Source organism: Gopherus evgoodei, chromosome 3, assembly GCF_007399415.2.
Source record: "Gopherus evgoodei ecotype Sinaloan lineage chromosome 3, rGopEvg1_v1.p, whole genome shotgun sequence".
Taxonomy (NCBI): Eukaryota; Metazoa; Chordata; order Testudines; family Testudinidae; genus Gopherus; species Gopherus evgoodei.
In genome coordinates this window covers 180,407,494-180,695,851 of record NC_044324.1, presented here as the reverse complement: position 1 = coordinate 180,695,851, position 288,358 = coordinate 180,407,494, and the positions used below count along the sequence as shown (strand labels likewise).

General features: G+C 44.4%; 3 protein-coding genes across 14 annotated transcripts; all 3 read right to left on the bottom strand.

The window, feature by feature from the left end:
• Window positions 1-27,135: 27,135 nt before the first annotated feature.
• Window positions 27,136-39,482, bottom strand: NEK2 (NIMA related kinase 2). 3 transcript variants are annotated; one of them, XM_030554295.1, is made up of 9 exons: window positions 39,345-39,482; window positions 38,445-38,662; window positions 35,779-36,019; window positions 33,233-33,315; window positions 32,811-32,937; window positions 32,424-32,643; window positions 31,273-31,327; window positions 31,124-31,194; window positions 27,136-28,189 (listed from the first exon to the last, which is right to left on the bottom strand). In XM_030554295.1, the coding sequence occupies exons 1-9, from the start codon at window positions 39,438-39,440 to the stop codon at window positions 27,966-27,968; spliced, it is 1,335 nt and encodes a 444-aa protein (XP_030410155.1). In that variant the 5' UTR covers window positions 39,441-39,482; the 3' UTR covers window positions 27,136-27,965. The 3 variants fall into 3 exon arrangements, 2 of the variants coding, with proteins under 2 accessions (XP_030410155.1, XP_030410156.1); XM_030554296.1 differs by lacking the exon at window positions 39,345-39,482 and adding an exon at window positions 39,273-39,322; XR_003999355.1 differs by lacking the exon at window positions 31,273-31,327 and having other exon boundaries at window positions 28,106-28,189.
• Window positions 39,483-40,987: 1,505 nt separating this feature from the next.
• On the bottom strand, window positions 40,988-46,438 carry LOC115649051. The gene is made up of 9 exons (XM_030557575.1): window positions 46,347-46,438; window positions 45,879-45,982; window positions 45,358-45,486; window positions 44,974-45,053; window positions 44,138-44,233; window positions 43,332-43,436; window positions 42,769-42,896; window positions 42,423-42,517; window positions 40,988-41,296 (listed from the first exon to the last, which is right to left on the bottom strand). The coding sequence occupies exons 2-9, from the start codon at window positions 45,924-45,926 to the stop codon at window positions 41,204-41,206; spliced, it is 774 nt and encodes a 257-aa protein (XP_030413435.1). The 5' UTR covers window positions 45,927-45,982; window positions 46,347-46,438; the 3' UTR covers window positions 40,988-41,203.
• Window positions 46,439-51,314: 4,876 nt separating this feature from the next.
• LPGAT1 (lysophosphatidylglycerol acyltransferase 1) lies at window positions 51,315-264,934 on the bottom strand. Of its 10 annotated transcripts, none has more exons than XM_030557566.1 (9): window positions 264,714-264,934; window positions 263,415-263,594; window positions 261,833-262,100; window positions 209,530-209,648; window positions 189,714-189,809; window positions 179,929-180,202; window positions 152,874-153,000; window positions 116,122-116,228; window positions 51,315-51,502 (listed from the first exon to the last, which is right to left on the bottom strand). In XM_030557566.1, exons 2-9 carry the CDS (start codon window positions 263,511-263,513, stop codon window positions 51,453-51,455), a joined length of 1,140 nt encoding a protein of 379 aa, XP_030413426.1. In that variant the 5' UTR covers window positions 263,514-263,594; window positions 264,714-264,934; the 3' UTR covers window positions 51,315-51,452. The 10 variants fall into 10 exon arrangements, with proteins under 10 accessions (XP_030413426.1, XP_030413428.1, XP_030413425.1 ...); XM_030557568.1 differs by lacking the exon at window positions 51,315-51,502 and adding an exon at window positions 96,948-96,988; XM_030557565.1 differs by lacking the exon at window positions 51,315-51,502 and adding an exon at window positions 101,705-107,245.
• Window positions 264,935-288,358: the final 23,424 nt, after the last annotated feature.

Below are 288,358 nucleotides of genomic sequence, written 5' to 3'. Positions count from 1 at the left end.
GCAAACTGGCATTTGGAGCCACTGCAGGTGGGCTCTCTGAACTCCATCCTGGAAAATCCTCCTTGACTTCAATGGCACAGGGATCAGGCCTTCAGTCCCCAGCTCCTTACTAACAGTCAGTAAATCAGGTTTGTAAGTATCATGCTTCTTTACCTGCCTGTGTGTGGAGGGAGGAAGGGAACAGAAGTAGCACTCTGTCAGGGAGAGTCAGCCTGTCCTCTTCAGGTGTGTCTTCACTGCATTGTAAATCCAGGTTTACAGTTGCAGGACACAGTCTCACAACCGTGCTGATGCACTCATACTGCACTCCACAGGACCATCAGACTTTCTGCTTCTGGGGACATGTCCCAATGTATCCCAGTGTTCCTAGTGCCATCACCAGAAGTAGTCACACTAGGCCTTGGTTCATGAGGTATTGTGGAAAAACTTACCTGTCCACCCTGTGATACGTGACCAGAAGTTGTCTTAGCCTATGAACACATCCAGGTGAGCCATCTGTGGATCTACACACTCTCAGTAACTGGAGGCAGCAACATGGGTCAAGCACCAGTGGAAGAACCGGCCCAGCTTGCACTTTCACTCCTGTTCTGGGACACAGACAGAGCATCCATGAGATGTTGGTGGACATTTCAGCTGCATTTTTTTAACCTACCAAAGGCATCTCTCAGGAGACATGGCAGACACCATCTGGCTGATGCTGCTTATGGCTCTTGCCACAGTCACAGATTCCCCCCACGTAGACCAGCATGTCTGGAGCAAGGCCACAAGCCCAGACTGGTCGGCACATTGTCATATGGACCTGGGATGACCGGCAGTAGCTCCAGCACTTTTGCACGAAGAAGCAGATGTTCCTGGAGCTTTGTGATCACCTTGCTGTAACCCTCCAGCATCGGGACATATGCATGAGAGAGTCCATGCCAATCTAGAAGCAGGTCATTATAGCCATCTGGAAGACCTGCTACAGGTCTGTGGCTAACCAATTTGGTGTTGGTAAGTCAGCTATGGGGTTGCAGTGATGGAGGTTTATGAGGCAATCAAGACTGTGATTTACCCAAAAGAGGTTGGCATTAAAAATGTTCCTGAAATAATTGCTGGCTTTGAGAGAATGGGCTTTCTGAACTGCGCCAGGGCCATTGACGGGACTCATGTGCCCATACCTTTCCCTTTGCCCGTGAGAACATAAACCACAAAGAATAGTACTCCTTTGTTATGCGGGCCCTGGTCAACCATGGAGGCAGATTCATGGACACGAATGTGGGATGCACTGGCAGAATGCAGGATGCATGATGCAGAGGTGTTCCTGAGATCAGGACTTCACCTTCATGGACAAGATGTGACATTATTCCATCAAATGACATTGTTAGAAATGGACTCTTTGTCCCCACAGTTATTCTAGGGAACCTTCCCCCCTTATTCCCTATTGCCATGGCTTATGAAACACTACCCTGATTTCAGAGGAGCTGGCAAAATAAGGTTCAACTACACACTCCGTAGAGATGGTGGTGGAATGTGCATTTGGCAGATTGAAATCCCACTGGTGCAGTGTTTAAAACTGTTTGGATGCCCATCTTACTGTTGTGGCCTGCTGTCCTCTTCCCAATGTCTGTGAGGGCAAAGATGAGCCATTTCACCACAAGTGGACTTAAGATACTGTTGGTTTGCTGGACCATTAGAGAGAGACAGAAAGATCATCTGTCATTACTGGGGCAGGATCCACATGTGCAACAGAAATCAGGGATCCAGCATGCACTCACACAGTATGTTTACATGGTCCCATGGATGAGGGGAAGTATTATATGTATGAATATATATATGTAGTAATGTGAATAGGGAATACTATTTGTAGGGGGATGGCATATTAGATATATATTTCTTGGCATACTTCAACCCACCGCTTATGGAGTGCTGTGATGTAGTTCAACTTTAACAAATGTTATAAACGTTGCTCTTGATACCTGTGTGCAAACAAAACACTTGATCTGTAAACATGCTTTTAATAAAAGCTGACAGTGTTAAAAAACTGATAACTAGGCCAGCTGATATCAAAACTCACAACACAATAAACAAATGCAGTGCAAAAAACCAAACAGTTAATAGTATTCACAGAATCAGTGCAAAGACAGTGAACAGCACATGCAAAACACTCCAGCTCTCTTTCACTAATCCTGGGCATCCCTCTGTTTTCTTTGGCCATTCTAATACAGTTCGCACACATGGGCCACGGTTGCACTGGGATGGAGGAGCAAACAGGGTATATTTGGCCATTCCATCTCCTATTCATTCACCCTTGCATGTGGACCACCCAACTACAGAATTGTCCAGATGGTGCCTGAGAGACAGAGGGACCAAGCCCAAAGGCATACTGTCCATGTATGTCAAAGAGCTTTTTAGGCTTCTGGTCACTGCCCAGCACAACTACGAATGGAGGGGACTCATGAGCTACAGACTGAGCCCTGCCCCGAAATGTCACCATCCATCTGGAGTTCGCACTCCATAAGAAGTTCACAAGCATCAGCAGCTGGGACTGGGTGAAAATTCATGGGGAAAATCAGCAGGATGCTGCCATAGCCGGGAGATGTGTTACACCCTCCTTGAAAGCACTCTGCATTCGTGCAGTGCTTCCAATAGCCAGTACAGCACAGGTTTACAATATAGGCTCCATGGACTACATACAACCCCCCTGGATACCTTGGACTCATAATAAAGCATCCATGTACTACATACCTCCCACCCTGGGACATCTGGGGCGATACATTCAGATAAAAGGATTACAAGGCACCTCCCAGTTCTGATAAATTTTGGATGGGCCCCCAAGGATTTTATACACACACCTGTCACAGTTTGGAGTAATCGGACAAATGGCTTGGGACAGTCTAGTGTGATTAAATTGCACGGTGTGGCATACAACTCCAACCCATCTTTGTAGCAAGGGGTGCATAAAGTTCCATAATAGCTGCTTGTTTAACTTTTGTTTTCACTTCCTAGTATCCATTTTGAATTCTGTATGTGTGTGTGGTGGGGAAGGGTAATGCCATGGCACTGGCGTGAGCGCCATTATTAATGGCTACAACCCCCTACTTGTAATAATAATTTCATGGGGTCATAAGCCAGAAATCCCTCTCATCTGCATATTAATAACCAAGCATGTGGAGGAAGAAGAATACCTGGCTCCAGCTCTCACTCCACTGCTACTTCTGCTTCTCCCACCAGTTCCAGTGCAGGCTACTCCCTCCCAGACAGCTCCTCCGACTTTGGACTTAGGATGTGCTGTTGGAGCTCCGGGGCATCACCTCCTCAGTGACTGGTATGAGAACCATAGTCACTTCCCCACTTTCATCCATGCTGGGTCTCCTCTGGTGGTGCCTGTGACTCAGGGTTATAAGGGTACCATCCCTGATCAGCAGATTTTCATGCACCACTGTGGGTTCAGTGCTCACTGAAGCCCCAGCACCTGGTCAAATTGCTCATAGAAGTGACAGGCAGACAGCGAGTTCTCAGAGGTGTCATTACTCTCCCTGATCTTCAGGCAGTTGGTCAATCTTTGCACTAATAGGTGATCTGGTGGCACCCCAATGCTCCAAGCTTCTTCTCCATTTCTTTGTTGACATGACCATTCCTTGCACTTTTACTAAAGCTGAGTTACTGGCTTGCCTCACACCAGAGATTAACCAGAATCTAGCTTTGTTCCTCTAGCCAGCTAGGCAACATGCTCAGGGTAGGGCTTCTTCCCACTGATGGCCATAGCAGTCATTGGAGATTGTCACATGTGTTTCCAAGCGAGCAGTCAGCATGGAAAGGAAGAGTTAAATGCTGAGCAGCTGTAGTCAGACAAGTGGGGTTGTTTCTAGTTCCTGGGAATTGAGTGGGAGGTCTGGGGGTTCCAGGGTCAAGAAACACAGGCCCAGGGGATTTTTGGATAGTGTTAGCAAACTCTCCAGACATTGGGACCCAGGCTTGAGCTGCATCCACACTGCAAAATGATAGGGTTTGGACCTGGACTCAGACACATACAGCCCTGGAGTGTTCCTAGTCTGGGTCCTGAGAGCTTGCTGACCTGTGCCAGAAAGATGTGTGGAAGGCTTGGGCTCAAACATGAGTCTAATCCCAGGTTTACAATACAGTTTAGACATACCCTCCAAGGCCTGGCTCCTGTAATTGATAGATACAGTCGGGCTGCTGTACAGGTGTGAGTGTCCACCTACAGACATCAGTTGCAAGAGTGGGCCCCAAACACCAAATTAAGACAGACACGTTTTCACAAAACACTTAGATATGGCTTCCAAGTAATATTATACAATGTGATACAATAGGGAATGAGAGATTTGATTCATTACTTCGGGAAATTCAGTAGCATTGTACAAATTCTTTGTTACAGAACAGGGATTCTGGTCATGATTCTAATCCACTTAAAAGAGTAACACCATTGAAGGCAATTGAATTAAAATTGATGTAAAACTATCATAAGCACAAATAGAATGAGGCACTGTTACCTGTCTCAGAGCATGGCTGATATGCTCAGAGCCTCAAACAGCATTAGAGCTATCTTTCTAACCACACCTGTCTCTAATGATGGCGACAACATATTTTTAACCTTTCAGTTCCCATAAGGAAAAACATTTTTCTCTTATTTGTGGGCAGGTATGTAATAACACTCCTAAATATAGGCTGATCTTTAATTAAGCTGCACCCTGCCTTGATAATGCCATTTTCCTTCAGAGACACCTCAACATGTCCTCCTTCCTCTTCTAGTTTTAACAACAAAATACTTATGTCTGAGGTCTAGCTAATTACCCAGGTCACTGCCATATGATGTCTTCATTTCAGCCCTCAGGAAATCATTATCTGTAATGATCTACCATCTTGATGGACTTGTTTATATTACTGTCCGAGCCTCAGAAAGCCTATATCATCCTTCCCTAATGGCGTCTAAATACTGAGTAAGACTAGTCAGACAAGATTTTCAATAGCAATTAGCACACAAGTAGGCCAGTGACTCTGACACTTGTGTATCTGTGTCAGGATTTGCCAGACTTCACAGATGAAGTGAGACCCCCAAACCGCAAAAGTATTTAGGTGCCTAAACCCCAGATTTAGGTGACTAAGCTGGCGTTTAGGTACCTAAGTCCCTGTTTTAGGCTCCCCTGTGATCCACAAAACTCCCACCAGAGCCTTAAGCACGTAAACTCAGTGCCTACGTTTTCAGAGTAAAAAAATTCCTAGGCATCTATGTTTCTGCCACGTTTCACAAACCTGAACCATTCTTTTTAGGTGACAAATATGAGGAACTGTCCAGACTGAGGTGTCAACAGAAGAAGTTTTAGAACAAACTGATACTTTTTAACAGCAATAAGTCATCAGGACCAGATGGTATTCACCCAAGAGTTCTGAAGGAACTCAAATGTGAAATTGCAGAACTACTAACTGTAGTTTGTAACCTATTATTTAAATCAGCTTCTGTACCAAATGATGGCAGGATAACTAATGTGATGACAATTTTTAAAAAGGGCCTCAGAGCTGATCCCGGCAATTACAGGCCAGTATGCCTGACTTCAGTACTAGGCAAACTGGTTGGAACTATAGTAAAGAACAAAATTGTCAGACACATAGATGAACATAATTTGGGAATGAGTCAACATGGCTTTTGTAAAGGGAAATCATGCCTCACCAATCTACTAGAATTCTTGAAGGGGGTCAACAAGCATGTGGACAAGGGGGATCTAGTGGATATAGTGTACTTAGATTTTCAGAAAGCTTTTGACAAGGTCCCTCACCAAGGCTCTTAAGCAAAGTAAGCTGTCATGGAATAAGAGGGAAGGTCCTCTCATGGATTGGTAACTGGTTAAAATATAGCAAACAAAGGCTAGGAATAAAGGGTCAGTTTTCATAACGGAGAGAGGTAAATAGTGGTGTTCCCCCCCAACAGTGCTGTGCAACATATTCATAAATGATCTGGAAAAAGAAGTAAACAGTGAGGTGGCAAAATTTTCAGATACAAAACTACTCAAGATAGTTAAGTCCCAGGCAGACTGTGAAGAGCTACAAAAGGATCTAACAAAACTGGGTGACTGGGCAACAAAATGACAGATGAAATTCAATGTTGATAAATGGAAAGTAGTGCATATTGGAAAACATAATCCCAACTATACATATAAAATGATGGGGCCTAAATTAGTTATCATTAAAAAAAGAGATCTTGGAGTAATTGTGGATAGTTCTCTGAAAACCTCCAATCCATGTGCAGTGATAGTCAAAAAAGCAAACAGAATGTTGGGAATCATTAAGAAAGGGAGAGATAATAAGACAGAAAATATCTTATTGCCTCTATATAGTGCCTTGAATACTGCGTACAGATGTGGTTGCCATCTCAAAAAAGATATATTGGAATTGGAAAAAGTTCAGAAAAGGGCAACAAAAATCATTAAGGGTATGGAAGGGCTTTCATATGAGGAGAGATTAATAAAACTGGAACTTTTCAGCTTGGAAAAGAGACAACTAAGGGGGGATATAGTAGAGGTCTATAAAATCATGACTGGTGTGGAGAAAGTAAATAAGGAAGTGGTGTTTACTCCTCCTCCTAACACAAGAACTAGGGGTCATCAAATGAAATCAATAGGCAGCAAGTTTAAAACAAACAAAAGGAAGTATTTTTTCACATAATGCACAGTCAACCTGTGGAACTCCTTGCCAGAGGATGTTGTGAAGGTCAAGATTATAAAAGGGTTCAAAAAAGAACTAGATAAGTTCATGGAGGATAGATCCATCAATGGCTATTAGCCAGGATGGGCAGGAATGGTGTCCCTACCCTCTGTTTTCCAGAAGCTGGGAATGGGCAACTGAGGATTGTTCACTTGATGATTACGTGTTCTGTTCATTCCCTCTGAAGCACCTGGCATTGGCCACTGTCAGAAGACAGGATACTGGGCTAGATGGACCTTTGGTCTGACCCAGTATGGCTGTTCTTATTTTCTTATGGGCATGTGCATTGCTGCCTCACCTATTCCCCACTTAGGCCCCAGAGTGACCCACAAACCAAGGGAAGATAGGCATTTGTCTGACTATCTTGCATGCTTAGCGGTAGCCAACCAGAAGATGGGTCACATTCAAAATCAGGAGTGGTCATGCCCATCTAGTTACTTTTATCCCAGTAGTTAGAGCACTTACTTGGAATGTGGGAGACCCACATTCAATTACTCCTCTCTCTCCCAGAATTAGAGAAAGGATTTGAACAGGCATCTCCCACCTCTCAGGAGGCTGCTCTATCCACTCAGCTATGGGATGTTCTGATGTGGGGTTCTCTCAGTCTCCCCTGTTGAAGCTAATACACACAGGATAAATAAAGAGTCACTGGAGAAGGGGGACTGGACCCTGTTTCTCCGATATGGATGCCCTAAACACTGGACTATTCACTCTCCCTCTCTCTGTCTCTAGACCAGTGAGTCACTAATTATTTATACGTAAGACTATGATTTAGTCATGGGTATTTTTAGTAAAAGTCATGGACAGGTTATCATACCTTTAGTCCCAGATTTGGACCTTAGCGTCCAAAATATGGGGGTTAGCATGAAAACCTCCAAGCTTAGTTACCAGCTTGGACCTGGTACTTGCTGCCACCACCCAAAAAATTAGAGTGTTTTGGGGCACTCTGGTCCCCCTGAAAAACCTTCCCTGGGAACCCCAAGACCCAAATCCCTTGAGTCTCACAACAAAGGGAAATAATCCTTTTTCCCTTCCCCCCTCCAGGTGCTCCTAGAGAGATACACAGACACAAGCTCTGTGAATCCAAACAGAGTGACTCCCCCTCTCCGTTCCCAGTCCTGGAAACAAAAGCACTTTCCTCTTCACCCAGAGGGAATGCAAAATCAGGCTAGCAAATCCAACACACACAGATCTCCCCCTGATTTCTTCCTCCCACCAATTCCCTGGTGAGTACAGACTCAATTTCCCTGAAATTTCCCAGTAAGAAAACTTTAACAGGTTTTAAAAAGAAAGCTTTATATAAAAAAGAAAGAAAAATACATACAAATGGCCTCTCTGTATTAAGGTGACAAAATACAGGGTTAATTGCTTAAAAGAAATATGAATAAACAGCCTTATTCAAAAAGAATACAAATCAAAGCACTCCAGCACTTATATTCATGCAAATACCAAAGAAAAGAAACCATATAACTTACTATCTGATCTCTTTGTCTTTACACTTAGAAACAGAAGATTAGAAAGCAGAAACTACTTCTCCAAAGCTCAGAGAAAGCAGGTAGACAGAAAAACAAAGACCTCAGACACAAAATTCCCTCCACCCAAAGTTGAAAAAGTCCAGTTTCCTGATTGGTCCTCTGGTCAGGTGCTGAAGGTGAAAGAGACATTAACCCTTAGCTATCTGTTTATGACACAGGCATGGGCAATAAACAAAAATTCATGGCCTTGACCTGTCCATGACTTTTCTTATAAATACCCCTGACTAAATCTGAAGTGCTCCAGGGGCCCCGGGCACTGTTGCTCCTGCTGGGAGGTGGCGGACTCCAGAGGTGGGAAGCCCAAGGGGAGACGGTGATCTGGAGTTACACTGCTTCTCCGGAGGGGAGGGTGGCCTGCGGCCCCACTGCTGCTCCCAGGCAGCCCTGAGGTCAGCCACATCAGCCATTGCAGAAATCACAGAGGTCACAGAATCCAAAGCTTCCATAAACACCGTGACAGACTAGCAATCTTATTTATAAACAGTGGAACAGTTTCCACATGAGAGCAATTCCATTGCCTTTATAAGATCTGGACCTTAGTTACCTGCTAGAAGAGAAGGTGAAATAGTGTGAAGAAAAAACAAAAAATCCTGATTAGAAAATATTTTTGCAAGTAAAAATATTGAGTTACAGTCACTGCAAATCATGGAATCATATTATTAGTTGTTCCCAAGTATTCAGACACCTGCTAAATATTTATGAAATGTGCACAAGTAACAAAAATGTCATGAGTTGTAGGACAAAATGCATGTGTGACAGTTCATGCTGGAAACTGCATTATTCACTATTCGTCATCTCCCCTTCAAAGTTTTCCACTCAGGAACAGAAACAATAACATGTCACTTAAGTAACCAACCAATATTTATAGCGATTAGTTTATTTTATTCATTTATTTAGATTTTAATTACTTTAAAATAAAAGGAGAATATGCTAATAAACAAACAGACTTGTCAATTACCTCAGCTCAAACCAAATAAATCAGCAACAATCAGCATTCATCAACCTCCCTACACAATCCTCACAAGTGCTCCAGAGTTGAAGTGAACAGTTTGAGAACCACCTACAGACTGAAAATTAATTGTCCAAACTATTCGTGAATATTTACAAGTGATAAACACCTCTGAAGAAAATCAGGATCTGTTTATGAATGATTCTTTAACCAAGAAAGAGATTGAATTCAGAACTAGTATTATTCACCACCAATAGCTCTGCTAATTCCTCCAGGAATTTCTGCTGCTTTTCTCTTATGGTTCTATCATGACACTATATGATCCTGTACCTTCCATATCAGAGAGCAGAGCGAGTCACTCACTTTCATTTTGAACATATTTACAAAATATCTGCTCAATATCCATTTATCTTCACAAGAGGCCAAACTAAAATCCCAGATCTGAATTATCTGACATTTGAGGTGTTTGAAATCTAGATCCAAATTTAGTGGCATGAGCTCATTTCTAAAGACTGCAGAGTTCTCTTCTGAAAAAATATTACCTTCCTGTGATGCACTAATTCCCATGTGTGCACTTTGCCTTCAGTGTAATATAATATTAGATAAAGGCATCTTTACCTCTGGGTGAGTAATTTTTTAGCATTGCTGATCTGACTAAAAGGAAGATTAATTGGAAAAGCAGCGTAACAATACATATTAGTAAGATTCCAAAGCCTGGCAGGCTGATTAGTTGTAAAGATTATTTTTTACCTAGATTTTTAAGGTGGCCAAAAAGACCTTTTAAAGTACATAAATCAATAAATTACTAGTTCCAACCCCAAATGAGGATTATAGTGTATGTAAACTTAGCCAGTGCATATTTAAGGCCAAATTATTTCTCTCTGCAGACATGCCTTCCAATAGGTCTCATATGTAGTCTGATTTTTCACTCCATTACACCAGTTTTCTGCTGCTAGACTGCCATTGGCTTCAGAGGACTTACATGGAGTAATAGCAGCATACCAGAGTGGAGAATCAGGCCGACACTGTAAATGCAAAATCATTAAGTCCCTTTTAATTCTGGCCGGACAGGCCCTGCCTCCTACTAATTTACAAGTTCTAGGGGAGTAACCTGCATGGGTTGGGTCATAGTTCCTTCCCGCTGGTGCATCAGGAAACAGACAAACCTGCAGGCTGTGCTTAGGCCCCTGAATTCCATTGCTCTTTCTGCAGAGGGCCTTATGAAAGGAACAGCCTCCATTCATGGTTTAAGGCAGCCAAAATGGTGGCAGGAAGCATCTGCTCTGCTTGCATTGCCTTTTGTACCTGCAGGGTATTTTTCTGGTGGGCCCCCATGTACTGCATCTGCCAGAATTTGGCACCTCTTTGAAAATTATTTCCTCACTTACTTGCCAAGGTCTAGACAGGGCTGTGTGTTTCACCATGGTAGAGAATTGGATGATTAGCTACCCTATAAGGATTTTACTCCAGTACTGGTTACAGTCAGGGATGGGATTCAGATGAAGTAGCCCTTAGGTCTTTTCTAGTCTGGCAGGCTTTATGTTTAGAAAGGGAATTAATGGCTCTGCATTTTTTAGCTCAGTATTTTGTAGCCTTTTGTTTTATTTAAAATGAATTTAGTAATGTTCACCACTGTGAGTTTGGCTCTGGCGGCTACAGGTTCAAGCTTAGCAGAGTGAAAGACACCTCTGCTACTTGCTTCAGCGTTAGAGTCTCTAGGGACACATAAAGAACAAAGGTAGTGACCATACAGACATTCACAAATACAAGGTCTAGACTGTTTTACAAGTTTTATTAAAGTTATGATGGCCCAAGCATATAGAAATACCATACAGGCCTATGCCCAAGTTACAAATCTAGTTATATACTTAACAACAGAGTTAGGGTCTGATGGGTCTCTCATAGCTTGCTCATCAGTAGAGGGGTGTTCCTTCTGGAGTCACCCAAAGGAGGCTCAGTTTTCCTATTCTGGGCAACCCTTTTTTATAATGTGATTCTGTCTATACCTACATTCTGCGCAAGTCCATAAAAGTGTCAACCCTCTTTTCTCTTATTGGTCTGTGTCCCCTGGAAACTTATGGGACCCCAATTTTACACAGGTTATGTAAGTTCCCTTTATTCTCATTAGCACTGACACTCAACCTGTATCCTGTGGTTAAGACACATGTCAGAGACAAATGCGCCTTTACAGTATTTTTATGAGCTAATATTAATCTCCTGGTAATTCTGCACAATATTACCACTTGGTACCTCTTTTCCCATAATCTTTGGGCATCAGGTTATTTTCTGGTCACTTATGTCATCATTTTTTGTCTCCAAGACCTAAAACAGCTAAGCTAAAATCTTGCAGGACTCAGCCTACAGGTTCTTGCACTTCAGCTTGTCTTACTCATGTCTATCTAATTCTTGGTTCCTCTAAAAACTGATCAGTCTTATACTTTTTTAATCCTACAAATTAACTCTAATTAACATACAATGAATATATGTAATATATCATATTGATTAATCATAACATCACACAATAAATAAATAATAAACTAAAATCATTGGCTACAATTTAGATTCCTTTACAGATCAAATTCATCCAGATACAAAACGCCTGCATAAGGCATGTGGAGAGACTGACAATATCCTGGATAAACCTTATGGAATTAAAATAAACTTTATTGAATTAAATTAAACCTTATTGATTTAGGTTTAATACATTTGGGGTCTGTTGTATTAAAAATGCAATTATGTGTGTGTTATTGTATTGTATGTGCCTTCTATAATGGGAGGAAGATGTTAACATAATTCCTCCATTATCAGCCCTTTGAAGCCTCCCTGCTAGAGAAGTCCCCATATACTACTTCAAAACCAGATTCTCCAAGTTCCAACAGATAAAGGATTTTTGGGTAAGTAGCCTAGTTTAAAACTGTCTCAGGGCCTTCCTCCTGATCTGGCAAATGAATAGGACCCCTGGGCCACAGTGGGTCCCAATCCTTAGGGAAGGATTGGAAGGACTTGGCCTACTGAGGCCCATGAGACGGGGTGCACGCTCTGAGCTGAGGCTGTTTTGAACTTGTGACCATAAAAGAGAACCCCCTTTGTGGAGTTTTGAAGGACTGCTCCTGCCAGAGCCCATGTTAGCGCTGGGGTGATGTCTGATAAGCTTATTAGTAAGTGTGTAGGTTCTCCGATTGTTTTAATGTTTTCTCTGTGGTGCTTTTACCTTAACAATAAAATAAGCTAGCATAAAAAGAGCTGTGTGCTACCTATAAATGGGGGCATTCACACTGTTAACCATCTCTGAAGGGGAAATAAGCAGCTGCACTTGGGCAACCTGTCTGTTTTGTGAATAACACAGGGAAGGCAGGGAACTCTTCAGCCTGGAAATACTCCCGTTAGAAGGGAGGGAGGAAGCCTTTGCTGGCCTGCTGAGGGGAAACATAAGTGCAGCTTTCCTGAACTGTGACAATGTCCTCCAGGCCATATAAACCCTGTGATTAGATGGAATGGCCTCTCCAACATGGCTGCAGAGGGGCTCTCCATACTGGTTACAAGTAGGCTCTAAATAGCCCTACAACCCGCTCATAGGCTGGGAGTGAATTCCATAGCCCCTGGTCTCTGCACAGTCCTCCACCCAAAGCCCGAGTAGCCTCTCTAAGGTCCCCATTACTACTGTATCTGAGCACTTCACAGTTTTTAATGTATTTATCTTCCCAACACCCCGTGAGGTAGGAAAGTACTATGGTCTTTGTTTTACAAATAGCAACTGAGACACCAAGAAGATAAGTGTCCAAGGTCTGTGACCACACAGGGACATGAACCTAGGTCTTCCAATTCCTCCAGAAGTAACCTAAACACTGGACCATCCTTCCTCTCAGCTAATCAGGCTTTGTGCAAAGAGGGTGACCTTCACCCCTGTATAAATAAGGGCAGCAGAGGTACCTTATTGCCAACAAAACAAAGAGACATGGAAGGATCTTCTGTCTTCAGGCCTAATTCTGCTATAAGTAGGTGCAAGTTCCATGATATCCAATGGGAGATTATATAGATATAGATAATTAAAGTGCCTGGTACCCAAGACTCTCAAGCCATTTTATAAACAGTAGTGAATTTATCCTCACTACTAGTTATAAGGTACGTCACTATTATTATCCCCATTTTACAGATGCAGAAAATGGAGGCATCCAAGAATAAGTGACTCAGTTCAGGATTACAATGACATAAATAAATGACAAAACTAGAATCTTGTAAACTGACTCACAGGCTAATGAGGTTAGCCTCAAAACCAACCTTTCCTTCCGTGGGCTGACCACTAACTTTTATAAAGGCAGTATGTGAGGAAGACACTCCTCCACCACTTGCTTGGGCAGATGTGGGTATGTATACACTCTCCTATACATGCATTAGTATAACTGTATGATGAGGTTATGCTACAAGCACCTTGTAAGCAGTTACTATTTTCTATGAATGCTCAGTCTCATTTGCCAAAAGTATTTGAAAGCAAGGACCTGAATATTATCTGCAGTGCTGTGTGTCACCTGCTCACTCCATCCCCCCTCCCTCTGTCACTTGCTCTCCCCAACCCTTGCTCACTCACTCATTTTCACAGGGCTGGGCAGGGGGTTGGGGTGCAGAAAAGGGTGAGGGCTCTGGCTGGGGATGCAAGCTCTGACCTGGGGCCACAAATGAGGGGGTTGGACAGGGCCATCCTTAGGCATATGCAGCTGCATAGGGCACCCAAAAATTTGGGGCAACCCTGGGTCTTAGTGTTCACCCTCCTACCTCTTCCTATCCCTGTTCTGACCCTTCTTGCTGACTCCCACCGCACCTGGCTGCTGCAGCCTGGTGAGTCTGCCTCTGGAGGGGATCTAGTACTTAAAAATGAAAAAGCCTCCAGCCTGTCAGACCTATTAGCACAACACTGAACCTGTTAAATGTATTCATTACCACTTGAATGGCTCTCTAACAGGCATTTGCCAATCCCCCAGGTATATACTGTCAGTTTCTGAATTTACTGACAAAAACAGTTGTGCATTACTGTAATATTTACTCAGGCCATGTCTACATCTAAAATTTTGCAGCGCTGGTTGTTACAGCTGTATTAGTACAGCTGTATAGGGCCAGCGCTGCAGAGTGGCCACACTTACAGCAACCAGCGCTGCAAGTGGTGTTAGATGTGGCCACACTGCAGCGCTGTTGGGCGGCTTCAATGGGGGTTCGGGGAACGAGAGAGCAAACCGGGAAAGGAGACCAGCTTCGCCGCGGTTTGCTCTCGCGTTCCCGGAACCACCCAGCAAACCTCAGGGAAGGAGACCTGCTTGTTCGGGGAACGCGAGAGCAAACCGGGAAAGGAGACCAGCTTCGCTGCGGTTTGCTCTCACGTTCCCCGAACCACCCTGCAAACCGCAGGGAAGGAGACCTGCTTGCTCGGGGGTTCGGGGAACGCGAGAGCAAACCGGGAAAGGAGACCAGCTTCGCCGCGGTTTGCTCTCGCTTTCCCGTAACCACCCGGCAAACCTCAGGGAAGGAGACCTGCTTGCTCGGGGGTTCGGGGAACGCGAGAGCAAACCGGGAAAGGAGACCAGCTTCGCCGCGGTTTGCTCTCGCGTTCCCCGAACCACCCGGCAAACCTCAGGGAAGGAGACCTGCTTGCTCCGGGGTTCGGGGAACGAGAGAGCAAACCGGGAAAGGAGACCAGCTTCGCCGCGGTTTGCTCTCGCGTTCCCGGAACCACCCAGCAAACCTCAGGGAAGGAGACCTGCTTGCTCGGGGGTTCGGGGAACGAGAGAGCAAACCGGGAAAGGAGACCAGCTTCGCCGCGGTTTGCTCTCGCGTTCCCCGAACCACCCTGAAAACCGCAGGGAAGGAGACCTGCTTGCTCGGGGGTTCGGGGAACGCGAGAGCAAACCGGGAAAGGAGACCAGCTTCGCCGCGGTTTGCTCTCGCGTTCCCGGAACCACCCGGCAAACCTCAGGGAAGGAGACCTGCTTGCTCGGGGGTTCGGGGAACGCGAGAGCAAACCGGGAAAGGAGACCAGCTTCGCCGCGGTTTGCTCTCGCGTTCCCCGAACCACCCGGCAAACCTCAGGGAAGGAGACCTGCTTGCTCCGGGGTTCGGGGAACGAGAGAGCAAACCGGGAAAGGAGACCAGCTTCGCCGCGGTTTGCTCTCGCGTTCCCGGAACCACCAGCAAACCTCAGGGAAGGAGACCTGCTTGCTCGGGGGTTCGGGGAACGAGAGAGCAAACCGGGAAAGGAGACCAGCTTCGCCGCGGTTTGCTCTCGCGTTCCCCGAACCACCCTGAAAACCGCAGGGAAGGAGACCTGCTTGCTCGGGGGTTCGGGGAACGCGAGAGCAAACCGGGAAAGGAGACCAGCTTCGCCGCGGTTTGCTCTCGCGTTCCCCGAACCACCCTGAAAACCGCAGGGAAGGAGACCTGCTTGCTCGGGGGTTCGGGGAACGCGAGAGCAAACCGGGAAAGGAGACCAGCTTCGCCGCGGTTTGCTCTCGCGTTCCCGGAACCACCCAGCAAACCTCAGGGAAGGAGACCTGCTTGCTCGGGGGTTCGGAAAAGGAGACCAGCTTTGCCGCGGTTTGCTCTCGCGTTCCCGGAACCACCCAGCAAACCTCAGGGAAGGAGACCTGCTTGCTCGGGGTTCGGGGAACGAGAGAGCAAACCGGGAAAGGAGACCAGCTTCGGCGCGGTTTGCTCTCGCGTTCCCGGAACCACCCAGCAAACCGCAGGGAAGGAGACCTGCTTGCTCGGGGTTCGGGGAACGAGAGAGCAAACCGGGAAAGGAGACCAGCTTCGCTGCGGTTTGCTCTCACGTTCCCGGAACCACCCAGCAAACCTCAGGGAAGGAGACCTGCTTGCTCGGGGGTTCGGGGAACGCGAGAGCAAACCAGGAAAGGAGACCAGCTTCGCCGCGGTTTGCTCTCGCGTTCCCGGAACCACCCAGCAAACCTCAGGGAAGGAGACCTGCTTGCTCGGGGTTCGGGGAACGCGAGAGCAAGCCGGGGAAGGAGACCAGCTTGATTACCAGAGGCTTCCTCAGGTATGCTGGGATACCTGCTTATTCCACGGAGGTCAAGAAAAGCGCTGGTAAGTGTCTATACTTGATTACCAGCGCTGGATCACCAGCGCTGGATCCTCTACACCAGAGACAAAACGGGAGTACGGCCAGCGCTGCAAACAGGGAGTTGCAGCGCTGGTGGTGCCCTGCAGATGTGTACACCTCCTAAGTTGCAGCACTGTAACTCCCTCACCAGCGCTGCAACTTTCTGATGTAGACAAGCCCTGAGTATTCATCTTTAGCCTTATGCCTGGTCTACACTACACGTTTAAACCGATTTTAGTAGCATTAAACCGATTTAACCCTGCAACCGTCCACACAACGAGGCCCTTTATATCCATATAAAGGGCTCTTAAAACCGGTTTCTGTACTCCTCCCCGATGAGAGGAGTAGCACTGAAATCGGTATTGCCATGTTGGATTAGGGTTAGTGTGGCCACAAATCGATGGTATTGGCCTCCGGGCGGTATCCCACAGTGCACCACTGTGACCACTCTGGAAAGCAACCTGAACTTGGATGCACTGGCCAGGTAGACAGGAAAAGCCCCACAAACTTTTGAATTGCATTTCCTGTTTGCCCAGCATGGAGCTCTGATCAGCATGGGTGGCGATGCAGTCCCAAATCCAAAAAGAGCTCCAGCATGGACCGTACGGGAGATACTGAATCTGATCGCTGTATGGGGAGACAAATCTGTTCTATCACAGCTCCATTACAGAAGATGAAATGCCAAAGCATTTGAAAAAAATCTCCAGGCAATGATACAGAGTCCACAGCACAGTGCTGTGTGGCAAGCGTAACGGAAAGCCAAAGAATCAAATGGACGCTCATGGAGGAAGGGAGGCAGTACTGAGGACTCCAGCTATCCCACAGTCCCCGAAAAGTATTTGCATTCTTGGCTGAGCTCCCAATACCTGTAAGGTCAAACACATTGTCCCGGGATGGTTCAGGTTATAGCTCGTCAATTTAGCCACCTCCTCCCCCATGAAAGAAAAGGGAAAAAAATCGTTTGACTTTTTTCAATGTCACCCTATGTCTACTGCATGCTGCTGGTAGATGGGGTGCTGCAGCACTGAACAGCAGCATCCTCTCCCCTCCCCTCCCCGGTGGCAGATGGTACAGTGCAGAAGGACTGGTAGCCGGCCTTATCATCCCATGAGTGCTCCTGGCTGGTCTCAGGTGAGGTCGGCCGGGGGCACCTAGGTAAAAATAGGAATGACTCCCGGTTATTCCTGGCAGATGGTACAGAACAACAGGTAACCATCCTCATCATAGCAACTGGAGGCTGAGCTCCATCAGCCCCCCTCCCTCCCCCGCCTTCATGTCTAAAGAAAAGATTCTGTACTACCTGGACTATCATAGCAGCGGGATGCTGGGCTCCTCTCCCCACCACCATTTAATGTCCTGTCTGGACTATCATAGCAGCTGGAGGCTGCTTCCCCCTCATTTTATCTCACTAAAAAGTCAGTGTTTCTTATTCCTGCATTCTTTATTACTTCATCACACAAATAGGGGGAGCCTGCAACGGTAGCCCAGGATAGTTGAGGGTGGAGGGAAACAAGGGGTGGGGTTGTTGCAGGGGCACCCCCATGAATGGCATACAGCTCATCATTTCTGCGGGATCTGACACAGAGCAGCTGTGCTCTCTGGTACACTGGTTCTGTAGTATACTTGCCCCATATTCTAGGCAGGACTGACTATTTTTAGATACAACATAAAGGAGGGAAATGACCCCGGGAGTCATTCCCATTTTTGCCTTTACGCCCCCGGCCGACCTCAGCGAAGGTCAGCCAGGAGCACCCATGACAGTAGCAGACAGTACAGAACGACTGATAACCATCATCTCATTGCCAATTTACAATAGCACAGCAGACGGTACAGAACAACTGGTAACCGTCTCTGCTACCTTGCAAGGCAAGGCAAAGACAAATGAATGCTGCTGTGTAGCATTGCAGTACCGCCTGTCAGCGGCATCCAGTACACATACGGTGACAGTGACAAAAGGCAAAATGGGCTCCACGGTTGCCATGATATGGCATCTGCCGGGGCAATCCAGGGAAAAAGGGAACGAAATGATTGTCAGCTGTTGCTTTCACGGAGGAAGGAATGAGTGACATTTACCCAGAATCACCCGCAACACTGTTTTTGCACCATCATGCATTGGATCTCAACCCAGAATTCCAATGGGCGGGAGAGACTGCAGGAACTATGGGATAGCTACAGGATAGCTACCCACAGTGCAACGCTCCAGAAATCGACTCTAGCCTCAGTACATGGACGCACACCACCGAATTATTGTGCTTTGTGTGGCTGCGTGCACTTGACTTAAACCGGTTTTGTAAAACAGATTGTATAATGTAAAATTGGAATAATCCTGTAGTGTAGACGTACCCTTAAATGCTTGGATCTTCTGACATAGTTTTTTAAATAAATCCTTCAAAAGGCCACCCTTATCTAAAATACACATGTGAGTCCAGGCTGCGATCAGGCATAGAGGCACCAGTTTAATAATACTACCTAAAGCCCCATAATCTGAAAGATAGCCCTGAGTTTGGAGTGTGGGAGGGGGACTACAGGCAGGGGCAGGATAGGGCATGGGAGGGGGCACAGGCTTTGGGCTGGAGGCACAGGATCTGGAGTGGGGTCAGAAATGAGGGGTTCAGGAGGTGTGGGGGCTCCAGACTGGGGGTTGAGGTCTGGCTTGGGCTCTAGCTGAGGGGTGCGGGCTCTGGGCTGGGACTGAGGGGTTTAGAGTGTGGGAGACGGTTCAGGATGTGGGAGGGCATTTGGGTGCAAGAGGGGGCTCAGGACTGGGGCAGGGACTTGGGATGCAGGAAGGAGTCAGGGATGCAAGCTCCAGGCAGCACTTACCTAAGGTGGTTCCCAGAAACAGCCAGCATTTCACTTCAGCTCCTAGGTGAAGGTGCAGCCAGGTGGCTCTGTGCACTACCTTCATCCTCAGGCACCGCCCTTGCAGTACCCATTGACTGGGAACTGCAGCCAATGGGAGCTGCAGAACTGGCAGCATATGAAGCCCCGCATGGCAATGGCTCCACCTAGGAGCCAGAGGGACATGCCAGCCACTTCCAGGAGCTGCGCAGAGCCAGGGCAGGCAGGGAGCCTTGCCTTAGCCCTGCTACACTGCCAACTGGACTTTTAATGGCCCGGTCAGTGGTGCTGACCGGAGCTGCCAGGATCCCTTTTCGACTGGGTGTTCCAGTCGAGAACCGGATGTCTGACAACACAAATCACAGGCCCCAAATTAGAAACCACTGTTTGTGCCCACTGAAATCAATTGCAAAACTCACATTGATTTCTATGGGATCTGTATCCTAGACAAATAAAACTAGCAAGTTGCAACAATATGTGTTTATGCTTTTTTAAAGGGATACATGAGAAAGACAGTTTAACCAACTCTTCAACTTTGTATTCATTAGCAAATATCAATACTGAGAGAATTTACAGCACTCAGAGAACAGCAGCACCATCTTGAGGCCATCAGAGAATTAAATAAATGGGTAAAAATTTGGTTTGGACTACAAACCAATGACATTTTATCTTTGACTGCAAAGAGAGATTTGTTTTTATCTCTGTATTCCGAGAGAAAACTGATTGTCCATCTGTGTTCTTATTTTGGCCTTGGTTAAAACACACATTTATAAACAACTGTCCCTTTTCAGTACAGTTCTTGGTGGGTTCTTCTGATTTCTAATTTCATTTTTTTTATTTGTAATTTCCTGATTTCTTCGGTTGATTAATTAGTGCTCAGAGTCTGCATTGGTGATATCTGGAGGCATCTGGCAAAATTCTCCCCTTTCATTCACATTCTGTGGGTCTTTTCAGAATGTTATTGTATATTCTATACTTAAGGTTACATTTATGTCATGGAGGTCACTGAAGTCATGAAATAAGACGGTTACTCACCTTTGTAACTGTTGTTCTTCGAGATGTGTTGCTCACATCCATTCCAGTTAGGTGTGCGCGCCGCGCGTGCACGCTCGTCGGAAACTTTTTACCCTAGCAACTCCAGTGGGCCGGCAGGTCGTCCCCTAGAGTGGCGTCGCCATGGCACCCGATATATACCCCTGCCGGCCCACCCGCTCCTCAGTTCCTTCTTGCCGGCTACTCCGACAGTGGGGAAGGAGGGCGGGTGTGGAATGGATGTGAGCAACACATCTCGAAGAACAACAGTTACAAAGGTGAGTAACCGTCTTTTCTTCTTCGAGTGATTGCTCACATCCATTCCAGTTAGGTGAATCCCAAGCCATACCTAGGCGGTGGGGTCGGAGTGAGAAGTTGCGGCATGGAGCACTGCAGATCCGAAGGCCGCGTCCTCTGTTGACTGCTGGACCAGGGCGTAGTGGGAAGCAAAGGTGTGGACCGATGACCAGGTCGCTGCCCGACAGATTTCCTGGATGGGCACACGGGCGAGGAAAGCCAGCAACGACGCCTGCGCCCTGGTAGAATGCGCAGTCACACGGCCCGTAGGAACGTGGGCCAGCTCATAGCAGGTCCTGATACAGGATGTTACCCATGAGGATAACCTCTGCGAGGAAATGGGAAGCCCCTTCATGCGGTCCGCTACTGCCACGAAAAGCTGGGGGGATTTGCGGAACGGTTTGGTCCTCTCCACATAGAACGCGAGAGCCCTACGGACATCAAGCGAGTGGAGTTGTTGCTCCCTGCCTGAAGAATGAAGTTTCGGGAAAAAAAACCAGGAGGAATATCTCTTGGTTGACGTGGAAGGCTGAGACCACCTTGGGGAGAAAGGCAGGGTGTGGCCTCAGCTGCACCTTATCTTTATGGAAGACTGTATACGGGGGGTCTACCGTGAGAGCCCGGAGTTCCGACACCCGTCTAGCTGAGGTAATAGCTACTAGAAAGGCAGTCTTCCAAGAAAGATAGAGTAGGGAGCAAGTAGCTAACGGCTCGAAGGGGGCCCCATGAGCTGAGACAACACCAGGTTAAGATCCCAGGTCGGGGCAGGGAGTCGGACGTTAGGGTATAGACGTTCCAGCCCCTTCAGGAATCTAGTCACCGTCGGGTGAGAAAAAACGGAGCGGCCATCCCCACCCGGGTGAAAGGTGGAGATAGCCGCCAGGTGGACCCGCAGGGACGATATCGCCAGGCCCTGTTGTTTGAGGGACCAAATATAGTCCAAAATATTGGCCACCGAAACTTCCATTGGGAGGAGACCTTTCTCCACGCACCAACAGGAGAAACGCTTCCACTTGGCCGAGTATGTCGCTCTAGTGGAAGGCTTCCTGCTGCCCAAGAGTACCTCACGTACCGGGGTGGAGCAGCGCAACTCAGAACTGGTCAGCCATGCAGGAGCCACGCTGCTAGGTGCAGCGACTGGAGGTCAGGGTGACAGAGAGTTCCGTGGTCCTGGGTGATCAGGTCCGGGTGAAGGGGCAGGGGAACAGGGTCGGCTATGGCCAGGTCCAGCAACATGGGGTACCAATGCTGTCTGGGCCACGCCGGGGCTACCATGATCACGCGGGCCCTGTCCCTGCGCACCTTCAGAAGGACCCTGTGGACCAGCGGGAACGGGGGGAACGCGTAGAACAAGTGGGTCATCCACGGAATAAGGAAGGCGTCCGCTATAGACCCGGGTTCCCGGCCCTGAAAAGAGCAGAACACCTGGCATTTCCTGTTCCCCCCGGACGCGAAGAGGTCCACACGGGGACAACCCCACCTCTGGAAGATCAAGAGGGCGACATCCGGGCGAAGGGACCACTCGTGCGAGAGGAAGGATCTGCTCAGGCGGTCCGCCAGCGTGTTCCGTACTCCGAGGAGGAAGGAAGCCGTGAGGTGAATGGAGTGGGCTATGCAAAAGTCCCAGAGTCGCATCGCCTCGTGACATAGGGGAGAGGATCTGGTGCCGCCCTGCTTGTTGATATAGTACATGGTCGTCGTGTTGTTGGTAAATACCGCGACACAACGACCCTGAAGCTGGTGACGGAACGTTTGACAAGCAAGGCGGACCGCTCTCAGCTCCCGCATGTTGATGTGCAGCTTCACCTCCTGTGGGGACCACAGGCCCTGTGTTCTCAGGGTTCCCAGGTGGGCCCCCCAACCGAGATCTGAGGCATCCGTCGTTAGGGACACCGAGGGCTGGGGCGGATGGAATGGGAGCCCCGCACACACTACGGACTGGTCTAGCCACCAGCTGAGAGAATCCAACACCCCCTGGGGGATTGTGATCAGCATGTCCAGTGGTTGCCTTGCCGGCCGGTAATGTGCGATGAGCCACGACTGGAGGGGCCTCATGCGGAGCCGAGCGTATCCGGTCACAAATATGCATGCTGCCATATGGCCTAACAGGGTTAGACATGTCCGTATCGATGTCAAGGGGGCTGCCCGCAAGCGCTGAACGATCGCCGACAACGCCTGGAACCTTGGCAACGGCAGAAGGGCCCTGGCCACGGTGGAGTCCAGGACGGCCCCAATGAACTCCACCCTCTGCGAGGGGAGGAGGGTGGACTTGTCCATGTTGATCATGAGGCCCAAGGTAGCAAACAGGCCGGTGATCCTGCGGACGTGGCTGCAAACCTGTAGCTCCGACGTGCCCCGAATTAACCAATCGTCTAGGTAAGGGAACACGTGGATACGACTGCGCCGAAGATGTGCCACAACGACGGCCATGCATTTTGTGAATACCCTCGGAGCCGTAGAAAGGCCAAATGGGAGGACTGCAAATTGGTAGTGAAGGCGGCCCACCACGAATCGAAGGAATCGTCTGTGGTGTGGCCATATGGCAATATGAAAATAAGCGTCCTGCATGTCGAGGGCGGCATACCAGTCTCCCGGATCCAGGGATGGAATAATGGTCCCCAGGGATACCATGCGGAACTTCAACTTCGCTAAGTACTTGTTGAGCTCTCGCAGGTTGAGGATAGGCCTGACGCCTCCCTTGGCCTTGGGGATCAGAAAGTAGCGGGAATAAACCCCCTTGCCTTTCTCGTTTTCCGGAACCGCCTCTATAGCTCCTTTGTTGAGGAGCGTCTGTACCTCCTGCCGAAGGAATTGCTCGTGAGAGGGGTCCCTGAAGAGGGACGAGGAAGGGGGGCGGGAGGGAGGAAATGATACAAACTGCAGGCGGTATCCCGTCTGCACCGTGCGTAAGACCCAGCGATCGGATGTTATTTGGGTCCACGCCTGGAGGAAAAACGAAAGGCGGTTGGAAAACGGGGGGGAAGGATCCGTGGGGGAAACTGGTACTGCGCCCTCGGGCGCACCTTCAAAACGAAGGTTTGGGCCCAGGCGGGGGCTTGGAGGAGCTTTGATTCTGCCCCCCTTGGTTCCCCGACTGTCTGCGCCTTCCATTCCTGCCACAGCGCCTATTAAGGTCCTGCCGCTGGCGGAACTGGGCGTATGGCCGAGGCTGCTGCTGTTGTTGCGGCCGGAAGGGTCTGCGCTGCGTCCCAGGCGTGTGCATCCCAAGGGAGCACATAATGACCCGATTGTCCTTAAGACTTTTCAGTCTGGGGTCTGTCTTTTCTGAGAACAGGCCCTGGCCTTCGAACAGGAGGTCCTGGATGGTGTATTGGAGCTCCGGTGGAAGGCCAGAAACCTGAAGCCAGGAGATGCGGCACATCGTTACCCCCGAGGCGAGGGTACGGGCAGCCGAGTCTGCAGCGTCCAAAGAGGCCTGCAACGAGGTTCGTGCAACCTTCTTGCCCTCGTCAAGAATCGCCGCGAATTCCTGACGAGCCTCTTGTGGCAGCAGCTCTTTAAACTTGTCCGCTGCCACCCATGAGTTAAAAGCGTAGCGGCTAAGAAGGGCTTGCTGATTGGAAACCCTGAGCTGAAGGGCCCCAACCAAGTAGACCTTGTGGCCGAGGAGGTCCATACGCCTGGCCTCCTTGGATTTGGGGGCTGGGGCTTCCTGTCCGTGACGCTCCCTCTCGTTCACCGACTGCACCACCAGGGAACATGGTGTCGGGTGAATGTGGAGGTACTCATAGCCCTTGGAGGGGGCCATGTACTTCCTTTTGACGCCCCTCGCCGTAGGGGGGATGGAGGCCGGTGACTGCCAGATTGTATTGGCGTTGGCCTGGATCGTCCTAATGAAGGGGAGGGCGACCCTGGTGGGAGCATCGGAGGAGAGGATGCTGACGACGGGGTCCTCGATCTCAGAGACCTCCTCGGCTTGCAGGCTCAGATTCTGTGCTATGCGCCTGAGGAGGTCCTGATGTGCCCTGAGATCTAGCGGAGGAGGGCTATTGGAGGAAGTGCCAGCCACCGCTTCGTCAGGAGAGGAGGATGAGGAGACCCCTGGCAAGAAAGTGTCCAGCGGGGGGTCCGCCTCAGTCCTCGCCTCTGGCTCAGGAGGAAGACCAGGGTCTTGCTGCTTCGATCCTTCCTCCCCATCCGGGGAGGCAGGGGGGCGGGACAACGATGCCTCCGGCACCCTGTGCTCTGCCGTTGCAGGCCTAGGAGGAAGCTGTTGGGGGCCCTGGGCTTGATGGTACGCCCAGGGTGTCCAGAACCCCCACTGCTGCGGACCCTGGTCCTGTTTCAGAGGGTCCTGGAAGAGAGCCGCTTGTCTGTCGGTGCCCAGCGCATATACGCTGTCCGCCTGTGATGACACCGACGGCTGTCTGGAAGGCCATGGCGGGGCCGACCGCAGCTGGTAAGAGTCTCCGCGGTCCGGCACCGAAGATGTTCTCGGTGCCGGGACCGGTACCGGGAGTCATACCGGTGCCGGGATCGGGACCGGTACCGGCCGCTGCTTCGGTGCCGGGATCGGGACCGGGACCTGCCACCGACGCGGTGCCGGGAGGTCGACCGGGACCGGGACCTGCCACCAGCTCGGTGCCGGGAGGTCGACCGGTGCGCTGAACGATGGCGAGACTGGCTCTTAGAGTCCCGGTGTCGGTATTGGCGGCTGGAACCAGACCGTGACCATCTGGAGGCCGATCGGTGCCGCGAGTACGACCGGTACCGCCGAGGGGAGCAGTGCCGGGACTGCGAGCGGCGGCGGGATCTCGAGCGACCGTGGCGTCGGGACCTCGATCGCGAGCGTGAGTCCTGAGACGGCGCCGTCATCATGGGTTTGCCCCTGGATGCTACCCGCACCGGAGGTACCGGGGGTGGCGGCTGAGTTGACTCAGTCAGGGCAATGAGGCCCCGTGCCGAGGCGAAGGTCTCTGGAGTGGATGGGACCAATAGCTCAACCCCAGATCTTATGGGGGAGCTCGGCGGGACCGGACTCGACAGACCCACCGGGCCCGGAGTCGACGGTGCCGGTGGCGCCGCGGCAGATGTCGATGCCGGGCGCTCCACTCGAGTCTGCCTGGCTGGAGTTGCAGACTTCGATGGTCTTGTTTCTGCACCCGGTGCCGGGGAAGGTCGGTGCCGGGGAGTCTTTCCGGTGCCGGTGCGATCCGATGCCGGTGTAGAGATCACGGTCTGCGAAGCTGCTGGGTCAAGTGCCGCTTCCATTAGGAGAGTCCTAAGTCTCTGGTCTCTCTCCTTCTTTGTTCTGGGCTTAAAAGCCTTGCAAATGCGGCACTTGTCCGACCTGTGCGATTCCCCCAGGCACTTTAGACACGCGTCGTGAGGGTCGCTGGTCGGCATAGGCTTCTTACAGGCCGCACATTGCTTAAAGCCCGGCGAACCAGGCATGAACCCGGTGCCGGGAAGGGCTACGGCCCAAACCGGCTAACAACTATGTACAATATTATTTACACTATAAACTAAATAACTAACTATACTTAACCACTAACTAACAACGGTAGTAACAAGGAGAGCTAGGGACGTGGAGGACAGCAATGCCGCGCTCCACAGTTCCAACGACCGACACGCTATAAGAAGGAACTGAGGAGCGGGTGGGCCGTCAGGGGTATATATCGGGTGCCATGGCAGCGCCACTCTAGGGGGCGACCTGCCGGCCCACTGGAGTTGCTAGGGTAAAAAGTTTCCGACGAGCGTGCACACGCGGCACGCACACCTAACTGGAATGGATGTGAGCAATCACTCGAAGAAGAACTGAGTTCCAGCAACCTCCGTGTCTTCCCTGCCACAGAGCAGCATGATGTGTTTTCCTTTAACCTTTCCCATTTTTCCTTATTCTTTTTTTTTTTTAATTGTTAATTAAACAACTTGTATTTCCTTTAAATTGTATGAAATGATCAGTGGGTCAGGAAGGTGCCCAGTCCAGAGTATCCCAGAATGTGGACACCCTAGCCCCTGTCCTGAGTGACCATAGCAGGGTTGGGTCAAGCCCCCCAAGAGCCCTGGGCCTAGCCTTGTCCAGGTTATGAGGACTCTGCCAGACAGGAGAGTGGAAGGGGAGTCCTCAAGGGCAGGGAGGCCTCTGGGTAAAGGAAGTGGGAGTGAGGACTCAGATCCTTTCGCTAGCCCACTTCACCAGGGTAATGCAGAAGCCAGGAGAGTTCCCCACAATAGTGAGACCAATCCCCCACTTACACTTGCATTCAGCCCTCTTAGAGATAGGGGCCAAAGAAGAAGCAGTCCGCCATAGGGCATTAATAATTTTGGAAACCCCTTCACGAACGGGTAGGGCCACACTGACAGGAATCAATGAGCAGAGGACATCAAACAGAATTCAAGAATAGTCCAGAAGGAAGACAGAAACAATGTTATGGGAGGTCAGATTGTGGGCCTAACCTACTTCAGGCTTAGAATCTACCTCCTCCAAAAAAAAAAAAAAAAAAAAAAAATTAAAAAAAAATCACACCTATAATATTAAATAAAAAATAGTTAAATTCCACCTAATTATGGATATTTAACTCTGAAACTATTAGGCCTTTCCTTACACATCACCACTGTCAAGCTATAAATAGCTGTTACACCTGCACAGCTTTAAATCTGTAGTTTAGAATTGTGTATCTTTGGTAAATATATGGATATCTACCTACTACCCCTTCTTGCCCATCCCAACAGATTTAAGATGATTCAGCCACACAAGAGAGATAACACAGCTCCATTATTAGAAACCTGCAAATAGATGCTGGAAAAATAGACTTTTAATTTAGTACATTATGACCACCTTCAGTTATGGGTAGGTCAGTTAATTGGTGAAAGGGGTGGAATAGCAGTCTTTTCACATCTTTGCTCTTGCTGTCATATGAAACAAGAATAGCTACAACCACTTGTATTTTTACAATATTGCAGAAAACACCATTTTTAAAATAAAAGTATAAGGTGGCAACAAAAGGATACAAGATTTCTTTGATCTAAAATAATTGTACAATAGGTAAATTTACACACTAATTTTTTTAAAAGATTTTCATAGGACTTTTCAACTGAAAGAAAAATACATCTTTTTCTCACATCAAGACACTTCTTTAAATAAAATAAGCTACCTACATCACTTATGTAGTTTTTCAGAATTAAACTTTAATTCTTAAATTTATAGACATCCTTCATTCTCTCAACTTAGCACATGGGTTTGAGGAAAACGATAGCCACTCTCTCTCTAAATCAAACACGTATTTTCATGTTTGACTATTTATCAAAGCTATCCTTCTGTTCCACTGAAGTGTCCTTTCAAGCATGGACAGTATGATGGAAAATTAATAAAAAAGGGAAACATACATAACTTCTTTTATGTAAAACATTAAGTTAAAATGGTAGCATCTCTGCTAAAAACAAAACAGGATTCAAATGATGGTAAAAAAATCAAGACAGAAGGAGCACAATACTTGTATCAATAAATTTTTAAGTGACATTAAAATGTTAAATACTATACACAGTTTCAGCGCATACCCAGAATTTGCCTGCTTTTTAGTTGATAATTTTTTTCTAGTTCACACAGTGCTTGAGCCCGCAGGTTAGCGGCATAAAGGCGTTTCTTCAGCTCAGAGCATTTCTCTTTTGGGAGAGGATAATTCTCCAAATTATCATTGGATATAGCGTTCTCTTTACTTGCACCAAAGTGAACCTTCTTTTTTCTTGTTGAAGAGGGGAGTAGCACTTCATCTTAAAGAAGAGAAACAGTGAAGAAAGGGGCTTTTGAGTTTTATTAAATGAGTGAGTGTTCCTCAATATTAGTTTATTCATTCACATCAGTGCCAGTCACTCCTTCGCAGAGGGGAACCTAATCTGGATCTAAGCTAACGTGAGTATTCACTAGAGAATAACCTCCAACAGGGACAACAGCTTTATTTGAATTAATAGTCATATAAATGCTATTCATATGTAATTCACCCTTTACAGTTTCCAGCTAATGCTCTCCTTCCCCTCCCCTTAATCTTGCTCATTTAGGGGACAGTTATATAGGATACCAAAGCCCTGTTTAACATGACAGTGCTACAGGTTACTGGAGCTTGTAGTAATTTTACTTTCAGAAGACTTAAGGTAGAAAGGGCTGTAGAGACTTGCTTTATTTAATTAAGTTTGTTTTAGTCATCTCTTTTCAGAGAGCACCCAGGAAGAGGAGACTACCTTTATTTTGTAGAAGGGCAAGGATAGATAGCAGTGATACATTGAGTCAAAATAAAGGTGCAGGCTGCTGGATAGTGAAATATGTTTAGTCACCATGTACAGCACTCAACTATAGAAACTCTTGCTGGTTTGAGTATTGCAGTGACATATAGGAGAAACAGTTACATAACCCAGAGGCCTGATCTGTAAAAAAGGGTATGTACAGGCAATGTAGTTGACTAATCCCAATACAACATCAATGTATAGAGAACACTAACTACAGTCCTATGCCAGGACAAGTGCCACATACTATTTCAGAAAAAAAAAAAAAAAAAAAAAAAAAAAAAACACTGAGGAGTTTAATCAATATCTTCTAAAAAAGTAAGGGATGTTTTTTCCCTGGTCTAAGTGCAGGTAAGCCATGTGTACCTGTACACATTTTTCGTCTTTCGGCAATAGCATAGCTTCCAGCCCTACTGAGAACAAGGGCACAGCATTCACACTTAACCATTTTACACTAGCAGTAGTTTCATTTTAACAGTGATTCAAGAACTCACTTTCACTTTGCTCAGTCATGCTTCCATAATAAAGTTTTATAAGTCCCAGCTTTCTGTGCTGTTGTGCAGAAAACTTGTTTGATTCTCAAACCACAGGGACTGAGAAGGTCTTAGTAAGCAAGCTGCCTAAACATGATGATTCTGAAGGGAGCCACTGCAGAAACCTACTGCTGGTAGCAACAATTGAACATAGTCCTGAAAGAAGATACTAGGGGGCTTAATGGGGAAAAACTCCTAGTTAAGTGTTCTTAACTTTATTAACTTGCATGGCTTTTAACTTTAAGGTACAAGAAAAAAAATGATTGATATATCTGGTAATATGAGGTAACTGGAACAGAGTTTCAATGTTACATCAATCACTGAAAACCACAGTAAAGCCAGGCCTTTTTTAAAAAAAGAGTGAGCTTAGTGAGATGGGGATGGTAGAGACCTGGTGCTAACTTCTAGCTAGGTCTGTTGTACAGCAAGCAAACTCTTCCTATAAGAGGAAGTTAAAAATCATGAATTGTCAGGTTATAGCATAACTAAGTAAGCCTGAATCATTACAAAGATGATAGAAGCTTGGGGAAAAAATGCAGGACCCTTCTTGCAGGCCACTTCTAGTTATGTCAGGGAAGGAAGAACATCAGAAAGCAGTAATATTGCAAGAGGCAAGGCATTAGTAGGCTGACAATTAGACATGAAACAATGCTATTTTGAGTGATCAAGCAGAAGCAGCATATGACAGCTAGAACCAGGCTTGTAGAAGACTACACCACGTGGAATGGTAGTGGTGTGGGCATTAGATCCGTGTTTCCTAAATCCCACATGAATACTCTAACAAGTTGACTAGGAGTTTGAGAAAGGTGATCCTCCTCCTGACCCTTCCACACATGCTTCCCTCCCCCCCACCCCCCAGCTATTTTCTGTAAGCTTGTTGTAGGGACCCAGTCTAGAGAGCAAATGAACCGTGCTTAGCTGCTCAGACCCTGTACAGGTGACTTAGGTGGAAGAATGCCTCTCTTTTCCTGGTTTGTGTACCACACTGGAGCTGAAACATCCAGTTACCTGGCATGCTGCTGCAGAGCACATGCCCAGAGACAGAACATAGGTGCCTAGGGAACTTCTACTGCAAAAAGTTTAGGTGCTTACAGACTGAAGAGGGATATTGGCACATGTGGGGCTATGCGTGTGCAGGCCACAGTAGTGCCCGAGTCAGAAATTGATTTAGGCACCTAAATTCCAGCATCTAGGTCTAAATTGTTATGCAAGGTATTGTACCATATCTGTTTTTCAGATATAATTTTGCCCCCTATTCCCTACTTTTGGATTTTAAAAATTGCTGCTCCTTACTCTAAATCACCTGAGGTTTCTACCTTGTCTAGTAGACTCATTCAGTTAAAAGTTCAGACTGTTAGAATATCTGAGATATGAATAACCCTTAAGGTCAATGAAAAAATAGTAGTAGTATAAATCTGCTTTTTAGTTTAAAGCCATCCATGAGATGAAGGCTGAGTGGTCATAAGACATGCCTTATGTTTTATTGAAGACTAACTTTTAAAACTAGATCATATTACATAGATCTGATTTCACAATCTGTTCCAAAACTGAATTACTTATGTTCAGAAACCTAGAACTAGCTAGAGAAAGTAAATTCAGATCTTTCCCTCAATTCATACTGACACCCTCCCCTTCTCAACATCATTTTTGATGTCAAGGCTGAATAAATAAATATTAACAGCAGCAAACGTGATCCCCTTCTAGAGCCGTTTTTCTTCATTCCATGTGACACTTAAAAAAAGAGTGTCAACTTTCTGTCAAAACCATTATAAAAGTTTCTGTAGTTTGTTTGGTAAGATGGGACTTTTCATGGCATGCAGAATGTCAAGGTCATCCTCATGGCTGTGCCAATCTGTGTTTACTAGTTCAAGTGGCTTCCTGTTTATTCTCATACCTGGGCTTTTAGCACCTGCTAATATCCTCTGTTCCTTGAATAGGTTGTAGTTTTTCATCAAGTTTTCAGCCCTGTTATGAAATGAGATAGTTAAATTATTTCTACAGCAAACAAAACCTTGAAGTTTAACCTAGGTTACACTGTAATACCTAGCAAGTTTATCTTCTGCCAGTCTCTCGCGAACACATAGCTCCCGCTCCCTCTCTGGAAGTAAGCATATGAAGAAAGTTATTAACATTAGATTTCTGGTGTTTTCTCCAAACAGGAGAGGCTTAGTCCCAAGACATTTTCCTGCAGAAAAGCAGATAGTCACTGAAGTGTAAAGCCCTAAGTTTCAGCTTTGGGGCTCTAGGTAGCAAAGTAGTTCATTTGCTGTGTCGAGAGTCAGGTTCTCTCAGCCTATGCACTTCCTGGGATATGGCAGTGACTGGACACGAAGGGGTGCATACCATTCTTCCATCATGGAATCCTCATACTGCTTTAAATACCAATCATGCCCTGAGAGAGATTAGAAAACAAAACTCTATCATGCATGGTTGGCTGAAGCTATACCAATGTTCAGTCTTGCCATTTTGCACATACACTTTATTTTAGCTATGTCCACATGCAGGGACTATTTTCAAAATAGATGTTCCAATCATAGCAAGTACAACCTATCTTGTGCCAACTTATTAACTGCATGCAACTAAAGATAAGTGTTATCCATTACATAACCCCAATTAGTTAAAGAACTGGGCATATAGCTTCACTGCTAATGAGCTCTATTGACAATTGCTTTTTTGTAACAGTTTTGGATCTTACTCCAAAGGACAGTCTCCAAAGTAGCAGCCCACACCCCCCTTTTTAAATTGTGCCATGTCACAGCCTCCAATAAAATTTTCATAGATCGTAGCTAACACTAATTTTGCATAGAGTAAGGACCCAGATCGGTTGCCCTGTACAGAGATGCCCTAGTGCAGAGTGAATAAAATGCTACCATTCTGATTTGGTAGCATTCCACACACTTTACCCTATATGGCTACACATTGTGCAGGATGACAGATTCAGGCCCCACATCCTGTAGGTTTTGTTAACCTTTGCTTGCATTGAACAGCCTTCTCCATCCCCTACAATCCTAATCCAGGTTTTTACTCCTGGATTAGACTACCAGGTAAAGTTTAATTAAATACAAAAAAAAAAAAAAGAAAGTAGTAGTTTTAAAAATTTGACAGGCTGCATCTGCAATCTGGACTATGCCCTCACAGGCTCTTTCAGACCAGAGTAATTCTGACTTCCCCACTCCCAGAATGGAATTTCATACGTTCCAGTTGTTGCTCTCTCTCTTTTATGGCTCGTTCTCTCTCCTGCAACTGTTGTTCCTTCAGTTTCAGCTCATTTACTGCAGTGCCTGAATGCTGCAACCTTTCTGACTCTGTTGATCTTCGTCCTCTCGTCTCAGAGTGGTTTCTTTGCTCTTCTACCACCAAGTCAGCTATCAAGGGGTTCTGTAGAATTTCTTCAACAGAGGGACGACAGTAGTCCTTAAAAGAAAAGCCAGGGAAAGTGTGAGACAAGTGTCAGTATAACACCAATTCCCTCCTTAATGGGGGCAAATCCATACAAGTTCCATCCTACTTTAAAAATTAAAGGTCTGAAATGCTGTAAGTATCAGGTTGAAGTATTAGTGAAAACAGCAGTCAATTCCTACCTTTAAATTCAGCATCTTTTTAAGAAGTTCATTCAATTGATCTGAATATCGATATGGTATTCGTCTGAACTTCCCTTCTTTTATCTTCTCTGCCAACTCCTTTTGATTATAAGCTGTAAATGGAGGCCTGAAGAAGAATATTTACTTTCTTAAAGGCTCTTTTCACTGTTTAACTGGAAATGCATTAAAGGGTTTTCATTGTGTTTGAGGAAAATCTCCATTTACCACTTCAGTCAAGGTTCTTCCAGTGTCAAAGAGAGCTTGGCTTTAACTTTTAAAATATTTTGAAAACAAGACAATCGTTTGTTGGATTAAAATTTAGTTTAGACAAACTTTGTTCTTGACTTGTTTACAGTTTAGTCACATCATACTATAATTAAAAAAAGTGTACGTAGTCTCTCAGCATTTATCTTTATACTTACGAGAGTGCACATAGTTCATACAGCAAACATCCTAGAGACCAGATGTCTGATTTTTCATTATACGACATGTGGTTCATTTGTTCCTAAGAAAGAGAAGCCTTTATTTAAAATGTGTTATCAGGACAGTGTACAGCAATTCATTTACAGTAATGCAGCTGAACCAAGTTCTCCATGAAGGATCAGCTAATATTTGTGCAAACTTTTAAATTATCACTGATGAGTTTGCAGTTTAATTCACAATAGCTACTTCAAGCTAGTATAATTCAGACTATAGAAGATATTACAGCAACAATAACTGAGCTGGAGTAAAGCTTTGTTCAAACTGCGTGAGTTTTTTTGCTCAGTACAAATGCAAGACAATTATATAGGGAAAACAAACTTCATTAGAGTCTGCACACAGAGCACAGAAGCAAAGAAAAAGTACTTTTCCTTATATCTGCCTTACTTCAGAATTAGCTTTGCCATGACCTTGCAGGGATTCACTCCCAAAGTCTATGCTCTGGAGGACAAGAACTCATGTAGATCAATCATTTGAAGGTAGAGTGCCCCACTCCATCACTGTAGCAGCACTGACACTGCTGTGCAGATGTGACAAGACAAGAATCACATGAAAGTCAGAGCCAAGATACCAAGGAAGATACTTCAGAAATGTGACTTGCAGGGAATAGACCTACACAAGCAACAAGGATGGTACTAACAAAAAGGATACCTCGTAAGAAGTCTGTTCTTCCAGGGAGAAGAGCTAGAGCAGTAATCATGATGGAGGTCCTTGAGGGAGCTTCACATCATCAACTGTAGTCAAGAGTTAAGAATGCTGCCTTTGAAAGGATCTACTTAGGATGATGAGCAATGACCAGTGCACAGTTCTAATTTGTGCTGTGCTCAGCAACAGCAGCCTTCAAAAGTAAAATATCAAGAGGCAAGGGAGCAATTCCAGCCTCATTCAGAAGCAGAGATCAAGAAATAGGAATCAGAATTCTACAGATGTTCTTTGAAGACATGGATTTGAGAAAAGGTGTGGATTAAGTATGCACAATAGTCTGATGGCAGTGATCCTCAACCTGTTCTATACTGTGACTCCATGTAAAAGAAAAAGGGTTTTGGAACGCCTCATCACTACCCTCCCTACACATCTCTTCATAAGGAACGAGGGGGAATCTAACCCCTGAGCATATTTGCAACCCAGTTGAGATGGCAAGTGGATGGGTGGGGGTGAGGGGGAAAAGGAGAAAGAGTCCACAACCCCAGGTTGAGGGCCCATACTATAGCTAATTAACACCAGAAACAGTACAGCACAGTACTAGTTTATGAAAATTTACAGTCCAAAAACATTAAAAGCTTAAATCATATCAAACTTGAAAGTCAGTCACATACAAGACATAAGAACAGCCGTACCGAGTCAGACCAAAGGTCCATCTAGCCCAGTATCTGTCTACCAACTGTGGCTAATGCCAGGTGCCCCAGAGGGAGTGAACCTAATAGACAATGATCAAGTGATCACTCTCCTGCCATCCATCTCCATCCTCTGACAAACAGAGGCTAGGGACACCATCCTGGCTAATAGCCATTTGTGGACTTAACCACGATGAATTTATCCAGTTCTTTTTTAAACCCTGTTCTAGTCCTAGCCTTCACAGTCTCCTCAGGTAAGGAGTTCCACAGGTTGACTGAAGAACTTCCTTGTATTTGTTTTTAACCTGCTGCCTATTAATTTCATTTGATGACCCCTAGTTCTTGTATTATGGGAATAAGTAAGTAACTTTTCCTTATCCACTTTCTCCACACCACTCATGATTTTATATACCTCTATCATATCCCCTTTAGTCTCCTCTTTTCCAAGCTGAAGAGTCCTAGCCACTTTAATCTTTCCTCATATGGGACCCTCTCCAAACCCCTAATTGTTTTAGTTGCCCTTTTCTGAACCTTTTCTAGTGCCAGTATATCTTTTTTGAGGGGAGGAGACCACATCTGTACAAAGATTCAAGTTGGGGTAATACCATGGATTTATATAAGGGCAATAATATAGTCTCCTTCTTATTCTCTATGCCCTTTTCTATGATTCCTAACATCCTGTTTGCTTTTTTGACCGCCTCTGCACACTGTGTGGACATCTTCAGAGAACTGTCCATGACGACTCCAAGATCTTTTTCCTGATTCGTTGTAGCTAAATTAGCCCCCACATCATATTGTATGTATAATTGGGGTTATTTTTTCCAATGTGCATTACTTTACATTTATCCACATTAAATTTCACTTGCCATTTTGTTGCCCAGTCACTTAGTTTTGTGAGATCTTTTCGAAGTTCTTCACAGTCTGCTTTGGTCTTAACTATCTTAACAAGATCATTTGATATATGACACAGAGTTGTTGCAAGTAAGCTTCCCCCCTGCAAACACAAGTTTTAAAAGGTCTGTCCCTTTTTAAAAAGGAGTTGGCTACAGGAACCAAGATTTAGTTATAAGTTTCATCAACTAAAACTTAAAGATGTTGAGCAATTGTTAAAAAACATGGTGTTGCAGAAGAAACCAGGATCTTGGAACACTTACTGGAGACATGTAATATGGAGTGCCAACAAACGTTTTAGCAAAACTGGTATCATGGTGCAATATTCTAGCCAATCCAAAGTCTCCAAGTTTCACATTGTGCTTGCTATCTAGAAAGATATTTGCTGGTTTTAAGTCACGGTGCAACACAGTGTGACCACCATCACTCCGTCTGTGACATTCCTTCAAGGCCAGGGTCAACTGAGTCAACATGCGGAGAACAAAGTCTTCCTCTAAGTAGTGTCTATGAAAGAAGAATAAGTTATTTAACAATGTAATATAGATCTTGTAAATACAGTAAGTATATAAATCACCCTCTAATTATTTGTTCCCATCTTAGGGTTTTGTACTACCACACACGGCTATAGTATCCAAATATCTACCATGCAAAGTAAATAGCAGTAACAGAGGCCTAGAGCCACCAAGTAATGAGTGTTGCAACAGTGCCAACTTTTAGGTACATTCCCATCCAGTGGAATCCACAACTTAGGCACCTAGTCTCTCACTGCATAGAGAGAGAGAGTTAGATACCTAAGAATAAGATCTACAAAAAAAAGCCAGTATAGTAGGCAGGGATAGCGTATGCAGTTCCAACAGGTAATGCTGAGGTTTGGTCTTAAGACACCTAAATCCCTTTGAGGGGTGTGGCTTAACTCTAGCCTAGAGGGAAATTGACTTCTCTGCTTGGGATTCTCAGCAGTGAGCTCTTTCCTGTAGTTGGGTGCCTAAGTTGTGGGTTGTTTGTTTTTTTTGGGAGGGGGGCAGGGGAATGCAAGGGGAAGGGGAGAGAGCTTCCCTTATAGTATTTAGCCCACTGGTTAGAGCATTCACCTGGGATGTGGGAGACCTTGCATTATGTGAAGAAATTTAAATTCCTACCTCTCAGGTGAGTATCCAAACCCCTGGGCTATGCTGGTGTGGGTCTCACTCTCTCCTACTGAAGCAGTCCACAGTGTATAAACAATTAAATATTCATTGGGGAAGAGAGAATGACTAGTTCAGCAGTTGGGTTTCCCACCTCTTGGGGGCAGAGTGCCCTAAGTTCAAATCCCTTCTCCATGTCAGGCAGAGGGGAAGCTGAACCCAGATCTCATCCTTGGATAAGGGAGGCCACTTCTCAACTATTATGTGGGAGTTCAAGCAACCTCAGAGCACCCCCCATCAATTAGCTGCTGCAGACAAGATATGCATGGCAATGCCTCAGGACTTAGCACTTATATACCTGTCTTATTCCTTAGAACAATACAATACAACTGTGAGCATGCTTCCCAGCAGAAATACTTGGATGTCTCAGGGCTTTAGGCAGCAGGCGAATAGGAGTTTTGAAGGCTTCAGTAGCACCAAAATATTGGCCTTGGGGATTACACTCAGAGCACTTAGTGGACTTAGTTTTGGCACCTTTTTGAAGTTAAAAATGCCACACAGCGTACAGGGGTTTGTTTTAAGGCATTCATTTCCTTTTGTGGTGGTGTATACTAGATACAAAAGAATCAGTGTTGATGGCCTTTCCACCATAAGAAAAGCTTTTTCAGTGATGAGAGTTGGGCAGCATTTCCCATAGAGGATCAGATGCTGGGTTCACCTGATCCCCTATGGAAGTGTGCTCCACAGCCATCCCATTTTTGTTTCAGGAAGTCCATTCCTTTCTCCCCCTTTTGTAAGTATCACACAGCAAAACCCAGAAGATAATGGGCCCAGAGCATTGTTATGTAGATCAATTCAAGTGCTCTATCTCAATTCAGTCTCAACTTGTGATTTTAGTTTTGCATCCTGGGACATATAACAGGCAGCATGGAGGAGCTGTCAAGGTCACCCACCCTAAAGTGCTCTGAGACTTATATGGTTAGAGCCACACCAGACAAAGTTCTATTAGAACTCTGTTTGAGCTGAAACAATGAGCACTGGTAGGACAGTTTCACCATTTCTCATGTAGATGGTTCTCACATTTAGAGACAAGTGAACTCAAGGGGGAGGGGGAAGCTTGAGCACAATTCTAAAACCCACAAGACAGAAAAGAGGCTTTGAGACAGGTTTAATATTTGAGCTTGCTTTTAACTGAGACTGTTTCCCAAATTTCTTTAGTTTTACTTTAAATCCTTGCAATAGCTTTGAATGTAAACATTTGTACAAGGGTAGCTTTTCCGATATAGCTTTGACCCATATAACTATTCAAGTTATAACATTTTCCCCAAAAAGAAGAGTGATGATACTCCTGCAAGGTTAAGTAATATTCATTTTCCAGATGGGCAATCTAAAGCACACAGGTTCAAAGACTTAATAAGGTCACACTGCAAGTCAGTAGTGGAGTAAATAGAACCCACAAGTCCTAACAGTTGGGTCTCTAGTGGTCATAGGTTTTTGCCTCACACACGGGAATGCAATAGTGACTATTCCTGTGTGTGTCAAGTACTTCAGTTTTCCTTATCTTATCAAGAGAAGTCAGTTTAACACAACTGCCACTAAACTATACCTTTAAAAAAAACCTAAGCAACCTTTCTATACCTTAAGGAGAGACTTGAGAGAATTTAGAAGTCTGAGGTGGTGATTAAATGTATCAAACCCAAGTTTAATGGATTACAAAGAGATGCATTTTGATTCAGCTTAATTCTGGTAAGTGCTCAGGTTTAGATGGGAGAGCAGGAGACCCCCCATGAACAGATTTCACGTGCCTTTCCTTTGTACATCTTGCAATGAGACTAGCCAGGTCACCTCCTTCACAATATTCCATCACGATGTACAGGGTTGTGTTGCTTTTGTCAATGATGCGATCATAATACCGGACAATGTTTGGGTGTCTCAGCTCCCGGAGTAAATTCACTTCCGAAACAAGCATTTGTTTCTCGGCTTCTGTCATGGAGCCATAGTCGAGCTCTTTCCAAACCAAGACCTGGAAGACAGACAGTTTTCACCGTGGCTAGCGGACAAACAGGAACGCTCCCGTTGGGAGCCGCTTGGAAAGCCAAGTCACGAGCTACCTGACCCGCTGGCTGGGCTGGAGGAGCCGGCGGGGATGAGCCCAGAGGCCGGCCCCAGCCCGGCAGAGCGACGTGCGGCTTTACCCGTTGCCGAGCCTCCACTCACCTGCCACGAGCCGGCCCGCGGGGCGCTGCGTGTTCCCGCCCCAGCGGATCCGCCTCACCCTGGAGGCGCCGCGGCTCCTGCGCCCGCAGCGAGACACCGAACCCGCAGGGGCCGAGCTCGGGGAGCGCAGCCTAGCCCAGCCCGCCCGGGGGCGAGCGCTGCTGCCGCCAGCGGCGGGAGGGGACTGACCCGGCGTCACACCGCGACCAGCCGGGGCCGCTGACGAAGCGTTAACACGCCCCCCGGGCAGCACCGGGCCCCTCACCTTGCCGGCCGCCCGGCGCCGGGACACCCACGGGGGGCGCCCCCGCTCACCTTGCCGGCCGCCCCCCCCCCGCTCACCCTCCGTCCGCCCGGCGCCGGGACACCCACGGGGCGCCCCCCCGCTCACCTTGCCGGCCCCCCCCCCCGCTCACCTTGCCGTCCGCCCGGCGCCGGGACACCCACGGGGCGCCCCCCCCACTCACCTTGCCGTCCCCCCCGCTCACCTTGCTGTCCGCCCGGCGCCGCACCTTCTGGCACTTGCCGTAGGAGCCGGCGCCGATGGTGAGCAGCACCTCGTAATCCTCGGGCCGGCTCGGCATGGCACCGCGACGCCTCGGAGCGCGGCCAACGGAACAGCAACCACGCAGCTACCTGTCGCCGTCGTCGTTTAAACGCGCCGCCCCCGCCGCCCATTGGCCCGGCGCCGAAGCCCCACCCGCCAGCATCCGCCCTCCCATTGGCTACTGTCCTGTAAACAATATACGCCACCTAACGGCCGTTACCACTGCTAGGCAACCACGGCGGCGCGAGGAAGGGTCAGGAGATTTAGCTCCGCCCGCTTTTCACGTCGCTCCGGCTGGCACCGCCCCATCCAGCAGGGCTGCGCGGCTGTGAGCCCCTCCCTTTCATCGCAACGTAGGAAACGGCTCCCTGTAGCAATGTGCTACCGGGAGCCGTTACTGCAAAAAATTGCGACCTGATGTGGCAAACGCCTACAGCTAGCAGGCTGCCCCCGCACTCTTGGGTTGTCCCCAGCAGGAATTCATGGCAGGACTAAGTATTATCTAAACAGTCCCTGAGAGGGGTTTATCTAACCTCCTCTTGAAAATCACCAGTGATGGAGAGTCCACAACCTCCCAGGCAATTTACTCCAGGTTACCCTAACAGGAAGTTTTTCCTAATCTCCAATCTAAATCTCCCTTGCTGCAGTGTAAGCCCTTTGCTTCTTGTCCTATCCTCAGATGTTAAGAACAGTTTTTCTCCCTTCTCCTTATAACAACCTTTTATGTACTTAAAAGCTGTTTTCATGTTTTAATTGTCCATCACAGGGCATGATTTCTAGACCTTTAATCATTTTTGTTGCTCTTCTCTGGACCTTCTCTAATTTGTCCACATCTTTCCTAAAATGTGCCACACAGAACTGGACACAATACTCCAGTTGAGGCCTAATCAGCATGGAATAGAGCAGAAGAAGCAGCAAAGAATCCTGTGGCACCTTATAGACTAACAGACGTTTAGGAGCATGAGCTTTCGTGGGTGAATACCCACTTCGTTGGATGCATGTAGTGGAAATTTCCAGGGGCAGGTATATATATGCAAGCAAGAAGCAGAGATAACGAGGTTAGTTCAGTCAGGGAGAATGAGGCCCTCTTCTAGCAGTTGAGGTTTGAAAACCAAGGGAGGAGAAACTGGTTTTGTAGTTGGCAAGCCATTCGCAGTCTTTGTTTAATCCTGAGCTGATGGTGTCAAATTTGCAGATGAACTGAAGCTCAGCAGTTTCTCTTTGAAGTCTGGTCCTGAAGTTTTTTTGCTGCGGTATGGCCACCTTAAGATCTGCTATCGTGTGGCCAGGGAGGTTGAAGTGTTCTCCTACAGGTTTTTGTATATTGCCATTCCTAATATCTGATTTGTGTCCATTTATCCTTTTCTGTAGAGACTGTGCAGTTTGGCCGATGTACACAGCAGAGGGGCATTGCTGGCATATGATGGTGTATATTACATTGGTGGAGTGCAGGTGAATGAACCGGTGATGGTTTGGCTGATCTGGTTAGGTCCTGTGATGGTGTTGCTGGTGTAGATATGTGGGCAGAGTTGGTGTGTGTACATAGCAGAGGGGCATTGCTGGGAGCAGGGGGAATGGGATGAGGGATAGACCAAGGAAAGGGGGGAGGGGAATGGGTGTGAGGGAAAGAGCTCCTGCCCCAGATGAAGGAATTTGGGGGGCAGAGGGAAGGACCCTGCTCCACAGAAAGGGGAAAGAGTTTCTGTGAGTGCCAGGGGGCTCCATTTCCCCTTCCACTCGTTCCCATTTACAGTGAGCCACAGCAGTACCTGCAGCAGGGAGCGGGAGCTGCTGGTGGCCTTAGAGGCACAGCCCCTGCAGTGCCTCAGGCAGCTGGCTCAAGTGCCGGATGATGTGGAGCTGATGCATCATGTTGGCTGTGACGTCCTCCTGCTGCAAGGGAACGAGACCCTGTCAGAGACTCAGACGCCCCTGAAGAATCGGGGGATTAAGGGCACCTGGAACCAGCAGCATTTCCACCCAGCACCTGCCCACCTCTGAAGGATGGATTCACCCTCCTGATCCCCAGAATCGAGTCTTATTATCCTTTCTAGTGACCTCCAGTGCCAACCCCCATCCTTGTAGGGTGAGCTCCTGCAACCTCCCCCTCAGTGCCTTGACAGCTGTTCCACCTCCAATCCACAGCTCAAGTTCTCAGAACCCTCTACCCCAGCCCCACCCAGGTTGAGCAGGAAGGGGGCTCTAGCAGGGGGGCACGATGGGTTCTGGCAGCAGTGAATTGGGATGGGGGGAGGTTGAGACCTTTCCCTGTCATCCCAGCCACTAATGCTGAAGCTGCAGGATGGCAGCCCTGGTGAATGGAGAAGATCAGCAGCCCCTGCTGGCTGAATCCTCCCGTTCTCTCTAAAGCAGGTCCATCCCTGCCAGCAGCGGGACAAGCTTCCCTCGCCCATGTGCCTCAGCCCTGCCTGGTCAGTCACCATCACCCTTCAGTCCTTGGCCTCCCAGGCTGCCAGTGATGGGAGTAACTCTGGGTGGTAGCTCGGGTGCAGGGGCGGCTCCAGGCCCCAGCACACCAAGCACGTGCTTGGGGCGGCATGCCACGGGGGACGCTCTGCCAGTCTCCAGGAGGGCGGCAGGCAGTTAGCCTTCGGCAGCATGCCTACAGAGGGTCCTCTGGTCCCGTGGCTCTGGTGGACCTCCCACAGGCGTGCCTGTGGAGGGTCTGCTGGTCCTGCGGCTTCGGTGGACCTCCCACAGGCGTGCCTGTGGAGGGTCCTCTGGTCCCGTGGCTCCGGTGGACCTCCCACAGGCATGCCTGTGGAGGGTCTGCTGGTCCCGCGGCTTCGGTGGAACCGCGGGACTAGCAGACCCTCCGCAGGCACGCCTGCGGGAGGTCCACTGGAGCCGAAGGACCGGCAACCCGCAGAGCGCCCCCTGCGGCATGCCACCGTGCTTGGGGCAGCGAAATGTCTAGAGCCGCCCCTGCTTGGGTGACACGGACACTAGGCCACCTCCACTCCCTGAGTTGTGTCATGCCCTGGCAGAGTGTCCTTACCTCCCCCACCCTGGCTATGTTCCTGTAGCCCAGGAGCCTGCTGTCCTGGAGCCAGTCCCAGCAGCACAAGTCTTTGGCCTCATGGATCGTCAGACCTGGGAAAGAGACACGCACACACATTTCTCATTCTGGCTGCAGTGCTTGTGTCCTTCCAATCCCATTGGTGGCTGCACAGTGGGCAGAGTCCTCACTGCATGCCTAGCCCAACAGAATTGCAGGGCATGGTGAAGAACAGAGACAGAGACACACAGAGACTCATCCTCCAGCTGAGGTCAGTCTGAGAGAAATTGGCTGGGGTTCCAGTCTCACTCTTCTATCGGGCGCCATTTCCCAGCAGGGTTCTTACCCCTCTGGTGCAGCAGCAGCTGGTAGAGCCGGTTCCCTGGCCTGCCGGCTGATGTCTTTGGCTGGGTTACCAATGAACAGAGCCAGCTGTGCCACATGGTGACCCATCCTGGGGAATTCTGCTGAGTTCTAATGGAAGGAAGGGGGACGGGGGACTCCATCAGCGTTTTCCTGCCAGCTCCCAGTCCCCCCCGGGCCAGGATTCTCCTTCCCCTCAGCCCCTCCGCAGGAGATGCTAGAGGACAGGACCTAGAGCTAACCCTTAATTTTCCCTGCCCGCAAGGGAGCCTGGAGCACAGGGATGTAGGCAGGGCCCTCCATGAGGATTTGCTTCCAAACCTGCTCCAGGATGAACCTGGAGAATGGTCCCCTTAAAAGCCCAGAGTCACCACTTAACAAGGACAAGAAGAACTTGACTCAATCCAAGCTCGTTCTCTGCTCTGACTCTGCCTCCCCAAGAGGAACACTCCTAACCCACAGCCCCTGCAGCAGCAGATCCTACAGCCCATTGGAGCCAGCCCATCTATGACTGGAGTCAGGAAGCTGGGGTCAGAGGTCACTTACATCAAACTCAGGGAGGGTGATGGTGGATCTGAGCAGGGCCGTGCTGCTCCTAATGGCCCTGGCTCTCTCCCGTGACACCCAGGATACAATCCAGTAGTTAAAGTGCTGTGGGGAAAGGAGGCAGCTCAGGATCAATGAGCAGGTGCACATGTTGTGCTAATGAGCCCCTCCCCATCCCCCAGGGGCTGAGACATTGTGTGCAGGGTCGAATATCTGATTCATTGATTGCAGAGCTTTAGAAGAGGACTGTTGCCCCCAGGACAGTGCTTGTATCCTGCAGCTCACAACATGTCTTTGTCTCTCTAGATTGGGACAATGTTCAGTGTCAGGACTGGTCTCGTCCTCCCTGAACTCCTGATTCCTGAACAGCTCACCAGGAAGAAGACAGACCCCTCCCCACTCCCTGTCTCTCAAGTCCTTGGTCGGGTGAAGGGATTGAGTTGTGAGCACAACCTCCCCAGGAATCTCAGAGCCCATCGGAGAGAAGGGCTGATTCTCTGGGATCCTCCTGTTTCTCTAGGAAGGAGCCTGTGACTCTTCTCTGAGGACCATTCTTCTGGATCTCACAGGAGGGATTCAGACTCTCACTCCCCAAGCCAGCCAGGGGCCCTGTGGTTAGTGCTCAACAGAACCAGGCAGAGCTCTGGCTTGAAGTCCCAGCTTCTCCCTCTGTCCTTCAAGGAGGAATGGCTTGACAGTGCATTGCGCTGACTGCCCTGAGCAAGGACGGCTCACTGGGGGGACAGACTGGAAAATGGATCTAAGAGTTAAGGTAAAATTTCCCCCACCCCTCTCATCGGGCTCACCTCCAAGATGTAGTGGAGCCTGTCGGTGTCTGGGGACTCTGCCAGCAGGTTCCCCAGCATAGCATCCAGGAGGTCTGGCAAGACCCTATGCAGATCCTGCAAAGCAAGGGAGAGCCATGGGTCAGAGTTATGGAAAGCGGGGCTACACCTGCCACAGGATGGGAAGAGAGGTCTTGGAGAAGCACTGGTGAGACCCCCAAACACATATCCTGCCTCTCTCATTCACATCCCACTGCACACAATTAGCAAGAATTCGTAGCAGGATGACAGCTGGCTCTTCAATCCATGACTTTAGCATGATCTACCTGGACTTGAGTGGTATCCTTCTCCGTGCCCAGGGTGAAAATAGATGGCATGCAGGGCAGCTCGAAGGAGGTGTGTCTCCAGCTCTGGCTCCAGGGCAGGTGTCATGGTGCTGGCAAGAGAGAGAAGCCAGTATTAGACTGTGCAGTCCAGGGTGGGACTGGCACCAACACGGATGTGAAACTGCAGGGAAATAGGCACAGGCTGGTGAGAATGGAAACTGAGGCACCGAGCCAGGGAATGACAAGGCCAAGGTTTCCCAGACACACAGTGGCAGGGCAGGAATAACACCTGTTCCCTGGACCCTGCTGCACCTCCTGTATCTGATCCTGGGAGTGAGCCTCTCCCCAAAGCCACTGCAATGTTACTGGAGTGAAAAGAACAACCCAGCCAGGAGAGAGTGAACCTTCCCATCACCTCTGCCAGAGGAGCCACTCTTGGGAGGTGACCTGGGAGTGGGATGGGCAGTGACTCTCAGCCCTGGGCCTGAGCAGCACCGGGGTTAGGGGAACTGAGCAGAAAAGTCTCGGTACCTGAGGTTGCCCACAGCAATCAGGGAGTTAGCGAGGATGGCGCCAGGTGGAGAGTTATCAGGCAGCTCCTCAATGAGCTCCTGTGAGACGCAAAGGAGACAAAGGAGAATGTGAGATTGGGGCCTCACTGACACTTCCCAGTGAGGAGATTACACAGCCAGCACCTCACACAGCCGGCAGGATCCCCCCACCTGCCTCCCGCTCCTCCGATTCCTGCCCACTAGTGACCAATCTCAGAATTTCTTCCATCTCTTCTCCCCAATCTTCAGCCCCAGAAATCCCTGCCCTCAGCTGCCCCTCCAGCACCAGTCATCCCCCATCCACTGGCCCGGAAAGACCCCTTCCCCTCCTATGTCTCTGTCCTCAGCTGCTGGGCTCGCTCACCACAATCCTCTCCACCACAGCTGCTTTGCCGCACTGCAGCTCCAATGTGTTCTGCCCTCTCTGCTGTGCAGCGAGACACACGGGGTGGATGGCTTGCAGGAAGATGAGCTGCTGGGCCTCATCCTGCACCTACCAGGAGTGGGGTTAGGGGAGAGAGAGCCAGTTAGCCAGGGACCTCCCTGCCCCACCCACACCAGCTGCAGGATTCAGGCCTGAATGGAGGATAGTGGGGACCCGACCGTTGTCCAAATCACCCACAACTCCTATACAAGCAGGGTCAGAAACTGGGACAATGACTGTGGGGCGACGAACCTGGAACCGAGCGGGAACAGGCGTGAGTCTGGGGTCAAGGCAGCCTCTCACTAACCAGCCTTTTTGGTCCCTCTCCATCCCTGCCCCAGCCAGAGCAGCTCCTCCTCCTCCCACAGGGGTGCAGGGAGTGCAATCTCCATACACTGGCAGGAGTTCAGTGCATGATCTGGTCCCAATGTTCCCCCTCATCATCCCTGGTGCTGCAATACCTGGGAGTCTCCTCCTTTTTGAGCACTGGGGTCAGTCACAAAGACCATTGGTCACATTGGACAAGCAGCTCCCTTCTGTCGTCCTAGGCCACACTCCTCCCAGGCTAGAGAAGAAACAGAATCCAGGAGTCGGACTTCTCCTGGGAAACCATTCCCAACATCAAAGTCCCTAGGCATAGCAAGCCCAGGGCCCCCTTGTTTCCCATTGATTTCCATGCTCAGCAGCTCACAGGGTCTGGCCCAGCTCAGAGACTCTCAGCCTGGGGAACGGTCTCCCACAAGGGCAAGGCTGGAAGCCTCATTGCTGGGACCTTTCCAAACACACTGCAGATGGCTCTGGAGAAGCCCCTCCGCAGTCTGAGAGCCAGGGGTTCCTGGGGGCGGGTTGCAAACCGATCTCCTCTGGGAAAGATTCTTTCCCTCTTTCTACCTCTCCCCATTCAGACAGGGAACCCTAATGCCACTCACTTGCTCTAGGTGATGGAGCGATGGATGGCGGATGTTCAGAGTCGCCAGCAAGCTCAAGGCAGGCTGGAGAGGGTGGTGACCTGAGGAGTTACCCTGCACAGCCAGCAGGCAGGGTGATGACACTGACGATTGACTAGCTGTGAAAACAAGAGTCTGTCTTATTGTCAAGGGATGGAGAAACTCAGCCAGCAGCAGGGGGTGCAGAACACTTCCCTAGTGTGAGGGTGACAGCACCTCCCAGCTCCTGACATCCCAACACATTACACACCTTCCTGGAGCCTCCCAACCCCCCTGGGCTTTAGGGACTGCGACCCCAACCCTGCTGATGAGAAACAGGCCTGGGGAGAGGAAGCTACTGGCTCAGGGTCACACCAAGTGTCAGAGCCATGGATGGGACCCAGCAGTCCTTATTTCCAGGCCCCTTCACTAATCACTGCTGCACATTCCCTCACACAGCTGGCAATTACAACGAGGCCCTCATGTCCGGTCACCATGCCTTTGCATGTGCTCTGTTGTAGTGACTGGACCAAGGGATTGGGAGTCAGGACTCCTGAGTTCCATTGCTGGTTTTTCTATTGACCTGTGGGACTTTGGGCAACTTGCTCCCCCCTCTATGGCTCTGTCCCCAGCAGACAAAAGGGGATTTCATACTTCCTCACTATTGGAAAGTGCTGGGAGAATCCCCCAGCAAAAGCTGCTTTACAGTGGTAAGTGGCATCTGACCATGAAAGGTCAGAGTGCACTGCCCAGGAGGAGGAGTGTTTGGCTCTGGGGTTTCACTATAGAGAGGGGCCCAGCCATGGAGTCTATAGAGAGGGGCCCAGCCATGGAGTTTGGTTCAAGAAGACCAATTCTCCAATTTGTAAAGGGCATTTTGAATTCCAATCCTGTGCTCCAAAGTGCTTGGTGTCATCTGCAGATTTTAGAAGCATACTCTCCACTCCATTTTCCAAATCATTAATTAAAATAATGAATAGTACTGGACTCTGGGCTTATCCCTGCCAGACCCACTAGGTACACCCTCTCAATTGGACAGCCAAACATGGAGAAGGACTCCTGGAGCGTGGGCTTTCAACCAGCTGTGCACCGACATTATACTAATTGCATCTAGACCACATTTCCCTCATTTGCTTGTGAGAATGTCCTATGGAACTGTGTCAAAAGCCTTATTAACCCCCAGATAGACCACATCTACTGTTTACCCTCCTCCACTAGGCCTGTAACCCTGTCAAAGAAGGAAATAGGATTAGTCTGGAATGATTTGTTCTTGACCAATCCATGCTCACTAGTCCTAAGAACCAAATTATCCTGTAGGTGCTGACAATTTGATTGTTTAATAATGTGTTCCAGGATCTTTCCAGATATGGAAGTGATGCTGGCTAGACTGTAAGTCCCAGGGTTCTCTTTGTTCCCCTTTTAAAGATAGGTACTGTCTTGTTAATGGATGGGAAGATGTTCTTTTTCAGGGATCTCAGATAAGAACTGGGGCACTGGGCACTGCCACAAAAATGGAGGCAGGAACTTCTTCTCTCCTCCTGGCAAAGAACCCCAGGTACCCAAAAGAGTGGGACTCACACCCCTGAATGGGCTTTAAAAAAGACAATGATTAAAATTTGGCCCCGACCATTTCTTGTTTCCACAGATTAGACACTTTAGCAAAGTTTAGAATTCCTTGGTGCTAAACACCGTGAAACTCCCCTTTCTTCTTGACAAGAGGGCTTTAACACCCCTTGTCTCATCCAGGCTCATGGCTGCCCAGAGCTCAAGAATTGTCCTGTTCCCGTGGGACCAGGGCCGCCCAGAGGATTCAGGGGACCTGGGGTCTTCCTGCTGCCAAATTGCCGCCGAAGACCCAGAACTTTGGCGGCGGGTCCTGGGGCAGAAGGACCCCCTGCCGCGGGTCTTTGGGGCACTTCGGTGGCGGGTCCTAGAGCAGAAGGACCTCCCTGCCGCCGAATTGCCGCTGAAGACCCGGAGCGGAAGAAGCTCCGGGGCCCGTGGAGAGAGTGAAGGACCCCGCTCCAGGGGCCCTGAAAAACTCTCGTGGGGAGACTGTAGGGCCCGGGTCCTGGGGCAAATTGCCCCACTTGTCCCCACCCCCCACATCCGGGCAGCCCTGCATTGGACAGATGGGGAACCTGAGATACAGAGAATGGAAGTGACCTACCCAAGGGCCTACACAGCAAGGCGGTGGCAGAGCCAGAAAGAGAAGCCACCAATCCTGACTCCTGTTCTAACAGACAACAAACCCCCCAGAGGCAGGGATAGACCCCAGGAATCGAGATGGTGGGGAAATTTCACTGAAAGCGTTTTTGTCAGAAAATCCTATTCAGTTTGTTTCAACCAGTTTGTTTCTTGAAATCATAACAAGTGGGATGAACATTCTTTGCAAAAATACTTTGTTGCAAAACAAAAGCATCTCCTGTTTGTCACTGTGTGTTAAATTGTCTCATCGCACACAGAGAGGAGACACTTAGATCTCGAAAATTAGATAAGATGTTTCAGTCTGAGCTAAGTAGTTGCTGCTCGTAATAATTTCAAAATAATACAATACAAATAAAATAAAATAGAATATTTCAGCTATTCTATTATGTCATAATCTGATCTGAGTATACGTGACAGGACACCTCATATTATGCACTGCTCTTAGTGACACTCTCCAATGGATCCCCATCCTCCACCCACCGTGAGGTAGGTAGGAGCAGATTGTTATCCCTACTTGAAAGAAGGAGAAGCTAAGGCTGAGAAAGGAGAATTGACTTGTTTTAGGTCACACAGCCAGTCAATGGCAGAGTTGGGAACAGAACCCAAGAGCCCCGACTTTCAAACTAACCATTGGCTCTTGAATTTCATACATTGAATGACCTCAGTAAAGTGCTCTCAAATGAGCTCCAGACCAACAGTTCATTGTAATTATTGAGCAAGTATTTTAGGAGAACTGGAATGTTAGAGACAATCATGAACTGCTCAGAGACAATTAATGCAGAGAAGCAGCAAAATTTGTCACACATATGACTGGTTATGACTTATTTACTTGGTCTTAAAAGAGAACAACAAGGACCTGAGTCTCCTCCCTGTCAATAATACCCTGCTCAGCCAATCAGGGTAGAGGCTGAGGGGTGGGTGGCTGAGGGTTCTCACCAGAGTGCCCAAAGGATGGCCCAGGTCACCAGTGGGGATCACTGCCTGAGCACTATTTCAACCCCACATTTTTGGGTGGACCTCTCACAATGGGAGCTGCAGAGCACCCCCCCCACACACACACACCCCTCTCCTGGTGGTGGGAGAGGAACAGGGGAAAGGACAAAAGAAGTAAGAGATGAAGAGAAAGGAGGGAGGGATAGAGGAAAAGGTAAAACAAAATGGACAAACCCCAATGTCCCCAGTGATTCTAAAGGACAAAATCCTTGGTGGGGAATAAAATTCTGCTACCTTAAGCTAGTGTTTTCCATGCCTAGAATTCAGCTGGCACCAGATGGATCAGACCAAACAGGTTCCAAACCTCTCTGAGGATCTTACCTTCTAAACAGGGACATCTGTTTTCTAGTAAAATCAGTCAAAGAAAAGGAGAAAACTCGAAAGAGGTTCCTCCTGGTGCTCACGTACGTGAACCCTAATACTCTCTCAGTCCTCAAAGAGAGACCTCAAGAAGGAGAATTGCTGAAGCAAAGCCACACGAGTCTCCAAGGTTTCCCTGGTCCTGCTCCCCTGTCCTGCCTGGCTGATGTCAGCATCTCTCTGTGAGGTCATCACTTCCTCACCATCTTTGACCAATAGGCTGAGGTCCTGCAAAAGGCCTTTGTGATGTCACTGCCACACCGACCCCTCCCCTGCAGTGCTAATGTCCTGCTGCTGGCCAGACACTTTGGAGGTTTGAGCTACTCCCTGTGGATCACCCCACTTAATGAGTGTTCATCCTAGGAAGCAAGCCAGCTAGACAGTAAAATATCAGAGGCTGCTCCCAATGCTACACTCAGTTTTTCAGAAATCAGTAGACTTTATGGCCAGAAGAGACCATTAGAGAATCTAAGCTGAACCCCTGCATATCACAGGCCTCCTGTATACCACAATAGCCACTTTTTTGGGCAAACTCATTCCAGAAAGGCATTTAGTCTCATTAAATGACGTCAAGAGATGGAAAATCCACCACTTTCCTTGGTAGCTTGTTCCAGTGGCGAATCATCCTCGCTGTTGAATATTTGTGCCTTATATCTAATATGAATTTGTCTCTTTTCACCTTCCAGCCATTGGGTCTTGTTATGCCTTTCTCTGCTACATTAAAGAGCCCTTTAATACCCAAAATTTTCTCTCCATTAAGGCACTTCAACACTTCTATGAAGTCACCTTTCAATTTTCTTTTGATAAGCTAAATAGGTTGAGCTCTTTCAATAGCTCACTAGAAGGTATTTTTCTCCAGCGCTCAGAACATTTAGTGGCTCTTTGCTGCCCCAGCTCCAATTTCTCAACATCTTTTTCAAATGAGGACACCAAAACCGGATGCCGTATTCCAATATCAGTCTCACTGATGCTGTGTCACCTCCCTATCCTACTCATGGCTCTGCTCCTATGTCTAAGGATGGCTTTAACCCTGTTCACCACAGCATCACACTGGGAGCTCATGTTGAGTGGCTTCTCCACTATGGCCCCTAAATCCTTTTCAGAGTCGCTGCTTTCCTAAGTACACTTCCCCATTCTGGAGGTGTGGCTGGCATGCCTCATTGCTAGGTATAGGACCATGCATTTGCCTCCAGGCAAACTGGTTTTCTTTGAATGGGTCCAGTTTGCTGAATGACCCAGATCGCTCTGTATCACTGCCCTCTCCTCATCAGTAATTACCACTCTGCCAGTATTTTGTCACCCACCAATCGTATCAGCAGTGATTGTATGTTTTCTCCCAATTCATTGATAAACATTATTTTAAAAAATTAGTCCTTGAGAGCTTCTTCGGACCCTTAGTACCCAGGACCTGCTCCCCACAGCACAATGAGAAAGGGCTGTCCAACCCTCCTGGTACATAGGGGATAAGCACAGTAGAAACACACCTTTAGGAGCTGTGTTGTCCATAGGCTCTGAACAACATGTGGGGGTCAGCAGCTTACAAATGCACTACAGACCTGTAGTGTAGACAAGTCCCAACTGTGTCTCAGTTTCCCACCCTGTAAAATGGAGAGAACAAACAAAACCTTGATTAGCTCTATTTGACAGTTGGGGAAATGGAGGCACCCAGCGGTGAAGAGACTTGCTCATGATCCCAAAGCCAGGAATAGAAAACGGCAGGTCTTCTGATAGCCTATAGCAGCGGTGGCTCCCCACGGGGATGGGGCCCAACTCCCTGCTCCAGACATTGTGACCTGTCACATGGGGTTGGTCAAAACACTGCTCAGGTTTGATCTGGTCAGGCCAAATTTGAGTGAGTGGTGTTGCAAACTGGTGCAATGCCTGGAGTGGGGAGTTGGGCTCAGCTGCACAGAATAGGAACCACTACCACCGGGTGAGTGTGGGGCAGGCCTGCTCTCCCACACACCATGACCCCCCACCTCAGGGTCTCCCATCTAGGCTGAATGAGGTGTATGTTTGCTTGTTTGTGCACCCTTGGTTTTATGATTTCTGTGGGTGCAGATGAACCCAGGCATCCATGCTAAAGTTGCCCAGGACCAGACCAACCACTAATACCCACTCACAAACATACATACACACATAGCTTTGTCTCCAGGGTCACACCTAGCTCTGTCCCAATGGTCACAGCCCACCACTGAGCTTTCCCCCCTACCACCTTTCTTATACCAGGATAACTCCAGTGACCGCAGTGGAGTACTTCCTGAGTTATACACAAGTAAATGAGAGGAGATTCAGACTCAATATACAGTAAACAGAACTACCCAAGAGCTTGCCCAATCACCTCTTGCCCCCTCATTCTGCCAACTCTGCTGTAACACTGTCTCCAGGAATTGATGGTGCTTGCATGCACACCTAGGGCACTACAGAAATAACACCAGAAAGTTCAGTTGTAGGCTAATTACAATTTGTTTGCCTTATTCTTGATGAGTTTGGAGCAGTTACGGTGATACACATTAACATGTAGGTGCTATTTTCATTACAAAGGCCAGATGGCTATAGGAAAGTAGTGAAGAACAGGCTAAACAAATCCCTGTTACTATGGTAACCAAATGGCAGTTGCTCCAGGTTAATCAAGACACCTGGGACCAATTAAGATCATTCCAGAAAGCAGTGGAGATAGCTAGGTTGATTGGGACACCTGAAGTCAATCAGGGCTGGCTGGAACTAGTCAAAAGCCTCCCAGTTAATCAGGGAGATGCATGTGAAAGGAACAGTAGCAGAAGGCTGTGATGCTGGAGAAACTGGGTAGTACAAACCCTATCAGGCATAAGGAAGGAGGCCCTGAGGTAAGGGTAAAGTAGATATTGAGTAAGTGAGGGCTGCTGTGGAGAAGCGGCCCAGGGAATTGTACTTGTCCTGTTTCAAAAGTTCAGCTACCAATAGCTGCTCCTATTAGGGGCTGGAGCCTGGAATAGAGGGTGGGCCTGTGGTGTCCTTTCCCCCTCCCCCATAATTAACTACAGAGTGAAAAAACAGACTGTGTGAGAGAAGGTTGCTTCTTCCCACCTCCCTTGCTGGCTTATGATGAAAATGGCTCAGTAGGATATGACCCCTGCCTCTAAAGAGAAGCCCTACATGGAGGATCACAGTGAGCCTCTGAGGTTAATGTAATCTACCTGGAAGTGTGGGAACCACTGAGATAAGGTTGGAGCTTTGTCACAAAAGTCATTCAGCCCTGCAAGCCTACTACACAAAGGGTCTGATACTGCAAACTTCTGACCACCTGCAACTCCTATGGACTCAAAGATGAATTCCAGGTACTCAGTATATCTAACAATTAGGCCCTAAGCCATAACAAAAGACCTGATTTAGTGCAGAAGAAGCCACAACAAACACTTTTATTTTATACCCAGACAGGTCTTTTGAAAGTCAGGATATTCTTTAAATATTTCTAAATTGTGTCAGCTGCTTTGTGTCTAAGCTTCTATCTTTGCTCCCCACTATAAATCAATATTCTTTAAATTTAAACTATAAAGTTTAATAAAATCTAATTACTGAAACTAACATCATAGATACCATATATACATCTATATCTACCATCTAGATATCTCTAAATAGATATCTAGTATATGACAAAACACTGCTCAGTGCTCAAAATGCTCCATGGAGCAGAATTCCCATGTTTTGCCTCCACAGGAGCAGTCTCAGATCTTCTGAATTTATGAAAGAAGTTTCTTTTTCACTTGAAAGAAAATATGAAGCAGAAATTAAACAAAGGAAACTAAAGGAAAAAGCAAAACAACACTTGAAAGAAAGGAGGAATAGAACAATTATTGGATGGCTTCAGTGGATCTGTTCTATCCCTGGTTGATCATCTCCTAACGTGGTCTGCACTGTGCCATCATTGCAGTCCCACCATCTTGTTCTTTCAACACTGAGCACCAAAAATAATGTCCAAAGTAAAGCAGCTTGCAATTGCCTATAAAAGGGACACTGCTGAGAGCAGAACTTTGGCCAAATATTTTTCATAAAAGTATGTTTTTTAAAAAAGCCTTTGATTATTAAAAGTGAGAGATTTCTTTAACATGGGGATAATAATATTGACCTCCTTTGTAAAGCACTCTGAGATCTATTGATGAAAAGCACTATGAGAGCTAGGTATTATAATTTAAAAACTGGCTTCTTTATAATTTTTTAAATAATGGAAACATTCATATTGAACTTAGGTTTTATAAATATGGGGACAAATTTGGCCTGACAGTGTCTCTTTTTTAATGTACAAATGCAACTGGGGGCAGAATTTGGAGACTTATCCAATGTCAGCTGAAGACAATGGAATGACTCCAATTAACTTTGGTTAGTATTGTGCTAGGCCACTGATCCTTAAAGTTAAATACCAAGATTTTAAAAAATGAGTGCCTACAATCAAACTAAGTGTCCCTACTTTCAAAAGCATTGAGCCACCCAGCAGTTGCCATGACTTTAGTGGTGCTTGATTCTTTTGAAAATCTCACCATTTATTTGGGTGTCTAAATATGGATTTAAGAGCCTAACTTAGGACATTTATTTTGGAACATCTTGGTCACAGGTGCTAAACACAATGGCTTGAATCAGATTCTCAAAGCTTACCCAGATAGTACTACATTGTGATTTTATTAGTCATGTTGCAGCTATACCAAATTTCCACTGGATGGCACTTTACTATTGCTCCTCAAAGTGAGTCAGATGGATGAATATTTTCTTTCAGTCAAAATGTTGACAGACAAACCCTGCAATATACCATTGTATTCAAATAGCAACCCATGAGCAGTAGTTCTGCTTTGAGTATTGTCGAGCAGAAAGTCTAGATTCTAATCCTAGATATCAACGAGTTCTTCTTCAGTCCTAACACTGTTTATCTGCATAAGCCTAATAGTGGATTTTTCAAGACATGGGATACCTGTGAGTTTCAGATTGAAATTAAATCATGAACATGTTAGAATAGATGTAAGACACAAATTTTAAAAAAGTAAATATTTATTGAAAACCTGTCTCATTAGCTGAGAGCTATAACAGATCCATATTCTCTGTGGATTGGACACAAGGTGATGTGTAACACAGACTGACTGGTGGATTACATCAGCACTGTAGGTATGTTTATGCTGCAATCAGAGATGTGACTGCAGCACATGTAGACATACCAGAGCTAGCTTGGATATAGCTGGTTTGAATAATGATAGCAGTGAAGCTGTGGCTATGTCTGGCTATAGCTATATGTGCCACAGTCACACCTGTGATTGCAGTGTAGACATAGCCACAGATTCAGGTCTAGAGTCTCTCTAGAACAGAGTAGTTTTTCACATTATAATTCCTCCTCAGCATGGTCCCATTAATCATATTTGTCTGGATCATCAAACAGGCTTAAGGGAGCTTGGTGCCCAAATGCTACTGACTTTCAATGGAAGTTGGGTGCTTAACACCCTTAATCTCCTTTGAAAAACTCAGCCTCTAACTTAATTTTCACAGGGAGGAGAAAGCAAGGTACAAACTGCTTGTGTCCACACCCATAAGAAAAAATGAGCAAATGAATAATACCATGTAAAAAGACAAGGTGGGTGAAGTAATATCTTTTATTGGACCAACTTCTGTTGGTGAGAGAGACCAGCTTTAAGCTTGCACAGAGCTCTTCTTCAGGTCCTAATATTACAAGACAAACATGGCTACAACACCATTAATACCATGTGAAAACATTGTGGTTTTCCTGTTAATGAATAACAGATGAATCATTGGTAATTCTGATTTTAATGACTTCAATAAAATTAAGATCCTCTTGTTGTACATTAAATCATTAGCATCATAAATAGGAAATGACATGGGGCAATAGAAATACCAAAGGTACAATATGAACTAGGAAAGCTCTACACTTAATTTTTAGTTTCAGAAACCTCACTTTCACACCTCCTCTGAAACTAGCAGCAGATCATAATCCTTACACAGTACTGAAAGTCTGTAATGATCTGGGGACTGATTTTTTTCAGGTTTAAGTGATGCCAGTTGAGCCAAAGGACATATGAAATGTCATCCTCCAAAAGCTAGTTTTAGCTCTGTTAACACTTAGAGATTTTCAGTAGCTCTACAACTTGAGGAGAAAAATTCTAAGGATGATCATTAAAGAATTGAATATTTACTATTTTTCTCTATCCAACTCTTATCAATATAGTATCTGAGCACCCACATCTTCCACTGCTCAGAATGTAGACATAAAGTTTGAAATGGCTAGCTCTGTAGACAGGTATAGGGTGTCTTGTTTTGTTGTTTCCCTTTCTGATCACTAATCCATAGCCAATCTTTAGAAAAATTTCCTAGCTGTGAAAATACTTCTACTGATCTGCCTAAGTAGTTAAAGTCCTGGAAAACTGCTAAACAGTATTAAAAGAGCCAGATTTAGTAACATTTTTTCTGATACTTTTGTTGTGCTAGTGTTCCTGTCACATTTCCCAATAGTTTTGCAAAACTCAAAGGGAAGTAATTTGTACTTCCCCTGCCCTGTGTATTTCTCTCCCACCAAATCGGTGAGGTAATTTGACTCATGTGCCACTGATGTCAGAAGGTAGTCCTGTTCCTATATTCAAGGATCTAGTGACAAAACTTCAGACTCAGTGGACCCATACCTTAGGTGGTGGCTGACCATATTCCAAATCCTACTACTCTTTGGAAATTGCATGCAGTGTTGCTTGTGCAGGATTTCAAGCCTGCAAACGCCCCTCTGACTCTACAAGTGCAGAGGCAGGATTTAGCTTTCTGTTTTGCTGCTTCAATGACAAACAGAAAAGAAGTTTTCCTGCATTTTAGCATCTATTTCCCTATAGGTAGAGTACCTATTCCAAGACCTCTTGTACGGAATGTTAGTTTTTGTGTAACCCACACACCTGGGTGTGGTGGTCTGTTCCATCTAGTGGCACCAAGACCACTTAGTTAGATGAGTCTGCTCTACAGCCTTAGCTAAGCACTAGTTGTCTTTTAGCTCATGCGCTAAGCTTCAGAGGCGCCAGGTTCGATTCCACCCACTGACAACCAGGGTCTGTCGGTGTTACATCTGCATGTAACTAATCCCTCTAAGATCAAGACTCAGGGCATTGGCCTGATAAGCCGTCAACTCTGATAACCCTAATTTAGGAAAGCTATTGCTTACCTTTAAATGTAGAGGATTTCAAGATAAAGTGGGTCCTGTATGGACAGTCACAGTAATGCTGTCTTTCCAACTGGTGGCATCAGTCACTGCTCTGAATCTTGGAGCTTGTCTACATGGCATAGCAACGCATACTAGATGGGTGTGATTTCTAAAGGGCACAAGTATGCTGCACATTAATTGGCCCACGTATATCTGTCTGGCACACACCAAAATTCCATCCTGTGCATCAACCTAGCACTGTTTCAACAGCACTATGAACTTTTAGTGTGTGCCGGCAGGGTCTACACAGACCCGTTAGCGCATAGCACATTGGTGTGCTTGAGAAATCCTCTCTAGTGCATGTTGTATCATGTGGACAAGCCCTCAGTCTCCAATTAGCTCCTATAGCACTACATGGTATCTTCCAGCAGATGCCTTACATACCCTTGGAGTCCTAAAGGTGAACTCAAGGGCAGATTAAGACATGATTGTTGGGCTCCAAGCCTTGCAATCTGAGGAGGCCTGGTCAGCCAAAGATTTTTCCTTTTCTATCTGAGGATCCCAAGAGGAGGCTCCTCCCTGGTTTCAGGAAGAAGAGAATAACTTATAATTGGAGCTAGGCCTGAGATTCAAATTCAGGTCTGGATTCTGATTATTTCCCCAAGGAAAGGGGCAAAGTCTAAAGAGATTTTGACAGCAATGTTTACAGTCTGGTTTTCAGAGCCCCTGCCATGCTGTTTTGTCAACTTTTCAGTTAAAAGTCTATCCCCCTCTGGTTAACTAAATGAGAGAGGGCAGCCACGTGGCTCTGAAGCTCAAAGGTCAATGTTTTGGCAGCCCCTGGTTTATCAAGGGTTAAAAGAAAAGAAACCTTGCTGGAAAGAGGTTATTAGAAGTAGGTGCAGAATTTCTGTAGGGGAAAAACCCTTCACACAGATCTAGAACTCCAGCCAAAATGACAGAGCTCTAGGTGCTGGGCTGCACCACTAGTTATGGGATCATTTGATTCAAAGGCTGCATTAGGTTCAATAAATACAAACTCTAAAGCTCATTTCCTACTGGTCCCCAAGGAAGCATCCCCATTGCATAATCTCTGGGAGGAGCTGCCTAGTCGGAGTTCCCCAAGGCAATGAGCTAACCTCCTAATGCTTGTGAGTGCATAAAGCCCTTTCTTGGTTGACTTCACTAGAATTTGCTAATTACATTTCTCAGTATCCTCCACCTCATTTTCTGTGATCTGCTAATTCTGATATCCTGAGAGTTCATGCAGTTAATGTGCTCTCTGCTGGGGGTGGTGATGATTCTATTAATTAGTTATATTCCAGAGTTTATGGAATAGGCTGGAGAATTTAACAACAAGCATTTGCAATTTCAACTCCCGGTCATTTCAAAATGACATCAGAACCAGACCTCTTTCCAACAAACTCTTCTTCACTCATCATCCACTCCCCATCGTTCACAGGTGCAGGGTCCACCAAGCACCAGGGAACTAGTGAGTGTGGGATGGGAAGATGCTAGGATCACAGGCAGACATTCTACACTCTGCGTACCAGCTGTGTTACAGGAGGGCTCCCTGTACTACAGCTCAGGGTGAGCTTGATGGTGGACCAGGAAGGATAGCTCTATGACTATGCAGATCATCTACCCTCCATTTCATCCCTTTGAAGGGGGACACAGGGGCCATAAGGCGGCAATGGTGGCAGTGGAGGGGCTCAGGCTGGCTGCTTCCTCTTTGACACCTACCAAGAGTCCTGTGGTGGCCTTCTCAGTAAGGCACAGAGCTTGAATGTAGTGACAATAAAGGTATTTTTATTTACTCAGGGTTGAACACTATTCAGCATCACTGTCTGCAGCAATCAGCAGTGCCCTGTTCTGCTTCCCATCCCAAGCTCCACATTGCAAGACAGAGGATGATCTTTAATCCCTGTAGTCACAACCTACATCCTTATGCAACAAGAGCAGTTGTTCCACATGATCCCCAGTGAACAGTCCAGTCACTCAAGTTGTGTTCTAGGACCAGCCCTTTGACACTGTACCAGAGGATTTCAGTACCCACAATCCTACACTGACCAGATGATCTAAAGACATCTCTTAACTTTTATGTGTTGAGGGTGGTCCAGGTATTAATGTATAGACACCATAGCATTTCACTTCAGTAGACAAAGCCACTACATAAAACTCACTCACTCAGCAGCTATGAACTAGCATAGCATAAACTTCTCCACCAAAATCCCCATGTGATCTCTTATTGGGGATGTAACTGAGGTCTTGGGGTTTTTTAATGCACGATGTTTTCCATGAAGTTCCTATTCAGCACATTAGGGGAGGAGGAGAGAAGAAAAGATTTAACATGAACTTCTATTGTGGTGGAAACTGACAAATGGAGAACAGACAGGGGTCAGTTTCCAATGGGTGTTTCCTTTTCAATGAATGAACTTCTCTTGCTCTGTACACATGGCAAAAGAAGCAAAACATTGTCAAATACTGATGTTTAACATTAGACATTTAAATTCCTACCTGAGCATCTAAATAAGAGTTGCCTGATTTTCAGAGGTTCTCAGCACCCAGGACTGGAAGCTTTATGTGCACAACACCTCTGAAAATCCAGACCACTTTCTGCTAAATACTTCCCTATGAATTTAGGTTATGAGTATTTCTTACTTACATTGCAATAGCACCTAGAGCCCAGTAAGGGTTGGGGCTCCATTCTGTTTACATAGTGGACAGTCCCTGCTCTGATGAGCTCACCATATTAACAGACCAGACAGACAAAGTGTGGGAGGTGGAGCAGGGCACAGAGAGGGGAAGTGGGTTACCCGGGATCACACACAAGGCCAGGTGCAGAGCTGGAATTGAACTCCGTTCTTCCACATCCCACTCCAATGCCCTCGTCTTTTTCGAGTGCTTGTTCATGTCAGTTCCAATCAGGTGTGTGCACAGCAGCTGGAAGATTTTCCCCTAGCAGTATCTGTTGGGTTGGTCTGGGTGTCCCCTGGAGTGGTGCCATCATAGCGCTCAATATAGGGCCCTACCTACCCGCCACCCCCTCAATTCCTTCTTACCACCAGTGATGGTTAGCTGGAACTTTCCCTTGCTCTTATCATGACAAGTGAATTTGGACGTCTGTATATAGTTCATTAGTTCTGTAGTTAGTGTTAAGTAGTTAATACTTTACTTCATTCTTAAGTTTCCTTTGGAGAGGTTTCCCCTCCAGTGCTATCCCGGCACTAGGGCATGCCAGGATCTCCTGGCTTCAAAGCCTGTGAGGTCTGCAGGAAGTGTATGCCCAGAAGCGATCCTCACACTTCCTGACTGGGGGAGAGCCATCAAAAGGATCACTGTAGGATCTACAGGGTGTTTCACCTTGGGACACTGAAAGATAGAGATCAGTGCCTGAAGATCCTACTAATGGAAGCAGCACTTCGGCCCCAGTCTGATCCTGGGTCGGTGGACACAGCACCGAGTATCTCCTCCTCAGAACGCAGGGCCCCAGCACCATTGGCATGGGGATTGGTGCTGAGTAAAGACAAGGACTCTCAGCACCATCATGGCTCCACTCACAGCTTGCATGCCACAAGCAGGCACTGGACTCAATCACTGGTGCTGTAAAGGAAGAGAAGGCCGGAGAGAGGTCATTCAACCTCCCCCCAGCAGCTAGACCCAAGGAGCCAGCCATTGTGAGACCCAAGTCGAGCCACACTACTTTAGCCCCACTGCCAGAGATGGTCGCATCAATTCCTGACCCTGTGGAAGGGTGGTAGAGTCCAGACCCTTCTCGCTCGCCAAGGCCCAACTACACCTCCTGCTGACCCTGGAGGCATTTAAGACAGTTTGGGACCTGCTCCAGCTTATGGCACCATTCTCCCCGCCTAGACGGGAGAGGTCGCCAGCACCGGTCGCTCCCCTGGCACTGTCAAGGGGAAAACCTGCAATGATGTCCCAGCATTCTCCATCCCCAGTGCACCGCTCCCCAGTGCCAGAACAGGGTCAGCAGCCTTGTCAGTCCACGAGCCCTGGTGCGGACCCTTGGCGCCTTGAAGTACCTATCCTCCATGGTCCTCCTTTTCAGAGGCCTCTGAGTCTGACTCCTATCGATCTCATAGGAGCAGAAGGAGACAGTCCAGGTCATCACGAGACCAGCACCCTTACCTGGCACCATGGCCCACACAGTGGCAGCCCCTGGCACAGTGGCCCTTTTGGACTCCCCCTGGGCCTTTCAACCAGTCCTGGACTCAACATATAGCCAGGGCATACCTTGCTTCCAGGCCCTGGGCAGCGACATTCAGTCTCAGGCAGTTTCCCACCACCACAGCAAGGAATTGCCTGAAATTTCTAGGACACATGGCCTCTGGTACATATGTTGTGCAACACGCCAGGTTCAGACTCTGGCCTCTCCAATCATGGCTAGCCTTAATGTATCAGCTGGCTCGGGGTATTTTGGACAGGGTCGTGTCTCTGCCTCGCCTGGTCCTTGACTCCCTCCAGGCTCAACCCCCAGGTAGTGTGTGCAGGGGTCCTCTTCACTGGTCCTCGGCCATCCCTCTCGCTAGTGATGGACACATCAGCCTTGGGCTGGGGAGTACATCTGGGAGACATCAGGACACAAGACCTCTGGTCTCAGGTGGAACTCGCTCTCCACATCAGTGTCAGAAAACTGAGTGGTGCACCTGGCATGCCAGACTTTCCAAGCCCACTTGATAGGGAGATGTGTATCAGTCATGAGACAACACCATGGCGATGTTCTATATCAACAAATGGAGGAGTGCACGCTTCTCCCTCCCTGTGCCAGGAAGCCCTCATGCTGTGGGACTTGTGTAGCTCATTCAATCCACCTGCAAGCATCATACCTCCTGCGAGTACAGAATGAGTTGGTGGACTGTCTCAGCAGGTCTTTTCATGCCATGAGAGGTCCCTATGCCCAGACATCACGAACTCCATCTTCCAATGGTGGGGCTTTCCCCAGATGGACCTGTTTGCCACACGTAAAACTGCTGGCACTTCCTGTTGTCTTCTTCCTGAACCACAGCCCGGGCTCCATTGCAGATGTGTTCCTCCTCCCACGGGGAGGCCATCTTCTCTACGCTTTTCCATCCATCCCCCTCATTCATAAGGTGCTCAAGATACGGAGGGAAGAGGCTTCAGTGATATTGATAGCTCCAGCTTGTTACTGCCAACACTAGTACCCATCTCTTCTGGAAATGTCCATGGAAGCCCTAGTCACCTTGTCATTCCTCCTGGACTTAACTCAGGATCATGGCTGTCTCCAGCACCCAAATCTTGAGTCGTTGCATCTTATGGCATGGAAGCTCTACGGCTGAACCCCGTGGAGTTCTCCAGCTTGGACTCAGTTAGACAAGTCCTCCTTGGCAGTAGGAAACCCTCCACCAGGACTACCTTCCTTGCCAAGTGGAAGAGATTCTCAGTCTGGTTGGTGCAGCATCATTCATCCCCGATACTCGCCTATATACCACTCATACTGAACTACTTTCTCCACTTCAAGCAGCAAGACTGTCCATGTCATCAGTAAGAGTTTACTTGGCCACCATCTCTGCCTTCCATCCAGGCACAGAGGGCCAGTCAATCTTTGCCAACCTTATGATCAGCCATTTCCTGAAAAGTCTCGACAGGCTACATCCACACAACCAGCCCTGAGCTGGGACCTCAATCTGGTCCTTTCCAAATTTATGGGTCCATCCTTCAAACTGCTGGTGATGTGTTTCCCTGCTCTACCTGTCATGCAAGGTGGCATTTCTGGTAGTGATAACCTCAGCCAGGAGGGTATCTGAGCCCCCTTACACTGTGCTCTAGAGGGACAAAGTTCAGTTCAGGCCACATCCAGCTTTCCTCCCCAAGGTTGTTTCCCAATTTCACATCAACCAGGCCATCTTCCTCCCAGTCTTCTATCCTTAGCCGCACTTGAACAGCAGGGAGTAGAGGCTTCACTCATTGGAGCGCTAGCCTTTTACATTGAAAGAATGAAACCATTCTGCATATCCATTCACCTGTTTGTGGCCGTGGCAGACAGGATGATGGGTGTTCCAGTCTCCTCCCAATGAATTTCCTTGTGGATCACATCCTGCATCCATGAATGCTATAACCTGGCAGAGGTGCCTGCCCCTCCACTCACAGAGCACTCCACTAGGACACAAGCTTCTTCAGCAGCATTCCTGGCACAAGTCCCAACTCAGGAAATGTGCAGAACGGTGATGTGGTCCTCCATACCTACTTTCACCATACATTATGTGATTGCCCAGCAGGCCAGAGATGATGCAGCCTTCAGACGAGCAGTGCTCCAGTGAGTGGACAACTCTGACCTGCTTCCTGAACTTGGGCTTATGAGTCACCTGATTGGAACTGACATGAACAAGCACTCAAAGAAGACAAAACAGTTACTCACCACATAACTGTTGTTCGAGATGTGTTGTCCATGTCCATTCCATACCCACCCTCCTGACCCGCTGTCAGAGTAGCTGTCAAGAAGGAACAGAGGGGGTGGCAGATCAGTAAGGCTCTATATTGAGCGCTATGATGATGCCACTCCAGGGGGGACACCCAGACCAACCCAATGGATACTGCTGGGGAAAAATCTTCTCTGCACGCATGCACATCTGACTGGAACGGACATGAACAATACACCTCAAAGAACAACAGTTACAAGAAGGTGAGTAACTTTTTTTTTCTCCCCCAGACCATGCCTCCTCCCATACCTAACTTTAGGCACCTACAGTTGATAATTTGGGCTGTATATCCTAAAGCTGGGGCCAAATACTCCTAAGCTTTGGCTGAAAGCACCTCACTTTTTTTCTTTTAATCTCCATATCTCTATTCCAATACATCTACAAGCATAGGTACTGACTCCATGGCTGCTCTGGGACTAGAGTTGCCAGGTGGAATTCCCAGTCAAAGGGACCCTGGCGGCTCTGGTCAGCATCACTGACCAGTCCATTAAAAGAAATTTGGTGCCCTACGCAGCTGTGTACTTTGCGTATGGGTAAGTCTGGCCCTGGGTGGGGCCTTGGGGGAAGGGGTGGAGTGGGGGCAGAGTCTCAGGGCGGAGCATGGATCGAGCACCCACCTGGAAAAGTAGAAGTCGGTGCCTGTGTCTACGAGGATAACAATTAATAGATAGTGGAGATAAACAGTCCAGAGGAATAATTGTTTCTCTGAGGGGTTTCGAGAGACTTTGACCAAATGTTCCTTGACACTTCCTTTCCCACACTGGAAGGCTCCTCAGAGGCCTTAATTAGCTGTGTTTCTGTTGAAGATGCAAAGACACTGTTTCACTTCCCTCAAGCTGATGGGCTACAATTCAGGATTAAGTTGACAGTAATGGAGATGACAACTATTACTGTGAGGTATTTCTGCCATGAACATTGCCAGCCCATCCTCATCTCACCTCCACTGAGCCTCTGTGTTGCAAGGGGTCTCAGGATAGTGGGTGATCTTGCATTTCATAGGTGCTGCAAAGCCTACGTACAATGGCAACTTTATGCTTTAAGTGTTCTCTAGGCACCTGACCCCCAAGTCCGTTCCCGGCAGCTTGCCTGCAGCTGTGACTCTGAGCCAAGAGGCCATCTACACGACGCTGCAGAAGGCATACCACCAGAAGGATCCATTCCCCTCTGATCAGGGACAAGTGCCAAAGCTACCCAAGGCAGGAAGTCAATGGCTGCTTCCACAATCCAGCGTGGCATTTTTTTTTCCTCCTTGAGTGCTTCCTTCTCCAGTAGGAGCCTGGTCAGAGACCCTCAAGGCAACCTGGCAGTGGAAGGATGCATTAAATGTACAGGGCTAGGCTAACTCCATTCTTGGAGTTAATTTTTAAATGCACAGAATTCTGCCCTTACTTTCACTGGGGTCATTGCAGAGTAATGGCAGGGACAGCAGTGCAGTTATTGCAGATTGCGTTCTTACACCATAGGATTGAGTTGGGCTCTGTGGTTCCAAAAGTACAGTTAACTGGACTCCCTCACATGAATGTGATGTTTTGCATTACTGAGCTGTGTATGGTGTTAGCCTTACACCTTAAACCACACAACCCTGAGGGTGACAATGCTTAGTCCTGGAATTATGAGTAATAGGAATCAAGAAAACTCAACTCCCCTCTCCCTGCCCCCTTCAAACAGCCTCACTTCCCTTTCTCTTCCCCACCCTACAGCTCCAAGGAGATGCTTCCAACTTCCCTTGTCCAGGTGCGGGTTCATGTCATGCAATCAGATACCCACACTCAGCAAATGTGGAACTTTATACCTCACACCCTCCTTCAAACATCAGCAGAGAGCCCAACCCAGGTCTGCTCTGGGCTCTCAGCCCCTGGCCTTTCCCTGACACCAACCTGCCCTCCCAAGGATCTCTGGCACCTGTTCTGAGAGCCAGTCTCAGGGAGGGGCTGATGCTGGCAGCTGAAGGAAGCAGGGCATGGTAGGAATGAAGGCAGAGAGTGGGTATGGGGTTTCCAGACCAGGAAGAGGTGGGCAAGCAGGAAGTCACTCCTAGACAGAAGTCCAGATCAGGCCCTTCCTCCAGGGAGCAGAAAGCCCCTGCACTTGACTCCATGCCCCTATCAGCCTCCCCTTAACCCAGAACTGTCAGGTCCCCAAGGTGTCAGTGATGGATCCCTCTTGGGGATCAGCCAGTTCATTAAGGGTTAATGCACATATGGGTTTATAAAGACATGGTTTTGGAATAACTACAACTTTCTCATAATTTCCCCCTAAATTACTGATATAACCTCTCAATCTTAGCTCCACCTTAACATAGCTTTGGTCACTGAATTTCCTTAATTTTTAAATTAAACTATCATACATGAACACTAAACAAACTAAAGAGAATGTGCTAGGTCTAATCATTTTAAGATATGAACTATCAAGCTTAATTTTTTTATTTTAACTTTTTTTGGGCTAGATTCAAAGGGAATTAAGAGACTCCAGTCTGGTCCTGAGGAGGCATTATGCTGACAAAGAAAGAAAGTGGGCACAACTACAACAAAAGAGGCTGTGCTTTGGCATGGCTAGACCTCACATATGTCATGCTGGTGCCAAGCTGTATTTTTTTTTTAAATATAATCTTAGCATTTTATGCTTGTGGTGCTACAGTGCATTTATCTGTAGCATGCTAGCATTGGTGCTGGGTTGGGAGGTGAGCATGGGTCGCTCTAACAGTCTGAACTAGCCATCACCAATTCCTAGTGCCATTCGAACAGATTTAATAGCAAAGAGATTTTCCTGCCTAAGCTAGTGAAGAGAATGAGCAGCACCTAAAGCAGTGGTTCTCAAATGTTTGTACTGGTGATCCCTTTCAAACAGCAAGCCCCTGGGTGCAGCCCCCCCCTTATAAATTAAAAATATTTTTATATATTTAACTCCATTATAAATGCCAGACTTGCTGGCAACTTCTGAGGTGCAGCGCGGTACCAAGACAGGTAGGGACTAGCTTGTCTTCAGGGGCAGCTCTAGGCAGTTTGCCGCCCCAAGCACGGCAGGCAGGCTGCCTTCGGTGGCACGCCTGCAGGAGGTCCCCAGTCCCGCAGATTCAGCGGCACACCTCTGGGAGACCCGCCAAAGCCACGGGACCAGCAGACCCTCCGCAGGCAAGCCGCTGAAGGCAACCTGCCTGCTGCCCTCGGGGCGACCGGCAGAGCACCCCCAGTGACTTGCCGCCCCAAGCACGCGTTTGGCGTGCTGGTGCCTGGGGCCGCCCCTGCTTGTCTTAGCCCCTCAGTTCCACCAACTGGACTTTTAATGGCCCAGTCAGCAGTGCTGACTGGAGCCAGTAGGGTCCTTTTTGACCGGGTGTTCCAGTCAAAAACCAGACACTTGGTCACCCTAACTGAGATGGTGGTTCATAAGATATGCTCTCTGTTAGGATGTGAGGGAATACTTGGGAACTTCGGGTTTAAAGCATCAAGCTACCACATTACTTGGCATATTCTCAGGAATGGTCTAGATAATACCTAGTCCTGCCATGAGTGCAGGGGACTGGACTAGATGACCTCTCAAGGTCCCTTCCAGTCCTATAATTCTATAGGTACATTGAATTCTCCCTTCAACTTCAAATATACCTGCACTTACTCTGGGCTTGTCTACATCAGAAAGTTGCAGCGCTGGTGAGGGAGTTGCAGCGCTGCAACTTTGAAGGTGTACACATCTGCAGGGCACCACCAGCGCTGCAACTCCCTGTTTGCAGCGCTGGCCGTACTCCCGTTTTGTCTCGGGTGTAGAGGATCCAGCGCTGGTGATCCAGCGCTGGTAATCCAATGTAGACAGTTACCAGCGCTTTTCTTGACCTCCGTGGAAGGAGGAAGCCTCTGGTAATCAAGCTGGTTTCCTTTCCCGGTTTGCTCTCTCGGTCCCGGAGCCACCCAGCAAACCGCAGGGAAGGAGACCTGCTTGCTCGGGGTTCCGGGACCGAGAGAGCAAACCGGGAAAGGAGACCAGCTTCGCCGCGGTTTGCTCTCTCGGTCCCGGAGCCAGCCAGCAAACCGCAGGGAAGGAGACCTGCTTGCTCGGGGTTCCGGGACCGAGAGAGCAAACCGGGAACGCCGCGGTTTGCTCTCTCGGTCCCGGAGCCCCGAGCAAGCAGGTCTCCTTCCCTGCGGTTTGCTGGCTGGCTCCGGGACCGAGAGAGCAAACCGCGGGGAAGCTGGTTTCCTTTCCCGGTTTGCTCTCTCGTCCCGGAACCCCCCTTGAAGCCGCCCAACAGCGCTGCAGTGTGGCCACATCTAACACCACTTGCAGCGCTGGTTGCTGTAAGTGTGGCCACTCTGCAGCGCTGGCCCTATACAGCTGTACTAATACAGCTGTAACAACCAGCGCTGCAAAATTTTAGATGTAGACATGGCCTCTGTGTGCTACAACTTCTCCATTTTCAAGGGTAATGGAAATGTGAAGTGTGTCAAGTTGCTTCTTTCCAGTGACCAAGCTATCTTCTAAAGTGAAATCACCTTTTTAGCTGGTATTGCTGCTTTCTGAGGCTAGCAGCTTTCTGGGGCTATTACTCGCTTACAGCAAGTTCTGGGAGATAGTTTATTGTAACTTAGAAGTGATAACCCATGAAACACTTGCACTTACAGAGTGTTAATGGGGTTTATACAAATCCAGATTGTTGCCTTTAACTGGCTGCATGATTTCATACACGTCAGCAGCTCCATCCTAACCTGTGTTAGGCATGCAGTTTTGGTAATCAATTCAATTAGTACCTTATTAGCTATACACATTATGTAATGAGAGAATGGCTGTTGTTCTAAAAGCTCTGCTCTTGGAATTGTTTGCGGCGGGGGGATTGACAGCCTGTGCTAAACAGGAAGTCAGATTAGATGATCACAGTGGTCCCCTCTTGTTGGGAATCTTTGAAAACGGGAGTTGTACTTTTAAAACACAGGGTGGGGGTAATTGGATCTAGCCCTTGCAGGGGCCTGTGAGCTGCTATGTGAGGAGGTCACAGTATACACATGGGTGCTGGGGAGGATTCCTCCTGCAGGAAGAGTGACGTTCCCCTGGTGTGATCTGGAGCGGTGAGCTGTTAGGTCACTCCAGTCCTCGACTCTGGGAGCCAGCCTTACCCTCTCTGCTTTTAGAACCCCCTCCTAGGCTGTTCATGCACAGCCTTTAGTATGTAAGCTGCTCTTGGCCAGCCGCTGCTTGGATTGTGCAATGAATGACACTAGCCCATATCTCCAGTCACAGACACAACCCTAGGAACCTCCATCTTGTAGTGTCCACTTATGCCCACTGGACGCTGTAAATTTATAGGAGTTCATCAATTTTACAAAGAAACTGATATGTACCAGGCTTGTTATCCCACGGGGAGACTCTGACATGCTTCAAACCAAACACACTTCTTCAGGTAGAATAAACAAACAAATTTATTAGCTACAAATCATAGATTTTAAGTGGTTATAAGTCAAAGCACAAGAAGTCAGATTTGGTCAAATGAAATAAAACCAAAATGCACTCTAAGCTGATCTTAACACTTTTAGTGCCCTTACAAACTTAGATGCTTCTCATCACAGGCTGGCTGGCTGCCCTTCAGCCAGGCACTGCCCTTTGATCAGTTCTTCAGTTGCTTGGTGGTAGTGGCTGTAAATGGAGATGGTAGAGAGAGAGCATGGCAAATGTCTCTCCCTTTTATCAGGTTCTTTCTTTCCTCTTGGCTTTCCCCTTCCCCTTCGGGGTCAGGTGAGCATTATCTCCTTGTAGTCCCTGACTGATCAAGGGAAGGGGGGTGACTCACTCGAGAGTCCAACAGATCCTTTGTTGCTGTCTAGGCCAGTGTCCTTTATTCCTGTGAGGCTGGGCTGGGTTTGTCCCTTACATGCCCTGATGAGGTGTGAACTGCCCCTCTGTTCCTGGAGAGTTTTGCCTGGGCTTGTTTTAAGACATGAGGACACATTTTCAGCCTCAGAACTATACACATGAAATTACAACCTATAACGTTACTGTAACAACAATGCTCAGTGCATCATAAGCTTGCTGAAGACACCCAACATGACAAACTTTGCATGGGATACCACACAATCGTATTATAAGGATGAATATGGGGGTGCAGGGTGTTCCCCCGAGATACAGCCTGTCACAGGAAGTTCCTAAGAAAGGTGAGAATTCAAAGAATAAATAGTTCTTCAAAAATTAAGTCTTGCCCTTGAAGGTGTACACTGCACCCCCCATTGTGTGCCACCAGGGCAGCACAGGCAGGAGACTAGCAGTTTTTATTGACTATCCCATTCTTGCCCTTCCTCAGGTGGAATTACTTTTATTTCTGTTTTAGGCCCCAATTTTGCAAGGCACTTAAGCACATGCAGACCTTTAAGTACAGGAATATTCTCATTGACTTTAGGTCTGTTCCTTTTCTGGTCTCCATAGCTTGTCTGTCTTCCTTCTCCTTGCTATCCCTGAGCCCCTCATCTCTTCTCCCTTCAACTGCCCACCAGGCCTTCCCCAATCTCTCAAAGCCTCTTCTCACTTCACTCTCTTTGCAGAGCCTCCTTAGCCTCTGGTATCAAAGCCTAGCCATAAGCCATCTACTTATCCTACCCTTCCCCACCCCTCCATCTTCAGGCCACAAGTGCTACTCTGAGCTGGGCCATTTGGGGGCTTTTGCAGAAAATATGGAATTGATCCTTTCCCACAGAAAAAAATAGGAATTCAAACCTTTTGAGCAGGGTTTTGTTGCCTGGGCAGAGCAATGCCTGTGAGATGGAATGGAAATGCATGCTGGACTGCTCTCTTGCTGCCAGAGGGGTGGGTGAGAGTAAAAGAATAGGTGCAGGCAGGGAGTTCCCTGGAGCCAGATGGCCTGCTCTGGGGCTCCCACATAGGGTGATCAGATGTCCTGATTTTATAAAGACAGTCCCAATATTTGGGGCTTAGTATTATATAGGTGCCTACTACCCCCACCCCCATTCCAATTTTTCATACTGGCTGTCTGGTCACCTCCCTCCCACACCAAATCTGCACACCCAGGCACAGAGACAGGGAGAAAACAGGAGCTTGGGAGAAAACAGAACAGATGCTGCTAAAGAAATAGGGCTGTTTTCTCAAGGGAAGGGGAGCCTAGATCTGCACAAGCTCTTTGCTTTCTTCTCCTGGGGCTGCTCTCTACTTTAGTTTGCAGTTTCAGCTGCCCAAGTTAGGTAGAGAGGATGGAACCATTCAGAAGTGGGGAAGAGATAAAAAAATTTTTTTAATTAAGAATGTAAGTAGTAAGGTGTTATGAAACTCCATCCCAGCCCCCAGAGTAAACATGCCCATTAGCAAGCCAGACTGCTTTCTCAGGCATTGGATGAGGGACCACCATTCTCCAACATCCTGGGCAATCCTGCCCCTCCCCAACTTCTGCAGGATTCATTCACCTTCAAGAGCAGGCCTGCTCTAGCTCCCTGCTTACCCATCAGGATCTCCTGCTTTGACCAGTGCTTCTGATGGACTTTAAAGTGTGAGAACCTACAGCCAGAGTGGGAAAGGTTGGGACCAAAAAAAAGCAAGCATTCTCAACATTGTTTCATATTAATAGTGACCTAAATATAATGTTAAGAATATTGTTAAATCTGCCAAATTTGTGTCTTTACACTGTAAAAGCAGCAGTGTTCATGTTTCTGGTCATAAGCTTTATATTACCTGTATGTTGCAGCTGATCATCGAAGAGCTACATTTATGATTTAGAAATCCCGTCACATATTAAAGCAATACAGCTTGGTTCTGCTTTAGCCTTCTTTATAGATAACAACAAGTAACTGTGTGAATGAAGTGCTCTGCATGCAAAACACTGCACTAAGAAAAGTAGCCCTCTTTAATCTAGTGGCACTATTTACATCCACCGATGTGCCACTCAGTGTTCTGGATAACTCATGGCTCCTGGCAAACAAACCTGACATCTAGGGCTCAGTGCCAGCTCAGTGTTTGCATATGGAACAGCTCCCTAAAGGCTTTGATCCTTGAAGTAAAAACAAACTTAGCTGAAGCAGTTTCTGTGTCAGCTGTCTGATGAAACCACCAGTGGTACAGAGCCCTTTGCCCTCACATACTTGCCAAGCTGCTTGAGGATACTTCTTTAAAAGAAACAAACCAAATGAAAGTGCTTTGTAAAATTTCTGCTTACCCAGTGGGAGAAATCCACTCTGCTTAGGGAACGTTATATGGAAAAACCAACCAACAAAAAACCTTACCCAAGTAAAAAAATGTCATATTGAAAATAATATTAAAAGAAACTTCTCTTACTGATGGAGGCCCCTTCGTGGAGATCCACAGAACGCAGCTCTGCATTGCAACAGTATCACAACATGACCTAGTGCTAATCACAGCACGGCAGTTCTGTGCAAAGTGAGTACAAGGCCCCACCCTTACTCCTTTCAGGTTGTAGCTTGTGAGCACCCTCAACTCCCACTAAAGTCAGAAGGAGTCAAGGGCTCCTCAGCATCTGGCAAGATTAGGTCAATACGAAGGAGATAGAAACAAATCTCCTCCAAACAGAGGATATGTGATGGCACAAACCCTAAATGAGGGACATGGGAAAAATAATAGTGCAGCAACCAGACAGTGTCTGAGAGCTTGTCTGTGCTTGAAAGTTGCAATAATTTAAAGTAATTTTAAACTAAGTTTTTCAGTTAATTTTAAATTGATTTAGGATTTGGTTTAAACTAACCTAAAATAAACCACTCAAACTGAAATGAGAGAGTCTACACAGACACACACACTAGTCTCATTGAATCCAGTTTAATTAAACCTATGAAGCTCGTGTGTATAGACAAGGCCTCAAACATAACTAACATTTCCTAGTGAACAACTTCAGGTGATGAGGCAACATTTTGGAAAGGTGATTAAAGGTGGGTTTAAAAGGAAGGACAGTTCAGCTGTGTGACAAGAGAGAGATGGATTTGCAGCAAAGGGACTGTGTGTGTGTTGGAAGGAAATGCTAGTGATTGAGGTGAGATGGGTGGGGCAGGGAGACAATAATTATGGTGTGTTTTTTTTAAAGCTCGGGACAGTAATTTAAAAAAGGAGTAAGGCAGCATGAGGGTATAAGACTAGAGTGTAGGGAGGAGAGAGTGAAAGGAAACAGAGGTTTATCTATGGAAAGAAGAGAAAGTTCTTTTCATCTCCTAAGTGTTTAAACCTAAGTCCCAGATTCAGCAAGGTACTTAAGCACATTAATTAATTAATACCTAATTATTACATGGTGGTGTTTTATCCATAGATCTCAAAGCACTTTACAAGGGAGCTCAGTATAATTTTTCTAGGAAAGGGAAACAGATGCACAGAGCAGCAAAATGACTTGCCCAGTCATCCACCAGCAGCAACAGAACCATGTCTGGTGAGTCCCAGCGCAGAGCTCGATCCACAAAGCCTCATATGTAACTGTAGGCATGTGTGTAGCCCCAGTGATTTCAAAGTCAAGATCAATAGTACCCTGATGAACTGGATGAATTCTCATGTCTCACATTTTCAGTCTCTCTCAGCAGGGATATTTAATAAGTTTGAAGCTTCAGAAAAATGAAAGCACTTTAATTTTTAAATTTTAATTAGTAACCATCAGGGGACATGACCCTTTTAAAAAACACACAACAGGGAGGTTTGGGTAATTGAGGTCTGAATATTCCAAGTTGCAGTATATTATATAAATATGTCTAGCTGTCCAATACTGACCTTAAGTTACAGATCATTGGGCTTGAAGTTTTGGTAGTTTCAGATGTCAATTAAAAAAACAAAACAACACACACACATTACAGAACTTAAAATAATAAAAAATTTCCTGAAGCAACAATGCCTCAGCTGTGCTCACATTGACTTAGGACAAAGCTGATTCCTTCTTTAATACAGGATGTTATATTATGAGGGTCTAAAGTTTCACTGGCTGTAACATAGGCACAATTCTGTAACGATGCTCTCTCCCTGACCATTGCACACTGGTTATTGTTGATGAAGCAAGAGACATTTCAGGGATGGGCTTTCCTCTTTACACACAGACTAACTTCAGGCAAAAAGGGATCGTCCCTATCTCCTTGTGCTAAGCAAATTCCAAAGCACAATACAACTTATCAAAGGAAGCATTCCTCTTTGTGTTGCTGCTGCATTACACAGGGTTTGGCTACACTTGGAGGTGTGCAGTGCTGGGAGTTACAGCTGTCTTCGTATAGCTGTGTAGGGAAAGTGCTGCAGTGTGGCCACAATGACAGCTACCAGCACTGCAGTGTGGCCACAGTTGCAGCATTTGCAGCAGTGTTGGGAGTGGTGCATTATGGACAGCTATCCCACAGAGCACCTCTTCCCATTCTGGTGCCGTAGGTTGTGGAAAGGGGGCGGAGGATGCGAGTCATTCTGCTTCCTGTCCCAACGCACCGTGATGCATCGCTTCACATCCCAGAAATCCCTGTTTTTCTATCCACGTTTGGCGCCATCTTGACTCTCTCAATGGTTTCTGTGCAGTGCGATTTCTGTGGAAATGGAACCAGAACTGCTGAGGAGTATGCTGATGAGTCTGGCCAGCACATCACGTTTGGCAATTGAGCTATTCCTTAAGATCCAAAGTGGTGAGGAGTCCGACGATGATAGCGAGTCACATGATGCGTACGACACGAAATTGCTTGTGGCATTCACGGAAATGCTCAGCACCGTGAAACACCGCTTTTGGGCTCGGGAAACAAGCACTGAGTGGTGGGATCACATTGTCATGGAAGTCTGGGATGATGAGCAGTGGCTGCAGAACTTTCAGATGAGAAAAGCCACTTTCATGGGACTGTGTAAGGAGCTCACCCCCACTCTGCGGCGCAAGGACATGCGATTGAGAGCTGCTCTGACAGTGGAGAAGTGGATGGCTATTGCAATCTGGAAGCTTGCAACTCCAGACAGCTATCGATCGGTCGGGAACCAGTTTGGAGTGGGAAAGTGGACTGTTGGAATCATGTTGATGCAAGTTTGCAGGGCCATTAATTGCAGCCTGCTAAGAAGAACTGTGACTCTGGGGAACGTGCTGGACATTGTGGATGGCTTTGCACAAATGGGTTTCCCTAACTGTGGAGGGGCGATAGATGGGACGCATATTCCTATTCTGGCACCACCCCACCTAGCATCCGAGTACGTTAATCGGAAGGGGTATTTCTCCATGGTTCTCCAGGCACTTGTGGATCACCGTGGGCGTTTCATTGACATTAACACAGGCTGGCCCAGAAAGGTGCATGATGCACGCATCTTTCGGAACACTGGCCTGTTCAGGAAGCTGCAGGCAGGAACTTTTTTCCCAGACCGAAAGATCACAGTAGGGGATGTTGAAATGCCCATTGTGATTCTTGGAGACCCTGCTTACCCATTAATGCCGTGGCTCATGAAACCATGAACCGGTCCTTGCTCCTGTCAAGGTTCCCTGTATAACTGCAGGCTGAGCCGGTGCCGAATGACTGTGGAGTGTGCTTTTGGCCGTTTAAAGGGGTGCTGGCGATCCCGATCTCTGTATGGGAAGCTGGACTTGGGGAGGAAAGCAGCATCCCCGCAGTTATATCCGCGTGTTGTACCCTCCATACTATTTGTGAAGGGAAGGGTGAAAGATTCAGTCAGGCATGGACCTCTGAGGCTCAACACCTGGAGGCTGAATTTGCACAGCCAGAGAGCAGGGCTACTAGAGAGGCCCAGCACAGGGCTGCAAGGATTAGGGATGCCTTGAGGGAGGAATTTGAGGCTGAAAACCAACAGTAATGTTTGGTGCCTTGCAGGGGAGTGAAGTGCAGTGGTTACAATGTTAGTAGGAATCTGTGTTTCCTAAGCTGATTTGCAGTGCCTGTTTCTTTCCTGGACTAAGGTATCTTTGACTTTCTGCAATAATAAAGACTGTTTTCAAAGCCAAGAATTCATTTATTGAAAAGAAAATTATTTTATTGACAGACACACAACTTTTTGGGAACCTAAAAGGGCAGAGGGGTGGGGTGGGGAACTGTACTGTCACAGGTTTGAATATGTCCTGTCTGGAGTGCTGTGTAACGACTGCTGCACTTCAGGATGGCTATACTGCATGGTGATGGGGGTTGAGTGCAGAGGGTAAGGGTCGTAGTTCTCAGGGCTGGCTGGTGAACGTACAGGTGTTGGGGGCAGCTGGTGGTGGTAAGAACCTGGATGCTGGGGAAGGGGGTTTTGAGCTGACACTGGGGCACAAGGGAAAGAGCTCTGGGACAGGGGTGAGGGGCGGGCACGGTAGTGCTCTGCCTGCATGGCTACGAGTGCCTGGATAGAGTCCGTTTGGCATGTCAGGATGCTTATCAGCTGTTTTGTGCTTTTCTTCCTGGCTGCTGCATTTCTCTGGTGGATCCTGCTTTCCCTTTCGCTCCAGTCCTGCACTTTTCGATTCTCTGTGACAGAGTGATCCATAACTGCTTGCAGCATGTCGTCTTTGCTTTTTCGTGGTTTCTTCCGGAGGTTTTGTAGTATTTGAGACGTTGATAACACGGACAGCCGAGATCTCAAGGTTGCTTCTGTAAAGGCAAAAAATGCAACACTTAACAGAGGCAGCATTGTTTATACCAGACAGTTATTCCCACACAGTTAAGGAGTGTAACAGTCTTCACAATAGCATAATTTTCCCATCCCAAAGAGAGCGCACATAACCCACGGGAGCCCCGAAATGGTGAGTAAGGGGGACTGATTGCTTCAGGGCTCTACTGTCCTTGGGGTTTCTGTGCGTTGGGGAAAGGAAACAGCTGCAGGGGCCACCTACACTGAACACTCTCCCAACATTTTCCACAGGAGATGATACTGGAAGATATCTCGCTGCTGCGGGTCACCTGGGAAGAGAGGGAGGGTCTTCTGCAGCAATGCGGATTCCGCCCTGGCCCCTATGCAGCTTGCCTGTGTGCAGCAGTGACAGTCAGCTGCAGTGGCACAGGAGGCGGTGAACAGAGCGGCAAATAGGGGAGTTTCAGTGGGAGTGCTGTTGGAGGAGCAGGTTTTTGTAGTTTGTGGATTGTATTGTGGAGTTTGAGTGTGTGTGTGTGTGTGTGCAGGCTGCTAGGGGCTGTGTGCTGGGAGCGAGGCTGAGCCCTGAGTTGGGGGCGGGGCTTACCTGATTAGGGGTCCTATATAAGGAGCCAGGCACTCAGGCAGCGGCACAGGAGGCGGCGAACAGAGCGGCTAACAGGGGAGTTTCAGTGGGAGTTTCCAGGGGGAGGTTACAGGGGAGACCAAGGCAGAGGAACCAGGAAGGCAGACTAGGGAAGAGGCAGGGGTCTGCCTACAGCCCAGCGCTTGTTGGTGGCCTGCGGTGCGGTGTGAGGTGTGGCTTGCCAGGCACAGAGTTGGAGCGCTACGATGGAGGCGGAGGTAGCAGGTGCAGACACACTGAGGATGACCGGATGCGGTAGCTGCGGCATGTACATGGTCCTAGAAGGGGCACCTGAAAGGAGTTTCATCTGCATGAAGTGCCGCCTGATAGAGCTGCTGGAGGAAAAGGTAAGGGGACTGGAGATGCAAGTGGAAACTCTGGCTGAGTTTAGAAGGGGATTTGAGCAGATGATGGAACACAGACATGATGAGGCACAGGGGACAAGCTCAGATGAGCGGACAGAAGCAGGACCAAAGGACTCGGAGGAGGGGCTGCTGGGTGAGGAAAGTGGATGGTGGAAGCATGTGACTAGGAGAACCAGGCAGAGGAAAAGACGGGCCAGCGATGGAGAAATAGAACTCAGGAACAGGTTTGCTGAGTTGGAAAATGAAGATGGAGAACAGCAGGCTGCTGAAGGACAAAGGGCGAGGAAGAAGAGGCGAGCAGCTAGTCCTGCAGAAGGAGGGGAGGAGTCAATGGAGGCGACACCAAGTACGAGCCCTAGGAGGATTGTAAGGGCGAATACAAATTGAGAGGAATTGCGGCCAGCTGCTGTGGGGGATAGACTGCAGAATCGCACTGTTGCCAGGAAAAGGCAAGTCTACGTGATTGGAGACTCTTTACTGAGTAGACAGGCCTGTAACTAGACCTGATCGGGAGAACAGAAGGGTGTGCTGTCTGCCAGGGGCTAAGATACAGGATGTGGACCTGAGGCTGAATATGATCTTAGCGGGAGCGGGAAAGAATCCGTTGATTATTCTTCATGTGGGAACGAATGATATGGCTAGTTACTCGCTGGACTGTATCAAGGAGGACTATGCCAGACTGGGGAAGACGCTCAAAGAAATCGAGGCTCAGGTGATCTTCAGTGGGATTCTGCCAGTTCCTAGAGCGGGGCGACGAAGGAGTGACAAGATTATGGCGATCAACAGATGGCTCAGGGAGTGGTGTTATAAGGAGGGCTTTGGGATGTACGGTCACTGGGAAGCGTTTACGGATAGACGACTGTTCGCTCAGGATGGACTTCATCTAAGCAAGGAGGGAAATAGAATTCTATGATGGAGGCTCGCCGACCTCATCAAGAGAGCTTTAAACTAGGAAGTTGGGGGAGATGGTTGGGAGATGTTCGGGAGATCTCCATGCCGGAATATAACCTGGAGAGGGAAGTAAACAAAGTGAGAGGGGATACCCTTGGGGTCCCAAGAATTGATCCAAGGAGGAATAGTGGAGTAGAAACCAGAGTAACGGGTGATGCTGGTGGTAGAAGGTCTCTGCACGACGGGGGAAAAAATGTCACTGACGCCAAACGCCGAAAATTAAAAGGTCTGTACACTAATGCGAGGAGCCTAGGTAACAAGATGGAGGAACTGGAGTTACTGGTGCAGGAAGTGAAACCGGATATTATAGGGATAACCGAAACCTGGTGGAATAGTACTCATGACTGGAGCACGGGTATTGAAGGCTATGTGCTGTTTAGAAAAGACAGGAAGAAAGGCAAAGGTGGTGAAGTAGCCTTGTACATCAATGATGAAATTAACTGTAGCGAAATAAGAAGCGATGGAATGGATAAGACAGAGTCTGTCTGGGCAAAAATCACACTGGGTAAAAAAGCAACTAGAACTTCCCCCGCGATAGTGCTTGAGGTGTGCTATAGACCACCAGGATCTGATTGGGATATGGATAGAGACCTCTTTAATGAAGTAAACACAAAGGGGAAATGTGTGATTATGGGGGACTTCAACTTCCCAGATATAGACTGGAGGACGAGTGCTTGCAAGAATAATAGGGGTCAGATTTTCCTGGATGTGATAGCGGATGGATTTCTTCATCAAGTAGTTGAAGTACCTACGAGAGGGGATGCCATTTTAGATTTGGTGTTGGTGAGCAGTGAGGACCTCGTAGAAGAAATGGTGGTAGGGGACAACCTTGGTTCGAGTGATCATGAGCTGATTCAGTTCAAACTAGATGGAAGGATAAACAAATGTAGATCTGGGATTAGGGTTTTCGACTTCTCGAGGGCTAATTTTAAAGAGTTAAGGAAATTAGTTAGGGAAGTGGATTGGACGGAGGAATTAGTGGATTTAAATGCAGAGGAGGCCTGGAATTACTTTGTCGCAGCTGCGGAGACTGTCAGAAGCCTGCATCCCAAGGAAGGGGAAAAAACCATGGGCAGGAGTTGTAGGCCAAACTGGATGAGCAAGCAACTCAGAGAGGGGATTAGACAAAAGCAGAAAGCTTACAGGGAGTGGAAGAAAAGCAGGATCAGTAAGGAAAGCTACCTTGGTGAGGTCAGAACATGTAGGGATAAAGTGAGGAAGGCTAAAAGCCGCATTGAACTGGACCTTGCAAAGGGAATCAAAACCAATAGTAAAAGGTTCTACAGCCACATAAATAAGAAGAAAACAAAGAAAGAAGAAGTGAGGCCGCTATACACTGAGGATGGAATGGAGGTTAAGGATAACCTAGGCATGGCCCAACATCTAAACAAGTACTTTGCCTCAGTTTTTAATAAGACTAGTGAGGAATCTAGCGATGATGGAGGGATGATAAACGGGAATGTGGATATGGAAGTGGATATTACCGCAACTGAGGTAGAGGCCGTACTTGAACAGCTCAATGGGACGAAGTCGGAGGGCCCTGACAATCTCCATCCGAGGATATTAAAGGAACTGGCGTGTGAAATTGCGAGCCCGTTAGCGAGAATTTTTAAGCAATCTATAAACTCGGGGGTTGTGCCGTATGACTGGAGGATTGCTAATGTAGTTCCTATTTTTAAGAAAGGGAATAAAAGTGATCCAGGTAATTATAGGCCTGTTAGCTTGACGTCTGTAGTATGTAAGGTCTTGGAAAAAATTTTAAGGGAGAGAGTAGTTAAGGACATAGAGGTCAATGGTAATTGGGACGAATTGCAACACGGATTTACTAAAGGTAGATCGTGTCAAACCAATCTGATCTCCTTCTTTGAGAAGGTGACGGATTACTTAGATAAAGGAAATGCGGTAGATATAATTTACCTAGATTTCAGTAAGGCGTTTGACACGGTTCCGGATGGGGAACTGTTAGTTAAGTTGTAAGGTGGATAAGGAACTGGTTAAAGGGGAGACTCCAGCGGGTCGTATTGAAAGGTGAACTGTCAGGCTAGAAGGAGGTCTCTAGTGGAGTCCCTCAAGGATCGGTTTTGGGACCGATCTTATTTAACCTTTTTATTACTGACCTTAGCACAAAGAGCGGGAATGTGCTAATAAAGTTTGCGGATGACACAAAGCTGGGGGGTATTGCTAACACGGAGAAGGACAGGGATACTATTCAGGAAGATCTGAACCACCGTGTAAACTGGAGTAATAGAAATAGTATGAAATACAATAGTGAAAAGTGCAAGGTCATGCACTTAGGAATTAATAAGAAGAATTTTGGATATACGTTGGGGGCGCATCAGTTGGAAGCGACGGAGGAGGAGAAGGACCTTGGGGTACTGGTCGATAGCAGGATGACTATGAGTCGCCAATGTGATACGGCTGTTAAAAAAGCAAATGCGATTTTGGGATGCATCAGGCGGGGTATTTCCTGCAAGGATAAGGAGGTGTTAGTACCGTTATATAAGGCATTGGTGAGACCCCATCTAGAATACTGTGTGCAGTTCTGGTGTCCCATGTTCAAGAAGGATGAATTCAAACTGGAACAGGTTCAGAGATGGACTACAAGGATGATCCGAGGAATGGAAAAACTGCCTTATGAAAGGAGACTCAAAGAGCTTGGCTTGTTTAGCCTGGCCAAAAGAAGGCTGCGGGGGGATATGCTTGCTCTATATAAATATATCAGGGGGGTTAACGTTAGGGAGGGAGAGGAATTATTTAAGTTTAGTACTAATGTAGGCACGAGGACGAATGGGTATAAATTGGATATTAGGAAGTTTAGACTTGAAATTAGATGAAGGTTTCTAACCATTAGGGGAGTGAAGTTCTGGAACAGCCTTCCGAGGGAAGTAGTGGAGGCAAAAGACTTTTCTGGCTTTAAGACAAAGCTTGATAAGTATATGGAGGGGATGTTATGATAGGATCGTTAATTTGGGCAATTGATCTTGGATTACCACCAGATAGGTCTGCTCAGTGGTCTGCGGGGAGATGTTGGATGGGATGGGAACTGAGTTACTGCAGAGAATTCCTTCTTGGGTGCTGGCTGGTGGGTCTTGCCCACATGCTCAGGGTTTAGCTGATCGCCATATTTGGGGTCGGGAAGGAATTTTCCTCCAGGGCGGATTGGCAGGGGCCCTGGAGGTTTTTCGCCTTCCCCTGCAGCATGGGGCACGGGTCGCTTGCTGGTGGATTCTCTGCAGCTTGAGGTCTTCAAACCAATTTTGAGGATTTCAATAACTCGGTCCTGGGTTAGGGGTTGTTATAAAATTGGATGGGTGGGGTTCTGTGGCCTGCCTTGTGCAGGAGGTCAGACTAGATGATCATATTGGTCCCTTCTGACCTATGAGTCTATGAGTCTATGAGCAGTGGTCCCCCTAGCCCTCGCGGCACAGTGGCGCGGATGCATTAGCCTGACTAGGATAAGGACCACAGTGGGTCTCCGAATAAACTTGCGCGAGCGTATTGCTCTCTCTCTGGCTGAAACTTTTGAAGAGATTACCGAGGCCAATTACCGCGACATGATAAACCACATCAATGCGCTATACCACATCTAGGCATGCATGCATGCAGCCCTAACCCTCCCTCCTCTCCCGAAAAATTTCCATCATGAAAATAAAAGCCGCTTACCTCGAACTCGCTCCTCTGTTTGTCCTCCACCAAGTACCGGCTGCTGCGACTGGCTACCTTGCTCCTGGCTGCATGCCTCTAGGGATGCCGAGGTGTCTCCCCCCACCCCAGTACCCTCACTCTTGCTTTCCTCCTCCTCCCCCCGCTCTGAAGTGTCCATCGTGGTCCTCGGAGTGGTGGTGGGGTCACCCCCAAGTATCGCATCCAGCTCTTTGTAAAAACATCAGGTCGTAGGGGCAGCACCAGAGTGGCGGTTTCTCTCGCAGGCTTTGCAATAGGCACTCCGCAGCTCCTTCACTTTAACCCTGCACTGCACCGCGTCCCGGTCATGGCCCCTTTCCAGCATGGTCCCTTGATATCTGCCCATAGGTAACGTAATTCCTACGGCTGGAGCACAGCTGGGACTGCACAGCTTCCTCCCCCCAAACACTGATGAGGTCCAGCAACACGCCATTGCTCCATGCTGGGGCTCGTTTGGTGCATGGAGGCATGGTCACCTGGTCCTTCACTGATTGCACTCCACACCTGGCTGAGCAAACAGGAAGGGGATTTTTAAAATTCCCAGGGCATTTAAAGGGCGGGTCACCTGAGGCCAGGGCAGTAGAGTTTGAACTGATGAGCAGAGTGGCTGAACAGGCATTCTGGGATACCTCCGAATACCTCTAGAGGCCAATAACAGTGCTTTTGGTGGCCATACTGGCGAAGCAGCGCTGCATCAGCGGCGCTATAGTTATTCCCCAGGCCAAGGTGGAGTACAACCAGCGCTGCAGCCAGGGAGATACAGCGCTGTATGGGCCTTGCAAGTGTGCACGGTGAGTGAGTTGCAGTGCTGTAAAGCCACTACCAGTGCTGCAACTCTCCAGTGTAGCCAAGCCCTAAGGAGGGGAAAGCGGATGCTGGTTTACATGCAGAATTGCACCAGTTGAACTGAAAGGTGTGATTTTAAATCACTGTAGTTAAACTAGAGCAAAGGGCCACATTTTAAACCAGGCTTATTTCAGTTTTGCTTCAGGAACAGGTTTTTGTTAAACCCAAATGGGCCTTTCTTAAAGCAAATTACCAATGTCTACACCAGGGCTTTGCACCCGTTTAGTTCAACTTGAGTGTAGACAACCCCTTAGCAGCAGCTTCCCACACTCTAACATCTGCGAACTTGTCAACTTTTGAAATGCTACAGTAGCACTGCTGTGCAGCTATACTGCTTCAATGTAGACCAGGGGTCGGCAGCTTTTCAGATGTGGTGTGCCCCTAATTTAAGGTTTCGCGTGCCAGTAATACATTTTAATGTTTTTAGAAGGTCTCTTTCTATACGTCTATAATATAGAACTAAACTATTGTAAAGTAAAAAGAGGTTTTTAAAAGTTTAAGAAGCTTCATTTAAAATTAAATTAAAATGCAGAGCCCCCCGGACCGGTGGCCAGGACCCGGGCAGTGAGAGTGCCACTGAAAATCAGCTCATGTGCCGCAGGTTGCCTACTCCTGATGTAGACACTACCTATGCTGACGGGAGGAGTTCTCCCATCGGGGCAGGTAACCCACCTTCCAGAGAGTTGGTAGCTAATGCTGTTTACAGAGAGGGTTAGGTTGGCTTAACTACGTTGCTCAAGGGTGTGGATTTTTCACACCCCTGAGTAATGTAGCTGAGTTGCCCTAACTTTTTTACCTAAACTAAGCCTGAGTAAATTACACCAATGAAGAAAAAATGGTTTTCTTGGAATCCCTGGGAAGAGGACGCACTGAATGCAGCAATAATAATGATGCAGTAACACTCACTACCAGTATTGCACGTCTCATGATAAGGAAGAGCATGCCATAGGGCAGGGCTGAGTTGTTGGCTGAATGCTCGATACCAGCACCGCCAAGTTTGGAATGCTGCTTAAATCATTCACCTCACTTGCCTATGCCTGGAATTCTAGGTCCTCCTCAAAGATACATGGTGTGTCCACACCACAGCATTCACTCAAGCACATCAACCATCAGTTACTTCCTAGCAGAAGAGAATGCACCCATGCTGCACAATGACATTGCATGGCGGTTGCTGTAACATCTTCAATCATGTGTGACATGATGGGGTGGGAAGGTGTAACAGGGTGTGAGATCACAGTTCTTTTCTCAAGCTGCCAACTGACCTTGGTGAGTCTTCTCCAGTTAGACGTTTATTATAAGAACTTTCAATCATCATCAGCAAATACAAAGGCCTTGTCTGTATTCCACACATTTGTACAGACCCTTGTCCTATAGGTTTCCATCTGGGCTGTTAGAAACACAGATTGCAGTAAGCGCTAGTGGTGCTAAGCCAGTAACAGAAGATAAGGACTCCATATCACATCCAATAGCTGCTGTTATAGGACAACTGCACCCGTGAACCCCCTTGTGGCCTCAGGGTGGCCCAGCAAGTGTCCCCTGCCTCAATTTCCAAACAGTACATTCAACTTTTCCAGTCCCAATATTCCATCAACACACCAGGTCCAACTCCAGGGTCTCTCTTTAGATCCTCAGGAAGGGCTCCAGCATCTCTCACTCACACCTCTCCTCATCCCCTCTTGCTGGGGTGCTTCTCTGCCCTGTTTCATTCTCAGGTATGGTTCTAGCTCTTTCCCAGAGAAATTAGTGAGCTCATCCCTCCATCACTCCCCAGCTTCAGCCCTTTCTGGCTTCTCAGCTTTAGCTGTCTGGCTCAGAGAGACATCTGGCGTCTCCCTGCTGTTCTCAGCCTTCAGGCCTGGAGATGTTTGCATGTGACCCCCACATACCTTCTGCTTTCAGGAGCCTGGTCTGGCTCATTAGGGAACTCTCACTGCTCCTCCTTTGGGGCATCCCCGCCCTGAAGCTCTCAGCCCAGCTCTCCTCTTACACTTTCCTTCCCTAGAAACCACCAGCTCCTCCCCTTCTCTCTTTCCCTGGACTCCTTTGGGCTCTCTCTTGTTTATAGACTCATAGACTCATAGACTCTAGGACTGGAAGGGACCTCGAGAGGTCATCGAGTCCAGTCCACTGCCCTCATGGCAGGACCAAATACTGTCTAGACCATCCCCGATAGACATTTATCTAACCTACTCTTAAATATCTCCAGCGATGGAGATTCCACAACTTCCCTAGGCAATCTATTCCAGTGTTTGACTACCCTGACAGTTAGGAACTTTTTCCTAATGTCCAGCCTAAATCTCCCTTGCTGCAGTTTAAGCCCATTGCCTCTTGTTCTATCATTGGAGGCTAAGGTGAACAAGTTTTCTCCCTCCTCCTGATGACACCCTTTTAGATACCTGAAAACTGCTATCATGTCCCCTCTCAGTCTTCTCTTTTCCAAACTAAACAAACCCAATTCCTTCAGCCTTCCTTCATAGGTCACGTTCTCAAGACCTTTAATCATTCTTGTTGCTCTTCTCTGGACCCTCTCCAATTTCTCCACATCTTTCTTGAAATGCGGTGCCCAGAACTGGACACAATACTCCAGTTGAGGCCTAACCAGCGCAGAGTAAAGCGGAAGAATGACTTCTCGTGTCTTGTTTACAACACACCTGTTAATGCATCCCAGAATCATGTTTGCTTTTTTTGCAACAGTATCACACTGTTGACTCATATTAAGCTTGTGGTCCACTATGACCCCTAGATCTCTTTCTGCCATACTCCTTCCTAGACAGTCTCTTCCCATTCTGTATGTGTGAAACTGATTGTTCCTTCCTAAGTGGAGCACTTTGCATTTATCTTTATTGAACTTCATCCTGTTTACCTCAGACCATTTCTCCAATTTGTCCAGACCGTTTTGAATTTTGACCCTGTCCTCCAGAGCAGTTGCAATCCCTCCCAGTTTGGTATCGTCCGCAAACTTAATAAGTGTACTTTCTATGCCAACATCTAAATCGTTGATGAAGATATTGAACAGAACCGGTCCCAAAACAGACCCCTGCGGAACCCCACTTGTTATACCTTTCCAGCAGGATTGGGAGCCATTAACAACTACTCTCTGAGTACGGTTATCCAGCCAGTTATGCACCCACCTTATAGTAGCCCCATCTAAATTGTACTTTCCTAGCTTATCTATAAGAATATCATGCGAAACTGTATCAAATGCCTTACTAAAGTCTAGGTATATCACATCCACCGCTTCTCCCTTATCCACAAGGCTCGTTATCCTATCAAAGAACGCTATCAGATTAGTTTGACATGATTTGTTCTTTACAAATCCATGCTGGCTATTCCCTATCACCTTACCACCTTCCAAGTGTTTGCAGATGATTTCTTTGATTACCTGCTCCATTATCTTCCCTGGCACAGAAGTTAAACTAACTGGTCTGTAGTTTCCTGGGTTGTTTTTATTTCCCTTTTTATAGATGGGCACTATATTTGCCCCCTTCCAGTCTTCTGGAATCTCCCCCGTCTCCCATGATTTCCCAAAGATAATAGCTAGAGGCTCAGATACCTCTTCCATTAACTCCTTGAGTATTCTAGGATGCATTCCATCAGGCCCTGGTGACTTGCAGGCATCTAACTTTTCTAAGTGATTTTTTACTTGCTCTTTCCTTATTTTCTCTTCTAAACCTACCCTCTTCCTGTAAGCATTCACTATACTAGACATTCCTTCAGACTTCTCAGTGAAGACCGAAACAAAGAAGTCATTAAGCATCTCTGCCATTTCCAAGTCTCCCGTTACTGTTACCCCCTCCTCATTGAGCAGTGGGCCTACCCTGTCCTTAGTCTTCCTCTTGCTTCTAATGTATTGATAAAAAGTCTTCTTGTTTCCCTTTATTCCCATAGCTAGTTTGAGTTCATTTTGTGCCTTTGCTTTTCTAATCTTGCCTCTGCATTCCTGTGTTATTTGCCTATATTCATCCTTCGTGATCTGACCTAGTTTCCATTTTTTATATGACGCCTTTTTATTTTGTAGGTCATGCAAGATCTCAAGGGTAAGCCAAGGTGGCCTTTTGCCACATTTTCTATCTTTCCTAACCATCGGAATAACTTGCTTTTTGGCCCTTAATAGCGTCCCTTTGAAAAACTGCCAACTTTCCTCAGTTGTTTATAGCTCCTTGGGCCAACTTTCCTCAGTTGTTTATAACTCCTTGGGCCACCCCACTTGTCTCATTACACCAAACTAGGGCACACCTGGTCTGGAACAGGAGCCTTGGGTCCAATTTCATTTAAGGGGCCAACTACACTGTTGCAGTCTCTACTGGGTAAAATTCCGGTGAAGATTTTAGCAGCAGCGTCTGCCCACAGCACTGGGAAAGCACAGGCACGGAGCTGGGATAGTGAAAAGACAGTTTTCCTTTGGGCACTTAACAGGAAAGGTTAGATGTTTCTTGTAAGAGCTTTCAATCAGTAGCAGCAAATACAAAGGCCTTGTCTACATCCCGCACACTTGTACAAACCCTTGTCCTATAGGTTTCCATCTGGGCTGTTAGAAACACAGATTTCAGCAAGCGCCAGTGGTGCTAAGCCAGTAACACAGAAGATAAGGACTCCGTATCACATCCAGTTGATAGTCACCTGAGTAGACAGCTCAGGAGTAGGTAAACTAGCTGTGATGCAGAGTTTACTGATTATCGGAGGAAAATCGATGGAAGCAATCTGGTATGACTCTAAAAGCCTCCAGATTTTCAAACATCAGAACTAGTCAATCTGAAATCCGAGCATGGGTATTAAAACCCTCCTCCTATCTCCCCTCCACACAGAGGGGCCCAGTACTACAGGCAGCTGCGCATTCCCACTGTCAATGGAAGTGAAAGGCACTCAGCCCCTTGCAGAATTGAGGCAATAGGTGCCAAGTTGAATGAGAGCAGCCCAAATACTGAACTTATGCACAATACGATGTGATTCTGCAGGTGCTGCAGACAAGGAAGGATAGCTCAATGGTTTGAGCATTGGCCTGCTAAACCCAGGGTTGTGAGTTCACTCCTTGAGGGGGCCATTTAGGGATCTGGGGCAAAAATCTGTCTGGGGATTAGTCCTGCTTTGAGCAGGGGGTTGGACTAGATGACCTCCTGAGGTCCCTTCTAACCCTGATCTTCTAAGCGATCTAGGACTCGCTTACAGCAACATAGTTTTTATTTCTGAGCCATTCCGTGACCTTTTGTGAAGAATGGGGAGATACGGCAGGTGATTTTCAGAAGGATTTGACATTTGGGAAGTGCTTGGCCGAGACAATTAGCATCTTAAAGGAATTCTAAAAAGAGTTTGCCAGAAGTCAGAGGCCCTCCCACAGTCTGGCCTGTACAATTATGTGTGTGTCAAGTCTGTTTGGAGTATGAAGAACAGCCAATAGGCAGTGGGCATGCCAGAGCCTCAAATGCAGCTAAAATGTGGGAGGTTTTGTTTAACCTTCAGTTTCTGACTAGGGCGGCAGGCTGCTTACATCAATGGGTACAGATCAGCCTGAGATACGAAGCTGGGATGTGGATATTAAATCCATCAATGTCTGGATCTGGGGTTTTGGTTTGAACCAAACCTGGGGTGAGCAGCACAATTCAGCTCAGATCCAGATCCATCTTAGATCCTCGTGCCAGAGTTCAGATGGAAGGGGGTTGCAATTTTTGTTTGGGCCCCATCTATATAGAACACAAATGGAGTAGTTGAGCAGGAATTCATTATATGCACGATCTAGGCATGTATTAATCAATGCTTTAGAGACCACTCCAATCTGATGGAACTACAGCCAGCCACCTCTAAAGAAGGCCTGCCCTGAAGAGGTGAAAACAATGGGCTGCTGCTATTTTTGCTGCTTTACAGGATACAGCGAAGGCCGGGTTGGTTAAAAAACAGGTAGATTCCCCCTTCCCTCCCCATTAACCTTACTCTGGTCTTTCCTGTTTTGCCAGAGCGTTTTTTTTACTGAGGACGCAGCACTGAGAACTGGGAGCACTCCTCGCCCTTAACTGAAGGAACAGGAGTGTTTAAAGATTTAACAAGAGTTCTTCTTTCTCCCACTGATTGCCAGTACGCAGATTAAAAATCCCCTCCCTCTCTCGTAAGCTTCACTCCCCCAGTATCTGATGTCATAAACCAAGGCATTTCAACCTGGGGGTTGCACCGCAAAAGGCGCCAGGGGATTGTGACCACATTGCCCTTCCACCATTACTAAATGGGAGGAGTTTATGGTATTAGGATGACCAGACAGCTAGTGTGAAAAATCAGGACGGAGTGGGGGGGGAATAGGAGCCTATATAAGAAAAAGCCCCCAAATATCAGGACTGTCCCTATAAAATCAGGACATCTGGTCACCCTATTTGGTATAGAAAAGGATGTGAACCACTGTCATAACTTAGGTTTCTCCAGGGACCCACACAGTCCACTAGGGGAAAAAAACGAATGCAGACAAGATCTATATTTCTTAAAAAGAACTTGCTTACTTTTTAAAAAGGAAAAAGCTCATCTTTCATGCCTTATTTCCTACATCCCAAGCAGGGGCAGCTTTAGGTATTTTGCCACCCCAAGCACCGCAGGCAGGCTGCCTTCGGTGGCTTGCCTGTGGGAGGTCCCTGGTCCCATGGATTTGGCAGCACACCTGTGGGAGGTCCGCCGAAGCCGCGGGACCAGGGGACCCTCTGCAGGTATGCCGCCAAAGGCAACCTGCCTGCTGCCCTCGTGGCGACCGGCAGAGCGCCCCCCGTGGCTTACGGCCCCAGGCACGCGCTTAGCATGCTGGTGCCTGGAGCGGCCCCTGATCCCAAGGGACCAAACAGGACACAAACCCCATTTTCTTTCCCTGGCAGATCACTTTTAAAACTGGTGGGTTAAAGCTCAGTCCTCATAATAACAATGTCTTCCCCACAGCCCATCTCTATTGAATCAGTTTAGCACATGCTGCTAGTGGCAGCAGAAGATGAATGAGCAGTTGTTTTGTTCCAGTCGTTTCGTTGTCCATTGAACTATGACTCTTGCCTTGCTAACTTCACAGCTTCCTACTTGCTCCTTCTCTGAGCTTACAAAACACAGAAGATAAAAACAGATGATTGTGTAACTGTAAAAATGTGTAACTGTAGTCTTAGCCAGGATTGCACTAATTAGTGAGATTGAACTGACCTCCTGATATCTACCTTGCTAGGTTTGGGTTTCAGTGCACTGCCTGCATTGCCTTAGGAAGCATGAACAGTATCTTCTTACACAGCAGAGTGTCCATGAGAGAGTGGCATGTGAGCTGGAAAATAGAGGACAGAAGCATTTTGCGATACTTACCTGCAATTTTCTGCATTCTTCTACTGTTGCTTAACAGATAAAGACTTCAGGCATGTTATCTGTATTACAGTAACACCCAGAGCTCCAAAGTAAAACCAGGCGCCTCATTGTGCTGGCTGTTGTACAAACAGTAAGAAACAGAGCCTGTCCCAAAGAACTTTCAGTCAATGGCCCTGCTTCACTATTAGCATTCAATCATAGCTTTAATTCTAAATACGTGGTTATGGCCCATTGCCTTCAATGGGCTACAAGCACAAGCTTAAAGTTAAGCGTATTTAAGTGCTTTGCTAAATCAGCTCCTAAATAGATAAGAAAGGATAAGGAAAAAGGAAGCAATTTTCTGCTTACTCAGACACATTTCTCCCTTGGACTATCTTCTGCTTTTCTTTGATCATGCAGTGAAGTCATAATTGTGTGTGAGTTATTGAACTACTGCCATAAAGATGACTGTAATATCAATAACTCAGTAATAGGACTTCACGGGGTGGGGGGCATAAAGGGGTGGGGAGATAAGAACATATTTATTGCAGAAGGAAACCATTGATGAAGTACAATATTTTTGATAGCTGGCAATAATGGAAAGAAACTGTATGAAAGATGCATGGAAGATAAATGGATTAGTGCTTAACTGAGATCTCAATCCCCTGCCCTCTTGTGGGGTTATTTTTATAATTTGATTTATTAGATATTTGGCAGAAGAAAAATGCTTTTGAACAAAACGCAATACAGGGGTTCCCCTGTCCCTCCCCCAGTATGCATCACTCATTGTCAGATACTGGGAAGTACTATATGTGTTTAAATAATGATTGTTAATAATTGACGACTATTTCTACATTGTCAGGCATTCGCTTAAAGTGCTGTAAAATTGTCCTGTGTTACTCTCACACTTGACATTTACATTGTTTCAGCAAGGACTACAAGAGATGTGCTTTTCTGTTTTTTAATTGTCAGTGGGATTTTTGCTTTATCCATTATATATTTACCATTTTATTCATACCTGTTTAGTCAGAGCCAAGAGATCACTCGTGGCAGAGGCCAAGGATAACCTTTAACTTTAAATTGGAGGCTTGCCACAGGCTGTATTCTAGCTGTACAGTTTATTTCCTTAGCAAGTTACTCGTTTTCTTTGGGATTTGAATGTAATGTTGATACAGCAGAAGTAAAGGGGTTAGGCTGTGAGCAGTGTGACTAAATAGCAAGGGTGAAAAATTGGGACAGGGAGTGGGGGTGGATAATTGGCACCTATATAAGAGAAAGCCCCAAATATCAGGACTGTCCCTATAAAATCGGAACATCTGGTCACCCTAGGTGTGGGTGATGAAAGTGATTAGATGCATGAAGAGAGAGTGAAACAATTAGGACTGTTGAGTTCAGAGGAAGCCTAGAAAGGCTGGAAATGATAGAGGTATGTAAAGCAATGAAAAGTTAAACAGGAGCTCCTTCTCTGTACCAGTCTCATAATACCAGAACAAAGGAATAGCCAATGAAATTGAAAGGCAGTGCATTTAAAACTGAGCAAATTAAAAACCACACAACGTAAGGCATGACTAGCCCAAGAACTGATTGTCACAAGGTATCCTTGAGGCCAAAAGCTTGGTAAGATTCATAAAAAGACTGTACATTTATATTGATAATGAGAATATTCCTAGTTACAGCAAAAGGAATAAAAACAGAAGGGCTGAAAACCCTCAGACGTCAGGACACAGACCAACCTCTAATAGAGGGCATCAGGAACTTCCTTTGTAAGCAAGTTATTGTGTAGTTTCCCACTTCAGGACGACTCGGACTTTTCTCAGAAGCATCTGGTTCAGGCCATTGTTAGTGACAGGATGCTGGACAAGAACCACCACAGGTGTGATTCAGTCTGGCAGTTCCTATGTCTACATAACGGAGCAGATCTATTGTTAAGAGTTATTCCCAAAGTCTAATGCATCCAATATGAAATGAATAATTTTTATGACTGTTTAATATTTTAATCGGCTACTGCCTGTTCCTGTGCACACAAGGTCCTCACTGTCCGTCAAATCCTCCTGCCTCCACCCCCCTTTAAGGTGTTTTCCCCCCAACCCAGTCTGCTCAGGAGCGTTCACGTACTGCTGCTGCAGCTTGACATGACTGGATTGTACAACTCTCAGAAATCCTCCCCAACCAACAATGTGGCCCTCTCTTCCTGTGGTACTGCACCATAGAACCCACCCCTTGTGGCTTGATGGCCGTCCTTAATGTTATTTTGTTTCAGGTTTTACTTACAGTATCTGACCCCAATCTTACAAACACTTATGTTCACACTTAACTCTATACACATGAGTAACTTCATTGGGCCTGTGCATGCAGTTAAGCACACATGTAAGTGTTTGCGGGAACAGAGCCTTTGCTTGTAATCTCCTGGAGGCAGAGACCTGGGTTGAGATTTCCAAAGCTTAGAAGGGTTTTAGCCACACGACTCCCAGCAATTAGGAGTTTCATACATTTTAAAGCCAGAAGAGACCATTATAATACTCTGATTCAACTTGCTGCATAACACAGGCCATAGAACCTTACATAGTAATTCCTGCACCAAACCCATAATTTATGTTTGAGCAACAGCATCTCTTTTAGAAAGACACTGTTGATGTAAAGGCTGCAAGTGATGGAGAAACCATCACATCCCTAGATAAGTTGTGTCTTATTTCTAGTCTGAACTTGTCTAGCTTCAGCTTCCAACCATTGGATCTTGTTAGGCCTTTTTCTACTAGGTTCAAGAGCTGTCTATGCTAGGAAATGTCGTCCCCATGTAGGTACTTGTAGACCATGATCAAGTTACCTCTAAACCTTCTCTCTGATTAAATAGATTGAGCTTCTTTAGTCCAACTAGGGATGTTTTCCAACCCCCGTTATTCTTGTAACTCTTTTCTGTACTCTTTCCAGTTTGGTCAACATTCTTCCTCTCATGAGAATTAGAGTGCACATTAAATCCTAGAAGTTAGAGTTCTGCTAATGGAATTTATCCCTTTAAATTAATACAAAACTCAAAAAAAAAACACCTTAGCTACAACCCAAACAAACCAGGGTTTAGTTTGCCCATATATTACCTTTAAGGTATTCACTAATAACTGTCTCGCAGAATGGAGGGCGGCCTAGGTCAAATTTAAAACCTTGTTGGAAATGTAGGGAAGTCACCTTGCCAATGACAGAAGGTGCAACCTCTCAACTCTTCCTACTGCAGGAGTATGCATCTAACCATGCATTTGTTCAGAAAGTCCAAATGATTTATGCAGTATAGCAGCTAGTAACAGCTCCAAAATACCAGATTTATTTTTGTGTAAGTTCTCCACCGCCCTTCTTACCCAGTGACATCATGGCCATGACTAAGAAGTTTAAAATAGCTCTCTGTAATGCCAAGCACTGCCCCATTTATACAATTTACATGTCCTGGCTTCTAACAGCTGTCTGAGCTGTCCTGCCCTTTCTGATCTGCGCTCAGATTTCTAATGTGTTTCTAAGCTGCTGTTTGGAAGATACTGAGATACAAAACAAAAGGGGAAATATTTTGAAGGTCGCTCATATCAAGAGTGTGATACATTCAACCTTCAAAAGAAAAGGCTGATTTTGAAGTTGGACAAGTAGCAGATAAAAATAACATGATGTTATATAATGTGTGTGTTTAGTTAAAAAATTCATTGCCCTAAGCGCCTCCAGAAAACCAAAGAATCAGATTAGGGCTGTAAACAAGCAAGGGGCTCTAAAAATTCCATACTTTGGGCCTTACTCTGCCACAGGATATGCACCCGACCCCAGTGGTCCCCAAACTTTTTATCTTGTGCCTCCCCCTTTACCCCTGTACACACACACACACCCACCCACCCGAGCCGGGAGTGGGCCTCTGGCTCCGGGGGATGCAGATGGGGAAAGGGGGCCAAGGCTGGGGGTAGGGGCAGAGCCAGGAGTGTACCAGAAGCTGGGGGCCAAGGCCGGTAGCTGAGGTCAGCGGTGGAGCTGGGTGGCATTCTCTCCCCACCCCCCCTGTGGGGGCAGACCCATGCCCCCCTCTCCCCCCAAAATGTTCCTCCACATTCCCTAGGGGAGCGTGCCCCACAGTTTGGAGACCTCTAACCTAGCCTCTTACTGAGCAGGCCCCTCATTGTCCCCAGATGGCTTTGTAATAGGGTGGTCACTATCTGAGTCCCCCTTGTGGCCACGGCTTGTTTTGCAGGCCGTTTGACTCCTTGTGTGGGCTCAGCACTCCAGTGTCTCGGTTGTAGCTCACAGCACCACTACCAGTGGCTTAATATCAAATAAGTTCATACAAACCTCAGAGGCCTTAAATCACTGAACAATCCAAAAAATCCTCAGTGGGTCCACAACATAAAGTCCATAATTCTACTCCAACAGTTCATACTTCACTCCAGTTCTGCCACACCCAGAGCTCTTCCTCTGTCAGTGCGTTCCACCCGAAGCCTCCAGTCCCAGACCTTTCTGACTTGAGCTCAGCTCTCTAGACCTGGCTTCCTTCACTTTCAGGTTTCTCTTGGCTGAGGAGACGGCAGTCTATCCACTGCTTTCCTCCAGAGAACTCCTGCCAATTGGCTGGAAGAGAGGGGAGCCCTGATCCACCACAGGGTTCCTAATCCTGGGCTCTTAAAAGAACTGTCCTGGTGTTTTTTCCCCTATCCAGCTCCTAATTCTGTAGGGTAGCTTCCTCTCTTCTGCTCCCAGGGCCATTTCCTGCGCCTTTGTTCAGCCCCAACTCTCTGGAACAGTGTCTTCTGGCCCCTCTAGCTTACAGGGCCAGTACACCCTGTTGAAGGACTTCGTATTAACTATTCTCAGTGTACAAGTCAAAGAGATTCTTCCAACTGCAGCTGGTGTCAGAAAACCAAGGTGATCTCTGTCTGCCTCTGAAGCTGATTCCGCCATCAGGACTTAGCTGACTGCTGTCTGCAATGCACAAGGCAAAATAGAATTGTGGTCACAGTCCCACAATTGTATCGAATTGGCAGTGCTGGCAAAATTAAATAACTTGTTTTTGTCACAGAAGCAAGCAGATTTGACTCAAAGACATGAGGACTCTGTGTTAAATTACATTTTAGGTAGGTCCTTTTTGCACCATAATCACACTTACTGGAGGGCTTTTCTGTCTTGGCTCCAGATACCATAACAACTGTTTGTAACCTAGGAACACCCCTGCCTAAGCAGTGTTTTGGTTGGCAGTTTGAAAAACATGCTAGTGAAAAATGAAAACTGCAATTTACGTTTTTACAATCTCTTCCTTTACAATAATGGTGAGAACATACCAATGCCTTTTAAATGAATATAACAAGAATAGCTAGAGACAGGAAACTCCCATCGAAACACAGGAGTTTGAGACAAGAAAGCTGTGCTCCACATTTGAATCAGTAAGAGAAGCTGGGCCAAGTTCTATTAGAAAATGCTTCTTCTTAATCTAACATTAGTTTTCTATGAATATGGTAAATCATTTACTGCATGTTTTGTCAAGTAACTATTAGAATTTTCCTTTACACAGTTGTGACAGTCTCCAGCTGTGCCTCATTTGCTCTCCCACTCAGCTGCTAATTAGTTTTTTCTTTATCACCAGCAGTGGCCCAGACTGTCTGCTTCCTCCTGGGAGGGGATGTGCCATTTATGGTATGTCTACACTGCAACTGGGAGCATAGGCACCGATTCCATAGGTGCTCTGGGGCTCAAGCACCCACTGACCAAAAAAAAAAAAAAAAAAAAAAAAAGAGGTGCTCAGCACCCACAGGGCTGGATTAATCTTTTATGGGCCCTGCATGCCCAGACCATGATTCCGCCTCCTGCTCTGCCTGCACTCTGCCCCGAGGACCTGCCCCCACTCAGCCTCTTCCCCTGGAGGCTCTGCCTGCCGCTCATGGGAGGTAAGGGGTGGAGAGGAGCAACCACCAGCAAAAACAACAGTCATCACCTAGGTAGACAGAATGGTGCTAGCAGAGCTTGAGCTAGCCTGATAAAAACAACAATGTGGATGTTGAAGGTCGAGTGGGGACTTGGGCTAGGCATCCCACTTTAGACCTGGCGTTGGCGGGGGGGGGGGTTGGCCAGGTGGGCTTGACAGCCTGAGCTGCCACCCAAGACACAATGTCCACACTGCGGTTTTTAGTGTGCTAATGCAACAAGTGTGTCTACCTGGGCTGGGAAGCTCGCGCCCAACTGCAGTGTTGACTTACCCCTAAGGTATGTCTGCACTACAGTCTGAGGTGTGACTGCAGCATGAGACCCAAGCTAACTTCACCTGTACTAACATAGCTAAAAATAGCAGTGTAGCTGCAGCACTATGGGATTCAGGGTGGGCTATCAATGCATGTATGTCCCCAGGATCCGCAGACTGATTGTACAGTCCATACTGAAGTCTGTGCTGCCATGTCTACACTGCTACTTTAGCCATGCTAGGGCAGATAAAGCTAGCATGGATGTGTCTATCCATGCAGCAATCATACCTTGGACTGCACTGAAAATGTTCCTGTCAAGGTTCTTTCCCCACTTTGAACTTTAGAGTACAAAAGTGGAGACCTGCATGAACACTTCTAAGCTTAATTACTAGCTTAGATCTGCTAACGCTGCCACCAGCCAGAATTTAGTGTCTGGCACACTTTGTTTCCCCAAACCCTTCCCTGGGGAACACAGATCTAAACCCCTTGGATCTTAAAACAAGGAGGAATTTACCATCCCCCTTCCTTTCCCCCCACCAATCCCTAGTGAGTTCAGACCCAATCCCCTTGGATCTTAAAACAAGGAAAATCAATCAGATTCTTAAAAAGAAAGCTTTTAATTAAAGAAAGAAAAAGTAAAAAATTATCTCTGTAAAATCAGGATGGAAAATGCTTTACAGGGTACTCAGATTCATATAGACCAGAGGGACCCCCCACCCCCCGTTAGCCTTAGAATCAAAGTTACAGCAAACAGAGGTAAAACTCCTTCCAGCAAAAAAACATTTACAAGTTGAGCAAACAAACATAAGACTAATCCGCCTTGCCTGGCTATTACTTACAATTTTGACACATGAAAGACTGATTCAGAAAGATTTGGAGAGCCTGGATGTACGTCTGGTCCCTCTTAGTTCCAAGAGCGAACAATGAACAAAACAAAAAGCACAAACAAAGACTTCTCTCCACCAAGGTTTGAAAGTATCTTCTCCTCCTGTTGGTCCTCTGGTCAGGTGTCAGCCAGGTTTACTGAGCTTCTTAACCCTTTACAGGTAAAAGAGACATTAACCCGTAACCATCTGTTTATGACAGTTCCCTTAGGAAGCTCCATGAGATTCAGCTCTGAGCTCTGGAGGGTCAGGCCTAACCTGACAAAATTTAAGATCCATGATTTACTATCATTGTAGCTTCACCAGTGGTGGCAGCAGTGCAGACTTAGCATATTCAATGCTCAGTGCTTAACCAGCCTCACAGTAGGGTTATGAGATGGTCCTGGATACCCAAGCCCTGCTGCCCCAGTGAAGGTGCATCAGCGGAGAAAGAGAGGTTCTAAACTGGCCAGGGTGGCTGCAGGTGAGCTATCGCCCCATCCAGAGGGAAGGGTCCTTCTCACACAAGAGCCAGGGGCATAACCCCCCCAATCGCATGCAGAGGGCAGATCTGCTACAATTATGGGGGCTCCTACCACTGAGTGCTTGTTGACTAGCCACCCCCCATCAGCAAATTTGGAGGAGATGATGGTATTAGAGCAGTCACTCTGCAGCCCTCACTCTCAAAGCAGCATTTGCAGAATCTGGGGAAGGGATGATGCCATTTGGGCCTCCTCCTTTGTAGTACTGTCCCCCCTCAACACAAAGGAGCACATGTGCACGGACCGAAAATAATGTCCAGTTGACTGAACTTGCTGCTGGGAAGTACAATGAAATGGCAGCCGAAGGGTTAATTGCCCTCACTGTTAAAGTGTGCGTTATTTCTACTCAATTTGTCTAGGTTCAGCTGCACAACCATTGAATCTAGTTATGACCATTGCCCGCTAGATTACAGAGCAGTCTACTAACAGCAATCTCTTCTCCATGGAGCCTTTGGTCATGTCACCTCTTCACTTCTCTTGGAGAAACTAATTATCGATTGAGATTTTACTTTCAAGCTGTAAGGCAGGTTTTGACGATCCTGAATTATTCTTGTGGGTCTTTATTACTGATCCCTTTCCAATTTGTCACCATCTTTTTTGAAGCGAGGATCACACAACTGGAGACAGTAGCACAGTAAAGGTTTTGTTAATATCACCTCCATAACCCCTACTTGTTATACCCATGTACGCATTCAAGGATCAGGGTTCTCACTTAGCTACTGCACTGCCCTGGAAACTCATGTTCAACAGATTATACTACCATGACCCCTAAGTCCTTTTCAGAGTACTGCTTGTAAATGTAGTCCCCCATTTTTAACCGTGACCTATAATTCTGTGTTCCTAGAGGAGGAGCTTGTATTTGGCTAATTATGTTGTGCAAATGAGTCCATCTTAACAGTGATCCAGGTTGGTCTAGATAACTGACTGTCCTCATCATTACCCTGTACCAATTGTATGCGTCATCTGCAAATTTTACCAACAGTGATTTTATATTTTCTTCCAGATAATGGCTAAGGATATTGAATAGCACCGGGCTTAGAACAGATCCATAGAAGTACCCCCACAAGATGATGATGATTCTTTGTTAAAATTAGTTTGAGATTTTATCAGTTAACCAGTTTTTTTTAATCCATTTCATATGTGCTACACTGATTTTTGTATAGTGCTTTCTTTTAAAAAAAAAACAACAAATCAGACCATATAGGAATAAGGCAATGCGTACAAAAGCCTAGGCATATTATCATCATCAACATAGTTACCTTTGTCAGCCAAACTTGTAAGCCCCATCAAAACACAGCATCAAGCTGGTTGACAAGACTTTTTTTTCCACATAACACTAAGTTGGTTGGCCTTAATTATGCTACCATCTTTTAATTATTTACTGATTGCTTAGGCTAATTAGTGTATAGTTATCCAGTCGTCCCATTATTCTTTTTAAATACTGGCACAATATTAACTTTTTGCCAGTCCTTTCATATTTCCCTAATATTCCAAACTTATTAAAAAAATCAACGTTAATGGTTCAGTGAGCACCTCTGCCAATTCTTTCAATACTCTTGGGTGAAAGATGGCTGTTCCTGCTAATTTAAAAATGTTTAATATCAATAATATGCATGGGTCCTACATGTGCCTATCACAGCATGTGGGTGTACTTCATCCAGTGCACTAAATGCCCAATAACTATGTGGGTGGAAATGAGACTATCACTATATTACTGAATTAATTCACACAGGAAAATGATAGACAAAAACACCACATCACCTGTGGTGAACAACTTTTCACAAAGCATCACTCCATATCTGACCTCTCAGTCCTCATCCTAAAGGAAAACTGCACAGCACCTTCAAAAGACGAGCCTGAGAGCTGAAATTCGTAGCTTTTGCTAGACACTGAAAAATCATGGATTGGATTTATGGGCTTATAACAACAATCTATAACCCTCTAACAACCCCCCCACAGCTGCCTTCTCCCCCTTCCTTCCCCACACAAGGTGTTAACAAGGCACTTCACCTTGAATGGTCCCCTGAAATGTGTTGTTTACTTATGCAAAACAATTTGTTCCACTTGTATTAAGATGTTACATCCTGAGTACATTTCCCATCTCAGTCCTGAAGAAGAGCTCTGTGTAAGCTCAAAAGCTTGTCTCTCTCGCCAACAAAAATTGGTCCACTAAAGATATTACCTCACCCACCTTGTCTCTCCAATATTCAAACTGACAGGTATTTCCAAGGAATGTTTCAAAATTTCAGTTATGAAAAATGTTTAAGAATGTTAGTAAATAAGCATTTTCAAGCCACCTCTTAAGATATTAGAACCAGTTATCTTTGAGATTCCATGGAACATCACAGCCCCACTCTCATGGGCAGAACAATCACATCAGCTAGGTAGCTATGCATGAAAACAGAGATAAAACAGAAAGGCATGAAGAACCAAAATAGATCCAGTTGTCAATTTATGCATGGCTAGGGCTGAAGTCCCCTAAAGGGGTGCATCTACACAGGGATATTAGTAACAGGGTCCCTTTCCAGGAACAGTGAGTAGCATGTTCTCTCCTTTGAACGTGCAATGGTTAAAGCCGTGCTGACCCCTTTCAGGTCACACATTTTTCCTACAATTGGGCTCTGTGATGGGGCGCCTGCCCCACACTGGGCTCTAAGGGGTTAATTGAGGCCCTTGGGAGGCTACTCAGGAGGCATCCAGAGAGCAGCTGTGAGCAGCAGCCAGTCAGCGCTGGGGTGGTCCATACAAAAAAAATGGCTCAAGGAGGGAGGACCACCAGCTGCCTTGGAGGCTGAAGGCAGCAAGCACCATGGACTGAACAGTGCTGGCAAGGCAGAGACCCAGGGAGCTAAACACTGAGGCCCTGAGGAAAGGGCAAAGAGGTGTGCTGGGGCCACAGGGAATTGGCCGAGGGAGATCTACTAAGGAGTCGGAGGGGAAGCAGCAAGTGGTGGCCATCTACAGGGTCCCTGTGCAGGCCCAGATCTCTCTCCCTCTTCGCCACTGAGGGAAGTGGCTGAACCGTCGGACTGCAGAACATACCCCCCAAAATGGGGGGAGCAAAGAGTGCAACAAAGCAGAAGAGCTGTGTCATGAAGAAGTCGTCGCAGTCCTTAGAGGGACATGGTTCCAGGAATAGAAGAGATGATGGGCAGAGCACCACCAGAGCAAGGCACACTGGCCACCAGAGCTAATTCCCATATTGGGCATGAGGAGGCACTGGAGTGGACCCCGTTACAAGGCTCTCAGAGTTGTCAGGCTCTTACAGTTATTTTTACCTTCAACTCATAGTCCCAACATTGTGTCCACCATGCTTTAAAGATTGACATGAAGCCATGACTCCCTTAAAAAAAAAAAACCTACACTCAATGAGATGGAGAGGTAGCAGTTCAGAAATGCATTGCGGGCACTAAGACTTCGTCTCTCCTCTATATGGGTTAAATGCACTATATTTACAGCATTCTGAACCCTTATCAGCTTGAGGTAGGGGATGAAAAGAACCAGGGAGAGAAACTTGAGACTGCAAATTGAATCCCATCTCTCTTGCATCCTAGTATTACCACTGAACCAGCCTCAGAAAGGACTGTTTTTGAGTCAGTTTCACACTGTACACGATGTTTTGCCAAAGATATTCCTTTGTAAGTGTTGTGTGTGCACGCGCGCGCACGTCAGTCAAGTCACCTTTGTTGTTTGCTGCCTCAGCTGAAATTCTTGGTGTTTGCTGAGCCAGGAATCCACCAGACAAATTAATAGATTATCAGAAAAGCAAAGTACAAGATTATCAGAGTCCTGAGAGGTAAAAATTTATTGATTTATATCTGATCAATATGTTATGATATGGTCACACCTGCTTATACAGCTGACATTCTCATAGCCAAAGAGGGATATTTTTTCCTTTTAAAAATACATTTTTTTCCAGAAGGAAGGAATTTTTTTTTAAAAACCCAAACATTTTCATATTAAGCAGGAATTAAAAACAATGGCTTTTTTCAACACATGAGAACAGGGCTGGTCAGCACTGGATCTTGCAGTGCTTTAAATTCAGCTTTCACATTTCCCCTCACCTCCTTTTTTCTATACGCTTTTCACTGATTACAGAAAAACACAACACAAACAAAACCCAGTAGGGAAATGAAGAGGTAGACGTAACTACAAACATTGCACTGTTCTACAGATTGTGCAAGATGCCTCAGTGTACTCCAAAGAGTTCTATTTTTCTGTTACCTAGTCTAGACGCGATAAATCGATCCCCGAACGCTCTCCTGTTGACTCCTGTACCCCACTGCCACAAGAGGCGCCAGCAGAGTGAATAGGGGAACGGCAGCAGTCAACTCAATCTAGGTATGTCGACTTCAGCTACGTTATTCATGTAGCTGAAGTTGCTTAACTTAGATTGATCCCTGCCAGTGTAGACTAGGCCTATGTAAGTGCTACTGTTAAGAGATATAGTCCAGGGCCATGGAACATACGGTGCTGTGTATACTGCTTTGCATAGCTGAAGTTGTTTAAAATTAGAGCGCTTCACACATCAAAAACATACAAGATGGCAACACTTTCTAGGAAAAAATTGAATTCTCATCTTTCTAGCTTGAAGGCAGCCCATGGCTTACGTAGAGCCCAGATTCAGTATTCTTTACATGCTCTAAACTTCCATCAACTTCAAGGAGGATTTTAGATGTAGAAAAATGCATGGCTTGGCTCTAGAATCTTTGGGCCAAATTCTGCAGTCCTTACTCCAGCAAGGCTTCCAATGAATGTAAAGAAAGTTTTGCCGGAGGAAGGACTTGCAGAAATTGCTCTTCCTCTCCTCACCTTTTTCTTTTGTTAGTTCAAACAATTAGCTTCTGACACAGAAAGACAAGTTTCCAGAAACAGCAGCTATCTGTAATTTTAAATTAATACTGAAATACAGTAATAACATATATGCATTAACTAAAACCCAAGCTGCACTGTGAGCAGAAACACAATTTTGCTACTTGATGTTGCCATGGTAAACGCAGTGGACATTTAATATTAAAAAAAAAACCCAAACACACACTTACCCTCCCACTTCAGACAAAAATATATCAACGAAGAAGAATTAAAAACACATGGAATCTTGAAAAAGCAACTTTATTTTGTCACACAAACAAAAAGTGACACCTGTTAGTCTCTGTAAAGAAAAATCTCTTTTGGTACCTGTATCTAAATTACTGAAAAATGTCTTGGTTGTTGAAAAGATTGGATAAAAATATCCAAGGAAGAAATAAGTAAAATAAATCTGAGTGTGACCAGCCCTTTCAAAATCACTTTTAGTAATTAACTACAAGTTTTTGCATTCATTCTGACCATACACAACAAAACGCAGATACACAACAGGGAGAGGGAAAACACTAACATTAACAATATGGCATCAAGAAAACTAAATTTCATTGTACAAAATAAACACTCTTTTGTAATAAGTTTAGAGGAAATCAACTCACTGTAACACAACAGCTGTTCAATGTATAACTGTTTTATTACCCAATGGTAAAATAAAAAGTTTAACTGTAAAATGCATAGACTCCTTACTTTTAAAGATTTTCTCTGTATCACAGCCTGTAGCCTACAGTTGTACACAACAAAATAAAACAATTCAGAAATGTTCAAATGTATGCAGACCTTGCAACTCAAGTACAGATGGTTTTTCCTTTTTTAATTTTGCTCTTCCAACTGTTTTAAAAACAATTAAATGTAAAAATTAAACACATGCAATTTTGCAAAATACAACATTTTCTTTCATATGGCTGCATTATTTCCAAACAGTACAGTACCTTCATTTGTACAGTTACTTTATTCCATTTGATTCTGTTAGATCGGCACAAAGTAGTTCAGGCCAACTACCAAAAAAACAAACTCCAAACCTCAACTCCCAAACAGTTTTGCAATTTGGAAATCCCAGATTTAAGTAGCTTTGGTCCCAAGGTAAATTTTATGCCAAGCTAAAGTGGACCAGTTTAATACCTGCCACACACAGTATTCGGTATTCTTATTGTTTTCTACAAACAGATGTAAAGATTCACAGCACTTGTGGCAATGAGGGGAGAGGGGGAAAAAAAGAAAAAAAAAAAGAAAAAGATGACAGTTAGCTCCATCTTTTTGTGAAACAGGTGACTAATGAATACCACCACAACAGCAGTTATGTTTTAGATGCAGTAAGTTGCACCTTATATCTGATGACTTCTAGAAGGATATATTTTTTTCAGCTGAGAAATGCAAATAAAAGCCTGGCTTTTAAATATGTCTAAAGCAACTTAAAAAACCCTCTTTCAAGAGGGATCATGACTGAAATAGTTGGTAGAATGGTTTGTAAGTTACAAGAGGACCTATAAGGAAAGGATTGTCAGAAAAGGGAAAAAAAACAATAGTGGTTCCATAATTTGTGAATGGTGCAACGTTAATCAATCATGGGATCCAAAAAGCAGCTACTCTGAACTACTAAGGCTATATTGTTTGTTCACAAAGTGGTTATTAAACCATTTAAAAAGATGTACGATCTAAAACATGGAACCAACATTTGCAATTTTTTAGAAATTCTCTTTAGTTCTCCCCTCATGTTCTATAGTAGAGAAATTAACAGTTCACAATCTGTATAATTAAATTTCCAGCAGATATTTTCACTCTGCATTGTTCTATATATTCTGCCATAACACTGCTCCTTAAACTATCAATTCAAAGTTGTATTATTATACTGCAACTTGGCAAGTCACTTTTGCCATTAAATTAATTTTCTACTAGATGCATTTTTCCCTCCAGAGAAAACTGTTCTGAACAGAAAACCCCTGGGTGGCTTGCAGCAAAGTGTCCACTACAGCTATGATCACTAACCAGGTGCAGGTAACTGAACTATCACTCAACGGAGTTGCATATTTTACAAGACAGCCTGCTAATCTCCAAACAGTCTAGACAGCAGGGTACTTAATTACCATATTTCCTATATATTACCTATATTTTATATGTTTTTTCCTTTAATAAAAAAATCCTTTTATCACTCCTGTTTTATTCTCCTTCATAAACTAGCATCTAAGTCCATGATGGGATGGTACTTCTACTCAGAATTGCTAACAGCAGTGTCTTTCCAATGTCACCTAATTCAACCATACTAAGACACGACACACTCTCTTCACACCTTCCAGTGCAGATAGGAGAGAACCAATCTAATGTGACTTAATCTCCCCATTGAAACTACAATCAGTGCCTTAAAACAAAAATATTTTGCAATATAAAAAAAGGGAACAGGTTGAATAATAACCAAACGGACTGGGTAAATCATATGCCCATCTCAGCACACTATTGCTCACTCCTACTATTTCATTAGGCAGCACGTGAGTACTTAGTGTGTCACCCTAGGCCACTGGAAACACCATACTGCATTAGAAAAGCAATATACTCTCTGCATGCGGTATCAAGTTTATAATGAACAGTAGTCTGATGCATGCTACTGTTGTTCAACTTACTTAGACACAATCTTCCCTTTTCATATCAACCCCTTCATTCCCAAGTCAAAACAGAATAACTTGTTGGAATGTGGGTAACAACAACAACGTAGTTCCAACCAAATCATATGTTAGTAAGACCAATAAAAAGAGTCTGCCACTTGAACTCTGCAGATCATTTCCAGTACACTCATGTTCAGAACTGGCCTGCTATCTACAGCCACATTTATGATGGTTGGCACTGAACTTCCTGTACACCCTCCTGAAATCTGGCAGATGAAATACATTGCTTACTTCAGCTCTAGTTTAACAAGAATGGATTAAAGCGTAAAGGAAAAGTCTCATGTTCCAAACTGGCCTTTGCAGTATTTTGTTTGATTGATTTCATTCTTATGCTGCAATTCAGCTCAGTGTGTAGGGGGCATTGTGGGTGTTAGTTAGCAGGAAGTTGAGTTTGAAAACGGCAGCTTACATTGAACACTAAGCTAAACATTAACACTGTCTTCTGCATTTCATCTGTAGTGGTATCATAATAGTCAATGAGGTATTTCAGTTGATCTTCTATAATGCATCATTTTCTTACCAGCCACACTGAGTTACCTTATGATGAAGTCATTGTATTTTTTGGTGTATTTAACTAGGCCACTTTTTCCCCATTAAATCAGGGAAAATTCACATCTTTCCCTTTTTTGGTTTGTTTCCCCCCCAAGCAAAAGGGAAAATATTCAGCTATGTTTTATATTTTTATTCTGTACACTAATCAAAAACTGGTTCTCATAAGCTTAAGGAAAAACAGAGAATCTATACCACTAACTCAACATAGACAACTACTGTGGGCTTACATTGCTCTCAGTTACAAGGCATGAAAGATAATACACCACAGTAACTCTAAGTTCTGACTACATGGTCTATACTCATAAAGAGTAATGGTATTCTAGGAATAGTTCTTTTTATCTCTGTAATCACATGAATATGATGCCAACTAAACCTGCCAGAAGTGAGAACCCACAGCGCTGACTTCCCATCAAATGATTTGTAAGCCAGACATCGGAAAATCTGTTTTGTGCCAGGCTGCCTTTTAATTCTTCTTTTAGTGAGACTGACTCTTTCAGAGTGGTGGCAGGTTAATACTCCCCTCTTTGTAGTTACTATTTTTTTTTTTAAAAAGTAGGTTGAACATTTTCCTATAGCTTAAGGCCAGCACTTATACCCACTTTTTTAAAAGACACCAGCTTCCTAATATTCTTCTTAAACAAAGTGTTGATGATTTGGCAATAATTTGCTTAAACCCTGCCACAAATGTATTTAGTGCTGTTGCAACAAATGGAAAAAAAGGTCTCTGTAAGCTATAAAACTGTCAAATTGGCTAAAGTTTGGTATCCAACACAAAAGGGCAGCAGGAGAGTTAATGCCTCTTAAGATTCCAAGTTGCTATAGATAAAGCTTCCATTTTCCCCTAAGCTATATACCTTTCCTTCACTGTATTTTCATCTTTAAAAGTGCATTTTGCAAAAAGACAGTCATCAATGTATGGAACACATTTTAAACACAAAAGGGAACTAATCAAGTGATGTGACTTTTTGAAGTTCCCTCACAAGAAGGAATACACTGGAATATGGCAGATGTTCAATGGTAATGGGCTGATTTATCAGGTGCACATCATTTTTAAACACATTATGATACTGAAACACCTTTCTGAGCACTGTTTTCTCCCAAAAAAACATTGCTGACACTGGCTCTCACATGGGTGTTGTCCTTAGGAATGGTGTGTCTAATACAACAATGGCTGATCAAGGAGCAGTTAAAATACCATAACCAGCTCTGCAGAATATGTTTAACTGATCCCAGCAGTAAAACTTGAGTTTTTGCAAATGAAGGATCTCTAACCACACAACTTGTAGCACAGACTACTGGAGAAACAAAGTTGCTCAATTTTCTGAGCTTGAACTACAATGCTGAGAAATACCTGTGGCATTAGAACTTTCTTATTGCAGACTTTCTTCTATGGTGGTTGTACAATTGCACCTCTTGTCCAAATGCTGAATTTGCTTCAGAGTGTGGGGGGTATACACTTTTTAAAAATACAGACAGTTCTTAAAATACATCATCAGGTCACGATATTACTGATCCTCACTTTCAGTGGAGTTTAAAATCACCCCTAAAAGGGGTAAAAATCCATCCAGCATTTTCCTTTACTCTTGTATATTCACATTTGCACATATAAACATGATGCAGATTTGCAAGAGCCTGGCTTCTCAAAGTGTCCTCAGGTCCCTTTCAACTTCTAAAATAGGCAATGATAAAAATACTGAAGGATGCAGTACCAGATAATGCCTGACAAAAATGCAAGGGACTGTATGACAATTAGCCACAAGTTGCTGAGGGTCATCTCTCGGGAAATAGCCTTTGCTTGACCCTGAAGAGGAGGAAATGCTCCTAGAAGACAAGAAATAACATTGTTAATCCTTCCGCAATAAGAGCTATAGTTTCAGAATGCAGTATTCTTTAGCAGCACTGACTGTGCTGACAAGGATGGTGGTTACAAGGAATCCATTGGCTGTCTGCCTTAGGGTGGTAATTTTTCAGAATATAATTTCCTACAGTACAATTTCTGTCTCTACAGAGGAGGAAAACTTAAATCAGTGTTCCTTCCATACTGGTAAGAACTAAGTACAATTAGGTGGCCCAACATGGATTTTTCTAGCTGTTATTTGTCAAAATGCTTTCCCTCCCAAAATGATCATTATCTCAAAACACATCTCTTTAATTCTTTGAATTTAAGTCTTTGCTTTAGTTTCACTCAGTGTGAACATTCTCCAGCCAGTGTGGCCGTCAAGTGTCATCTCACGTGACAATCCTGCATTTGGCAATCCTGTGTCTGCCCACATCTCTGCCAGAATCTCACTCACTGAGAGTACGTCTACACTACGGGATAAATTCGATTTAACATAAACCGGTTTTATAAAACAGATAGTATAAAGTCAATTGCGCGCGGCCACACTAGGTACAATAATTCGGCGGTGTGCGTCCATGGTCCGAGGCTAGCGTCGATTTCTGGAGCGTTGCACTGTGGGTAGCTATTCCGTAGCTATCCCATAGTTCCTGCAGTCTCCCCTGCCCCTTGGAATTCTGGTTTGAGAGCCCAGTGCCTGATGGGCAAAAATCATTGTCGCGGGTGGTTGTGGGTACAGCCTCACCCCTCCCTAAGTGAAAGCAGCAGACAACCATTTCGCACCTTTTTTCCTGGGTGAACTGTGCAGACGCCATAGCACTGCAAGCATGGACCCCACTCAGATCAACACCACGATCGTGAACGTTGTAAACACCTCACGCATTCTTGTGCAGTCTATGGTGAACCATGAATTGTAAAGCCTGGCGAGGAGGAGGCGGCAGCTACGGCAGCGCGGCGACGAGAGTGATGAGGACATGGAAACTGAATTTTCCTTAACTGCGGGCCCCTGCGCTTTGGAGCTCCTGCTGGTAATGGGGCAGGTTCTACCCACTGAACGCTGATTTTGGGCCCAAGAAACAAGCACAGACTGGTGGGACCGCAGAGTTTTGCAGGTGTGGGATGATTCGCAGTGGCTGCAAAACTTTCGCATGCGTAAGAGCACTTTCATGGAACTCTGTGACTTGCTTTCCCCTGCCCTGAAACACCATAATACCAAGATGAGAGCAGCTCACACAGTGGAGGAGTGAGTGGCAATAGCCCTGTGGAAGCTTGCAATGCCAGACAGCTACCGGTCAGTCGGGAATCAATTTGGAGTGGGAAAATCTACTGTGGGGGCTGCTGTGATGCAAGTAGCCAAAGCAATCACTAAGCTGCTGCTACAAAAGGTTGCGACTCTAGGAAACGTGCAGGCCATAGTGGATGGCTTTGCTGCAATGGGATTCCCTAACTGTGGGGAGGCGATACATGGAACCCATATCCCTATCTTGGCACCGGCGCGCCAGGCCACCCAGTACATAAACCGCAAGGGGTACTTTTCAATGGTGCTGAAAGTACTGGTGGATCACAAGGGACATTTCACCAACATCCATGTGGGATGGCCAGGAAGGGTTCATGACGCTCGCGTCTCCAGAAGCACTGCTCTGTTTAAAATGCTGCAGCAAGGAATTTACTTCCCAGACCAGAAAATAACTGTTGGGGATGCTGAAATGCCTGTAGTTATCCTGGGGGACCCAGCCTACCCCTTGATGCCATGGCTCATGAAGCCATACACAGGCAGCCTGGACAGTGGTCAGGAGCTGTTCAACTACAGGCTGAGCAAGTGCAAAATGGTGGTAGAATGTGCATTTGGCCGTTTAAAGGCGCGCTGGCGCACATTACTGACTTGCTCAGACCTCAGCCAAACCAATGTCCCCTTTGTTATTGCTGCTTGCTGTGTACCCCACAATCTCTGTGAGAGTAAGGGGGAGACCTTTATGGCGGGGTGGGAGGCTGTGGCAAATCACCTAGCCGCTGATTACGCACAGCCAGACACCAGGGCAATTAGAAGAGAACACCGGGAAGCGATGCGCATCAGAGAAGCCTTGAAAACGAGTTTCATCAAGGGCCAGGGTACGGTGTGACTGCTGTGTTTGTTTCCCCTTGATGAATCCCATCCCCTTGATTGACTCATTCCCTGTAAGCAACCCACCCTCCCCCTTCGATTACAGCTTGCTTAAGAAAATAAAGTCACTATTGTTTAAAAGTCATGTATTCTTTATTAAAAAGCTCATTATAAAAAGAGGAAGAGAACTGGCAAGGGTGCGGTTTGGGAGGAGGATAGGAGGGAAGGAAAAGGCCACTAAAATCATTTCAATGTAATGACAGCCTTTTGGTTGGGCTGTCCACGGGGGTGGAGTGGGTGGGTGCACAAAGCCTTCCCCCACGCGTTCTTACACGTCTGGGTGAGGAAGATATGGAACATGGTGAGTGGTGAGGGTGGTTACACAGGGGCTGCAGCGGCACTCTGTGACCTCGCTGCTCTTCCTGAAGCTCCACCAGACGTCTGAGGATGTCAGTTTGATCACGCAGCAGCCCCAGTGTTTCATTCTGCCACTGCTGATCTTCCTGCTGCCACCTCTCATCTCGAGTGTCTCTCCTGTCCTCACGTTCACTGGCATCTTTCCTGTAATTTGATACCATGTCCTTCCACTGATTCAGATGAGCTCTTTCATTGCAGGTTACTTCCATGATTTCAGAGAACATTTAGTCTCGCGTCCTCTTCTTCCTCCACCTTACCTGAGCTAGCCTTTGAGATGGAGTAGGGAGGCTTGAAAAATGTGCAGCTGCACGAGGGAGGGAAAAAAGAGAGAGAAGTATTTAAAAAGATACATTTTACAGAACAATGGTTATACTCTTTCACAGTGAATAACACTATTCACCTTACACAGCACATGTGATTTCACTACAAGGTCGCATTTTGCATCTTAAGTTTGAGTGCCTGGGCTCTGGTGTTACAGATCTCACAGGCACAGGTCTGGGCATCAGAATTCAGCTTGCATGCGGCCATGGTAAGCCACTGTCTTTTGGCTTCAGCAGCCTTCACTTCCATTCACAGAAGCCACCCCCCCCCTCCAATTCTCTAGGATGATCACTTTACCCCCTCCCCCCACCGCATGGCTGGTATCATGGAAGATCACTGCTAATCACCCCCTTTCCCCTCCACCGCGTGGCTAGTAGCTGGGAAGATTCCTGCTAGCCAAACATGAGAAAGCTCAGCGCTATCCTTCCTCCCCTCCCCCTGCTTGGCTACATGCAAGGAAGGATTTCTTGTAAGCAACAGGCAAACGCCCCTGTAGGAAAAAGGCCATCTCTGTCCCCTTAATTAAATTCCTGAATTTCAACCAGGTTACCATGAGCGAGATAAAGAATGGATGTTTCTTGAATGCCTGCAATCACCGGGACCATATGCAGCTATGCTTTGTTATGCAATGATACCAGATTACTTGCTACATGCATGGCGTGGTAGTGTCCTACCATGGTGGACGGAACAAGGCTGCCTTGCCCAGAAACCTTCTGCAAGGGCTTTTGAAGTACCTCCAGGAGCGCTTCATGGAGATGTCCCTGGAGGATTTCCGCTCCATCCCCAGACATAACAAACTTTTCCAGTAACTTTACTGCCCGCGAATGCAACCCAAGCCCTCAGGGCAAATCAATCATTAAAAAAAGCTTGCTTTTAAACCATGTTTTATATTTACAAAGGTACACTCACCAAAGGTACACTCACCAGAGATCGCTTCCATGGCTTCACTGTCTGAGCTAGTGGCTTGGGAGGACTGGGACGGTAATTCCGTCTGGGTCAGAAAAAGCTCCTGGCTGTTGGGGCTGACGGAGTGCTGTGTGCTCTCCTCAAGCTTGTCCTCCTCTTCCTCCTCCTCACCTTCCCCGTCCGCATAATCCTCAGGAACGGCTGAGATTACAACCCCCACCACGGAATCCAAGCACAAGGGGGGGTAGTGGTGGCGCAGCCCCCTAAAATTGCATGCAGCTCAGCGTAGAAGCGGCATGTTTTCAGCCCTGCCCCAGACCTTCCGTTTGCCTCTTTGGTTTTCTGGTAGGCTTGTCTGAGCTCCTTAACTTTCACTCTGCACTGCACTGAGTCCCTGGTGTGGCCTCTCTCCTTCATGGTCCTGGAAATTTTTTCAAAAGTTTTTTCATTTAGTCTTTTTGAATGGAGTTCTGTTAGCACTGAATCCTCTCCCCATATAGCGATCAGATCCAGTACCTCCCGTGTGGTCCATGCTGGAGCTCTTTTTCTATTCTCAGGAGACTGCATTGTTACCTGTGCTGATGAGCTCTGCATGGTCACGCTCCACGCTGACCAAACAGGAAATGAAATTCAAAAGTTTGCGGGGCTTTTCCTGTCTACCTGGCCAGTGCATCCGAGTTCAGATAGCTGTCCAGAGCAGTCAGTAGTGCACTGTGGGATACAGCCCGGAGGCCAATACCATCGATTTGCAGCCACACTAACCCTAATCCGATATAATAATACCGATTTTAACGCTACTCCTCTCGTTGAGGAGTACAGAAACTGATTTAAGAGCCCTTTATATCGATTTAAAGGGCATTATAGTGTAGACGGGTGCGGAGTTAAATCAGTTTAACACTGCTAAAATCGGTATAAACACGTAGTGTAGACCAGGCCTGAGTTGGGCTTGTGCTGCAAGCGAGAGTTGCAAACATGCCTATGGCCACTAGAGGCTACTATGGAGCCTGCATTCAGGCCAGCAAGTGGCCGGCTAGTCTTTCCTCTGGCTACTCCCAATGCTGGCTCTGAGTAGTAGGAACAGAACAGCAGCAGGTGTTGGCTGACCAATAGGACAGAAGGTGAGAGGACTCAGTACTACACTCAGGTTCTTCCAATCAGACACTCCAAGACACCTCAGACCCCATGCCTCCCAGTAAGACCCTAGCCAGATCTCTCTCTCTCCCAGACACCCCCACACCAATCTATAACCCAGCAATCCTAGATAGCCGACTGCAGCCTATCCCAGAACCCCTAGACTCCATTCCCTCTTGCCCACCCTATGCATGCCTAAAGCCTTATAACTGCCAAGTTTAGCACAGCTCTGTGTCCTACTCCTGCCACAACTTGGGGCAGGATAAAGTTGACCTTAAACTGAACTTTACAGTCATATGCAAGGTATTTGCAAATATGCAAGTTACTACGTGAAATAATTTGCATAAAATATCAGAGCTGCACAAAACTTGGCAGCTGTGAATTAGTCTTGTCCATTTTTCATGTGCAAAACTGGTATTGAAAAAACCTCTCATGATACTAGGAATCAGAAGTGCTTGCATGGAGCATTATGGGAGCACCACTAAGTTTTGTCTAAAAGAAGTGGATGGATGTAAGAGGAAAGTCATACCAGTACAACTTGACCTTTCCACATTAAGTTTTACAAACAGCATAGATTTAGACATTGCAGTGAGTTTATACATACATACTACTGCTTCCACATTTGTAATCTCTGGTGGAACTGCACCCATAGAAATGTTTAAGAAAAAGCTTAATGTAGAAAAGGCTTCTCTCTCTTTCCACACACACTATGACATATATAAACCAAATTACCTCCCACTAGTCTGGAGAGAATCTCTCTCTCTAAGGCCTGGTCCACACTACAGAGTTAAATCGATTTAACACTGTACCCATCCACACTACAAGGCACTTAAAATCGATTTCTGTACTCCTGCTCAACGAGAGGAGTAACCCTAAAATCAATATTACTATATCGATTTAGGGTTAGTGTGGACAGAAATCGAAGTTATTGGTCCCATTCTTTTACTGAGCTACCCAGAGTGCACCGTTCCGGAAATCGATGGTAGCCTGGGATCATGGACGCACACCACCGAAGTAATGTGCCCTAGTGTGGATGCGTAAAATCGATTTTATAAAACAGGTTTTATAAAATCGATTTTATTAATTTCAATTTTACTCTGTAGTGTGGACGTGGCCTCAGAAGACAACATCTCCACCCCATTTATTCACCAACAACTCAGATTTGGTTATACACACAACTCACCCTTTGCACATCTATCTACCCACTCACCACTGCATTCACTCATTCTTATTCATCCCTACCCAAATAATCAATTCTCTCTCCTGCCCCAGTTCTCAACAAAGTCTCTTCAAAAGTGCTCCAGGGTTATATGATAGAGAGTTTCTCCACTCTGATTTGAGAGTGCTTGATACCTAGTCAGCAAAAAGGAAAGTTTTGCAAAAAGTGTGTGCTTTCAATTATTTTTAAGATTAATTTCACCCGCTCTCTCCAAATAAAAACATTCTAATAGAGAATAGATATTACAGATTGCTTGTCTTTTTTAGTTTAAAACAGTTTGAATTATATTACTGCAGTTAAAAACAAAATTACAAACTTCAAACTGTAATTTTTTTTTTAAATAAACACTGATAATTCCCTGGGCTACTGTTTTTAATACTCCACAGTAACTTGCTTCTGAGTAAAGTTATTGCATGCCAAAATTCAGTCTGGGGAAAGCTTTACACGCTGAGATATGAATCACTAAAATAGTGTTTATAAAGAAAGCGAAAATGATGAAACAACCTTAGCTGTTGCAGTACACACAGTGACATATAATGTGGCAGCAAAACAAACAAACAAAAAAAGCAAGTGCTTCACCGAAGCTCTGACATTCCCTTCACATTTGGCCTGAGGATCTACTGGCAGTACTGTCACTGAACTGAGAGCAGTAAGGCATCACAGGGTAAAATTATGGAAGCAAATCCTCCACTTGTGTAAACTGTCATAACTAAATTAAGCTAATTTAGACGAGCTAAGGGTCTGCTCCAGGGTGTATTAATTTATGACTACTTCCACTGATAATATACTAAGCATCAATTAATAAACTATAATCTAGCTCTTCGGAATAAAATGTTATTTAGAAAAACCAATGTTTACATATGTGAATGTACTTAGTCCTAATAGTTTTTGAGCAAGGAATTAGGAGGTTTTCATTTTGCTAATTCTTAGCTAATCAAATCATTTAGGTTTCTCATTGCCACAACTTCAAAGCACTGTCTATACTGCTGGTTTCAGAACACCAGCACAAGCCCCACTATCCTGAGTCTGTCAACCTGGGCTGGGAGAGTCACACTCATTCCCTACAAAATGCTGTGCAGACATAGCCTAAGGCCCCAATCTTGCAATGTACCTCATCCACATAGGGCTCCAATGAAGTCAGAGACTTTGTAATAGTGCAAGGTCTGCCCACATATAACACATCATAGGATCTGACCCAATAGAGAGGTTTCTGGATATAAATACCCACTGTATTTGAGTATTTTGATGAGTCAGATGAGTCTGATAAGGCAAAAAGCTAGTTATTCTTCTCAAAGTGAGGTGCACATGACCTATTATAGTAGGATGTTATGAGATTTTACTAATATTTCAAGCACCCACTGTATTTACAAATAATTATGACATACTCCAAAGTTTTATGAAATGATCATCCATTAGTATTAACAATGAATAATCCAATCTCTTTGTACCATAGACACACTTTGGAATGTTGAACTTAACTGAGTGGGCTGACTGGATGACTGTTTTAGGCAACTGCATAAGAAATTTAACAAAGAAGCTTTGTTTTCCTACAAAAAGGCAAATAATTTGCAGTATTTCAAATCTAATCATTCTAATTAGGTAACATCACCGTCTGATACATTTCTTTTCCTACATATAAATGTCTAAATGAAACTCAATGTTTTTCACTCATCTACTTCTATAAAGGAAAAACCCCAAAGCCCCTCAAAATAAAAACTAACAAAACTGTTGTTTTTTTCTTATGATTAATTTATCTTTTCTCTATACAGTACAAAAACATGGGGCTGTAAGAGGACAGCTGGTAAACGTCAATGTTTGTCAAATGGAAGAGGATAAAAACCTTGAGGAAATGTATCCCCAGCTTTATTTTCAAAGGAGAGTGCATATAAAAATGAAGTTACAAAATGTGTGATACTTCCTAGTGTCCCTTCAGTAATATCACCAGTGTCCCATAATTTGTTTGGAACTCTGTGATCGGTCTTCAATTAGGATACTTCATTGTATGCTCTGTTGTATTTACAATATTCCTTCACATTTTGAGGGAGTGTGGGGAGTCTGGTGCTTGAACTAGGACTCCCGAGTTCTAATGTCACTGATCTGCTGTGAATGCTTGTAAGTCACAACCTCTTTGTGCTTCAGTTTAATAAGCACATAGGAAATGCCATGCTGGATCAGACTCACTGTCCATCTAGTCCATAATCCTTTCCCAAACAGTAGCCAGTTACCAGATGCATCAGAGGAAGGTGTAAGAACCAACAGTGGATGTGGTTTAATTTGCCCCCCATGGAAGCCTCATCTTAACGTCCATTAATTAAAAATGTTAAGCCCTGAAGCACGAAGTTTTATATCACTTCCAAAACTTGTAAGCATTAACTCTTTTGGTATATGTATAAAGACTGAGTCCCTCTTTGAATCGTGCTAAATTCTTGCTCTTAGTGACATCCTGTGGCAATGAGCTCCATAGTCTAAGTATGTGGTGACTGAAAATGGGATTTCCTTTTAACAGCTTTGCATTTGTCACCTTTCAATTTCACCTGTGCTCTGAGGCAGGAAGAACAGATGCTCCTGATCTATCTTCTGTATACGATTCATTATTTTATATATTTTTCCCCAGACATAAAACATGGACAACAAATGTCTATTTCATAAGGGCATTATGAATAGTAATTACATTTTCTTAAAATTATTCTGAGATCCTTGCATGAAAGCCATTATAGAAACGCAAACCATTATTAAGTATTCTCTTAAGGGAGACAACATGCTACCTGTTTTGTAAAAATGTGACAAGAGATCCTCTTTTTCAATGAATCGTTGATATAGCCAATCAGTGAGGGCTTCAGGCTCTGCAGGTACATCTTTAATTGGAAAAATCCTACCAAAAGAAAGAACAGAACAATGTGACTGAATCTATTAAAGTCATTCTACATGTAAGAAAGCCCCCCACTTTTCCCTCAAAAATACACAAGAACAGAATAAAACTGTTAAATTGCTCTGTGTTCCCTCATTTACAACTCAAATAATACTTTACCTTCAAAACAGTGGAATTTTCCAGATCACCAGTCAAATGAATGCTAAGGACAAAGAAATCAGCAGTACCTAGAAACTGCAGAACATAATCGAGGCTGCACAGAGCCCACACACCTCTGCAGTGTGCAAAGGGTTAATGCGGGGGGAGGAGAAGGTGTAGTGTGGTATTAATTCCTTTTTTCCTATAAAATGATCCACGGACAATAGAATTGATGGATAAAAAACAAACAAACCCACCCCAACACCATACACCCTGAGAAGATTCTTCTACCCTCTCCGGGAAGGAATTTCTTTGGGGTTTGAGATTTGTGAAGGATGTAGTTAGCATTAATAGCTCCTCTGTGTCTCAGAACAAATAGCTCTTTATGCCCAGCAATGAAGCTGCTCTATCTGTCTGGAATTTATAAAGCAGGTTACTCAAATGCTAAATCTTCAGTGTATAAGTGTACTGAAATATTGCTACAAGATTTTAACGAGCAATGATGTGAGATAAATCTGATTAATATTTATATATAAATAGAAGAGCTCACTGTATAAAGAGATCTAAAGATGAGGATGCATGACAGGAGGGATAGATAGGGGGAGGGCAAGAAGGTATTACCCAGTGACACCATTAAAACCATTTTTGTTGTTTTATGGTACAAGCCAAATCCTGCCTACCTGAGCAGGGTTAGGTAGTTGCATATGTGGGTGTGCTTTAGAATATCCATAGTTGCCCCCAGAAATAAAGGACAATTTTAAGATTATAGTAGGTTAGCCATTTAAAAATCACTGTCTTTTACAATGTTGGGGGCAAAATCAGAGAACTTTATGGCACAGCTGTTTACAAAGTTAACCAACTATTCTTATGATTATTATGGGACACGACATGCAACAATTCTACATAAAGCAATAACGGTTGGATTTTTTTCGAGACTGCTATACCAGTATTGAAGCCAATCTAATCTACCTTCCTAAACTGCCACAAACAAGCTAACTGTTTTAAGCCAGAATGCTGGCAGTAGATTCAGAAACATGAATTAAAATTTAAAACTATTTCCATATAGCCTACATTGTTTACTCCTGGGGAGGCACACTTCTTGCCTTCTGAACTTTCAGGATGACAAGATAAGTGGATTGGTAGTTTTCTTTATATTTTCTATGGGAGTGACAATTACAATGTCTTTGTTACCTTGTTGCAGGGTTTCAAGCTTGGCCTCCCAATTTTGGTGCTTGTGTCAGTATATCTAAATTGGATTCTAGATGGTCCAGTAACTTTAACATTTAACTACATTAGTGGGACCAAAGAACCAATCTTACGTCAAAGTATTAAAAACAGGTGGCTTATTATGAAGTGCTTCCTAGAAACATTTCTCCCCCACACACACCCAATGTATGAAGAGGATCACTAATTGTTAAACTATGGCCTAAAGGGCGTGAAGCTGCATAGGTTTCACCATAAACCTGGCCTCTTATCTAACTAATTTGCTCACTAAACATCTTGCGAATTAAAAAAATGCCACCCTTTTCACTATACCAATTACTATCCCCATTATCTCACTTCCCCTTTCTCAGAGAGCATGTTTTAGCCTCAGCAAGCCTGGGGGAGGGGGGAGGGAAGGAAAGGAAAGGTCAGGGAACAAATGCTCTCTACTCTCATTAGTGGACTCTCTAATGTAAGTGCCTTTCGGCTTCTCTTATATAAGACTGCTGCGTGCGCCTTGGCCTCCCAAGTAAATGCAAGAGACAACTGTATCTCTGTGGCCTGAAAAAGGCAGTCTGAAGTGAAATTATTTTTATAATAGATTCTGTTTTCTGCTGCACCTTTCATTTGTCCTTCTCGCGCTGTGCTATGCATTTATTTTCTTTAGCAGACGTTTCCCTGCTATTTAAACATGGAATTCATTAGGCTGAAAAGAATTTGAGGTAACATAACAACCTAAGGCTGATTGTGTAATGTTTTAAACAGCATAGCCCTCTAGGGAAAGTTGGGAGGCGTCCGAATAGCATTATGAAATGCTAGGCAACGACTCTTTAAAAACGACCTTTTTTCATTCTTGCATTTTCTCTTGTTCCTTTGCTATGTCACTCATGCCTCTCTCCCTCCTCAATTCTCCCTGGTTAATAGCTCCTCGCTGTCACAAAACCAACATGATGTTTCCCACACCCTGACTACACTGCTGCTGCATTTTCTTCCTCTCATTATTCCAAACACCACTTTTTTTGGACGCAATATTTCCATATCTGAGACATTCTAAACTGAAGCTATTAGCAGCAGCAGATCCCTCCTGTCCCCTTTCCCAAAAGCCGTACCAGTCTCTCTTGCAACGTCTACTCATAATATCACAACACTAGTGAGTCTCTCTAACAAAACACTGCCAAACAGACACTCCTCTCTGCTGTCTCAGTGGTATCAGGTTGATAAGTCTTTCTTTGGTTTCCTTCTTTCCCACACTGCCAAAACTCCAGTGAATTGAAATCTACACTATCCAACCTGATAGGAAATAAAGTATAGCACATTTCCAGCAACTTGTTTTAGAATCTACCAGCTGCAACATTTAATTCTCTTCAGTATTTAATTAAATGAATTTTACCAAGTAATTATAGCATACACAAAAAAGTCAATATATTCAGAAAAAGCAGAGTGTCAAGAATCAGCCAGCATTTATTTAACTTGCTTCATAATTCTGTATGTATTTTCTCTTCACAACTGCTATTAATGCAAATCTGATATCATCTAGTTTGTTAACCACTGGGTGTAGAAGGCTCAAAAGAAATACTGCATGTTCTGATAAAACTGTGGATGCTGTTCTCTTGAGAGCAGACTCAGATAAAGTGTTAAAAATATCAGAAACACCCAAAGGTGGCTGCATTTCAGTAGTACTGTATGCTTACATGGTAGAGAAATGCAGTCTTCTAATTAAAGCACAAAGCTGGGAGTCAGGAGATCTAAGTTCTAGTCTCAGTTCTTCCACAGACTATATTTGACCTTGGGCAAGTCATGTTAGGGTCTGTTATTTCTTGACTTCAGTAAGAGGAGTTGGTGCTCAGCACCTCTGAAAATAAGGCCTTTAACCCTTTTGTGTATCTCTTTCCCCTCCTGTAAAATTGAGATATTTACCCTGGCTAACAGGTAATTGTAGGGTTAAAGTTTGCAATCTACCCAGAGATCCTCAGATGAACTATGCTATACAATTGTAAGATTAAAGTTTTCTCTTAGATTTAAAATGGTATTATGATAGTATATGAGAATCAGAAAGTGAGACAAGAAACTGATCAATAAGATCACAGACAGAAAAAGTAAAAAGCATTAACAGTGGAAGTTATATATTAAATTGTTTCCATGATAATAAAAAACATTTTTTTTTGTAACAAGAGTTTTTAAAATAAGATTTTTAACCCAACATGGCTTCCATTATCAGTCAACAGCAGCTGTGGCAGCATGAGCAATTCTGCTGCAATATAACAAGATCACCAGGGTAGTAGACCAGTATAAGACTCCCTTTAGCTTCAAGTGCTAAAGTACTAGATTTTGGGTGTAATAAAGCTTGTATATATGCAGGAGCCACAGGAAGCATTCTAAGGTTATGCCTACACTACAGAGACTATACTGGCACAGCTCCTTAGCATAGCTGCAGCTTACACTGATAGAAGGAATTTTTCTGTCTGTGTCAGAATGCCATCTCCCTGAACTAAATTACCTGTGTTGATGAAGCTCTCTTCTGTTGACACAGCTGCATCTACACTGGGAATTTTGTCAGCATAATTATGTTGGCTGGAGGGGTGGTTTTTTTCACCTCCATGTAACTTGTCAACATTGACTAGTCTTAACTCTCTTACTAGATTGTCCTTCTGTGGTGCTACAGGAGAGAGTAATTTAAGTCAGTCTATGCAACATATAAAAATATAGGAAAGTAGGTTGCAGTATGGTTATCTGCTGTTCTGATTATAACAATTCCAGTTTACAGTTAAATGGAACATTATCAGGGTCCTTGAATAATGTTAAGGATTTGGACAGTCCAAACGCAGCCCTGATGTAACTGCATCCCATTACAGAATTCTACTTTTAGTGTAGAGAAGTCCTTTAGAGAGACCTGGGATGAAATCCTTGTCCTACTGAAGTCAACACCAAAATACCCATTGACTTCAGTAGGGCCAGAGCTTGACCTCTGCTTACAACATGGTTAAATTTATTTGGAGCTTGTCTGCCGTGCTCTACCTGTGCCTCTACATTTGAAGAGCACTCACTCCAGACAATATTTCTAAGGAAGGTTTTCTCTCTCTGAAAGAGATATGGGTATCACTATTAAAAGTATAATAAAAGCTACCTGGAAAAAGAAAATACAACTGACTCCTCTATTTGCAGAGATATTAAGAAAGCTAAAATGGATCAATAAGCATGAAATTAGTTATTCAAGCAGTTTCCAGTAAAGTTGGCGGGAGAAGGTGGGTGAGGTTACATTTTTATTGGACCAACTTCTGTTGGTGAAAGAAACGAGCTTTCAAGCTTACACAGAGCTCTTTTCAAGCTGGTAGCATCTCTGCTATATTTGTATAAGAATATATTTTGCAGATTAAAACAGATCTGGAAAATATGTAGGTACTAAGAACCTAGGCTTACAGGATCATTTTGTGGTAGTGAATTTGCTTAAAATATTGTTAATTAAGCTAGCTGAGAAGTCGAATACAGACTTTAGGTCTAACCTACATTAAAAAGAGAAGGCCATTAGCAAGGGTACGTCTTCACTAGCAACGTCGTGGCTGTGCAGTCACTCTCAGCGCTATAGCTCTCCCAGCGCTATAAAAAATCCACCTCTATGAGGGGAGTAGCTACCAGCGCTGGCGCACTGTCTACAATCCCACTTTACAGCACTGAAACTTGCAGCGCTATGGCGTGTGTTTTTTTCACACCCCTGAGCAAGAAAGCTGCAGCGCTGTAAAGTGTGTAGACAAGCCCTAAGAAGTCTTATGCTTACTTATTGTTCTCGCTGGCATGGTTTCCCTGGTCAACATAGACAGAGATGCCCTCTATCTTAAACCATTGTACATGCCCCTTTCTTGGCTATGGCCCTATTAAACCTGTTCTATTTGACACCTAATGACAAATATGACAGCATCATCACCTGGCTCTCCCCCAAAGTGAATATTAAATGGCTGTTCCATTGGCAGTATGGAAGTCAGTTCAATACTCATCACAGCAAAGCACAACAGAGAGCAAAATTAATTGTTTAGCACACTGTCACAATGAATTTTGAAATCTGTTCACCACATCCACACTAGTAGGATTATTTAACACCAGTTTAGGGACGAGAAAGGTTGTGGCAGCTGGTGTCTAATCCAATGCCAAATTCAGTTATTTCTCAAGTGTAGATACCTTCCTAGTCCATTAGCACAGTTATATACAGCAGTATAGTTTTAACTATGATTCTGCTTAACAAACTTTCAGGACAACAGCAGACAGGGCTTCAGACCCAGCTTTTTCTTCAGAGAAAGCTTTCTAAACTATACCTCCAGGAAAGTTTCAAAGTGATACACTTCCAGCTCAAAAAAACCAGCAGTTACAGTGATAGGAATCAGTACAGATAATATATACATGAATGCCTGTGACGTATGTAATAAAAGTTTTATCAGCATGAGTTTGAGGTTGTGACCTCACCATTCATAAATTATGCAGATCATTCCAATGAATGCTGATAAAAATCTTTAAACTAGAGCACCATATATTCAGTATATGCCACACATTGCCCAGGTGTTTTAATCAGTTTTCAAAACATTTGAGTTTTTTTTATTCCGCTGACTATAAAGTCTCTGCTTTATTACTAGAGCCCTGTGAAAAAAATATTTTTAAAATAATTTTCATGTGCAATTTTTTGGGAATTTTGAATTTTTGTTTTAACTATTTTATCTACGTGGAATAACTACTTTATCCCCCAAGGCGTGGGGGGGATTGCAGGGCAAGCCCACCTCACGTTGGCAGACCCTATCCTGCAGGATGGGTCTGGATCCCTGCTCTGCATTAATCTGGTGCACAGGGTGGCAGCACCACTCAGGTCTCCATTGTGGTGATGAAGAGGTGGCTGGGCCAGATTTGAGTGAGTGGCCATGTGCCAGGTTGCAATGCTATTCACTTAAATTTCCCCACTCATCTCATCACCATGACAGCGGAGTGGCAGGGCCAAACCTCAGCAATTCTGCGACCACATATGCTAGGCTGCAACACCCAGAGCAAGAGTCAGGCCCAGTCCAACAGGACAGGAGCCACTGCTGTAGGGTGAATTTTATTGATTTTAATTTTATTTTGTGTTTCATATTTGCGAAAAACATAGAGCTCTACTTATTACCATGAGTCCAATTGTAGAGGACTCAGAAGGAGCCATAAACATCTCTAAAATAACCTTAAGCCAATTTTTCTATACCTAAAAGGTCAAAACTTTCAATCTCCCTTTCCCAATAGTATTAAAATGTTTCATTTCTACTTATGCAGAGTAGTGAGAAGAGACCTCAAACCCATTACTAGTACAGAATTAAATACTGCCAATTCTTGGCTTGGGATGAATCTAGCTTGGGGAGCAGAGCAAGACAATTCTATACTTCAACAGGAAGAAAAGAAGGAAAAACCACCTGTGTAACAGGCTGACTTAAAAATAATGGAAACTTTATGAAGCTGCTTTGAGGTTTGTAATCTAGGATGGGTAAGATGAATAAGTGAGCAAGAGTGAGGTGAAATGGTCAAAGATGCTTGATAATTTGCAGAACCGATATGCATTTATCACATGGATGCATAATTTATTGCATGTTCAGCACCATCACATTATATTGATATATATTTAATAATCATTCCACACACACCCAACCTTGTGAGTTCTCTCTACATACATGAGTTACTAACTAGACCTATCCTCCTACCTACATAGGATTTACAATTCTGTTTACTCCACTCAGTACTTTTCAGGAGCCTTTGCTGTAATCTTCCCACATCCTGTTGCCGAGTGTACATTTCTCTGCATTGTATCAATGCCAGTCACAATAAAATGGTAAATAACGTCCCTCCCTTTATATAAGCTATGATTTTCTTATAACTGCCATTTTTGAAGAAAAGGATCTTTGGCTCAAAGAAATGATTATAGATTATTTGTTGGTCAAATAAAATGAGTGTACAAGGCAGTGATTGTGCGATAAAGCCATGAAAAACAAAGCAACACAGAACTGCAGACAGCCTGGCAGGGAGTTAGGTCAGACTTCAGTTAAATTCAGAACTGATATACAGATCAAAGTGGAACTGTATAGAAAGAAATCAGCTCTAGGTATAAGCTATATAGGGACAGTGACTGTCTTGTGTAAGATGTCTAGAACAATAAGGCCCCAATCATGGTTGAGGCCCTAAAACACTATTTTCATTCTCTTTTTTAAGTTGGTCTCAGGATATAAGCACTCAACATTTAAGCCACGAACAAAGAGAGTGATGATTCTTAGGTTTCTTAAGCAATAATTTTTTAAAAAGACAACATGCTTGCTGGCTCAAATTTGAAAGGGGCTCAATCTTCAAAGAGAGAAAAATCAACTTTAACGTGTTAGATAACACATTACTTTGCTGAATGTCCTGCACAGCCTGGTTATTGAGGGGATCAACTACAGAGACCCAGGCATACCTCACTTTTAATTTTTACTTAAAGATATTCTTTATCATCACCCTCACTCCTCAGTTACTTAAGGGTTCTACCTCAATAACCCAGTTAAGCATGGTGTATTCAGAGCATATATCTAGTTCCTCTTGTTACAAAGTTTTCAGAACAACAAGAAAATAGCTTGTGAATACAGTGGGTGTTTGTGACATTCCCCTCAGGTGTTATCTGCTAGGTCACTCCAATCCTTGACTCTGAGAGCCAGCCCTACCCTGCCTGCTCTGCTGTGAGAACCCCCACTCCTGGGCTGTTCATGCACAGCCTCTGGCATGTAAGCTGGTCCCAGCTACTTGCAACCGAATGACACTAGCCAATATCTCCGGTCCCAGACAACTCTAGGAACCACCGTCTTGCAGCATCCAGTTATGCCCGCTGGACGCTGCAAGATTATACGAGTTCGTCAATTTAACAAATAAATTGATATGTACCAGGCTTGTTATCCCAAGGGGAGCCTCTGACACACTTCACACCAAACACACTGCTTCAGGTAGAATAAACAAACAGATTTATTAACTATAAAGACTGACTTATAATCACTTAAAATCTAAGCACAAGAAGTTAGATTTAGTCAAATGAAATAAAAGCAAAAACACATTCTATGCTGATCTTAACACTTTTTTACAGTGCTAATATTTGTAATCACAAATATAAAGTGAGCACTGTATACTTTGTACTCTGTCTTGTAATTGAAATCAATATATTTGAAAATGTAGAAAAAATCCAAAATATTTATAATAAATTTAAATTGGTATTCTAAAATTGTTTAACTGTGCAATTAAAACTGCAATTAATTCTTTGAGTTAATTTGTTTTGAGTTAATCGTTTGAGTTAACTGCAATTAATTGACAGCCCTAATAACTATACTAAAAATTATGTTCTTAAATTCTAGGAATTAAGGCAGGTCACCAGGAGGTAACATATCTCAGACATACTCCTTTCAGACAGGAGGTAACAGGATGCTTTTCTCTCTGTCTGGCCATAAGGGCCATGTCTGCATACTGAGGCCTCATCTACACTACGCGTTTAAACCGAATTTAGCAGCGTTAAACCGATTTAACGCTGCACCGGTCCACACAATGAGGCCCTTTATATCGATATAAAGGGCTCTTTAAACCGGTTTCTGTACTCCTCCCCGACGAGAGGAGTAGCGCTGAAATCGGTATTACCATATCGGATTAGGGTTAGTGTGGCTGCAAACCGATGGTATTGGCCTCCGGGCGGTATCCTACAGTGCACCATTGTGACCTCTCTAGACAGCAATCTGAACTCGGATGCAATGGCCAGGTAGACAGGAAAAGCCCCGCAAACTTTTGAATTTCATTTCCTGTTTTCCCAGCGTGGTGCTCTGATCAGCACGGGTGGCGATGCAGTCCCAAATCCAAGAAGAGCTCCAGCATGGACCGTACGGGAGATGCTGGATCTGACCGCTGTATGGGGAAACAAATCTGTTCTGTCAGAGCTCCGTTACAGAAGACAAAATGCCAAAGCATTTGAAAAAAATTTCCAGGCTATGATACAAAGTCCATGGCACAGTGCTGCGTGACAAGCATAATGGAAAGCCAAAGAATCAAATGGACTCTCATGGAGGGAGGGAGGCAGTACTGAGGACTCCAGCTATCCCACAGTCCCCAGCAGTCTCCAAAAAGTATTTGCATTCTTGGCTGAGCTCCAAATGCCTGTAGGGTCAAACACATTGTCCGGGGTGGTTCAGGTTATAGCTCGTTAATTTGCCCCCCTCCCCCCTATGAAAGAAAAGGGAAAAAAATTGTTTCTTGACTTTTTTCAATGTCACCCTATGTCTACTGCATGCTGCTCGTAGACGCGATGCTCCGGCAACGAACTGCAGTATCCTTTCCCCTCCCCTCCCCAGTGGCAGACGGTACAATATGACTGCTATCCGTCGTCATCATCAGCCCGTGAGTGCTCCTGGCTGGTCTCAGGTGAGGTCGGCTGGGGGCGCCTGGGTAAAAATAGGAATGACTCCCGGTCATTCCCAGTAGATGGTACAGAACAGCTGGTAACCGTCTTCATCATAGCAACTGGGGGCTGAGCTCCATCAGCCCCCTCCCTTTCCTGTGTAAAGAAAAGATTCTGTACTGCCTGGACTATCATAGCAGCGGGATGCTGGGCTCCTCTCCCCTGCACCGTTTAATGTCCTGCCTGGACTATCATAGCAGCTGAAGGCTGCCTCCCCCTCATTTTATCTCACTAACAAGTCAGTGTTTCTTATTCCTGCATTCTTTATTACTTCATCACACAAATGGGGGGACACAGCAATGGTAGCCCAGGAGGGTTGGGGGAGCAGGGAAGCAACGGGTGGGGTTGTTGCAGGGGCACCCCCTAAAATGGCATGTAGCTCATCATTTCTGTGGGATCTGACATGGAGCGACTGTGCTCTCTGGTTCTCTAGTACACTTGCCCCATATTCTAGGCAGGAGTGACTATTTTTAGATATCATAAAGGAGGGAATGATTCGGGGAGTCATTCCCATTTTTGTCTTTGCGCCCCCGGCAGACCGCAGCTGGGGCACCCATGACAGGAGCTAATGGTACAGAACGACTGATAACCGTCATCTCATCGCCAATTTACAATGGCATGGCAGATGGTACAGAAAAACTGATAACCGTCTCTGCTATCTTGCAAAGGCAAATGAATGCTGCTGTGTAGCGCTGCAGTACTGCCTCTGTTAGCAACATCCAGTAGACATACGATGACAGTAAAAAAAAAAGTCAATGGGCTCCATGGTTGCCGTGCTATGGCGTCTGCCAGGGCAATCCAGGGGAAAAAGGCGTGAAATGATTGTCTGCCATTGCTTTCACAGAGGAAGGAATGAGTGACGACATTTACCCAGAATCACCCGCGACACTGTTTTTGCACCATCATGTCTCAACCCGGAATTCCAGTGGACGGGGTAGACTGTGGGAACTATGGGATAGCTACAGGATAGCTACCCACAGTGCAACGCTCCAGAAATCGACGCTAGCCTCGGACCATGGACACACACCACTGAATTAATGTGCTTAGTGTGGCTGCGTGCAGTCGACTTTATACAATCTGTTTTAGAAAACCAGTTTATTTAAAATCGGAATGATCCCGTAGTGTAGACATACCCTGAGCCATATACCAGTTGAAAGATTTGTGAAATGAGATGCAGGAAGGAGGCAGCTCTGGCTGAGCAGGGGCTGGTGAAGGTTGATTACCCAGCGCCTCCCTCTGTGCCTCCCCCCCAACTTTTGGTGTCCAGTCAGTACATCTGCCCAGACTTGCTGGTTGAAAACTGGGCACCTGGAAACCTTATGCCCCGGGCCAGTGAAGTTTGAGATCTGATCCTCAGCAGGCACAGACAAGGCTTCCTCGGGGTTAGCAAGGTGCCTCACAACACTGGGTACCCCCGGGAAACGTCACCAGCTCCAATAATGTAGGATGTCATAGTTTGGTATCGTAGCAACCATCCATACTAGTGTATTGTGACATTTTCAAATATCTTCTAGATAAAAAGTTATTCTATTTCAGATTAATGGGTGTGATCTAACAAAGACACAATATTAGTTAATTTTTGTTTGTTTGTTTTTTAAAAGGTGGAACAAACCACACAATGTGTCTTGTGAGCTGCAGCTCAAATTGGGTATTTATTTAAAAAAAAAAAATTCACATGCTGCCACAAATATCTTTATCATCCACAAGGTGGCTCCCCTAGAATTTGTACTTCTAACACTATTCACTTTTTAGGATTCTATTGGCTCATTCTGTTTCAGTAGGGTGGTCCTTGAACAACTGTAAACCTTGAACTGTAGAAAACTTTAGAATCTATTGTTACAGGAACCAAAAGATGTTCTCCGCCCTGCATTCCAGTAGATCTTATCTGAACACTGTTTGTTTTTTTGGTGGCATCTCTAGTTAGTGCAGCACTGATGTTAAACTGGATTTACTTTCTTGTGCTACTCCCCTGTCTATTTGCAAAACCTGCCTTTATCCCCATTAATCAGGTTGGCTCTTATTCGTATTTCCATAACCAGCATTGAGACTGTCAACTAAAATTGATCATCTGTTGAATTCCTCAAGAGGTCAAATGTAGTGAGCTGTCCTGACTGGAAACAACAAACTTTGCCTTCCTGGGAGTTTGGCCGCAACATGAAATAAGAGTCCAATGAATTTGTCTTTGATTAATTAATCAATCAATCAATCTCATTTTACCACACAGATGGTCGCTTATGCCAGATCAAATAATTATTTTCACTTTGGCTGCCAGAAGAATAAAATGTTAAACACTTATCCATTACACATATAGCATATGAATGAAATGCAGCTAATTGCCCAATGCTGAATAGTGTTCTTACCCCAAACGGTAAACCTGGGGGAAGAGGGAGAATGCTAGAGATTTTTATGAACAGTCCTACTTTAGAATGTTATACTCTTAACGTCAGCATGCTCTGTCAACAACTGTGGATTCAAGAAAGTCAGCTATGTCCAGTAGAAAGCACTATATTTTTCATAGATTTGGATAGACTTCTCCTACCCCGAAAAAACACTGTTTAAGCAAGAATATGCACATACTAAGGGCCAAATGCTCTTCCACACCCACAAGTAAAGTTTTCTTCCTCTCCTCCCCCGAACCTCCATTTCAGACTCAAGATGTAGAGCAAATGCCAATGCTCAGCCATTCTGTGGAGGCTGCAACAGGGGATGCATCGTGCTACCCAATCCCTACACAAGTTTTGGTCTGTGTATCTACATAGTTCAGAGATCTACTGGCCAGGCCTCCATCACTTACAACAATATTTGCTGTGTAGCAGGGAACTCACAGTTGGTTAATTGGCTCTTGGATTGCACTTGGAATGCAGCAATAATTTCTAGGCAGCACTTTACCAAAAGGATGGTGATGTATTGCATGGAAGGAAGTTCAGGGAAAAACAACAAAAATGATAAGACCAGAAGATAGTGGGCCAAATTCAGAAAGGTTACATGTGCAAGTTATATGCATATAAATGGGCATAAATTGATATAAATTACATGCTAAGGGGAAGGAAGCGAAGCATTTTAACAGGGAAAAGTAACATATAGGAGGATGTGAGAAGATGTAAAATGATAAATCAATATAATCAATATAAATTCAATAAAGACAAGTACTATAGTTAGGAAGGAAAAATTAAATAAAAAATAAATACAAATACAAAATGGGGGACATTTAACTAGGCAGTAGTACTTCAGACTAGGTTCTGGGGATTATAGTGGTTCACAAATTGATTAGGACTCAGTGTGATGCTGTTCCAAAAAAAGAGAAATGTCATTCTGGGATGGATTAGCACAAATATCTTATGTAAGACACGGGAGATAGTTTCACTCTACTGAGCACTGGTGAGACCTCAACTGGAATACTGAGTCCAGTTTTTGGCACCACACTAAAAGTTGTGGACAAACTGGAGACAGTTCAGGGGACAGCAACAAAAATAAGAGGGTTAGAAGATATCACCTATAAGGGAAGATTGAAAGAATTGGGCACTTTCAGTCTAAAGATTAGGATTTGGGGGGTAGGGGAGAGAAAACAACCATGATAATAGGAATTAAAACTATCCAGAATCACGTCAGTGTCAGAAATTGTGGCTTTACCAAGGGGTTCCTCATTCTCAAGACAAAAATCATTAAGTGGAAACAGACCAAGTCTCTTATTGTCCCAGATTTACTGGCCATCTGTGGGTTTAGTCCTTATGCAGACTGTGTTCCCAGTGAAGCCCTGTTCTGTGTTAATGCTGACAAAAATCTGAGTAACAGTGAAGTCACTTCCATTGAGTTTAGTGGTTGTTGACTCAAGTTTTAAGACTGCAAGAATAGGCCAAATGAATTAAATGAGTTGCAAGTAAAATGATCATCAAAATTTTCTTTGTAAAGCACTTTGAGATTTACTGACGAAAAGCACTATAAAAAAAAGCTATGTAATATTATTAGTAGTAATAATATTTAAAACTAACGTCTGTTACAAAAGAAGCATGGAAAGGATAAATGAAAAACATGTTTTCAAAGTACCGATAGTTTTTATAGAAGTTTGAAGTTGTCAACCCTGAAAACAATTATGTTTTCACAAGCTCACTAAAAAATGTGCATATGAAAATTTCATATCATCCTTGGATACATGAAAGCTGGGCAGGGAGAGGGGTCATCTAGTCACATCCCATAAGAAACAGTAAGTAGACATTCCCCACGACACAGAATCCTTACCCACCAAACTGCCTCTGCTATTGATGTAGAGAGGCTATGCTATCCCTACAAGTATGTTGTGTGAAGCTTGGATTTGAACAACCTCACAAGTCTCTAAACAAAGTTTTAATTCTGGGAAGTGTCAGTAACAAGTTCTTCTTCCTCCAAGATGACCCACTGAACCTAGATATAGAGAATACCCGACATCTTTAATAAATTAACATGACAAATACATATTATAGTAAAGGAAGCATGAGAAATTCTTAGGGAGAACTGGTTTCCACTATCTGCCCATTGATTCAACTACACATTGATTCAAAGGATTATATGTGTATGTGTATATATGATATACACCCACCCACATGACTGTGATATAATCCTGCCATGAGATACTAAACTTAACCGGAAACAGCAGCTGTTAGTTTCATCTCAGTCTTGTCTGTTTCACTTCCAAAACAGTTTCTCTTTTTAACCAGTTCTTAATCTGGATAGACCTTCACTAATTTTTGGTATAATAATATTTCTTCAGAGTTTGATGTTTTTGAAATCATTTCTCAGATTAAGTGTTGCCGGGGAATAAGAATTGTTTTGGTGCATTTTTGTCTTTATATTGGGATAAATGGTAAAGTGAAGTGGCACCCATTCTAACTGCAAAAGTTTATGGAAATTCAATAATCCTAATACTTCAGGTAGCCATTTAAAAAAAGTGTAGTTCAGGATTTTTGCCCAAATACAAACTAAGGTATCAAATCAACACAACATTCCCAATGTATTAATGGTGGGTGCTTCTACACTACCTGCCGGATGGGAGGGTAGTGATCAATCCCCGATTGCTCTGCTGTCAACTCGTATACTCCACCACGGCGAGAGGCGGAAACAGAGTTGACGGGGGAATGGCAGCAGTCAACCCTGTGCTGTGAGGATGCAAGGTAAGTCGACCTAAGATACATCAACTTCAGCTATGATATTCTCGTAGATGAAGTTGCGTATCTTAAGTCAATTCCTCCCCCCGCCCCCCAGTGTAGAGCAGGCCTGTGTCCTGTTTTTAAAGGATTAATTTGCCTGGGAACTCTGAATAATAAATACAATCCGTAAGATACTACTTCAAGCACTGAACCTTCACCCTGTGTTGCTGGAGCCAATCTTATGGTCAATGTGTGGGATTAATGTATATTGTTACGTAATCTTTTGTTGATAGCTTCATTGTTGGCATTGAAGATGTCAGACAAGGTCTGAGGGACTGGATTCAACACAACCTATGTTTTCTGTCTCATAGTGCCCTCCGTGAAGAGATAAGCAAATCCTTCCTGGCTGGGGGATTTGAGTTATTCTGGGACATTTTCCTTCTCTGCCGTATTCTTGGTAGTTGAAATCACACAGTCTAAAAAGCATCCCAATAGATAATAAAAATAATTGACTATAAGCTCTTTGGGGCAAGGACTATCTTTTTGTTCTGTATTTGTACAGCTCCTACTATAGTGGGGTCACAGTCCACAACGCTGTGGTAATACAAAAGTATTGCCAAAAAAAAAAAAGGAATACAAAAAACACCTAAAACTATGCTATAAGAATTACACCTTACACAAATGTATTGTTGTACACACTTTTACTTCACCTCTCCTTCAACTTGTTTTCAGCTTACTATAATTAGTGGCATCATATTCCTTAGCTAACAACGGCTCTCTTGGGCCTTCTCTACACTACAGGGGAGATCGATGTAAGTTACGCAACTTCAGCTACATGAATAACGTGGCTGAAGTCGATGTACTTAGATCTACCTTCCGCGGGGTCCACACTACATGTCAACTGGAGATGCTCTTCCATCGACTCCCCTTAAGCTTCTTGTTCAGGTAGAGTACTGGAGTTAACGGGAGAGCGATCTGCATTTAGTTGGTCCTCACTAGACCCGCTAAATCGACTACCGATGCATCAATCGCCGCACGTCAACCCCTCCGCCCCCGTAAGTGTAGACAAAGCCTTAGTTTACATTCATTTACATAAATAACCTCTTAAAATAATTTTAAAAACACCTACCATTCATTCCGCAAACAGTCTCAGAAGAGCAGAATTTATAAAGCTGATTTTGAGTTTTGCATAGCAGACCTTGTTAGTAAGATAAAGCTTAAGGAATGAATGCCATAATGGAGACTGGATACTTTAACAAATCTGGGATTCTTTTTGCTATCTTAATTAGGATTCCTAGATTAATCCTTACTGTGTTGCTAGTTAAATTCCTGTTGGATGCACAGTGAATTAAAATCTGATTAGAACGGTCCTTGGTTTTGAGCAATATAAATAATCTGCAAAGGCAACTCCATCACACCAAACTACGTAGCAGCTGGCCTTTAATAATGATCTCATCTGCTAGATCACTGCACTTCACTGCACAGTGTCTAAAACTGCTGTCTCCCAAGGGGAAGTGCCCTGAGTTGGCGTTTTGGATTTTTTTTTAAGTCAAAATCTTCTGTAGACTAATCAAATAAATACTACTCCTGGGGGAATTCTGCATCCTGTTCATATTCCCCCCGACACCCCCTGCAGTTTTTATTCTCGGCAGAAAATACATTCTGCTTGAGAGGCGCTGCAATTAGGCCTTTCGCCCACCAGGGCTGCTGTGGCACTAGAACAGAGGGCAGCCAATCCCAGCTGCGGATAGGGAGAAGAGGAGACTATGTTCCTCACAGCACCCTGCCTTTGGGGCTGCTGGGGGCGGGGAGGTCACATAGACTGGAGTTCAGAAGGGCTATTGGAAGGAGACACACTGGGGCAGGGGCTGAGTGGGGGTGCCAGGACACATGGGGGCGGGGGGATGGGTGCAGGGACACATGCACAGGGCAGATGTGCCTGACTGAATGGGAGAGGCTAAGGGGTCAGCCAGAGTCTGCATGGGAGAGGCTCCCCAACTCCATGACACTCCCTCCTCCCACAAAAAACCTGTTCATACTTCTCCCACCCACAGCCAACAACCCTCCACGTTTACTCTCAGGTTCCTTTCCAGCAATTGCTTCCCTCTCCCTCAGCTCCTCCATTACCACTGATTCCCCTAAGCCTTTGCACTGCTTTTGAGAGGTGCGTGAAAATACATCTGTGTTTTAGTTTAAATGAATTACTCAAAGTTCTGCATTAATATGCTTAATACGGAATTTATTTGTTAAAAAACATTTCCTGAATCTTTTTTGCTGTCTGTATTGTTTAAGACATACTTGTTGACAGATATTTTGAAATAAATTACCAAATTAATGGAAACTAGCATGATTATGTTGAGTTATTCTGACAAATAAAATATGCAGAATTTTAAAATACTGTGTGCAGAAATTTTAATTATTTGGCACAGAATTCCCTCAGGAGCAAAATACAAGGAAAAAGCAAGTGAAAGCCTATTTCGTACATTTTTTTTTCTATTCTAGTCTATCATCATTATCATGGCAAAATTCAGCAGAAACCCAAACCAAACAAAACAGGCCAAAAAACAGCTATGTTGCCGAAGGCTAAAAGTAAAATAGCCTAAAAAACGTTCAGTGGGTTTCAAGGAAAAAGCATTTACAGCACAAGTTCTGCCCTATCTGCAAGAATGGCTTGAGGGGGAAGTTTCCTAATATAAAATCAACAGCTTTGTTTTATCATGACGAGGTTAAATTAATGATTTCTGGCTACTCAGCTTAAAGCTTCCTTTTCTGAATACTACAGGTTCTTAAAAGGTGCCAAGTCATTTTCATAGGCATGATGTCAGATGTCTTCAGCAACATTAGCCAAGGAAGACCAAATAAGATCCATCTAAATGAGATGCAATAATTCAAAGCAGAACTCTCCTACAATTTAAACTTCCAAATATGAAAAATCCATCTTTGAAAACTGTCTGCTAAATACTCTTCACTATCTATTCATTCTCCTTTCTTAGGCTTCCATACTCTCTTCTGCTCTTGCTAAATCATAAAACTGCTCACTGTTTCAACAATCCATTTAAAAAGCAATAAAATGGACGGTGCAGATAGAACTCAGACTTGATCAGTGACATGTGGTTTGTAGGTGGTCACCTGACAGGAAAGTTTACAAAAGGTGTACAACAAGCAAACCGGATGTGCTCATTTACTGCAAAAATTTTGAACCCATTTACAGGAGAGTGGCCCAAACCACTGTGAAATCTCAATCATGACCACTAAGATTTAGTTAGAGCAACAAAGGGCACAGCAAACTGGTTTGACAGCACACAGTTTTGCGAATTTACATGGTTTCCACATTGTATCAGCTCAGCTTCTATGGAAAAAATACAGATGCCTGATTTTAATGGTTATGATGAGACAATCTCATTGGCAATAGCAGCAGCTGCGACCTATATTATGCCAATGTAGTCGTCTTTATGAGATGAAAACTCTCGTAGTTTAGAGGTTAGTATAAAATTACAATTATATGTTATAAAAAAAGTGATGATTGCATATTGACAAGATAACTAGGAACAGGCTGGCTTTGAATTATCTGTCCCCAGGATATTTCCCTTACACCATCTGATCAAAAAGTATAATACACACTGAAAAAAATCACCTGTATATACATTACCAGCAAATATTGCTTGCGAAAGGGTGTGTCAAAGTGATATTACACTATAAATTAATCTATTTTGGCTAATATTCTGAAGTTATTCAGAGCAGTATTTTGTTAGCAGTAGCACTTAGGGGAAATGATAAAATGCAAGACAGTGTTGATCAGATGGAAGGACTATCATTTGCAGCTGTCCACTCTCAATTTTCCTGAATAAAGCAATCTATTAGTAATCCAACTAGTATAAATAATCTGAGGAGAGGGAATGCAAACAAGCGAAGGAATTATTTTCTTCTCATGTTTCTTCGTGGATGAGAGTGAGGTTTGTTGCAAACACACCTTGGCAAGGCTGACAATGGCATGTTCAGTTCACGAAAGACTACCTCTTGTGGGGGGGGTGAGGGGGGACATGGGCAGTAGGAAGGACCAGGCACAGTTATAATTCTGAAATTGTAAACATTAGCACTTTTTTCTGTTCACCCAGATTAATCTCTAAAAAGGTTCATTTGGTGCAAGTATTAATTTCACCTATTGCTAAAAAAATTAGTCCCTCAAGGCAGCTGAAAGGACAAAGCATAGTCTCTTCAAAAGTGATGTTACTTCTAGAGATTATGTTCTCCAGCAAATTGCCAAAGAAGAAAACGAATGAGTGTACTTTCCAACAGCACCTCATTGTGAGAAACACACTCATTATATACACAAATTCACATTTTCCTCCCCTTGCTACTGTCCCTACTTCTATACCATATATTATTTACATTAAGAAAGTTGGTCCATGAATTTACAGAATTAGTCATGATTTTAGCTTATTTTTTCTTAATTAGTAAACATACATGATGTTAAATAGCAGATGAACTGTGCCAAACAATAAATCTGCTCCACAGATCTTACTACTTTCAGGGACACAGCAGATAAAATACAGTGCGGGGAAAACACAAAACAATGTTTGAACCTCATCTGTGGATGTGATATATAGGCACATATTTTAAAAAAAAAGGAAACTGAAGGAGCTTGGCATAATTAACTGAACAGTTGTTCCAGATGTACAGTGTGGTATGACAGCAGGCACAATGTCAGAAATGGTGACACAGTGATATGGGCTGTGTATTTAACCAAGACAGATGTGGGCATAACAAGAAATAATGGTACACATGCAGGCCAGGACAGAAAGTGGTAAATAGTAACAAAGAGAAACCTCCTAGCCAGTTTTTCCCAATATTAATCAATCTTGGGTTTCGACAGACTGAAACGTGCCAGTGAGTAAGGCACCAAAGGAGAATTCTGCTGTTGTTGTTTGAGGTGCTCAAAAGAGACTAGCTGAAGAATGCCAAAGCAGTGACTAAATAAAAGATTGGTTTGGCAACATCTAAAGGGCAGGTCGGTAAGAGACTACACTGAAAAATATAGCACTGTTGAACTGCAGAAAAAGTCCCGTTACCCACACCTCCAAGCTCATTTTAATTTTTACGTAAAATCATTCAAGTTATTTCTATGTATTTCTACTGCACATATCACTGTAATATCTAGGCACAAACCTAGAGATATTTGTGCATATCAAAATTCAAGAGCAAAGTCATAAATTATATCAGATTGAGAAAGCAAGAGAAAACAATGAACCTTTCTAGTGGATTTTCATAGGTTTGTAGTAGTTCCTGGTACACCTCTACCTCGATATAACACTGTCCTCAGGAGCCAAAAAAATCTTACTGCGTTATAGGTGAAACCGTGTTATACTGAACTTGCTTTACCGCATGATATCCAAATTCGTGTTATATCAGGTCGCGTTATATCAGGATAGAGGTGTAGTTACAGCTGTAGCTGAGGTTGCCCAATGTTTTCCATTGTAATACGCTGTTTTCAGTTGCTTATAATTTTACCAAATAAAAAAAAAAGTTCAGGCAGAAATTGTCTGCCTTAGTCTGATTTTTTATTTTTTAAAGTTTCAGCAAGCAACAAATTGTTCAACTGTTTCCAAGACCAAGGTTAGAGAAAAATACACTATTTTGCCAGTGTCAAAAAATTGATAAAACTTCTCAGCTAAAACAGTTGTAACATCTTCACACTTTGAAGTAAGGACTTGAAAAAGGCAAACCCCTCGCTAAATTTGACAGGAAGGTGTTTTTTGTCATCTCTGTGAAAATCCACCCAAATATAGCGACGTTATACGTGTCTGAAAACAGTCATTTACCACAACTCAGTAGAGCAGTGGTCCCCAATGCGGTGCCCATGGGCAACATGGCACCCGCAAGGGCATCTTAATGGGCCCGTGTCCTGGACCCCGGAAGATCACCTGCCGAAATGCTGCTGAATTTCAGCGACATTTCGGCGGGGACGCCTCTCGATGACTATGCTTGTCACCAACAAGTGATATCATCGAGAGGCGTCGCTCCCGAATTTCGGCAAGGATGCCTCTCGATGACATGGCTTGTCGATGGCAAGCGGCGTCATCGAGAGGTATCGCCGCAGAAATGCCACCAAAATTCGGCGGCATTTCGGCGGGTGCTCCACCGCCGCAGTGGTCCTTCGTCTGCCGCCTGCCAATCAAAAAGGTTGGGGACGACTGCAGTAGAGGCTCGGAGTATGAAAGCTAAATTCTTCAAACAGTCAGACTCATAGACTCTAGGACTGGAAGGGACCTCGAGAGGTCATCGAGTCCAGTTCCCTGCCCTCATGGCAGGACCAAATACTGTCTAGACCATCCCTGATAGACATTTATCTAACCTACTCTTAAATATCTCCAGCGATGGAGATTCCACAACTTCCCTAGGCAATCTATTCCAGTGTTTAACTACCCTGACAGTTAGGAACTTTTTCCTAATGTCCAACCTAAACCTCCCTTGCTGCAGTTTAAGCCCATTGCTTCTTGTTCTATCATTGGAGGCTAAGGTGAACAAGTTTTTTCCCTCCTCCTGATGACACCCTTTTAGATACCTGAAAACTGCTATCATGTCCCCTCTCAGTCTTCTCTTTTCCAAACTAAACAAACCCAATTCCTTCAGCCTTCCTTCATAGGTCATGTTCTCAAGACCTTTAATCATTCTTGTTGCTCTTCTCTGGACCCTCTCCAATTTCTCCACATCTTTCTTGAAATGCGGTGCCCAGAACTGGACACAATACTCCAGTTGAGGGCTAGCCAGCGCAGAGTAAAGCGGAAGAATGACTTCTCGTGTCTTGTTTACAACACACCTGTTAATGCAGTCCATACAAACTAAGCATGATCCCGCTCAAGGCTACAGGGCTGAGCTCACCTTTCCCTCCAATTGCTCTTCTCACCTATAGTAGATGCTCTGGCATTTGGTAAGGGCCACAGTGACATTTAGCTTTTGAAAAGGTAGCAGGGAGACAGTCTCGTCTGTACTCTCAAGGTATGCCTACACTGCAATTAGACACCCACAGCTGGTCTGTGCAGCTGATACAGGCTTGCGGGGCTTGGTCTAAAGGGCTGTTTTATATTGTGGTACAGACCAGTGGATCTCAACCAGAAGTCCGTGCCCCCTGGGGGGCCACAAGCAGGTTTTAGGGGTCCGCCAAGCAGGGCCTGCATTAGACTTGCTGGGGCCTAGGGCAGAAAACCAAAGCCCCACTGCATGGGGCTGAAGTCCAGGGCTCTGAGTCCCACCACCGGGGGCTGAAGCCAAAGTCTGAGCAATATAGCTTCACAGAGGCCCCTGGGGCATGAGGCCCCGGCTTTTATATGCAGAAAAACAGTTGTGGCACAGGCAGGCTGTGGAGTTTTTATAGCATGATTGGTGGGGGGGGGGTTGAGGGGCAGAAAGAAAAAGGTTGAGATCCCCTGGTGTAGACAGTCAGGTTTGGGCTGGAGCCAGAACTCTGGGACCCTCCCCCCTTCCAGCCACAGGCGCCAACTTTCCCCAGTGCCAGTGGGTGCTTGCACCCCCACAGCCCTGGCCCTGCCCTTTCCCCACCCCTGCCCCACCCTCATTCCCCCCTTCTCCAAAATCCCCACCCCAACTCCACCCCGTCCCTGCTCCACTGGACTCCTTCTCCAAATCCCAGCCCCAGCCCTGCCTCTTTCCCTAGCACGCCACGTTCTTCCTCCTCCTTGCTTCCTCCCAGTGCTCGCCACGCGAATCAGCTGTTTCACAGCGCAAGCGCTGGGAGCCAAGAGGAAAAAGCGGGCCTGTGGTGCATCCAGGGAGGAGGCAGAGGCAGAGCGGAGACAGAAGTGAGCTGGGATGGGGAGATGGGGCGGGGAGCTGCCAGTTGGTGCTAAGCACCCACCAATTTTCCCCCATGGGTTCTCCATGAGTCAGCACCTATGCTTCCAGCCAGAGTCTGAACATCTATACCACAATTAAGCAACTACTTATCCCAAGTCCCGAGAGCCTAAGTCAATTGGCACAGGCCAGCCGCAGGTTTTTAATTGCAGTTTAGATATACCCATAGAGTACTATATTATGCTATGAACTCTGAAAAGAAGACAGATTCTAGACATCTCAAATCGGGCATCCAAAATTGGTGGACGTTTTCAGCAGTTTTGGATTTAATCTGTGCCTCAGTTTGTCATCTGTAAAATGTGTGTAATAATACCACCTTCCCTCTAAGTTCTCCAGTAATATGGTGCTCATCAGTCATGCCCTGTAAAAATTCTTTTTAAATTTTAATAATTTTTCATTTTATTTTTTCAGGAATTTCTTGTTATTTTGTTTTATCCATTAAAATAATGTTATAAAACGAAATAATACATTTACATTAATAAAATACCTCAAATGACCATATACAAATAAGAATAGCATAAAAATCACTAATCCCATGGGACTACCACAAATCTTCCCAACCTCTTATCCCTAGGGACTCATCCCCAAGCTCTCACATACCCCCTTATTTTATTTATTTATTTTATGTGTGTGTGTGTGTGTGTGTGTGTGTGTGTGTGTGTGTATACGTACAAGTACACACATACAGAGAGAACATTATCCCACCCCCAAGTGCCCACGAGCCCCACAAACAACTTTCTTATTCCTCTTAAATATTCCCACTCCCCCACTGAGGTCTAGCACCCCTATTAGTCCTAGGGACCCCTCCTCTAAATCCAGTACATAGTCTTCCTCCCTCACTAAACCTCAACCCTCCAGTAACTTCCATCCCGCAGGGGGTCACCTCCTGCCCCTGAGAGTGGGGGGTTGCAGAGCGAACAGTTCCTACCCCACGGAGCTGGGCTTGGCTCCCTGCTCCAGCAATTGTCTTCTGGAACACAGTGCCACCCAGGTCTGGCCCAGTGGCCCCTCCATCACAGCCAAACCTGATCAGTGCTTCTCCCCTCATTTTATTTAGTTTTCTTACTTTGAATTGCATTTTATTTCATGTTATTTTGCATTTGCAACAAAAGATAGGGTTCTGGTCATAACTACAGAAAAGCTTATGAGGAAAGGAATAATTCTGAATTCAGTGAAGAGTTTGGATAGTGTGCAGTAATGCAGGAGTGGGACCATGCATTGAAGGACAAAGATGCTAAAAGATACTGCACCATCCATTTTGTGTACTGATGGAGGCGGGGGTCCTGTGGAAAAATTAGAATGTGATCATGAAAGACTATTAAAATGCATATGCATAAAGGAGGTGAATTAAGGATGTGCAGGCAGCCTCAATTCTGGTTTAAATGCTTGATTTTGCAAATTTTACTGTTCTTTTAACATAGTTTTTTTCCCATGTAATAAATATATGAGAAGGACAATAGGTCAGTGGAACATTAGATATCACTCGTATCAGTTTTAGATGCATCATTCAGCCCTTCTGCCTCTCCACTTTCATAGTCCAGTATAGCTCAAGAATTAAGACTATACCAGAAAACACTGATTATAAAAATAGATTAATAAAACAGGAATGGTAAAAAGGCTCTTATGGTCTCTTGAATAATAAAGCCCATAAAGACTGTTTGGGAGAGAAGTGGAAGGAAGTGGAGGAAACAGTTGTGAAATAGATACATCTGAAACAAATCGCACTACCACCACCCCTTTCCTCCTACCACACAAGAAAATATGAAAATTCACTCTTACATCTCACTATTCACCCCCTCTTCTACAGCACTAAGATACTTACCATCACCACTAAGTTTTCATCGAATGGAGATATTTTTAAAATTTGCAAATTGGAAAAAAGAAAAAATAAATAATGCTGGACTTTATTCATTTTATTGCACCTTGTGGCATAAAGGAAAAAGGGCAGGAAAATTCAATTTAAAAAAAATATATTTAATGAAAAATTTAGATAAGTTGTTCCATTTCCAACCCTTCAAAAATGCTAACTTTTACTGTAAATTTCTATTTTTTTTAACAGCTCTATTGAAGATTAAGCAAATTTTATGCACTGCTTCTCTTTATTCACCATGCTTGTTGTGTCAGAGTTAAACAAGGTAGACAGATACAATTTACGCTTAATAGGGGGCTGCATAGCTCAAGGAATAACACAATGTGGAGCCTTACGCTTCTTGGTCAGTGGTTTGAATCTTGCCCAGGTTATTAGAGACCAAAAGAAGTTAACATCTAGAGGCTGTTCAGTGGCCTATAACTTTGACAGTGACTCAACTTCTCTACCTATAAAGTAACTTTATTCATAAAAAAATTAGAGTATTCTAATTTAACAATCCAAAATGCTGCAGCTAACAATAGCATTACTGCAACGTTTTGGTCCTCACTGTGAAGATCAATTTAAAGGAGTCATTACGTTTCCCTGCAACATCATCACCTTCGATTACCCTTTAACCACTCATGGTCTAGTAGGTCCATCTCCACTCAACTAAGTCTAGATGAGAAACTCTACCGCATTAAAAAGTCTACAATATATCATCTAGCACAATAGAAGGAAATATTTCCCCTTTCCAACCAGGGATAGAAGTTGCGGGGGGGGGGGAAAGAAGAGGAGGTATAATGTGACAGAGATCAGGTTGGCTGTTAAAGGATGGACGGAAATGGGCAGAATAAAGTTATGTAAGTGGGTCTAAATCTGTTTCAGAATAGTTTCTGGTTAAGAACGGACGCAGTGAACACAAGATAGCTGCAACCTTTGTATTTTTGGACAAACGAAGCTGCTACAAGAATATATATATGAAACACTTCACAGGCACACAATCTGGCAACAGTCTAAATGGTCCAGCTGCCTATCTCAAAACAAGTAAACAAAATCAAAAGAAACAGATGCAAATTCACTGGGCTTCAATTAACCTGAATTCTCATTTCTGGAACAGTTCCAATATTGTGACAGTAGAACTAACAGATTTTCCATTAACACTGCAAACTACCTCAATGACAACAGGTTTTCTAAACTGTGATCTATTGTTCTATTACACACACACGCCTCTATCTCCATCTCCACAGGTTCTCAACAGTTCTGACAATTGCTGTTCCTGAAAAGATTTCAAGCCGTCAAGAAAAGAGTTGTCATTGAAATGCAGCCGTGCAACATCCAGCCAAAAAAGTTCTTGAAAAGTAAAGCCAATAAGTGACCTAACAGAGGATAACTGGTGCATTGGTAAGCGACAGACAATACCCGGAATGAGGACCAAATGGAAGTATTACTGTACATGCATAGCACTAGCTACTGAAATGGGTCATGTCATATGGCATAACACAGGTGATTTCACCAATAACTTTCTTAGCTTACAACTAATGTTGCTATGGTAAATATAACCCTTACACGAAACACAATTTTTAAAAATAAAGTTTTAAGCAGCATAAAATTAACCAAAGGGGAATTTAAAAAAAAACGGTTACTCACCTTCTTGTAACCGTTGTTCTTTGAGATGTGGTATTCATGTCGATTCCAATCAGGTGTGTTGGAAACTTTTCCCTTAGCAGCTCCTGTCGGGTCGGCTAGGGAGCCCTCAGAGTGGCGCCTTCATGGTGCTCAATATATGACCCTGCCGACACGACTCCCCTTCAGTTCCTTCTTGCCGGCTACTCCAACAGAGGGGAAGAAGGGTGGGTACTGGAATGGACATGAACAACACAGCTAGAAGAACAACAGTTACAAGAAGGTGAGTAACCATTTTTTCTTCTTCGATACTTGTTCATGTCAATTCTAATCAGGTGACTCCCAAACTCTCTCCTGGAGGCAGGGTCGAAGTTAAGGAACCACTGATTGGAGAACTGCCCTGCCCAAAGCTGAGTCTTCTCTGGCATGTTGTGTGATGGCACAGTCGGTAGTAAATGTGTGCACAGATGACCAGGTCACTGCCTGCAGAGCTCCTGGATGGGTACTTGGGCCAGGAAAGTGGTGGATGAGGCTTGAGCTCTTGTTGAGTGTGCTGTAATAGGTGGAGCTAGAACCTTAGTGAGATTGTAGCAAGTACGGATGCAGTCCGTGATACATGACAAAATGCGCTGTGAGGAGATCGGAAGCCCCTTCATCCAGGCTGCCACTGCTATAAACAGTTGGTTCGATTTCCTGAAAGGTTTTGTGAACTCAGTGTAGAACGTTAGTGCTCTCCGGGCGTCCAGTGAATGAAGTCTCTGCTCTCACGCACTGGCATGAAGCTTGGGATAGACGACTGGTAGAAAAATGTCATTTCCAATGTGGAATTGAGATACCACCTTGGGCAGGAAGGCTAGGTGAGGCCTGAGCTGTACCTTGTCCTTGTGGAAAACCATGTGGGCAGGTCAGATGTTAGTGCTTTTAACTCAGATACCCTCCTGGCCAAAGTGATGGCAATCAAGAATGCCATCTTCCACGAGAGATACTGAAGGGAGCATGTAGCCATTGGTTCAAACGGGGCTCCCACTAGTCTGGAGAGGACCAGATCTAGATCCCAAGCAGGTACAGGTGGTTGAGAATGGGGGTATAGCCTTTCCAAACCCTTTAAGAAATGGCCCATCATGTTGTTGACGAATGTCGAGAGCCTCAGCTCTCCCAGATGAAACATCCAGATGGTTGCAAGGTGTACCCTGATGGATGATCCTGCCAGCCCCTGCTGCTATAGATGTAGTAGGTATTCCAGGATGATTGGTATAGATGTCCAGGATGACTGGTTTAGATGTCTGAAGTGGAGATGTGCAATGCTGCTCACATCTGCACGAGAACCTTTTCCACTTAGCTAGGTAAGTAACCCTGGTGAAAGGCTTCCTGCTACCAAGGAACACCTCCTTCACTGAATCCAAGCACTGGGTTTACCCATGAAGCTTCCAAGCCATGAGATGAAGGGATTGGAGGTCTGGGTGAAGGAGGCGACCAGGGTCCTGTGTGATCAGATTTGGGTAAAGCGGCAGTTCTATCTGGGTGTCCACTGACATCTCCAGAAGCATGGAGCATCAATGTTGCTGTGGCCACACTGGGGCGAGCATGATCACGTTTGCTGTCTCTGCAGATCTTGAGCTGCACCTTGTGGACAAGTGGGACCAGTGGGAAGGCACGGTTAGTGCTTGGAATCTGGACCCCAGTAGTATCGCTCTTGCCTGAACTGAGTCTAGCACCGCCCAATGAATTCTATTCTTTGGGTTGGTGACATCGTCAATTTGTCCATACTGAGGAGCAGACCTAGCCTCTGGAAGGTATTTGTGACTAACCAGACCTGGGACTCCACCTGCTTCCTGGAACACCCCCACAGCAGCCAGTCATTGAGGTATCTGCCTCTTGCAGAGAAAAGCTGTGACCACTGATATGCCCTTGGTGAACACTTAGGGGGCCATGGATAAACCAGATGGGAGCACCGTGAACTAGTAATGCTTGTGATAGAAACACAAATCTCAGGAAACATTTGTGGGCTGGGCGAATGGCTATGTGAAAGTACGCATCTTTCATGTCCAGGGCAGTGTACCAGTCCCCCAGATCCCGGGAAGAAATGATTGAGCTCAGGGAGACCATGTGGAACTCCAACTTTACCATAAACTGGTTGAGTCCTCGCAGGTCTAAGACGGGTCTGAGACTCCCTTTTCCTTTGGGGATTAGGAAGTAACAGGAGTAGAACCTCTTGCCCCTTAGCTCCTGAGGAACCTCCTCCACTGCCCCTTTGGTGAGGAATGATTGCACCTCTTGTACAAGGAGCTTCTCCTGAGAAGGGTCCCTGAAGAGGGACAGGGAAGGGATGTGGGAGAGAGGGGAAGAGCAGAATTGGAGAGAATATCCCACCTCTATCATGCAAAGGACCCAACGGTCTGATGTTATAAGGAACCACGCACAGTAGAAATGGGATAGATGGTTCAGAAAACAGGGGGAAGGATCCGGTATGGAGTCTGACACACCATACTCTGGCATCCCCTCAAAACCTTTATCTGGGTCCCCACTGTGGCTTAGCTGGGCCCGGGCCCTGGGCTGACTGGTTAGATGGCCTATATCTATTGTTCCTGCCCCTATGGCGGCAACAGTCCTGCCTTGGGTGGGGTTGATGAAGCCTCTTCTGCTGCTGGGGTTGAGGCTTGCAAGGTTTTCTCTGGGTGACAGGCATGTGCACCCCAGAGCCTTCAGTGTTGCCCTTGAATCTTTGAGGCTATGGAGCCTCGAGTCTGTCTGGTCTGAAAACAGCCATGTGCCCTCAAAGGGAAGGTCCTCCAGCACCTGTTGGACCTCTGCAGGAAGCCAGGAAGTTCTCCTCATGATTACCCAAGAGGAGATAGTACGTGCCACTGAGTCAGCCACGTCAAGGGAGGCCTGAAGGGACATCCTGGGGACTGCCTTCCACTCCTTGACCAGAGCTGGGAATTCCGCTCTTGACTCCTCAGGGAGCATCTGTTTGTATTTGGACGTAGTGTCCCAAGAGTTAAATTATACCCGCTGAGGACAGCCTGCTGGTTGGCTATCCTCAGCTGCAGGCCCGCAGCTGCATCCACTTTCCTGCCAAAAAGAGGTCCAAAGACTCAAACCCTTGGCCTTGCAGCATGCCCTGCAGCCCAAAACGGGCTGACAGGATACAAAGGATCCCAATCGCTAAACTAACAAACATAACAACAACAACTAAAAGTAAGAACTAAACACTAGGCTAAGGGAGCACTTGCAAGCAAGTGAATGCCGTTCCAATGGCCGCCATGGACAGTAAGAAGGAACTGAAAGGGGAGTCGGGTCAGCAGGGTCATATATTGAATGCCATGAAGGCATGACTCCAGCGGGCTCCCTAGCAAACCCAATGGGAGCTGCTAGAAGAAAAAAGGTTTCCGATGACCATGCACACAGCGCGCGCACACCTGATTCAAATTGACATGAACAAGCACTCAAAGAATACTCCATTACCCCTTATACTTCATATATTTGATTATCAGAAATAGCAAGGTGAATATTCACCTTATGCATTCCAACAAACTCAGCTAACGCTGGCCCAGAAAACAACTGCACGCGGGCACACACACATCTAACAAGCAATCAATGTGAGCAAGCACTCGAAGAAAATGTACTTACGAACTGACACATCAGTGTTCATAGGTGTGTTTTCTGTATCAGAGTTTCAGTTTTGTGTTGGATTAAAATGTTTAACTAAAGTACCCATTTAAATGACAAATTCAATTCTCACTTCAGAGCTATTATTTCTGGCTCTCTGGACACTCAGGAAGACACCAATGTATTGGTTATATTTTTAGAGAGATTTTTAGCCACGACAGTTTAGAGACTATTTTTAAGTGACAGCAAAATTTTCATTAGTCAGTATCCTAGAAAATTTTACATACAATCCTACAATAACACACAATTAGATTTTAATCCAATCAAGCCTAGCAGTATTAAACTTAATTCAATAAAAGTTTAACTTAATTCCATAAGGTTTCTCCAGGATATTGCAGGTAATTGCCTTAGTGCTAGTTAGGAGGGTTCTGGGGGTGCCTACCAGCACTTTGGGAGATGCTGCCTTATACAGTGGCTTTGCTGACAGAAAAAGCTTATGAAATATTACAGCCTGAAACCTGTTTGTTCAACAATATCAGCTATGTAAAACAAAAGACTGTCCTCCTCTACCACAACTGCAGAATTTATTTTTGAGGCAAGGTGAATTGCAATTTAAATTAGCAAGTCATGAATCACACCTCTATCATCTAGCTCTAAATTAAAATCCACCTTAAAATAGCCACGAGAGTTGCAAATTGAACACTAACCATTTAAGAAAGGAAGAAAAATCATTGTGTGTAGTAGCTTGCAATCTTTCTACTCTTTACTGTCTTGAGCAGTGATTGTCATGGGGAAAAACCATCCTAGGCTGATGGGGGCTGAGAGGTTGCATACTCTAATCCTGAGGGGAAAGAAGCGGGTATCAGTCCCTCATTTTGACCATGCAGTCAATTATGTAACAATATTGGCTGACTTCATGGAACCACTATGGTAGAATGAGGTAAAATAAGAAGTGGAGGGACAGTCCACTGATCAGAGGATGCCCAAGGGGAAAAAGACACTCACTATAATGGGTGAAATTGGTGTTCCCTCAGACTGGAAATAAGGTGTACATTTTTGACAGTGAGGGTAATTAATCAATGGAACAATTTACCAAGGGTCATGGTGGGTTCTCCATCACTGTCAATTTTTAAATCAAGATGGGATTTTTTTAAAAAGATATGCTTTAGCATCTTAGGGGGCAGGGGAAGTCCTATGGGCTGTGTGATAAAGAAGATCAGACTAGATGATCACAGTGGTCCTTCTGGCCTTGGAATTTCTGAATCTTTAACTAATTTGTTCTTCTGTATTTATTATTCAGAAAAGTCAATATTTAAAATTATTAACCTGATATCATTGTGCAGAATAAATGCATTTTAAATCAGTGCTGAAAGTGAAAAGGAAAGTTGGGGGCATTTTGGAAGTGCTACAGCTCCCTATAATGCCATTACTCATATTACAAGGAGATATATGGGATAATTTAGAGTATGCACTGCAAAAGAAATCCCCTTGAATTTTTTATTACTTAATTATTCTCTTCAGGTCTTTCAGACATCATTTCCTCTGATCTTCTATTCCAGTCTTTAAATATCAGCATAATTTTTAACCAAATGAAGGCTGCAAAATCTCTCTCTTTCCAAAACAGTGCACATCAGAACTCCCTTTGACTACTATATGAAGGTATGGGGTAAGGTTAAGTACCGAGAACCAAACTCTCTCTGAGCATAAATAGTACATTTTAACAAAAATCAACAATTACTTCTAATCCGTTTTCAAGGTTTAAAATCCAACAAGCTATGGAACATTAAAGTTCAATATGAGGAAGCTTCCAACATTATGAAATAGAGAATTCTGATCCTAAAACTATATTATATTTCCAGTATAAACTAGTTCACAGAAATAAGTCTTTACAAGCAACAAATTATGTATTGCAAGAAAAACTTTGTTGTTTTTTGTTTTTTAAACAAGTATTATTGAAAATACTTTCACAGGATAGAACACGAAACACAAGGTCAGAGGCTTAGTTAACCCTTCTTCTAGTTAGAAAGGCAAAATCATGTAATTCTAGCATAACACCACTCCCCCCCTCACATCTTGATGCGCACAGCAAGTGTGAAATTATCTGAATACCAATGTTGCAGTTACCTTAAGAATATTTTAAACAATGAAAAATGCAGACACTGACAAAAACACAACATTCACTTCACTGTTATTTCACACAATAATTTCCATTTTTCACATCATTTGCTGCAGCATAGTAAAGGACAAGCATAATTAAACCCACTGGTTGGATGAGAGAATCCCAAGTATCATTAGGCTATCCACAATATATGTTGCTGAAAGTTGCATTAAAACATGCCTCCCACAGGTAGAAATTGACCAGCCTCATGAAAATGGTTCCTACCTCATGCCTAAAGGATTGAGATCTCCTGATTAGCACCAAGTCCTTGTTATGGGAGAGAATTATCTTCCTGCTGCCTGTAATCAGGTGATCAACTATTTCTCATTAAATGAAAGTTTAAGTTATAAAATGATCAAAAGCAAGGTATCCTAAAAACAGGCCGCAGAGTAATTCCAAAAGAATCTAAAGGGAGATCAAAGAGCTCTGGGCGGCAGGTATTTTCTTTTTGTCATGAGGATACACTATGGGTAGGACTCAATGTCTGTCACGGAAGTTGCCAAAGTCATAGATTCCATGGCTTTCCGTGACCTCCATGACTTCTGGAGTGGCCAGTATGGCTGACCCTAGGTTGCCCAAGCAAGTGATGCCAGGGATAGCCACACTGGCCGCTGCTGGAGCAGCTCTGCTGCCAGCCTACTGGGTGGCCCCAGGACTGGCCACACCCAGGCAGCTGGCCCCGGGGCCCACCCAAGCAGCAGCTGATGCAGTTGGCTCTGGGCACTGCCTGAGCAGTGCTCCTGGGGTGGCCAGAGCAGCCGCCAGTGGCCCCCACAGGATCCACTTCCTGTGAGACTTAGGGAGTATTTATGATATAAAAATCATAGACAGGTCACTGGCCATGAATTTTTTTTTTTTTTATTGCCCGTGACCTGTCCATGACTTTTATTAAAAATACCATGACTAAACTGTAGCCTTAACTATAGGCTATTGTCAGTATTATTGGTATTTCTAGTGGGTAAGTTAACTAGTTTTCCAGGTTAGATCACTAACTATTGCATGAAATACAATCAGATTGCATGAGGTACCATTCAAAATCAAATGTTAATTTAAATATTGTGGTTGCATAGCATGGCTGTAAAGTTCCTATGCCAGTATCTCCTGGGCCCTGGTATAGGAGGAATAGACTACAAGAAAATAGGACCTAGACAGGGCACCCCCAAACCCTGGCCAATTGCGTGCTGCTAACAATAGCCTAAAATGACTGTACATTATCTGCGCGAGGGAAGAGGGCAAAGAGTTATGTCTGATATTCCCAAGAACAAGGGAAAGCAAAGGTAACATAATGCCACTTTTTGTGCAAGGTATAGCTCAGGGTTATGCAAATGTCCAAACCTCAGGAACTGGAAACAATGGTTTCCTGCCCCAGCAACACTTAACTGATTTCCCTCTGCAACTGCACCAAGTAGGATGGTTAAATTGAACGTTTCTGATAATATAATTAAAAGCAAAATAATCAACAATGTTGATATTTAAACTGTCTCTCTCTGTAGGTACTTTTTATGGCTCCTTCCTCATAACCTTCAAGCCCCTCCCAGTAATAAACTTCACAACCTGAGTTAGGGCCTCTGAGTATAATGAGACCAAAGCAATACAATCAAGATCAAAAGAATAACTGCTTGACTGTTTTTCAACCCAAAATATAGAGCCCAGAGAAATTATTATAGTGCAATCAGTGTTTGTGCCAACCATAATTATGTATCCTTACAATCTAGTTTCATCTTATGAAAATTAAGAATATAAAATGAATATTCAAGATCAACTAAATTTAAGTATAATGACACTAATGTAGCTCACATCTAAATTTCAATTCTATTGCTTATGGGGTCTTCAAAAGCAGCTAGTTTGCCTCATTCTGCTAATGAAGCTTTTATTTAACAGTTTACATTAAGTCCTTTTGTATTTAAAGTCCATATTTATTAAAAATTTCCCAAATATGTATTAAAATTGAACATATTGTTAGAATAGTGCATCAAAAAGACCACCACAAGCAACGATACTTTTCTTGTTACAAAAATATCTTCCCCATCTCTCCTTTCCTTGGGCCTGTGAGCTGCTCCACACTGCCACAATAGTTACACGTGTGTTTTCAGTACAGTGGGCAAGCCCAGTGACAGCATTTAATAGAATAGATAGTGTAGTTAATAAATGCCAATTTAATTTTTCAGGAAACCTATTCCACTGATTAGAACAAACAGTAAACAAAATCTCTCTTCCTCCCCCCTTTTGAATTTGAAGGATCATTTCAAAGCTGGTGCAAACCTGGTCTGCAGTCAACTGTTTACCCAATGATATGTATGCACTCTCTTTTCTGGGAAACGGGGATTAATAGCTTTTTCACAGTCAACATTAAGTCACAATGCTATTGACAATTTCCTTCCAATGAACCCATTCACAGAAGAATTGTGCCCCCCCCTTTCCCCACACCAAGCATTAGTGAAATACCTGGCTTTGCTTCATTGATTTAGAAGTAGGAGAATGATTATATGCTTTCAAAGTCAGGGTTTCATTTTGTGTGTGCATGCACACACATGCATGCGCCCGTCTGGGAATGGAAGTGCACTGCAAAACTTTTAGGGGGGAGGTTTCTTTTCTGAGCTATCCAGCCAGGAGCCTGACATGACAAACAGACCAAGTGAACAATGTTAAAATAAAGCTATTCAATTTTCCTCTTTCATATGCACCCCTTAAAATTGAGTTCTCTCTCTCTCTGGAAAAAAAAATCCAGACAAGTTACCAGCAAATAGATGTCTTCCCTCACTCACTAAGCTGGTTCCTTAGAGAAGGGACGAGCATAGGAGGAATTCTCTTTTACCAATGTCCCCACCTAGGCTCTTACGGGATGCTGTCATTTCCCTAATGCTACTCTGCTAGCTCCCTTAACACCAGCTTTTATCCAGAAAAGGGTTGGCCTACTTAAAAGATTACATGCAAACTGAACTCAGCTTTCAGCAGCCATGTTAACAGTCATGATGTTGACTGTGTGAGCAGTTTACATACAGACACAAGTTGTGTTCAATATCATATCAGCTGGTTCTGGGTAAACCCTGAGATTTAGCCATGGTCCAGCTAGCATGATACTGAATTTGATTTTTCCCTGTCTACCCTTACTGCAAGGTCATGGTCCACATCTAGTTAGTTAACACTATTCCTCAAGATTGTGTTTTAATACATACTTTTCTAATGAAGACAAATGCTCCCTGGCTGAAAACAGTGGCTATGAGCATTGAGTAGCAACATGAACATAAGAACAGTCATACTGGGTCAGACCAAAGGTCCATCCAGCCCAGTATCTTGTCTGCCGACAGGGTCAATATCAGGTGCCCCAGAGGGAGTGAACCTAACAGGTAATAATCAAGTTCTCTCTCTCCTGCCATCCATCTCCACCCTCTGACAAACACAGGCTAGGGACACTATTCCTTACCCATCCTGGCTAACAGCCATTAATGGACCTCCATGAATTTATCTAGTTCTCTTTTAAACACTGTTTAAAACCCCTGTTGTGGGTTTGATAGTGTGGAAGAGGGGTCTGGAAAAAAACAGAGTATGACCAAGCAAAATAACCCCAGATTCAAGTTTACTTAAAGGAAGAATCTTATACTTGAACAAATTGATTGGTTGTAACCTCTTTTAAAGAGGACATTACAGTTGAGGTCGGGATGGGCAAACTTTGTGGCCCGAGGGCCACATCGGGGTTGCGAAACTGTATGGAGGACCAGGTAGGGAAGGCTGTGCCTCCCCAAACAGCCTGGCCCCCGCATCTGCTCCCTCAGAATCCCCAACCCATCTAATCCCCCTGGCTCCTTGTCCCCTGACCACCCACACCCAGGACCCAGCCCCCTATCCAACCCCCCCTGCTCCCTGTCCCCTGACTGCCCCAACCCGTATCCACACCCCTGCCCGTAAGTGCCCCCCCCAGGATTCCCCCTCATCCAACCCCTCAGCTCCCTGAATGCCCTCCCAGAACCTCCGCCCCATCCAACCACCCTGTGCTCCCTGTCCCTTGACTTCCGCCCAAGACCCCCTTCTCCTTATCTAACCTCCCACCACCCCCCCAACACAAACACACTCCCCTTACCATGCCACTCAGAGCAGCCAGAGTTTGCAGCCACACCGCCTGGCCACAGCCAGCCATGCCACCGCACCGTCCGGCAGGAGCGATGGGCCAGAGCACAGGCGGCGCGGCAAGCTGCGGTTACGGGTGAGGGGGACAGCAGGGGAGGGGGACAAGGGTCTAGCCTCCCCTGCCGGGAGCTCAAGGGCTGGGCAGGGCTGTAGTTTGCCCACCTCTGGTTTAGGTGAAACTTAATGAGCAATATAGAAGGGAAGCCAATTACAATACAAATGCAAACAAACCAAAACAGTGAGGTAAAACTCATATCCTGTAGAACGGTTTTAATAGTTGTTGAGTGTAATCTCAATGAGCACAATACATCACACTATTCAGAAACATATAACTGCCTCCCAAGTCCTGTGTGTAACCAACTAGACAAACTACTTCTAAATACAGAAAGTATTTTGAAATATTTTACTACTCCTCTCCAATATTCTGAAATGCGCTGTGCAGGACTCAAACTGATTTTTAGGCCTTAATTCAACTGTGTACTAAAACTTTATTTCCTACCTGTAATGTACATGTGTGACTGTCGGTCGTCTGTAGCCAAGAATCCAGGTCTGGATGTCTATAGGTTCTGCATTAGGGTAAGCAATGGTTGTATCTATCACCCACTGAAGACCTTTTGATTTGCTCTCTATGAATAAAGTGGAAGAAAGAAGATGGGGTGTTAAAAGTTAGACCAAATTATACCCCATTGGCTTGACATCCATTCTAGTGTTACATTTCCTTAATATTACTGTATATACTCGTTCATTAGCCCATACGTTTATAAGTTGACCCCCTATCATAACCTTAGTCCCAGATTTGGACCTTAGCGTCCAAAATATGGGGGTTAGCATGAAAACCTCCAAGCTTAGTCACCAGCTTGGACCTGGTACCTGCTGCCACCACCCAAAAATTTAGAGTGTTTTGGGGCACTCTGGTCCCACTGAAAAACCTTCCCTGGGGACCCCAAGACCCAAATCCCTTGAGTCTCACAACAAAGGGAAATAATCCTTTTTCCCTCCCCCCCCCCCAGGTGCTCCTGGAGAGATACACAGACACAAGCTCTGTGAATCCAAACAGAGTGACTCCCCCTCTCCGTTCCCGGTCCTGGAACAAAAAGGACTTTCCTATTCCCTCAGAGGGAATGCAAAATCAGGCTAGCCAATTCAACACACACAGATCTCCCCTGATTTCTTCCTCCCACCAATTCCCTGGTGAGTACAGACTCAATTTCCCTGAAGTAAAGAAAAACTCCAACAGGTCTTAAACGAAAGCTTTATATAAAAAAGAAAGAAAAAATACAAATGGTCTCTCTGTATTAAGATGACACAATACAGGGCAATTTCTTAAAAGAATATTGAATAAACAGCCTTATTCAAAAAGAATACAAATCAAAGCACTCCAGCACTTATATTCATGCAAATACCAAAGAAAAGAAACCATATAACTTACTATCTGATCTCTTGGTCCTTACACTTAGAAACAGAAGATTAGAAAACAGAACTACTTCTCCAAAGCTCAGAGAAAGCAGGCAGACAGAAAACAAAGACCTCAGACACACAATTCCCTCCACCCAAAGTTGAAAAAATCCGGTTTCCTGATTGGTCCTCTGGTCAGGTGCTCCAGGTGAAAGAGACATTAACCCGTAGCTATCTGTTTATGACACGCCCCCCAAATTGCAGACAGTGGGGAAGCTCACTGGCGGCGATTTCCTTCTAGAACTTGAAAATAAACAGATTAATACAACACATGCACCTTTACATATACTACTAAGTATATAACTAACAGACTGTTACATTTTAAGAACACTTTTTAACTACTGGATTCTGGGAAACTCTCACGGGAGAGTGCATCAGCAACTTTGTTAGAAGCTCCTGTGATGTGTTGAATTTCAAAATCAAAATCTTGGAGAGCTAAACTCCAACGAAGAAGTTTCTTGTTGTTCCCCTTGGCAGTATGAAGCCACTTTAGTGCAGCATGGTCAGTTTGTAGTTGGAACCGCCGTCCCCAAACATATGGGCGTAGCTTTTCCAGGGCGTACACAATGGCATAGCATTCCTTTTCACTGACTGACCAGTGACTTTCCCTCTCAGACAGTTTCTTGCTGAGAAACATGACAGGATGGAAGTTGTGATCTGTTGCTTCCTGCATGAGCACTGCTCCTATACCACGCTCAGATGCATCTGTGGTTACTAGGAATGGCTTGTCAAAGTCCGGGGCCCTGAGTACAGGGTCAGACATGAGCATCGCCTTAAGCTGGGTAAAGGCCTTTTGAGACTCATCAGTCCACTTAACGGCATTTGGCTGGGTCTTTTTGGTCAGGTCGGTCAATGGGGCAGCGATTTGGCTGTAGTGTGGTACAAATCGCCTGTCGTATCCGGCCAAGCCTAAGAAGGATTGGACCTGTTTCTTTGACCTTGGGACAGGCCACTTTTGGATAGCATCCACCTTGGCCTGTAGGGGGTTTATGGTTCCTCGACCCACCTGGTGCCCCAGGTAAGTCACTCTGTTTTGGCCTATTTGACACTTTTTGGCCTTAACAGTTAGTCCTGCCTGCCTGATGCGCTGAAAGACCTTTTCCAGGTGTAGTAGGTGTTCGGGCCAGGAGTCTGAAAAAATGGCCACATCATCGAGGTAGGCAACTGCAAATTCTCCCAGTCCAGCTAGTAGACCATCTACCAGCCTCTGGAAGGTGGCGGGTGCATTTCGAAGGCCGAAAGGAAGGACATTGAATTCATACACCCCCGCATGGGTGACAAATGCTGACCTCTCCTTGGCAGGTTCATCTAGCGGTACTTGCCAGTACCCCTTGGTTAAGTCTATTGTAGAGATGAACTGGGCACGTCCCAACTTCTCCAATAGCTCATCAGTGCGTGGCATTGGATAGTTGTCCGGACGAGTTACCGCACTGAGCTTACGGTAGTCCATGCAAAAGCGTATTTCCCCATCTGGTTTGGGTACCAGAACCACTGGAGATGCCCATGCACTGGTAGATGAGCGGATTATACCCATCTGTAGCATGTTCTGGATCTCCCATTCTATAGCAGCTTGGGCATGAGGAGACACCCGGTAGGGTGGGGTTCTGATTGGGTGAGCATTACCTGTATCAATGGAGTGGTATGCCCGTTCAGTCCGTCCTGGGGTGGCTGAGAACAATGGGGCGAAGCTAGTGCACAGCTCCTTAATTTGTTGCCGCTGCAGACGTTCCAGGGTGGTTGAGAGGTTCACCTCTTCCACGCCACCGTCTTTTTTCCCGTCGTAGTAGACACCGTCAGGCCACTCAGCATCATCTCCCTGGACCGTAAACTGACAAACCTGTAAATCTCTGGAATAGAAAGGCTTGAGAGAATTAACATGGTACACTTTAGGCTTTAGTGAGGAATTGGGAAATGCTATGAGGTAGTTTACAGTTCCCAGGCGCTCTTGGACCGTGAATGGCCCTTCCCATGATGCTTCCATCTTATGGGCCTGTTGCGCCTTCAAGACCATAACCTGGTCTCCTACCCTGAAAGAACGTTCTCTGGCATGTCTGTCATACCAGGCCTTTTGCTCTTCCTGAGCATCCTTTAGGTTCTCTCTAGCAAAGGCTAAAGAGTGTTGGAGGGTGCTTTGTAGGTTGCTTACAAAGTCCAGAATGTTAGTTCCTGGAGAAGGCGTAAACCCCTCCCATTGCTGCTTCACCAACTGTAATGGCCCCTTAACCTCGTGACCATACACAAGTTCAAATGGTGAAAACCCTAAACTGGGATGTGGTACAGCCCTGTAGGCAAACAGCAACTGCTGCAACACTAGGTCCCAATTATTGGAGAATTCGTTGATGAATTTTCGTATCATGGCCCCCAAAGTTCCATTGAACCTTTCCACCAGGCCATTGGTTTGATGGTGGTATGGGGTGGCAACCAAGTGATTCACCCCATGAGTTTCCCACAGTTTTTCCATGGTCCCTGCCAGGAAATTAGACCCTGAATCTGTAAGGATGTCAGAGGGCCAACCTACCCTGGCAAAGATGTCTGTTACGGCCAGGCACACAGTGTTAGCCCTGGTGTTGCCTAGAGCTACTGCTTCCAGCCATCGGGTAGCAAAGTCCACTAAAGTCAGTACGTACTGCTTTCCTCTGGGCTTCTTTTTTGGGAAAGGGCCCAGAATATCCACAGCTACTCGCTGAAATGGGACCTCAATTATGGGGAGTGGCTGGAGAGGGCCTTGACCTGGTCTTGAGGTTTTCCCACTCTTTGGCATACCTCACAAGACCGGACATACTTGGCAACATCCTTGCCCATCCCCTCCCAGTGGAAGGACTTCCCCAACCGGTCCTTGGTTCTGTTCACCCCAGCATGCCCACTGGGATGATCATGGGCTAAGCTTAAGAGCTTTTCCCCCGGTACTTAGTTGGAACCACCAACTGTTTTTGCGGCTGCCATTCTTCTCGGTGTCCACCAGAAAGAATTTCCTTGTATAAAAGTCCTTGGTCTATAACAAACCGGGATCGATTAGAAGAGCTGAGAGGCGGTGGGGTGCTCCGTGCCGCCGCCCAAGCTTTCTGAAGGCTGTCATCTGCTTCCTGCTCAGCCTGGAACTGTTCCCTTGAGGCTGGGGTCACCAGTTCTTCCTCAGACTGTGGACTTGGGCTTGGTCCCTCTGGAAGCGATGTAGGTGATGGGGTTGTTTCCGTTGCTGGTGAACCGCTCTCCGCTGGTGCACCTGAGGTTATTTCAGGCTCTGGCTGAGCCTTTTGGGTATGGCTGTCTGTTGCTTCTGCCAGTTTTGGCTCGCTGTCGTCCTCTGGCTTTGAGTTTGAAGATGTGGTTGCACTTGCTGGTGCTGGTTGCTGTTCCAGTTCCGGGCCTGGGACTGGAGATGCTGTGGCTGTTTCAGTGGTAGGCATGGAATCCGGGTCCACTACCTCTGTCTGGGTCTCTGGTAACACAGACGGGGCCTCTGTGGACGGCTCAGGAAGAGGAATGGGTCTGGAAGCTTGCCTGGTTTGGCTACGGGTAACCATTCCCACTCTCTTGGCCCGCCTCACCTGGTTGGCCAAGTCTTCCCCCAGTAGCATGGGGATAGGATAATTGTCATAGACTGCAGAAGTCCACATTCCTGACCAGCCTTTGTACTGGACAGGCAGTTCAGCTGTAGGCAAGTCTACAGCTTGTGACATGAAGGGGTAAATTGTAACTTTGGCCTTTGGGTTGATGAATTTGGGGTCAACGAAGGATTGGTGGATAGCTGACACTTGTGCCCCCGTGTCTCTCCACGCATTAACCTTCTTTCCGCCCACTCTCAAATTTTCCCTTCGCTCCAAGGGTATTTAAGAGGCATCTGGGCCTGGGGATCTTTGGTGTGATGGTGGTGTAATGAATTGCACTCGCATGGTGTTCTTGGGACAGTTGGCCTTGATATGTCCCAGTTCATTACACTTAAAGCATCTTCATCTGATGGGTCACTGGGCCGAGGTGAGTTACTGGAGACTGGTGAGGTTGAAGGGTAGGGTATCTGTGGCTTTACTTGGGTGGTATGTGGGGTCTTTGGCTGTCCTCGGTTGTAGGGTTTATGGTCTGTGTGCCCCCTGTGGTAATCGTTCCCCTTGACAGTAGCTTTCTTGCTTTCTGCCAGTTCCATCCATTTGGCTCCAATCTCCCCCGCCTCAGCGATATCTTTGGGATTTCCATCTTGTATGTACCGTGTGATGTCTTCAGGAACACCATCCAAGAACTGCTCCATTTGTATGAGGAGGTTCAGTTCTTCCAAGGTTTGAATGTTGTTTCCTGTTATCCAGGCCTCATAGTTTTTTGCAATGTAGTAGGCGTGTTTGGGAAATGACACCTCTGGTTTCCACTTTTGGGTTCTAAAGCACCGACGGGCATGATCTGGGGTTATCCCCATCCTGTATCTGGCCTTGGTTTGAAAAAGTTTATAGTCATTCATTTGCTGCTTAGGCATTTCAGCTGCCACCTCTGCTAAAGGTCCACTGAGTTGTGGCCTTAATTCTACCATGTACTGGTCTTCGGGGATGCTGTACCCAAGACAGGCTCTTTCAAAATTTTCCAAGAAGGCCTCGGTGTCATCATCTGCCTTGTAGGTGGGAAATTTCCTGTGCTGTGGAGCAATAATTGGCACCGGCTTGTTAGGGTTGGCTGGCACATGCAGCCCAGCTTTTGCCAAGTCCAGTTCATGTTTTCTCTGTTTTTCCTTCTCTTCATTCTCTTTTTGTTGTTTTTCCATTTCTTTTTGTTGTTTTTCCATTTCTCGGCGGTGGGCCACCTCTTCTTCTTCTAGTTTTCTTTTGTGTGCTGCCTCTTTGGCCGCCTGTTCTCTTTGGAAGGCTGCCAGTTTGATGCTTTCTTCCTTTTCTTTCAGCTCCATCTCTTTTTGTTTTATTTCTAGTTCCTGTTTGTGTTTTTCCATCTCTCGCCTGTGTTCAGCTTCTTTGAAGTGCTCTTCAGCCTCCATTTTTGTCTTGGTAGACATGGTTCCTGTTTTCTTGTCTTGGGGTGCCCTCCGGTGTTTCTCTTCTGAACTGCAGGCTCTGTTGCCTCCTGAAGTCTGCCTAGCAACAGTGCCTTTAGCTAATCTTCAATGTTAAGTAAACCTGAAAAACCACTTTATTTGCATTTATATAGTGCTGGTATGACTCTCAATGGGAGTGCTATTGTGTGACAAAAGACTCGTGATAGCCCTTAACGACTTCTTGCTTAACATGCAAGCCACAAACTGCCAGAGAGAACAGAAAAAAAAAATTCTCTCTGGTCCCCTTTTAAAACCAAACTGTTTCTCTCTGCTAAAAAGCCCTTAGCAGAGAAAGGAAAAATATAATCTTCCTACTGGCTTCTGGATTCTGTCTAGATCCCACCCGCTGCTACACCATATCATAACCTTAGTCCCAGATTTGGACCTTAGCGTCCAAAATATGGGGGTTAGCATGAAAACCTCCAAGCTTAGTCACCAGCTTGGACCTGGTACCTGCTGCCACCACCCAAAAAATTAGAGTGTTTTGGGGCACTCTGGTCCCACTGAAAAACCTTCCCTGGGGACCCCAAGACCCAAATCCCTTGAGTCTCACAACAAAGGGAAATAATCCTTTTTCCCTCCCCCCCCCTCCAGGTGCTCCTGGAGAGATACACAGACACAAGCTCTGTGAATCCAAACAGAGTGACTCCCCCTCTCCGTTCCCGGTCCTGGAACAAAAAGGACTTTCCTATTCCCCCAGAGGGAATGCAAAATCAGGCTAGCCAATTCAACACACACAGATCTCCCCTGATTTCTTCCTCCCACCAATTCCCTGGTGAGTACAGACTCAATTTCCCTGAAGTAAAGAAAAACTCCAACAGGTCTTAAACGAAAGCTTTATATAAAAAAGAAAGAAAAAATACAAATGGTCTCTCTGTATTAAGATGACACAATACAGGGCAATTTCTTAAAAGAATATTGAATAAACAGCCTTATTCAAAAAGAATACAAATCAAAGCACTCCAGCACTTATATTCATGCAAATACCAAAGAAAAGAAACCATATAACTTACTATCTGATCTCTTGGTCCTTACACTTAGAAACAGAAGATTAGAAAACAGAACTACTTCTCCAAAGCTCAGAGAAAGCAGGCAGACAGAAAACAAAGACCTCAGACACACAATTCCCTCCACCCAAAGTTGAAAAAATCCGGTTTCCTGATTGGTCCTCTGGTCAGGTGCTCCAGGTGAAAGAGACATTAACCCGTAGCTATCTGTTTATGACACCCCCAAGAATGGATAGGTAAAAACAGCAAAAACGGTATGACCCTTTCATAAGCCGACCGTATATTTCAGGGGTTGGAAAACTTCGGCTCCCCGCCATCAGGGTAAGCCGCTGGCAGGTCAGGACGTTTTGTTTACTTGGAGTGTCTGCAGGCATGGAGCCCCTCAGCTCCCCGTGGCCACAGTTCACCGTTCCCAGTCAATGGGAGCTGCGGGAAGTGGCGGCTCCCATTGGCTGGCACTTCCCGCAGCACCCATTGGCTGGGAACGGCAAACTGCGGCCACAGGGAGCTGAGGGGCTCCATGCCTGCAGATGTTCCAGGTAAATAAAACAACAATGTATTAGATATTCAATTAAATGATTCCATAGAGTTTAAAATCATCAAATTTTGGTGTAGACCCATTTATAAGCCAACCCCTACTCTTTGATGAGTAACTTGTTTTACCAAAAATATTCGGCTCATGAACGAGTATATATGGTATATCACTTAATCTGTACGAACATTACTTAAATCTCCCAAAAAACAGGTAGATCAGGAGAAAGACTAAGGACATGGTGAATTTCATTGTACGTAAAATCCCAGAAATATGATCAAAATCTCAAAGTAATTACTAAACAGTCTCTGACAACTAGTGTAATTTTTACTGACAATATCTATGCATTGTGTCCCAGCATGCCCACTGTTTCACTTTGTTTTGATACTTTGCTTTTTATATGTATTTATACAGAAAGCCACAATATTTCTTTTTAAAAAATTTAAAAGTCCCCTTTCCTTTTTAAATAGCATTTTTAAATAGCACCACCATAGATTATCAAAACTGACATTTTTAGAAACCTAAAGTCACATTTAGCTATTTATGCAGTTTACTTTTTCATTCAGTTCATTCTGTATTTCATTTAGTTTGAGCAGTTTAATTTGCTGCTCTCTCCTGGATGAGCAGAAAGTCGCAACATTTGGTTTGCAAACAAGGCAGACAAAAATATATAAAAAAAAAGTTAATTTAAAAAAAAAGTGTCAGGAGAAATATTTCTGTTAGCGTTAGGTTTTTGTAAAAGCCCTCTTTCCCCTACACTACTCCAAAAGATGGGGGGGGGAAGATACCTAAGCTTAAATTACTTTTTAGCTTATATATTTATTGGCTTTCCTACCGCATTCGTGACTGTATTATCTGAACGTACATAAATTATTAATTAATCTACTCTCAAGACACACTTGTTAGATAGGGAAGTATTACTTTTCTCTATGTACAGAGAGAGGGGAATGGAACCACAGAGATTAAGAGATCTAACTAAAATCGCATGGAAATTTGTGGCAGGGCTCAGAATAGCACATTCCCAATCCAACATTTTAAGCAAAAAAGACCAAGAGAAGAACATTCCCTTCTCCAAGTGTTTAGGAGTGAACAAAATTTTCAAATTAAAACCTTTTTCCTTTCCCGAAAACTGAAATAACTCAAAAATACAATTTAAAAAGTGCATGAAGGTAAGCAGGTTTTATCATCATACTAATGAGATAATAGGAGACTTGGTTCAAAACCCAAAAACGTTTTCATGAAATAATTCTTATATTTTTGAATTTTCAAAACATTTCATCCATGCTACAAAACTAGTAAAAAAGAAACAAAACAACAAAACAAAACATCCACCACACAGCAAACATCTTCTGCAAAACAATTCCATTTTTTTTAAAAGGAATTTCAGAGTTCCAGCCAATGGTAGCAAATAGTGATTGTAATTCTGGCCCAAATATCAAACCAACAGTGGCCACTATTATTAGCTGGATAACATGAACAAATAATTTAGAAAGATGAGACGAATGATTGTCAAATAATATTTTTAATGTTAGCAGTGTGTTAAATTCAATCTAAAGCTGAAGTAATTCATAGCAAATCCAAAGCAGCTCTCTCTCTTTTGATAGACAGACAGACACTTACCTGAAAAATACAAAGCTAATTAATTTATTTTCCATAGCGTGAAATAAAAAATGAACTATTAACACTAGTCTTATTACGGGGTGGGAAGCACACATCTTTACTAGTAAAAAGTGCCAGAATAATATTTTAACCAAAATATTTTGATTTTACACAAAAAATTGTTCTAAGCTATTTAATAAAAAGTAAGTAGTGGTTTAAAACTGCTGCCTCAACACCTGATGGTTTGGACTCCATCACTGCAGGAAGGCCACTGCTGCCTCCATCTCTCTTCTGTGTTGCTTTCCTATTTGCTTGCCCTAACTTAGTAGCAACTGAGGGGCAGTGCTGTGTGGATGCCTCACACCAGCTCCACCTCAACACAAAGAGAAACCACAGATCTGAGTCCTGCAACAAACCACGTGCCCTAATTATAAAAGGTCTTGCACTCTTTCAGCCTTTCATAGACCTCAGCTTTTAACATGGCAGCTTTTAATTAAATTTGTTACTATTGCATCCTACCACAAAGATACCAACTTGTCCGAGATACACTTCAAATCAGGAACGTGAAAGAATCCATGACTTTAGCCTTATTCTTTCATTTGAAAACTTAAGACATTGTCAATTTGAATTTTCTAATAGTTTTCTAATAGAAACAGTTTTCTAATAAAGTATTAATTAATTATTTAAAGAGGAGTTAATAAACATTGCTTCCTGATGAAATGTTAATTTACTTTACATAATTTTAGATATGCCAGTATCAGAGGGGTAGCCGTGTTAGTCTGGATCTGTAGAAGCAGCAAAGAGTCCTGTGGCACCTTATAGACTAACAGACGTTTTGGAGCATGAGCTTTCGTGGGTGAATACCCACTTCGTCAGATGCATGCAGTCTATAAGGTGCCACAGGACTCTTTGCTGCTTCTAAAAGTATGTAAAAAACTTTTAAAAATGCCTTAGTAAACAAACAAAAAAATCACAAGTACTATGTTAATAAATGTGATTAACTAAAGCTACCTACTATCATAAAAAGCCAGAAATTTAAGGAGGATAGCAAGGGCAGTAGACACTGTACGGCTGCAGGAAAAGTCAAATACTAGATGCAACATTCTGGTCATTAAAATTTATTGCAGCGTAAGACAGGAGTTCACACAAATGTAAACCAACACAAATGTCAGCATTTTCAGCAAGTAATCATATTTCCATCTCAACATTTCAGTCCTGCTAATGTTTACAATGTTAAAATTAACCCCTACAATTGCAAGAATAGACAAGAGATTTATTTTTGGTACATTTCTGGATGTATAGACAGTTTCATTGGTTTTGTTGAATTGCACTATTTATGTTCTCCCCAAGAAAGTGTTTCCAATAACAACAAAGTTCAAGCTGATACTGAAACTCAAGAGGAAGCAGGCCTATTGCACAAAGACAGAGCAAGGCTATGCTCGCCTGAGTATGTTTGATGGTGTTGCTCTCAGGTCCATCCAAACAGACTTCTGAACCCAAGAATTTTTATTTATTTATTTTAAATCAGGGCACGCTATTTGCTACACCAGATAACTGATCTTTTTGAAACAAGGTAAGTTTTTTTTTAAAAATTCAAGCTTACCATGCCCATTCTGGTTTTGCTATGAATTTGAAAGAAAGAAAGGGAAAAAAAAAAAAAAAAAAAAAAGAAGCATTCTTGGATGGCACTGAATGTTCATCATACGTAAGTGAGAGTACAGTTCTGCTTTGCTTAAAAAGGTCTTGCCAATTTTCACTACAATTCTAGTCCACCCAGCACTGGAATTTAAAATCCTGATGGTTGAAGGACAATTGGACTTCCTAACACATATATAAAGGCACATCTACACAATAAACGCACAGACCTATTTTTAAGATGGACAGAGCCAGACTATAATTTTGATTCAGTTTTAACCTAGTTCAAACATTACACACCCATTTAGACGTAAAAAAAATAAAAATAGGGCAGTGTTGTAATTGGAGTCCTGACAATTTGTAGTGTAAAGAAGCTTTACATGAGTCTGTTCAAGAACACCTCTCTCCAACTTCGGGGTGATCAGGGCAACCACAATCATCCCTGGCAGCCAAGCTATCTTGAACTTTCAGCTTCTACCAAAAAGGCAGACAGAGAGTCTTTTAATAGAAATTGAAAGATCAAACAGCTTGACTAACAGAGAGCTCTCTGAAGCAGCAGCTAGCTAGAACAACTTTGAAATTGACCTTTCTGGGGGCCTGTGTTTTCTCCTGGGCTGCAACTTTCCAAACATTTGACTGTGAGCCATATTATTTTAATCTTTTAGTTTCTCTTTGAATAATTCGGAAACATTCACACCCCTGATCCTTCTCTTTTAATAGAGGACGAATGTTCAAAATAGCCTGCAGGCATTCCATTCATACACAAATCATGTAGAAGTAGGCTACCTTGTGAGAGGTACACACCATGCACTGTTGGTTTTTTCCAAGTAGCTGGACACACAAAAAAAGAATAATCAACAATCAAGGGAATATTTGTTTGGCTAGGAAAGCAAATCAAAAGGAGAAACTAAGTGGGTCTCAATGTACTTTTTCTTCTGAAATAATAGCAGTGGTGAATTTTCATAATTATTTTTTCTCTGTTCTCATTCTTTCAGGATGGGTGGATCCTTCAATTTTCATATCAGTGCCTAGTGATGCCCAAAACTTGGCCTGCGGCAGTGGCTCCCCTTAAGATCTTCCTTTACTGCTCTACCTTCCTCCCACAGAGGACACTGACTGGCTACTATGAGACAGACTCAGTGGGGTTCAAAATTCTCCCTGCTGGTCAAGTCCAAATGCATATTAGTTGAGTTTTAAAGCTGACCATCTGGATCAATCAAATTTTGGGCCCTTCTTTTTCCTTTGTCATTTGGTCTTGACCAGGAGCGGGAATTTTGAACCCCTTGGAATGCATGTCTCCCAGCAGATGATCAGTATTAACCATGGGAATAGGGTAAAGCAACAAAGGAGAGTGTGAAGGGGAGGGGCTGCCTCTGCCTAAGAGTTGGGTGTTATGCCACCATTGGGCTCTGATCTGAAAAGCTAAGAGTCCACCATCCATGGTTAAACTTGAAGGCTACTATTTCTACTTAAAATAGCAGTGGAATTAACTGGGGTGAGCTAACACCTAAAATTACTACAGCTGAAAGAGATTAGACCCAGAACAATTTTACTCTATTGTTTTTCAGCATATTTACTGTGGTTATTTGACAGCACTTTGTACAGAGTTAAGTTTCAATGTGTCGTTGATGGTTAATTGTACTTCCCGTCTTATGCACTAGCATGTTGACATGTGCCTTTCTGAGGGAGCTAATGTGCACACTCATCCCTCAGGCCTGATAAGAGGTTGTTTACCAGCAACGACAGCAGCATAAACGAAACAAATAGATGTGTGAACAGAGAGGAGGGTAGGGGGATGGTTTGGTGTTTTTGCTCTCTGGCTTGCTGAAAAGATCTCCTTCTAATCGTCATCAAGGAAGACAAAAGCCCATATAAATGCTTTTCTTTCCAATTCTTTTTTTTTTTTTAAATAGATCATACTATTTCACAGATATGTATCAGAAATAATATTTTTAAAAAATTAGTGAATTAAAAGACAGTGCAACAGTGTCTATCTTCTGTATAAATTAATTTTTTTCTCTCTTGAGTTCTCTAATAAAGCCATTTCTGAACGTTAAGTAATAAAGATGAACTGGACTACATTTGAAGCCCCTAAGATCTGACTTCAACAAAGACAGAATCAAATGCATAGAAGAAGCCTGTTATCAGAGTCTGCTATACAGGGATTCTTACTCTGCCTTATTTTACCAAAGCAAAGTTCATTGAATTAAGCTCTGGAACGTATATCTTCAGCGAACAATGGGCCCCAAGCTGCCATGACTTGCTAGCTTTTGCTTAGTAATATTCAAATACAGAGACTTCTAAACCAAAGAAAAATAAACCTGAATTCCACCAAAACATTTTTCTGTTTTTAAAACCCGTCAGAGAATCGAGTCCAGTTACTTGAAGAAACATAGCTTTGCAAACAGTTCAGAGAGACAATCTGAAAGGGACTTTTATAGTCCTCCTGAGCATACATCTAAGCACTTGTTTCCTCTGAGAGAAAATCAGTCCCTGGAGAATCAGATTGCTGGTGTATGTGCAGCATGTACTTTACCTATTACACTCTACAGATTCCACTCTCTGGGCAGAGAGCTCCAAGTACAGCATCCTGATGTGGGACACTCTGGATTCCTCAGCAGGGCTGCTTTTATCAGAAGCCAAAATGAACACTTAAATCTTTCTGTATGCAGACAGACAGACAGCACTTCCTTTCTAGCATCAAGGGCTCTCACTCTTAAAGACAACAAGCCATCAAGCGTTGGCACCAATTCCACTAGATATTTTTACTTTTCACTCCTGGGATATAAGTCCTGTACATTCAGTGTGGTTCATTAAAAAATAATGAATAAAGTTTCTCCAGAAAGTGCAATCCAGGTACAAGAGGAACAATTCACTTATACTTACATAATTTAGTACCTAAAGAAACTAAGATATATTTCTACATAGATGTAAGATATAGGATTAAGGTTCTTGGATCAGGTTGAAGAAGAAATAGGATCAGAAGCCTGGAAAAATTCTGTTTGTGTGAAGAGAAATTAGAAAAAAGGGATTGGATATTTTACACAGATGCTAAGAATATCCAGAATTGTTATAATTAATGACAATAAAAATTTTGGATGGAGTTTTGAAATCTTGAGTTTCAGGGTTTAAGCCAATCTCGAACTATTAGAGACCAGATGAGACTTACGTGTGGGGCAGATTATCCCATATCTTCCCACTGTGGGTTCTTGCACCTTTCTCTGAAGCATATGGTTCCAATTGCTGTCAGAGACAGGCTACTTGACTACAGGCGAAATAATGGAACAGCTGACAAGAAACTGAAGAGTTTTAAAGAAGAGCAATATAATTAATGCCAATTAACGTGGGCTTATGGAAAAATAGATGGCAAACTAACTTGATAACTTTATCAGATTACAAGTGTGGTTGATAAAGATAATAATGCTGATGTAAACAGACGTCTGTGACGCATCCGACTTAGTACCACAAAACATTTTGATTGAAAAATTAGAATGATGCAATCAACACTGCACACAATAAATTGATTAAAACTGGCTGATTACTAGGTCTTAAAATGTAATTGTGAACAAAGAATCATCATCAGACAGGGTGTTTCTCTATTGGGGTCCTGCAGGGATAGGTTCTTGACCCTACACTATTTATAAGTGACCTGAAAGAAAACGAAATCAGTAGTAATCAAGTTTGCAGTAGACAAAAATTGAGGGTGTGGTAAATAATGAAGACGGGTTGTCAAGTATAATTCCCAATGCTGTACCTTAGCGTCCAAAATATGGGTACTAGCATGAATTCCCCTAAGCTTAATTACCAGCTTAGATCTGATAGGCTGCCACCAATCAGGATTTAGAGTAGAGCGCCTGATAGACTCTGGTCTCCCCCAAAAACCTTCCCTGGGGGTCCCGAGACCCAAATTCCTTGAGTCTCACAACAAAGGGAAATAAACCATTCCCCTCCACCTCCCTTCTTCCTCCCTGCTCCTTCCCGCCCTGGGAACACTAAGAGATCGCCTGATTCAACTTTTTGAATCACCACACCGAGAGGAGTGTTACCTTCCCCCTCACCCAGAGGCAATACAAGCTGCGTGAATCTAACACAAAGAGAAAAATTTATCCTTCCCTTCTCCCCACCAATTCCCTTGAACCTTAACTAGGAGAAAAAAATAAAACAGGTCTTAAAAGCAAAACTTTTAATAAAAAAAGAAATAAAAAAGTAAAAGGTTTATCTCTGCACTTTAGATGGTAAAAAGTTACAGGGTCTTTCAACTATAAACAATAGAAAGAAACTTTCTCCAGCAGAAACACAATTTAAGCTACTTCCAGCAAGTACACATATGTAAATGAAAAAAAAAACAAATTAAAAAAACTATGACCGCCTTTTCTTACTTACAATTCTGAATAGATAAGAGACTGTAGCAGGAAGATTGGCAGAAACCTGGTTGCAGCTCTAATCCCATCCAGGACCCAGAGAGAACAAAACCAAACCCAAAACCCACCAACAAAGGCTTCCCTCCACGACATTTGAAAGTATCTTGTCTCCTGATTGGTCCTCTGGTCAGGTGTTTGCAGGTCACTGTTTGTTAACCCTTTATAGGTGAAAGAGAGACATTAACCCTTAACTATCTGTTTATGACACGGGTCACTGATGAAGAGCAATCTGGATTGCTTAATAAACTGAGCACAAGCAAATAGCACGCATTTTAATATATCAAAATATAAAGTCATATCTAGGAACAAAGAATGTAGCCCATAATTACAGAATGGGAGAGGGGCTATCCTGGGAAGCAGTGTCTCTGGCAAGGACTTGGAAGGTCATAGTGGTTAATCAGCGGAACATGTGCACCCAGTGCTACTTCTAGTGTGGTCAGAAGGGATAATATGAACCCCTTGAATGAATAAGAGTAGAGAGGTTATATTACTTCTGCATTTGGGACTGGTGTGGCCACTACTGAAATATCATGTCCAGTTCTGGTGTCCACAATTTAAGAAGGATGCTGATTAATTGGAAAGAGTTCAGAGGTGAGCCTTGAGGATGATTAAAGGATTAGAAAAGACATGCCTTATATTGAAAGGCACATTTCTACTTATCTTAAAGAGAAAGCCAAGGGCACGTCTTCACTAGCAACATTAAAGCACTGGCTGCAGCGGCACTTTAACATGGCTGTGTAGTCATGGCATAGCGCTGGGAGAGAGCTCTCCCAGCACTATAAAAATAACCACCTTCAGGAGGGGAATAGTTACCAGCGCTACACTAGCACTTTACAGTGCTGAAACTTGCAGCGCTTAGGGATCTGTTTTTTCACACCCCTGAGCGAGAAAGTTGCAGTGCTGTAAAGTGCCAATGTAGACAACTCCTTTAGGGTTGACTTGATCAGTCTATAAGCTTGTCTGAGCGACCAAATCTTAATTGCATAGGGAAAAATTTAAAAACTAGGTAACTGTGGCCTGTTAGTAGCAACTTGTTGCCTGCACATGATCAGACAATGCAAGAGGCAAAAGGGAACAGCTGTTGTCCTGACAGAAACCAGGATACTGATGCAGTTTTGAAGTTTCTGGTTTGTTTCCACTTAAAATTAATCTCTTAATAGCATTTTGTCATTTTTGCATTGCATAGCATAGCATTTTTGGTGTACTAGTCTCCCTCAACCTTGTTAGTTTATACAAAAAAAAAAAATACACTCACTAAGGAAAGCTCATGAGTGTTCTGATCTTGAGCCTAAAACTTATCAGGTCACATTTCATCCCAAAGAAATATTTCTAGAAAGAAAGAAACAGCTGTGTTCTTTAAATATAAGTAAGCTAGTGCAGAAGACTCTCTTTAAAAGTATTTTGTTTCTCACCTGATTAACTGTATGAAAAGGGACTTTATACATGGACTTATGAGACAGTGCATAATATTTCCTAACAAGCGTCTATAATATTAATGTGACTACAAAGTCAACAGTGTTCATAGAAAGAAAGGAATAAAAGCTATATTATGAAGAAAACACTGCAGTGTATGAAATAGCTACTTTCATTGTAAGTAATGTGCATATTTTAGGGCTAGTCTACACCGGCAATGTTAGAGCACTGCCACCATTTGGCTATGGCAGGTCTGGTTCTCTAGTGTTAGAAACAAGTTGAGATTGTCCCATAGGATCCATTGCCTTCAATTTGAATCTGGGCCATTAAAAAAAAAAATACAGTTGCATTTTCTGAGTGGAAATAACCCCCCTTTTCAATGGACCAGGGCCAGGTTCAACTGCCAAACTCTGTGGCCGAACCTGAACTAAAATCAAACTATAATGCACCAGCTGGTGCTGTTTGTCTATCTTTCAACCTAGTGTTCCTGTAGCCAGTCTGCCGGTCCCAAAGTGTCACAAAAATCCCACTTGTTTTATCACCAGCCAACTGGCAATGCTCCCTGCATACCTCACACAGTGTTAGTTTATAATTTAACATGTATTAGGTTTACAGCATATTCCTGTACACTAACACATGACTAATTACATGACAGTTATTGGCCAGGCATACAGGGGCAGCTGCTGAATAATTCTATAATTAATCAATTTATTGTAAGCTATGTACAACATACATTAAGGATTGGATAGCTTCCTTGGTGCTCCACTCATATTAAAATTTCTCAGAACATTTACTCTGTACACACAAGCATTATATTACCACTTAATATATCTTTATTTTTTATATTTCTTCTAAAATCTACTAAAAAAAGCTAAATAGTGTTTAGACTAATTCCTTATTAAACTGGATTGTAAATATATCTTTATTTTTTATATTTCTTCTAAAATCTACTAAAAAAAGCTAAATAGTGTTTAGACTAATTCCTTATTAAACTGGATTGTAAATTATTTATATCTTATCTATTTTTGAGTTATGTCATTATTACATTGTCATATCAGGTGATCCTGCATGAATAGCTAGCCTAAAATGGGTGAAATTCCATTAGAAGTAGACGGTCAAGGTTACTGGAAAGTCGGTTTTCCTCTAGATTTGATCTGCAAACTCAATATTACACAAGATCATTGATCTCTAGACAAGATTTTTTGTTTACTTGTAAGAAAAATATTAATTTACAAGAACACATTAAGAATTTAATGCTAAACATTCACTTCTTTTAACTAAATATTTTCCATTCTTCAGAAGGATAGCTCCTGCCAGTTAACAGGATAAGTCAAATGGGCAGATATTTAGAAGACAGTAATGTGAACCAGACAATAGCCTCTCATACGGATATAGATTAGGGGAGATTTCACCCTAACCCACATACTTTTTCCATAAAAGATAAAAAGAGCCCTTTTCTCTCCTTTATTTTTAAACAAATACCTAATGTATAATCTACTAAAATATGAAATTCACACACTGCTTCTGTTCTCCCCACCCCTTTTTTATTTCTGTCTTTTCCTCTCTCCACATATCCTTTTTCTGTGCCACTCATTCTCCTTCACTCTGCAACAAATAGGGAAATCAATTTAAAAAATATTCTTCCCCTCCTGCTGCCCTTTACTTAAAAAGCTTCCAAAGGCAAGTGAGAGGGTGCAGGAATGCTGCTCAAGGATTCCTCCAACTAGTTTTTCCCTATTACTCTGCTCTTCTCCCCAAAAAGGACAGACACACAAATACATACACACACACACGCCCCTATCTTCCTCTGAAATTCATCTTTCTGGTGCTCTATTGATGCAGCTCTTAAAAAGGACAGATTTGGTTTTCCAATTAAGTTAATTGCAAAACTTTAACATCAAGAGGAGCAAAATTTAAGCCCTCCAGTGTCCTGAGTTGGCTATTCAATGTACATCTTCCCCTAGAAAAAGAGAGAACACTAACTATATCATACAGTAAGCCCCTGCGGGCATGAGAGAGAGGTCTGATTCTGAACTCAGATGTGTTGCCATTGGACGGGACCCGCCACTGTTTGTTCAAATTTCATCCCACTACACCTCTCCAGTTTCAATGCAGGAACAACAGAGACATAGCACACTGTGGCTAGCACACTTGGATGAGGATGCAAAATGGGAAGGATGAAGGAAAATCTTTATCTCCAACTTCACATCCTAACATCCACCCAGTTCCCCAGCAGTGGGAAATTATGGCTGTGATTTGCTGCATATGGGAATACCTTGATGGCTGATTTAACACCCTTCCTCCCCGCAAAGCATCCTACTGCACAAACAGAACATTACATAAAATTGGCACATTGCCTTATTTTCAGAAATGCTGAGCAGTAACCACTAGTCAATAGGACCTGCAGGTGTTCACCAACTCTGAATGTCAGGCCCTATATGCATTATATTTCAGTCCATGTTCCCCTAAATGTCTCATACTGGCTAGTGACAAGATGTTTACTTGACAGATCAGCAGTTTGAGTAGTTATGTCAAATCCTATGTTCCAAATAAAAGGTACAGTACAGTATAGCTGAACTATTAAGAATGTTTGTAGGAACAGAAAGGGTTAAATTTACTAATAGGAAGCTATTCATTAAATGTTTTCAGAGACCTCCTCTAAGAGACAGATAACAGACCTAAATATTAGTGATATTTCAGAGTGAGAGGTAAATCAGTGTTCCTGTTTACAGGGTTTTCTATATTCTTTGTATTAAACTTTTAATTAACATAAAACAAACATAAGCTTATATAAGTACTCTGTTGTAGAACTAGAAAAGAAGTTTGAGAACAAAAAAAAGTCTTCCTCCTTCCTTAATAGTAACTTATCTGCTTAACAATTACTAGCACTAAGCAGTCCATGAAAATAATCTAAGAGTAGAGTAAGCAATGGAGAACAGCACTATTCAAATATAAAGACAGAAAACTAAAACTAAGACTGAAATAATAAATTAGTTGGCAATGTTACATTCCATAAAGTAATCTATAGAATCATAGAAATGAGAGACTGGAAGGGACCTCAACAGCTCATTTTGTCTGGTCCTCTGCATTGAGGCAGGACTAAGTACTATCCAGACACGGGGTGCTCAAACTTCACTGCACCACAACCCCTTTCTGACAACAAAAATTACTACATGACCCCAGGAGCAGAGATCGAAGACTGAATCTGCCCAAGCCCTGCAAGAGGGTGCCAAAGCCAAAGCTCCACCACCCGGGCTGGAAGGGAGCAAAGCCGAAGCTCCAGGGCTGTAACCTGAGCCCTGCTGCCCAGGGACGAAGTGGGGTTCAGACTTTGGCCCTGGGCCCCAGCAAGTCTAGGCCAGCCCTGATGACCCCATAAAAATGGGGTTGAAACCCACAGTTTGAGAATCGCTGATCTAGATTGTCCCTGACAGATGTTCGTCTAACCTATTCCTAGCTTTCAATGACGGAACCCTCGTTAGGTAATTTGTTCCAGTGCTTAGCTACCCTTACAATTAGGAAGCTTTTCCTAAGGTCTGACCTAAAATCTCCCTGGCTGCAATTTAAGCCCATTACTTCTTGTCCTGTCCTCAATAAAGAGAACAATTTATCATCCTCCTTTTTATAAAAACCATTTATGTACTTGAAGAGAGAGTGTTATATCCCTCCCTCAGTCTTCTCTAGACTAAACAAACCCTATTTTTTCAGTCTTTTCTTGCAGATCATGTTTTCTAGACCTTTAATCATTTTTGTTGCTCTCCACTGAACTTTCCCCAATTTGTCCACATCTTTGCCAAACTGGAGTGCCCAGAACTGGACACAATATTCTAGCTGATGCCTCATCACTGTGGAGTACAGTGGAAGAATTACTTCTTATGTCTTGCTTACAACACTCCTCCTAATACATGGGGGGGGTCGCGAGCTGTCAACTTCCACCCTAACACTGCTTGCCTCCAGCATTTATAATGGTGTTAAATATATTTTAAAAAGTGCGTTTAATTGATTGTGGGGGTTGCACTCAGAGGCTTGCGATGTGAAAGGGGTCAGCAGTAAATAAGTTTGAGACCCACTGTGTTAATACATCCCAGAATGATGTTCCTCTTCCCTCCCCCGCCCACGAACTTTTTTTTTTGGAGGGGGTGCAGCAGTATTACATGGTTGACTCATTTAGTTTGTGATCCACTATAACCTCCAGTTTTACGCAGTACTCCTTCCTAGGAAAAAATTTCCAATTTTGTATTTGTGAAATCAGTAAGCCCTTCCTAAGTATAGTATTTTGCATTTGTTCTTCTTGAACTTCAGCTAGTTATTTCAGACCATTTCTCCAATTTATCAAGATCACTTTTGTCCTCCAAAGTGCTTGTGACACCACCCCCAGCTTGATAACATTCACAAATTTTATACCTGTACTCTCTCTGTCATTTTCTAAATTATTTATTAAGATATCAAATAGAACAGGACCCAGTACAGATTCCTCTGGGACCCCAATCAAAATGCCCTTCCAGCTTGACTCTGAACCATTGCAAACTACTCTGAGTAGTTTCCCCAACCAGTTGTGCACCCACCTTATAGTAACAGAGGAAAGAGTACCAGGTAACAAATGAAGTGAGAATCTGCAATGCTTCCCCTAACAACTGGCAATTTAACCTCAGAACTCACTATTTAGGGAATAAGCTAATGAATAGATTTACAGCATCGGGGAGCCATCTCCAAGTCTGAAAGGTCATAAAATAAAGACACTCCCAACAGCGAAGCTTCCTGAGACAAAACTCCTGACCAGATCCAAGAAGGAAGCAACCAGAGACACTGTGCCTGATGAAACAGGAAGAGTAACTTATCACTAAGAACAGAGCTAGAAGACGACCCTCACAGTTCAGCTGGAGTGCCTGTCACTATCCCCCAATGAATCCTGTTTAGTAACAAAGAGCTGCAAAATCAGACCAGAAATAGGCTTTCACCTGACACACACAACCATAAATACATGTCTATAAATGTCTTTAAAAACAAACAAACAAAAAAAAAAAACCACACACAAACCCTAGATGCATGCCCAGCTGAAGTTTAATTCAGCTGAGACCCATGATATTAGCATTGAAGCTCCTGTTTTGTGATTCTACTTGTAAGAGTAACCTGCCTGCAAACTGAAGTGTGTATTAAAAGCACTTTAGAGAAATTGCAAGTGATGAACTTAAATTAAGGCAACCATTTGCTGATGTATATATCTGTCTCCTTCAGTAACTGTATTCAAACTTATTAACAGCTGATCATTTATGCTGTGCTCAAAATTGCCTGAAGGTTTTCATTGCTTCCTATGAAACCTATGAAAAGTGATGTGTTTTGTTATTTTAGAAAGCAAGGTATTAAACTGATTTTTAGCCACTGGAGAGGGAGTTATGTGTTGTCTTTTATGGTTTAGCTAGTTGTAATAAAATAGATATGTTTGCTTAAAGTCAAAACGTTTAATTTAAAAAGAGCATGAGTGAAAAGATCTTAGCCCCTATATGTTAGTAAGATGGCCACTGAAAATTTACTATTTTATCCATTTTTGTGGTATTGCCCTTACTGCAATTCCAGTCCACTGTTATACATTATTTTAGTTGTAATGCATGTGATTGTAAGGCTGCAAGAAATAATGAACATATTCAAAAATCCTAGTAAGATCTTTAACCTTGTATTACAACTTATAAGAAGCTAGATTGAGCAGTGAATTATCTGGCAAGTCTCTAGGGAGGCAAGTGAGTTCAAACACACAAGAGCAGAAGCAAAACTATGTAGTCCTTTCTAAAAAGCTGTGTAGAAAGGACAACAGCACATTGTCCTATTCAAATAGCTCTCAACAAAGGAAATGATATAAACTTATTTTTCTTAAAAGAAAGCTTAGATGCTAAAAAGAACATTAGAATGTTTTTCTGCATTCATTATTATTTTTAAGCATCGCACAAGGGAGCCTTGAAGGTACATTATATTCTTGTTTATTTTGATGCATAGCAGTAGGTGGGGAAATGTACCAATACTGGGATTTTTGCTTTTCATAAGTGTCTGTGTCCAAGGAGTGGGGAAGAAAACATCAGCCATCTGGGGTGGGGGAGGAAATTTGTAATTTCTCTTAGGAAAGTTTAGCATAGGCAAATGCTCTTTCCCCCATAACAATATTTGTTAAATAAAAATTGGTTTTCCTTTAGATCAGGTCTGCACAACTCGTAAAACGGAAAGGGCCACATTACTCCAAAGAAAACAGCCGAGGGCCGAAACCTCCCAGCCCCGCAGAAACACCCCGCCCCATGGCCGCCCACCCCTGCAGAAACAAACCCTCCTTCCCCAGCGCCACCCCACCAAAACAGCTGTGGGACAAAAAGGAAGGCTGGGAGTAGGGAGGTGATACTTTATTTTAAATCAACTGGGGGCTCCCAGCTGAAGAGGTGGCTGGGAACCCTCAGGGTCAAATTAAAGGGCTCGGCGCCTCAGCGGCTGGGGCAATCCGGCAGGGCCAGCTCTAGGTTTTTTGCTGTCCCAAGCAAAAAAAATTTGGCTGCCCCCCGTTCCAGCCCTGGGCTCCCCCCTGTACCCTCCTGCTGCCCCAGTCCTGGGCGTTCCTCCCACCGACCCACACCACCTGCTGCCCCAGTGCTGGGCTTCCCCCTTTCCTCCCCACCAGTGCCCTCTCGCCACCCCGCTGCTGCCCCAGCCCTGGGTTCCCCCCCACGAGTGCCCCCCCCCACAAAACTCCTGCCACCCTACCCCTGGGTCACTGGTAACTCGCTCCCAGGGCGGGTCGTTCAGCAGGAATTTTGGATGTGCACAAAACACAGACAGGATTGGTTCCCATATGGTTACAGAACTGCAGTAAAGTGGAACAATTTTCAGCTTGTGTGATTGGAGGATATCTGGATGCATATTATAAGACTGTCCTCCATAAATGAGGAAAAGTTGAGGTGCCTTTACTATTCTTTTGTTCCACTTTTTCTTTCTATGGAGAATTTGCCAATGCAATATCACTGTCTTCCTTTTAAACAAACAAAAAGACAATGGCTGTTGAAAATAGCAATTCCAGTCCTAATAAGCATTTCTTGCTCAATTTTATCCTACTTTTTCTACAGCAAGTTACAGTGGATCAGTATATTTGATTTGGGAGAAATGAAGTAACAGCTGCTCAAACTGAGCTTGAGCACTCCTGAATTTTGAGGTGTTCAAATCTGGAAGGCAGGTGCTGGGGGGGGGGGGAAGGGGCTGTGGGCTCCATGGCGAGCATGGCAGCCATGTGTCTGGAGCTGCACGGAGCCAGACACGCTGGTCTGAGCGGCATGGTAAGGGGGCTGGGGGTGGGAGAAGCAGTAGAAGGTTCCGGGGGGCCAGTCAAGGGACAGGGTGCAGGGGGGTTGGATGGAGCAGAGGTTCGGGGGGGGCAGCCATGGGACAGGCAGCAGCTGGATAGGCATGGGAGTCCCAGGGGTTTATTAGGGGACAGGAAGGGGATGGGGTCCTGGTGGAAAGTTGGGGGAGTCTCGGGAGGGGGCAATCGGGGGACAAGGAGCAGCGGCATTTAGATAGGGGGTGGGGTCTTGGGGGGCAGTTAGGGCCAGGGGTCCCAGGAGAGAGGTATTAGGGGACAAGGACCAGTAGTGTTAGATAGGGGGTGGGGGTCCTGGGGGGCAGTTGGGGCAGGGGTCAATCAGCGGCCACGAGCTGGGATTCAAAGGGCTCTGGGCTGCCCGCAGCCACAGGGAGCCCTGAGCCCTTTAAATCCCAGCCGTGGCTGGGAATCTCTGCAGGCAGCCCAAAGCCCTCTGACTCGCGGCCGGGATTTAAAGGGCTCTGGGCTCCCCGCTGCTGTGTGCAGCCCAGCACCCTCTGACTCGCAGCTGCGGCTGGGATTTAAAGGGGTCTGGGCTCCCTGCCACTGAGGGCAGCCCAGAACCCTCTGACTCGCAGCCGCGGCTGGGATTTAAAGGGCTTTGGGCTGCCCACAGAGCACCGTGTGCAGGGGATTTAGAATCCCCCCACGGGCCGCACAGTGAGGCTCCGCAGGCCACATGCGGCCCGTGAGCCGTATGTTGTGCAGGCCTGCTTTAGATCTTCTCAGAGAATTGATTTTGTCTCCATTTTGTATGTAGCCGGAGAGAAGAATGCCAAGTATTAAGGGATGCAATTCACACAGCTCAACTTGCAATTCATTTTAATCAAAACACTTCTGCTATCTGCAAAATAAATATCAATCCCTATCAGTAGGTCATCTCTTCCCATTTCCTAGGTAGGCAAGGTTACTTTCATTAATAGGGTTTCCTCCCAGTCTTCTCTATTTCAATGTATCCTTTTGTATATATTCTTGAAGACCAATCCTCACACTATTTTGGGGGGAAAAAAATAAAAAAAAAAAATCACTGACGTGCCAGGTTTTTATAAAGGAAAGGATGAATCCATACTCTCAAAATTTAGTTATGGTATATAATTCTTTAGGTTCAGTTACAGATACCACTAGTTTCGATATGAAAAAACTCACTGCCTCTACTATGAGTGATGGAAATCCCGTAACTACAGTCAATATAGATCTAAATCCACTGACTGTTTGAAAATGCCAAAAAGCAAACAAAAAACTTAAGTGACCAGACAGATTTAAAGCCACAATTATCAACCCCCACAGCTAGGGCCCTGAGTTACACTGTCACATTATTCCCTCTCCAATGCAAACACTCCAGGACAAAAAAGTATGTATGTATTATTGATTCCTTAGAACTGCTCCACAATAAAACAGATATAAAAACAACCCTTCACATCTCAAGACTCAAAATGAAAAGTTTAATCACAAAAAGTATATGGGATACAGTAAAAGCTGTAGAGTAAAGCAGAAAACATTGGATAAAGATTAAAATGAAACAAACATGACATGATAAGATAATAAAGTTTGCAATAAAAAGTTTTAAAAGCCAGGAGAGAAAAGTGGAAAGTAAAATAATATAAATTTCCTGGGAATACTTGGAGGAGAAGAAAGCAGAGTTTCAGCGGGAAAAAGGAAAATTCTTATCTCATGAACATACACTGATGAAGGAAAACTAGACTGCATACACTGCATGTTGCAATAAAATTCCCATAATGCATCTACCTATCGGAATGGGGGAAAATTGCAAGTATGACATTTGTGGCATTATCAAAGATAGGAGGAAAAAAAGACAGACTCTTAAAAGGCAACCTAGTGGAGGGAGGGAGAAAGGGATTGGGGGAGAGGTGTTTGAGATCTTTTATATAAGAGGGATGGGGAAAAGATAGATTACTTTTTCTATTATTCACTTCCCCAACACAAAGCTGAAGGGAGAAAACTACTCCAATAAATCAGTTATTAATGGAGGGAACCAATGAAGCAGTTGGATTTATAAGGGTCAGATCCAAGTATTCTGGAACAAAAACTCTGCATTCAAGTTCCTGAATACAGCACAGAGAGGAAATAGATGGTATCAGAAGAGGAATCTTAAAGCAGAAAGATTGAAACAATCTAGAAGGTCTTTCTTATTAGAAGACGGTTGTTAATGGCTATTCAAAACACAGCCATTTAAGGAGTGTCTCTCTTACCTAGTTTTCTTTCTAGAGATAAGGAAGATGCCATGTTTGTGATAAATTTTAACAGTAAAAGTGTGATGTTTATGGATCCTACATCTCAGTGTCCGCGGAGTACTGCCTCTTCCTATAATCACCTCTAGGTGCTCTCTATGAAAATTAAAAGCAGCTGGGTGATTCCAGAATAGTATGATAGTTGGTATGACAAAAACACGTATGATTAATTTGTTCGCTGTGGAAGGATTTGATGCAATTTTGCTGCAAAAGTGCTACTATTATCCTACTTAAAATTATATATGAAGAGAAAACCATGACTATAAAGAGAAGTCCTGATTCTAGTCACCTCCTGATCGCTATATTGAGCGGGGTTCCATCATGAACACTGAGTGTCAGAGCTGCTGCATCTTGGTTCTTCAATCTGTTAACATCCCTTGTAAACTCCCTACTTAACAATATTTTAAAATTAGCCACTTGCATACAACATACCAAAGATGTTATGTACTGTTACCTATGACACACATTCCAAACCAGCAGACTATATAATTTCATCTGAGAGTAGGGAATTAGTGGAGTGAATCTCCATACATCAGGTTGGGCATTCAAATACCACTATGATGGGTGCAGAGTATAAAGATCTAACTAGAACAGAAAGTTTCAGAATACAACCAAAAATATCTTTCAAGTTCCAGAAATAAAAGGACTGAAACCAAAGTGTAAATACTAAGAAATTTTTAAAAATATTATGGTCAACCAATGCTTAAAATAATTAGGATCTCAGCATATTTTGAAGATTTCACACATTCAGGTACTGATCTGACTGGAAAAGACCTCTAACTCAAAGCATCATGAAGTTTTAATTAATAACTACGTATTCACGTTGAACATTAGCTATTTGGAGATTTCATAACAATTCCTACCTGCTACCATCGCATCTCCACCTGCAGGGATTCCATTTTCTTGCTGAGCTACAAGTGATTTCAGAATAACTTGTGTTGCTCCCAGTCTTGGCAGGGTTACATGTGTAAGAAATGGCAAATTGTTTTTCTTGGCAAATGCCTGGCTTGTTTCCCTCCTTTTCCTAAGAAAGCCGCCCTCTGGAAACAGTACAATCCACTTCCGGTCACGGCTCCTGTAATGTTTGTCTAGGTGCTCCTTTAGGAGCACAAGCTGCTGGTCACGGTGAGCTTTTCCCTGGGAGGGTGAGGATAGAGAAAGGTTAGTGATATTTTAAGTAGTCTTAAAAATCTAAGCATATTTTTAAAAATTCTAAAAACTTGTCAATTAAAATAATGTTTAAACTGTCTTTTCTCAGAGAGCTACATATACCTCTACCTCAATATAATGTTGTCCTCAGGAGCTAAAAAATCTTACCATGTTATAGGTGAAACCGTGTTATATTGATCTTGCTTTGATCCACCAGAGTGCACAGTCCTGCCCCCCCATAGCACTGCTTTACCGCGTTCTAGCCGAATTCATCTTATATCGGATCGTGTTATATCAAGGTAGCAGTGTAATAAAACTTCAATGCCAACATAAATGCTATTTTCCCAAAGGCACTCACTGATGGTCAACTCAATGCCACCCTCAAAAGGAATGAAGAGAGGTTTTCAAGAGAGTGTGTAAAACTGCCGTTCTGACCAGGTCTCTTTTTTTAAGTTTAATCTTTAAAGTGCAGTTATACTGTTAAAAAGGGATTCCATATAACATAATAAATGTGGAACCCCAGAACATTATCTGTTAATGGTCCTCTGATCAAATTTGCCCAAGTCTACATGTTAAAAAAAAAAAAAAAAAAAAAGCTTTTATTGCCACTGCAAACTCAACTTGGAATCCAAGAGTCAAGATGGTTCACACACCACCTCTCATAACAAAGTGGTTTCAAGACAAAACTCTGTCCTCACTGCATGCACCCTTGTGCAATACCATTATCTTCAATATAAAGTGGTGGGACAAGTTCTTCAGTACTGCTCTCTCTTCTTCAGTAGGGTTAGAGAGGTTTAACTGAGACTAGAATTTAATTCTGTTGATAGCATACAAGCCAATCACAGAACTCTTCCCATTCTCCCATAGATGTGCTCCCTGAATGTATTGCTTATTTGTTTGTTAAAGCTAGCAGTTATGACACCAGGGAAAGATACTATTTTTAAATAGGATTAGAACTGCACTGTAAAATGAGGGCATTCCCCCCCTCGGTCATGGTTTTAAAGAGTAGGTTTGCAATATGTATAAATGTACCAACATTCAGCATTTATAAAGTAGGTTTTTGATCAACTGAAAGAAGAAATAAAATAAAAACTAGAGGTATTCATTTTAAATAACGTAAAAGTTCGCCAAGAAAAAAAAAAGTTCCTTTCTTAAAAAGAAACAAGTAATTTGAAATTAATTTCTATAATATAAAATACGGCAATTATATGAGAAATTTCAATTAGGAGGAATTTCCTGAAAACATCCAGGCCAGCAAGCATAAACATTCATATTATTATTTCTAAACACGACTGCTGTTAGACGAGAGGGAGGAGCCACAAGCTACATTTTGGCATTCTATAGAGGTAGGCAGCTACTGGCACAGATTCATTTTTTGGTGTGTGATCTGAAATTATGTTTTGTTATCTGTTCTATCTAGAAGACAAGAGTCTGATTTGCATACAGCTCTAAATAAATTCCTTGCTAACCTCTGCAGCTATCTAAGACAAGTCATTCCTTTTGTCCCCAAAAAAGACTACACCATTAACCCAAAGCATTACTCAGGACAACAAGATATTAGAAGAGTGAAAAGTTGGCACCAAGGTAGCTAGTCTGGAGACTCTGGTAGTTATTAAACCTGAAGTGGTAAGTAAAAAATGACTGTGCTTCTGCCCTTTACTACTATTGTTTGATATATTAATACAGTCTCAAAGTGCCCTTTAAAAAAAGGGGGGGGGGTTAAGATACAAAATATCAAGTCCTGACTTCCTCTTTTTGAGTAGAAGAGTGGGGAAGTAAAGTTACGATAGAAGTCTGGGGCCAAATCTTACAAACCCTCACTCATTAAGAGCCCCCTGGAATCATATGACTCCTTCATGTGAATGAGGACTTGTAGGTCTGGGCTCTTCAGCTGCAATTCTCTCAATCCTCAACTGATGTAAGAGGTCACGATGAGCAGGTTCTATGGCACAGATTTGCAGCTGGTGTAAAATGACATGGCTAAATTGGAGTCAATGGACCTAATCATTTTACACTGTTGAGAATTTGGCCCTATATCTCAGTTATACCAGAACCCAAAGATACAATTGTATACAGGGCTTTGGAGTGGAGCCCAGAGCTGGAGCACGGAGCAGCTCCGGAGCAGTGGAGCTGCAGGTTTTTGCCTGGAACTGGAGCAGAGCTGGAGCACAGCTCCAAAGTCCTGCTTGTATGTACATGATCTATTAACCATTTTAATTTTCTTCCTCTTTTCCCTTATAAATAAACCTTTATCTTTTAGTTACCAAAGGATTGGCAACAGTGTATTTATTGGGTAAGATCTGAGTTATATATTGACCTGGCTATGTGGCTGATCTCTTGAGATCAGAAGAACCCTTTGTTTAATAAAATTGGTTTTCAAAGTCTAGTGTTTGGGTGGTGTTACGTGCCTGGATGCTCTGCAAGGACGAGGCCCACATACACGGTGAATTAATTGGCTTTAATGAAGGTAATGTGACACACCCACAACAGGGACTCCAAGCATTGCCGTCACTGGGATGGGGAATCCAGCACATGAAGGAGCTCGGCCTGGTATGGAGTCCGAATACGCAATCAATGGCCTGCGGCAATTACAGCATCATGCTAATACTATGCAAAGCAGCACATACATATGCAATTTGGGGCTTTCCATCAGCAATGGCCGCCCCCCTTGGCCTATGGCCAAGGGCTTTCTGCAGTTCCTCATAAACACCGGGCTTCCCAGGCAAGGCAGTTCTAACCGGCTGGAAGCAGCATCTGCTGGCACACCGTGTCCTATAATAACCTGCCACTGAGAAAGCGAAAAGCCCTAGCTAGGCCGTGACAAAGTCTTCCGGAGTCCCCTACAGGTGGTAAAATAATGCATAGGTGCCGACTTCCCCTCTGCCCGGTGGGTGTTCGACCTCTCCACCCCTGCCTCTTCCCGTCCCTGCACTGCCCTCGACCTGTCCCCACTGCACCCACTTCCCCAAAGTCCCCACTTCACCTCTTCCCCTTAGTGCGCTGTGTCCCCGCTCCTCCCCCTCCCTCCCAGAAAGTCCTAAGCGCCGCCAAACAGCTGTTAGGTGGCAGGAGGCCGGAAGCGCTGGAAGGGAGAAGGAGGGAGGAACGGGGACACAGCACGCTGGGGGGCGGGGGGAGGAGGAGGTGAGGGGAGGGGGAGCTTGGCTGCCGGTGGGTGCGGAGCACCCGCTAATTTTTCCCTGTGGGTGCTCCAGCCCTAGAGCACCCACGGAGTTGGCGCCTATGAAATAAGGGCTCGAATGTCTAAGGTGACAGCATTTTTGACTTGTTGTTAACCAGTGTGGTAAGACAGAAGTTTACTTTTGTTACTATCTTGGTACAGTCATGATAGAATAACCACCAGTTTTGGGGTGAATCTGCCATATTTCTCTGCAGTTTGTCCTGAATCTCACATCCTCAGCTGTGACCCACTGAGGCATGGTGATGGGGCAGTATGGAAAAAGGTGACTTATTATAAGATATTTCTGCATAGATTTTGAAATCACAAGGTTCCAAACTTGCCTGTACTTTAAAAATACTCACCAGATTGCTTCTTAAATACTGCTTTGTTCAGGAAGCATGCAACAGGTGATTATCTCCTAATTTGCCAAGCCACTACACACACTCCATAAAGTTTACATGGCCCCAAATGAGTCTGGTAACAAAAAGTGGATCGCATACAAGGAACTTGGAAAGATCGGAGGCCATGGTTACACTGGAGAGTTGCAGCGCTGGTGATGGGGTTACAGAGCTGCAACTCAGTCTGTGTCCATACTTGCAAAGCACAGCCAGCGCTGCAACTCTCTGGTTGCAGCGCTGGCTGTACACCTGGTCTGCCTAGGGTGTAGCGATTCCAGCGCTGGTGATGCAGCGCTGGTCATCAAGTGTGGACACCAACAGCGCTTTTATTGGCCTCCAGGGTATTAGGAGGTATCCCAGCATACCTTTTCAGCCACTCTGCTCATCGTTTCACACTCCACTGCCCTGGGCTCAGGTGACCCGCCCTTTAAATGCCCTGGGAATTTTAAAAATCCCCTTCTGTTTGCTCAGCCAGGTGTGGAGTGCAATCAATCAATCAATCAGTGACCATGTCTCCATGCCCCAAACGAGCCCCAGCATGGAACGCTTCTGAGCTGCAGGACCTCATCAGTTTTTGGGATGAGGAAGCTGTGCAATCACAGCTGCGCTCCAGCCAGAGAAATTATGATACCTATGGGCAGATATCAAAGTCCTTGCTGCTAAGGGGCCATGAATGGGACGCGTTGCAGTGCAGGGTAAAAGTAAAGGAGCTGCGCAGTGCCTATTGCAAAGCCCGTGAGGGAAATCGCCGCTCAGGAGCTGCCCCCACGACCTGCCGTTTTTACAAGGAGCTGTATGCCATACTTGGGTGTGACCCCACTGCCAATCCGAGGAGCACGAAAGAGAGTTCAGAGCAGGGAGAAGTGGGGGAGGGTGTAGAGGAAGCCGAGAGTCAGGCTACTGGGGTGGAGGGAGACACCCCAGAGTCCCGGCAGGCATGCAGCCAGGAGCTCTTCTCAAGCCAGGAGGAGGCTAGCCAGTCGCAGCAGCTGGAACTTGTTGGTGAAGAAGAAGCAGAGGAGCGTGTTCCCGGTAAGCAGATTTTATTTTTAGGATGGAAATGTTTTGGGAAAGGAGGGTGGGGGTTATGGCTGCCTGCATGCATGCCTAAATGTGGAACAGCCCATTGATTTGGTCTATCACGTCTCTGTAATCGGCCTCGGTAATCTCTTGAAAAGTTGCAGCCAGAGCGTGGGCAATGTGCTTGCGCAAGTTTAAAGGGAGAGCCACCGTGGTCCTTGCCCCGGTCAGGTTAACTCGTCCGTGCCACCCAGCGAGGGGTGGGGGGGCCATTGCTGCACACAGGCAAGCTACATAGGGACCAGGGCGGAATCCACATTGCTGTAGAAGACCCTCCCTCTCTTGCCAGGTAAAACGCAGCAGTGATATATCTGGCAGTAGAAAATCCTGTTGAGAATGTAGGGATAGTGTTTAGTGCAGGTCCCTGCTCTCTGCTCTCCCCAGTGCAGGTCCCTGCTCTCTGCTTTCCCCAGTGCACAGAAACCCCAGTGAGCCCTCAGGCAGTTCCCCTTCCCAGGTGAAGTCGTGGCAGAAACACTCACCCCATTGCTTGCCATGCCTTCGCTGCCGTGGCCTCTCTGTGCTATGTTAGGTACGTGGGAATGATGCTACAAAAAGTCTACAAACTCCTTCACTGTGTGATAATAAACAATGTAGCCTCTGTGTATTAAATGTTTCTATTTATGTTTTTTTAAGTGACCTTGAATAATCCAGCACTATCACCGCCTGCCCGACGGTTACAGAACTTGAGGAAAAATCCTCGAAAATCAAAAGAAGATTTGATCAAAGCAGTTATGAATCAGTAAGCCAGAGAGAGTAAGATGATGCAGGAATGGAGAGAGAAAATGCATGAGTGAAGGCAAACACAAAAGCAGGAGAAAGGAATTGGCTACCAAGAAAAGCACAAAGCAGCTGATAAGCCTCCTGGCTCGCCAAATTGACTGTATGCAGTCTCTCGTAGCCATGCAGGCAGATCAGTACCATGGTAACCTCCACCCCTCCCAAAGCTCTCTCTCTTGTTCCCCAGTATTTGCACAAAACACCTTTCTCCAGCAGCCTGTTTCTTACCACCCCCAGCTGCCCCCAACACCTGTATGATCACCTACCAGCCCTGATAACTGCAACCCTTACCCTATGCACTCAACCCCCATCACGATGCAGCATAATAATCCTGAAGTGCAGCAGACACTGAACAGCAATCCAAGCAGGACATATTCATACCTCTGAATGTACAGTCCACCACCCTACCCCCCTGCCCTCTTATGTACTGTATTTTTAATAAATGATTTCTTGGCTTAAAACATTTTTTATTATTGAAGAAAGTGATAAATACTGTACCCCAAGGGAAAAACGGGCACAGCAAAGGCACCAAACATTACTGTTGGCTTTCAGCCTCAAATTGCTCCCTTAAGGCATCCCTAATCCTTGAAGCCCTTTGCTGGGCCTCTCTAGTAGCCCTGCTCTCTGGCTGTGCAAATTCAGCCTCTAGGCATCGAACCTCGGAGGCCCATTCCTCACTGAATCTTTCACCCTTCCCTTCACAAATAGTATGGAGGGTACAGCACGCGGATATAACAGCGGAGATGCTGCTTTCCCCCAAATCTAGCTTCCCGTAAAGACACCTCCAGCGCACCCTTAAACGGCCAAAAGCACACTCCACAGTCATTCTGCACCAGCTCAGCCTGTAGTTGAACCGGTCCTTGCTCCTGTCAAGCTTCCCTGTATACGGTTTCATGAGCCATGGCATTAAGGGGTAAGCGGGGTCTCCAAGGATCACCGTGGGCATTTCGACGTCCCCTACTGTGATCTTGCGGTCTGGGAAAAAAGTCCCGGCCATCAGCTTCCTGAACAGGGCACTGTTCCGAAAGATGCGTGCATCATGCACCTTTCCAGGCCATCCTGAGTAAATGTCAGTGAAACGCCCACGGTGATCCACAAGCGCTTGAAGAACCACGGAGAAATACCCCTTGCGATTAATGTACTCTGATGCCAGGTGGGGTGGTGCCAGAATAGGAATATGCGTCCCATCTATTGCCCCTCCACAGTTAGGGAAACCCATTTGTGCAAAGCCATCCACACTGTCCTGCACGTTTCCCAGAGTCACAGTTCTTCTTAGCAGGGTGCGATTAATGGCCGTGCAAACTTGCATCAACACTATTCCAACGGTGGACTTTCCCACTCCAAACTGGTTCGCCACCGATCGGTAGCTGTCTGGAGTTGCCAGCTTCCAGATCGCAATAGCCACCCGCTTCTCCACTGGCAGGGCAGTTCTCAATCTCGTGTCCCTGTGCCGCAGGGTAGGGGCGAGCTCAGCACACAGTCCCATGAAAGTGGCTTTTCTCATCCGAAAGTTCTGCAGCCACTGCTCGTCATCCCAGGCTTGCAGGACGATGTGATCCCACCACTCAGTGCTCATTTCCCGAGCCCAAAGGCGGCGTTCCACGGTGCTGAGCACGTCCGTTACTGCCACAAGCAATTTAGTGTCTTGCGCGTCAGGCGAATCAATATCATCGTCTGACTTCTCACTGTCACTTTGCAGCTGAAGGAATAGCTCCACTGCCATGCATGATGTGCTGGCAACATTCATCAGCAAGGTCCTCAGCAGCTCAGGCTCCATTTGTAACAGAAATCGCGCTGCAGACTCACAAAGCCACCAAACTGCTTGGAATGTGTAGCAAAGCACCACGGGGTGTTGGAACAGGAAGCGGAAAGAAAGACTCGCACCCTTCCGACAAGCCACAGCGCCAAAATGGGACGAGGTACTCTGTGGGATAGCTGCCCACCATGCATCACTCCCAACAGCGCTGCAAATGCTGCAAATGTGGCCACACTGCAGCGCTGGTAGCTGTCAGTGGGCCACACTGCAGCGCTGGCCCTACACAGCTGTACGAACACAGCTGTAACTCCCAGTGCTGCACAAATGCAAGTGTAGCCATACCCTGACTTCTAAAACAACTCCTCAGGGATATGGATGGAACAACATCCAGCAAGCACTGGATGCTCTCAGATACCATCAGACTAGACGACCTGAAAAAGCTGTGATTTGGGGAGGACCATTCGGAAGACTTAAGTAGCGGCTAAGTAGTAGAGAAAAGTAAACTGATGGTAAGGCCACAAAAGCAGTGAAAGTCCTTGAAACAGACACTCCTTTTTCTGCTAGACTGTTAAAATGGACAGCTGAACTAAGCTTAGGCCATTGCTTTAGGATCTGCATTCTTCCAGCTGGTGACTAGCAGTCCTGTAGCACAAGCAATAGTCTTGATCTTTTGTGCAGGGCGAGCAGGAGTGTAACAAAAACCCATTGTATCATAGTTCCTTGAGGGTACCATGAATCTTGCAATCCCGGGGGGGGGGAGGAGGGGACACGGTGGAGTTAGAAAATGAAGTTTACACTAGTAGCAAGACAGTCATTAGGTGAAAAAAGAACGCTAGCCACCCCCTTTGAAAAACAAACACACACTCTAGTTACTTCAAGTAAACCTGTTCATGAGAGGGAGGGAGGGGAGGGGAGTTCATTTTTATTATGATGATGCCATGATCAAGGCTCCAAGAAGATAATAGGGGGTTTTGTAGCTACTTTTGCAATGAAGAATATTGAGTGACAGTGATGTATATGCCCATCAGAAAAACAATTACAAAAGAAAAACATGCCTTTCTCTTTCACTGTTAATACTCAGATTCCAGATAGCATAAATCTCTGATTAATGAAAATTTGAGGTCTGCAATACCATAACCTTTTATAGAGGGCAAACCATTGTTTTTGCAGCTTAATAATCTTTTAATTTAAAGTTCAAATACACATTAGTTACATTAGGTAGACGGAAGGGCCACAAAAACACATCCAAAAATATCCTAAAATGTATATCCTATTAACAAATCTGCAGTTGCCCTTTAGCATATATAACTCATTATTTATTTTGTACGTGTGCTAAATGTAAGTAAATACAAGAAATAGATAGAAAGCAATTGATATTTTAAAACATGTCAGGTTCCGTTCTTCTCTCAGATGCAAGAGCACCATCATGTAACTAAAGGTCATCCACAAAGCAGAATAGGCCCACCACTGGAGGTTGTTATTTTAATATGTAATAGTGCCTGTAATTTACTAAGCACCCCTCTAATCTCCTAACTGAAAATCTGGCCTGAAATTTATATTTTTTTCAAACAAATCCTCAGTCACTCTGTTTTAAATACAGATTAGCCTCTTTCCTTAAAGTTACAATATCCCAATTAACCTCCACCTGCCTCCCCCCTCCCTAACCCAGACAAATAAAAATAAAGGAGGAGGGAGAAATGTGTATTCTGAATGTCATACTTTGCATAACCAGAATCAGATCAATGTTAGCTACCAAACCTTTTTTACAATTTTCTTATTCTTGGAGGATTGTTTGCTCTGCATTTAAGAAATGAAGAATACAGAAAATCTCAGTAATCATTTCTCTGTCAGTTTTTGGGATAACATAGCCAAACAAACAAGAATCACTGAAGTTTACACATTATCAATATTACAGACCTGATTCCACACTATATTATTCTACATTTACGGCAATGTACCTCGTTTAGATAGTAAACTCTGAAGCAAAGACTGTCATTTACTGTATGATTGTACTGTGGCCTAGCACAATGGGACCTCTACCTGGTTGAGGCCCCTATCATCATATAAATGTTAAATAATACAAATACTAAAAACAAATTAAAATATTTTAATTTATTTTGTATTAGATCTACCTTTAACAAGTACACTTCAGTATAAGGATTTCACCTTGTAATCCCCAGTACAGAAGTTACACAGATAAATCCTAGCAGACCACATTGAAATTTTGCATCTAGAAAACTTAACGGAAAACAGAGCATTGACTACAAGGATAAATCAAGGCTCTACCACAAATTTATTTTTTACCTGTCTTATAAAGAAGTCTCCGTGGATTAGTGATACGATCCCAAAGTTTGTATACTTAAAAATATGATCCATCAGCCACATCATCTGACGGACAACCTGAAAAAGTTTAGAAAAGGATTTGTCAGTATATACTACATGCAAAGAATCAGACATTAGAGAGATCATCTTTTCAAAAACCAACAAACCCACCTACAAGCTAATGCATAAATAATAGCATTAGCTCTTCAAAAGTGAAAAGTGGCTCAGGTGCCATTTTGTTTTCTAGGAAGGGGCCTAATTTGACTGCTCTCCTTAGCATCAGCGTACAATTTTACTTTGCTACTCACATGGTGTAACTTCACACAGGCACACTGTATGCCCCTTTGACACTCTATACATTGGGGGAGCACCCTGTAATCCTCATATTCACCACATATATAACTGTGATATTTCACATGAAGCATGCCATGTGAGGTATCAAGGAAAAGATTATGATCTGCTGAAAGCCACTGTTCTATCTAAATGTGTGTATCATTAATGCATATAAAATTATAAGAATTGTGTTGTATAGTGTTCACTAAAATATGCTGTGGGTTTGGGAAATGCACAGATACTAGCTCTCCAGAGACAACGACAAGGGAGGTAACCAACACCCAGGTGGGTGCAGAACGGACATCACTAGCCACCGTCTAGCAGAGGAGTTACAATACAATGACTCACTCACAGGAGACATATAGGGAGTATTGTTTCACCTTGTGACTTAGCAATGCCCACCGGACATGCAAAAAGAACAGGAATACTTGTGGCACCTTAAAGACTAACAAATTTGAGCATAAGCTTATGCTCAAATAAATGTGTTAGTCTCTAAGGTGCCACAAGTACTCCTGTTCTTTTTGCGGATACAGACTAACACAGCTGCTACTCTGACACCAGACATGCCTGGACTTGTGTTCTGCAAGCACATGGACTAAGGGCATAAAACAGTATAAAACATCGACTAAGGGCATAAAAACAGTACATCTTCCCTCACCTATGCTGCAAACAACAGGGTACTGAGAAGACCGAAGACTCCGACAGAAGAGACTGGCCCAGGTTTCAAGAGTGAAACCTGTGTACTATGAACTGTAATATCCAGTGGGGTGACAAAAACTGCTTAATCTAGATGTTACCCAGTCTAACAAGGTTGAGAGTTTAGCCTGCACGCATATGTTATATTTTTTATTTTATTTTGGTAATCACTGCCTTTTTACCTATCACTTATAATCACTTAAAATCTCTCTTTTGTAATCAATAAACTTGTTTTACTGTTTATCTTTACCAGTGAGTTTGCCTGAAGAGCTTGGTAAATCTGCTCAAGTTTGCAAAGGCTGGTGCATATCCACTTTCCATTGATGAAGTGGTGGACCAATTAATAAACCTGCATTGTTCAATAAAGGGTCTTGAGCAGTGGAAGATGGTATATTCCTGAAGTACAAGGCCAGGAACTGGGGGCAGGGGGAGGAGGGGGGAGATTTGTCTTACTCTGTATGATTCATGAGTGCCTCTGGGAGCATTCATGCAATCTATCTGGGTGTGGGGCTCCACATGCGGTTGTGCTGAGTGATAACAGCACCTAGAGGGGTCTGCTGCTTGTCACTAGCAAAACACTGTGAGAGACAACCCAGAATAGTGAGTTAAGGGGACACAGTGGTCCCACAGTCCCAGGCTGCACCCTGGGGATCCTGTCAGAGCCTCCTTCTGATATCCACCCCCATTTTAATCAGATAGCTTCATCCACAAATTGTACTCAATTTAAATTTTAGAGAAATTATCTATTTGATTTTAAATCTTCAACAACTGTGTGTCTCCCATAAAAAAACCCCACCACTTGCATTTTATTTTTCATATTAACAGACTTTTTTAAACAGTTATTCGACATAATATAGTCTATTACTTACCTGTAAATGTGGTTCTTCGAGATGTTGTTACCCATGTGGATCCCACTTTAGATGTGAATACATCCATGTCCATGAGATCAAAGCCTTTGAACAGTAGTGTCAGTTGAGCCACACCTGTGCCACCGTATGCCCTGTGCCCTCTCCCCCAAGGACATAACAGGCAGAGCAGCCATAACCATCCCTTAGTTCCCTCACTAATTCATAATCCCAGAGGAAGAGACTCTGAAAAGCAGGGTAAAGGGAGGGTCATGGGATCCATATGGATGACAAGATCCCAAAGAAACACACTTACTATAAAGATTAAATATCCGTTCTTTCTTCAAGTATGCGTGCATGGTAACTAATAGGCAGTGTTCAGTCTGGAAGGTGAGACTGAAGTCCTGATTCACATTGACTAGATTGTGACTGTAGCACAGCCCTATGAAATCTGACATCTGATCTTGCAGCCAGGCCAAGAGCATAGTGTTGAACAATGAAAGGGAATTAACTCCACGGAGCTGCCTTGCAAATTTCAGATACAGCAATGTTCCTGAAGTGTGCAGAAAAGGCAGCCTGTGCGCCAGTTGAGTGAGCTTTAATATTTGGAGGAAGAAATGTAGCTGATAGTGTATTCCAATCTGCTGTCATCTATGAAATCCATTTTATTCTTCTGTGGGAGGAAATGGCTTGACCCTTTGAAGCACCAGAGGTGGCAACCAAAAGATGGAGAGTGTCTGAAAAGGCTTTAGTCAGTGATTTCCCTACACCCCTGTCATAAACAGATAAGTAAGAGTTAATAGAACAGAAGTACTTGATATCTCTCTTGCCTGTAAAGGGTTAACAAAATCAGAGAGCCTGGCTGTCACCTGACCAGAGGACCAATCAGGGGACAGGATACTTTCAAATCTTGAGGGAGAGAAGTTGTGTGTGTGCTGTTAGTTTTTGGTTGTTGTTCACTCTGGGGGCTCAGAGGGACCAGACGTGCAACCAGGTTTCTCTCCAATCTCTCCGATACAGGCTCTTATAAGTTCAGAATAGTGAGTACTAGGTAGATAAAGCGAGTTAGGCTTCTGTTTGTTTTCTTTATTTGCAAATGTGTATTTGGCTGGAAGGAGTTCAAATTTGTATTTTTCTGAAACGATTTTAATTTGTACTTGTATACTTAGGCTGGGAGGGTAATCCCAGTGTCTATAGCTGAAAGACCCTGTAACATATTCCATCTTAAATTTACAAAGATAATTTTTACTGTTTTTTCTTTCTTTAATTGAAAGCTTTTCTTGTTTAAGAACCTGATTGTTTTTTTTATTCTGGTGAGACCCCAGGGGCCTGGGTCTGGATTCACCAGGGAATTGGTGGGGAGAAAGGAGGGAAGGGGGAGAGAAAGGTTAATTTCTCTCTGTGTTAGGATTACTTTCTCTCTCAGGGAGAGTCTGGGATGGGGAGAGAGAAGGAGGGGGGAAGGTGAATTTTCCTCTCTATTTTAAGATTCAAGGAGTTTGAATCACAGTGATCTTCCAGGGTAACCCAGGGAGGGGAAGCCTGGGAGAGGCAACGGTGAGGGAAAGGGTTTACTTTCCTTGTGGGAAGATCCAGAGGGTCTGGGTCTTGGGGTCCCCGGGCAAGGTTTTGGGGGAACCAGAGTGTACCAGGCACTGGAATTCCTGGTTGGTGGCAGCGCTACAAGTACTAAGCTGGTAATTGAGCTTAGAGGAATTCATGCTGGTACCCCAGCTTTTGGACGCTAAGGTTCAGAGTGGGGAATTATACCATGACAACTCCCCTGACTCTCCCCAAAATTTCCACCCCTCCCCCCAGTTTTGTGAACTAGTTACATGCCAATGTAGTGACTGTTTGGAAATCTGAAGTGAAACTGAAACATTAATACACACTTTAAAAGCATATACAGTATGATAAAATACGTGTATCTGAAAAAGTATAATAGACTTGAAAAGTATGAACATAGCCTAGCTTCCTTATACAGCTGTTTGTTATGACATCATCAGTTCACTTATTTCGGTGATGTTGGCCAACCTAATCATTTCAAATGATGATTTGTAAGCAAAGTCTAAATGAGCTCTCCCTGACAGCTAGTGATGAGCTGGGGCTCGGGTGGGGGAAAGGCTTCAGGACCAGATTGTATTTACATTCACACCTAATCTACCTAGGTATCCAGCAAACAGAGCTGTGTTGCCCAAGTGATAGATTTTGGCTGGGGTTGGGTTACAAATCACTTGAATGCGGGGGGTGGGAGGGAATGAAATGTTGTTGTTTTTATTGTATGAGTAAAGGGCAGCAGAACTGTACTTAGCCTGTGCTGATTGAGGGCATCAGGAGAGAGAGTGGGGACCTCTCCCTCTCCACTGTTTAAAGACAGAGCTGATCAGGCTCCATAGATAGTCTTTTGTTCTGTTAAGTGACCACTGCAGCTGAAATCACTGATAGTTGGCTCTAAGTGCTCAGTCCTGCTGTGGGGACAGTGTTTCTGTGGAAGAGATGGCCCAGACTGCACTAGCAGTGAGGTTCCCCCAATGAGAGCTCAGCTGAAATCACTGAGAGCTAGTGGAACCTCAAGAGACCAACTCACAGAGGTCACAGTGGCAGGTGGCAGCAGAAGGTAACTGCGCAAGGCCATTGGCAACAGAGTGGGGAACGGTGGCACAACAAACAGCAGTGGCCAGAGTGAACAGTGAGCAGATGGAGGAACGAGCAAGGTGCCTTCTTGCCCCCCACTTTGGAGGTGTACTCACGTGAAAGCACCTTTGAACTCTGACTCTCCACTGACCAAGGACAACACTAGTGAGTGAGGTGCAGTGGAGGGAAAAGTGAGGGGCACGTTAAATAAACATTTGTTTGTTGGACTATATTTTAGTGACTTTGCTCCAGAATGCTAGATTTGTGACTGGGAATGGAAACTTACATAAATATGTTTCCTAGTAGGCCAAGATTTTTAAAAGGCATTATTTGCCAAGGTTGCTATCTCACATCGTTGCTATGTTGAGATCTCATTATCATCTTTATTATTATAATTAATTTTTACATAAGAATGGTCATACTGGGTCAGACCAATGGTCCACATAGCCCAGTATCCTGTCTTCCGACAGTGGCCAAGGCCAGGTGCTTCAGAGGGAAAGAACAGAACAGGTAATCAAGTGATCCATCCCGTTGCCCATTCCCAGCTTCTGGCAAATAGGCTAGGGACACTCAGAGCATGATGTTGCATCCCTCCCCATCCTGGCTAATAGCCACTGATGGACCTATTCTCTAGGAATTTATCTAGTTCTTTTTTTAATCCTGTTATAGTTTTGGTCTTCACAGCATCTCCTGGCAAAGAGTTCCACAAGTTGACTTTATGTCAGTGTTTCTCAAACTGGGGTCGCCGCTTGTGTAGGGAAAGCCCCTGGTGGGCCAGGTTGGTTTGTTTACCTGCCCCATCCGCAGGTCTGGCCGATCGCGGCTCCCACTGGCTGTGGTTCGCTGCTTTGGGCCAATGGGAGCTGCTGGAAGCGGTGCAGGCCGAGGAACATACTGGCTGCCGCTTCCAGCGGCTCCTTTTGGCCTAACGTAAGATAACATAGCAAGACCCTTAAAACAGGGGTCCAGGGTGGGGAATTTCTTCTCTCTCAAAGAGAACTCAGGTTTGGGGGATGGGGTGTAGAAGGGAGATAAACTAATAGATTGTGTCAGATTTTCATTTGAATCAATATAGGGAATAAACTTGGGTAAAGTTGTAACACCTCTCTCTCTATCTCTGTGGAATGTTATGTAAAGAGGCTGGAGTTCACTGACCCTTCTGGACGATGTAATGGCAACAAAGGCAGCCACTTTGAGAATAAAGTGGTATGCAGAGCATTCAGAGAGATCCAAAGGGGGTTCCAGGAGGCTTGTAAGAACAATATTAAGATTGCACATAAGAGGGGGTTCTCTAATTGATCAGTAAGCATTTATTATTGCTGAGATTGCTGCAAGGTGGACTTAGGCAGAACTAAAGTCCAGAATGTTTTAAATCTAGAATGTGGCAGAGGATTTTTTGGCATAAGGGGCCTTCAATGTATCATGGTTGTGTTGGGCTGCCCATACTGAAAATCATTTCCATTTAGAGGTACGATGGAGAGTTTTCGCCTTTTCAATAAGTTCTCTTGTACTTTTAAGAAGCAGCCCATCAGTAGCACTCAACCAGCCAACATCCACAGTCAGCTACCATGACCTAGGGTCTGGATGCAACATCTGACCCTCATTCTGTGATAGTATCCTTGTAAAATCTGGAAGTGGTATGGAAGAATCAACAGATATCTTGAGGAGATGTGTTAGCCAGAATTGTGTCTGCTAATATGGCTGAATCCTGTCCAATTTTTGCAATCAATCACTCTGGGGAAAAATGGAATTGGTAGAAATGCATACACAAGAAAGTTGTCTTGAGCTTGGGGGGGCGGGGGATGATGGAAGCAAGTATTACCATCCTGAATGGGAGATGGCATATACATTTGTTCAGTCTTCCTTATCCTGGAGAAAAAAGAGGGGTCTTCATCCTATCCCAGATCTAGGAAGTATCAGTAGAAGCATCTTCCCTGTTACTCCAGGAGGAACTCACCTTATAGCTCCCAGGCAAAGCACAGAAGCTACTTCTTCCTTAGCTGAAGGATCCCTGAAGAGGGACAGGGAATGGGAATGGGGAAAAGGACCGATACTGCAAGACTTAGCCATGGTAAAAAATGTCCAGCACCCATCTGTCAGTTATAGAAGTCCAAGCCTAAATGAGGGTGGGCAGCGGGAGTCAAACTGGCATCCAAAGGTAGGGTATGGGCTGACACTTGAGTGGTTAAACGTATACCTTGACCCATCTATCAAGCCTGTTGCCTGGAAGCAGATGTGCAACTGAGGAAGACGATGGCCTCCTCCAAGAGAACCATGGCTTTTTCTTGGGTACTTAGAAGACCATGGTTGAAGGTAAGTATATTTTGCCTGGATTATCCAATATTTAGAGGGTTTACTCATTTGGGGCTGTGACCTGGATGCCAAATGAATAGAATGTGGCCGGGGGAGTTCTTCATGGAGTATGTGTCATCATCCGTGTGTGCACTGAGTAAGTCTGCCCCAGAAGGGCAAATCCTCATTTCTACACCGCACTTCTTTCAGAATGCCAGAAACCTGCAGCTATGAAGCTCTGTGCGTTGTGACTGTGGTGGACACTGCTCATTGTGTGTAATGATCACAGGCTGTAAGAAGGAACCAAGGGACAGCTATGGCTGCTCCGCCCTTTATGCCCTTAGGTGGGAGGGCACACGAGCACTCATGACCCAGCAGACACTAATATTCAAAAGATTCCAATATCACATTCATGAGACACATGCACACTCAGAATGGGATCCACACTGACACGTACACAAGGAATTTATTTTTTCTGATTCAGTTTCAGGAGGTGCACTGCTTTTTGCTTCCTACCCTACCCATTTAAAAGTGAGGGAATAAGGATGAAGTGTGAAGAAAAGTATTTCCCAAGATAAACAACTACAAGCCCAGATGCTTCCTATTCCACAGTGCTGACTTCATCTGAATCAGTCATGCAATCTGATTAGATGGACTTTGTTCTTGTAGCAGCTGTTGTAACTGCACAGCGAAGCTGGGAAAATCAAGTCTTGAAACTTGCAGTGCAAGGTAAAAAGCAGTCTCTCTTCTCAACTGCACTCCCTCAAACAGAGCTCTCTAGGATCCTTGTTTTACACAAGGAAGTATAACCAAACATATGGATACTACTCTGATAACACTACCACTGAGTCATTTTAACCTATCCTTCTTGGCTGAAGAGATAATATACTTGTATCGGTGAAATCTCGACAAGATTCACAGTTGACACCAATTCAACTTCTCAAAATTATATATAAAAGACAGTGAACTTGAACAGATCACCTTGGATCCAATTACCAACGAGCAGAAACCCTGCTCTGTAAAACTCGTCTTTAAAGAGAAAGCTTTGCAGATCCTATATTATATGGAATAAAGTTTACTTTCAACTGATGGGGATATTCCCTTCACAGGAGACCCATGTTTCCCTAATTCATGCAAGCAAATCTGGAACAATGTTTTCAGAAAGTGTTACTGTTAATTAGCATTTCTATTTAAATTGCAGAAGGCTAACATAGATGGTTTTTTGGAACATTTTGTTTATAAACAAGCATTCTAGTATGTCATAAATCCTAAAACACTGTCATTTTGCTGATACGTGCCCCTCAAGAAAGAAACCCGCTGGTGAATTTTCAGAGCACTGCTGCATTCCCTCCCTTGCTATGTGCAGAACCTGATTATCAGCAGTGAGTCAGGTAGTTCAGAATTCTGAATTTACCTCCTCTAGGTCTTTTTTTAAAGTGTTGTGAATGGCTAGTGACCACCAAATCTATTTGATTTAACAAATGATTGGAACTCAGAAGACCTGGGTTCTATTACTAGCTCAGCCACCAGCCTGCTGTGTGACCTTGGAAAAAAGTCACTTCACCTTTGTGCCTCAGTTTCCTCATCTGTGAAATGTAGATACTGATATTTACCTCATTTGTGAAGTGGTTTGAGATCTACTGATAAACAGCACTATAATAGATAGATTGAGAATAATAATTAACAATAATACCTAAAAACCTTTCTGGGACACCACCAATTTGTTAAGAACGCACAAAGAGCAATGGTATGAAGCCCAGAGAAAACAAAACAAAACAAAAAGACTATTTCAAAAAGACTATTTCAATGGTATATTTTAAACCGAAGCTCAATTTAATAATAGTAGTTATGCAATGATTTCTTCTGGCCATATCAATTTGTTTTACCTTTCTAGTGGTTCCAGCTTTCTGCTCAAAAGAAATGACCAATGTCACCCTGTACTCTCACAGCGATTAGAGATCTTATTTAAGCAATTAAAAAGCATTTGATTTAGCAATTCTATTATGGATAAGCTAGACTGATTTTCCAATAATTACTTATATGAATTGTGCAATATTTCAACACATACTAAGATTTTACACTTTTTTAAAATGCAAACTAAAAAAGGCAAATCAATACTTAAGCTCTGGATCTATGCATATCCAAGAGTGAAGGATTGTAGCTTGCCCTAGTTTCCTCAAAACCCACAGACTTGAGAAAGCTTAGAAATTCAGACTTAAAGGTTAAAAAAAAATCAGAAAGAATGGAAACAAATAATGAAGGACTTCTAAAAATCTTTATTTCTGCCTCTGTTCTGTAGCATTCCATGCACTCATCACACCTTGTGGGGAAGATAGAGACATTCTGATAGAAGATTTTATAGGAATCTAAAGAAGTTTGAAGCCTGTAGATATCTTTAATCCATTAAATCTATTTTATTTATATACGATGTCTATGAAGTCAAAGAACTTGGATGTATGTACCTTTGGTTTTCTTTATATATTATCCAGGACACTTTAGTGAGCTCTCAAAAAAGTAAACTATTCACCGGTAAGTTTTGGTCTGATCTCTAAGAGATTTGAAACCAGACACTGTAGTTACATGTCTATGCTTAGTCTCATATTGACACAACATTTACAAAGTGCCTCTAGGGAACTGTCCCAAATGAACATCCCCACATGCGGTCACTTTTGGTGAAGCAATGTAAAATTTCTAGAAAATGCCCAAAGATCTTAAAGAAAGCAAGAAGTGTTCACTCTATCATTGTAAAGACAGGTACAATGCAATTTAAATGTTACAGCAGAGTACAAACAAGATTAAAGTAGTCCAAATATATCACTTCCTCAGTTTTCAGAGTAACTGGTACAATTAAATGTGCTTGTTTGTGGATGATCTAGTCTCTGGTTTTTCACTTGTTTTCTGGCCTGCGAGACAGAGGTGGAGTTAAAGTTATTATGTAAACCTTGATTGGTCATTTCCATATTTTCTAATGCTGAGGGAGAGAGGGAAGTCATAGCATGTAATCGTAACTTTGAATATCCAGGATAACGTTGTTGTTGTCAGAGTATGACAAGAGACTCTGAAAAGCTTTTCCCATTAAGTCACTGATTATTTTATTCTCTCTCTCTCTCTCTCTCTCATTATATATTAGGGCTGTTGATTAATCGTAGTTAAACTCAGGCGATTAACTCAAAAAAATAATTGCGATTAATCACAGCTTTAAATTGCACTGTTAAACAATAAAATACCAATTGAAATGTATTAAATATTTTTGATGTTTTTCTACATTTTCAAATGTGGATTTCAATTACAATGTAAAATAAAGTGTACAATGCTCACTTTATTACAAATGTTTGCACTCTAAAAATGTTAAAATAGTATTTTTCAGTTCACCTCATACAAGTACTGTAATGCATCCACTTTAACATGAAAGTGCAACTTACAAATGTAGATTTTTTTTGTGTTACATAACTGCACTCAAACACTAAACAATGTAAAATTTTAGAGCCTACAGGTCCACTCCGTCCTACTTCTTGTTCAGCTAATCGCTAAGACAAACAAGTGTGTTCACATTTGCAGGAGATAATGCTGCCCACTTCTTAGTTCTCAGGGTACTTTTGTAGCCGGCATTGCAAGGTATTTATGTGCCAGATATATTAAACATTTGTATGCCCCTTCATGCTTCGGCCACTATTCCAGAGGACATGTTTCCATGCTGATGACACTTGTTAAAAAATGTGTTAATTAAATTTATGACTTAACTCCTTGGGGGAGAATTGTTTATCTCCTGCTCAGTTTTATCCACAATCTGCCATATATTTCATTTTATAGCAGTCTTGGATGATGACCCAGCACGTGTTGTTCGTTTTAAGAACACTTTCACTGCAGATTTGACAAAACACAAAGAAGGTACCAATGTGAAATTTCTAAAGATAGATACAGCACTCAAAGATTTAAGAATCTTTAGTGCCTTCCAAAATTTGAGAGGGACGAGATGTGGAGCATGCTTTCGGAAGTCTTAAAAGAGCAACACTCTGACGTGGAAACTACAGAATCCGAACCACCAAAGAAGAAAATCAACCGTCCGCTGGTGGCATGTGACTCAAATGATGAAAATGAACGTGCATCGGTCCGTACTACTTTGGATCATTCTCGAGCAGAACTTGTCATCAGCATGGACATGTCCTCTGAAAATGTGGTTGAAGCATGAAGGGACATATGAATCTTTAGCGCATCTGGCACGTAAATATCTTGCTACGCTGGCTACAACCATGGCATGCAAAGGCCTGTTCTCACTTTCAGGTGACATTGTAAATAAGAAGCAGACAGCATTATCTCCCGCAAACGTGAACATGCTTGTTTGTCTGAGTGACTGGCTGAAGAAAAACTAGGACTGAATGGACTTGAAGGCTCTACAGTTTTAACTGCATTTAAAAACAAAGCAATGTATCTTTGTACAAAATTCTACATTTGTAAGTTCAACTTTCATGATAAAGAGACTGCACTAATGTACTTGTAATATGAGAACTGAAAAATACTATTTCTTTTGTTTTTACAGTGCAAATATTTGTAATAAAAATAAATATAAAGTGAGCACTGTATACTTTGTATCCTGTGATGTAACTGAAATCAATATTTGAAAATGTAAAAATATCCAAACACACTTAAATAAATGGTATTCTATCATTGTTTAAACAGTGCAATTAATTTTTTAATTGCTTGAGAGCCCTATTTTTATACATACACGTGTATGTATACGTACATATATGATTCATGTAAAAAAAAATCTTAACTCCACCTTAATCAAGTTTAAATCCTTGTGAATTTCCCTACATTCTGGGGAGGGGGAAGGGAAGAGGAGAATGGCTGCAAGGTGTTTCTCGTACCTCCTCCCTCCCTCCAACGTGAAAGCTTCATTAGGATGGTGGGGACAAGAGAATGTACAGCAGATTCAATATATTTGGAGTAGTCATCTCTTGAAATTGCTACGTACATCTTGTTTTCTTCCTAGCCTACCCCCGTATGGCACTGTCTCCTGCTTACCCCTCAGACTACTCCTTCCTCACAGGACACCTCACATTGTGGTCACCAACATCTGAGCCATATGGACTTTTAGGAACTCTACACAGCCCACAATTAACGCTGCGTGTCTGTCACACAAGTTATGGATTCCGTGACTTTCTGTGACATTGGCAGCCCCTGGGCAGCAGCAGTTTGGACGTGGGAGGGGGCTCAGGGCTGGGGCAGGGGGGGTTGGAGTGTGGGGCGGTGCTTAACTGGGCAGGTGGGGGAAGGCTCCCGGGAAGTGGCCAACTTGACCCTGCAACTCCTGACCTAGGCAGAGCATCCAGGGGACTGTCCGCTGTCCCTGCTTGCAGGCACCGCCCCTGCAGCTCTCACTGTCTGCTGTTCCTGGCCAATGGGAGCTACAGAACCAGAGCTTGGGCAGGAGCAGCGCACAGAGCCCACCTGGCCTTCCCTCCTCATAGGAGCTACAGGGACACACGGAGCTGGCTAGAGAGCATACCAGCCTCACTAACCACGCCCTCCAGCACCAGCTGGGTCCCAGTCCATGTGCCACCAGTACTTCCCCCCTCCAAGTGCCAGCCAGTGTCGCACACTGCTGCCCACCCCCTCCTCCCCAGCACCAGCGGGGGTCCCAAGACACCGCTGCAGCACCCATGATGCCGCCAGACTGCCCCACCAGAGCACCCGGGGGCCCCGACCCAAGTTTTAGTTATGGGTAACTAGTACAAGTCATAGACAGGTCACGAGCCACGAATTTACGTTTACTGTCCATGACCTTTAGTAAAAATACCCGTCACTAAAACGTAGCCTCAATCATAATGCATGCGAAAACTCTGCAACGACAACAAAACTTCTAAAACTACTAAAAAGGTACCAGTCCTTGTCAAGTCCAACATATTAAGCCTAATTTACAATGAGGCCAAGCAATTTTGACAACTTTCAATTTTTGAACTCTCATCTCTCTGAAATGCCTCATCCAATTTGTTTCAGACTTTTTAGAAAAAAGTCTCTCCTGGCATAAAAACATATCTGTGAAATTTAACATGTATTGGTTTATTTTGGGCAAAGTTGTAACAAGTTGCGTGATTGGCATGAAAGGAGAAAAAGAAAAAAAAAAGTCATATTTATGACTGACTGCTTCAATATTAACTATAAGGAAACTTGCCTCTTCACAATTCACCTAGATTAGGCCACAAACATTTGTCTTACATTTGTCATAACTCACTTCTAAAGAAGTCCATATTTAAAATCTCAAATCTGCTCTAAGTACTGGCTGTCATATACAAAAACAAAAAACAAAACTTAATACACGGTTGGGTGGGGTTTTGCTGTGGGTTATTTTTGGAGGGGGGAAGAGGAGGAAATAATCTGGGGAAAGGGGAATAACATACTAAAAAGGAAAAGTTACTAATGGCAGATTTATATATAAAACTAAGAATGTCCATACTGGTTCAGACCAAAGGTCCATATAGCCCAGTATCCTGTCTTATGACAGTGGCCAACGGTAGATGCTTCAGGTGAAGGAACAGAAAAGACGGTTACTCACCTTTGTAACTGTTGTTCTTCGAGATGTGTTGCTCACATCCATTCCAGGTAGGTGTGCGCGCCGCGCGTGCACGTTCGTCGGAAACTTTTTACCCTAGCAACTCCAGTGGGCCGGCAGGTCGCCCCCTGGAGTGGCGCCGCCATGGCGCTCGATATATACCCTTGCTGGCCCACCCGCTCCTCAGTTCCTTCTTGCCGGCTACTCCGACAGTGGGGAAGGAGGGCGGGTGTGGAATGGATGTGAGCAACACATCTCGAAGAACAACAGTTACAAAGGTGAGTAACCGTCTTTTCTTCTTCGAGTGATTGCTCACATCCATTCCAGGTAGGTGAATCCCAAGCCATACCTAGGCAGTGGGGTCGGAGTGAGAAGTCGCGGCATGGAGCACTGCAGATCCGAAGGCCGCGTCCTCTCTTGACTGCTGGACCAGGGCGTAGTGGGAAGCAAAGGTGTGGACCGATGACCAGGTCGCTGCCCGACAGATTTCCTGGATGGGCACACGGGCGAGGAAAGCCAGCGACGACGCCTGCGCCCTGGTAGAATGCGCAGTCACACGGCCCGTAGGGACGTGGGCCAAGTCATAGCAGGTCCTGATACAGGACGTTACCCATGATGATAACCTCTGGGAGGAGATAGGAAGCCCCTTCATGCGGTCCGCTACTGCCACGAAAAGCTGGGGGGATTTGCGGAACGGTTTGGTTCTCTCCACATAGAACGCGAGAGCCCTACAGACATCAAGCGAGTGGAGCTGCTGCTCCCTGCCTGAAGAGTGAGGTTTCGGGAAAAAAACCGGGAGGAATATCTCTTGGTTGATGTGAAAGGTCGAGACTACCTTGGGGAGAAAGGCAGGGTGTGGCCTCAGCTGCACCTTATCTTTGTGGAAGACTGTATACGGGGGGTCTACCACAAGAGCCCGGAGTTCCAACACCCGCCTAGCTGAGGTGATAGCTACTAGAAAGGCAGTCTTCCAAGAGAGATAGAGTAGGGAGCAAGTAGCTAACGGCTCAAAGGGGGGCCCCATGAGCCGAGACAACACTAGGTTAAGATCCCAGGTTGGAGCAGGGAGTTGGACGTTAGGGTATAAACGTTCCAGCCCCTTCAAGAATCTAGACACCGTCGGGTGAGAAAAAATGGAGCGGCCATCCCCACCGGGGTGAAAGGTGGAGATAGCTGCCAGGTGGACCCGCAACGACGATATCGCCAGACCCTGTTGTTTGAGGGACCAAACATAGTCTAAGATATTGGCCACCGAAACTTCCATAGGGCGGAGACCTTTCTCCACGCACCAACAGGAGAAACGCTTCCACTTGGCCGAGTATGTCGCTCTAGTGGAAGGCTTCCTGCTGCCCAAAAGTACCTCCCGTACCGGGGTGGAGCAGCGCAGTTCAGAACCGGTCAGCCACGCAGGAACCACGCCGCTCGGTGCAGCGACTGCAGGTCCGGGTGACAGAGAGTCCCGTGTTCCTGGGTAATCAGGTCCAGGTGAAGGGGCAGGGGAACTGGGTCGGCTATGGCCAGGTCCAGCAGCATGGGGTACCAATGTTGCCTGGGCCACGCCAGGGCTACCATGATCACGCGAGCCCTGTCCCTGCGCACCTTCAGAAGGACCCTGTGGACCACTGGGAACGGGGGAAACGCGTAGTACAAGTGGGTCGTCCACGGAATAAGGAAGGCATCCGCTATAGACCCGGGCTCCCTGCCCTGAAAGGAGCAGAACGCCTGGCACTTCTTGTTCCCCCCGGACGCGAAGAGGTCCACACGGGGATAACCCCACCTCTGGAAGATTGAGAGGGCGACGTCCGGGCGAAGGGACCACTCGTGTGATAGGAAGGATCTGCTCAGGCGATCCGCCAGCGTGTTCCGTACTCCGGGGAGGAAGGAAGCCGTGAAGTGAATGGAGTGGGCTTCCCCAAAAGTCCCAGAGTCGCATCGCCTCGTGACATAGGGGAGAGGATCTGGTGCCGCCCTGCTTGTTGATATAGTACATGGTCGTCGTGTTGTCGGTAAACACCGCGACACAACGACCTTGAAGCTGGCGACAGAACGTTTGACAAGCAAGGCGGACCGCTCTCAACTCCCGCATGTTGATGTGCATCTTCACCTCCTGCGGGGACCACAGGCCCTGTGTTCTCAGGGTTCCCAGGTGGGCCCCCAGCCGAGATCTGAGGCATCCGTTGTCAGGGACACCGAGGGCTGAGGTGGGTGGAAAGGGAGCCCCGCACACACTACGGACTGGTCTAGCCACCAGCCGAGAGAATCTAACACCCCCTGGGGGATTGTGATCAGCATGTCTAGCGGCTGCCTTGCCGGCCGGTAATGTTCGATGAGCCACAACTGGAGGGGCCTCATGTGGAGCCGAGCGTAACCGGTCACAAATGTGCATGCTGCCATGTGGCCTAACAGGGTTAGACATGTCCGTACTGATGTCAAGGGGGCTGTCCGCAATCGCTGAACGATCGCCGACAATGCCTGGAACCTCGGTAACGGCAGAAGAGCCCTGGCCACGGTGGAGTCCAGGACGGCCCCGATGAACTCCACCTTCTGCGTGGGGATCAGGGTGGACTTGTCCATGTTGATCATGAGGCCCAAGGTAGCAAACAGGCCGGTGATCACGCGGACGTGGCTGCAAACCTGTAGTTCCGACGTGCCCCGAATTAACCAATCGTCTAGGTAAGGGAACACGTGGATACGACTGCGCCGAAGATGTGCCACAACGACTGCCAAGCATTTTGTAAATACCCTCGGGGCCGCAGAAAGGCCAAATGGGAGGACTGCAAATTGGTAGTGAAGGGGGCCCACCACGAATCGAAGGAAACGTCTGTGGTGTGGCCAAATGGCGATCTGAAAATAAGCGTCCTGCATGTCGAGGGCGGCGTACCAGTCTCCCGGATCCAGGGATGGGATAATGGTCCCCAGAGATACCATGCGGAACTTCAACTTCACCAGGTATTTGTTGAGCTCTCGCAGGTCGAGGATAGGCCTGAGGCCTCCCTTGGCCTTGGGGATCAGAAAGTAGCGGGAATAAACCCCCTTGCCTTTCTCGTTTTCCGGAACCGCCTCTATAGCTCCTTTGTTGAGGAGCGTCTGTACCTCCTGTCGAAGGAATTGCTCGTGAGAGCGGTCCCTGAAGAGGGATGAGGAAGGGGGGCGGGAAGGAGGAAGCGATATAAACTGCAGGTGGTATCCCGTCTGCACCGTACGCAAGACCCAGCGGTCCGATGTTATTTGGGTCCACGCCGGAAGGAAAAACGAAAGGCGGTTGGAAAACGGGGGGGGAAGGATCCGTGGGGGAAAACTGTTACTGCGCCCCCGGGCGCACCTTCAAAACGAAGGCTTGGGTCCAGGCGGGGGCTTAGAGGAGCTTTGATTCTGCCCCCCTTGGTTCCCCGAATGCCTACGCCTTCCATTCCTGCCACGGCGCCTATTGAGGTCCTGCCGTTGGCGGAACTGGGGATATGGCCTGCGCTGCTGCTGTGGCCGGAAGGGTCTGCGCTGCGTTCCCGGCGTGTGCATCCCTAGGGAGCGCATAATGACCCGATTGTCTTTGAGACTCTTAAGTCTGGGGTCTGTCTTTTCCGAAAACAGGCCCTGGCCTTCGAACGGGAGGTCCTGGATGGTATGTTGGAGCTCCGGTGGAAGGCCAGAGACCTGCAGCCAGGAGATACGGCGCATCGTTACCCCCGAGGCGAGGGTGCGGGCAGCCGAGTCTGCAGCGTCTAAAGAAGCTTGCAACGAGGTTCGTGCAACCTTCTTGCCCTCGTCCAGAATGGCAACAAATTCTTGGCGGGCGTCTTGTGGCAGCAGCTCTTTGAATTTGTCCGCTGCCACCCACGAGTTAAACGCGTATCTGCTGAGCAGGGCTTGTTGGTTCGAAACCCTGAGCTGCAGGGCCCCAGCCGAGTAGACTTTGCGTCCAAGGAGGTCCATACGTCTGGCCTCCTTGGATTTGGGGGCTGGAGCTTCCTGCCCATGACGCTCCCTGTCGTTCACTGACTGCACCACCAGGGAACACGGTGTCGGGTGGACGTGGAGGTACTCGTAGCCTTTGGAGGGGGCCATGTACTTCCTCTCGACGCCCCTCGCCGTGGGGGGATGGAGGCCGGTGACTGCCAGATTGTATTGGCGTTGGCCTGGATCGTCCTAATGAAGGGTAGGGCGACCCTGGTGGGAGCATCAGACGAGAGGATGGTGACAATCGGGTCCTCGATCTCAGAGACCTCCTCGGCTTGTAGGCTCAGATTCTGAGCTACTCGCCTAAGGAGGTCTTGGTGCGCCCTGAGATCCAGCGGAGGAGGGCTACTGGAGGAGGTGCCAGCCACCACTTCATCAGGGGAGGAGGATGAGGAGACCCCCGGCAAGAAAGTGTCCAATGGGGGGTCTCCCTCGGCCCTCGCCTCTGTCTCAGGAGCCAGAGCGGAGTCTTGCTGCTTGGATCCTTCCTCTCCATCCGGGGAGGGAGGGGGGCGAGACAACGAAGCTTCCGGCACCCTGTGCTCCGCCGTCGCAGGCCTAGCAGGAAGCTGTTGGGGGCCCTGGGCTTGATGGTATGCCCGGGGGTCCAAAACCCCCACTGCTGCGGACCTTGGTCCTGTTGCGGAGGGTCTTGGAATAGTGCCGCCTGCCTGTCGGTGCCCAGCGCATACACGCTGTCTGTCTGTGAAAACACCGACGGCTGCCTAGAAGGCCATGGCGGGGCCGACCCCGGCTGGTAAGGGTCTGCGCGGGTCGGCACCGAAGATGTTCTCGGTGCCGGGGATCGGTACCGGGAGTCATAGCGGTGCCGGGATCGGGACCGGGTTCTGTCTCGGTGCCGGGATCTGGACCGGTACCGGCCGCTGCTTCGGTGCCGGGATCGGGACCTGCCACCGATGCGGTGCCGGGAGGTCGACCGGGACCGGGACCTGCCACCAGCTCGGTGCCGGGAGGTCGACCGGTGCGGCGAGTGACGGCGGGACTGGCTCCTGGAGTCACGGTGCCGGTATCGGCGGCTGGAGTCAGACCGCGACCGTCTGGAGGTCGATCGGCGCCGCGAGTGCGACCGGTACCGCCGAGGGGAGCGGTGCCGGGACTGCGAGCGGCGGTGGGATCTTGATCGACCGTGGCGTCGGGACCTGGATTGCGAGCGAGAGTCCCGAGACGGTGCCGACATCATGGGCTTTCCTCTAGATGCGACCTGCACCGGAGGTACCGGGGGTGGCAGCTGAGTAGACTCCGTTAGGGCAATAAGGTCCCGTGCCGAGGCGAAGGTCTCCGGAGTGGATGGGACCAATAGCTCAACCCCAGATCTTATGGGGGAGCTTGGCGGCACCGGACTCGACGGACCCACCGGGCCCGGAGTCGACGGTGCCGGTGGCGCCACGGCCGATGTCGATGCCGGGCACTCCAATCGGGTCTGCCTGGCTGGAGTAGCAGACGCTGACGGTCTCGTCTCTGCACCCGGTGCCGGAGAAGGTCGGTGCCGGGGAGTCTTCCCGGTGCCGGTGCGCTCCGGTGCCGGCGCCGAGATCACGGCCTGCGAAGCCGCCGGGTCAAGTGCCGCCTCCATGAAGAGAGTCCTGAGTCTTTGGTCTCTCTCCTTTTTTGTCCTGGGCTTAAAAGCCTTGCAGATGCGGCACTTGTCCGATCTGTGCGATTCCCCCAGGCACTTCAGGTACGCGTCGTGGGGGTCGCTGGTAGGCATAGGCTTCTTACAGGCCGCACACTGCTTAAAGCCCGGCGAACCAGGCATGAGCCCGGCGCCGGGTGCCGGGAAGGGCTACAGCCCCCAGCGAACAACTATCTACAATACTATTTACACCTAATTACTTAACTAACTACACTTAGCGATCTAACTAACAACTGTAACAATAACGATAGTTAACAAGGAGAGCTAGGGACGTGGAGGACAGCTATGCCGCGCTCCACAGTTCCAACGACCGACATGGCGGTAAGAAGGAACTGAGGAGCGGGTGGGCCGGCAAGGGTATATATCGAGCGCCATGGCGGCGCCACTCCAGGGGGCGACCTGCCGGCCCACTGGAGTTGCTAGGGTAAAAAGTTTCCGACGAACGTGCACACGCGGCGCACACCTACCTGGAATGGATGTGAGCAATCACTCGAAGAAGAACAGGCAATTATCAAGTGATTCAGCCCCTGCTGTCCAGCCCCAGCACCTGGCAGTCAGAGGCTTTTAGGACACCCAGAGCATGGTGTTGCATCCCTGCCCATCTTGGTGAACAGCAAGTGATGGACCTGTTCTACATGAACTTATCTAATTATTTTTTAAACCCTGTTATACTTTTGGCCTTTACAACTTCTCCTGGCACTGAGTTCCACACAATGCACAGTCAACCTGTGAAGTTCTTTCTTTTGTTTTAAATCTACTGCCTGTCAATTTCATTGTTACATACACCTCAACAACAACTGCATACACAGAGAATAGCCCATTCCCCTGGTGATAGCCTACCGTGCCTTTATCCTGAAGGCACATCATTAGCGTGCAGACATCTCCTGTTGCTTGATGGTTCACCAACATCATGGCTTCATCTTCTGAAACCACTTTAACATCATCTCCCCATTCGACTACTGTTAAAAGAAAAAAAAAAGGTAAGAGTAAAGCTTTCAATCTGATCAAGTTTTTAAAGCTACTAGAAGTCTTACAAATAGAAACCTACATGCTGCATGCCAATTTAAACTGGCACATAACACTGGACAATCATTAGATTAGCAATGCCATTTCCCCAAGCAAAACAGGAACCGAATTTGTAATATTTAATCAGCAAGCACTGTAAAAACAGAAATAATCTACCTGAACACACACACACACACACAGTCTCCTTTTTTTAATATCAGTCACCAGACTATATTCGAGCCTTCAAAACCAACTATAAAACTTTTGATCCATCTTTCAAGTTGAGCTGTCTCCCCTCATTGGATGTAGAAGTGGCACAAAACATCAAATTTTAGTGTCCACATTTGTTTCACCTCCATGTTTATTCTTAAGAAACTGTTCTCGTTAAACAAAAAAAAGCTCTGATAATTTAACATGCTTAATATCCTACGCTACATAAGCTTGCCTACAACTTCTCCAAACTTAAGAAAGTTATTTGTAGGAGAGAAAGTGTGGGTTCAAACAATGAGTTGCTCAAAGAATAGGAACAATTAGTCATTATTTAGTATAGCTGAGACCAAAAATGTGTGTGGCAAGAGCAGTGACCAGATGTCAATCAGCAGCTGTGGTATTCAACATCTACAAGAACAAGCAAAACTACCACAACAGGTCAGAAGGCAGACATCAACATTCTTGACTCGATGGTCACAATATGACTAAACTTAGAAATGAAAGAGACAACCTCCTACAGGAGCACAGAAATGATGAAAATTTTGGTAAAAACTTTGCTCAAATAAGAGACCTTTAAAACACAACACACCGCACACGCGCCTGTTCCCTGAGCAATGAAAGACTTGAGTGAGTAGAATCCCTCCTCAGCTATAAGCCCAGTTACTTAGAGGCAAGGACTACAAAAAGAGAGGAAAGGCAGTAAAGAAGTTCTATTACGTTCAGGAGGAAAATGCTGGATCAAGTGTTTTTTGTTTGGTGGGGACGGGGGTGTTTGTTTTTTTGTTCGTTTGTTTGTTTTTGGCAGGTTTATTCACTCTCTCATGAAGTTCTTACTTGGCTGACCAACATACCAGTTTTTGACATCACTACGAGAGAGAGAGAGATTAGAGTTCACCTCTATCACTCTGTCCTACAGAAGTTTACACCATATCTTTAGTACAACATTGCATGATTGCCATCAACAACAGCTCTCTCAGCCAGTCAGAGAAGGGCTCACCACACAGGTGTCTCAGTAAATTGCACTCTTATTACTCTCCCCCATCCATCATCTGTACAGTAATTGAACTAAGCACAGCAACACAATACCCGCTGAAGACAGGAAGCAGTAGTCAGTGCATAACATGGATTTCCAAGCCCTACCAAAAGTACACCTTTTATGTTTATTTTCTCCTCCTTTGGTTGATAAAGGTCAAAACGTTGATTTAATATACTTAGACTTCTATAAGGCATTTGACTTGGTACCACATGATTTTGAGTTAAAAAACTGTAACGATGTAAAATTAACATGGTTCACACGAAATGGATAAAAAGCTGACTAAATGACAGATCTCAATATGTAATTTTAAATAGAGAATCAAACAGGTGTGATTCTAGTGAGGGTTAGCAGAAATCAGCTTTTGGCCATATGTTATTTAACACTTTATCAATGACTTGGAAGAAAACAAAAATCACTGATAGTTTGCAGAAGACACAAAAATTGGGGGAGTGGTAAATAATGAAGAGGAAAGGTCACCGATATAGAGTCATCTGGACTACTTAATAAGCAGTCAGTATGCAAACAATATGCATTTTAATATGGTTAAACGTAAAATATACATCTAGGAACAAAGAATGCAGGTGATAATTACAGGATGGGGAACTCAATCCCTGGAAGCAGTGACCCTGAAAAAATTTGGGGGTTGTGGTGGATAATCAGCTGGACATGAGCGTTTGAGTGCAATGCTGTCACCAAAAGGGCTAACGCGATCCCTGGATGTATAAACAGGGGAATCTAGAATCGGGGTAGAGAGGTTATATTACCTCTGTATTTGGCACTGGTGTGACTGCTGCTGTAATACTGTATCCATTTCTGGTGCCAACAATTCAAAAGTGATGTTGATAAATTGGAGAGGGTTCAAAGAACAGTCTTGAAAACGATTAAAGGATTAGAAAACATGTCTTACAGAGATAGACTCAAGGAGCTCAATCTTACTTGTTCACTGTCAAAAACCTATATGGGGAACAAATATTTGATAATGGGCTCTTCAAGCCAGCAAAGAAAGGTATAACATGATCCAGTAGCTGTAAATTGAAGCTAGACAAATTCAGAGTGGAAATAAGGTGTATATTTTCTAATAGTGAGGGATATTAACTATTGGAACAATTTACCAAGGGTCGTGGTGGACTCTACATCACTGGCAATTTTTAAATCAAGATTAGATGTTTTTCTAAAAGATACCCTCTAGGAATTATTCTGGGGAAGTTCTATGGCCTGTGTTATACAGGAGGTCAGAATAAATCACCACAATGGTCCCTTCTGGTCTTGGAATTTGTGAATCCTCAGAAATCCAGATAGCACTGCACTCTCAGAATTCAGGAGACTTCCAGAGCTTTTGGTCATATTTGACAGGTACAATATAGTGTTGAATTGAGTCTTGCATACAAAAAGTTAAATTCTACATCTGGACCCCAACTCAACAAATCAGACAACTGATATTGGGAGAAAGATTACTGGTACCATATAACTTCCTCCTGACCTCTGTCCACAGTGAGACGCAACAGATCCTCCTCTATTTGCTTAACGCACATGTGGAAGATTCTACCTATCCCTAACTGGCTCCTTGACCATTTGCAAATTCTCTCTCTCTCACGAATTTTCTCTCTCCCTGAATTAATCCTTCAGGTTATAAACTGAATCCTACTTGGAACAGATTACCTGAACCCAGAATTAGTTTACAGTTCATCTATCATGTACCTATATAGACAAACTAACACACAGTACTGAGAGAGATATATTATCCATATATCTGAGGTTACAGGGAAAATATGATGATTTTAAGTTTCACATGAGAAATACCATAGTATGTGATCCTTTATGAAAGCATAATTTCAGTATGTTTTCACTATGCAGCTAAATTGACAATTTACCAATGCATAAGCTGTGCTTCCGAAGTCTGGCTCCGCTCCCTCTCCCCAAAAATACATTATGCATACGTAAAGTGCATTTTCCACAGGCACCTAACTCTTCCTGTGTCAAACCACTTTTTTCCCCAGATTGCTCAACAAGGGGATTGCCCAACGATGGCCATTTCTTTGTCAAATGTCAATTTTTTAAACTGAAGTCATTTCCACTGTTCAAAATGTTGCAAGATTTATTTAAAAAATTTATTTATTTTTGGGAAATATATCAATATGGCTCGTTCTGAATGCCTATTAAGGGAGCACACCTTCCGTGCAAGCTGAACCACACATTGCATGAGAAATACTTCCTAGGAGGAGTGGTATGTATGCCTCCTTTTCACATTGTACTACTTGATCTTTAGACAATAAATCGGCTAAGCTTGGTTATCTGGTCTCAAAAATATTTTTATTATTGAATTACAAAGACAGTCAGTCAACCAATTGGTTATACTTCAGACAGACTCCACAGTTGTTCACATGGGTCTTGCATGCAGCACCAGATGAGTTTGTTTTTGCCATTTTTTTAAAGGAAAATATAATGGTAAACCCCCATAAAATTGGCAGGGACACCAATCAATGAGGCAGGTGTGGTACAGTACTGACACTACTAACTTTTTTTTTAAAAGTCTAATTGCAAGTTAATGGTGTGTCCCTTTAAACTTCAATGTAATACATACATAGTCCTATCATGGCAGGCACTCCTGCCCTTGTAAACTTTCAGACTGTCAGGACAAGGAAAATGAGTGCATTTTTCTTTAAGGGATGTTTGTGGGATTGCACTCACTTCCATGAATGGAAAAACACAGCTCAAACATCAGGTGTGTGGCAGCAAAACAATGGGATACTGCTGTTCTTCACCATAAAAAGGCAACAGTTCAGTGAGAAACATGTGTCACTGGGGGCTCCTGAACAGCAGCATATGCTCCTCTCCTAATTTCCTCCCATTGCCAAGACACACTGCATCTCAGTGATACTGAATTTAGCAGCTCCAGAAATAAGTCATGTTTACGCAAATGCCAGTTCAGCACAATGATATTATCTGTCCCTCAACACAAGAGGGAGCGGGAAACTTGTCTACCTTTACTAATATGCTAGCTGTCCCTAGCAATTAAACTCAACTGACATAATTAAAAGGAAGAGAACCTCTCGCATGTACACATCAAGCTTACTTTATCTGCATACATAACTGTTATTCTTGTTTCAAAAGAAAAGTTTTACATTTCAAATGCCTGACTTCTTCAGTGCTTATTTACCTGGTTATTAAACAAGATGATGACAAAGTTAAAAAGCGGTCTCATTTTTTCTCCTGCCTTTGGGCAACCTTTTAGTTTACTACATATTTCTGTATACTTGGACTTCCATCTGCCAAGTTTCACATTCAAGTTTCACTACCCATACAAAGCTAGAGGCCAAAGACTTCAGAGCAATCTCCTGCAACACTAGCTACTAGTAAACCTATGACCATATATCCAGTTTCCTTTCCTCGGTGCTATCAGAAAGAAAGAGCTGGTCATGGGAGGCAAAAATTTGAAGAACATCAAGAATGATGGACACCATTAGGCAAAAAGAGAAAAATTTTGCGCAACCATCTGAACAATATCTGTTGACTATGTCCTTTGAGTCTGAGATTTGCCATATCCTGAAGAAACCTGAGGGAGGTGAGATGGTACAGGAAACCTGGCTTTTCTCTACTGAAGAGACTGGGAGTTTTGGGGAAATGTTCTTTTTTGCCTAGGAAAAAGTATACAAAATATCTAATCCCAACAAAAACAGGAATATACTTGGAACGTCTCGTACTCAATGTTCCAAACACTTCACTGTATTTGAACAGTTCTATTTCAGTGGGAATTCAGAGCTAGGACAATGCACGTAGAATCTTAAGTGGCTTATGGCGGTGTTACACTGTAGTTACATATGTGCAGTGATAAGATGCATCTCTTCTCCTAAAGCAGTTTCTCTCAAACTGGGGTCCACAGGCCCCGCTGATCAACTCCTCCCCGTCCATTCCAGTGCCTCCTGCATGTTGGGGGAACAGCTGTTCAGTGGCAGGCAGGAGCGCTGGGACGGAGCGGGAGGAGCAGGGACACGGAGTGCTCAGGGGAGGGGGCTGAATCATGTCCACTGGCCCTGCTGCTCAACTTCCCCCCTCCCTCCCAGTGCTATCTGAACGCAGGGGGAACAGCTGTTCAGTGACATGCTGAAGGGACTAGGAGGGAGAGAGGGAGGGGAAGGAGTGGGGAGAGGCCGTGCTCAGGGGAGGTGGCAAAAAGTGGTGAGGAAGAGAAGGGGCAGGGGTGGAGCAGAGGCAGGAAGAGGTGGGACGAGGCCTGAGCGGGTGGGTCTAGGGGTCCAGGAAAAATTATAAATCAAAATTGGGGTCCTTGGGTTGTTAAAGTTTGAGAACCATAGTCCTAAAGCAGGGGTAGGAAAACCATGGCCCAGGGGACTGAATGACTCACAAGAATGAACAGCAAAAGATACTGGAGTAATTTTTTTTTTTAAAGTATGCAGAGTAACCTCAATTATCCAGATATTTTAAGGACATACCTGCCACCTTCAGGTTACAGAGCACCATCAAGTTTTGTAATCTGTGCATAGGGTTTCACCAACCTCAAGCATAGACTCCAAAGCCATCTGGCTGGCTCCCCTGCTTATGAACAGCCAGCTTAGGACAGATTCCTGAAGGCGTACATACCTGGGACAAAGGGGATGAGAGAAGGTGTCCCAGAAACTCTGTTCCAAGGACTTGATCCTGCACCATTCAAGTCTATGGGAAATTTTCCTACTTAGTTGAATGGAGGCCAGAGCAAGCTCATAAATCCATAAGGCTAAGATTTTTTCAGTGATATTATTAATAAAAAGAAGTCACGGACAGGTCACAGGCAATAAAGAAAAAAATTCATGGAACCCAGTGAGCTGTCCCTGACTTTTACTAAAAATATCCATCACAAAATGGGGAGCCACTAGGCAGTTGCAGGGGCCTGGTTGGGAGCTCCGGGGACCCTCATTCTCCTGCCACCCAAGGGGACCCGCGAACTGCAGGGTACCCCCACCGCCTGTGGGCTAAAGTCATGAAGATCTTCAGAAGTTATGAATTCTGTGATTTCCACAAGCTTCATGATAAAATCATAGCCTTACCCACAAGCACTGAGCTGCAGGCAGCTTTTGAGGCCTCTCTGCTGCTCCTTCACCCGAGCATTATGCCTTTATTATCTGAAGCCTAATTATGTCAGCAATAAGTGGGGACCTGGCCCTGTTTCAGTTAAATGAGATTTCATTATACTAATTTTCAGACAGCAATTTTAAACTCATGGTGAATTTAATGCTGATTAAACTTGCCAGATTAAGACTTTTGGATATTGAAATCTTCTACCCAAAAAAAAAAAAAACAAAAAAACAAAAAAAACAAAAAAAAAAAAAAAAAAAAACCACAAACAACATGGTTAGAAGCACAAAAAGCTTTACCTACAGCTACCTCAATTCTGGCCTGGAAGGGCCATATCAGGGAGCAGAAGGGTAGCTGAGCGTCCATGTACAGGACGCCCAGAGCTCCAAATTCAGATTTTGGATCACACAGTTTTGCATCAGAGTTTGCAAGAACAACTAGTACATACAACTGTAGGGAAGTGAGCCTCAAGAGAAAGAATGAAGCTTCAAAGACAGCATGCCAGTAAGAAAAAGATTAAAGTATAAGAAAGGGAGAAGCAAATCTATCTAAGATTCATAAAGCAAAAAGGCTCAATATCCACCCATGTCCTTAGCATCACTAATAGCACTTTCATAAGCACAGTCCAAAATTAGACCACATTTTCTCAAAATCCTACAGATTACTGAGCTTTCTATGAACAACTCTTGTTTAGAGCCATTAGAACAATTAAAAAAAATACATTTTTTTCCCAAATTTATGGCTGAAATATTGAGCTTTGCTCTCCGGTTCTGCGACCAGAATAGCAGTAGACATTTCTAAGAATGCTTTGCAACTTTATAAAACATGATTAAACACATTTGGAGAGAGAAAGAATTAAAAAGCTTTGAGAGGTACCCAATCTATTCACATGTAGTGAATTCATACCAACGTAAAGATTGTTTATACATTTTATACTCTTTGGCATGCCTCTTCAGAGAGGAGATTCAGAAATCTAGACATTGTTTGCCAGGGATCAACTATGTGAATTAAGGCATAGCACCGTTAACCAATATCCATGAACTCATTTGCGTATTTGCTTTCATTTTTAACTGAAAATTTGTTTAATTTTCTACTCCTGCTCTCTCAGTACAGTATTAGGCCACGTCTATACTGCACAGCTTACAATGGCACAGCCATGCCACTAAAGCCTTGCCACTGTAAGGCACACAGTTTAGCCGCTCTTTGTCGGCAGGGGAGAACTCTCATGCTGACAAAAGTAAAACCACCCCAATGAGGGGCAGTAACTTAGTTGGCAGAAGCACACCTGCCACCGACAAAGCACTGTCCACACCAGCACTTTTCAAATCGGTAAAATTTTTGTTGATCAGTGGGGGGAGGGGGGGTGAATGTTTTTCACATCCCTGAGCGACTAAAGTTTTAACAAAAAAAGTGCAGTGTAGACATAGCACTAATTGCTCTGCTACAGTGGCAGCCTGCTATTAGAGTCAAAATAAATAATTTTATAGGCATTTGGATGCCTTTCAGTCCTGAGGAAACATCTAAGTTTATTATTTTTAAACCGACACACACATATATCCCTTTGGGGTGAGGTAAGAGAGGGGGAGATGATGAGGGAAGTCTCCTACCAGAAGCCACTACAAGACACGCAGAGAGGAACACAGATACAGTGCATTTCTCCCTCCTGATTGCAGTCTCACCCAAATCGCAAAAATTGCCATGCTAAGTCCACAAATAAAGTTACAGAGCCCACAATAAATAGTTCTAGGGTAGAAGGATCTTAAAGCTCCTGTTTCCTTCAGGGGAGGGCTCTCTGTTTTGGAAGGGCGACATGCTGCCACCCCCAAACATTCAAAAATCATAAGTTGGGCCACAAAAATCATGCGATTGGCTTCAGTTATGAGATATTTAAATAATAAATTTGGGGTTCAATTTATCTGCCTCCTGGATTTTGAGCCTCTAGGGTGCATTCAGGTCATGCTGTCAAGCTTTTCTCTGCAAACATGAGGGCTAAGACATTTAGCTTTAAGTGAATTTCTCAAGCAGTCACACAAATCCAGTAATTGGTGCTTTAAAACAAAAAAAGTATTTCAAGACTTGCAACAACAAAAAAAGTTGTGAGTTGGAAAGACTGAAAATAAAGTAGTATTGTGTATTTTTATTATCAGGGTCCTGTAAATACACTCAACCTATGCAAATTTTCAGCCATAAAAATCAAAAGCATAAAAACAATAAGTATGTTTTGCTTCCCTTCTGACATCAGAAAGTTGTTCTAAGCCTCAGAACCCCAAAATTTAATGAATTACTAAATTTAATACATTCCTCTCTGAATTCTAACATTATGTTTTATTATAATGCAGTATTATACAGAGTCTGGTACCATCCAGAGTGGCTGGTCAAACCTTGCTTCAGCTACACCAGCGAAATACAGTTGGTAAACAATTATTTGCCCTTTGTTATTGACATCTTTGAGAGACAGAAATAGGAATTCTGGGAATGGTGGCAGAGGTTAGTTAGAAATAAAACAAATGATAAGCAACTGTGATATGCCAGGATACTATCCAGCTTGTTGAGCAGCTGTGTTACCCCTGTCCTGCAATCTTGGGTGTCTTACAATGACTTGCTGTAGAGTAGCTCCCACCTGGGATGCTCAAAAACAGTCTTCCAGCCTGCAAGCCACAGTGAGTGTCTGTGTGTAACTGCAGGCTGCCAGCCACACACGAGTTACACTCTAGCTCTCACCTGCCTTGGTGTCACGGAGTCCCCGGGCGATGCTCTGGAACTGCTCCCCACCAAGCCAGGCAGGACTTTGGGGAGCCTCCTCTCCCTCGGAGCAGACTTGTTCAGGGCAAGAAGCTCACGTCTTCACCTCCTGCGTCTCTCCTTGGAGCATTCAGCATCCTCTGCCCCTCCGTGCGCTTCCCACAGCGAGCCCACCTCAGTGGGGTCCTGGGGAAGCCACCGGGTCCTGCACCCCCACTTTGCAGTCAGACATGACTCTTAGCCAGCCAGTAAAGCAGAGGTTTATTCGATGACAGGAACAGGGTCTAAAACAGAGCTTGTAGGTACAGAGAACCGGACCCCTCGGCCGGGTCCATTCTGGGGGTCAGTGAGCCAGACCCCCACGTCTGCCCTCCGCCAGCTCCAGACTAACAACCCCTCCCAGCCCCTACTCTCTGCTCAGCTCCTTTCCCGGGCCAGGAGGTCACCTGATCCCTTTGTCTCCAACACCTTCAGCTGGCACCTTTGCAGAGGAGGGGCCCAGGCCATCAGCTGCTAGGAGACAGAGTGCCAGGCATTTAGGTGCACTGGCCCTTTGCTCTGCCAGATACTTAAGAACTGCCATGGGGACACTGAGGCACCAACACAGTATTCAGAGCAAACATTAAGAACATTCCCAGTTCGTCACACTTGGGTATGCTGCAGAGTGACACCGCCCCCCTCTCCCCCAACACACCCTCAGTCTTAGATTTTCCTCTAGAAATGTATGTCTTGTACTGCCCAGCCCTCTCCTGGACAACACATTTTTATTATAGTCTTTATTTCTTTAAAAAAAAGAACATACACACAACTTGTCACCCCAAATGGAGTTTCCCAGACTCTTCAAATTTTCAACACACTGGATTAGATATAAATAATAAAACAAGTTTATTAACTACAAAGAGATTACTTTTACTCATTTACAATCTAAGAGACATAAAAGTCAGAAATGGTTACAAGAAAAATCAAGACTTTCTTAAACACTTGACAAACTATCAGATTCAAGCAAAAATTTCTTACCACACGCTTTGAGCAGTCTTACTAATCAAACCCTGTAGAGATCAGGAACCCTTCTTCCAGAGTCCAACAAATGCGTCCTTTATCAGTACAGGTGCACTGAATGCAATTGGCAGGGAGAGGCAGAGTATCCCTTAAGGTATTTGTCCCTCCCTTATTACAGTTTCAGTCCCCCTCTTGAAAAACATTTCTAGCTGTGCACCAGTAGACAAAAAGTCTATGTGGAAAGATGTTCCCTGCTTTTTTCCCCTCAACTGTTTGAGCTTCCTTTGTTTCCCTTCCTGCAGGATTACTCCGTTCACTGCTTAAATGAAAATTAAGACAAGTCCACATTTCTTTGTTTAGGACAGACCTGTTTGCCAACCTCAGTTTGAGCAAGGAAGTGGGGTTTGGAAGATGTGTTATCATCATACAGGGAAATCTTGTATATTGCCACACATGTTAATTAGGACAATACTGACCAGCAAATTATGAGTTTTCGAATGATACTTTACAAGACCTGCCTTGTACAAAGATTATTACAACACTGTATAGGGTGTGAATACAGGGGTATATTCTGTCACAGCAGCTCATTGATTTCAAGGTTTCCATAATCACTGTGTAAGACCTGGTCAGTTTGGACCCTCACCTCTAAATACATATCCATATTTTCAGGAACTCTGGAAGGCAATTGCCTGCAGTTTGGGCTACATAATATGCCTAGATCTTGTAAAAACACATGTGTAAATGTATGGTAGAGACAGTTATTAGTTTTAAAAAGTACATTTGTCTGTGCAAATTAATAGACTTGCTCCGTGTTGTGAAAACAGAAATAACCTGATTATATCCTGTTTTAGATAACAATCAGTGTTCCACAGTAATTAAGAAAACATTTCCAAATTAGAAGGCATTAAAAATACTAACTGAAAGAAAAGCAATAGCTTCTTCTGTCACACCCCTTCCCTCCAATTGTCTTTGAGGTTACAGGAATTCCTAGCTAATGGCACAGAAGGCATCACATACTGTCCAGCTACAGGCAAGGCAAACATACATTGACTGAAAGGAAAATGAACATACTCCTGAGAGGAAAGGGAGGAGCAAGAAGTGAGGTTCTTAAAATGCAGCTTCACATATTAAAAAGTTTACCATTTTACTTATAGTTCTAAGAACATACCCAGGGCCCCACCAATTTCACAGCCATGAAAAACCTGTCACAAACTGTGAAATAAGCCCTTCCCTGTGGAATCCAGTGTCCCTTGATCCTAGGAGCACTCCAGCAAAGGGGGCTCCTAGCTCTGGCTGGGCTGGGGACGGACAGGACTTACCCAAGAGCAGCCTTGCAGGGAAAGAGCATCTCTCCCGACTGCAGATAACTTTGCAACACCCTCCTCCCCAAAGGCAGCAGAGAAGTGAGGGTGGCAATTCCTTGACCCCCCTACAACAGGTTTGTGACACACACACCCCACAATCCCCTTATGGGTTGGGACCCCCATGGTTACAACACCGAAATTTCAGATTTAAATATCTGAAAATGTGAAATTTATCAAATTTCAAATCCTATGGCTGTGAAATTGACCATAAATCGACCATGATTTTGGTGGGGCTCTAGAGAAAAACTTTTAATAAGAACTTCAGATACTGTGAGTATCTCTACCATTCATTCCAGCATCTGCAACATAAAAGTCATTCTAGAGACATTGGAGAGACAAAGTGGATGACAAAATATCTTTATTGGACCAATTTCTGGTGGTGAGAGAGACAAGCTTTTGAGCTTACATAGACCTGAAGAAGAGCTCTGTGTAAGCTCAAAAGCTTGTCTCTCTCGCCACCAAAGTTAGTTCAATAAAAAGTAGTTCCTCACACACCTGGCCTCTCTAATATCCTGAGATCAACACGACTACAAACGCTGCATAAAAGTCTAAGGACATGACATACAAAGCAAAGATTCAACTACTAAAGAACATATTTATAATTAACTCAATTCAGTATTATTGCAACAACTCCAAATTATACTATTGGTTAATTTTCCCTCCCTCCATCAATACCCTATTAAGTCTCTGTCTTCATAGAATCACAGAAGACAGAGACAGTCTCTTCAGCAATGAAGGCATGTTTACCACTATACATTTTCTTAATGACTTATATCAAGTTTGATTTTAAAATGTCCCACTGAGCTTCCATCCCTTCCCCAGGAAGACTACTGCATACCCTTAAACATCTCATTTTCTTGATATTCAACTTACATTTTCTTTCTATTTTCATCCCATTACCCCTAGTTTAGCTTCCTTTCACCTCCATTATTGGAGTTTATTAAGTCAGTCAGTCTTAAAATTACTCCTCCACTGCCTCAGGTGGTTGCGACGGCATCCCCAGGGTACAACCTGGAATTGGGGTAACACTGTGTCCCCTTAACTCTCCAGCCTGGGCTGTCTCTCACAATGCTTTACTAGTGACAAGCAGCAAACCTCTCTGGGCCCCGTTATCACTTAGGACAACGGCATATGGAGCCCCACATCAAGCTAAATTGTAGGAAAAGGCATCAGCAAACCTCCCACGCCACCAGCCTGGGACCCCAGGAATACACCGTCTTGTACTGCTCCAGACCCTTTCTTGAGCAATGCACGTTTATTAATTGGTTCACCACTTTGTCAAAGGAAAGCAGCCATGCACTAACCTTTGTAACCTGAGCCAATTTCCCAAACACTTCAGACAAACTCACCAGTAACAATAAAACATTAAAATAAGTTTACTGAATACAGAGAGAGAGATTTTAAGTGATAAGTGGTAGGCACAAACGGTCAGAGATAGTTCCTAAAGAAAATAAAAAGTACGCACGCAGTCTAAATCCTGAACCTTTTTAGACTAAGCAGTATTTGGACAAAGCGATTTTTCCTCACCCCACTGGATGTTGCAGGTAGGTTACAGTCCTTAATACAGAGGCTTTCCCTTTAAGCCTGGGACCAGCCTCCTCAGTTCAAGTCTTTGTCTTCCCAGCATTCTTACTGCTTCCAGCATAGGTGGGAGAGGAGAAAAGTAAAGAAAGGTACGATGCCCCTGTCCCTTACTTTATACTCTTAGTCCATGTCCCTGGACAGAAACTAGTCCAGGCACGCCTGGGGGCCTTGCTGAGTCACAGGGCTGAGAATCCCCATTGTGTGGTGCTTCCCCTTGTTTATAGCTCCCCTGCTGATTAGTGGTCATCTAACACCCACCTGGATGTGGTTCACCTCCTTTACTGTCACTGGAGAACTAGCAGAGGACAACTCACAATTTTACAACATATTTCAATAATAACCATACAGCAAAACCTCCTAACTTCATACATTCCAACGATATACATATTTTGATAGAACAATGGGTTTCAACATATCATGACGTTTCATATGACATCTTATATGGCATGTTTTGTATGAAATATCACAGCCAAATATGAATGATGAATATGGGAATCACAGGGTGCTACTTTGAGGTACGGTGCGTCACAGTGGTCACTTGCAAACTATCACAATCAGGATGGATAAAAATCAATTTTTTTAAATGAAAAAAATCCCATTCAATTACATCACATGAAGGCAGACAACTAAATATTAACATTTTAGAAGTGCTTGTATACAAACTCTGGAAGTTTAAGTATTAAACTAGTTCCTGGTATTAAATGAGGATATTGATATAACAGGCATCACAGAAACTTGGTGGAATGATGATACTCTACCAATGTGGTATGGTATTACAAGATGCCAAATATATAGGAATGACAAAATAGGTTGCACTAGTGGGGGAGTGGCATTATAAGTGAAGGAAACCATAGACTCAAAGTAAAAATCTTAAATGAATCTAACTGTACCACAGAATCTCTATGGATAGAAATTCCATGCTTGAAAAGTAATAGTATAGCAGTAGCAATACATTATCAACCATCTGACCAGGATGGCATCGTGACTGTGAAATGTTCTGGGAGATTAAAGAAGCTACAAAACCAGAAAACCCAATAATAATGGGGGAGTTCAACTATCCCCATTTTGACTGGGTACATGTCACCTCAGGATGGGATGCGGAGATAAAATTTCTAGACACCACTAATGATTGCTTCTTGGAGCAGCTAAGTCCAGGAATCCACAAGGGGAGATGCAATTCCTGATTTAGTCCTAAGTGAAGCACAAAATTTGGTCCAATAGGTGAATATAGCTGAACCACTTAGAAATAATGACCATAATGTAATTAAATGCAACATCTTTGAGGGAGGGAGGAAATGCCAAAGAAGCCCACTACAGCAGCATTTAACTTCAAAAAAAGGAAAATACACAAATGAGGAAGCTAGTTAAATAGAAATTAAAAAGAACAGTCACAAGGGTGAAATGATTGCACGCTGCATGGAAACTATTTAAAATCATCATAAATAGAGGCTCAAACTAAACATATACCCCAAGTAAAAGTAAGAGGACCAACAAAATGTCACCATGGCTCTAAACAGTAAAGTAAGAGAGGTGGTTACAGGAAAAAAGGCATTCTTTAAAAATTGGAGGTCAAATCCTACCGAGGAAAATAGGAAGGAGCATAAACCCCAGCAAGTTAAGGATAATTAGGCAAGCCAAAAAAAGAATTTGAAGACCAATGAGGGAGTTGGGGGAACTATCCACATTGATGCCAAGATCTTTCTTGAGTGGTAACAGCTAATTTAGACCCCATTGTTTTATATGTATAGTTGGGATTGTTTTCCAATGTGCATTACTTTGCACTTATCAATATTGAATTTCATCTGCCATTTTGTTGCCTAGTCACCCAGTTTTGAGAGATCCCTTTGTAGTGTTTCACAGTCTTCCTGGGACTTCACTATCTTTAGTTTTGTATCATCTGCAAAATTTTGCCACCTCACTGTTTGCCACTTTTTCCAGATCATTTATGAATATGTTGAATAGGACTGGTCCCAGTACAGACCCCTGGAGGACACCAATATTTACCTCTCTCCATTCTGAATACTGACCGACCATTTATTCTGACCTTTGTTTCCTATCTTTTAACCAGTTACCAATCCATGAGAGGACCTTCTCTCGTATCCCATAACAGCTTACCTTGCTTAAGAGCCTTTGCTGAGGGACCTTGTGAAAGGCTTTCAGAAAAGTCCAAGTAAATGATACCAAATGACTCACCCTTGTTCAAATGCTTGTTGACTCTCTCAAAGAATTCTAATAGATTGGTGAGGCACGATTTCTCTTCATCAAAGCCTTGTTGATTCTTCCCCAAAGTATCGTGTTCATCTGTGTCTGATAATCTGTTCTTTACCATAGTTTCATCCAATTTGCCTGGTACTGAAGTTAGGCTTTCTGGCCTCCAGTTGCCAGGATTGCCTCTGGAGCCTTTTAAAAAAATTAGCTTTACATTACATTAATTTCAAAAAGGGCTCTAGAGGTACTCCTGGCAACTGACTTCAATACTGTGCAAACCAGTTGAAACTACAGTAAAGAACAACATGGTTTTTGTAAAGTGAAATCATGCCTCACCAATCTACTAGAATTCTTTATGGGGAATCAACAAGCACATAGAGAAGGGGGATCCAGTGAATGTAGTTTGACAATGTATACCCTGGGGGGGCATCCTGGAACCCCAATATTCATCATTTTTATATAATGGTGATCTTACATATAAAGTGTGCCTTGTAAGGTTATGATCTGCTGAAGGTAATTTCTCTATCCATATATGTACATCACTGATGCATATGAAGTTATGAGAATTGTGTTGAGTGGTTGTCACTAAAACCTGCTATAAAAGTTGGGGAATCAGCCAGATATTAGCTCCCCAGAGGCAACAGCAAGGAAAGTAACCAGCACCCAGGTGGGGTATCAATGAACCCATCAACGACCATTGTCCAGCAAGGGAGCTACAACCCAATGATTCACCTGCATGAGGCCACACCACGGGAATTGCTCAACCTTGCCTGGAGGCTCAGCAATGCCCCCAGACATACCTGGACTTGTGTTTTCCAAGCACATGGACTGAGGGTATAAAACAGACATAGTGGACACATACTTAGCCCTTCTCCCTGCCCCCAACCTATGCTTCAAACAACTAAGACACTGAGAAGACGACAAGACGCCAACAGAGGAGATTTCACCCTTGAAATCTAGGCCAATCTGTATACTAAGGACTACAATATCCAGTTGAGTAAGAAAAACTGCTTAATCTAGGTTGCCCAGTCTAATAGGATTGAGAGTTTAAACTGTGTGGTTATATTTTATTGCTTTTGGTTACTAACTGACTTTTTGCCTATCACTTAATATCACTTAAACTCCACGTTTAATAGTGAATAAATTTTGTTTTACTGTTTATCTTTACCAGTGACTTTGTATGAAGTGTGTGGTAAATCTGCTCATGTCTGACAAAGGCTGGTGTTTGTACACCTTCCATTACTGAAGTGGTGAACCAATTAATAAATCTGCATTGCTCGTCTTGAGCAGTGCGAGACCGTATCGCTAGGTGTGGGGCTCCACATGCTGTTGTGCTGAGTGATCACAGCGCCTGGAGGGGTCTGCTGCTGGTCACTAATAAGGCACTGTGAGAGACAGCCCAGGCTGGAGAGAGTTCAGGGAGCACAGAGGTCCCACAGTCCCAGGCTGCACCCCAGGGGGATCCCGTCACAATAGCGTACTTAGATTTTCAGAAAGCCGTTGATGGAGGTCCCTCACCAAAGACTCTTAAGCAAAGTACGTAGCCTGGGATAAGAGAGAAGGTGCTTTCATGGATCAGTAACTGGTTAAAAGATAAGGAATAAAGGACAGGAAAAAACGGTAAATTTTCACAATGGAAAGTGGGAAATAGCGATGTCCCCCAAGGATCTGTACTAAGACCAGTCCTGTTCAACATATTCATAAGTTATCTGGGAGAGAGGGTGAAAAGAGGTGGCAAAATTTGCCGACAGTACTAAATTACTCAAGATACTCAAGTTCAAAGCTGATTGAAAAGAGTTACAAAGGGATTCCACTAAATGAGGGAATGAGCAGCAAAACAGCAGGTGAAATTCATGGTGTAGCAGCCCTAAGCCTATGCTCAAACATGGCGTCTGTATGGCCAACTGTCGGTCAAAAGGTCACATTGGTACCGTGTGCAACACCGTAGTGCGGTGTGCAACATTATGGTGCTGTGTGCATTCTCCCGCTCTTTCTGCCTGGTCACCTAGGCTAGTGCCTTGTGCAAAAATACCAGTGTACCATGTGCATAAGGGTAGTGTGCCGTGTGCAGATCCTGTTTACATGGAGGGCTCCAGCTCGGAACCTGTAAGGCGAAGGAGATAGGGACCAATCAGATGCTGACACGAGTAAGAGAGCTTTCAAATAAAACCATGTCTCACACCAAGATCTGGAGAAGTATCTGCATGTTAGCTGGAAGACTTGGATCCTCCTTCCAGTTAGAAGGGTCTCCTGCGGATTTAGCCGGCTCGGGTCGGGTAGGATTAATTCCCAACAATTCGTCATGCTCCCGGTGTCTGTACTGCTGGTCAGCTGCGCCTGGAGTGCGGTATTTGTATTCTAATTTCTGTAACATTCTGTTTGCTTAGCCTCTTCCCTTTTTTCTCCCTTACTTGGTACCAAGTTGTGTATATAGTATACGAGAGTTAAATTGTTGTATTGATTGCTATTGTGGTTAATTGTTGTACTTTACAACATTTGGTTAATGTATATAGTTTACTCAGTTTGGTGTATCTGCTCTAATTTCTGGTGAGCAGTTAATCACCGATCATTTGGTTTCCTGTTGTTGGTTGTAAATAGATTGTTTCAAGTTGTGTAAATATTCTCATTCTAATAGTATTGTTAGTTGGTAAAAGCGCTCCTCTCCAACCCAAGTTGCAACTTATTCCTCATCAATAAATGGCCACGTGGCTTTGAACTTTCAGTCTGTCACGTTTTGATTTTCCTCACTCGATCAAAAACTTACTCGAACCTGTACTGGTCTCAGATACATGGCACATTAAAAAACGTAATCACAACTATACATACAAAATGATGTGTCTAAATTAACCGTTACCATTCAAGAGAGATCTTGGAATCAACATGGACAGTTCTCTGAAAATATCTACTCAGTGTGCAGCAGCAGCAGTCAAAAAAGCTAACAATGCTGGGAAGCATTAGGAAACAGACAATAAGATATAAAATATCATAATGGCACTATATAAATCCATGATACACTCATATCTGGAATACTGCATGCGTTTCTGGTACCCCAGTCTCAAAAAATACATCAGACATGGAAAAGGTGCAGAGAAGGGCAATACAAATTATTATGGAATAGTTGGGTATGGAACAGCTTCCATAAGAGGAGATATTAAAAGGACTGGGATTGTTCATCTTAGAAAAAGACATGACTAAAGGGGGAGGGAAGGTAGGAGATCCATTAAAAAAAAAATCACAAATGATGTGGAATAAATGAATAGAAGTGTTATTTACCCCTTTACATAAAACACAAGAACTAAGTAAGCATCACTCAATGAAATAAATAGGCAGCAGGTTTAAAAACAAAACATAAGGAAGTATATTTTCCACACAATGCACAGTCAACCTGTGGAACTCCTTACCAGGGGATGTTGTGAAGACCAAAAGTGTAATGAGGTTCAGAAAAAAAAAAAAAGTTAAATAAGTTAATGGATGAAAAGTCCAACAACGGCTATTAGCCAAGATGGTCAGGGATGCAACCCCCACACTCTGGGTGTACCTAAGTCTCTGACTGCCAGAATTTGGGACTGGATGACAGGGATGAATCACTCTACTTGCCTTGTTCTGTTCACTCCTTCTGAAGTATCTGGCCACTGACAGAAGACAGGATACTGAGCTAGATGGACCACTGGTCCGGCCCAGTATGGCAATTCTTATACAAAATGCTTTGAACCCTCTACTTCAATAGCCAACTGTCAAATTTGGTTAATAATGTTGAGGACCCCTTTGGAAAAAAAAAAAAATCTTTGACATCTACAGATAAAGTATTTTTAGCCATACTTCTCATGTGTGAAAAGTACGGCACAGAAGTTCAGTGACTTGAACTGTGGCCTAGTGAACTGGACATTGATAAACACAAAGTTGAGGTCTATTCTTGATTCTGCTACTTCGCCAAATATTCTTTACACTTTTTACCAATATTTACAGTAACACACATGAAAACATAGCTAGACAGTTAATGTGCCTAAAATGTCAAGTGAATCTCGCATGAAACAGGATTCTGCAGAAGCCATTTTTAACCTAAATACTACGTTTCATGCCTAAAATGTAACTGATGACCACGCTATAGCATTTCATATTTTTAAAATTGTTCTCACTTATCTACTTAAAAATATACAGCAAAAGATGTACAAAAAATACTGGGAAATTCAAGAAACAAGAATTTTGCTTCAAATACCAATTAAAATTACTAAGTGACAAAAATGTACTTAGCACATCATTTACCAAAGCTAAGCATGTAAGCAAGCTCATCCCACACAACATACACTTTCACCAAGTATAAAGAAATGCATGTTTTACTACAAATGCCTTGAATCTGACTCTAAGTAAATATTGTAAAAATAAAAATGTCCTTTCCAGAAGCAGTGTGTGCTATATGTGGAGATTACTAAACTCTTTGAGGGTCAGGACTGTCTTCCTATATATTTGTACAGCTATCAAAATGGCACCTTGTACCCAATTGGAGCAATATAAATTAGTAACCCTAATATTATATGTATTTTAATAAGGAAGTGTATAACATTACTTTAAAGAAACAGTAGTAATGGAATACTTGACTTCAAAATTCTTATTTTCAATTGCTAAAGTAACTGATTATTTCCCACTAAATACCATCACTTAAGGGGAAAAATGCATTAAAAATCCTCACAACGATCAGTAGGTCAGAACTAAGGTTGCTTTGTGAAGAAATATGTATTTCTTTAAACTTGAAAAGCATATAGCACTTATGTAGACAATGAGAGATTTATGCTGTCCTTTACCAGTCATTTCCTCCTTTTTAAAAAGTGTTTGAGGGCTAGCCTACACTAGTCCACGAGAGGCGTAGCTCCCACCACTGGTGCACTGTTTACAGTGGTGCTTTACACCGTTGAAACTTGCTGCACTCAGAGGGGGTGTTTTTTCATACCCCTGAGCAAGAAAATTGCAGTACCGTAAAGTGCCAGTGCAGACAAGCCCTGAGTTTTATAAACTATGTGACAGGCTGAGCAACGTTATATGGGGTTTGAAGTGAAGTTTATTTTTGGAATACACACAGAGTATATAAAAGTTTCTACTCATGTGCTTTTAACTTCACTACAAACCTATTTTTATGACTAGTTTGGAATTAACTAAACTAGATATAAAATTTAAATGTATGATTTTTTTTGTCTCATTCTTCAATCATGAATGATATTGGCCGAATCCAAAGTATGCGGAGTAGAAAGCTGTTGTTAAGGAAGATACTTAAAGGCTTATGGAGAAAGAATGGTAAACATGTTAGAAGACACATCATGTGGACTGTTTCAATAAGTAGCAAGTCGTTTCTCTGTTATACAAAGGATTCTTTGGAATTGCTTAGTACTTGGTCAATTCAACAGCTATCTATGTGCTACTGAAAGATCAGTTTCAGATGTATTGGAAGTCAAGTGTCTTTGTAAGTAGTTTTGGGACTGCCACCTGAACATCAGTCTCTAAAATAAAAAAAGCTGTGTTGACAGACTACACTTCCAAGAGCATCTACTACTCTTAAGTCAAAACCCTGCCATTTCTGCTCTGAAAGCTTTCTTTGATGCACTCACAGACGACATTACGGAAAGCATCAGTTCGAGAAAGACAGAATATCTTAATCCTGGTGGGTCATCTTTTTAACAGCTAATATTACCAAAATCAGGTCAAATTAACATATGTCCAGCTTCGGTTACACCCATCAATTTATTTCAGAGAATTCCATCAGCATCCCTGAGAACAGATTATGTCCTTTTGTCTGGTAAGTGAAGATTGATACTGGCAGAAACTGAACCAGAAATCCAGAACAGAAAGGTTCCTAAGGGAATAAAACAACAAGAAATTACTGTATTAAGTGATAAAAACTAAAAGCATGGAACCACAGTATTTTCTGTGCTAATTTCATCTTGGTTTTGGCAGTGATTTAGCCTAAAAACAGTTGAACTGGCTCAAGTTAGCGAATATTACCACCACCAGGGCTTAAAAGGTTTTTTCAGATATTATGGATGTACTTGTTACCTAGTGGGTCATTTTCTAATGACCCAATACATTTTGAGAGACTTAGGTCCTCATTTTTTCCTGTATCCTGGAGATAGTTTAAATTATACTAGACATGTCATGTTAGATGCTAGTAGTCTTGGCCACAAAAAGCATGAAGGTGACTTTTGGAAAAATATCAAATACAAAGAAAAAAATCAACTTTTTAATCAGCTCAAGTATTTCTCAGTAGCCTGAATGCCAGAGTAGACAAAATAATCTTAGCTCAATTTCTCGCCAAAAGACACACAAAGGCAACAGAAATTCTGAAAATTTGCTCTGCATAGTAGAGGGGAAGAATTTAGTCATCTGAGAAGGGAAGTACGTGAGCAATCACAGTCAATCTCTGTCTAAATCTGCAAGTGCATCCATTTGTCCACTCATGACTGCAAAAGAACAGCAAGGATGAAATCTTAAGGCAACAGGAGTTTTGCCATTGACTTTATGAGGCCAGAATTTCACTCCAAAAGTATTCTCCCTTTCCAATATATTGTATACAACCAGCCTATACTGTATAAAAACCGTTCAGGCTAACATATTTTGCCTGGACAACTTGTATTTAAAACCTGAACACTGCATAAAACCAAAAACACTGATGAGGCAAGCCATCCCAGCCCAAGCCACTTAAAGAATAATCTGAACACAGTTCACAGTGGGTAGACAGATGGACACACACACCCCTCTCTGATTATGTCCTACCAGAATCTAGTATCAGGTCACTCATTACTGAAATGTGAAAGATACAATTAAAGGCCTGCAATAGATGCCAAGAGCAGCTCTCAGAGCATTCTTGACTTCCACGGACATCAAAATTATAAGACTTGCTCAGTGAAGTAGCAAGCTTGCCAGAGCACACAATGTCCTCTCCATTGACAAGTCTACAAGATGCAAAAACTACCCAGAGAAGCATTACCACATCCATCAAGTAATGCGATAAGATTCCCAATGCCCTAAAATGCCAGTAGATGTTCTAATAGTCAGAATACTATAGTTTAGTTATGACCTAAATTGGGGAGAAGAGAATAATCATGTTACTGGTACAAAAGTATTGATGGGACTGTCTCCCAAACTTCTTCCTTCGAAAAAGAGATTAAAACAAATTACAGTACAGTCCAATTTTAAATCTGCAGCATTTTTTGTGAAATGAAATATCAGAACAAAAAGGGCCAGTTTCATTAAGTGTAATTGACTAAACTAAACAAAGTAAAGGCTAAATTTAGGAGAAAGCGTCCAGGAGTAGTTTTTCAGTATCTGCAGAAATAAGACAGCTGATTTAGTAAAAAAGGAAGTGCATCACTCAGATGCCTGAAAGAGAAGGGGTTCGGAAAAGATTAGAGAAACATCAGAGTCACTGTGATCAGGTCAGTTCATATTTAAAAAGGCAGATAACGCACAACTGCTGCTGGTCACCCCTAGTGAACTCAAAAGAACAGAACATTGTCAATCCACAAACAAAAATGTCACAGAAAAGCAAGTCAATTTCCAGCATCTTTGACTGGAGATATACAGTACAAGGGCTTGCCTTTGATTCCTGCAAGCCAAAGGAGGTAGATGTGCAAGGCTGGAACTGTGCCTTTTGCTGGCTGATGTTGCAAGTTGTTAATCCTTGTTAAACATGCCCAGAAGAACTGTTTTTCTTTATGCTGCCCTTCTGTGTGCAGTCATGTAATACAAGCATACAGAGTTTCCACAGAGGAGGATGGCAGCCAAGCTCTTTAAATGGAGTGATGACAAGATTACTAGCTTGCTAATGGTTGTAATCCACAATGTGGAAGTGACAGTTATCAAAACAAAAGTCCCAATGGGTATGTCTGTCTACACCAGGGGTGGGCAAACCTGTTCACCTGAGGGTCACACCTAGGAATAGAAATTGTATGGCGGGCCATGAATGCTCACAAAATTGGGGTTGGGGTGCAGGAGGCGGCGAGGGCTCTGGGTGTGGGCCCTGGGGTGTATCCAGAAATGAGGAGTCCAGGGTGCGGGAAGGGGCTCCAGGACGGGGCGGGGAGTAGGTGAGAGGTGTGACGGCTCTGGCTGGAGGTGCGGGCTGCAGGGTGGGGCTGGGGATGAGGAGTTTGGGTGTAGGAGGTGCTCTGGGCTGAGACCGAGAGGTTTGGAGGGCGGGAGGGGCATCAGGGCTGGTGCAGGGGGTTGGAGTGCGGAAAGGCATGCAGACTCCAGCTGGGGATGCGGGCTCTGGGGTGGGGCTGTGGATGAAGGGTTTGGGATGCAGGAGGTTGCTCTGGGCTGGGATTGAGGGGTTTGGAGGGCAGGATGCGGATTGGGGTTGGGGCATGAGGAGAGGCCCAGGGGTGCAAGTTCCAGGCAGCGCTTACCTCAAGCAGCTCCCGGAAGCTGCGGCATGTCCCTTCTCTGGCCTTGGCTACACTGGCACTTTCAGCACTGCAACTTTCTTGCTCAGGGGTGTGAAAAAACACCTCCCTGAGCGCAGCAAGTTACAGCACTGCAAAGCACCAGTATAAACAGTGCTCACAGGGAGGTGGAGAGCTCTCTCCCAGCACTGGCGCTGTGACCACACACGCACTTCAAAGCACTGCTGTGGGAGCGCTCCCACGGCAGCGCTGTATGGCTGCAAGTGTAGCCATACCCTTTGTCTTTTACGCGGAGGCTGGCCAAGCAGATCTGCGCACTGCCCCAGCCAAGGGAGCTGTAGGAGTGGCGCTTGGGATGGGTGCAGTGTGCAGAGCTGAGTCCCCTGGCTGCCCCTATGCACAGGAGCTGGAGAGGGCTATGGTTGTTGTTTGTTTTTCCAGTGTAAACATATCCAGAAGGATCAGTCCACTGGCCTAATTACAGTTCTCTGCAATGCTACATGAGGAATCCTGGTTGAAATCCTGTTCTTGCTACCTGGGCTGCAATGGGCTAGAATGATGAAGAGGCAACACAATCAACTCTTATCATATAAATTGGCCCTTGGGTCTGAACAGGCCATCTCCCATTCAGCATCAACCTTATAGCCAATCCTTATTTGGACAAAGAGCCCATCTTGTCCTTCTTGGGTAGGTGAGAAGTCCTTCTGAATGGGAAAGATGCCCTCTTGACTCTCAGTCAGAGAATCTCAGATACAATCCAGGGGTTTGGTATTTCTGATGGGTTTTTTTGATGCAGTGGATAAACGTTCAGTCATTCATTGTTGATACTGGATAGTTTCCTTCTAGCACATAAAAAAACCCTACAGCCTAGAATTTGCATATATTGATATTATAAGCTCCAGTCACATGTACAGTTTTGAGAGAGAGATTATATAAAAATTTTATACATCATACATTATGACTATACACTGATCACATTTAAAAGTCTTTATTATTATTTTGCCAAGAATTGCCTGAATATTATCTTAGAGTAAATATGAAATAACTCATCCTGAAGACTTGGAAACTTAGGAGGCAAAATACAATTAAATTGCAACAATTCTGGAACATCTTTCTGACCTAAACAGTTAAATAAGAATCTCTCTTTCAATAAAGGCAGAACGGATCTATGGGGAGGGGAGGCAAATACACCTCTACCTCGATATAACGCTGTCCTTGGGAGCCAAAAAAAAAAAATCTTACCGCGTTATAGGTGAAACTGCGTTATATCCAACTTGATTTGATTTGCAGGAGTGCGCAGCCCCGCCTCCCCCGGAGCGCTGCTTTACCATGTTATATCCGAATTCATGTTATATCAGGTGGCATTATAACGGGGTAGAGGTGTAGAGTCCTTCTCAGTCAGTTTCTAAAAGCATACCAATGGTTGCTAGAAAACTCAATGTCATGAATGCAAGGACTGGTTACAAGTACCGGCGGTTTTGAGTAAAAAATAAATAGATACCACCTTGTATTCACAGCAACTTTCATCATTTAGGAATTTAGGAATCTTAAGTACTTTACAAAACTATACAGCAGAGATCGGCATCCTTTGACACATGGCCTGCTACGGTAATCAGCCTGGCGGGCCGGGCCAGTTTGTTTACTTGCCACATCCACAGGTTCAGCCGACTGCGCCTCCCACTGGCTGTGGTTCACCACTCTAGGCCAATGGGGAGGCGGGAAATGGCAGCCAGCACATCCCTCAGCCCATGCCGCTTCCCGCAGCCCCCACTGGCCTAGAGTGGCGAACCGTGGCCAGTAGGAGCCACGATCGGCCAAACCTACGGATGCAGCAGGTAAAGAAACCGGCCTGGCCCGCCAGGGTGCTTATCCTGGTTAGCCGCATGCCAAAGGTTGCCAATCTCTGCTATACAGCATGACTGATATGCAGCCACATCAGGGACAAAAACAGCCAATAACCTGTACCCACCCTATTGCACAGGAGAAGCAGATATGAGCATCCTTTTAAAAAAGTCCTATCTTCCAAAAAAGTGCCACTGGATCTTTACTATATACAGAGAGCAGACAAGAACTATGTTTTTTAAATATCTAGTCTGTACAATCCACAAAGAGTCAAATTGCATGATATTCATTTTATCTGTCATAAAAGGAAGAAGGGCTCAAGCCTATTCTACTGGGATTTGAACATTTGATTCCAGGAAGTCTGGTGGCCTAAACATCAGGTTTAAAATCATTAAACTATTTCAGCTGCCATACAGCACTGTGACCTGGCAAATTAAGAAGCAAGGGAAAGTAGCTACCTAGGATAAAGAGTAAGAAAAGGAATAAGAGAATCTTTTTATCTGTCTGGAACTAAGGCTGTCGATTAATCGCAGTTAACTCACACATTAACTAAAGAAAGTTAACTGCGATTAAAAAAAAATTATTCACAATTAAATTGCACTGTTAAAAAATAGACAGCAGTTGAAATTTATCAGGGTTTTGGAGCAGATCCCAGAGCAGCGGAGCTGCAGGTTTTTGCCTGGAGCTGGAGCAGAGACAGAGCACAGCTCCAAAGCCCTGAAAGTTATTAAATATTTTTGGATGTTTTTCTACATTTTCAAATACATAGATTTCTACTACAATACAGGATACAAAGTGTACAGAGTTCACTTTCTATTATTTTTTATTACAAATATTTGCAGTGTAAAAATGATAAATAGTATTTTTCAATTCACCTCATACAAGTACGGTAGTGCAATCTCTATCATGAAAGTGTAATTTATAAATGCAGATTTTTTTCTTACATAACTGCACCCAAAAACAACACAAATGTAAAACTTTAGAGTCTATAAATCCACTCAGTCCTATTTGTTGTTCAGCCAGTCACTAAGACAAACAAGTTTGTTTACATTTACAGGAGATACTGCTGACTACTTATTTACAATGCCACCTGAAAGTACGAACAGGAAGGAATCCATTTTACTCAGGGTGAGTAGGAAAACTTTCCCACTCAAAGAGAGACTAATCTTTCATTCTCAGGGGAACAGTTGCAGAGAAGACCTTCCAAGCATGAACTGGGCAAGGTCTTTCTAGTCTATTCTATGGCTACAGAAAGGCCAGCTCTGCTGCTGCCACAAGCACCACCAGCACTGGGAGTAGAGTTTTGCCAACAATTCATTGATTTGAGGGGTGATCCAGCATTACTGGGGGCACTGATATATTTCAGCCTAGTTTAATCACTGGGCTCCCAGGTACTGGGTATGTTTTTCAGACCCTGATTATCTACATACCGATATCATGACAAACAAAGTTTTCTAGTGCAACTGGTTTACCCTTATATCAGCAGCCAAACACTAAGGGTATGGCTACACTTGAAACTTCAAAGCGCTGCCGCAGCAGCACTTTGAAATGCGAGTGTGGTCACAGTGCCAGCACTGGGAGAGAGCTCTCCCAGCACTGCACGTACTCCACATCCTCATGGGGTTTAGCTTGCAGCGCTGGGAGCCGCGCTCCCAGCGCTGCGGCACTGTTTACACTGGCGCTTTACAGCGCAGTATCTTGCAGCGCTCAGGGGGGTGTTTTTTTCATACCCCTGAGCGAGAAAGTTGCAGCGCTGTAAAGCGCCAGTGTAGCCAAGGTCTAAGCAAGCTAGGGTATGGCTACACAATCTTTTGGAGCCTGCAGAAGCGACCCTCCCAGCCCAGGCGAGCTGAGCTAACGGTAGCACTGTAAAAACAGCTGTGTAGACAGCACTTTGAAGTTGCAGCATTACAGACACGTACACACACTAGTCACCTTTGTCCTCGTCTGTCCCTCCATGAAATGCAATTCGACGCCATATCATTCTATTTTGTCGCAAGCATGCTTTGGGCCAATCCCATGACAAAACTCTTTGGCCAGAAAAGGAAAGGATGTGCTTGCAACACAAATTAATACTAATGTTTAATGCTAAGAAATACGTTTTCATAAGTATTGTTATAAGTATTCCAACTGAAACACAAAAACAGAAAAAAAAATCTATTTTTAATGGCACATTTTCCTGCAAGATGTCTTACAACTCCATAAAAAGAAACATTTTAAGCACCAACACTTACAATGATTTCCCATTGAGGAGATCTGGTCAAATACCACCACCATAACATATTCTTTGACAGAGTAGCAAGCCTTTTAGATGAGGGCTGGAGGCAGGAGAGCCAGTAGATGTGGCATATCTTGACTTTAGTAAGGCTTTTAATATGGTCTCGCATGGCCCTCTCAAACAAACTAGGGAAATACAACCTAGATGGAGCTAATATAAAGGGGGTACATAACTGGTTAGAAAACCGTTCCCAGAGAATAGTTATCAGTGATTCAGAGTCAAGCTGGAACGGCATACTGAGTGGGGTCCCGTAGGAATCAGTTCTGGGTCTGGTCCCATTCAATATCTTCGAGTGGTTTAGATAATGGCATTGAGAGTGCACTTATAAAGTCTGTGGACAATACCAAGCTGGGAGAGGTTGCAAGTGCTTTGGAGGATAGGATTAAAATTTAAAATGATCTGAAAAAGTGGTCTGAAGTAAACAAGAGGAAATTCATTAAGGGCAAATACAAGTTACCCCACTTAGGAAGGAACACACACAAAATGATAAATGATTGCCTAGGAAGAAATACTGTGGAAAGAGGATCTGAGGGTCATAGTGGATCACAAGCTAAATATGAATCAGTGTTGCAGGGGGGAGAGGGGGAAGCAAATATCATTTTTGGATGTATTAGGAGAGTTGTAAACAAGACATCTTCTGTGAGGGAAGATTGAAAAAATTAGGTTTGTTTAGTCTGGAGAAGAGAAGATCGAGAGGGGACATGATAACACTTGTCAAGTACATAAAAGGATATTACAAGGAGGAGTGGGAAAATTATTCTCCTTAATCTCTGAAGATAGGACAAGAAGCAACAGTCTTAAACTGCAGCAAGGGTGGTTTAGGTTGAACATCAGGAAAAACTTCCTGTCAGGGTAGTGAAGCACTGGAATTAATTGCCTAGGGAGGTTGTGGAATCTCAGCCACTGGAGTTTTTAAAGAGAAGGTTAGACAAATATCTGTCAGGGATGATCTAGATAATACTTAGTCCCACTTTGAATGCAGAGGCCTGGACTAAAAGACCTCTCGAGTTCCCTTCCAGGCTTACGATTCTGATACATAACATGACTGGCACAAGTCACTGAAGTCATCTAACAAAAACTCACTCAGCTGCCTTTTAAAATATACTTCACTTCCTGTAACAGTTCCTAGAAGTTTAGTAAATGATCTTTTAAAACAATACGTACCCTCTCTTGCTTTATTTCTTTTAACGTTAATGAAAGCACAGAAAGAGAGAAATCCCTATAATTTTGTTTCACATCTATATTAAATGAGACACACTGGCAAAATGGGCCACTGCTTTACAACAAGCTTAAGCACAGCATATGCACTTTGCTAGAGACAAGTGGTGTGAAAAATTACTACAAGAGCAGAGGAAATACTCCCAACTAACAAATCTCCCAAACCCAATAATCCACCACCACCTTTTCTAGTGCATACCCACCCATCGCACACAGAACATACAGATGAATGACTTTTTCATCTAGCTCTCCCATGACAAGCTTGGTTAGCCAGTAAAAAAATTGTAAGTATTTATAAGCAACATTTGAAAATAACATACCTAATAGAGCTTCAACTGTTGGATAGCACAAAGAAGATCCATCTAAAAAGATCACAATGTCATGTTCCAGGTGGTAGAGGCTATGTATGTGACAGCACTAGGTTACATTATTAGCATGTGTCTGGCTCCCATCACACAGATTGCTGCAATCGCAATGTTGCTCTCTCCCTTCCCACCTTTGTAATCTGAACTTTACAGACTCTTGAAGAAGCTTTCTAGTCCACCATCCACCTGCCTCTTATGAAGAATTAAATAATTTATCAAATGAAAATAGTCATCTTGCACAGCAAGCTTTCAATATGTAATGAAAGATGATAAACAGAAAAATTGCTTGCTTGATCCTGGACACACAAAAGAGATGGTGCCGTTTTAAAAGGTATTGTAAAAACAACCTATTGCAATTTTAAGATACAGCACAAAACTTACATAGAGAAAGTCAATTCTGATTTCACATCCATGTACACTAGCAGTACCTCCTGCCGAACTCCACTTAGTTCTACTGGTTTCACACCAGCGTGAGAGAAGAATTTGACCCTCACTATCATTTAGAATAGTCATTTTTCTCTCTCAGTAAGAAGTTGTGCCCCCATGCCTGGAAAAAACTTCACATTTTATGTATACTCAAATTTCTAAGTTAGGCAGTTAGACTACAGAACCCGGAGAATGATAATCAAATTGCTGAGCAGAGAAATGCCACACCTACCAGCATATTTTTAATAAAGGAACCTTTTTTTGTTCTGTGTTTGTACAGTGCTTAGCACAGTGTGGTCCTGGCCCATGACTGGATATCAGAGGGGTAGCCATGTTAGTCTGTATCCACAAAAACAAGGAGCCCAGTGGCACCTTAAAGACTAACAGATTTATTTGCACATAAACTTTCATGGGTAAAAAACCCACTTCTTCGCATGCAAACTTCCTAACTGAATTGGCCTTCAGGATTGGTTCTCCACTTGTAAGGTAAGTCCCTTCTCTTCATGTGCCAATATATATTTATACCTGTATCTGTATTTTTACTCCATGCATCTGAAGAAGTGGGGGGGGGGGGTTGCCCACAAGAGCTTATGCCCAAATAAATCTGTTAGTCTTTAAAGGTGCCACCAGACTCCTCGTTGCTCATGACCAGGGCGCCTATGGGCCTCCACAATACTTAGATAATTTATGTCAAAGCCTAAGCCAGATTTTTCTTTTTAAGCTAGACTTACTTGTCTGACTGGAAAATGGCTTGACACATAGGATATAATGTCTCCGCTGCAATTAAAAACCCGAGGGTGGCCAAAGCCAGATGGCTTGGGCTACGGGGCAGTTTAATTGCAATGTAGACTTTGGGTGAGGCAAGAGCCAGGGCTCTAAGACCTGCGAGGCAGGAGGGTCCCAAGCTCAGGCCAGAGCCTGAGAATCTAAACCACAATTAAAACAGACTCTTAGCCAGAGCCCCTGAGAGCTCACCAAAGGTTTTTAACTGCAGTGCAGATTTACCCATAGTCTCATGAGACATATTCAGGACATGTCTCATCAACACTGAATGAAGATTATATATCTGAGTCCTGGTCTACACTACGTGGTTAGGTCGAATTTAGCCACGGTAGGTAGATTTTATAAGCAATGCCTCTAGACGACCAATCCCGTTCCGTTGACCTAAAGGACTTTTAAAATCAGACTTCTGTACTCCTCCCCGGCAAGGGTAGTAGCGCTAAAATCGAATTTGCTGGGCCAAATCTGGAGTAGTGCACATGCAATTTGATGTTATTGGCTTCCAGTAGCTATCCCAGAGTTCTCCAATGAGACTGCTCTGGACAGCACTTTCAACTCTGATGCATTAGCCAGGTATACAGGAAAAGCCCCAGGAAATTCTGAATTTCATTTCCTGTTTGGTCAGCGTGGCAAGCTCAGCAGCACAGGTGACCATGCAGTCCCAGAATCACAAACGAGCTCCAGCATACAGTGAACAGGAGACACTGGATCTGACTGCAGTATGGGGAGAAGAATCTGTGCAACTCCGATCAAAAAGAAGAAACGCTAATATATATGCCAAAAATCGCACAGAGCATGGCGGACAGAGGCTACAACAGGGACACACAGCGGTGCCGCGTGAAAGTTAAGGCAGGCAAGCCTACCAAAAGACAAAGGAAGCAAACGGTCGCGCCAGGTCAGAGCCCCATACATACCGCTTCTATGATCAGCTGCATACCATTCTAGGGGGGGGCACTCTGATTTTCCCTGAAGAATTGAGATGCATTCGCGGCCAGTACAGCTACTGGAAAAGTCTGTTAATGTGTCTGGGGATGGTGCAGGAATCCTCCAGGGACATGTCCATGAAGCTCTTCTGGAGGTACTCTGAAAGCCTTTGCAGAAGGTTTCTGGGGAGGGCAGCCGTATTTCCTCCTCCACGGTAGGACACTTTACCATGCCAAGCCAGCTGTCTTTGTAGACTCAATTTATGCAGTTAGCAGAACACAGGTGGGGCAGTTATAGGAATTACAAGATGCTTACTGCAGTTTCCATCACCACCAATTGTACGTATGACAACTGATTCTGCAGTCTTCCTAAATGTGTAATTTCCACTGAAGTTAATGGGAGTGACACATAGGAGGACTATATTCCTCCCTAAGTATTTAATTCATGTCATCACTCTAGCTCCATTAAAAACGTAACTTACTACACTAGTAACTTTATACCAAATCTAATCTGTAATTTTCTGGACTCAAAGATTCAAATATCCAGTACCACAAGCCAATAAGACAAAAAGGTTGTTTTGTTTTGTTTTTTTAAACACATTAAAATGAAAGGTGATCTGCAAGTGTTTTCTCTGCAGCCACACCACCTTTGTAATGTAATTGGGTTGGGGCTGATCCGTATACAAATGGGACACCTTCAAGGAACGCAAGCTGCTGCAAAAAGTAGCATTAGTGATTCCTAGAGTATGCGATCCTCTTCCCTTTGAAGCAATGCCTCAGAATGGACAATGGCTCAAGCATAAGTTATTAGACCTGATATGCTAATAAGGTAAGGAATAGGGTATCCAAAACTGAACCATCTAATTAGTCTCAAATTAACAAAGTGACTGGAGAACATGCACCTGTCCAAAAATGTGGAAAATTGGGTTTGAAAACTGGACCTCTGGAATACAAGCAAAAAGTCTGGATACCAAGATAGTGAATGAGCTAAACATCAGTATGGATTTCATGATGGCTCACAACTGTAATAAATGCCAGGAAAGGTGTCTTACAAATTCAGTTTGTGGAAATTCCCTTTAAAGATGATCCGCAGGTGAGATAAATGATTTGGTAAGCAACTGGTTTGCTGAAAACAAAACCTGTCCCGACACCAGGGGCAGACCCCATAACAGCTACACACTGAATTTTCCAGCAAAAGAAGGTGAGTAGTTAAAACTTGCTCCAAGACCTAAAGTTCTTGTGGATTTGAAGCAGAAATGGATTCGTGTTTGCTTGCTTCACATTTGTCATAAAACAGCAAATGGTGGACAAAATGTGAACCAGAGGATCTAGAAGATACTCATATAAAGGAAAACCATAGGGGAAAAAGAAGTTGAAGGTGACCTGCCAGAATTTGTATTGGATTTATTCCAGCACAGTGATGTACTCTTAAATGAGGTACAGCAGAACAGTCTAAGGACATGTCTACACTTACCTCCGGAGTGACTGATCCAGCGGGGGTATCAACCACCAAGAGCTTTCCCATCAACTCTGGTACTCCACCAGAGCGAGAAGCGTAGGCGGAGTCAACGGGGGATCGTCAGCAGTTGACCTACTGTAATGAAGACACTGAAGTACGTACATCTAAATACGTCGACTTCAGCTATGTTATTCACGTAGCTGAAGTTGTAACTTAGATCAATCCGCCCAGTGTAGACCAGGGGTCAGAGACTTTCTGGTTAGAAATATGTGGCTGTTCTTCTGATCTAAACAAGGTATACATCGTGCTGCAGTGGTCCAGCACAAGACTGATTTGGAGACTGGGAGGAAACTGCCACTTAAACAGCCCCCTCAGTGTTTACTAGTAGAGAAGAGGGAAAGGGCATTAAAGGCCATTGAAGAAATGTTGAAAGCTCGATTTTACCTCTCTCATACCGGTCCTTGAACCTTACCCATAGTTCCGATTAAGATAAAAAGGTGGTAATACCAGATTGTCCATGAACTATAGAAAACTAAATTTAGTCACTTTAAAGGATTTTTATTGATTACCACAAATGAACGATATCCTAAATGCAAGTTCAATGTGATTTTCCACACTGGATCTTAGAAGTGGGTACTGGCAAGTAGAAGCAAATCCAAAGGACAGTAAAAAGATTGCTTGCACAGCAAAACAAGGCATATGGCAATTTAGAATGATGTCTTTTGGCTTGTGCAATGCACCTGCCACGTTGGAGAAGGTACTCCATGCACACTGAGCCTGCCTGTTATACCTATATGATAGCCTGATATATGCTAAAAACCTTTCACCAGGAAATGATATATCTTGATGTGATAAGCAGATAACCAGAAACTGAACCCAAAGAAACATGAGGCATTATTAAAATAAAAGGTACATTTATTTTGTGCACAAGTAACGGGGAAATTTCCACTCACAAAAAGGAAGTAGAGGCTGTACAGAACTGGCCAACTCTCCAGACACAGATACGCAGTTTTGTAGGACTCTGGTCCTACTACAGAAGGTATATTTGGGGGGTTGCCAATTTTGCAAAACCCCTGCATAGGTTGGTTCAAAAAGGGTGTGGGGGTAGTACTGACACAAGAACACAAAGGACTGGAGAGGATTGTTGCTTACTGCAAAACTAAGTTCTTCAGAAAAAAAATTATTGCATTACCTAAAAGAAACCCCTAGCAATGGTTAAATCTGTAGAACATTTTCACTACTAGATGTATGGGAAGAAGACTGCAGATAATGGAGTGGAGAGTATGCTTATAAAATTTGTGGATGCCACCAAGCTGAGAGGGGTTGCAAGCACTCTGGAGGATGGGACTAGAATTCCGAACAACCTTGACAACTTAAGAGAACTGGTCTGAAATTCAATAAAGACAAGTGCAAAGTTCAACACTTAGGAAGGAAAAAAAAAATCAAATGCCCAACTGCTAAAATGGGAACAACTGGCTAAATGGCAGTACCGCTGAGAAGGATCTGGGGAGTCATAGTAGGTCACAAATTAAATGAATCAACTGTCATAAACAGATAGCTAAGGGTTAATGTCTCTTTCACCTGAAGCACCTGACCAGAGGACCAATCAGGAAACCGGATTTTTTCAACTCTGGGTGGACGGAAGTTTGTGTCTGAGTCTTTGTTTTCTGTCCGCCTGCTTTCTCTGAGCTTTGGAGAAGTATTTCTGCTTTCTAATCTTCTGTTTCCAAGTTGTGAGTACCAAAGAGTTTGTTTCTTTTGTATTTACATGAATATAGTGCTGGAGTGCTTTGATTTGTATTCTTTTTGAATAAGGCTGTTTATTCAATATTCTTTTAAGCAATTGACCCTGTATTTGTCACCTTAATGCAGAGAGACTATTTGTATGTATTTTTCTTTCTTTTTAAGACCTGTTGAAGTTTTCTTTACTGGGAAACTTCAGGGAAATTGAGTCTGTACTCACCAGGGAATTGGTGGGAGGAAAGTCAGAGGGAGATCTGTGTGTGTTGGATTGGTTTGCCTGACTTTGCATACCCTCTGGGTGAGGGAGGGAAAGAGAGATTAACTCGGTAATTCTGTTCTCCAGGACTGGGAACGGAGAGGGGGGAGTCACTCTGTTTAGATTCACAGAGCTTGTGTCTGTGTATCTCTCCAGGCGCACCTGGAGGGGAGAAAGGGAAAAGGATTATTTCCCTTTGTTGGGAGACTCAAGGGATTTGGGTCTTGGGGTCCCCAGGGAAGGTTTTCCAGGGGGACCAGAGTGCCCCAAAACACTAATTTTTTGGGTGGTGGCAGCAGTACCAACTCCAAGCTGGTAACTAAGCTTGGAGGGTTTCATGCTAACCCCCATATTTTGGACACTAAGGTCCAAATCTGGGACTAAAGTTATGACATGAGTGGCAGCGGTTATGGGATAGACAGAAGCCAGTAGGAATATTATATTTTTCTTTTCTCTGCTAGGGGCTTTTTAGCAGAGAGAAACAGTTTTGTTTTAAAAGGGAACCAAAGAGAATTTTTTTTTCTGCTCTCTCTGGCAGTTTGTGGCTTGCATATTAAGCAAGAACCCATTAAGGGACTATTAAGAGTCTTTTGTGACAATAGCCCTCCCATTAGGAGGCAAATACCAGTACTATATACATGCAAATAAAGTGGTTTTTCTGGTTTCCTTAACATTAAAAAGATTAGCTAAAGAAAAAAAAACAGAAAAAGGCACTGTTGCTAGGCAGACCCCAGGAGGCAACAAAGCCTGCAGTTCAGAAAACAAACACCGGAGGGCACCCCAACACAAGAAAACAGGAACCATGCCTTCCAATACCAAAAGGGAGGCAGAAGAACAATTCAAAGAAGCTGAACACAGGCGGCAACTGGAAATAAAACAAAGAGAGATGGAGATGAAAGAAAGAGAAGAACAGATCAATGAGGCAGCCCACAAAAGAAAACTAGAAGAAGAAGAAGGGGCGGCCCACCGCCGAGACATGGAAAAACAAAAAGAGAATGAAGAAAAGGAAAAACAGAGAAAACATGAACTGGACTTGGCGCAAGCTGGGCTGCATGTGCCAGCCAATCCTAACCACCCTTCGCAAATTATGGTTCCACATCACAGAAAATTTCCCACCTACAAGGCAGGTGATGACACCGAGGCCTTCTTGGAAAATTTTGAAAGAGCCTGTCTTGGTTACAGCATCCCTGAAGACCAGTACATGGTAGAATTGAGGCCACAGTTCAGTGGACCTTTAGCAGAGGTGGCAGCTGAAATGCCTAAGCAGCAAATGAACAATTATAAACTTTTTCAAACCAAGGCCAGATACAGAATGGGGATCACCCCGGATCATGCCCGTCGGCGCTTCAGAACCCAAAAGTGGAAACCAGATGTGTCATTTCCCAAACACGCCTACTACGTTGGGAAAAATTATGAGGCCTGGATATCAGGACACAATGTTAAAACCTTGGAAGAACTGCACCTCCTCATACAAATGGAGCAGTTCTTGGATGGTGTTTCTAAAGACATCACATGGTACATACAAGATGGAAAACCCAAAGATCTCGCTGAGGCGGGGGAGATTGGAGCCAGATGGATGGAAGTGGCAGAAAGCAAGAAAGCTACTGTCAAGGGGAACGAATACCCCAGGGGGCACACCGACCATAAACCATACAACCGAGGACAGCCAAAGACCCCACATACAACCCAAGTAAAGCCACAGACGCCCTATTCTTCCACCTCACCGGTCTCCAGTAACTCACCTCGGCCCAGTGACCCATCAGATGGAAGATGCTTTAAGTGTAATGAACTGGGACATATCAAGGCCAACTGTCCAAAGAACACCAGGCGAGTGCAATTCATTACACCACTATCACCCAAAAGATCCCCAGGCCCAGATGCCTCTCAAATACCTTTGGAGTGAAGGGAAAATTTGAGAGTGGGCGGAAAGAAGGTTACTGCGTGGAAAGACACAGGGGCACAAGTGTCAGCTATCCACCAATCCTTCGTTGACCCCAAATTCATCAGCCCAAAGGCCAAAGTTACAATTTACCCTTTCATGTCACAAGCTGTAGACTTGCCTACAGCTGAACTGCCTGTCCAGTACAAAGGCTGGTCAGGAATGTGGACTTTTGCAGTCTATGACAATTATCCTATCCCCATGCTACTGGGGGAAGACTTGGCCAACCAGGTGAAGCGGGCCAAGAGAGTGGGAATGGTTACCCGTAGCCAAACCAGGCAAGCTTCCAGACCCATTCCTGTTCCTGAGCCGTCCACAGAGGCCCCGTCTGTGTTACCAGAGACCCAGACAGAGGTAGTGGACCCGGATCCCATGCCAACCACTGATGCAGCCACAGCAGCTCCAGTCCCAGGCCCGGAACTGGAACAGCAACCAGCACCAGCCAGTGCAACCACCTCTTCAAACTCAACGCCAGAGGGCGCCAGCGAGCCAAAACTGGCAGACGCAACAGACAGCCATACCCAAAAGGCTCAGCCAGAGCCTGAAATAACCTCAGGTGCACCAGCGGAGAGCGGTTCACCAGCAATGGAAACAACCCCATCACCTACATCGCTTCCAGAGGAACCAAGCCCAAGTCCACAGTCTGAGGAAGAACTGGTGACCCCAGCCTCAAGGGAACAGTTCCAGACTGAACAGGAAGCAGATGACAGCCTTCAGAAAGCTTGGGCGGCGGCATGGAGCACCCCACCGCCTCTCAGCTCTTCTAATCGATCCCGGTTTGTTATAGACCAAGGACTTTTATACAAGGAGATTCTTTCTGGTGGACACCGGGAAGAATGGCAGCCGCAAAAACAGTTGGTGGTTCCAACTAAGTACCAGGGGAAGCTTTTAAGCTTAGCCCATGATCACCCCAGTGGCCATGCTGGGGTGAACAGAACCAAGGACCGGTTGGGGAAGTCCTTCCACTGAGAGGGGATGGGCAAGGATGTTGCCAAGTATGTCCGGTCTTGTGAGGTATGCCAAAGAGTGGGAAAGCCTGAAGACCAGGTCAAGGCCCCTCTCCAGCCACTCCCCATAATTGAGGTCCCATTTCAGCGAGTAGCTGTGGATATTCTGGGCCCTTTCCCAAAAAAGACGCCCAGAGGAAAGCAGTACGTACCGACTTTAGTGGACTTTGCTACCCGATGGCCGGAAGCAGTAGCTCTAGGCAACACCAGGGCTAACACTGTGTGCCTGGCCCTAACAGACATCTTTGCCAGGGTAGGTTGGCCCTCCGACATCCTTACAGATTCAGGGTCTAATTTCCTGACAGGGACCATGGAAAAACTGTGGGAAACGCATGGGGTGAATCACTTGGTTGCCACCCCGCACCACCATCAAACCAATGGCCTGGTGGAAAGGTTCAATGGAACTTTGGGGGCCATGATATGAAAATTCATCAACGAATTCTCCAATAATTGGGACCTAGTGTTGCAGCAGTTGCTGTTTGCCTACAGGGCTGTACCACATCCCAGTTTAGGGTTTTCACCATTTGAACTTGTGTATGGTCACGAGGTTAAGGGACCATTACAGTTGGTGAAGCAGCAATGGGAGGGGTTTACGCCTTCTCCAGGAACTAACATTCTGGACTTTGTAAGCAACCTACAAAAGTACCCTCCGACACTCTTTAGCCCTTGCTAAAGAGAACCTAAAGGATGCTCAGGAAGAGCAAAAGGCCTGGTATGACAGACATGCCAGAGAACGTTCCTTCAAGGTAGGAGACCAGGTTATGGTCTTATGGGCCTGTTGCGCCTTCAAGATGGAAGCAACATGGGAAGGGCCATTCACGGTCCAAGAGCGCCTGGGAACTGTAAACTACCTCATAGCATTTCCGAATTCCTCACTAAAGCCTACAGTGTACCATGTTAATTCTCTCAAGCCTTTCTATTCCAGAGACTTACAGGTTTGTCAGTTTACAGTCCAGGGAGATGATGCTGAGTGGCCTGACGGTGTCTACTACGACGGAAAAAAGACGGTGGCGTGGAAGAGGTGAACCTCTCAACCACCCTGGAACGTCTGCAGCGGCGACAAATCAAGGAGCTGTGCACTAGCTTAGCCCCATTGTTCTCAGCCACCCCAGGACGGACTGAACGGGCATACCACTCCATTGACACAGGTAATGCTCACCCAATCAGAACCCCACCCTACCGGGTGTCTCCTCATGCCCAAGCTGCTATAGAACGGGAGATCCAAAACATGCTACAGATGGGTATAATCCGCTCATCTACCAGTGCATGGGCATCTCCAGTGGTTCTGGTACCCAAACCAGCTGGGGAAATACGATTTTGCGTGGACTACCGTAAGCTAAATGCGGTAACTCGTCCGGACAACTATCCAATGCCACGTACCGATGAGCTATTGGAGAAGTTGGGACGTGCCCAGTTCATCTCTACCATAGACTTAACCAAGGGGTATTGGCAAGTACCGCTAGATGAACCTGCCAAGGAGAGGTCAGCATTCGTCACCCATGCGGGGGTGTATGAATTCAATGTCCTTCCTTTCAGCCTTCGAAATGCACCCGCCACCTTCCAGAGGCTGGTAGATGGTCTACTAGCTGGACTGGGAGAATTTGCAGTTGCCTACCTCAATGATGTGGCCGTTTTTTCAGACTCCTGGCCCGAACACCTACTACACCTGGAAAAGGTCTTTGAGCACATCAGGCAGGCCGGACTAACTGTTAAGGCCAAAAAGTGTCAAATAGGCCAAAACAGAGTGACTTACCTGGGCCACCAGGTGGGTCGAGGAACCATAAACCCCCTACAGGCCAAGGTGGATACTATCCAAAAGTGGCCTGTCCCACGGTCCAAAAAGCAGGTCCAATCCTTCTTAGGCTTGGCCGGATACTACAGGCGATTTGTACCACACTACAGCCAAATCGCTGCCCCACTGACCGACCTGACCAAAAAGACCCAGCTAAATGCAGTTAAGTGGACTGATGAGTGTCAAAAAGCCTTTACCCAGCTTAAGGCAACGCTCATGTCTGACCCTGTGCTCAGGGCCCCGGATTTTGACAAACCATTCCTAGTAACCACAGATGCATCTGAGCGTGGTATAGGAGCAGTGCTCATGCAGGAAGCAACAGATCACAACTTCCATCCTGTCGTGTTTCTCAGCAAGAAACTGTCTGAGAGGGAAAGTCACTTGTCAGTCAATGAAAAGGAATGCTATGCCATTGTGTACGCCCTGGAAAAGCTACGCCCATATGTTTGGGGACGGCAGTTCCAACTACAAACTGACCATGCTGCACTAAAGTGGCTTCATACTGCCAAAGGGAACAACAAGAAACTTCTTCGTTGGAGTTTAGCTCTCCAAGATTTTGATTTTAAAATTCAGCACATCACAGGAGCTTCTAACAAGTAGCTGATGCACTCTCCCATGAGAGTTTCCCAGAATTCAGTACTTAAAAAGTGTTCTTAAAATGTAGAAGTCTGTTAGTTATATACTTAGTGGTATATGTAAAGGTGCATGTGTTGTAGTAATCTGTTTATTTTAAAGTTCTAGACGGAAATCGCCGCCAGTGAGCTTCCCCACTGTCTGCAATTTGGGGGGCGTGTCATAAACAGATAGCTACGGGTTAATGTCTCTTTCACCTGAAGCACCTGACCAGAGGACCAATCAGGAAACCGGATTTTTTCAACTCTGGGTGGAGGGAAGTTTGTGTCTGAGTCTGTTTTCTGTCTGCCTGCTTTCTCTTGAGCTTTGGAGAAGTATTTTTGCTTTCTAATCTTCTGTTTCCAAGTTGTGAGTACCAAAGAGTTTGTTTCTTTTGTATTTACATGAATATAGTGCTGGAGTGCTTTGATTTGTATTCTTTTTGAATAAGGCTGTTTATTCAATATTCTTTTAAGCAATTGACCCTGTATTTGTCACCTTAATGCAGAGAGACTATTTGTATGTATTTTTCTTTCTTTTTAAGACCTGTTGAAGTTTTCTTTACTGGGAAACTTCAGGGAAATTGAGTCTGTACTCACCAGGGAATTGGTCGGAGAAAAGTCAGAGGGAGAGATCTGTGTGTGTTGGATTGGTTTGCCTGACTTTGCATACCCTCTGGGTGAGGGAGGGAAAGAGAGATTAACTCGGTAATTCTGTTCTCCAGGACTGGGAACGGAGAGGGGGGAGTCACTCTGTTTAGATTCACAGAGCTTGTGTCTGTGTATCTCTCCAGGAGCACCTGGAGGGGAGAAGGGGAAAAGGATTATTTCCCTTTGTTGGGAGACTCAAGGGATTTGGGTCTTGGGGTCCCCAGGGAAGGTTTTCCAGGGGGACCAGAGTGCCCCAAAACACTCTAATTTTTTGGGTGGTGGCAGCAGTACCAACTCCAAGCTGATAACTAAGCTTGGAGGGTTTCATGCTAACCCCCATATTTTGGACACTAAGGTCCAAATCTGGGACTAAAGTTATGACATCAACAATGCGATGCAGCTGCAAAAAAGGCTAATATAATTCTGGGGTACGTTAACAGAAGTATCACATGTAAGACAAGGGCAGTAACTGTCCCACGCTACGCGGCACAGATGAGACTTCAGCTGGAGTCCAACATTCAACTCTAGGTGCCACAGTTAAGGAAAGATGGAGATAAATTGGAGAGAGAGTCTCCAAAGAAGAGCAACAAAAATGGTAAAAAGTTTAGAAAACCTGACTTATGAGGAAAGGGTAAAGAAAACTGGGCATGTTGGTCTTGAGAAAAGAAGACTGAGGGCGGATCTGATAAGTCTACAAATGTGTTAAGGGCAGTTATAAAGAGGATAGTGGTCAAGTGTCCTCCTTCGTCCACTGAAGGTATGACTTGTCTCCTTAATATGTAGCAAGGGAGATTTAGGACATGTCTACACTAGTGAGCATACAGCAGCACAACTGTACTGATGCAGCTGCACCACTATAAGATTGCTCATGTAGCCACTCTATGCCAATGGGAGAGAACTCTCCTGTCCACATAATTAAACCACCTCCAATGAGTGGCAGTAGCTATGTCAGCAACATAGAACTGTCCACATTAGCGTTTCCGTAGGTATAACTTACGTCTCTCAGAGGAGTGTTTTTTTAACACCCCTGAGCAACATAAATTATATTGACAAAAATGGTAGCGTAGACACAGCCTTAGGTTAGATAGTAGTAAAGACATCCCTCATAGTTAGAAAGTTAAATTTGAGAGTAATAGGCTTCCAGGAGAGGTTGTGGAATCTCCTTCATTGGAGGTTTTTATGAGCCTTTAATCCTCCTCCCCAAAAGAGCAAGTTACAGCAAACTAAGGCCACAACTCCTAAAAGACAGTGTCCACACAAGAGTTTAATGTACTTTAACTTCACATCTTTGGTTGATTTGCCTCAGCTTTCCCGAGTGTCCCTCTGCAGACAAGCTCTAAGAATGGAAAAATCATGAGATTCTACCCAAGACAGATAAGTGAAAGAGGCCAACCTTTTGAGGTGGGTGCACTACATTGCAACCTATGTTGGCAAAACTTACATTGCTCAGGGGTGTGAATATTCCACCCTGGAGCGACATAAATTACACTGACATAAGCAGTTGTGTGCACAGTACTGTGTTGGTGGGAGAGATTCTCTCACTGGTTTTATGTCAATGGGAGAGCTCTGTCCCATTGATAAAGAGCATCTGCACCAGATGCACTGCAGCAGCACAGCTGTATCGGTGCAGCTGCGCCGCTGCAGCTCTGTATGTATGGACATGCCCTAACAGAGACCAGAAAGAGGCTCAGCTGCTCCTGTAACCATGACTCATACATACAGGAATGAGAGACATGGGAGCTTTAGGAAAGGGACTGGAGGCCTGAAATGTTAGCAGCAGTCCCAGTGAAGACTAATCAGCACTTTAAGTTCAGGCAAATTACCCAATTTGCAATCACAGTATGGTAACTGCAATCGCAGGTTAGACACACAATTACATGCCTACGGCCTGGTCTAGAGTACAAAGACTGCAGGCATAGCTGTGTCAGCTAGGAGTGTAAAAAGAAGATTAAAAAAAAGCCATCTCCTAGCGGACATAGCTCTGCTGTCAAAACCCCGGTTTGGATGCAACTATGCCAACAGAAGAGTGCTTCTGTCAGGATTGCTAGTGCAGTTTAGGGAGGTGGTGTAGCTGTGCTGACAGAGGAACTCCTTCTGCAGGCTGCACCTACCCTACAGGACTCTGCCAGCGTAGCTATTCCAAGTAAGGCTCTGTAGAAGAGACAAGCTCTAAGTTATCTGAAACTTGAAGTGTCCACATTAGACTCAGAACTTGCTCCTATTTGTCACAACTGAGTGTAATTCACACATCTTTGAGCTGTTTTAGTCTATGAAAGCCATGCTTCATTTCACATTTGGAAGGTTATGCAACAAGGTTTATATTATAGGTATCGCAGCTAGCGAAGCATATTTAGTTAAGGCTGCTCAACAGTTTCCATTATAAGACCCTGCTTCCAATTATTTATAATTCTGCCACACTAACATTTCGCAAATTTTTTCATGCCTAGTGTTCTGCCTCAGGTTTAACTTTTTTTGGCAAATTTCAGCAAAAGTTGTTCAAATGTTTCTCAAAATGAGAGAAGGGAAACACTGATTCTTGCCATGTTAAAAATTCTTATAATTGTCTTCCTGAGAACCCCTAGCTCTTCCATGCTTTGGAGCAGGGACTTAAATTTGTCTTGACCAAGTTAAGTCTCTGAAAATCTTCCTTCATACGTGCTGAGTAGAGTTTTGCTAGAGTTTGGCAACTAAATTCTCCAAAGGTTCTATCTGAAAGCAGAGAGAGACTTCCCTCCTGTGCTCTCAATGCTTCCTGCTGCTTGTGCACCAAAGCAACAACAAACAACCCGAGTACAACAAATAGGGGTGATGAACCACGCCTGAGTGTGGTAGTAAAGGCTGAGAAGAGAAGACTGATAATGGCCCAGGCTGAAAGGGACAGGGGAACAAGGGTCTGTAACCACTTGAGCATACTCCCTCTCAGAACCTGGAATAGAACCTAGAACCTCACAAATCTCAATATTCCTCTGCAGCCAGCAAAACCCACTAGCAAAATGTATCATCTCCAGTTAGTGACTTGTTCACAGAGGATGACAACCTATTACTGCTATCAGCTGCTGTTAGCTCAAATGACACAGGTCTGTGTAGTGGGTCTAAACGTTAAAATCCTCCTGATGAACCACGTAGGAGTCAATGTACTTCCACATGATGGATTCCCTCCCTTTCCAGGTGTTTTTCACCTAAACCTAGGAAATTACAGACAAAAATCTCCGTAAAAAAAAATTAAGATTACAAAATCAAGTACTCCAAAGTTAGAAAATGACACAATTAAGGTTGCCCATTCTGCTTATGCATGATGATACAGTCTTTAATTACATGACTGCATATTATTTTTCCCACAGGACACCTGACTCATTCAGAGCACAGGAAGGATGATGCTCAGAGAATTAGTCAGGACTGCATAGTAGACAAGGCTTCCTTGGGTGGGGAAGGTACAACCACTGCTTCATTTATTGGAAGGTGTGTACTATTTGAGATTACTGGCATGGACAAATTATTGGAAGGTGTGTAGTGAATGAGGCAGGGGACTGCAGAAGAAAGAAAGAAAAAGTCTCATAGTTAAAAGAAGTTGAATACCATCGTGGAAAATCAGATTCTAGCCCTGCCTCTGCCACAGAGTTTATATGTGATCCTGGTCAAGTCACCTAAACCACAATTTTCACACAGTTGTTCCTCATTTGCTAGGTGCTCATTTTGGGGCACCAATGGTCTGATTTCTAGAAGTGCTGAGCACTCAACTGCAACAGATGTCAATGGAAGCTTTGCTTTGAAAATATAAAGTGCTATGCACATCAAGACATAGGTATCTCAAATTTTACATGGATTTTGGGTGCTCGCTTTTGACTTTAAAATGTCTGTGCCACGGTTCTTCATCTGTAAAATGGCGATACCACAATCCCCCTGTGAGGAGCCCTGGTGACAACAAATTCATGTTTGTGAAGCACTCAGATGCTATACTGATGACTGCCCTAGAAAGCACACAAGTACAATAATAATTCTGTATTCAGAGCAGAGTTTAAATGGTGTGTAGTAATAAAGACAGAAGGCTATACTCTGAATAGTGATCAAACAAAATACTGAATAACTGTTCACTCAGGGAGCACCTTCTATTCTGTGCACTGAATGAGGCAGAGATTTGGGTGGGGGTGGGAAATAGTATAAGGTCACATAATTAAAGGTTGTAGCATAATGCAGATGTACAAGGGGGCCAAACTAAGGTTGCATGAAAACTTTCAATTCTGGCACTTCCTAACTTCGGAGTGCTTGACTTTACATTAAAGATGCAATTGTGTGTCAGTAGATTGGTTTTTTCTCCATTTCTTTCTTTAAATAGAATCCAAGAGCTATCATATGGCCCAAAATGTATATATATTATCCTGAAAATCTGAAATCTCTGCCCTATGCCCAGTAGAGACAAAGCTATTTAAAGACAGTGATATTAGAAAGAAACATGATAATATTTTCCTCACTTTCTTGCTTGTGAGTCTGGAGTGTTTTTTAAAGACTGGTTAATATGCTAAGCAATGACTTGGAGGGAGGGGAGAAACCTCACATTTTTCTCTTGCAGTGTAACAAAGAAAACAAAACATGCTTAAATTGTCATTAACAAAAAATAGTGCACTGGTTGCCGCCCACTTTTGTTCTTTCCATGCCAGAAGGCACTAGCTTTCTTTAAAACAATTAAAAAAAAAGTGCAGGTAAAGCACCTGCACTGCTTCAATATCTTGTTGCTCTTTTGACATTTTAGGATAAACTGCAAGAAACAGCTGAAAGATAAATTTAGTCCCAGTGACACCTTACTGATACTGGATTGAAAACAAAGTCAAAGAACTAGGGTAAAGTGCACACATTTTGTACTAATAATTTAAAAAAAAAAAAGTGAGTTACTTGGGTAACTTTGGAGATCATAAAATTAATGGGGGGGTATGGATACAGAGATTGCATATGCAAGTCCAGTTTCATCTACAATAAGCTCTACATTACAACCTTATCACTTTTGCAAGATGAGCCTTTGCCCCAAAGCACAATGGAATGAATCAGACATGTCATCCTCAACTCTGAACTTCTCTTATCAGCTTTATTTTAACTCAGCACTTCCCATAAAGCATGTATAAGCTTCTTCCTTTATTAAAGGTTTTAAATAATTGTTTACATAGAGAAATGGTCATTTAAATCAGGTTAAGATCTTTGGACTCAATATAATCCATCTGTAGATTAGACAGACCATAAACAGCTGCATGTACAGAATCAGGGACTATTGGCAACTCCACATGTGGATATAACATACATAAGGGCAGCTGATATCCAAACTTACTAAGTGACATGAGACCTCTTTCCACATGTCCAAGCAACTGACCACAGACCAAACACATCCCTCACATATGACTTCCTCTTTCCAAATAAAGAAATGTTTTTCAAAATTCAGTATTTCATGCTATTTTAAAATATTAAGCGTTTTTACTAGAAAACTGACAAAGTGTACATTTATGAACAGTAAATACAAAAGTGAGCGCTAATCCTCAAAGATTTGTTTTTTAAAAGAAAATATCAAACAAATATTGTGTGGCAAAATCAGATGTCTGACAATTTCTTTTTGGTTTATGGCAGCGATCATTGCTCAGGATACAGTGAAATACTCCTAATTAAAAATAAAAATAAATTGTCAGGGACAGGTAGGGGAGCAGGAAATGGTGGCAAGGAGGGAAGAGGCAGGGTCCTGTAAACTGGTGAGCAAAACAAACATTTACTTTTATATCTGATCTGTTATTTTCCAACCCCAGTTCCACTTCCTGGATGAAAATTGGAGCTAAAGCAACATAAGGAGCAGAGAAGACAGTGAGTGTACTAGACACTCATGTAACACCATCAGAGAAAGATTCCACCTGCTTCTCCAGTCCTATGCATCTAAAAGGAAACTTCCAAAAACCAATTTTAGTGTTGGTGGAGAAAAGGCAACTGAAAGTCTGCTGGCTGATTACATGGGTGATTTGGAGAACAAGGGTGGCCTCTGAGACCATGCAGCTGGCCAGCCACAGACTGACACTGCTATCAGAAGCCAGCTCCTCTCTACCAGGGTAAACAACATAGTACTTTTACTGGTTAAGCTTACTGTTTATATTATAGTAGTTCCAAGAGCCCCCAAATCAGAATCCAGGTCCCATTGTGCTAGGTGCTGTCCAAATAAGACAATCCCAGCCCCAAAGAGCTTAAAACCTAAATAAGATTCTTCCACTTTTGCCCCTATAGTGGAAAAACTCACTTTCACCTATCCAAAAGGCATTTTCCTCTCTGTTGCCTGAAATAAGTCCTAGATGCAGTTCCAGCCTGCAGTCACTCAAGACATGTCTACCTGTAGCTAGGAGTGTGCCTCCCAGCAGGGTTAGACAGATACATGCTAGCTCTGCTCAAGCCATCACACTAAAAATAGCTGTGGTCATGGTGGTAGCCTGCCCAAGTACAAGCTCACCCAGGTGGTTGGGTGAGCTTGTACTTGGGCATGTCCTTCGGCTGCTAGTCTGAGCTGCTATCATGGCCAGGGAGCCATGGTGCCACAGGCAGGAGGAGCACTGTCCAAGTGCAGCAAGCAGCCAGGCCTGGGCTGCCAGAACGAAATGAGTAAGATAAGCCCAGAGCTGAAGCCCCTGGCCAGCCAGGCAGGGGCAGGCAATGCCGCCCTGAGCTACCAGCCTGGTGGGGAGGCACAGGAAGCAAAACTCACCCCTGTGGAGCCAGCGCACCAGGTCCTGGGTCCCCACTTCCCATGGGCTTGGTGGTCAGGGAGTATATGACAGGGGAGTCCCTGAGCTCAGAAACTCCTCCATGTGCAGTTTTACTTCTAATCTAAACCAACCCAGTGCTGTCTTTGATTTAAAGTGAAGGTTAACTCCAGTTAATGGGGCAAGCTACTGGGTATTTAAAGGAACAAACCAATCTTAATCTCTCTCTGAATGGCCCAGAAGAAGGTTGGATGTTGCAGAGCACACGGTTTGTTGAAAATTCAGGACTGAAGGGTGTTTGGGTCATCTTGCCAGGTGTAAGTAAGGCTGGCGGAGGCCAGAGCGTGGCAGTGACATAACAAGCAGGCTGAGTCAGTTGCTTAATACACAAGAAACTCTGAGTACACTGGGTGTAAGCAGCAGAGCATTTTGAGGCACTCAGGGATACAGAGCAGGCAGTGACAACCCCTCACTGCACTCCAGAATGTTATAATGACCAATATACAAAACAAACAACAGATTCAGAACATCACATGCATAGTAAGGTAAAGGAACATTGGCCACTGGACATAGCTAGCTAGCTCACTCAGAATCTCAGATTTATTTTGGGGGTTTTTTGAGTAGGAAAAAAAAAATCAATATTACCCCCCCGGTCATTTTACAGCTAGTTCAGTAGAATGGTTAGAAGTGTTACTTTTGAAAGCCCCCCCCCCCCCCCTTCAATTGAAAGTATCTTTAGAGAAAGATACCTGCCTGCCTAGACTGAGAACAATAAAATGGCTTAAAGCTAGTTTATGAAAATGGGATCTACAAGGCTACACTAAAACCCCCTTCGACGGTACTAGATCAGTACTGCTTTAATAAAGCACTGGATATACTGCATGAAAAATGGATGATTCCATTTTCTGATTTTATGAATAATGTTAAAAAGCAGAGCATAGGAAACCTTTGTAATACCAAGTGGTTATGACTTGGTTTTTTTTTTTTTAATTCTTCTTTAAACCTCCTACTCCTTTTCAGCTTGCCCAGTTATACTCTTCCACTTTACATAACGCACATCCAAACACTATAAGGAATGGGGCAAATGGGAGACTAGAAAATATAGAAGCCAAAAGAAGAGGCAGACAGACAAGAGACACACTTGTCTCTCATTTGTTCCTGGAGCCTATTATACACATTTCCTTAAAAGGAAAAAACCAAAAAAAATTAAATTAAAAAGCAGCCAGACTCTAGGCCATTAATTATAAATATACTTATTTGCATGTGTATCACCTGCTATCTGATAGCCTGAGTTTACAAACATTAGCAAAGCTTCAAACACTAGTGAAGTAGAGTACTACTCATGTTACAGATAGGTTTAACTGATGTACAAAGGGTAAATGGTTTTACATAGCAATTAAGTGGCAGAGCTGAAAAACAGAACCTAATAATCCTGACTTCCAGTTCCTTGAACTAACTACTACGAATACTAGTATATTTCAAATATATAATTTTTTTGATCTTCAAACTCCTATCTTTATGACCATGAAACAATTAGTGTTTCCTCCACTCTCCAAGTTGTGGTTGCCATGGAGGGCAGAAAGAAATCACCTTTCACCTGAAACAGAACATTCTCAGGTCAAAACACACCCACCTTATTTCATTCTACCCCACTGCCATCATTCTTAATTAACCTAATTTACATAAAATTAGCCCAAAGAGGGCATATTAGTGTTCTTTATCCCCCACATCAAATATAGGTGGCATCTTAAATACTTTTCTTCTGAATGAAGGGTATTTCTCAGAAAGATATCCAATAGCTAGCTTCTCTTCTGGTCAGAAAAGTGAAAAATCCTTTATATAGCCAATACATGCAACGTCATTTGCAGCTGTACATTCAGCTATCATCACCACTTATATTTTGTTTGCATGCATTAAAATTAGAGATATATTGGAATTGGTATGCACTAAGTAACTAACCTTAGTCCTAGTTTTGGACACTGAAAAAAAACAGACGTATTCTATACCACATTCTGTCCTTCCACACAATCAGCTAATACTCAATGCCAATCTCTTCACATGTGCAATTGCAAGAGTACCACTTCAATTCTGAATGAAGGTGGTATAGCCACCATATATATATCTTAAAAAAGAGAAGAACTCCATGACTACATTACATGTATGTAGTCCAGATGAGGCAATTTTATACATACAATCAAATCATTTTATACATATTTCCCAAAACTATATGTAACCCACACACCTCCTGGGCGTGTTCTGTCCCATCCAGTGGCAGAGAGAGAGGCAGAAAGAGAGATTAATGAGTCTGCTCTACAGCCTTAGCCAAAAGCCAGTTAGCTTATGCAGTAGAGGCTCATTCGCAAAGCTCCAGAGGTCCCAGGTTTGATCCTGCCCACCGACGGCCGGGGTCTGTCGGTGTTACATATACAATATGCTGCACCCTCACCAGAGAGAAGGAAAGAAGAGCTAAGAGAAGAGAGAGGAAATGCACCCTTTACCTCTTTTGCAGGTGAACCTACAGGATATCATTGTTCCATCAGCACCTGCTTAAGTGTATTCTCTTATTTGATAAGGAAGGCTCAGGATCTGATTTAAGACTTTCTTCCACAAGTGACAAATGTCTTAATTCATAGTAGAAAGCGAGGAATAAGGTCCTCTGGCCCTAAAATCATCCAAGAGAACGCTTCCACGGTGGTGTTAATTCTCCTGTTCAAATTAACTTTAAATAAATAAATATACTAAGGAGTTCTTCAATAATAAAACAAAGCTGTTCAAATTGTCAAAATGCAATAGCACGCCAATTAGCAGATGTACGCAGATCATGTCGAAACCGCTTTCCATGCAAGAGGCAAAAGAAATCACACAGTTCTGCAGTCAGCAGGGAATAGATCCCAAAGAAACTGCCTTCAAAATTCATTGACAGTCATAGAGTCATGGGACAATAGCTTGAATTTTAACTAGCGTTTTCAATCTGCACAAACCATCCCCACGGTCATATGCTGAATGAATTTTACCTTACCATTATGCTGATAACTTTCACATATCCAATTATCACATACACTCAACAGAATAAAGGTCCCTCTTTTCCTGTTGGAAGAGCTTTCCTTTATTGTGTTGAGACACTGAAGTGGACATCTAAAAAGCACCTGCCACTGCAAATACCATGCGGACTTCTTTTAATGAGCAAATGTAAACATAAGAGATTAAAAGACTAGCACATCTGGAAAAGCTCACGCTGTACCAGGCAAGACAGTTCTGAAGCAGTGCAATGTTTGTGATAGTTTAGCACCACAGACTGGAAAGTAATTTTGCTGCCACCACCACCTCCTCAAGAAGAACCAGAAGCTCACCTAGAATGTCCACAGAACATGTGCATCTTGAAAAGACGCATGACAAGGTACCAAAAGGCCCATTATCACAGGGACTTCAGCTCTTGTAGCCGAATCAATGCGTTTTCTGGGAAGTAAGAAAGATCCATCTGGGTCAACATTTAGAAATCCTGACTAATTAGGAGTCCGACCAGACTCCATCAGAGCTGTAGGCTGCCATTCCTTTTATGCATGGAAAAGACCTGTAGGTGCATCCTGGGCAGGAAAGAGGGAGATAGACAATTTTAGGAGGGATGTTCACATGCCGCTCTCTCTAGACACATTTACTCTACCCACCTCCCCCCCTTTCCGAAGTGTTAATGGTTGTTTCCTTCCATAGTGTGCTGCAACCAAGATGAAAGTCAATGTCTCCAAGGACAAGTCTAGAACCTTCCTTAATATTTCAGCTAGTCTATTATCCTACAAAGTCTAACAGGCAAAAAGAAGTTCAATAATAATTACAAAGTAATGCATGCAAGATATAAAACCATATAGTCAAAACTTCAGCTCTATTAATGGTAAATGAAGACCTATGCACTCAAAAGAGGTGTCCCTATTTTTCATCTATATCCATCACAGAAGCAGCAAAAAGAAAATTCCAGTTGCAAATCACATGGATTATAAGAGCTATTCTTCAGAGATGAACTTCATTGTACACCTTTTACTCTTGTGTGTTGATCGCTTAAGTGGAAGTGATCTGGAAATATGCACTGCATGCACACTTAAAGATGGTTTCTTCAAAGTGTGAGTATTTCACTCTCATACACAACAGAAAGAAACTTTTTTCAGAGGTGCTACTACTCCACAGAACATCAAAACAAGATAATCTAGGGCCTTGGAAAAATAGCACTCCTAAAGCCATGGATCTTACAAACAAAGTAGAATACTGATTGAGAGTCAAGAACCTCTATTGCTTAATATGTTCTTTTGAACTGAAACGTTATGCATTATGTTAAAATATTTTTGAAAGATCAGTTTTCATATGATAAATATTAGATTCAATTATGTTGCCATCCAGAAATACAGTGCATGATTGTGTAAGAATCCTGGAAAAATCATCCCACTATATTTATACACATCACTATTAATGCCTGTGTTTCAAAGTTTATTTTAGTCATACTTGTACTTTTTTTTTTGTTAAAGTATTAAAACACTTACCTGTATATCCTGCCCACCAGCCCCAGGAAGCCACCATAGCTAAAAGCCATTTAAATAATACTCCTTCGATATACCAGAACCGCTTATTATCCAACAGTCGAACAGGCTGCAGTATAATTAAATACAAGATGTAGGATGGAATAGCCACCAGGTTATTGGCAACCATGAAGCCGAACCTCAAGAGTCCTTTCAGAAGTGTATAGCCCACCCTCTGGGCCTGTTCTAAAGTCACAGCCATTCTCTTCAAACCAGAGTATGTGGGCTCTTCCTACAGTAAAAGAAGAACAAGATACCGCCATTACTTACAGAATAAAATAATTAAAAAAAAAAACCCTCTACAGAGTCAACATGCTAGTGAGCTAGATACAGCTTCCCCTTAAAAAAGCTGTCTAATTCAGCCCCAATCCATTTTCATGAGCATCTGCAGCCCTTAATTACCTCTACCATACCTCAAAATTAGTGAGAGTGGAGGATGAAAATAAGGTACATTGAACATTTCAATGTCCCAGAGAAAGAAAGAAAAAAAAGTTATGAACATCACACACCATCAACGTGATACTCGCTTGAATTAAAAAGCTGTACGTTGAGAAATTTCTGGGAGTCACATAAAAACCTACAGCTATGAATTAAGGCTAAGTGGCATATCAATAGACTTGGAAGGATTAGGTTTTATCAGTAGATATTGGTTTCCCTGTACACACACAAACCAAAGAACAAATATTTCCATTGATAACTGAAATTTTCAGATAGGCAAAGTAAGAAAAATGCTGCGAGAACTTTATTATTAGAGTTCGATTTAAGCATATTTACTCTTGGCTTTAATATGTGATGTTTGCAATTTGTGTTTTAATGGTTATAAAGCTTTAATTTTCTGAATCTCAGCATCTACTGTCAGTAAATAATTATTGTGTGACCCCGTAGTTACCCTAAATTTCCCACACCTGTAAAAATTTAAATGGATAAAAAATAGAAAAGATGTTTAAAAACAAAACATTTATCTGACAAAAATATAAAAAATAAAAATCATAAGTCTGCCAAGCCTATATATCAAACTGTACATTCAGCAAGCGGTCATATAAATGACATAAACATACCCTGGAGAAGGAGAGGGAGGAGAACACATTCCCTGGGGCCGGCCGGGCAGCAAGTGATCACTGAGAACCAAGTAACAGAACTGGGGAGCGAGGGTGGTGGTCCCCTTCCTTTCCCTTCCCAGCTCAGTGACTTGCCCCGGCTCACACCAAAAGAGGCAGCAGGAACACTCGGAAATGTTCCTCCTCCAGCTCGGCAGGGGGGAAAAAGCCGAATGTTTGCAACCGGGTTTTCCCAGGGCGAAGGGAAGGGGAAATAATGACACACGCTCCCCTGTCTCTCCAAAGTCAACAGCCAACACCGCCTGGGCAAGGTCTCCCTCACCCTTCACGCAGCGCAGCCTGGCTGAGGACGAGCGGGGCGAGCTCCCGCAGCAGCGCTAGACCCGCCGAGGGAAAGCCGGGCACGGGCGGGCACCAGGGCAGCCCAGGGGGGGGAGCGGTGGCAGGAGCCACTCGCCCGCTGACTGACCCCGGCCAGCGGGACTCACCTCCTGCGGCGCAGGGGCACAGAGGAGGCCGCGGCGGGAGGCGGCGGCGCGTGTCGCGGTTGACGGCGGCGGGAGGCGGCGGCGGCTCGGCGGTCTCATGGACCCGGAGGTGACGGGCCGGGCCCTGGGTAACGGGCCGGGAGCGCCCCGCGCCGGCCGCTCTACTCCCCTCGCAGCGGCCTGCGGAGAGAGGGGCGGGGTCAGGGGCCGCGCCGGCAGGGAGCAGGGGCTGGCCGGGCTCCCTCCCGCTTTCCGGCCGGAGCTGCCGCGGGTCTCGGGCCTCCCGCGCCCCACAGCAGCCTCCGTGCCCGAGAGAGCCGGTCTGACAGCCGCGGGCGGCGCAGCGTGTCTGGCCGGGCCGGCATCCTGCACCGGCCCCAGGGTCAGCCGCACCCCCCCCATGCTGGGGGCTCGCCTAAGGGCAGCAATCGGGTGTTCCTGCTCGGCCCGCCACCCCATCCCCCGAGAAGGGGATCCCGCGGGAGCAGTGGGGGGGGGACCGTGCCCCAGGAAGGGGATCCCGCGGGAGCAGTGGGGGGGGACCGTGCCCCCCATCCCCCGAGAAGGGGATCTAGGAGAGCAATGGGGGGACCGTGCCCCTCCACCTCATCCCCCGAGAAGGGGATCCCGCGGGAGCAGTGGGGGGGCCGTGCCCCAGGAAGGGGATCCCGCGGGAGCAGTGGGGGGGGCCGTGCCCCCCATCCCCCGAGAAGGGGATCCCGCGGGAGCAGTGGGGGGGGCCGTGCCCCCCATCCCCCGAGAAGGGGATCCCGCGGGAGCAGTGGGGGGGGCCGTGCCCCAGGAAGGGGATCCCGCGGGAGCAGTGGGGGGGGGGCCGTGCCCCAGGAAGGGGATCCCGCGGGAGCAGTGGGGGGGGGGCCGTGCCCCAGGAAGGGGATCCCGCGGGAGCAGTGGGGGGGGCCGTGCCCCAGGAAGGGGATCCCGCGGGAGCAGTGGGGGGGGGCCGTGCCCCAGGAAGGGGATCCCGCGGGAGCAGTGGGGGGGGCCGTGCCCCAGGAAGGGGATCCCGCGGGAGCAGTGGGGGGGGGCCGTGCCCCAGGAAGGGGATCCCGCGGGAGCAGTGGGGGGGGGACCGTGCCCCCCATCCCCCAAGAAGGGGATCCCGCGGGAGCAGTGGGGGGGGCCGTGCCCCCCATCCCCCGAGAAGGGGATCCCGCGGGAGCAGGGGGGGCCGTGCCCCCCGGCTCTAGGTGCTTTTCTCGGGGAGCAGCAGGGGTCCTGGCCCCTTCCCGCACACCCGTCTGGCTGGGTCTCCCTTGCCGCGCCGGGGCTCCATACCTCCGCCTGGCTGACTCTGACCCCGGGGTAGGCGCGCGGGGGCCCGAGGGATTCATGCCGCCGGCGGCTCGCGCTGCCTACCACCCCCGCAGCCGGGCCGGGTCTCCGCCGTGACTTCTCGCCTCTCGCTCGCTCCTGAGGAAGCAGCGGCTGCAAAAGGCAGAAGCGGAGCTCACACTGCAGCAAGCGCGGCTCCCTCCGGCCGACAGCTCCCTCTAATGAGCGCAGGCTGGCTGCGCCCCCGGCGGGCAGGCCCCAGCCGGCTCCTCCCCCTCCCCGCCGCTGGGCCCCACGCCCAGCCCTTCAGCAGCCTTTTCGCCGTTGCCCCCGGCGCTCACACGCCCATTGCTAGGGCAAGAGCAGCTCTGGCGCAGAGGGTAGTAGGACGAGCGCCAGTTCAAGTCGAGTGGAGATTTGCATATAACAATGGAATTACACTCTATTTACATAAGAATTGTATCCCCACTCCCACTCAGCACTTGCTCTGAGGACAGAGGAATGATCCGAAAAAACACAAATCTTTAGATAGCTCACATTATAAACATTTTTAAATGGCTCCCTTTTGTGTTAGGTTTGGAGCATATTCTTTTTTGACCGAGATCCCAGTACCAAAGAAATGGCAACTTTGAGAAATGAATGTTGGTTCACTTCTAGAATTTAACAAAATCTAAGATGAACTGTCCTTTAAAGTTTAGGGTTCGATTTTATCAATAAATGATGACCATTTATATGGTGCAGTGCTAGGAGTATTTTAATTAAAAATATTTATTTTACAAATATGTATTCAAGTAGACGTTCCACAGTCTCAGGCCTCTGCTTTGCAAACACAGGAACTGCCATTTGGGTCAGAAGGAAGTCCATCTAATCTAATCCAGTATCTTGTCTCAGAGTGGCCCATACTAGATGCTTCAGCAGAAGGTGTAAGAAGCTTGTCATAGGCAGATGTGGGATAATCTACCACTCATAATAGGTTTCATCCTGAACTTTTAATAGAGATTGGCTTAAAATCAGAGGCATTAGGTTTACTATCCCTTACAAGAGTTAGCAATAATAATAATTCTGGATAATCTTGATATCCATGTAAATGTCTGATTTTTTTTTTAATCATGCTAAATTCTTGGCATTAGCGACTTTTAGGCACCATGAGTTTCACAGTTCAAATTTCATGTTGTGTTTACAAGTATTTCTTTTTATCAGTTTTTAATTTCCTACCTTTTAATTGAATAGCTCTTTGTTCAACTGACACAGGGAGAATAGTAATTCCTAATCTACATCATTCATAATTTTATGTACTTTTATCATATCCCCTTTTATTCATGTGCTTTCTAAAGTAAAAATCCTTATTGTATGGAAAAACTTCAATGTAGACAGCATTTTACACAAACCAATACCAAAATTAAAACACTATATCCCAACCGATTGGCTTTGCGATCTGTTTTATATAAAAAAGAAAGAATGTCCTCTTGACACAGCAGTCTATTTTTAGTAAAAATAAACAGGAATTGAAATCAGTGGTGATGGTGTCATAAGAAGTAGTTCTAGTTCATCAGAAAAAGCATTTTTCAGAGGGCAAGAAATTAATGAAGGAGAGTCTAAATTTTTGCTGCACATAGTGGTGACCCAAAAACCCAGAAAGTAGTTGATCGGATTGCACTTTCACATAACACAATGATGATAAAATGTCCCATGTTGAGTTAGCACAGATTAAACTTTTCAGCGGCTGCATGTAAATATTTTTCACTTGCAGTTTATGACAGTGATGATGCTACTAATACTGCATAGTTGAGTGTTTTTGTCAAGTGTGTGAATGAAAATTTTGATATAATTGAAGAACTGTTGGTCTCTGCCCACTTTGTTCTACAACCAGTGTCTCAGACTTGTTTGAAGAACCGAGAACGTGTATTGCAAGAGTGTGCAGTGTTGTAGCAGTGCTGGTCCCAGTATATTAGAGAGACAAGGTGAGTGAAGTAATCTCCAATTTCTGTTGGAGAGGGAGACAAGCTTTTGCTCTTACAGAGGGCTCTTCTTCATACTGACAGTGAAAATGTTAAGCTTGACTGGTCCAATTAGACAATATTTGTATAGATGGGGTACCTGCCAGGACTGTCCAGAAGAATGGTTGATATGTTTTGCTAGAAAAGTTTTTGGGTTCTGTATCAGACCGACTGTCCTACACTTTAGGAAGTTATGTGGTTGAGCATTTTGCTGAGTGAGCTAATCTCAAGGACCCACTCTTACTGCTCATTTCCTAAACTTCCTGTAGCCCTGAGACCAATCAGTTATCTCCAGAATCCACCCATACCCACATAATTGCACTCCAGAACAAAAGGGTTAAATTTGGCACATAGATGAAATGTGCCTGTAACTTCTGTATACTTCAGAGTTAACTATATGGACCAGAGAGTATAATTTGGCCTGAAACTTTTATTTAAATAGTGTGCCTAGACAGAACCCTTAAAATTGTAAAGGAAATGTTCCAAATGTAAACTCATACACAGTTGTCTTTCTGTGACAATAAACAAAGAGCCTAAAATAAAACAACGTTAAACCTCTCCCAGTCATATCAATAAACATTCATGGAGCATGTTGGCAATCCTCATGATTGTATTGAGATAGTTTTCTTAAACTCCAACTCCTGGAGGCGAGTGATCACAAAATAATCTCTGCTTTCTTTTTTAAAAAAGTTTCTAGCCCTCATGGTTAAGGTGACAAGCCTGAGAACATGAGTGGAGTACTCTCTGAAGGCTCAGAAACTAGATGGCAAAAAAGAACTTCCACATTTTTTTTTAAATCTTATGATTTGTTAATGCTTGGGGCTGGCCATACTGATGAGGAGACTGTCACTACTGACTATTTTACCAAAAATCATCTGCTACTGTCCTTACCCACTGATGCAGAAACCATTGGACAAGGAGTTCTGTGGTAGTTGGTTGGTGTAAAAGATTGCTGCGGTGGAGAATTATATGATGGAATTCATAGCTCTCCCACCCTTCTCCCCAAAGAAAAAAATAAAGTCACCCCTACTCCTGCCTACAAAGAGAGAGGAAAAGACATCTCCTTCCCAATCTCCAACTGCTTTGGGGGTATCAGATGTCAAACACTTCTGTGACATCTTCTACATAAAAGTATTATATTCTCACAACAAAAATATAGCATGTAGAAAATATAGAGGAAGTATAAATTTAATATTAAAAATAGGGAATACAAGGATTGTAGTGTTCATATTTAACTCATTGAAAACTTACATGTTTGAATTTACTTGAAGCTGCTGTCCAAAAGTGTAGAAGAGCCTATAGAATTTATGTCCGTCTTGCTGCAGAGTACAACAGACCTTGACTATTTAAAGTAATTAACACTAAGAAATAAACCAAATGAGCCCACTCCCTCACCCACTGAAAGAAAAGGGAAAGACTTCAATGAGAGACACATCCTGGACCTATGTAGTTACTCTTGGCTATTATTCAATCTACAAATCTATTGTAGAGTTAAGCAATAAACAATTTATCAAATTCTGTCCTGAGCCACAATGCACTTGTATAATCCCCAGGCAATAACTATGTGACAGATTCCAAATACTTCACCAGAGGCTGGATTTGACTACTCCAGCTGACCACAGGATGACAGTTGGTGTCTCAGTTATCAACAAAACTGTAAAGGATTTTATAAATCACAAAATTCCTTGAATTGTACCCAGAAGCGCATAGGCAGCTAGTACAGCCATTGAAGAACTGATATCCCCATAAATTACCATCCACAGTAAATCGCTGCATTCTGTACTCGGAATAGTTTCTGAGTGGCCTGCAAGCATAGACCCCAATGCTTGGAGAGCATTCCAAACATGCAAGTAATCTACAAGTCACAAAGGCATATACTGTTATGGTGGAGTCCTGATGCAAGAGTAAAGGCTACAAATGTCTACCCAGATAACGGGGGGGAAGGACTGTTTTTGGAATTCCAGAAGCAGTTAGAACGTTTAAAAGCTGTCCAAAATTGTGCCTGTCTAGGGCAAAGGTGGGACAAAACCTCTTACAAATGGTTAAGAAACTACACAATACCTTAAAGATTATCCGCCTGTACTAATGACGTCATCTTCATCTTGTCCAGACTGAGCTTCAGTCAACTCTTCCAATTCCAATTCCATGTTAGTTAGACACAAAGAATGCACAAATACTGGGCCTGATGAAAAGGAGACACAGAGGGATATTATCCACGTACTGATGGCACTGCAGCCCAAACTGCCTTGCAGGAAATCTTGCAGAGGAGATTACTCAGGGCAGACAAGTGATTGCACAAAACCACCCCTTGCACCCCTCAGAAAGGAAAGAGCTAAAGCTTTCAAGCACTTGGTGTTGACCAACTGGAAGGCTTTGAGAGAGGCACTAAAGGGGACAGCATGAGAGATTGCAGAGTTAGGAGTGTGCAAGACTGTCACAGGGAACAATCAGGACAGAAGTGTGAGTGGAGTGTACAACGCTGTAGGGCAGGGTAGAAAAGGGTTTGGGAAGAAAGTCCCTGATTGCAGCTTCCTGAACTGGCCAGTGTTCCAAAAGATGCGTGCTTCATGCACCTTTCCGGACCAGCCTGTGTTACTGTCTGTGAAACACCCATGGTGATCCACAGTACCTGGAAAACCATAGAGAAATACCCCTTCCGATTAATGAACGCAGTGGCTAGGTGGTCTGGTGCCAGAATTGGAATGTGTATGCCATCTATCGCCCCTCCGCAGTTAGGGAAGCCCATTTGTGCAAAGCCATCCACAATGTCACGCACATTGCCCAGAGTCATGGTCTTTCGCAGCAGGATGCGATTATTGGCCCTGCACACTTCTGTCAACATGAGTCCAACAGTCGACTTTACCACTCCAAACTGGTTAGCGACCGATTGGTAGCTGTCCGCAGTAGCTAGCTTCCACAGTGCAGTTGCCACACGCATCTCCAACCTCAGGGCAGCTCTCATTCTCATGTCCTTGTGCTGCAGGGCTGGGGTGAGCTCATCACACAGTCCCATGAATGTGGCTTTCCTCAGGCAAAAGTTCTGCAGCCACTGCTCGTCATCCCAGATGTGCACGGCGATGTGATCCCACCACTCGGTGCTTGTTTCCCGAGCCCAAAAGTGGTGTTCCACTGTGGTCCGCACCTCTGTGGATGCCACAAGCAATCTCATCTCATAGCTAATACGCGTGGCAAGATCAATGTCATACTCCTCTTGCCTTTGTAGTTTAAGGAATAACTCCACTGCCACTCATGACGTGTTACTCAGAGTGAGTAGCATACTGGTCAACAGTTCCGGAATCCATTCCTGCAGACTGAAGAGGCAAGGCGCACAGTACACAAAACGCTGAAAGATGGTGCCAAATGCAGACAGAAGCACAGGGATTGTTGGGATGCAAAGCAATGCATCACAGGGCACTGGGAGAGGACTCACGATGTCCCGTGACCCTCTCCGCCTTCCACAATTCTTGGCGGCAGAAAAGGAAGAGATGCTCTATGGAATAGCTGCCCGGAGTGCACCACTCTGAATACCGCTGCAAGTGTGAACATGCTATGCGCAGGCAGCTGACAGTGTGAACACAACAGTGGTTTCCCTTCAGCACTCTCTGAGCGGCGCTATAACTACCGGTGCTGTAACTCTGCTAGTGTAGACATACCTCATGCTGGAGCCAGGGCTCTGTGACCCTCCCCCACTTATAGAGTCCCAGAGCTCAGGCACCCCCAGCTGACCCAGGCCAGCCACAGGTGTTTAATTGCTGTGTAAATATATCCTGTATGACATAAAACAGGTTCCTTGTTTTATCCTCTTTATATGCAGAGAGCACTAAGTGCAGTTCTCACTCCCTTAATTTGCAGCAATACTCCTCTTGAAGAAGGAAGCCTTTTCTAATGTTTACATATTGGTCTCAGTTTAACTGCTTAAAGTAACCAGGAGAGCTAACTCCGTGTCCTCTAACTGCTTTCTAAGCCTCCAATGATAGTTTTGTTGCCAATCTCAAAATGGAAATCAATTTTGCCTAAGAAACAATAAAGGGAACGTGCTGGCCCATAAAAGCATATGGGTGCGTGTTAAACTCCATTGTTCTTGAGAGTGGAAAGTCTTACTACAGCTCTTGACATGCTTATGTTTTACCCACTCACTTTCAGTTCTCCTTTAGCCTCAATATTAACGGCTTCCAGCAACCACATATTAAAGAATCCTTTCAAAATATTTTCTAATGTATCATTGAGGCCTGTTCTTTGCATATTATTTTCCTTCTCCCTCTTTTTCTCTAGAAGGAAAATACTTCCAACTTCTGTCCAAGCAGAGAGGGTCTTGGACACAGAGGACCTGATTCTCAGTCAAACTAAGATCACTTAACAAAAATCTGGTAGTGTAAAGTCACCATAAAGCAGGAGTAAATTATAGTTATACCCACTGCAAGGTCTTTTTACAATGCCGTATCAGTGTAAAGAGGACATGGCATAATTGAGAATTTGGCCCAAACTTGATGATAACACCATACAGGTTTGAGGATAGGATTTCAGGAACCTGCACTGAGGGTGTACAGCCTTTGTATAAAATGGAGTCCAATTCCATGGGATGACATGCACAACTCTGGGCAGTGGCTCTTTAGAGTAAAAGGCAGGATCGCATCACAGCTACACTGATCCATCTTTGGATACTAGGAAAAACTTTTTCACTCAGAGTGTTGAAGCATTGGAATGGGTTACCTAGGGAGGTGGTGGAATCTCCTTCATGAGAGGTTTTTAAGGTTAGGCTTGACACAGCCCTGGCTGGGATGATTTAGTTGGGAATTGGTCCTGCTTTGAGCAGGGGGTTGGACTAGATGACCTCTTGAGGTCCCTTCCAACCTTGACATTCTATGATTCTGTAATCTGCCATTGCACCTCTTGAAACATGGTTGCAAGGATGACAGACCACTCCAGCCCTATGGCTCATCCTCACCCTTCATCTAAGCTGACAGTTTTTGATTCATACATTTACTTTTTCTTTCAATTTTTTCTGGTTGAATGCCCAAAATTCCTGCCATAGTGGCAGTTACAAAATCTATTGTTTTGCTAGGCATCTTTGCCACGTTCATATTTGCTTTCTTCGGCCTCATTGCCCAAGCATAATTGTAGGTTCAGTTTCCCACTTTTCACTTCCTTTTTCATACCTGAGCTGGTAGGAAATGGTATAATCATCTCAAACTCCACTCACAATCCAAGAACAGCTGCATAAGTGTCAGCACTAACTGCAAAGCACTTCAGTTGTCAGTCAGGATCCTTCTTTTATAAAGCACTTTGAGATCCATGTATGAAAACCACTAGATAAGAGCTAAGTATTAGTAATATTAAATCAGATTGGCTGAGTATGCTTGTACAACTAGTTAAGTGTGTGATGCTTGGTTCAAGGAACTTACAAGCTCCTCTGATAAAAACTCTAATATTTACAAGTTCTAACAAGCTAAATAGCACCATTGCAAGACATCTACAAGCTTCACAAGACCAACAGCTCCAGGTTTTGTTTAGCTTTCGCCACCTACCTTAAATAAAACCCCTAAGAAATATAGTTCATTGCATTATGCCCATGTAATATTATAGTTGCACAATAAGATAAGAACATATAAGAACAGCCATAGTGGGTCAGACCAATGGTCCATCTAGACCAGTGTCTTGTCTTCCGATAGTGGCCAATGCCAAGTGCTTCAGTGGGAATGAGCAGAACAGGTAATCAAGTGATCCATCCTCTGTCATCCACTCCCAGCTTCTGGCAAACAGAGGCTAGGGACACTAAGAACACAGTGTTCCATCTCTGCCTATGCTGGCTATCAGCCATTGATGGACCTATCCTCCATGAACGTACCTAGTTCTTTTTTTAACCCTGTTATAGTTTTGGCCTTCACAACATCCCTGGGCAAAGAGTTCCACAGGTTGACTGTACGTTGTGTGACAAAATACTTCATTTTGTTTGTTTTAAACCTGCTGCCTATTAATTTCATTGGGTGACCCCCCAGTTCTTGTGTTTAGAGAAGCCATAAATAATACTTTCTTATTCACTTTCTCCATGCCAGTCTAGATTTTATAGGCCTCTATCATATCCCCCGTTAGTTGTCTCTTTTCCAAGCTGAAAAGTCAGTCTTTTAAATTTCTCTTCATATGGAAGCTGTTCAAAACCCTGAATCATTTTTGTTGCCCCCTGTACCTTTTCCAATTCCAATATTTTTTTTTTTGAGATGGGGCTACCAGATCTGCACACAGTATTCAAAATGTGGGCATACCATGGATTTATAGAGTGGCATGATTATATTTTGTCTTGTTATCTATTCCCTTTCTCTTCCTAATGGTCTGTTCGCTTTTTTGACTGCCGCTGCACATTGAGCAGATGTTTTCAGAGAACTATCCACAATGACTCCATAATCTCTTTCTTGAGTGGTAGCAAATCATTTAGATGCCATCATTTTGTATGGATGGTTGGAGTTATGTTTTCCAATGCTAGATCTGTACAAGTTCAGGCTTGAACAGCATTGTAAAAACAATGTTGTATGCTCTACCTTGGAGCTTCTGCAGACCAGTACAATGGATTTGCTACTGTTACCAGGGCCGGCTTCAGGGTTTTTGCCGCCCCAAGTGGCGGGGGAAAAAAAAGCCGCAATCGCGACCATGCCTCTTCATTGGCTGCCCCAGGCACCTGCTTGCTGTGCTGGTGCCTGGAGCCGGCCCTAACTGTTACACAGAGAATCTGTTCATGGATCTATCATATTGACTGGTAAACAGTCATTTACTCTGTTCAAAACTTTTTAAGTCAATACACAGAAAATTTAAATTGTCAGGTAACAACTAGTGTGTTTGGGAAAAAATGAGTTTAGATGGAGTCAAATATATTTCACTTCTAAATGTTGAAATATAACATGTATTGCACAGCCAGGTGTCATTATGTTTCCTAACAATTAACTATTAGGCACAAGAATGCAATGTTGCAGTGTCTAAAACGGTGTTTAAAAACCATTGCATGGAACCAGAGATAGAAATGTTGGTCCTAGGCAGTGGTCTCAGGAATTTTAAAAAAAGAGTCAGAGAGGTTTCAGAGATACATAGACATGCAATGCTTTCAGTGCACTTTATTGTCCAGGCCTGCTACAACATCAAGTTGTCAAATTCTCATTTTGTTGTGGTGTCTGTGGAAATATCCCATAAAAGGTTATGTCATGATTTAAAAAGCCAAGAAATCAGAAACCAAAAGTTTTGCTGAAGTAGTAAGGTCTTGATTTAACCGATTTTTAAAAAGTAAATTGAAAATGCGAGTGAAGGTGACTACTCCATCCTTCTTTCTGAAAGCATTAAAGCAAACTTGCATTTCAATACTCTCATACATCTAAACAGACACAGGAGTTGTCATGCAGGAGCAGAAAGGTAAGCCTTATCCTTTTCGCTATGTGCAGATTTTAGCAGGTCCATTCAGGAAGCAGGAACAGATGACCTCCTCCCCCCATTCTCTCCTCTTAGGGTGACCAGATGTCTCGATTTTATAGGGACAGTCCCGATTTTTGGGTCTCTCTCTTATATAGGTTTTTATTACACCCCAACCCCCGTTCTGATTATTCACACCTGCTGTCTGGTCACCCTATCTCTCTGGATTACTTGGGATTCTCATCATCAAAGCTGCAACTCTAAATCTGCATACCCTCTTAATTTCCTAAATACCTCCATACAAGTAGTCTCTCCCTGCTAAATCCACATACAATACCTCTGTTACTGGAATCTAGTATCTTGAGCTCAGTTCTCTGTTTTATCGTAAGTCATGTGATAGCTGCAGTTTTTCTTAACTCTCCAGCTCTTTAAAACATGTGACTGTGAGAATCTGAGCTTTCACGGAAATAGATGATGTTCCTCTCTCTCATAGTTGTAGAGAAAAGGCTTTAAAATGTGACCCAAGTGCAATAAGAAGGATCAGGCCCATAGTTTGTAAGGTGCTTGGAGTTCCTTTCATCTCCAAGGTCTTCTACAAATGTCTAACACTATTCGGCTCATAGTTCTGCTGCTTATCATTGTAAAGCTAAGACTGTTGGCACATACGTAGCAACACAAGTTAAGTTTTTACTTCCTGTTGCCTTGGCTACTAGCGCTCTGCTAAGATTCAGAATTTAGAATAGAGTTGCTTTTGAAGCAGTAAGAAAAACAAATTACTGTACCTTGCTGTTTAATGTCCAAAAATTGCTGCCGGAAGTCATTTCATGTTGATCTGTTCAGTCTTCATACAACAGAGACATGAGATTTTCTGATTGTCTTGAGTTACGTCCCTTAAAATACATACTAATTGTGAAGAGGGGAGGTAGTGAGACAAGTTAAGGCTGCAGGATGTTGGGTTTTTCCACTTTTTTTAAATAACCTCAGAACTCCACAATGGACTCAGTACGCCAGAAGGCAGAGTAGCAGGTTATCAGCACTGGAAAGGTTGACTGAGCAAACAGAGGTATCTCCTCTGAAGAAATCATAACCATACTATTAAAGAGACACTGTCAGATTAAATTTGGCCCCCAATTTTAGGTTTAACCTAAAACAGGCTTCATTGGAATTATTCAAATCTATGGAAGAATCCAGTTTAGTTAGAATGGTTTGTAATATTTCATTCCTAAATTTTAATCAGTCTAAATGGATTTATATAACTGTTTTGTAACACACTGTATTGCATCTGTAGTTTTGCTTTAGGGAATTCATGCATAACATGGAAGAAATCCAGCTTCTGGGTCCAGGAACAAATCAAATGTGAATTCTTTTATGTTGCCTTAAAGCATAAAAATTACACTTCTGGCTGGCTAGAGTAAAAGCTGTAGAAGTAAATGAGTCCGCACAAACAGCTCACATACTACTGTCCAGTAAAGAGATTCCTTTCTCTTCAGATTTATTTTACTTGGAAAATTCTACCAAAGTGCATACTCACTCGTGTTGGGGGATATAGGCTCTGGCATGGAGATGCAGGTTCCAGGTTGGGCCAGATATGAGGGGTTCAGGGAGAGGGGTCCAGGCCGGAGCAGGGGGCTGGGGCCAAGAGGTTCAGAGTGGGGGGTAGGCTCCAGCTGGGGGTGCAGGCTCTGGGGTGGGCCCAGGGATGAGGGGCTTGGGGTGCAGGAGGGGTCTCAGGGCTGGGGCAGGAAGTTGGGGTTTGGACTCCGGCTGGTGGCACTGCGGGGCTAAGGCAGGTTCCCTGCATGCGCTGGCTCCACGCAGTGCCCCCGAAGCAGCCGGCATGACCGGCTCCTAGGCATTCAGAGGTCAGGGAGACGACTTCTGCTCAGAGTCTCCAGCTGCAAACATTATCCTTGTGTGAAGCACTTAAGCCAGATCAGCCAGGTAGCCCATGCGATCCCCATTTACTTTTGATTTGCCTGTTTTAGTATTATGGGAGGGGGGCCAAAATATTCTGCTTAGAGCCCCCAACAGGCTAGCACTGGCTCCAAGTCCTGACTTGCAGTCTGCTGACCCAAATGCTGGAGCGCTGCCCCAGTGCTGCGGTGTGCTCCAGCTGGCTGCAAGAAGAGGCTCAGTCAGAGCAGTGATCTGGCACCAGCCTCCAGCACAGGAAGGCTCAGGCTGGTAGCTGGGGGCAGAGGGAGGGGCCACAAACACTCCCCCGCCTCCGGTGCTGCACATGGGTGATGTTACTGCAGCCAGCAGTGCTGGGTCCCCACAGGATCCTCACTGCCAGGGTGGACAGGCTGCAGGGGGTGCTGTGCAGTGCTGGATGCCTCCCTCCGAGTTCATCTTGGCCGCAGCACCTGCCCTTCATTCTCCACTGCCAGAAGTAGTGGCCTGGCTATGGGATGAAGCCAGAGGCAGCAGTTCAGCTGGAGGGTGAGTGTCTGGGCTGGGGCCTAGGAGCCGGACCTGCTGGCTGCTTGCAGAGCCAGCGCAGACAGGGAACCTGCCTTAGCACTGCAGCACTGCCAACTGGACTTTTAAAAGCCACCAGAATCCCTTTTCAACTGGGTGTTCTGGTCAAAAACTGGACACTTGGCACCCTTAATTACCATTAGTAGCTGATAGCTTGTGCTGTCGCACGGATGTAATTCGTAAAGTCATGTATGTAACAAAGCCAAAAACAGCTGAGCGGTGCTGATTGAACCTGGTGATATTCTGAACAAAAAGAGCTCTCAACCATGCTTGTGGCTTCTGTTGCTTCACACTGACTCAAGACAGTCTAGGCTTCACGGTGAGACACAGAGTGACAGTCCTAAGAAGTCTATATAGACTAGAGATAGACCCAAAGCAAAATGCCTGGGTGGATCAAAACTCCCCAGAATCCTCCACGAATTTGTATGGATTCAGATCTGAACTTTGTGGCTAGCTGTGTCTACCAATGGGACAAATCAAACCCTCACGTTTGAATACCACATTGAATGCCAAGAAAATTTGGATCCAGCTGAGAACTTTGCAGCTCACATGCATTTCTAGTTAGAACTTAAGCTGTTTGTTAATTTGCTTTACCCTTTGTAAGATGGTTGGGAAACTGAACACACACCATATTTGAACATCACCTGCCAGTTGGCCAGGACTAATGGAATGCCTGACTTATAGCATCGCTCACCCCTCTCCTCTTCATCTGCTTCATGAAGATTTAGAACTGTAACTTACAGGCCTTTGTAACAATCCCATTTGTGGCCCTAAGATACACAGATGTCTCATATAGAAAGATATCTAATTTTCCAAAAGCTGCTCAGGCTATTGAGCGGCTCTATCAGTCAGATGGTCTCCTGTTTTCACTACATAGTCTGTAACTGATATGAAAATTTGATAAATTACCTGTTACAGGAACAACTTTGCTGGTACAAGTTAATGCCATCCAGAAGAGGAGAAAGACTAAAAATTATGGCCCCTCATTCAGAGGAGTAAAATTTCAAACATTTTGCCTTGTCCAACTCAGCAGACATTCCAGCCTTGTTAAAGACATGCAAGTTAAATGATGTTTCTTTGTTCTAGGCTACAATTTACAGAGAAATGTTCACGGTAAAAAACTCTTACTAGTAAGCACTGAATTATTTTGATGTTTTACAGCGTTTAATTTCTCATTAAAACTACCAATCACAAGCTTTACTATAGACTATTATTAGAGATGGATAAAGAATGGACCACAATGCAACTAGGTAGTTGTGGATGCATTAGAATGCTTATGCCATTGCAGTGTGTGTTTATGCTGTACAACATTTCCCAAAACAATAGGTAAAAGAATGAGATTATAACAAAAGGCCAGCTTCTCATCTCAGTTACATCACTGTTAGCCTGTCCCTGAGATCAGAATCCGGATAACTGTTACTTTTTACAAAGTGCATCAGTATAACTTGCCATTTCTAATTTACTGAACCTTTACATGCTATTTTTATATCAGATTTCATAACCAAATAATTGCTTGCTTGTTTAGTTTAGTCATCTCTTCACAGGCAACTGCAAGTTACAGTATGACATTCTGGCTATATACAAGATGCTTCATTTTGCAAGGCTTTCCTGAAGCCTATAATACTTGTTTGCATAAAGTATGGTATGAGTGAGGAGGTGTTCTGATGCTTCCCTAGACCTATGGAATTCCTCTACATTTACTACTTATTGATTACCGTGCTCTTTTGCAATTAGTCATTTGCCAAACAAATTGATTGCCGCTAGTGAGAGGTAAGGGACTGACTGTAGTGGAGACTGGAGTCCCCTATTTATCCATAGAACAAGCAGAGTGAGGGTAGTAGCGTTGGGAGATTCTCTTGGGGGTGGGGGATGTTGCTAAATGGTTTATATTGGGTTTGCCTGATTTTGGTGGGCCTGTCCCTCACACTCCAAATTTGTTTGCTACTGAGTATGAATTAATCTCCCCATGCCTCAATCTCCCCACTGATAAAATTAGCCACTTCATAAATGAGCTGTAGGTCTTCATTAAAATCACATGGTTTGAAATCCTGCAGTGGAAGATACCATGATACTGCCAAGCATTAATTTTCTTCCATCCAGTTCACCCATTCCAGGTTCATTTAAAGTCAATATTTAGCCAGTTAGTCTTTAACTTATTTTTGGCAAGCTCTTATCAACATCCAATCATAGTTTTATAGCAATTTACAAACATAAAAACCCTAAATATTTATTTCTGTTATTAAGAAATGTGCTCTCCACACTTCACCCCTTAAATAATGGTTAGTTAAAAAATAAGCAGCTTTCACAATACTCTAGTCTCTTTCCTCTTCTTGGAATAATATACATAAATATCAAAAATCCTATATTTAAATCAGTGCTGGAAAAATAACATTAAAGGAAAAGAGAAATTAAGGGCCCAATCCAGCAACTAGATCCACATTTGAAAGAGGAGGATATTTGCATCTGTGTGGAACTTAAATGACATCAGCAGAACTCTGTGCAAGGTGCAAAGGTCTACTAATGCCAATTGGATTGAAGGATTGGGACCTGAGGCCTGATCCGAAGTCAATAGAAGGACTCCCATTGACTTCAGTGGGGTTTGGAAGGCCCATGTCAGATATTTAGGACACGACACAGTTTTTAATGGTTACCAAAACAAAGGTAGTTAACAAATCAGCACACACCTACACTATGAGTTAGTTATAAAGTTCTGTAGAACAAGTTGCAGCTTGCTCATCTGTTAAAAAAAGAATGTAGCCTAAAAAGCAGCAGTAGTAATTTGCATGTTCCAGCCTCATCTATGCCCTGTGCAATCCCTCTGTCATCACTTTATGGGTGAAAGATTAGTTTTTGTTTCTCTGCTAATTTTGACATTGGTAAGGTTTGTATTAAAGCAGCCATTGCTAACATCAGGTATTTCTGGAAAGAGTTGGGTTAGATCTTTGCCTCTGGCACTGGTTAATCAGTAATCTTTTTTCAGTTACACAGGACAAGACAGACCTTGACAATAGAGGACACTTGCTTCCTTTTGGAGTAAAAAGGTCTAGAAATGGGATGAGATCCGTAAAAATCTGACAACAAATATGAGCTGCATCTTGACATACATATCATGCCAACTTGCCCTGACCAAAACATGCTTACAGTATGCAATCAGCAACAGATGAGGCTAGAAAAGTCAGCTGAAGAGATTTCACAGAGAGAGAGAGAGAGAGAGAGAGAGAGAGAGAGAGAGAGAGAGAGAGAGAGAGTTGTGAAAGGTGCAGAGTACTCCATTCTTCCTCCTATGAGCAGCCTTATCTGACTACAGAAACCAGGACAATGTAAGTTGTTTTGCCAGGATGGCATACTTTGCAATTTGGCTTGCCTTGACTCCTCCCACATCTCAGTTCACACTTACCTTTTCTGAGTTTGCAGACCTATCTGTGTTGAAAGTTGGAATGGCAGGCTCCCCAGGGGGGCACACATAGGATTTTGAGGAAGGTTGTGTTGCAGTCTGTCTCACTTTGTGAAAAAATGCAAACCATGAGAGCACGTCCCTAAGTGACAGCTTTTTTGGAGTCTTAGCAAAACTTCTAGTTCAATTGCACATTACGCTCTATCCATATGGCAGAGATTATATATCAAAATACCAAAAGGGCTTTGAACATGGTTCAAACTGTCCTTGCTTCTTTTAATTCTGGAACGTCTGAACTCACTGTATGTAGTATGCTGTAGGATAAGGAAATTGCAAACTGGTCATGAGTGACACTGCCATGTCTATTTATTAATGAACATGTATGTGATAGTCCAACAATTTAAGAGGAAAAATCTAAAATTATGTTTAAACTATTTCTTATAGTAAAGGATTTAAAAACAGAACTTTATAATTCCTAGGAGTTTTAGTTCTTCAGGGTTATGTCACAGAATATGCCAAAAAGAACACAACAATTACAATACATGTAAATTACAGGTAGCCTCCTATTTTCATGCATGATAGTCATGTGAACTGACACAAACCTTTTGGACAGGGTATGTGCATTAAAGACATGCTGGAAATTGTCATATCTCAAATATCACAGTTATGTATCATTGACATTACTGATGTATTAAAACATCATAAGACTTATCAAAGCTCTGTAACTATTGTTAACAGTGGCTTAAAAAAGAATCCCGATGGCCTGGATGAGTCTAGCAAGACCACAAGGGAGGCGATGGCTCAATCTGATCAGAGTAAACCTCATAACAGAGTAAGTCTTAGCAAGAGCAAGAACAAAAAATCAGGCCATTTTGAAAGGAAATGGGGAAACAAAAACAAAATAAATGATTTCAAAATAAACAGACCTGTTTAATGATAGCCAGGGTGGCACTACTGCTGTGTTTCTCCTCACCAATAAAATAGGCATATTCTTGTCATTTTTTAAAATAGAAACCTTGGAGAATAAGTCTGTTCATGGAAGGGAAAGAGAATAGGAAAGGTTTTTAAACCAAATCTTTCTATCTTTACTCTTAGAATTCTCAAGATTTTGGCTAATAGCAGTGAAAAATGTTAAATCAGAGTGAAACAAAATTCAGGCTAATGCTGACCTACATAAAACGCCATACAGAATGAATTGCCTAGACTTAAGGGATAGTGGTGCATAGTAATAATGCTTTAATCCAGTTGCTGGTGATAAAACATGTTCTGTTCAGGAAAGGTACTGACTAAAATTAACAATATCACTGAACTACAGTTGCCTAGCCCACCATAACTATGGGCATAATCCTGATCCTATTAAAAAAAAATGGGAGTTTTGCCATTGACTTCAGTGGGGCCAATATTCCACCCTGTGTGATGTTTTTGAATTGCAGGAGCTGTCAAAAGAAAAATGTTGCATGAGTTAATATATTTTATACCATGGTTCTGAGGTTATCACTCATACACTGGGAAATTGTTTCAATAGTTAATTGCCCACACAGTTAAAAATTTACACTTTTGAATACTGCTAAGATCTTGGCTTCTAATACTGGGGCAAACACATGCATACCAATAGCAACAGCTCTTGGAAAATACTTTCTGCTCTGTGTAGGCAAATGATCAGTAAAAGGTAGAGATCACTGAAACCTAGTATCCTTGATATTTTTAGAAGGGTTTGGCTTCTAAAAATCCAAATCTCCCCACCCTCCTCCCCTTATTCTTTTGCTGTCTGGTCCCTTTTTCCTCCTCTACCCTTGGACATACTACTTGCTACTTAATTCCCTCTTCTCCTGGGGATACTGCCCCTGGACAGCAGCCTCATTCTCTTCCCTCAAGGTCACGCCTCTCCTCTTGTAAAGCAGTGACCTCTGGCAGAGGCAGATAAATTGGCTTCTCCTCATTTCCACTTTCTTTACAAGCCACCAGGCTCTTCTTTGTATTGAAGAAACTGGAGCACCATGTGTCCAGCCTTCCTTGAGCAGACCAACCAGTAAGTGCTCCTCCATCGGCTACAGACCACAGTTCCAGAACCGCTGAACTTGCATATAGAAGTGCAACGCTATTGCCAGTCTTTGAAGGTATCTTCAAATGAGTGCACAGGTTTACTAAATTAGTGCAATACAAAGACAGGCAAAGGAAGTGTCTATTGGGGGTGCCAGTGAAATCCTAGAGCACCTGTTGTTCTGGTTTTCACCTTTTATTGCACCAAAATCTTTGTTTCCTTGTCCCATGATTTTGTGATAAGGCACTGGATTAGGATTCAGGAGATCTAGGTTTGCTCCCAGCACTGCCATAAAATGCCTGAATGACCTTGGGCAAGTGACTTAATTTTGCTATGCCTCAGGTCTCTATCCACCTATTTCACAGGGGGATGTGCATAATCAACTAATGCTCAGTTAAGACAAACAGTTTATATTTTATTGAAAGGTTTAGACATTGTTCTCTGCAATATTACTGTGCAGAATAACTTCAAATTAAATCTGACCTTTTCATTCTATTAAACCTGTTTGTCCCCATCCTTGGATCTCTTCCTCATACTCAAAAGTTGGTTGGAGAAGTGTATTGTGATCCTTTCAATCCATATTTAATTTTAATTGAATGTCTGTGAAGATCCTGCTGGCTTCCCACGTCAATGGTCATGCAAATGATTAAAGTCATGTTTTACGTTGTCATCATGCATTATAAGGGTGAACAGTATGAACTATTACCTGAAAAGAGTTGTCAGACTGAAAGCTTTCTGCACAAAGATCTAGTATTAACAGATACGTAAGCTGATCTCAATCTGCCAGCGACTTCATTATGTAGGAAACAGGAGCCGAGACACATGGGGTCAGATTTTCAATGAATACCTCAGTCTGGCTTAGTTTCAAGTATACAATTATCTGCATGCATTAAGTTCTGTGCAGTCATATTCCTATGCAAGTGCAAGGACAGGCCAACAGAACTTCAACACAAAATTAGAGATCACGTTTGAACATCAGCCCCCGTCCCCCTGTGTTTTTTGGGGCTGTCCTAGTGCTGGAGAATTCTGACTGTCGATACCTAAAGCATAAATATGATGCTGTGGTCCTTATTGACATAAAACCATGTTCAAAAACATTTACCATTTTAGGAATTCTAACATTATAGATTACAAAAACCCAGACACTTCTGTAATAAATGTATACGTTTGTTCATTCTTCAAATCAAGACTATACTGATGAAGGGCATTCTGCCTCTCATGCTCTGGCTCCTTACAAAGTGTCTCTCCATAGTTTGGTTTTCAGCAATAATGCTCTTGGTAAATCAGAGGATGCAGGCTCAGTCCTAGGCCTGATGTTCGTTTTCTACTTGTTGAGAACATGTTGTCCACTGGTTAGAGCAAGGAAATCTGAATCACTAACCCTGGTTTCTATTCCTGGCTCACACTGACCCGGGGTCAACTTGGCCAGCAAGTATTTATGTTCAAGTACTAGGACAGCCATCAAGTTGTCCTGAGTCAGTCACTGCCTACTGTTGGGATTTCATTAGTTGATAACGAATATTAACACTGGGATAACATATTCAAACACAATTTTCACGCCTAGTCACCAGCAACCTACTCTGAGTCCCCTTCCCAACAACTCTTCCATGTCATGGTTGCAACCCAACTCACTTTAAGCACTGACATTAGGCAAGTGTCTTAACCTGTCTGGTTGGTTCGTCAGTTTCCCCAGACATCCCTATATCAGAGCAGTGCTTGCCTGCTGGATAAGGTGGGTCTTTAAAAGTCTCTCAGGTCATTGGGTGAAAGATGCAATAGAAGTGCAAAATTTTTATTAATCTCCTAATTTTCTTTAACTAATGAGGCAGCCACCCCGATAGTGTGATTATTTTAGTATACGGAGTACCGAAGGCTATTATTCTCAATTGGGTAAGAGTCTACATTCTTTGCAATGCAGTAAGGATTGGGAACACAGTATCAGAGTTCTGTGTAACTGAAGTGGAAGCTTTAATATTTCATAGTGGTATAAATTAGTCGTGCCTGGTCCCCTGCATTTAGCATAAATTATGTACATGGTTTTGAATAACAGGATAGTGAAACAGAGAAGTCCAGCTTAGAAATCTATCACGGAGTTTGCCATCAAGGTGCTGACACAAGAAGGGCACACAATTTGTGTTATTTTTTCTCCACACAGGGAAATTCAACTTTTATTTGGACATTTGATTCCTGTCAAGCTCCTCTGCCTCATCTATTGGACAGTCTGCTAGCCTTGGCTCATGTATCTTTGAACTGCTGGTCTCCACTAGGGCTAGCTCCTTCTCTTCACCTTTAAGGCCTAGCATATAGTAGGATAATTTCCTATTGCCCAAAGCAGGGATACGTAATGGGTGCAATTGAACTAGTGCTCAAGTTGGTTAAATGGCCATGACAAACTATATTCTGCATGGTTTCAGAAAACCATGATTAATGCTTTGAGGGTAAAGTGGAAGCAAGCCTGTTAAAGGCCAAAGAAATCTAGGTCACCCTTTGTTCCCTCTACTCTCAATACCTGTTAGATCAAGTTTATTATAGACAGATCATTTTCCTAGACATAATGACTTCCGCTATGAATTCAACCTGAATTCTTTCCAAAAGGTGGAGACTGAGTTCCTCCTTAATGAGCCAATCATTATGACACATTTCTAAAGCTCCCATTGTAGTGTCTGTTCTCCTCAGCCCAGCCATCATATTCCCTCTCACGCATATGTTTATCTCACACAATGCTCCTCCCTATAGCCTTCTTAGGCAAAAGGTCCCACAGCTCTCAACTGGAGTGAATAGAAGACTAACATCTCCAGCCAGCTTTTTAAATTTGACTCCAATAATGTAGTTTCTGCTTTTCTCAAAAGACCATGGAAAAGTGGCTGTCTGGTTGTAGCCATGTGTGTGGACACATCTGACAGGACTGGAAGGGCCTCCGGTGGCCAGGCTGGCTAATTAACTTCCTAAGCCACACTTGGATGAACCAGGGAGCTGGGAACTGATTGATTAGGAACAGGCTCATCTGTGCTGGATCTGGCAGAGCCTATATAAACCCAGGTAACTACAGACATAGGGTAGTCACTCTCTTGGAAGAGGGAGCTGGTTTGCAGCTGGTATTTCTAGAGAAGGGGGGAGACTAGGAAGCAGTCCAGGAAAGGAGCAACGAGGGCTGAGAAGGTAGAGCCCAGAATTGCAGAGCAAAGGGTCCCTGGACTGGAACCCAGAGTACAGGGCAGGCCTGGGGTCCCCTATTGGCCACTGGGGAAGTGGCACCATCAGGGCAGCACAAGAGAAGATTGCCTGGGACTGTTTATACAGAAGGACTTCGAGTAACCCCAAAAGGGGGAAAGATGGACAATGACCCAGCCAGAGGGTCTGCACAGTGAGAGGAAGATGAGAGAGGCGCCAGCGGAAGGCACACCAACTGGCAGAGCTAATCCCCAGGATGGCTATCAAAGGCCAGGAAGAAAATACATTTGTAAGAAGTTATTTAAAAATCTCATGTTTAAGACAATCTAATACTATCTGAATGCACAGGGGGTTGACAATGCTGGGATTTCCTCCTAGGCTTGACTTGAATAAGCCCCTAAAAACCACTGGAAGCAGTGATGGCCTTCACAATCCCACAAGATTGGATGGCAGCAGAAGCTATTTAAAAGAACTGTGCTCAGCCTTGGTGGTGGAAGTGAGAGGAGGGGTTAGGTGAGAGCTCACATGAATTGGGGAAGAGATTATACTGCAGCTATAAAATAGTTTAAGGACTAAAAATCCTAATCAGCTGCTCAGCATTACCATCAGTGGGTGGCAGCTATGGATAAGGGAAAATGTGAGGGGAGCACTAGGATCCAGGAGAGGCAAGTGGGACACTGCAGGTGGTGGGGCAGAGGGAGGAAGAGGTCACTGGGAGCTCTCACCCTCTTAGTCTTGTCATCACTGAGAGAGGCTCAGTCTATTTATATTACAGGGCTGGTTCCCATTTAATAACACTTACAAATGAGTTACTCCCCTCCCTCTGACAGTCAATTGTTCATTGGCAAGTCAGTAATTAATTGAATAAACTTTGTGCGCACACAGTCACCAACATAACCATCATAACACTCTGCTTTCACGAGAGCAATGACAGACCCTAGCTCAAGGCAGGATGACAGCCTCCAAAACTTTTTCTTTTTTAAAGGCTTTAACCAAAAATTATGGAAGACACAACTTGTTTAACTAAAATGTGAGTGTCGTTCTACTGGTGTTTAACTCAAAACAGCAGAAAGGCAATAAAACCAGTTTCAGATACAGCCTTTGAATAATTATTTGTATTACTATCGCACTTAGGAGCCCAGTCATGGACCAGGATCCCACCGTGCTAGGCACCGTACAACCACTGCCAGCCCCGAAGAGCTTACAATACTTCACACTTAATAGCAGCTGAGACTCTCCAAGTGTTTTACAATGAATTCAGCCTCACAAAACCACTGCGGGGAGGGTAAGTAGTAGTAGTCCCATTTTACAAATTGCAAAACTGAGGCCCACATTAAATGTCTTGCTTAAAGTCAGAAAGCATGACAGAGAAAGCTGAGAACAAAACACAGATCCTCTGATTCCCAGTCCTATGCTTTAACCACTATGACATCCTGCCCCTTTGATGAATAAAAAATGAAATTCTTACGTGATGGTGACAGAAACACAGATACCTCTCTGAGGCTTTGTCAGGTTGAGATGTCCAATTGCTGCTCTTGGAACGCTTTCTCTTTTGCTGTCTCTCACTTTCCCATTAGACTAGTCCAAATCTTAAGAATATATACGCACAAACTTTGACAACTTACATTAATAGGAATATACCTGTCAGGGAATGTTATGTATTCTGTCACTGGGAAACAGAAAATGATCATGTAAACCTTTCCTTTTCTGTGTCTGACAGCAAATGCAGGCAGAGGGGTTCTTTACAGTATCATGCAGAAGAAAAAGGACAGCACAGGAACCAGAACACATTGCAGTAACTCTATGGAGAGTCTGAAGGAACAAGTAACAATCAACGGTTGGATTAAATTAACCTGTTATGGAACATCTGTGAGAAGATGACAATTTACTCAGATTTATTGTTTAAAACAAATGGACATTTTTGATGATTTATTTTCTCTCTAACAGCTCTGAAGGACTTTCACGTTACTAACTGGAGCTGGGCTGGTTAGTTCTGACAGGTCACCTAAGTCACGTGTTTTTTCCCCACTCACTGATTTGACTAACAGACTTGGGCTAATGGGTCTCCTGCTACACTGCTCTAAAAATAGCTGTGCAGACAGCACTTTGAAGTTGCGGCTTAGGCTAGTTTGGACTCTGAAGCTAGGGAGTGGAGTGAGCTCCCATTGCTTGACTCTGTTGACCTGTGCTGGCAGGCTTGCTAGCCTGTTAAAGGCCAATTGCAGCTGCAATACCTAGGCATGGAGCTGCAATTTGAGGGTGCTATTTCAGCCTTAACAATGGTTTTGGTTGGTTTAAAGGTGACCTACAAGTAAGGGTTCTGAAAATCCAGCATAATTATATGCAGAATGTCCCACACAGCACTAGTAAGGAGGAACATGAAGCATAACATGTAATGGAATTTAACCATGGAAGAACACAAAAGTTACATTTCAAGTCAGTCAGTTGCTGAATGCTCCCCCTTTAGTACAGTAACTACTCACTTTAAGTCATTCCAGTTAATGTTGATCAATTAGGAAACATGCTCATTTAAAGTTGTGCAGTGCTCCACTCTTACGTTGTTCGACTGCCTGCTTTCTCCACAGCTGGCAGCCTCCCTATGGCCCCCACCTCCCAGTGCTTCCTGCCTGCCAGCAGACCTTGCGGATAAGCGCCTTCCTCCTCCTCCTGCCCACGGCAATCAGCTGGCTTGCAGCATTTTGGGGGCAGGAGGGAGGAGCGAGGACTTGGTGCACAGGCTCCCCTCCCTCCCGTCTCCTGAACACCGCAAGCCAGCTGATTGCCCTGGGCAGGAGGCGGGGAAAGGGAGGGGGAGCCTGCGTGCCAAGTCCTCGCTCTCCCCCCCCCAACGCCGCAGGCCAGCTGATTACCCAGGGCAGAAGGGAGGAGCAAGGACTCAGGGTGCGAGGTCCCCCTTCCTCCTGCCTGGGGTAATCAGCTGGCTTGCAGTGTTTAGAAGGAGGGGGGGGAGAAGCAAGGATGCAGCATGGGAAGTAAAGGGGGAGGAGATGGGGGGAGAAGAGGCAGGTCAAGGATGGGGGCTTGAGGGAAGGAGGGGAGTGGGCGGACTGAGGGTTCAGCCCCCCATCCCTGGTGCTTGCAGAGTAGAGTAGCCTACAGCACCTTCAGCCTCCTTGCCTGCCTCATTTCCAGAGCCAGTGGGCTGTGCCTGTGT

Coding starts and splice junctions, on each gene's coding strand:
- LPGAT1 (XM_030557565.1), bottom strand. CDS start 263,513: ATGAGACCGCCGAGCCGCCGCCGCCTCCCGCCGCCGTCAACCGCGACA. Junction 262,101..263,414: donor GTGCCCCTGCGCCGCAGGAG/GTGAGTCCCGCT, acceptor CTTTTACTGTAG/GAAGAGCCCACATACTCTGG. Junction 180,203..189,713: donor GAGACTTCTTTATAAGACAG/GTAAAAAATAAA, acceptor TCACCCTCCCAG/GGAAAAGCTCACCGTGACCA.
- NEK2 (XM_030554295.1), bottom strand. CDS start 39,440: ATGCCGAGCCGGCCCGAGGATTACGAGGTGCTGCTCACCATCGGCGCC. Junction 38,663..39,344: donor GGCGCCGGGCGGACAGCAAG/GTGAGCGGGGGG, acceptor TCTGTCTTCCAG/GTCTTGGTTTGGAAAGAGCT. Junction 31,328..32,423: donor GAGAGAGCAACAACTGGAAC/GTATGAAATTCC, acceptor GCTTACTTCCAG/AGAGGGAGCGGGAGCTATGT.
- LOC115649051 (XM_030557575.1), bottom strand. CDS start 45,926: ATGGTCTTTGTGACTGACCCCAGTGCTCAAAAAGGAGGAGACTCCCAG. Junction 44,234..44,973: donor ATTGCTGTGGGCAACCTCAG/GTACCGAGACTT, acceptor CTTGCTTTGCAG/GATCTGCATAGGGTCTTGCC. Junction 41,297..42,422: donor ACATAGCCAGGGTGGGGGAG/GTAAGGACACTC, acceptor GTTCCCTTGCAG/CAGGAGGACGTCACAGCCAA.